The sequence below is a fragment of the Equus caballus genome, chromosome 10 (assembly GCF_041296265.1).
Source record: "Equus caballus isolate H_3958 breed thoroughbred chromosome 10, TB-T2T, whole genome shotgun sequence".
Classification (NCBI taxonomy): domain Eukaryota; kingdom Metazoa; phylum Chordata; class Mammalia; order Perissodactyla; family Equidae; genus Equus; species Equus caballus.
Window position 1 is genome coordinate 40485435 of NC_091693.1, and position 271077 is coordinate 40756511.

The following is a 271077-nucleotide window of genomic DNA, read 5'->3' on the forward strand; positions in this document are numbered from 1 at the left end:
TAATCATGTCATCAGCAAATAGTGACAGTTTTACTTCTTCCTTTCCAGTTTGGATCTCTTTTATTTCTTTTTCTTGCCTGATTGCTCTGGCTAGGACTTCCAATACCATGTCAAATAAGAGTGGAAAAACTGGGCATCCTTGTCTGGTTCTTGTTCTTAGAGGGATAGCTTTCAGTTTTTCACCATTGAGTAGTAGGTTTGTTATATGTGACCTTTATTATGTTGAGGCAGTTTCCTCCTACACCCATTTTATTCAGAGTTTTTATCATAAATGGATGCTGTATCTTGTCAAATGCTTTCTCTGCATCTATTGAGATGATCATGTGATTTTTATTCTTCCTTTGGTTAATGTGGTGTATCACGTGTATAGATTTGCAGATGTTGAACCATCCCTGCATCCCTGGAATAAATCCCACTTGATCACTGTGTATGATCTTTTAAATATATTGCTGTATCCAATTTGCTAGTATTTTCTTGAGGATTTTTGCATCAATATTCATCAGTGACATTGGCCTGTAATTTTCTTTTTTTGTGTTGTCCTTGTTTGGTTTTGGTATCAGGGTAATATTGACCTCATAGAATGAGTTAGGAAGCTTCCTCTCTGCTACAATTTTTTGGAAGAGTTTGAGTAGAATTCACCAGGGAAGCTGTCTGGTCCTGGACTTTTATTTTGGGGGAGGTTTTTGATTACTGTTTTGATCTTCTTACTTGTGATTGGTCTATTCAAATTCTGTATTTCTTCTTAATTCAGTGTGGAAAGTTGTATGATTCTAAGAATTTATCGATTTCTTTTGAATTATTCAATAGGTTAGCGTATAGCTTTTTTTTCTTTTTAATTTTTATTTTTTTGGATGTACATCATATTTTGAATTCTGTATACATTACATCATGTTCACCACCGAAACACTAATTATAGTGCATCCCCTCACATGTGACCCTAATCACCCCTTTTGCCCTCCCCCCTCCCCCCTTCCCCAATGGTAACCACCAGTCCAATCTCCAATGCTATGTGTTGTTTTTTTTTTCTGTCGTTTTTATCTTCTACTTATGAGTGAGATCATACGATATTTGACTTTCTCCCTCTGACTTATTTCACTCAGCATAGTACCCTCAAGGACCATCCATGTTGTCACAAATGGCCGGATTTTGTCATTTCTTATGGCTAAGTAGTAGTCCATCGTGTATAAATACCACAGCTTCTTTATCCATTCGTCCCTTGATGGGCACCTAGGTTGCTTCCAATTCTTGGCTATTGTATATAATGCCACAATGAACATAGGGGTGCAAGTATCTTTACGCCTTTGTGTTTTCAAGTTCTTTGGATAAATACCCAGCAGTGGAATAGCTGCATGTAAAAGAATGAAAGTAGACCATTCCCTTACACCATGCACAAAAATCAACTCAAAATGGATTAAAGACTTGAATGTAAGACCCAAAACCATGAGACTTCTAGAAGAAAACATAGGCAGTACGCTCTATGACATTGGTCTGAGCAGCATATTTTCAAGTCCCATGTCTGACCGGGCAAGGGAAACAAAAGAAAAAAATGAACAAATTGGATTACATCAAACTAAAAAGCTTCTGCACAGCAAAGGAAACCATCAACAAAACGAAAAGACAACCTCACAATTGGGAGAAGATATTGCAAACCACATATCAGATAAGGGGTTAATATCCAAAATATACAAAGAACTCATACAGCTCAACAACAAAAAACCAACAATCCAATTAGAAAATGGGCAAAAGATCTGAACAGAGATTTCTCCAGAGAATATATACAGACGGCCAACAGGCATATGAAAAGATGCTCAACATCATTAGCTATCACGGAAACGCAAATCAAAACTACAATGAGGTATCACCTCACTCCAGTCAGAATGACTATAATTAACAAGACAGGAAACAACAAATGTTGGAGAGGGTGTGGAGAGAAGGGCACCCTTGTTCACTGCTGGTGGCAGTGCAAACTGGTGCAGCCACTATGGAAAGCAATTTGGAGTATCCTCAGAAAATTAAGGATAGATCTACCATATGATCCAGTGTATAGCTTTTTGTGGTATTCTCTTATAATCCTTTGTATTTCTGAGGTGTCCAATGTAATTTCTCCTCTTTCGTTTCTAATTTTATTTCAGACTTCTCTATTTTTTTCTTGGTGAGTCTGGCTAAAGGTTTTTTAATTTTGTTTATCTTTTGAAGAACTAGCTCTTAGTTTCATTGATTTTTTTCTATTTATTTTAGTCTCTATTTCATTTATTGTTGCTGTGATTTATATTATTTCCTTCCTTCTACCAATTTTTGGCTTTGTTTGTTCTTCTTTTTCTAGTTCCTTTTGGTACATTGTAAGGTTGTTAATTTGAGATTTCTTGTTTCCTCAGGTGGGCCTGTATTGCTACAAACTTTCCTCTTAGTACTGCTTTTGCTATACTCATAAATTTTGGCATGTTGTATTTTCATTTTCATTTGTCTCCAGGTATTTTTTTATTTCTTCATTGATTTCTTCATTGACTCAATAGTTGTTCAGTAGCATTTTGTTTAATCTCCACATTTTTGTGGCTTTTCCAGCTTTCTTCTTGTAGTTGATTTCTAGTTTCATACCATTGTGGTCAGAAAAGATGCTCAGTATTATTTCAATCTTCTTAAATTTATTGAGACTTGTTTTGTGGCCTAATATGTGATCTATCCTGGAGAATATTCCATGTACATTTGAAAAGAATGTGTATTCTGTTGGTTTTGGATGGAATGTTCTGTATATATCTACTAAGTCCATCTGGTCTAATGTGTCATTTGAAGCCAATGTTTCCTTATTGATCCTCTGTTTGGATGATCTATCCATTGATGTAAGTGGAGTGTTGAACTCCCTTATTACTATTATGTTACTGTCTATTTCTCCTGTTATGTCTGTTTAATAATTTCTTTATGTATTTCTGTGCTCCTATGTTGGGCGCATAGATATTTACAAGTGTTATATCCTCTTGTTGGATTATTGCCTTTATCATTATGTAGTGCTTTTATTTGTCTCTTGTTACAGTTTTTGTTTTAAAGTCTATTTTGTCTGATGTAAGTATTGCTACCCCAGCCTTCTTTTCATTGCCATTTGCATGGAGTATCTCTTTCGCATCCCTTCACTTTCAGTCTGTGAGCATCTTTAGGGCTAAAGTGTGTCTCTTGTATGCAGCATATATGGGTCTTGTATTTTCAACCATTCAGCCACCCTCTGTCTTTTGATTGGAGCACTTAGTCCATTGACATTTAAAGTAGCTATTGATAAGTATGTACTTACTGGCATTTTGTTCCTTTTTTTCTGGGTGTTTTAGTAGTTCTTCTCTGCTCCTTTCTTCTTCTCTTGCTCTCTTCCACTGAGATTTGATGGCTTTCTTTAGTGTTATGTTTGGGTTCCTTTCTCTTAAACTTTTGTGTGTTTTTTTTTAGGTTTCTGGTTTGTGATTACCAGGACATTCATCTGTAATAACCTTAAAGTAGCAAGCTATATTAAGTTGATGGTGTCTTAAGTTTGACCTCTAACTAAAAGCCCTCCACTTTTACTCCCCTGCTCCCACATTTTATGTTTTTGATATCATATTTAACCTCTTTTTGTATGTGTGTGCATCCCTTAACCTCTTATCATTGAGATAGATATTTTTAGTACTTTTATCTTTTGACCTTCTTACTAGCTTTAAAGGTGGTTGATCTGCTACCTTTATTATATCTTTACCTTTACCAGTGACTTTTTTGATAATTCTCCCTATTCCTATTTGTGTTTCTTTTCCACTTAAAGAAGTCCCTTTAACATTTCTTATAAGGCCAGTTTATTGGTGATAAACTCCTTTAGTTTTTGCTTGTCTGGAAACCTCTGTGTCTCTCCTTCCATTCTGAATGATAAGCTTGCTGAGTAGTGTATTCATGGCTGTAGGTTTCCTCCTGTCAGCACGTTGAATGCATTGTGCTACTCCCTTCTAGCCTGTAAGGTTTCTGCTGAGAAGTCAGCTGATAGCCTTATGGAGTTTCCTTTGTATGTGACAAATAGAAATGGCAAGCAATAAGATATATTGGAGTATATGAGGAAGGTATTTGGTGTAAATCTAATTTGGCCTAACTTTGTTTTTCCAAAAGGGCCTGATATGACCATTGATTATGCATTGTATATCTGCTTTAAACATTTCCTATGGCAAGAACAAAGGCCCCTGAGATAAAGGTGCAACTTCCCCCCACACACACACACACACATTGGAATTTCCTTAAGGATAAGCATCTTTCCTTAGACTAGGAACTGATTGCTGCACTCACCTTTGACCACCCAGCTCACCTGTGACTACCCAGCTTGAGACAACAGACTTGCTTCCTGCTGCACCCGCCAAGACAGTAGACCCACTACCTGCTGTGTCCATCAATCGCTGTGCCGACAGGGCAATCTTGTGACTATTGTAAGAAGGACATTTCATTCATATGTGAAACATCCTCTTTGAGGGTGTATAACCACCCCATACACCCCTACTTCTTTGGAGCACTCCATTCCTTTGTGGAAGGACTCTCCTGGGCTACATGGTCCTCACATTTCAGCTCAGAATAAACTCACCCCAATTTTGATTTATAGATTGCTTATGGGTTATTTGCGTCAACATATGTAACTTGTTGCCTTTCTCTTGCTACTTTCAGGATTCTCTCTTTATCTTTAATTCTTGACATTTTAATTATAATGTGTCTCTGTGTGGGCTTCTTTGGGTTCTTCTTGTTTGGCTCTCTCTGTGCTTCCTGTTCTTGGATATCTGTTTCCCTCCTCAGGTTAAGAAGGTTTTCAGCTATTATTTCTTCAAATAGGTTCTCTGCCCCTTTGTCTCTCTCTTCTCCTTCTGGGACACCAATAATATGACTGTTAGAGCATTTCATGTTGTCCCAGAGGTCCCTTAAGACTGTCCTTGTTCTTTTTAATTCTTTTTTCTTTTTTGTGTTCAACTTAGATGATTTCCTCTACCCTTTTGTCCAGCTCACTGATCTGTTCTTCTGTGTCAACTACTCTGCTATTCATTCCTTCTAATGAAGTATTTCCATTATTGTATTCTTAATTTCTGATTGGTTCTTTTTTATATTTTCCAATTCTTTGTTGAGGTTCTCACTGTATCCACCTATTCTTCTCCCAAGATCAGTGAGCATATTTATGACTATTAACTTGTACTCTTTGTTCAGGTAGACTGTTTATCTCTGTTTTGTTTAGTTCTTTTTTTTTTTTTTTTTTTGAGAATTTGTCCTGTCCCCTTATTTGGAACAAAATGTCTCCTCATTTTGTCTACTTCTCTGTGCTTATATCTATTTATTAGATAGATAGATCAGCTAATCTGTCTCCTGATCTTGGAGATGTGGCCTTACATAAGAGATGTCTTATGGGGCCCAGCAACATGCTTCCCTCTTGTCACCACTTCCAAAAGTTCCAGAAGTGTCCCCTATGTGGGCTATGTGTGCCCTTCTCTTGGGTTGGGGTGGTTCTTGCTGTGGGCACACAGATAGGCTAGGCTGGCCCCTAGGCCAGTTGGTTGCAAGACTCAGCTGTGTGCAGCTTCGAAGGTCACTTTAGTCACTTTATTGAGTGAAGCAAGCCCTGGCACAGCTAGCTTCAAGGTCTAGTAGCACACTCCTGCTGCTGTTTTGCTGTTAAGTGAGTCAGGCCCCCAGCATTGCTGGTTGCTAGGCTCAGGGGCTCACAATTGCTGTAGGCCTCAGGTCTGTGAGGCAGTTGTCAGCTCTCAGGAGCACATCTTGGTGAGACTGGCCCCAGGCATGACAGCACACAATCGTTCCAGGCATTGGATGGCAGGGCAGATACCCTGTGTGGCTATTTCAGATGGCCAGCAGCACAAGTCTGATACAGCTGACATACCCCTCTGCCTGCAGGCCCACACACACAACCAACACAGTCCTGCCCCACACGCATGCCCCACCCTGCTCAGGCAGACCCACTTGCCCCACTGCAGAGGTCTCATACACCCCGCCTACCTGGGCCCACAAGTTCCCCATGGGCTTGCTGGTGGACAGGGCCAGTCCCCAGGGTAGGCTGCCTTCCCTGGTTGAGCTGGATTAAATTAGTGCTCTAGTGAGTGGGGCAAACCCCTGTGCTAACAGACCAGAGGAAGAAATCCAATGGCATCCGCCAGCGTCTGTGTCAACACCCCTGTACTAGGTCACAATAATGGCTGCCACCAGCCAGTGTCTCAGTCCCTGGGGTGGTGGGCCTAGCCACCTCCTGCCTCTCTGAGATGCACTCAAAGCATATCAAGTAAGTCTCTTTTACTAAAGGACTATACACCTTTTTTTCTGGTGATTCGGTGTTGGTTTCTGGAATAGGTGAATCTGTGCATGGGCCCTTTAAGTGTAGGCTTTTCTTTTTCTTATGTTCCACAGCTTTTCTGAGGGTATTCCCCGTTGATTTTAATAGCCAGCACAGCCAGGTATTACGGCACTCATCTTGGTTGTGCTGAACTCAAAGCCTGCTTACTGTGGCATAGCTCTTCCACTCAGAACCCCTGCTCCTCCAGGAAAAGCTTCATAGCCTAAGATTGTTCCTGGTCATGAAGCACTGCAGCTAGGATGTGGTTTTTCCTCAGCGGAGGGGTATTTCTGCCTCTTCCACCTCTGTCAGCGTTCTCCCTTGTTGTGGGGGCTCTTCTTATCGAGTTCCCAATTCCCTCTCAGAGGTCATTGGTTCCACGGGTAATCGTAGCCTGGTTGTGTCCATGAGAGGAAGTGAGTTCAGAGTCTGCCTACACCACCATCTTCCCAGCAAGCCAACTTCATCATGATTTTTAAAACTACTTGGTCACCATTGGAGGAAGTATTTATGGATGAAACTATATTGTATCTAGCTTTTTGTCTCCAAATAATATGGTAGAGGAAGTTGGTGAAGATAGGAACAAAATAATATTGGCATGAGTTGGTAATTGTTGAAACTGGGTGATGGTACATATATATATGCACTATGCTATTCTATTACTTTTGTATATGTCTTAAATTTTCCAAAATAAAAATTTAAATGAACTCAGTTTTTACCTTGAAAATATTTTCAAAAAGTTCTGAAGAAAAATCTATAGGAAAGAACATTCAAAGCAAAAGAAAAAAAAGTAGCATGAATGATAAGAATCCTGGTTATGATGCTATTAGACAAAAACAGAGGTAAATACTTAAATAATCAGAGAGTCAACGGATTGCTGATTCAAAGTATTAAGATAGCAGATGCAGACTAAGCTATGTAGAGACACTGAATAAAAACAATTAAATAATTAAAACTATATTTTGAAATAGTCTTTCAGTATTTTTGAGTCACCTTGTTACCTAATGGTTTAATGACAGACTCAATGAAAACTCAACATGCTAGTACAGTGAGTTGAAAAAAGAATTGCAAAGGAAATCATCTGTCTTCTGTTCCATCCACCCCTTCCACTGTCTTATGCCCTTTAAAGATATACAAGATCTTCTTCCTCTTTCCCTTATAAAATCATCTTTGAAGGAAGGATATGATAAGCACACTCACACCAAACTGAAAATGAATCAAATGGTTTACCACTGGACTCCTGAATGCGGTCTCATACTAAGTAACCAAGCAAAATTCTTCAAAATGTAAATATGAGCAGGTGGTCAATTACCAATAAAGCATAAGAGTTTAAAACAATTCTTATCAGTAAGACATAAGACCAGAAGATTTTCCAGAAAAAATAAATTAGGGAAAAAAGAAGACTTTTTTTACTGTCCTGTAAATGCACCTTCCTTAAATGACATATATTTTAACAATTAAATGCTATTAAAATAACACAACATTGTGATAAAAGAAGGAGTTTTAATAAAAATGCACTGCAATTCACTTTTTATATAGCTGATAAACTTAATCTAAAAAAAGGATTTGATGCAACAACTTGTTTTTCTTTTTTCTGCGAAGGACGATTTTCCCTGAGCTAACATCTGCGTCAATCTTCCTCTATTTTGTATGTGGGTCACTGCCGCAGCATGGCCACTGCCAGGTGGTGTAGGCCTGCACCCAGGAACCAAACCTGGGCCACTGAAGCAGAGCACGCCAAACTTAACCACTGGGCCACAGGGCTGGCCCCTTTGATGCAATAATTTTGATTTTGAAAAGTGACACTTCTTCAAGCCCCCAAGTGAAATCAAAATTAAAATCTTAATATTTTCCTAAGATAAACTTTCTGTAAATCAATCAGTGAAAGTTGAATACAATTTACTGACGAATGTACCACATCTTTCCTCACTATTTTCTTTATATTTTATTGATAAAAAGGAATCAAATGTGATAAGAACTTGGGTGTACTGCCATTTGTGGTGACATTTAGTTGATACCAAATCTAAACCTATAGAACCTAAATGTAAAAGTAAAAAGTAAACCTTTCTTTTTCAAAAATTCACAAGTGCTCATCTTCAGTGCTTCACTTAAAAAGCAAAAAATATGCCTTCCAACTACTCAGTATGCCTCTCAAGACCTCTCCATCTGGCTTCTCTTGCATTTTTCTTTTAAGTCATTTGAGTGAATACATGTTTAATGCACAGAATATTGCCTAGCATATGGTAGCAGCTATTGATAGTAGCTATTTTAATATTAATACATAGCTCACATTTTTATTACTATTAAAATTAGCTGTTATAATAACAGTTATTAGTTATTAACAGTATGTTAGTAATTACTATCATTATAATTATTCCTACCATTTATATTAGAATTGACTATTCTAATTATTCATATTGATATTTTCATCATTATTATTACCATCCATGCTACAATGTCTACTTTTGCTTCAAAACCCAGAGGTACTTAAGCTTCAGGGACTATAAAGCCAAAAGCATGTAAGACCTAAGCTTTTCAACAAATGGTGCTAGGACAACTAGACACCCACATACAAAAAAGTGAATCTAGACACAGAACTTACACCCTTCACAAAAATGAATTTAAAATGGATTACAGACCTATATATGAAAAGCAAGAATATAAAACTCTTAAAAGATAACATAGGAGAAAACCTAGATGACCTTGGGTGTGGAGATGACTTTTTAGATACAACACCAAAGGCATGATACATGATAGAATAATTGATAAGCTAGACACTTTTACAATTACAAGCTTCTGCTCTGCTAAAGACAATGTCAAGATAAGGAGAAGACAAGCCATGGACTAGGAGAAGATATTTGCAAAAAACATCTGATAAAGGACTGTAATCCAAAATACACAAAGAATTATTAAAATTCAAGAATAAAAAAACAAACAACTGAATTTTAAAATGGGCCAAAGACTTTTAAAAGACAGCTCACCAAAAAAGATACACAGATACACAAATAAGCATATGCAAAGATGCTCTACATCATAAGTCATCAGAGAAATGCAAATTAAAACAATGGGATGCCACTATACACCTATCTGAATGGCCAAAATCTGACAGCACTGAATGCTGATGATGACGTGGAGCAAGAAGAATTCTCACTAACTGCTGACGGGAATGCACAATGGTGCAGCCACTTTGGAAGACAGTTTGGCAGTTTCTCACAAAACTTAACATATCCTTACCATATGATCTAGCAATCGTGCTACTTGGTATTTACCCAAAGGAGTTGAAAACTATGTCCACACTAAAACCTGCACATGGACGTTTATAGCAGTTCTTTTTGTCATTGCCAAATTGGGAAGAAACCAAGATGTCCTTCAGTAGGTGAATGGATAAATAAACTGTGGTATAGCCAGACAATAGAATATTATTCAGCACTAAAATGAAATGAGCTATAAAGCCATGAAAAGGCATGGAGGAAATTTAAATGCCTGTTACCAAGTGAAAGAAGCCAGTCTGAAAAGGCTACACACTGTATGATTCCAACTATATGACATTCTGGAAAAGGCAAAACTATGGAGACAGTCAAAGTATCAGTGGTTGCCATGGCTCAGGTGAAGGGAGGGATGAACAGGCAGAGCACAGAGAATTTTTAGGGCAGTGAAACTATTTTGTGTGATACTACAATGGTGGATACATGTCACTATACGTTTGACCAAACCCATAGAATATACAACACCATGATCAAACCCTAATGTAAACTTACGGACTTCGGGAGATAATGATGTCAGTGAAGGTTCATCAATTGTAACAAATGTATCACTCTGGCCAGGGGATACTGATAATGGGGGAGGCTACCCATATGGGAAGGCAGGGAGTTTATGGGAAATCTTAATACTTTCCTCTCAGTTCTGCTGTGAACCTAAAACTGCTCTTGAAAAATTGTCTTTAAAAAAAAGTAGAGGGTCACCTTTCACCTTTAGGCAAACACCTTTACAAGTATAGTAGTTAATGGCTTGAACTTTGGAGTAAAGAATCAGAATCTGAATCCTGACTCTGATACTGTGTGACTTTGCATAAGTGACAGCTCTCCATGTCTCAGTTTCAACAACTGTAAAACTGAGATGATAATGGCTGTATCTGAGGGCTGTTGAGAGGATGAAATGAGATGGTGTCCTTTCAACACTTGCTGCAGCACCTGCACAAGGGCTCGATAGACGCGGATTGGGATACGACACCCTCCTGCCCTGCTCCAAGGAAAGGAAACGGCTCTTCTCCACCTTGTACACACAGAAGAAGAGAACTGGCTGTGGAATATTATCTCTAACTACTTTAATGAATTTTTCATTTTTCATCCTGATGAAAATATCTGTATAGCTACTAAGAAAGCCAAGGTAAAAATCTTGTACATTCAAATGTTATAGAAGATGGCCTGAGTCTCACAGCATCAGTGTCTCACACATAGTGGGCCCTCAGTAAATGCTGAATCCATGAATAAATTGATTACTGAAAAATATATAACATAATTTTCCTTGTTTTTTGTTTTTTGCTACTCTGGAAATAAAATTTACACTTTTGTTTTATACATTTCTGAAGACACGGATGAACATGCTCCTTTACCAAGCATTTGATGGAGAGGGAAACCTGTCCATCTGATTTGGACAGAACATTTGAAATAACGTGAATCCTATGGTTTGAACGTTTTTGAAGAGATAATGGGCTTTTGCTTCAGGAAGAAAAATAAGCACTTGTCAGGTTGGGCCAGATATAGCATTTCAAAAGTAGTGTTCATAGAATGCTTGGTAACAACAAAAGCAAAAACTAGAACAGAATAGTTCTTACAAAAACTACCTCCCTACAGTAAGAAATAAAGATGATAAATTAGGCTCTAAAGTAAGTTAGAGGCATGCATAAGATGCATGAAATGCAACTCAATGCTATTTCTTTGCTTTTTAAAATAAGTCTGATTGAAAGCATTGGCCCTTTTTATTTTTAAATATTGCTCTCAGAGAGATGATCACACTACAGAGGTATCAAAATATGGAGGCTAACCATGCATAGAACAAAAGATAGATGAGGAATCTGAGATGTAAGTAGGCTGGGTGACGTGGTCAAGTTCATAGAGCTCATCAGGAGCAGAGCCAGAGAGAGAATGGAACAGGTCCCAAAATTCCAGTTTCTCTCTCAGGCTCCAAAGAATCTTAACACAACATAAGCAGGTCAGCTTTTAGATTTAACCTCAGAAATAATATGATTTCAGAGACAAGAATTTTTTTTGTTAAAAAAAAAGGTCTGGGGGAGAGAAGATCCAAGATGGTGCAGTGAGTAGTCCTCTTTGTCTCTCCCCCTTCGAGTCTACAATTATTTGGACACTCATCGCTTAACAAAGGATATCCAGATAGCATCTCAGGACGTCTGAGAGACCCACGCGACTATACATCGGAAGGCGGACGGACTTCCCTCCGGGAGGATGTGGAAATAGGTGAAAACTCTCTGACCCCGACTGAACAGCCTAGTACCTGCAAGCGGCTTTCTTCCAACGGACGCCCCCAGAAGATCAACACACACCTAGGGCAGGAGCGAGCACACACCAGAGGAGCAACGGCGGAAACAGGTGACCAGAGCCCTACCTAAACCCCCCGCAATTACTCCTCAACACAGAGGGAAACTCTAGAGTTACACACCTGAGCCCGCGGGGAGAGTCTTGCCCTGCCATTGGTGGGGAGATCCCGCCTGGTGTCCACAGCTCCCAGAGGGTCCCAGAGAGAATCACAGAGGGCGCAGTGGCCCCCCTGCTGCCACTGCCTGCACGGCGGGGCAAGGGATTGCCGGAGATCTCGGAGAGGACTGGGGCTGGGTGAAGCTCCAGAGGCCGGCTCCAAGCCCTGGAGGGGAAGCTCCAGAGTTCTGCCCGGGCAGCAGACAAAACTCTCTGTCTGCCATTAGTGGAGGGGCTACGCCCAGCATTCACAACACCAGGAGGGTCCCGGAGAGGAGAATGTCAGGCAGGGCAGCAGCTGACCAGCTACCACTGAAATCAGGATCTCCGGCTATCCCCCAGACAGGGCAAAGGGCTCCCCGAGTTCCTGGGGAACAGGACTGGGGCTGGGTGGAGTTCCAACGACCCGGCTCCATAGCCTAGGGGGAAACCCTACAGGCTCACAGCAGCCTCAGCAAAAGCCTCTGCACAGCACTAGTAGAGAGCACCCATCCGGCAGCCACAAGGCTGGAAGACCCCGGGACAAAAGTAACATAGCTAGGTGAGCTAACCACGGACTGTAGAAGATGCCAATAGCTCTGCTGCGACCCATAGTGGACAAGTGAGATTTTGTGGGTGCCGACAGTGACAGAGCGGCAAATATAAGTGATCCTACCCCTGGCTGCTGGAAAAGCCCATAACACCATTGCAGACCCCAAGGAGGGAGCACATCTAGGTGGGCTGCAACAGTAGGCACCAGCAGCCTGAAGCCCCCCCATGACAGTCCCCATGGCAGAAGAGGGAATCCAAAGGACCACTGTGACTACGAGGAGGGGCCCAGGCCCAGTTAGCAACTGCGGATAGGGTTCCTGGTTGGTGCAGTATAAACAGCTGCTCCCCCACCACACCAGCAGAAACAAGTGGAAGGAGCAACTAAACTCTGTCTCTATGGGGAGGCACAAATCTACAACATCAAGCAATATGAAAAAATACATTAAATCTCCAGAACAGAAGGAAAATAACAAATACACAGAAAACAATCCCAAAGAAAATAAAATATATAACCTAAATGATGATGACTTCAAAACAGCCATCATTAAAATACTCAATGAGTTAAGAGAGAATTCAGATAGACAACTCAACGAGTTCAGAAGCTATGTCACAAAAGAGTTTGATACTATAAAGAAGAACCAAACAGAAATACTGGAAATGAAGAACACAATAGAGGAGATTAAGAAAAATCTAGATGCACTGAACAGTAGGGCCGATAATATGGAGGAAAGAATTAGCAATTTGGAAGATGGGAATATAGAAATGCTGCAGGCAGAGGAGGAGAGAGAAGTAAGACTAAAAAGAAATGAAGAAACTCTCCGAGAATTATCAGACACAATTAGGAGATGCAACGTAAGGATAATAGGTATACCAGAGGGAGAAGAGAAGGAGAAAGGGGCAGAAAGCCTATTCCAAGAAATAATGGCTGAGAACTTCCCAAATCTGGTGAGAGAGATGGATCTTCAGGTGACAGAAGCCAATAGATCTCCAAACTTTATCAATGCAAGAAGACCAACCCCACGGCATATAGTAGTGAAGCTAGCAAAAGTCAATGACAAGGAGAAAATACTAAGGACAACCAGACAGAAGAAACTAACCTACAAAGGAACCCCCCATCAGGCTATCAGCAGATTTCTCAGCAGAAACTTTACGGGCTAGAAGAGAGTGGAATGATATATTCAAAAATCTGAAGGACCAAAACCTACAGCCGAGAATTCTCTACCCAGCGAAAACATCCTTCAAATATAATGGAGAAATAAAAACTTTCCCAGATAAACAAAAATTAAGGGAGTTCATTGCCACAAAACCTCCTCTTCAGGAAATCCTCAGGAAAACCCTCATTCCTGAAAAATCAAAAAAAGGAAACGGGCTACAAAACCAAGAGCAGAGGAAATAAGTAGAAGGACAACAACAGAGAGTAGCAGCTCTTCATCAGAACAGATTAAACCATGGGACGAGAAACAAAGGAAATTGAAGAAAACCGGAAAACAAGACATAAAATGGTAGTGGTAGGCCCCAACATCTCAATAATCACTCTAAATGTAAATGGATTGAACTCCCCAATCAAAAGACACAGAGTGGCAGGATGGATCAAAGAACAAGACCCAACAATATGCTGCCTCCAGGAAACACACCTCAGCCCCAAAGACAAACACAGACTCAGAGTGAAGGGATGGAGAACAATACTCCAAGGTAATAATGAACAAAAGAAAGCCGGTGTCACTATACTAATATCAGACAAGGTAGACTTCAAAGCAAAACAGATAAAGAAAGACAAAGAGGGACAGTATATAATGATAAAAGGGACGCTCCACCAAGATGACATAACAGTTATAAATATATACGCACCCAACACAGGAGGACCAAAATTTGCAAAGCAACTCTTAACAGAACTAAAAGAAGACATCAACAACAATACAATAATAGTAGGGGACCTCAACACACCATTAACACCAATGGACAGAACATCCAGACAGAAAATCAACAAGGAAATAATAGAATTAAATGAAAAATTAGACCAGATGGACTTAATAGATATATATAGAACACTTCATCCAAAAACAGCAGGTTACACATTCTTCTCAAGTGCACATGGAACATTCTCAAGGATTGACCACATTTTGGGAAACAAAGCAAACATCAATAAATATGAGAGTTAAAATAATATCAAGCATCTTTTCTGATCATAATGCTATTAAACTAGAAATCAACTACAAGAAAAAAACAGAGAAAAGTGCAAAAATGTGGAGACTAAACAACACGCTTCTGAACAAACAATGGATTATTGAAGAAATTAAAGAAGAAATCAAATATTATCTGGAGACAAATGAAAATGAGAACATGACATACCAAATCATTTGGGATGCAGCAAAAGCAGTCCTAAGAGGGAAATTCATCGCAATACAGGCTCACCTCACTAAACAAGAAAAAGCTCACATAAGCAACCTCAAACGACACCTAACAGAACTAGAAAAAGAAGAACAAAGCCCAGAGTCAGTAGAAGGAGGGAAATAATAAAAATAAGAGCAGAAATAAATTATATTGAAACAAAAAAGACAGTAGAAAGGATCAATGAAACAAAGAGTTGGTTCTTCGAAAAAATTAACAAAATCGACAAACCTTTAGCCAGACTCACCAAGAAAAGAAGAGAGAAATCTCAAATAAATAAAATTAGGAATGAGAGAGGAGAAATCACAACAGATACAAATGAAATACAAGGGATCATAAGAGAATAGTATGAAAAACTATATGCCAACAAATTGAACAACCTGGAAGAAATGGACAAATTCCTAGACTCCTATAATCTCCCCAAACTGAATCAGGAAGAAATGGAGAATCTGAATAGGCCAATCACAAGTAAGGAAATAGAAATGGTAATCAAAAACCTCCCCAAAAATAAGAGTCCAGGACCAGACGGCTTCTCTGGAGAATTCTACCAAACATTCAAAGAAGACTTAATGCCTATTCTTCTCAAACTATTCCAGAAAATTGAGGAAGATGGAGTACTCCCTAACACGTTCTATGAAGCCAACATCACGCTGATCCCCAAACCTGACAAGGACAACACAAAGAAGGAGAACTACAGGCCGATATCACTGATGAACATAGATGCAAAAATCCTTAACAAAATTCTCGCAAACCGAATACAGCAATACATCAAAAAGATTATACACCATGATCAAGTGGGATTTATACCAGAGACACAGGGATGGTTCAACATCCGCAAGTCAATCAACGTGATTCACTACATCAACAAAATGAAAAACAAAAACCACACGATCATCTCAATAGATGCAGAGAAAGCATTCGACAAGATCCAAAACCCATTTATGATAAAAACCCTCAATAAAATGGGTATAGAAGGAAAGTACCTCAACATAATAAAGGCCATATATGATAGACCCACAGCCAACATCATACTCAATGGACAAAAACTGAAAGCCATCCCTCTGAGGACAGGAACAAGACAAGGGTGCCCACTTTCACCACTCCTATTCAACATAGTACTGGAGGTGTTGGCCAGAGCAATTTGGCAGGAAAAAGAAATAAAAGGAATCCAAATAGGTAATGAAGAAGTAAAACTCTTGCTGTTTGCAGTCGACATGATCTTATATATAGAATACCCCAAAGAATCCATAGAAAAACTGTTAGAAATAATCAACAACTACAGCAAAGTAGCAGGGTATAAAATCAACATACATAAATCAGTAGCATTTCTATACACTAACAATGAACTAACAGAAAAAGAACTCAAGAACTCAATCCCATTCACAATCGCAACGAAAAGAATAAAATACCTTGGGATAAAACTAACCAAGGAAGTGAAGGATCTATACAATGAAAACTACAAGACTTTCTTGAAAGAAATTGACGACGACATAAAGGGAAAGACATTCCATGCACATGGATTGGGAGAATAAACATAGTTAAAATGTCCATACTACCTAAAGCAATCTACAGATTCAATGCTATCCCAATCAGAATCCCAAGAACATTCTTCACAGAAATTGAACAAAGAATCCTAAAATTCATATGGGGCAACAAAAGACCATGAATTGCTAAAGCAATCCTGAGCAAGAAAAACAAAGCCGGAGGAATCACAATCCCCGATTTCAAAACATACTACAAAGCTACAGTGATCAAAACAGCATGGTACTGGTACAAAAACGGGTCCACAGATCAATGGAACAGAATTGAAAGCCCAGAGATAAAACCACACATCTATGGACAGCTAATCTTCAACAAAGGAGCAGAGGGCCTACAATGGAGAAAAGAAAGTCTCTTCAACAAATGGTGCTGGGAAAACTGGACAGCCACATGCAAAAGATTGAAAATTGACCATTCTTTTTCACCACACACCAAAATAAACTCAAAATGGATCAAAGACCTAAAGATTAGGCCTGAAACAATAAGTCTTCTAGAAGAGAATATAGGCAGTACACTCTTTGACATCAGTTTCAAAAGAATCTTTTCGGACACTATAACTCCTCAGTTTAGGGAAACAATAGAAAAAATAAACAAATGGGACTTCATCAGACTAAAGAGCTTCTTCAAGGCAAGGGAAAACAGGATTGAAACAAAAAAACAGCTCACTAATTGGGAAAAAATATTTACAAGCCACTTATCCGACAAAGGGTTAATCTCCATAATATACAAAGAACTCACATGGCTTAACAACAAAAAAACAAACAACCCGATCAAAAAATGGGCAGAGGACATGAACAGACATTTCTCAAAAGAAGATATAAATATGGCCAATAGACACATGAAAAGATGTTCATCATCGCTAATCATCAGGGAAATGCAAATCAAAACTACACTAAGATATCACTTTACACCCGTTAGATTGGCAAAAACATCCAAAACCAAGAGCAACAAATGTTGGAGAGGTTGTGGAGAAAAAGGAACCCTCATACACTGTTGGTGGGAATGCAAACTGGTACAGCCACTATGGAAAACAGTATGGAGATTTCTCAAAAAGTTAAAAATATAAATACCCTATGACCCAGCCATCCCATTACTGGTTATCTATCCTAAGAACCTGAAATCAGAAATCCCAAGAGTCCCTTGCACCCCTATGTTCATCGCAGCATTATTTACAATAGCCAAGATGTGGAACCAACCTATACTCCCAGAAACTGATGATTGGATAAAGAAGATATGGTATATATACACAATGGAATACTACTCAGCCATAAAAAAAGACAAAATTGGCCCATTCGCAGCAACGTGGATGGACCTCGAGAGTATTATGTTAAGCAAAATAAGCCAGAGAAAGACGAACTCTATATGACTCCACTCATAGGTGGAAGTTAACATATTGACAAGGAGATCTGATCGGTGGTTACCAGGAAAAAGGGGGGTGGGGGGAGGGCACAAAGGGGGAAGTGGTGTACCCACAACATGACTAACAATAATGTACAACTGAAATCTCACAAGGTTGTAATCTATCATAACATTAATAAAAAAAAAAAGAATTGCTGCATTCCAGAAAAAAAAAAAAGGTCTGGGGCTGGTACTGTGGCGTACTGGTTAAGTTTGCCCTCTCCACTTCGGTGGCCCAGGGTTCTCAGGTTCAGATCCTGGGCACGGACATACACACCGCTGATCAAGCCATGCTGTGGCAGCATCCCACATACAAGAACTAGAATGACTTACAACTAGGATATACAACTATGTACTGGGGCTTTGGGGAGGGAAAAAAAAAGAGGAAGATTGGCAGCAGATGTTAGCTCAGGCCAATCTTCCTCACCAAAAAAAAAGCGTATCTTTAAAAAAGTTCTCCTGCTTCATATTGCCTAAAGTTTCTTCAACAGGAAACAGAGCCTTTAATTAACAGAGAAGAAAAGATCAAGAGACCGGAGTTAACACATTAGTGTGAGTGAGTGTTCTCATGTGAGAACAAATGAAAATGAGATCTCCTAATAGAGATAAATGACTAGAGATCAGGAAGAAGTTGTGTACCTGAAGGTAAGAGTGAGCGCTCGGAAGGAGAAAAGGTTGTTAAAAAGTGACAATACAGAGAGCTCCATCTGTAACTTCTCCATTTTGCCCTGCATTAAAATCTGCATAGAATACTGATTAAAAGCTTCAAATTGGGCCGGCCCAGTGGTGCAGCAGTTAAGTTCGCACATTCCGCTTCTCGGTGGTCCAGGGTTCGCCGGTTCGGATCCCAGGTGCAGACATGGCACTGCTTGGCAAAAGCCATGCTGTAGTAGGCATTCCACGTATAAAGTAGAGGAAGATGGGCACAGATGTTAGCTCAGGGCCAGTCTTCCTCAGCAAAAAGAGGAGGATTGGCAGTAGTTGGCTCAGGGCTAATCTTTCTCAAAAAAAAATAAAAGCTTTAACTTGAGAGTGAGACCTTCACTCAAATCCTACCCAGGTATATGACCATGACATGTCACTTAGCCATTCTGAGCCTCAGTTTTCTCAACTTTAAAATGGGGATATTAATATCTATCTCATATGGTTGGGTGAGGATGAAAAGAACTAACAAATGGAAAGCATCTGGCATGATGCCTGGCATGTAATAAACAATTAATCCACGTTGGTTATTAATATCATTTCACATACCTCTTGAACATATTGACTTCTCAGGAGTAAATATGTTTAAAAGTCTCATTCATCACTATTCAGCAAAGAATAGAAGTTTCAGCAATGTTATTTTAGGCCTTTCAAATTAGGTCCTAATCTATTTTAATTTCTATAAAAAATATATTCACAAAAGTGAAACTGCATTATACTTCTGGAAAATGTGTTTCAGGTTACTATGTTATGTAATGGGTTAATTAACTTGATTGTGGTCATCATTTCAGAATGCATTTTTATTAAATTCTTACACTGCATACTTTTAAAAAACTCATTCTACAACCTAAATAAATACAATTTTTGTCAATCATACTTCAATAAAGTTGGAAAAAATACTTTTAAACAAAAAATTTTACTGGCCCGCCCAGTGGCGCATCAGTTCAGTGCACATGTTTCTCGTCGGCGGCCCGGGGTTCGCCGGTTCGGGTCCCGTGTGCAGACATGGCACCGCTTAGCACTCCATGCTGTGGTAGGCGTCCCACATAGAAAGCAGAGGAAGATGGGCATGGATGTTAGCTCAGGGCCAGTCTTCCTCAGCAAAAAGAGGAGGATTGGTGACAGATGTTAGCTCAGGGATAATCTTCCTCAAAAGAAAAAATTTTACTCACTAAAAAACAGAGATCTGTTTCATATTGTTAAATCTAATTTTTCCTATCTTAGTACCTGACCCAATTACACTTCTATTTAACTTTTATAATTACACACTAAAAAGCAGTCAGCACACAAATGAACACCATTACTATATACTTTGGTTTGAGTGCAAATTCAATATAACACATCTCTATCAATGACTTTTATACAGTTGAGTCTGCTGGTCAAATATATCCATATCTGATATGATATTGGTTTATAAAAAGATTCTTGAGTGGCAAATTCCCTATGAAGAGAGGACATAATTTAACTTTTAAAATACTTTTTAGCAAAACAATTATAGGAATATCTCTAGGTATCTGGACCAGCAACATCATATGCTGGGAACTGGTTAGAAACGCAAATTTTCAGACCCCACCCAGAGTTAATGAATCAGAAATTCAGGGGACAAGGACCAACAATTATGTTTTAACGAGCCCTCCAGGTGATTCTGATGCATACCAAAGTTTGAAATTCGCTGGTCTAAACTCTAGTCAATATGGTCACATGCTTTAGATGCTCTCAGCTGAAGCTTCCTAACTGCGGAGCAGCTGCACCTGCAGATGATAACCTAGAATTCTTGGTCCAGACCATCTGATTCCAGGGAGAAGTTCCCAACTCTACCACCAATCACCAAAAGCCCATGAAGTGTGGAGGGCAGTACATGGCAAAACCTCCAAGTCTTAGAGCCTCAAGTCACAATCAGCCAGCTGAAAGCCCTGAATTTCACTCCTTATGGGGAATCCCTAATCAGGATGAATGCAGCTGCAACCAAAGTAGGGAACTCCTTTGCACCATGCCCCTGCCATGAAACTGAACAATGTCCACCAGTGTGAGTGGTAACAAAGGGCCCTTCCGAGGAGACTTGACTTAGAAGATCCTTCCAATATTTCAACTCCCTTTTGACAGAAAAATCAAAATTACCTTAAAGGCTTGATGCATTTTGATAGACTGAGATTCTGGGCTTTCTAAACTACTGAGTTGGAAACTGTGGGCATCAGAGTTATTTCAAAGGATTACTAGGCACTGTATGTAGACAAATAACAAAGCAGCCAACATTCATTCATCAGACAGCCTGTGCCGGAAACTTACATGTATTCGCTCACTCAGGCTTCCCAACAGCCCTGTGTGGTAGGTCCTAATTTAATGGAGGCTTAGAAAAGTAATTTACCCAAAGTCACGTGACTGGTAACTGATGCTGTTGACAGCAGTCTGAGTAGAGAATAAATACTCTTAACACTACCATTTGGGCTCAGAAATGCACAGGCATGTCTGGGAAACTGAGTCACTACACCAGACAGAAATTTTTACACGAGGGACTGAGGAATTACAGAAGACAGGACTTATTCAGAGGAGTAGAAGAACCAGGCACAATAACCTTGACCAAGTAACAAAATCTTAGTTGCCAAATTTTTACATGTGCTACATAGCTGTCATTCGGTCCACCTCTGCCTAGCTGCCTGACTCATATCTGCAGCCTAATGAGAAAGGGGGCTTTGGCAAACACTGGACAGTCATTACACTAAAACCTACTAAAATACTCAGAAACAAGCAGTATTGCTTTAGGATACCTCTAACAAAGAGTAATACCAAAGGCAGATGGAGGTAGACATTTTCCTTGACTTCCCTTCCCCCTCCTACCCTCTAACCCCTACGCCCGTCTACATATAAGGGTGGTATATTAAGTATAACCAGGCTATGTGGGAACTAGAAACTGGAAAATCAAGAGCAGAGATCCTTCTTGCTGTCTCTCAGGGGCTGCCTGGCCTCCAATCTCTTTTTTTCTGCTGTGGCTAAGTACACTGATTTTGGTATCTAGTAGATCTGAATTTGAACCTCAGTTCCAGCCCTTACTGTATACATGACCATAGACAAATTGTTTAACCTCTTGAAGCTTCCATTCTTTTATTTGTAAAGTGGAATCATAATTAGTACCTACCTCATAAGCAGTGATATGTTACCCAATAGGCAGAATAGGGATGCACTCATTGTACCAGCAAAGCAGAGTTGTCAAGATGAAATGATAAAACATTGTTTTAAATGGATATGAAAAAGCATCAAAATAGTCATCGAGTAGTGATTTTACAATCTAATAGGTATTATTTGAACTTCTCTTTCGTGTGTGCTTGCATTAGGGAAGCGGTAACAAAGCACCATAATCTTCTCAGTACTTATTGCAGTCATCAGTCTCAGTGTAGCTCTGTTCACAGCGTGGATATGAGGATTAAAAGAGGCAGGATGTGCTTGAAGCAACGTTTGGCTCAAAGTAAGCTCTCAATAAATGCTAACTGTTATGATTTGCATACCAACTTCCTTTGCTCACTCATACCTTCTGCTTCCTCGTAACTTTAGCTTCATCTTAACTGTAACCTTTGCTCTACAAGACCTTTCAGCTCAAGTTCACCATAACTGAACACGACATTCTACACCTCTTAGTTCAAGTTCTTGAGAGCGAAATAAAAAAATGAGTGAATTGGACCTAAGCAATTGTAGACTGAAGTGGAGGTTGATGGAGCAGAGTTGAGTTATATCACCACCTAAGCCTCTTCCTTTTTTTTCTTTCAACGAGGGCTATAATTGTAGTCTGAGAAGACAGCTTTTGCTAGTTTTCTGCTGTGGTAAAAATCAAACCACAAAATCCTGTTGTTTACAAGAATGAAGGTTTATCTCTGGCCCACATCAATCACGTGTTGACTGCAGGTTGGCTGCAATTCTGTTCCACTTGTCTTCTTCCAAGGATACCAGCTGATGGAACAGCCCCTATCTGTGATGCACCTTTCTTGTGACAGAGGGAAAAGAACAATGGTGAAATGACTAATAGCAAGTAGTTTCTGCTTAGACAGTGTGTATACCACTGATACTCACACAAGCCAAAGAAAAGTACATGGCCAAGCCTGGCGCTGGGAAGTATAATCCCCCTACAGGGAAGGCAGCAAACAGCTGGTGAAAATAATGCAACCTAGCACAGGGGCTATGGGGGCGCAAGTGTTTTAAAACATACTTACTAAAATCATGTGAAGAACCATAATACTTAAGTACCTAACTTACAAAGTAACATACAATGTTGGGAACTACTGCTTAAAAATGTTACTTTAAGGTCTCTCAAGTCAATAGACAATCTGAAGACATTTCTAGTCAGCATGATGGGGTAGAAACTATCATGTTTTCCATACACGAACTAGTCAATACCAAAGTGTTCTGGGGACAACAAAGCTATAAAAATATGTATTATCCTAAATTTAGTTACACTATATATGCCTTTCCATGCTCAGTGCACAAATTCGTCCTTAAGAGAGCCATTTTTAATTTTTTTCATAAATGAAGGAATTTAGAAAACAATTGTTTCCAGCAGCATAAGCTTTATGCACTAAAACCTAATCAGTTTTTCCTGCTTCATTAACATGTGAATTCAGGGGATTATTATGATTAAATTAGTTTTAAATACCACAGAGAGCATCAATATTTAGGTGCCTTAAAAATTTAGTAATGATAATATGTCATACGATTCTAGAACAGTCCAGGGAGTCTATTGACAGTACTATATAATGAAACCATTCTTTTTCAAATTGACCATAACATAATAGGCCAAAAATGTATAATTTAGCAATTAGTAGCAAACGGCATAGTTGCATCATACTCTATAAATAAATGTACTGAATCTAAATTTAAACTTCGAAGAGTTGTGGCAAGCAATGACGAAAGGTAAGGAACAGTTCCATTGCTGTGTCTTCCCTGCAGAAGTCAAAGTTTCTCATTGCTCTCCCTCCCCTGTCTGTCAGCAGACTGTACGGTCTGTTCCTCCTTGTGTCAAGGGTCCATTATAGCTCTAGCTTCCAAAAGACCCACAGCAAATCCAGGGAAGCTGTCACCCAAAGCAGTGAGGGGAGTTTTACAAAGATGAATCAGCATTTTCATCCTACTTAAGAACAATACTTATTTTGATAATGAAAATTAAAAGAAACTATCTGAGAAACTATATTGCTTTATTTTCTACGTACCTCTCTCTATTCTTCTTAAGTTAAAGCCAATGAAGTAGATAAAAAAGACGAATTAAAGAACCGAATTTTTCATTGTTTCAATTTGTGCTGAAATTTTCCTATAAGGTTAAATTTTTTTAAAAAAGTATTCTAAATCTACCCAAAAGTCAAGGAAATTTTATTCAGCAGGTACTATAGTCACAGTACTTAAGGCCTAAGTTTACTTAACAAAAAACTTTTCTTTATCTTTATTACCCCAAACTTTGTTTTCCTAGCCCCTTCACATACACACACACACACACACACACACGCAGAAAACTTACCAATTTTAAAAGCAAGTAATTCTATGATATAAAGCAAGACTGTAGTAATTATAGTCAGTGATTTTTTTTTAAGGTCAGAATCACTAAGAACTTTGGCCTTAAAAATGTCATTAGTATAACAACCATAGAATCTTTAATGTTAATAAATATCATCTCTTGGTAAATCTTCCAAAAATAAAACGTTGCAAAATGTATTCTAAGTCACCTAAAGAGTCCACTACTAAATAGGTTGATCGCTACAAGCAAGTTAAACGCCAGGGAACATCTCCCAACAAGATGGCTTCGCTTTTGAATAGTTGATCTAAAGCCATCTCTCTTCTACCAGGAATAAAACAGTTGGGCCAGTCCTCTATTCCTAGTTCATAACTGTAAAGCCATGTCATTTGCACTAAGAGTAAGCTTAGTCTTCATTTCTCTGTAGTGTGATTAGTAAGGGGTAGAGTGGAGAAATGACAGTGGAGAAGTGGCACTGCTGGATCAAATGGTAGTTTTATTTTTAATTTTTTGAGAAGCTTCCATAAGGCCTGTACCAATTTACATTCCCACCAAGAGCACTCTAATTTTAACATACCGTTACGTTTTTAAGATAAATATGTACTGGGGATGTAATGTATAACACAATGGCTATAGTTAAAAAAAAATGCAGTTATGTTAAACACGATGTCTCTTTCCATTATCACTTAATAATCTGTGTGTATTTAGCTTTATTAATTTTTCTTTATATCATCTGATTTTTTTTGGCACCTAAGCTAACATCTGTTGCCAATCTTTTTTTTCTTCTTCTCCCCAAAGCCCCCCAGTACTTAGTTGTATATTCTAGTTGTAGGTCCCTCTGGTTGTGCTGTGTGGGACCCCACCTCAGCGTGGCCTGATGACCAGTGCTAGGTCTGAGCCCAGAATCCGAACCAGTGAAACCCTGGGCCACCAAAGTGGAGCGTGCGAACTTAACCACTCAGCCATGGGGCTGGCCCCTCATCTTATTTGTATATGCTACTTTCCCCCCAATTTGCCTCATATGTCTAATCCCCTTTCTATGATGGAAGAGGAAAACAAGGTAATTTTTTTTTTCTTAAAACTCTATCTTTTCTGTCAAATGTATCTCTGGTTTCTCTAGCACAGTGTGCTAAATTCTCTTTGAGTGCTTTGAATATCAAAGACACTTTCCTTTTCAGGAAATGACATCTTGAATAATCCATTTTCTTTCAAAGCTGCAACATATTATTTCCCTCCTAGGACTCACCGCCTGTCATCTTTAAAGTAACCAGACTATTCGAACGTTGTTTACTATGGTCAATCCAATGTCTCTGAACTAACCTCTGTTTTTCGTTTTATATACTAGGAAGTGACTGATTTCTATGCTTTCACTGAAAAAGGGATAGATTTGTATTTCAATATGCAGTAATGGATTTCTAAAGTCTATATACAGTGAAAATAAATAAAGCAAAACCTCATTTCAAATGGAGTTGGGAAGCCCTAAAGGGGGAGCTCTCACGCATGTATCACTTGTTGCAGCTGCAAACCAGCAGGAAGAAGGAAGATAATAAGGTCTATTTGTACAGAACTCGCTGTGTAAAATCCTCTTGGTCTCAACTTCTTATCCATGATGATAAGAATGTTACTTTTCTTGTGGTACATTTTTCACATGGGAATTTCATCTCCTGCTTTTAAGAAAAGGAAGGAAGACCCCTCCCTGCCCTGGCAATAACACACTAACTACCGCTTGCAGCCAGAAAGAAACCACCACAACCTCGAACCCCTGCTTTTCTTCAAGGAGCTTTTCTTCAGAACAACTCTCCACAATTTCCTCCTAAAACCTAATAGCAGCCGATCTTCCCTTTGTCTCTTCGGACATGCCCGTGGTTCACCACAGTTGGCTTGTCTCGAATTGCAATTCCTCTGCTATTCCTGAATAAACTCATTATTTTTTTGAGCTTGCCTCAGTTTGCCTTTTATTTATGTTGACAATACAAAGAAGTTATATTTTCTTTGAAGACTGAGACCAAGAGTAATTAGTGTTTCCTTAAGAAAAATAAACTTTTTATTGCTATCTTAGATTTGAGGTCACTGTATTTCAGGATCTTGCATGGCTTCCCTTAGCATATGAGCTCAAAATGTTAGTTTTCCTGTAAGAGTTATAAATATTTTTACTATAAATTTATTAATATTAAATATTTATGTGAACATTGATCATCTTCATTGATGACTCTCAGTAAGAGCCTTCCATATACAAAGTACCACAGAAGATGGAGCTGCAAAGAAGTTTCCAGACTTGTGTCTGCAGATAAATGACACCTCATGAGCAAAATGTTCATCTCCTGAACACGGTGACGTGAATGTTTGCCCTCCCATGTCTATTCTCCCAGAACAATAAGAATAATGCTATCCTACATCTACAGAGAAAATGCAGCACACATCTTTGAAGACGTTTTCTTTTTCAGAAGTGGTGATAGGTCTTTTCCGATTTGTCCATTCCTGAGCTGTCCAATACAATAGCCACGATACAGATGTGAGTACTGAACACCTGGAATCAGGCTAGTCTAAACCAAAATGTGCTGTCAGTGTAAAATACACACTGATTTCAAAGAATCAGCATGAAAAAAAGAACGCAAATAATATTGATTACATGTTGAAATTATAGTATTTTACATACACTAGGTTAAATAATTAATTATTAAAATTAATTTAACCTTTTTCTAAAACTTTTTTTAATGGAACTACTGGAAAATTTAAAATTATGTATGTAGTTCACATTATATATCTATTGAACAGTGCTGGTCTAGTCTCTCTGTCCTGGATCCTAAATGGTACACAACTATATGTACAGAACATATGACTTAAGTTACGGGTATCACATGTTACAATGACACAGGATAAAATTAACAGGCCAACAAAAGGATTAAATACGTGATGTCGAAATCTATAACTGGATGTTGACTTATTGTGGTGATCATTTCACAACATATACAAATATCAAATCATTATGTTGTACACCTGAAACTAATATAAGTCACGTGTCAATTATACTTCAATAAAAAAAAATCTATAGCTAAATAAATTAACCATCCACACCTCCCAGGAATCTGAGAGGTAACAATGGGTCTAACTGCAAGAGTGGCAGCAAGAAGTCAGCCCTGCCAACTCAGATCCTGTCGGTCTGGTCACTTGGGGGAATCCATGGTACCTGCAGCGCCTGAATGCATCCATGCTTATACATGTAAAGGATGATGGTGATGAGGACCGTCATTTACTGCACACTTAATTTATGTCAGACACTTTACAAAGACTCCTCTTGTAATCTTTATAACAATCCTAGAGGCGTATCAGTCAGGGTAGGCTAACTGTTGAAACAAACATCTTCCAAGTTTCAGTGGCTTACCAAAATAAATGTTACTTCGTGCTTACATCTGATGAGGGTGGCAAAGGAATGGCAGCAGGATCTGCTCCAGGCTTCTTCTATCTTATAGCTCTTATCTCTTATAGGTCTCTGGAGTCCTCTCCAGTCAGCCAGCAGATGGAGAATATGAGAGAAGAGTACACATGGGGGATTTTTATGGGCTAAGCCAGGAAACGATGCTTTTTATTTTTAGCACATTCCAGTGCCAGAACTCAGCTATGGACACAGGAATTTGCAAGGGAGGCTGAAAGTACATAGTTTGTGCCGCAGAATAAAAGGAGAACATGGATATTCTAAGTATTAACAGTCTCTGCAACAGGTACATAGTAGTATCTCTATTTTATAGATGAGGAAACTGAGTCTAAGAAACATTAAAATAAATTCCCCAAGGTCACAGATCTAGAAAATGACATTCAACTGCAGGTCTGTAGGACTCCAAAGCCCATGTTCTTTCCAGGTAACACTGCAGAACTCACAGAAATCATCACCATCTCACATACTTACCTCAGTGGGAGGATTAAGCACATGCTCAGGAGATTCACAGGGGAGTGAATTGTCTATCCTCTCCTGCCATTACCAAAGGGCAATGTTCAGAAAATTTGTTTAGACAATCAAAATTTCACTTTGCATCATTAAAGAATATGTCTATAAGACTTGAGATGAATCTTTAACACACAAAAACATAGAACCAATGAGGTGGGTTATTTCATTGCCAAAATGCCAAAGTCAAATACCTAAATCACAAGGATATTCCATAAATGATTATAGTCCAACAGGGTTAGTATGAGAAGACCAAAGAATATTTGTGTTTTGAAGATTAGAATAATCTTCTATTTATCCAGAATCCAAAAACACCCAGAACACCTTAATAATCAGATTTATTTTGCAGTTCTATTTGAATAACAATTCTTACTTGTATTGGTGAACCTAAGCCACTCCAAGATTCTGAAGTTTCTTCTAAATTATCACAGAGAGATTTTATTACATTTAGTTTAATGTTATCATTAAGAATTACAGTATAAAATAACTCATTTAAAGTTGATAATTCATGTAGGCTGTCATGTTAGATCAGCCGCACTGTTCAGATGTTCAGAGTCATTTCATTCCCTGGCATTTCTGAACAAAGAAATCAACTGTATTTAGGGAAAGGACATAACATGAGGGATTAAGATGAAAGTGGAGCATTTCCTTCATAGGCAGATGACTAGGGAGCTGGCTATCAAGTGAAGACAAAATTGTTAAGCGTATGTGAAAGTCATTCAGCTAATTTGGCAATAAATGAGACAGAAATCAAGGAACATCAAAAGACTAGTTAGGTAAAAATTGCTGGAACAACTAATAAAAAACCTTAAAGTTCACAGATTTAAAATGTGAATTTAATATGAAAGGCCACCTTAGGTCTAAATGGCTGATGCAAATGATCAAACTTCTTTTAGTGGCCGTTGAATTATGCAATTGGTTCAAGTGGAAAAGCCTGGAAGCAAACAGAGAGGAAAGCTGTCTAGAAGGATAACCATGGTAGTAAAAAGGGCAGTTCCAATGATGCTAGTCACTTGCTATTTTTTTTCCTCTAGTTTTGTATGCATTGCACCTCAGGAGCACTTCTATATCTCATTAGTCAGTATTCCTCATTCTACCGAACTTTATGAACACGTTTCTGAGAGAATACAGTTTGTTTTCTTTTTCAGTTCCATTGCCGTTCTCAGAGGTTATTTATCTAAACTTAAAGCTTCTTGGGACAATTGTTTTCTGTTCTCACAATATATGATATTTTCTAAGCTTAATATGTTTTCTACAAGTCTGGGAAAAACAAAGATTACATGTCTTAACTCCATCCTCAAGGGGACATGACTTGAGCTAAACCTTTTCCTCTTACAGTTGCTGCCCCTTAACTGGGTGAAGATAAGCAGTTTTCCTCCATGCTCTGTTAGGTACCATGTAAGAGTTTTCTTCCATCAGAGCCTCCCCACTACCTCTCTCAGAGATAATCCTCAAAGCTAAGGCTGTCTCAGCTACAAAAGTGATGCAGGACCATACAAGACCATTGGAAGTTGAGTGCTTCCTGAAGTTTTTCTACCATGCGTTAAGTGTTGCACTGCACACCTTCAAATATCCCCATAATCATCCTGTGAATCCAGCCATCTGATCTGTCAACTGGAGCCTCATCCTGCCTGTGAGAAAGGCTCCTGTGAGAAATTCCGCTGCCCTTAATCCTGTGCACTTGCACTCTTGTGGTCAACTGGGGCTCCTACTGCTGCTGAACTCTTTCTCTCACGTCTCATCTCTTGCAGATGATTGCTTCTTTTCGTCCTACGCTGAACTTCTTTCCTTGATTTCCCCCAAACCACACAGACAATGCAATGCCATAAGCTGCTACACTGTCAAAAGGCCAACAACTAAATATTGTAAATTAGATATCTATGATCTTTACAGCTCTCAGCCACTATACCTCCAGGGAACTTTTGCATCTTTCTCCACAGGATCAAGCCTCCCCTCTGTGTTATATGGCCTTTTCTCTAACTCCATCCTCCCTTGTCTTTCATCCTGGGTTTCTCCTCCCACATCTATGTTCACTTCTTTGTGAATAACTGTTTAGTTCTCTCCTTGTATTGAAGTCTCCTTCTAGACCTCATTCTTAAGGCCTCTCCCTCCACAATCATGGAAGTTTATCAAGGCATTATCCCAAATGAAAACAGTTCCCTAAGTGCACCTCTAGTACCAGTGATTAAAAATATTTTCTGACACATATATATATACATATTTCATTTAAAAAATAAAGTAACTAAGCCTCAAAGGAGATATATTTCACAGCTTACATATCTTGACAATGCATGTCATTTTACTCTAAATACCTTTGTCTTCTTAAAACACAGTGCTGGGTTTCTTTAAATTTTAATTAATAAACCATATTTTTTAGAGCAGTTTTAGGCACACAGCAAAATCAAGCAGAAAATACAGAGAGTTCCCATATACCCACCACCTTCATACACATACAACCTCCCCCACTACTGACACCCTGCACCACAGTGGTACATTTGTTACAATTGATGAACCTACATTGACACATCGCAATAAGTCAAAGTCCATAGTTTAAATTAGGGTTGACTCTTGGTTTTGTATATTCCATAGGTTTTGACAAATGTACATACATCCACCATTGTAGTATCATACAGAATAGCTTGCAGCCCTAAAAATCCTCTGTACTCTGCCTATTCATCCTTCCCTCCCTCCAACCCCCGGTAACCACCAATCCTTTTACTGTCTCCGTAGTTTTGCCTTTCCCAGAACGTATTCATATAGTTGGAATCATACAGATTTTCAGATTGGCTTCTTCACTTAGTGATATGCATTTAAAGTTTCTCAGAGTCTTTTCATGGCTTGATATCTCATTCAGCTCATTTCTTTCGAATGATGAACAATGTTCAATTTTCTGGATGAACCACAGTTTATCCATTCACTTTCTAAAAGACATCTTGGTTGCCTCTAAGTTTTGGAAATTATGAATAAAGCTTCTTTAAACATCCATGTGCAGGTTTTTCTGTGGACATGTGTTTAACTCCTTTGAGTAAATACTAAGGAGTGTGATTACTGGATCATATGATAAGAGTGTGTTTAGTTTTGGAAGAAACTGCCAAACTCTCTTCCAAAGTGGCTGTACTATTTTGCATTGCCATCAACAATGACTGAGGGTTCTTGTTTCACATTCCTGTCAGCACTGGGTGTTGTCAGAGTTTTGGATTTTTGGCCATTCTAATAGTTGTGTAGTGGTATCTCATTGTTCAATATGCAATTCCCTAAGGACATATAATGTTGAATATCTTTTCATATGCTTACTTGCCATCTGTATATCTTCTTTGGTGACGTGTCAGTTCAGACAATGTGGGTTTTGTAAATAAGAATTTTTAAATATCCATTATTTTGTATTGTCATTGACCCTATTTCTAAAATTAAAAAGAAGTTACTCCAGTTCTCTCACTTTACAAATAAGAAAATTGAGTCAGTAGAGGTGAAAACTGAATCCATGAAAGTAGCTACAAATTTAGAGAGAGAAGAAGCAGCCTGAGGACTAAGTCATTTAGAGGAAAGGCGAAGTCAGTGAAACCTACAGTAAAGAAGTAACCAGAGAAGGAAGTACAATAAGAACAGAGTGTTACAGGAGTCAAGTGAGGCTGCAAGTGGAGCAGATTCTTTGTTTGTTCATTTGCTTTGAGAAAGAGCTTTGCCAGCAGCAACAGGCCTGTATGTAGGGCAAACAGTCATTGATCACCGGGAGGGAGCGTGGCACAGCGCAAAGAGCGTTAGACTGCCTCTGCCTTGTAATCTGGGACACACAACTTTAAAATCTTTCTGTGCAGAAGCTTTTTAATTTGATATAGTCCCACTTGTTTATTTTTGCTTTTGTTTCCCTTGCCAGAGGAGACATGTGCAAAAAGATATTGCTAAGAAAGATGCCAAAGAGCATGCTGCCTATGTCTCCTTTTAGGAGTTTGCTGGTTTCAAGTGTTACATTCAAGTCTTTAATCCATTTGAAGTTAATTTTTGTGTATGGTGTAGGATAATGGTCTACTTTCATTCTTTTGCATGTGGCTGTCCAGTTTTCTCAACACCATTTATTGAAGAGACTTTTCTTTTCCATTGTATTTCTTGGCTCCTTTGTCAAAGATTAGCTGCCCATTTACGTGTGGGTTTATTTTTGGGCTTTCAATTGTCTTCCATTGATCTGTGTGTCTGTTCTTCTGCCAATACCATGCTGTTTTGACTACTTTGTTTTGATTGTTTTGTGGTGTACTATGAAATCAGAGAGTATGATACCTCCAACTTCGTTCTTTTGTCTCAGGATTGCTTTGGCTATTTAGGATCTTTTGTGGTTCAATATAAATTTTAGGATTCTTTGCTCTAGTTCCACGAAAAAATTTTGTCAGGATTTTGATAGGGATTGTATTGAATCTGTGGATTGATGTAAGTGTACGGACATTTTAGCTATGTTAATTCTTCAAATCCATGAGCACAAAATATCTTTCCATTTCTTTGTGTCTTCTTCAATTTCTTTCAACAATGTCTTCTAGTTATCAGTGTTCAGATCTTTCACCTCCTTGGTTCAGTTTATTCCTAGGTATTTCATTCTTTTGGTTGTGACTGTAAATGGGATTGTATTCCTGATTTCTCTTTCTGCTAGTTCATTGTTAGTGTATAGAAACACAACAGATTTTTGTGTGTTGATTTTGTACCCTGCTACTTCACTGTATTTGGTTATTATTTCTAATAGTTTTTTTGGTAGATTCTGTAGGGTTTTCTATCTATAGAACCATGTCATCTGCAAACAGTGACAGTTTTACTTCTTCCTTTCCAATTTGGATTCCTTTCATTTCTTTTTCTTGCCTGATTGCTCTGGCTAGGACTTCCAATACTATGTTGAATAAGAGTGGCGAGAGTGGGCATCCTTGTCTTGTTCTAGTTCTTAGAGGGATAGCTTTCAATTTTTCACCATTGAGTATGATGTTAGCTGTGGGCTTGTCATATATGGCTTTTATTATGTTGAGGTACTTCTATAGCCATTTTATTGAGAGTTTTTATCATAAATGGATGCTGGATCTTGTCAGATGCAGATTTCTCTGCTTCTATTGAAAATATCATATGACTTTTATCATTCCTTATGTTCATGTGGTGTATCACATTGATCTGCAGATGTTGAACCATCCTTGCATCCCTAGGATAAATCCCACTTGATTGTGGCATATGATTCTTTTAATGTATTGTTGTATTTGGTTTGCTAATATTTTGCTGAGGATTTTTGCATCTATGTTCATTGGGGATATTGGTCTGTAATTGTCTTTTATTGTGTTCTCCTTGTCTGGTTTTGGTATCAGGGTAATGTTGGCCTCATACAATGAGTTAGGTAGCCTCCTCTCCTCTTCAATTTTTTGGAAGAGTCTACACTAAACTAAAAAGCTTCTGCACAGCAAAGGAAACCATCAACAAAACAAAAAGACAGCCTACAGACTGGGAGAAGATATTTGCAAGTCATACATCTGATTAGGGGTTAATATCCAAAAATCTAAAGATCTCATACAATGCAACAACAAACAAACAAAACACCAGATTAAAAAATGGCCAGAGGATCTGAATAGACATTTTTCCAAAGAAGATATACCGATGGTCAACAGGCATGTGAAAAGATGTTTAACATCAGTAATTATTAGGGCAATGCAAATCAAAACCACGAGATATCATCTCATGCTAGTCAGAATGGCTATTATTGAAAAAAAAAAACAGGAAATAACAAGTGCTGGAGAGAATGTGGAGAAAAAGGAACCCTGTACATTGATGGTAAGAATGTAAATTGGTACAGTCACTATGGAAAACAATATGGAGATTCCTTGGAAAATTAAGAAAAGAACCTACATACGATCCAGCTATTCTACTTCTCTGTATTTATCTGAAGAATATGAAAACACTAATCTGCAAAGATATATGCACCCCTATGTTCATTGCAGCACTATTTACAATAGCCAAACCATGGAAACAACCTAAGTGCCCACTGATGGAATAATGGATAAAGAAGATGTGGTATATATATATATACAATGGAATACTACTCAGCCATAAAAAAGATGAAATCTTGCCACTTGCTGCAACATGGAGGGACCTGGAGGGTATTATGCTAAGTGAAATAAGTCAGACAGGGAAAGACAAATACAGTATGATCTCACTCATATGTGGAGCATAAAAACAAACAAACAAACAAAAAGGAACACATAGATACAGAGGACAGATTGGTGGTTACCAGGGGTGAAAGGGGTTGGGTGAGGGTGAATTGAGTAAAAGGGGGTCAATAGTATGGTGACAGATGGAAAGTAGACTGTTGGTGATGAGCACACTGTAATATATACAGATGTCAAATTATAATGTTGTACAGCTGAAACTTATACAATGTTATAAACTAATGTTACTTCAATAAAACCTTTCTGGTTTGTTCTAGTTTGTTTATCTACAAAATGAGACTGTTTCTTCTAGCTTCCAAATTCTATGTTTTCTTTTCTACAGTAGTTTCTCTTTTACTTTATCAAATTTTTGGATATCATCTTTCTTCTCTGATAATTTTGATTATTTCGCATCTATCTCATTGTGCCATTAGATCTCTAATGATTAGGCATTTAATCAAGATTTCATTTCCCTTCTGCATGCTTAGGGAGTTATTGTTACAATAATTCTTTAAAATATCTAATAAAGTATTTGTGAGCAGAAAAACAATTTATGTAAGTAGCCCTCTCTTATTTGTTACAATTTCACCAGGATGTTGCAGTACAGACTTGACCATTTCTTCTTCATAAACTCAGGAAATTAAAGATTTCCTCTCTAAAGTCATTTATGTATCTGCAACATCCTACTAGCTTGATACTACTAGAATTTGGAATTAAATAATTTTTGGAGATTAAAATATCTATTGGCAAAGCTCTCTCTAATCCCCTGCTTTCAAAGGGAGTTAATATCAAGAGGCAGCAGTCTTCACCCAAGTGGGAGTTTCACAGCTTAAATTTACAAATGAGCTGTCAAACACTTCTTACTCTCTTGGAATATAAACAGTATAAATCAGTTAAGATATAATTGCAACTAATAATTGTTACTATTACTATAGTAGCTTCATTTACAAAATATTACTTCTCCTCTAATTAAATGAGACATCCAATGCTTTGCATAAGCAATTAAAATGTTAAGAAGTTATATTATGCAGCCAAACACATGAAAACCAAGAATAATAAGCCAGATAATATCAAAGAAAACCAGTGATGTAAAAAGGATTAGGGAGAAAATGAGTAAAGCGAGAAAAGATTTAATCAAAAAGCTTACCTGAAAAATTGAATTGTCCAAGAGGTTAGTCAAGTACGTACACAGAGTCAGGTGGTTTCCCATCTAGTAGCAAAATATAGGACAGCTCAGTCTATCAACAAGATGACATAGTGAGGAGGCAGTATCGTATTTATTTTCCCTCTGGGGATAGAGATGTACTTGAGAATACTTTTTCTGGACTAATTTGTAACTTTCAAGGTGAAGATATAATCATTAGACTCTAGAATTCTGTGTAAGGCAGGCAGGGGAGACAAGTAAACAAACCTGACCGGCAGAAGTCCCCATGGACACAGCACACCCTATGCCCACTATCCCATTCTACTCATATCATTTAAGGTACCAGAAGATAAACATCTGCAACCTGTAAGAAAGCAAAAAACAAACCTGGAAATAATGAGAAAAGACAAGAAAGAGAGTTGCTTCCAGTGTCTGAAGTATTTGTGAGATAAGGTAGAATATTATCACTCCCCATTTCTGGAAAGCCTGGATCCAATTACTTTTTCTTTAGAAAAGAAAAAAGCAACCAAAAAACCTCTCTTCAGACAGTAATAACAAATAAACACTTATCTCTTTCTCCTTTTTCCACTCACTCATCCCTTAACCCTTTGTCATCCAGTTCCCAGTGAAACAATTCTTTGAAGATCATTAATATCTTCTAAATATTACATTCAATGGACATATCTCCATCTTCAAATTTTTTATTTGTCTTTATCATTTGGCATTATTAATCACCTTTCCCTTTTTGAAAATTTTACATCTTGTGGTTCCACAACGTTCTGTTATCTTAATCTTTGTCCTATGTCTTTGAGCCTTCTTTTCTGCCTCCCTTAATTTCTTCCTTTACTTCTATATTTTCCATAGGTAATTACAAGTTGTTACAACAAAGTCTAAAGTAATTCAGTATATCTAGCCTATTTTGAACAAGCCAAGGACCCTAACATCTTTAGCCAAATGCGATGAATGTCTCTCCTCCTCTTTTGTCTCCTCCATAATCGTCTAGCTTTTTTAGTTTCCGTTTTTTGTTTAACCACTCACACACAAACAAGAAATGATTTTGGATAAGTAATTAAATTAAGTTTCTGGACATATGTGATTGCTGTTGTTTCTTCTATGCTATGCCTTCCTTTTGGACTTACTAACATTAGAGAGGCATATTCCATGATAACGTTTTAGTAAGAGTCTGTAGGTAGTAAACTCCCTTTAGTCTCCGTATGTCTGAAAATATCTCTATCTTTCCCCCATTCTTGAGGGACGGTTTAACCAATACACACTTCTAAGCTAATTTATTTTTTTCCCTCGGCATTTAGAATACATTGCTCCATTTTCTTTTGACAGTTTTTTTTTTTTTTTTTGAGATGTTTGGAATTGCCTATCATAAGCTGGGTCCTGTCAGACACTCCAAATCATACAAACAGGCAGCCCAGCAGAAATCAATCAAGAGATGAAAACTGTACATCCGGGACACCAACCATAAGCAGCACCAGAGGGCGTAAGCAAGCTGCGTGAGGAGGTAGCCCAGACCTGCACGCCACCCACGACAGTTGCACCAGAATACCATTCTCAGCTCACACCAATGGTTATATGGGGGTTCTTGTATGAACAGCTAAAGGAGGAGGAAAAGATCTGAGCATTTATGGATAAGTCGACTCAACAGGCAGGTTCCAGAAGAAAATGGAAAACAAGCAGCTGCATGACAGCATCACTCAGGGTGTCCTGGAATGACAGTGGAGAGCAAAACTTTATCAAAGGGTGAAGCTTTAAACTGAGCACCCAAAGACCCACTTTGTGTGGAGCTCTATAAATTCCTTAAGGCTGAAAGCTAGACAAGGCAGCTTTGAATTCTCCTTCTCCATTATCCACCATTGTCAGTCAATACTCTTAGTTTTAAGATAACATAAAATTCAGTCAAGTTACTTGTGCAAAAAGAAGAGGAGAGGGGGATTTTATAAGGATACAGGAATATTCTATAGAACTCCAGGGCAGGAATAAATCTAGGCCTAAGGAAAATTCTAGAAACAGAGATTGGACTTGCATCTGGACTCTCCCTCCATCTCATCTCTGACCCTCTCTGAATGTATGATTTCCTCTCTCTGTCTCTGTCTCTCTCTTTCTCATTTTCTCTATACACTGACATTTCTGCTTCTCTACTAGAAATGGTATGTGGAAAATGGTCAGTCTTTATGTCTCAAGGTTTTATATGCATATGTGAATGTATGTCACAGTCCACCATTTGAGAGACTGAATATTTTTTGTTTTTAAATTTTTTATTTTTTTTAATTGCAGTAACATTGAATTATAACAATATATAGCTTTCAGATGTACATCGCAGAGACTGAATTTGTAAAATTTGGTGTAAATACAGACTCCATGGTAAACAAACAAACAAACAAACACACACCTCTAACTGGCCCACTGGAATCAGGTGCCTATTCTGGGTCCAATCAAACTGTGTGACCTTCAGAGTCACCTTGCGGCAGCCCCGGACTAGCACAGTTTGCCTGTGCTCCTTATCCATTTTTCTTCTGTTTATTTTCTTGTCAAGAGCTCTCTAAACATTAAGGCTCCTAACCATTTACACAAAATGTTACAAATATTTTTCCCAATTTACTTGCCCCCCAAACTTCGTTTTTATACTGAAATTCTTTCAGTGTAGTCAAATTTTTCAAACCTTTCCCTATGACTGCTCCATTTGAAATTGTGCTTAGAAGGCCTCCCCATTCCCAGAATTATATATTCACGTATATTTTCTTCCAATTCTTTACTTTTGGTCCTGACTGACTTCTGTCTTCCGTGTATGATGTAAGAGACAGATTCCTTTTTCATAGAGCTAACAAGTTTTCGCTGTACCACTTACTCATCTCCACCCTTTTTAAAATCACATCCTACATAGGCACTTAACATTGCCGTTGCTTTTTATTCACTCATTCATTCAATAATTCATTTTGGTGATTATATTGCTCCACACTCATCATTAGGGAAAAAGAATTTTCCACCAAATCCAAGAAACATCATTTCGGGTGTCTGAAACCATAAACAATTATAGGGGGAAAGTTTTTAGCTTTTAAATTAAGGTACTATCACACAACTGTTTTTAGCTGACAATAAACATCAAAATACCTACAAAATTGCTTTAACTGAGCGATGAGCCAAATGAAGGAGGGGAGGGAGTACCGTATGATTTAGTTTAATTATCTACTAATCAAAAAGAAAAGAAAAATAATAGACAAGAAACTACACGAGAACTATCAGTTGACTTCCCCAGGCTCCTTTCAGAGAACAGTTGTCCTCTTCTTTTTTTTCAAATAGTTATTCAAAATTTCTGTTTTTCCCTCAGGGGACAGGAGCGCTGTTTTCACACAGATCGTCACTCAGCGGAGGGTCTTCCACGAAGGGGCGGCGCTCGAGGGGCGCGTCGCCCCCCAGGAGGGCGGACGGCTCCACGCAGCGCCCACGCGGAACGGGCCGTGCTGACTCGGAGTCTCCTGTCCCCGCGCACGTCCGGGCCCGCGCCGGGGACGTTCGAGGACCCTCGGAGCCCTGACGGTGCCCGCGCTTCAGCTCTTAGCACTCTCAGCGATCTCCTGCTTGCTCTCCGCCTTCCGAGTGGCCAGCTCGGCAGCCACACTGCGAAAGGGAGACGGACTGTCACCCGGGCTTCAGAGCCGACGAAGCCGCGACTCGAGGAGTCACAAAGTGCCCCGGATCAGCTCTCCCCGCAGACACCTCTCGCACACGGTGGCGCCTCAGGAAGCCGCGCCCAGGCGGCAAGGTGCAGTCAGAGAGGACACGGCGGCGGCCACACACACGGCGACCCCGCGCCGGGCGCTCCCGGCCTCTCGGCGGGCGTGACAGGCGGGCTCGCTGCGAGCGAGGCTGCAGAGCCAGCACCCTAGGAGTTCCAAAGGCCGCAAAGTAAACGTGTTAAGAACTAGAACGACGCCGCCAGTCAACACCTCGCAGATGAGGCGCGGCAAAACCCTCCGCCAGGCGTAGCTCCGGACCGCCAAGCCCCTCCCGGCGTCCTTTGCGCCGCGCACGGGAACGCTCTGGCGCGCAGTGGCCGCTTCGGCCGCCGTCGGGCCTGAGTTGCTATGGAAACGCGGCTGCCTTCACCATGTCGTTGCAGCAGGCCCCTCCGTCGCGGGTGTTCGTGGAGCTGGTACCCTGGGCTGAGCGGGGCCGGGAGGACAATCTGGTCTCCGGCGGAGAGACGCAGCCTGGCCTCCGCCGCGCCCTGCCCTCCGCACAGGCCCAGACTGCGGCCCGCGAGGTGCACGTCAGCGGCGCCGCGGAGGTGTCGGCGGGCCCCGACCGGGCGCAGGTGGCGGTGCGAGTGAGCAGCGCCAAGGAGGCGGCGGCCGAGGCCAAGAAGAGCGTTGGCCGCCGCCTGGACTACATCACTCAGAGCCTCCAGCAGCAGGGTGTGCAGGTGAGAGCTCCGCGGGGGGAGCAGGAGCCGGGTCGCAGGGTCTGGAGCAGAAGGGACGGTTGTCACGTCGGTCCCACACGGCTCCAGGACCTGGCAGAGTGAATCGCTGGCTCATCCTTCTTCTAGATGAAAGTGATTATCGGCTGCAGTGACTTTCAAATAAAACAATGCGCATGGAGTGAGTTTTTATTTGGCGATATTTGCCAGTGATTTTGTTTTTGACCTTGAAATGATGAACTGTTAAACTTGAAGCAGATGTAAATGCTTGCCTAAGCAGTGCGCTAGACGGAAATCACTTTTTCTTATTATTTTATTGAGGTCATATTGACTTATAACATTGTGTAAGTTTTGTGTGTACATTATTGTATTTCCGTTTCTGTATAGACTGTATCGTATTCACCACTCATAGTCTTAATTTTTGTACGTCACCATACATGTGTGCCCCTTTATCCCTTTCGCTCTCTCCTCCTTTGTTTTTCTTCCACGTATGAGTGAAATCACATGGTATTTGTCTTTTTGTCTGGCTTATTCCGCTTAGCGTAATACCCTCAGTGTCCATCCATATTATGTCCATCCATATTATAAATGGCACGATGTTCTCTTTTTTATGGCTGACTAGTATTCTCTTGTATATATAAACCACATCTTCTTTATCCATTCATCCCTTGATGGGCCCTTGGGTTGCTTCCACTTCTTGGCTATTGTGAATAGTGCTGCAGTGAACATAGGGGTGCGTAAGTCTGAATTGTTGATTTCATGTTCTTTAGATAAATACCCAGTAGTGGGATAGCTGGATTTTATGGTATTTCTGTTTTTAATTTTTTGAGAAGTCTCCATACTGTTTTCATAGTGACTGCACCAGTTTGCACTCCCACCAGCAGTGTGTGAGGGTTCCCTTTTCTCCACATCCTCTCCAACACTTGTTACTTTTTGTCTTGTTAATTATAGCTACTCAGACTGGTGTGGGGTGAGTTTATAGTTTTGATTGCGTTTCCCTGATAGTTAATGATGTTGAGCATCTTTTCCTGTGCCTGTCGGCCATCTGTATGTCTTCTTTGGAAAAATGTCTGTTCATATCTTCTGTCTGTTTTTGATCGGGTGTTTTGTTTTTTTGTTGTTGAGTTGTGTGAGTTCTTTATATATTTTGAAGATTAACCCCTTGTCGGATATATGATTTGCAAATATTTTCTCCCAGTTGGTGGGTTGTCTTTTCATTTTGTTCCTGGTTTCCTTTGCCTTGCAGAAGCTCTTTAGTCTGATGTAGTCCGATTTATTTTCTCCTTTGTTTCCCTTGCCTTAGTGGACATGATATTCAAAAAGATGCTGCTAAGAACAATGTCAGAGTGTACTGCCTATATTTTCTTCTAGGAGTTTTGTGGTTTTAGGTCCTAGATTCAAGTCTTTAATCCATTTTAAGCTAATTTTTGACACTAATCACTTTTTGTTTTTATTTTGCACCATGGAATTGGCAAGAAATAAGCATCTGCTTCCTCCCAACCACATAAAACTTTGCATGGAGTGGTTCTTCAGTATTTTTCACAGATGGTAACATGGGGGGAAAATTGCATCCATTTTCGTTTTATAAAAAGTCTCAAAAAATTTCTCCAAATTTTTTAGTTTTAACTTAAAAAAGAAATTAAGCCAGTGTGTTGCAGATGCCACATATATGAAATAACTCTAGTTACTAGAGGTGTCCATGAAAAAATCACTGAATAAATGTTACCTTCAGCCTGCTTCTAAGAAAATAAGAAAAAATGGCCCAGCTTATTTAATCTGCACATCATCCCTGTTAGGCAGGTTTTAATGTCCCCATTTTTTAGATTTAAAAGGTTAAATAATGTTCTGAATTTCAGCCAGGGTGGTATTTGAAGTCCTGTATTCCTGATACCAGAATCTCGGTTGCTTCCCTTGGGTGCTTCAAGCATGTTGCCAGGCACCAGAAATAGAGAATGAGAAAAACTTAGGCACTGTGCTGAAGGAGTCTTGTGATAGGAATAGACTAATATATAGTAAATGTGGTGATGAAAGTATGTGCATGATAGAGTAAGAACGGAAGGGATGTTCGTTTTACTTGAGGAATTTCAGAAAGATTTCATAATGGAAGGGACACTTGTATCAAATCTTAAACAATGGCTAAAGGAAAAGCATTCCAGTTCCACACCAGAATGCAGCAAGCGTATGTGTTCAGAGTGCTATATGCAGTTCAGTATGGCTTGGACACGGGCGTCCCTGGAGAAAATGGAGGGGAATCATGAGATTAGACCGCAGAAGAAAGCTGTAGGCAGGATGTGGAGGAAGGCCTTGTGTGCCAGACTGAGGAGTTTGGATATTATTGATAGTAAAAAAAACTGCTGACTACTGCTAAACCTTTGACAGATGTTATTTGTTTGATACTCCCACCATATGAGACTGGTATTTCAGTTGCTGTTGTACAGATGAGAACTCTCGGGACCAGAGTGATTATTGGCAGGTAGCTTGCCCAAGGTCACACAGCTAGGATGTGGCAGAGTTTAGACTCCAGTCAAGAAGTTTGACCTCAAAGCCCATGCTCTGAACCACTATCCTCTGTTGCAGCTTAATTGGCTTGGCAGTGGGTGATGGAGTTTTTAGGTAGGGGATGTAGCAGATGCTATTGGTACACCACACTTGTATCCCTTAGCACTTCACATTTGTGTGCATACAGGCCCAACTTCCATCTGCTAACAGTTGTGGATTCCTTGCCAGCTTTCCCTGGCTGCAGGAATCTACGCTGCCTACAAGTGGGACAGCCAGTAGTGCCAGAGAATTAACGGCCCCTCCCCCAGCCCCCACAGCCTTCGCCTAAGAGCTGAGGGGAGTGAGGGAAAGAGACCCCAGATTCCTCCCTGCTTGGGCGGGGTGACTCTGAGGCATGTCTTCCACTTCAGTTCGCGGAGTTTCTCTGCAGGAATAAGTTCCAGTTGCACACAGTGGTGATTGCTTGACAGCACATTCTTAATAGCTTTCTTTCCTTCTCTCTTTCACTTCCACTCCCCTACAGTGTTGCTTGGGATCATCTTAAAAATTGACTGCTTGTACTCAAATCCTTGCCTCAGAGTCTGTTCCTGGGTGCACCCACATTAACAGAGGGAGGAGTAGGAACAGATGGAACATATCATTTGAGTTGGCTTCAGTTTTTCATTATTAAAAATGGTGACAAGGGGCCGGCCCGGTGGCGTGTTGGGGAAGTTCGTGCACTCTGCTGGTGGTTAAGTTCGATGGTTCGGCTCCTGGGTGTGGACCTACACACCGCTTATCAAGCCATGCTGTGGTGGGCGTCCCACATATAAAGTAGAGGAAGATGGCACATGTTAGGTCAGGGCCAGTCTTCCTCAGTAAAAAGAGGAGGATGAGCAGCAGATGTTAGCTCAGGGCTAATCTTCCTCAAAAAAAATGGTGACAAAAGGAATATCTTTGTTGCTAAGTATTTATACATGTTCTTAATTATGTTTCTTGACATTAATTCCTGGCTTATGCATATTTTTAAAGCTTATGAAAAATGACACTTCAGGAAGATAAGTTTATATCTTCACCAGAAGTATATCCTTGGTATGGAGAGCATTATTTTCTTCTTTAACTTTGCCAATTCTGTTGTCAAAACAATGTTACTCTTGCACTTGGCCTGGTGGTATAGTGGTTAAGTTCGTGCACTCGTTAAGTTCGTGCACTCCGCTCCAGTGGTCTGGGGTTCGCCTGTTTGGGTCCTGGATGTGGACCTACTCTGCTCATCAAGCCATGCTGTGACAGTGTCCCATATACAAAATAGAGGAAGATGGGTACAGATGTCAACTCAGGGACAATCTTCCTCAAGCCAAAAGAGGAAGATTGGCAATGAAAACTTTAAAAATTAATATTACCGATAACTCTGTCTCTCTCACATATTGCAAAATTTTTCCCAGTTTCATATTTTCCATATAACTGTGTTTACAGTATTGAGCATTCAAAGTTTTCAAGATTTATTTAGTCAAATTCGTTCATCTCTTCTCTGTTTTTTGCCTTTAGTGTAATGTTTTTTGGGTCCTCCCCAAGCCTAAGGCTGTATAACCATTAATGTTTTCTGGAATCTTTGGGACCCTGGGACCATTTGTAGTACATTAAATAGTGACTGTGTTTGGAATTTATTTTGGTATAAGGAAAAGAATTTTGCTTTTTCCTAAATGGGTAAGTCTCTGTACTGCAATCATTTATTAAAGTCTATCTTTCCCTTACTGCATGTGCAAGAACCTAACTCAGACTGCCTTTAGAAGTAAAACTTCTTGCTTTACATAACGTTAAAGTCACGTTTTAATATGGGCTCCGGGTATGCAGTGGTCAAGGTTCTCTCTCTCTCTTTTTTTTTTTTTTTGGTGAGGAATATTTGCCCTGAGCTAACATCTGTTGCCAACCCTTCTCCTTTTTTGCATGAGGAAGATTAGCTCTGAGCTAACGTCTCTGCCAGTCTTCCTCTATCATTCGTATGTGGGGTGCCTCCACAGCATGGCTGACGAGTGGAGTAGGTGTGCACCTGGGAGCCGAACCTGTGAACCTGGGCCGCCAGAGCTTAGTGCCCAGAACTTAAACCACTTGGCAAAGGGGCTGGCCCCTCAAGGTTCTATTTTGATGCAGTTCTCTTGGCTTTACCTGCAGCTTCCTGCATGATACCAAAATGGCTGCAACATTCCCGAGCCTTACACCACATACTGTACCATAAAGAGGAAGACAGGAGTTCTTATTTCCTGCAACCACATAGTAATAACAGTTCCTACAGTTCACTCTCAGTGGACAACCTAAACTTTTCTCTGTGGCCAGAGAAGTGCCGTATACTAATTAGCTTAGATTTGGATTTCTGCCCATTTTCTAACCTCATCCTGTGGCATGTTAGAGTTAATAATCCTGAATGGTTTAGACCTGTCAGGGCTTACCTGGAAGCACATAGTTGCTGCTTGGAGAGAGTAGGGGCAGAGTGTACAACATGAGGGTTCCGTATTGCTTGGTGTGCCTGTTGCTTTGAAATGTTACTGGTATTACGTTTGCAGTCTTCCGACATCCTTGGATCCGTTTCAGACTACTAGTTCTTTTGATCCTTGTTTTGTTCCTATATTACTACCACATTGTTTAAGTTATTACGTCTTTGTAAAACATTTGCAGGGCAACTTCTCCCCTCATTACTCTTCTGCTTAAAGGTTTTGTGTCAGCAAGGGACATGCTAAATGACACGGTGGGGATACGGTCAGAAAATCCAGACCGCGGAAAATCCTACAGTCCAAATAAAAGTTCTGTTCATATTTTGCATTGTTTATATGTTAATTTCAGGAGAATTGCTGATTTTACAGTGTTGTGTCCCAGTCCATTTATTCAAATATTTTTTCTGTAAAGTTTTATGGTTTCTTCATGTTTACCCTTTTAAAATTTATTCCTACAATAACATAGTTTTTTATGGCTATTGAGAATGTTAGCTTGCTTCCTTCATAGATTTAAGTAGTTATTCTTGTATTGACCATTTTGATTTTTAAAACGCTGCCCTTTGTATTTAGATATAAAATAGCTTATATAAAATAGCTTCCCAGTAGCTTAATTGGGAAAACTTAATGGACTCGGCTACTATATTTTAATATTTTTTAGTTTGTACATGGTGTGGCAGGATGTCCTAATCTTGGCACTGTATTAACATCTTGGACTAGATAATTCTTTGTTGTGAGGGGCTTCCTGTGCATTATAGAGTATGTAGCTGCATTCCTGGCCCCTACCCAGAAGCTAACCAGCTTGTCCTGGTTCACCTGGGACTGTCCTACTTTTACAACTGGAAGTCCCATGTCTCAGGAACCTCCTTAGTTCCTGGTAAACAGGGACATTTGTTCACCCTGGCTACTCACTACATCACAGCAGTGGACTCCCCTTTCCCCATTGTGACAATCAAATATGTCTCCAAACATTAGCAAATGTCCCCTGGAGAACAAAATCACACTCTGGTTGAGAACCATTGCCCTGCAGATAAACAAAAAATCTCAGACTTTGTGTAGGACCCCACCAGCCAACACTACCAGGAATTTATCTGTAGTGAAACAAATGTAGGTTTACTTAGCATGATGCAGCAAAGAAGAATAAATCCCGAAGGACCTTAGGAGTGTTTCAGCAAGGGGGAGTAGGGAGGGACCTCTTAGAGATTTTGGACTTGTGCTAAGTGGTTCTAAGGAAGTGAAGTAGGGACAATTTGATGATTGGCTATTTTATTCATTTTTTTCACAGGAAAGCCAGAGGATTAAAGTTGACCAGAGTTGCCTGCCATAAAGGGCAGCAATCAAACAGAAAGAATGTTAATCATTTTTATGGTTGCAGTTCAGTTAGTTTCTGTTAGAAACTTTGCTTAGGTTATATCTGTGTTCTGTCAGAAGCATTGTTTATATTCTGCTTAGACCCTCTCAGTCTGATTGCCAATAGGCAATTTTTATTTGTCCATTCCCTATAATATTATTTGGAATTTCAAAATTTATCAAATATACAACTACATTGATAAGCAAGGTAACTGTCTTATATAAATTTCTTTCAAGCTACACACATTTCCCTTTAAAAATCACTGGGCTAAACCAATAAGTACTTTCCTGCTTCTAAGATTTTTTTCTTTCTCAGGGAGAAAAACACTAGGGGGATATAAAGGCAATTCAGTAGAGAAAGGAGAGTCTTTCAACAAGTGATGCTATAATAATTGAATGTCCATATGCAAAAAGTGGACTTTGACACATACCTCGCACCTTATATACAAAAATGTGTTCAAAATGGATCTTAGTCCTAAATGTAAAACATAAAGAAGAAAGTAAAGGAGAAAAATCTTTGTCACCTTGGGTTCGAAGATGAGTTTTTAGATGTATTACAAAAGCACAATCCATGAAAAAATCACCATAAAGATAAATTGGACTTAGCAAAATTAAAAAATTTTGCTTTGCAAAAACCATTGTTAAGAAAATGAAAAGACAATTCAGTTGTCAAGACTTGGAAGCAACCAAGATATCCTTCGGAAGGTGAATGGATAAATAAACTGTGGTACACCCAGTCAGTGGAATATTATTCAGCGCTAAAATGAAATGAGCTACCAAGCCATGGAAAGACATGGAGGAAACTTAAATGCATATTACTAGGTGAAAGACACCAGTCTGAAAAGTCTACATATACTGTGTGATTCCAACTGTATGACATTCTGGAAATGGCAAACTTTGGAGACAGTAAAAAGATCAGTGGTTGCTACAAGTTGGGGGAGAGGGAGGGATGAATAGGCGGAGCTCAGAGGATTTTTAGGGTGGTGAAAATACTCTGTATGATATGATAGTGGTGGATACATGTCATACATTTGTCCACACTCCTAGAATATGTAACACCCAGAGTGAACCCTAATGCAAACTATGGACTTCGGGTGATCATGATGTATCAAGGCAGGTTCATTAGTTATAACCAATGTGCCACTCTGGTGGGGGTGTTGATCATGGTGGAGGCTATGCATGTGTGGGGGGCAGGGGATATATGGGAAATGTCTATACTTTCCACTTAATTTTGCTGTGAACCTAAAACTGCTCTGAAAAAATAAAGTCTTTAAAAAAAGACATTCCACAGACTGTGAGAAAATATTTGTGAATCACCTATCTGGTAAAAGACTTATGTAAAAAATATGTAAAGAACTCAATTCAGTAGTATGAAAACAAGCAATTCAGTTAAAAAGCACAAAATATCTGAACAGACACTTCACCAAAGAATATATACAGATGACAAATCAACACATGAAAAGATGCTCAACGTTATTTGTCATTAGGGAAATGCAAATTAAAACCACAGTGAGATACCACTATGCACCTATTAGAATGGCTGAACTCCAGTGTCACTGATGATAGCAAATGCTGGCGAAGATGTAGAGCAACAGAAATTTTCATTTGTTGCTGGTGAGATTGCAAAATGGTACAGCCACTTTGGAAGACATAGATTTACCATGGTAACTACTAACTCACACAAAAGAATTGAAAACTTATGTTCACGTAAAAATTTGCATGCGAGTGTTTATGGTGGCTTTATTCATAAATCACTAAAACTGGAAGCAACCAAGATAACTTCAACAAGGGAATGATAAATTAGTAGCCATGTGTTGGAATAGTATTCAGCAATAAAGAAGTGCAAGCTGTTGATTCACAAAACAACACGAGTGATTCTTAGATGCATATTATAAGAGAAAGAAGCCAGACCCAAAAGATTTATATTTTATGAGGCATTCCTGTGAATATTCTGGAAAAGGTGAAACTATAGGTACAGAAAACAAATCAGTGGTTGACTATAAAGGGGATGTGCAGAAGAACTTTCAGGTGAAAGAACTATTCTGTGTGGTGGTGAGGTGGTGAATACATAACTGTGCATTTGTCAAAACCCATAGAACTGTAGATCAGAAAGAGCGAACATTAATGTATGCAAATTGAAAAAAAAGACATCAAAAAAATGATCAACCCCAGGACAGACTCCAGCCTGTGACAAACGAGCCTAACTCTGTTCCAAATGAATGACATAAGTGCATTCAACATGGGGGTGGGGGATGAGAGGAGTGTCCTCCTTAGTCACTTTGGAAAATGATGTTTTGACTGGAAACTGAGGATAAAGACAAAAGATACATAAACACTATAGTTGGCCAATTTGTTTTCCAAGAAGATACTGGTTAACAATTCTGAAACTGCTTTATGTACATACTAGGCTTGAACAAATGAGTAAGTGTGTGGTGGGTGATGGGAGCCAGGTTTCTCACTATTGGAGAGGAAAGTTACAGATAAGAAAGGAAGGTTAGGATGAACTCTGTGGTTCTGGATTAGAGTTGGAAATGTCAATATGGGCTCATGTTTATCTTAGTATATGTACAGATGGATAGATACAGAAACAATTATATGTGTGTGTGTGTGAGTTTGTATACGTATGTGTATTACCAAACTGTCCACTGAGAGGGCCTAAAAGGAGTGAGATTCTTGTAGCAATGAGCAGGCTCAACACCCAGACCTTGGTTCTAAATACTGATCTCTAGGGTCAGCCCCGTGGCCGAGCAGTTAAGTTCACGCACTCCGCTTCGGTGGCCCAGGATTTCACCAGTTCAAATCCTGGGTGCAGACATCACTGCTCATCAGGCCATACTGAGGCAGCATCCCACATGCCACAACTAGAAGGACCCACAACTGAAAATACACAACTATGTACCGGGGGGCTTTGGGGAGAAAAAGGAAAAATAAAATCTTTTAAAAAATAAATACCTATCTCAAAGATAAGAAGCTTCTTGGAGAAATGGCTGATTCTAAGGTTGGGCCTGGAAACTGCAACATGAGCCTGTAGCACCTTGCACCAGAAAGTAAAGAAGTGCTCAAAAAATAAAAGGATGGAGGTAGGTCAAAGGGATATAGGAGCCAACGTGAAAGAAATCCCAATAGCCAAAGCTAGAACAATTTGAGCAAGAAAATAAATAATGTAGTATTTAGTGAGTAAATGTGGGCTGGACTTAGTGACTTGCCTTCAATGAATAAAGCATGGAAAGGGAAAATAGTAACTTTATAGTGGAGGAACCTGGCAGACATTACCTTAACCAAGTGATCAAGGTTAACATCATGAATAATGTCATGTGGATATCATGTGGTCCCTGACGTGTGACGAGAAGGGCACTTCACCTCTATGGTATTTTTTCCTAAAACCTATAACTCTGGTCTGATCATGAGAGAAAACCATCAAACAAACCCATGTTGAGGGACATCCCACAAAATACCTGACCAAAAAACTTCCAAGGTCTTGAAAAACAAGGGAAGACCGAGAAACTGTCATAGACTGGAGGAGACTAAGGAGACATGATGCATTACTGCAAAGTGGTACCACGGACTGGATCCTGGAGTGGTAAACGAGCATCAGGAGAGAAACTGGTGAAGTCTAAGTAAAGCTTGGAGTTTAGTTGATGGTAAGGTATCAGGGTTGGTTTTTCAGTTTTAATAGATGTACCGTGGTAATGTAAGATTATAACATCAGAGAAATCTGAAACTGAGGTATATGGGAACTCTCTATATTATCTTGGCAACTTTTCTGGAAATTTAAAATTAAAATAAAAAGTTTATTAAAAGTAGGTTATGAAACAGCATGTAGAATATAATTTCATTAGGAAAAAGTCTGTACATAGATCTAGATGTGTTTATGGGCATTGATAGGTAATTTAGTAAAATGTTTACCAAATTATTAACAGTGATAGGGTTTGGAGACAATATTACTTTTTTGTTCTGTTCTCTAATAATTAGACTTTCTCTAATTAGCATATATTATTTTTTATAAAACAATAACACTTTTAAATGTAACAATAAAAGATACTTTCTTTCCAGCTACCTTTCCTAAAATTATTTCTCTAATAATTTTTCCATCAGAACTTTTATATGTATTTATCAAGTGAAGTGGGGAAAAAAATGAAAAAAAGAGACATCCAGAAAAATAGAAGATATGTTTACATGTCATAAAAGAATATTAAATGACAGAAAAGTTTCATGTTAATCAAATGAAAAAAGCTGATTACAAGCAATATATCCAGTACTGTTTTATTTTGTATTTCTCTGTATTCTAAATTTACTACAATGAGCAGATATTACTTTTATTATTAAAAAAATGCATTAGTATTTTCATGGCATGACAGACATCAGAGCTATAATTAGAATTTGAGTTCAAATTTTCAGGTTAAATCTTTTTAGAATTTTTCTGGATAATATAAACTGCTTGAAATTACTTTATCTTAAAATTTAGACACAGCTAACTCCCCTACAAATTAACTTATATTAAATCATTATAGGGCATAGTAATCTTTATATTTATTTAGCATATATTTTGAAAGGTGTAGAAAAATTTATAAAATACAAATTCTGCCTGTCCCCAAGGATGAGAGTAGGTGAAGAGTGCATTTCACTAAATTTTAAAACCCTTTGAAAAGTAAACAAGAAATATCACTTTTTTATCAGAAGTATGGACCTTGTATTTACCCAGAGAATCAAAAAGCATTAATATACTTTTAAAAACAAACTGGCCCGGGTTCAGTATTTCAGGAACATTTATATCCTAAGAGTATAGCGTCTGCGTTTCCTGAGTGCCTTCTCTGCGTCAGGCACTGTAGATACTACGACTCATTAAATCCTCAAAACAGTCCTGTGAGTATACGTGGTATTAACCTGATTTTATAAATGCAGAAGCTCAGGCTCAAAACAGTTGGGTAACTTACCCAAAATTGCATACTGTAGGTATTCAGTAAATTTGTATTAAATTATTTGTAAATTAAACATTTTTAGAACTCCAACACTCCTATAGCATTCAGAGTGCTTTATGTACAAATAATTCCACATAAACATATCACCCAAAGTTCATACTTTTTGTACAAGCTAATGTAAAAATTACTACACATGGAGTGACAATTATGATGGAATTTTCAGTAAATATTTTTAGGCTGCTGATTTTATTTGATCTTACTTTTAGGAAAGTTTTAAAACATCGGGCAAACCAGTTTTTTCTGCATACTTGTCATTCTGATTTTAATAAGTTCAGGTTTCTACTTTATGTTTTAGAGTAATTGCATTTAGTAGCCAAACATTTAGTAATCACACTCTTGTACTTTCTGTTTTAGGCAGAAAATGTAACAGTGACAAAGGATTTTAGAAGAGTGGAAAATGCTTATCACATGGAAGCAGAGGTTTGTACTTAATTGGAAACAGTGTGGCTTTATGGGGACAGTTTGCATTTATTTTTATTCTTCAACTGAAATATACAGGAGAAATGCTTCTCAAGGTGTTGATAAAAGATTATTTTTCTCATAATCATTTTTGGTGTTACGTATCTGTGTGAGCTTTTAAAATAAATTTAATAAGATTTACTGAAGATAAATTGTTTTGAAATGAAATAAACCGAGCAAAGGAGAAGTAACAGTTAATTGCCACCTAAATAAAATTTTAGTAATGTTATCATCTAGTGAGCAGAAAATGCTACAGGAGAGAAATGTCTTCTCAGATTAAAAAAAAAAATAAAGTGATAACATAAAGGATTGAAACACTTATCAACATTCTTTTGTTTCACGATGTAATTTTATTGTGTTTTGGTAAGTCAAGGTTTATTTAAAAATAAAAACTACTCAACCTTTGCATAAATTTAAAAAAGCAAAATATCTTTTGTACACTCAATGATAACATTAGTTCCTACAACTGCCTATACTTTTTACTTATCTTTAAAGATTTTATGATCAGGATTTTATGAAATGAGAGTGTGTTATAGTTGTGATTAGGGTGCAGATTCCAGACATCTTGGGGGTATGTGCTTAGTCCGTGCGGCCTCCTTGCCACAGGAAACAAACAAGAAAGGGGTTAGAGTGGAATCTTGTTTATCTAGTCAGAGAATCTTTGTCTTTAGAGGTAGAAAATACCTCAAGAAATCAACTAGTCCTACCTTCAGGCAGATAATGTATTTTTCTAATTTTAAGGGTGTGACCTTAGCCTCAGATTGCTTGGTCTCAGACTTCTCAAAGATCATGTTACAAGAATTAGATTGGAAATTAGAATCCTAACTTCTTATCTCTTGAGATAGTAATTTCCATTTTTTATAGTTTTGTGACTTCTCCACTTAAAATTTAACTATCTCAAGGGATTCAAAATGGCTCATGATGACTTTAGGGATCCATTTGGCAAAAGCTATTTTGTAGCAATGGGGACTGAAAACTACCTTTCAAAACAGGATGAAGAGCAGTCTGGTAAGATTCTGTGTCACAGGGTCAAAAGCAGAGAGCTGTTCCAGCATTCCTGCAGTAGTTCCTACCTGACAGGGCTTCAGGTTGTAGTGAACGGAGAGAGGCCCGGGTTATCTTAGTTAAGGGGGTTTATTGTGAGGGTACACCAGGGAGTAAGGAGGAAAAGGAACAGTCCTAGCAAACACACAGCCAGGCTTCGTGGAAAACTGGAGTGTTTTTCACAGAGTGGTTCTTCAGACTGACCCTTCAGGTATAGAAAGCGCTTTAGAGCTGCTGCTTTTGTTATAAAACATGACTAAATGAGGGCTTCGCTAACCTCTGCCCCTCTTCCTTCTGCTATACTTACCTTGTTAATGTCTCGTATTCAAATTTCTTGAGAAAATCTGATTATATTTTGTATAAGGCCTCCCTGGTAGCCAGAACTCTTATATCACATAACCCAGCACATAATCGTCCTTAGGTCAGCATTAACAGTCCACAGAGACCAGCTTGAAGGGCCACCAGGTACAAAGTATGCCAAGCTGTGTGTGAAGAACAATGTGGCTTCATGGCTGTGGATGTCGTGAACACTGAAACCTAATGTCTGATATACACCATGATGGACACTTAAATGTGTAGAATAAGATTAGATGGTAGAAATTACTTTTCACGTAATGTCTAAAATTTTCATCCTGAAAAGCACTTTAGAGATTCTTTATCTACCTCCCACCTACTCTGCTGCTTTTCCTTATTTTAAAGATAAGGATATTGAAAGTTGGAAATTATCTAAGTGACTTCTTTAAGGGTGAGTATTTGTGGAGCGAGGGGTTAGATTAAAACCTTGGCTTTATAATTTCTATATCTTTACTCTTTTCCACTTCTCATGTTGTTTTCCTGTCATAATCTTAGTGTTAGGAGGGAATTTAAAAGCCTGGAATATAATAGGCATTCAGTAAAGTCTGTTGAATGGAGAAAGGAGTATAACCACTCATGCAGTCTTCCCCCTCTCTTTCCTTGCATGTCTGCCATGTATCGGGTGTTTTTCATATATTATCTCATCTAATCTTTTTTTTTTTTTTTGGTGAGCAAGATTGGCCCTGAGCTAACATCTGTTGCCTAGCTTCCTGTTTTTGCATGAGGAAGGTTGTCACTGAGCTAGCATCTGTGCCCATCTTCCTCTATTTTGTATGTAGGATGCCTCCACAGCATGACTTGATGAGCAACGTGTAGGTCTGCACCCAGGATCTGAATGTGCAAACCCAACCATTACGCCACCCAGCTGGCCCCTCTCGTGTAATCTTTTTTAACTCTTCATTTTTGTTGTGGAATATTTTATACTTAGTCATGAATATAAAAGGCCTATTCCATTTTAAGACATCTAATCCATATATAATTTTTTAACATTAAACCAAAATTGACTCACTAGTACTCATCCATTATTAATAGTGTACCTCTCCAAGAATAAAACAAGGCTCATACTTCTTCCTTGAAGTATATACTTGAAGTTCAGTATCATATTGATGCTAATGTTTTCTTCTCCAGGGGTAAGAATCCCGTTTCTTTGGCCATTTGTTATGTGACAAACTTTTTCTTTAGTCAACCAATTTCCTCCTAAAGCATCTACAACAATAGTGTCCTTGTTATGATTTGGCCAGTCCATGTTAGAGAAAGGTGATTACCTCCCTTATTCTGGAATGTTTATTTCTAATGAGACACTTAAAACTGATGTAACTTTTTGGCACTTGCATCACATTGTTCCCTTCTGTCAAGTTTACAGTCATAATCAATAATGACAACTAAAAAAGTGTCTTTCTCACATCCTGCTTTTAAATCCTCCTCCTGCTATCTTATACTTTGTTATTGCTGTTTCACAATGGAGTGTGGGATTTTACAGTTATCTCTGTAATATTTTATCCAGTAGATTTCATCTATATTTCCAGCCTGTTAGGATCTTTTTGGATCTTGATGTTACCAGGCAGTGTTTATATGTAGTCCTACCAGCTTTATGTCATCAGCTGATTTGATCATCAGTGTGCCCATCTATGTAATTAATAAAAATATTGAGTAGCATTAATCAACTACGCACAGACCCCTCCCCCCCCACAGGTAGGAGCACAAGCACACACACGCACACACACAGACCCCCCTCCCACAGGTAGGAGCACCAGCAGCTTTGGAACCAGTCAGACCCAGGTTTAAATTCTGGCTCTGCCACTTTCTTTTCTGAAAATGTTTTTTATTAATTAATTTAAAAATAAAAATAATAAATTTATATGCTAACATAAATAACATTGTTTTGAATAATAACTATAAACAAAAAGAATTTGGAAGAGTGGCACTGGTTTACATTTTTGCAAATCTCTCTCTCTCTGGCTTAATAGAAGATACCTGGATTGTCATGTGTGCTTCTGCATCGAATCTGATGTGTCACATAATATCTGTATAGAATCTGACATATCACCTCATCTGTAGATCACATGTTATGTAGCCTCTGAGAAACTCGTCTCTCAGGAAAGAATAGGTGAAAAAGGTCAATAACGCCAGTATTATCATGAAAATAGTTTTGATCTGACAGCCACTCTGCAAGGGATCCCGTGACCACTCTTTGAGCATGCCTGAGCTAGCGTATGGGACCTTGTCTGCCTGTTGTGAGCTGTCTCTGCTAATGTTCCCCCTCCCCACTGAGCACACTGGCTTTAGAAGAATGAATTTTAATGAAATTGTGTGGTAAAATAAGGATATGTACATGTTATGTCAGACTATACCTGCAATATATAGTTAACAGTATATAGTAAAAATAAACACCTGAATTAGTTAGGGAACAGTCTAACCTGCTGTAACAAATAGACCCAAAAAACACAGTGGCTTAAACAAGATATGAATGTGTCTCACTTCTAACAACCGGAGGTACTCAGTCCAATGATAGTAGGTCAGCTCTGCAGCCTTACTCACAGCATCCATCTCTGTACCTAGGTGGCTCCTCCAGTTCCCACCATCATACTATATTCCAGCCAGTGGGAAAGGAGAAAAGAAAGGGGAGCATAAGCCCATTCCTTTTAAGGACTTGACCCATCACTGCTGCTTACCTCTCTTTACCCAGAACTCAGTCACACTGATGCGAGAGAGATTCGGAAATGTAGTCAGACGCCAATGCCCAGCTACAACTTGTGAGTTCTATCATTAAAGAAAAGAGAAACAAGAATGGATATTGGTAACTGTATTAGTGTGCTTGGGTTGTCATAACAAAATGCCACAGACTAGGTCACTTAAACAACAGAAATTTATTTTCCCACAGTTCTAGAGGCAGGAAGTCTGAGAACAGGGTGCCAGCAGGGTTGGCTTGTGGTGAGGGCCTCTTCCTGGCTTGCAGATGGCTGCCTTCTCACTGTGTCCTACATGGTGGGAAGAGAGCAAGCAAGTTCTCTGGTGTCTCTTATGTAGACCTAATCTTCTTAGATTAGGGCCCAACCCTTATGACCGCATTTAACGTTAATTACCTCCATAAAGGCCCTATGTCCAAAGACAGTCATGTTGTGGGTTGAGGCTCAACATAAGAAGTTTGGGGAGATACAATCATTCAGTCCATAACAGTAAACTAATTAGGATTTTCTGTCAAACCAACCAATTTAGAGATTAGACCTAGAATCGGTTTCATTGACACCGTGACATACTGAATTATAAACCTGTTGGTCATAGAGACCCATAATAAATACAGGCATATCAGAGATATTGTAGGTTCAGTTCCATACCACTGCAATAAAGCAAACATCAAATAAAGCAAGTCAAGTAAATTTTTTGGTTTCCCAGTACATATAAATGTTATGTGTACACTATATTATAGCCTGTTCAGTGTGTGATAGCATTACGTCTAAAAAAAACAATGTAAATACCTTAATTAAAAAATGCTGGGCCCAGCCCCATGGCTGAGTTGTTAAAATTCTGTGCACCCTGCTTCAGCAGCCCAGGTTCACAGGTTTGGATCCTGGATGCAGACCTACTCCACTAACCAGCCATGCTGTGGTGGTGTCCCACATAGAAAAAAATAGAGGGAGATTGGCATGGATCTTAGCTCAGGGATAATCTTTCTCAAGCAAAAGAAGAGGAAGATTGGCAATCCTCAGATTGAGAAATAGCTCAGAGTAAGTCTTCCTCAGCAAAAATAAAGAAAAAAGAAAATTACTTTGTTGCTAAAAAATGCTAACCATCATCTGAGCCTTCAGCAAGTCATACTCTTTTTGCTGGTGGAAGGTCTTGTAAAAAACACAGTATCTGCAGAGCAATAAAGCAAAGCACAATAAAACGAGATATGCCTGTAATTAGACTTAATATATCTCTACATCAACCTATATTCTAGGTTGGAAAAGGTTGGAAGTCCTACATTGCATATATGTGTCAGTGGTAGTAAAGAAGAACAAAATATATCTGTGTCAAATTTTATATTTCATTGAGGAAATTTATGGCACCTTTAGCCCAAATTCAAATACAAATTTTTACTTTATTATTTTTTTAGAAATGCCTGGCATGCATCCCAGTTTTTTCATTATGAGCATTCAGCTCTCCCATTATTTCAAATCTGTTGGATAAAATACAGAATGTGAACAGTTTCATAAAGCTTATTAGTGGAAATTTTTTTATTATTTTTGTTTGAGATATCTATTAGAGTACACATTAGAATAATTTTCAAAAATAAAGTTGATTCCAAGGGTACTTGGATAGTAAGGAACTGTTTTTGTTGACACTTAGAACCCACTATGCTCAATCACTTTAACCTGCAAGCAGAGAAACCCTTTGAACTCTCAAATTTAGTTACCTTCCAGTTTCCACAAAGGCATGATAAATCTTGCCATGGTTCATTTCATGTGAGGTTGCAAGTCCAGGACAAATGGATCTAAGAGGCGAAGCTTCCATATTTCTGCTACCGCTGTATGACTGAGTCTTTTTCAGGTGTTGGTTATAAATTAAATATAGCAGCAAAAGAAGGAGCATTTTTCCATATTTAAACTATGCAAATGCAGAAAAGTATGATATTGTCTGTATTTCTTATTAGAGGCAGCCTGTAGGCATTTTGGAGCTTTGAGTTTCAACCAGGGAGGAAATGCAAATTTGGAAGCTACCCAGAGGTTAAAAACTAGCAACCTGGGTGGGGCTGGGAAGGCTGATTTTGACTAACAGAAAAGTTTAGCCCATACAAGCTTTTTTTAAAAAAAAAAAAAAAAACAAAAACACACACTATAAGACTTCTCTTCAAAAGATAGATAAGACTTTTGCCTCTGGCTAAGATAGAGTTACATGGACCAGATTTACCTTCCCACCTGAAACAACCAAAAAATGTTACAAAATATATAAAGCAGTAGTTTTCAAAAGAGTGAACATCAGGCATTGAACCACTGTAATCCCTGCAAAAAGTGAAACAAATGACAGTCCTACAGTTGTCTTAGTTCACTGTCTTAAGAGGGTGTTCAGGCATCTGCACAGGGAGGGAACCTGGATAGAGCCTGTTAAACTCTTTGTGTTGAGAAAATGGAACTGAGAGCCCACCCAAGACAGTGAGAGTTTTTAGCACAGTGACATGGAAAATAGATGGCTGCAGAGACAGATCTTCAGAGAATACAGAGGGACCCCCTCAAGTAGTTAGCTAAATACTGATCAGCATGTTGAGGAAATGATCTGAGGCTAGAAAAAGAACCACAAAAAGATTAGAGGGAATAGTGTTTGGCGCTCATGCAGGGCTGAGGCGGGTATCAGCCAGACTAGAAAATCTCACGATTCCTGGGGTGCTAGGTAGAGTATACAGAGGGGTCTTATATTATGAGGGGGAATAATTGGTCCTACATTGAACATTATTTTAATCACATAGCAAATCTTAAAAGCAAACCCAAAGAGATCAGTTTCCAAGTAAATAATAAAGTAACAGAGTTCTAGAACAGATAAAGAATATTTTGTATTTAGAAATACAAAAATATCCAACACCCAATAAAGTAAATTCACAAGGATTACCTGGCAAGCAAAATAGCAGAAAAATAAATCTGATAATAAGGGGAAAAGTCAATTCAAATCAGCCTAGAACTTACACAGATATTAGAAATAACAGACAAAATCATTAAAGTTATTGTAACTGTATTTCATATGTTCAAAAGTTAAGAAGAGGGGTCAGCCCAGTGGCATAGTGGTTAAGTTCTCACATTCTGCTTTGGCAGCCCAGGGTTCACAGGTTCAGATCCTGGGTGCAAACCTAACACTGCTCGTCAGCCATGTTGTGGCAGCATCCCACATAAATTAGAGGAAGACTGGCACAGATGTTAGCTCAGCAACAGTCTTCCTTAAGCAAAAAGAGGAAGATTGTCAACAGATGTTAGCTCAGGGCCAGTCTTCCTCACACACACACAAAAAGTTAAGAGACATAGAAGGTATAAAAAGACCCAAATTGAACTGCTAGAGATGAAAACTACAATATGTGAGATGAAAAGTACACTGAAGAGTACCAGCATCAAATTAGACATTACACAAGATAAGCATAGTGAGCTTGAAGACATAGAAATAAGAACTATCCAAAATGAAACACAGAAGGAAAGACATAAAAATGAATCAGCTGTGTGACAACTTCAAGTGGCCTAATATACATGTAATTGGAGTCCCAATGGGGTCAAGAAAAATATTTGGAGAAATAATAGCCAAGAAATTTCCAAAGTTGATGACAATTATAAACCGACAAATCCAAGAAGTTCAGTTAACCCTAAGCAAAAGACATATGAAAACTATACCAATGCATATTATAATCAGATTGCTCAAAACCAGTACTAAATCTCAGTGAGCTGGAGAAACAAGCAACATATTATGCACCAAGGAACAACAACAAGACAACAGATTTCTTTTGAAAGCAATACAAGCAAGAAGGCAGGTGGAGAAACATTTTTAAAGTACTAAAAGAAAAAAAATGCCAACCTATATCCAGCAAAAGTATTGCTCAAAATCAAAGGCCAATTAAAGACTTTTTCAGGAAGCTGAAAGAATTCATTATGTATAGACTGGCACTACAAAAAACAATAAATGAAGTTGTCTAAGGCAGAAGGAAATGATACCAGAAAGGAATAGGAATCTACCCAAAGGAATGGAAAATGCTGAAAATGATAACTACATAGATAAATCATGATATTTTTCTTATATGATCTCTATATCTCTACATCTGTATAAAAGATAATTGACTGTTTAAACAAAAATCATGATGAACTGTAGGAATTATGTGTAAAAGTAAAATGTATAACAGCATAGCATTAGGGTCAAGAAGGGAGAAACAGAAATAGAATATCGTAAAGTTGTTACATGTAAAATGGTGTCGCTCTTGAAGGTGGATTTTGATAAATTAAACATATATACTGTAAACCCTAAAGCAAATGCTAAAATAAGAGCAACAACAAATAGTTACAACAAATAAGCCAAAGAAGGATATCAAATAGGAGAATCATATACTCAATCAAAAAAAAGACAAAAAAAAGAGAAAAAGGGGAACAAAGAAAATATGAGACAAATAGAAAATAAATAGTAAGATCAGAGGTTTAAACCTAACCATATCAATAATCACATTAAATATAAATGTTCTAAATAGCTCCATTAAAAGGCAGATATTTCAGATGATATAAAAAAGCAAATCTTACCTATAACCTTCCTGCAAAAAGCATACTTCAAATATGAAGACACCAATTGGTTAAAAGTAATGGGAGACTTTCAGTTTCCTATTCTGCATGTAAGGAGCTTGAAGTCACCACTGTGTCCTACCAACAAGTAAAAAGCTGAACAAACTGAAAAATCAACAGCTCTTCTAGGATCCATAAGAGAAGTGAGGACACAGGGCAAACACTGCTCCGAAAATTGAAGAGACAGGCAAATACAGTGAGTCAGAGCTGACCAGAGCAGAAATTCACAAAGAAACCACCTCTGGAACCAGCACCTGGGTAGGAAAATCTGAACTATAATTGATAGACTCCTGGAGGCTTGGTGTGGACAGCTCTGAGAATTAAAACTCTAGGTGACCCAGTCAGAGAGCAGAGCTCAAAGTTTAGTGAGATTTTACTTCCATGAGCTCCAGCAGGTTCCCACAGTAAATATTGGACAAGACTTCCTTGGTCTGTCTAGCAGAGGGAGGCGGAAAGGAACCATTTTGAAATATGCCAGAGCACACTTTTTCTTAACAAGGTCTGCCCTCAGGAGAAACTAGGTAACCAGAGCCTAACCTGCTGGTATATTATCAGAGCCCGGCTGACCTGAGGGAAGAGAAATACCCAACTCCAGCCCACTCTAGCCCTAGCCATTCTCTCCTACCTACAGGGCGGGGGGGCGGGGGGGCGGGAGGGCGGGAGGGAAAAAACAAGAAACACTTGTGAAATTCACTGTCTGGAGGCATTGGCTCACTAAAAAACTGAGTCTAAATCATAGCACAATAGAACACTTCCCCTCCCGTCACACCTCACAACTAGTACTAAAGCCTATTGGTAGCAGTTCCTTTTACCCAATACATCATGTCCAGCTATCAAGAAAAAAATTACAAGGCATACCAAAAGTTAAAAAATACCATTTGAAGACACAGAGCAAGCATCAGAACTAGACATGGCAAGGATGTCATTATCAGACTGAGAATTTAAAACAACTATGATAAATATGCTAAGGGCTCTAATGGATAAGCAGACATCATGCAAGAACAGATGGGCAGTGTAACCAGAGAGATTGAAATCCTAAGGAAGAAGCAAAAGTCAATGCTAGAGATAAAAAACACTGTAACAGAAATGAAGAATGCCTCTGATGAGCTTATTTGTAGACCAGACACAGCTGATGAAAGAGTCTCTAGACTTGAGGGTATCTCAATAGAAACTTCACAAACTGAAAAGCAAAGAGAACAAAAACTGAAGGAAAAAAGAACAGAATATCCAAGGAGTGGGACAACTACAGAGGTATAACCTACACATAATGGAAATGCCAGAAGCAGAAGAAAGGAAGGGACAGAAGGGATATTTGAAACAATAATGACTGAGAATTTCCCCAAATTAATACCAGACACCAATCCACAGATCAGGAATCTCAGAGAACACCAAGTAGGATAAATGCCAAAGAAACTACAGCAGAGCATATTGTTTTCACACTATAGAAAATCAAAGATAAAGAAAAAATCCTGAAAGATGCCAGAGGAAAAAAAACACCTTACCTGTAGAGGAAAAAAGGTAAGAATTACATCTGACTTCTCCTCAGAAATCATGCAAGCAAGAAGAGAGTGGAGTGAAATGTTTAAAGTGTTAACAGGAAGAAAAAAAAAAAAAAAACACAACCTAGAATTCTCTGCACCATGAAATTATCCTTCAAAACTGAAGGAGAAATAAAGACTTTCTCAGACAAATAAAAATTGGTGGAATTTGTTACCATTAGGCCTGCCTTGCCACAAATGTTAAAAGTTCCTTAGAGAGAAGGAAAACAGTGTAGACCGGAAATTTGGATCTATGTAAAAGGAAGAGCATCAAAGAAGGAATAAGTAAAGGTAAATAAAAACTCTTATTTTCCTTATTTTTAATTAATTTAACAGGTAACATTTTGTTCAAAATAATAACATGGTATTCAATTATGTATACTTATGTATATTTCTTATGTATATACTTATGTATGCTAATAAGTAAAATAAATGACAGTAATGATACAAGAGGTGGGAGGGAGGAATTAGGATTATTTTCTTATTAAAAGGTACTCACACTACTCATCAAGTGGTATAGTGTAATTTAAAAGTGGACTTGGATTAATTATAAAGGTATATTGCAAACTTCAGGGCAACCACTAAAAAAAGTTAAAAAAAAAAAAGACATATAACTGATATCCTAAGAAAGGAGAGAAAAGGGAATCATAAAATGCTTAATTAAAGTCATAAAATCAAAAAACAGTGGAGTACAGAACTAGGAAAAAAGAAAGAAAGCAACAAATAGAAAACAGTCAAGAATTGGTGGATATTAACCTAGCTATATCAGTAACACTTCGAACATCAATTGCCTAAATGCAGCAGTTAAAAGAAATTGTCAGAGTGGATCAAAAAACACAACCCAATTGTATGTTGTTACTAGAAGCCTCTTTAAATATAAAGACATTTATAGATTAAAAGTAAGTGCATGGAGAAAAATATACCATCGTAACACTCATCAAAAGAAAGCAAGAGTCACTATATTAATATCAGACAGAGCAGGCTTCATAGGAAAGAAAGTTATCAAAGATAAAGAAAGACATTACATAATAATAAAGGGGCAAGTCTCCAAGAGACATAACAATCCTTAACATGTATGCCTGTTAACAACAGAACATTAAACTATATGAGGCAAAAACTAATAGAACTGTGAGGAGAAATAGATGAAGCCACTATCATAGTTGGAGACTCCAACCCCCCTCTATCTGTCTAAATGGACAGATCCAGCAGGAAGAAAATCAGTAAGTACATAGTTGAACTCAATAATAAATACCATCAATAGACTGAATATAGTGGACACCTATAGAGTTCTGTCTCCAAAAACAGCATTCTTCTTCTCAAACTCCCATGGAACATTCACCAAGATAGAACACAGTCTAGACCAAAATACATACCTTAACAAATTTAAAAGGATATAGAAATCATACAAGGTCTGCTCTCAGACCACAGTGGAATTAAGCTAGAAATCAACACCAGAAAGATAATTAGAAAGTGTCAAAATACATGGAGATTAAACAACACACTTCTAACTAATACATGGGTCAAAGAAGGAGTCTCAAGAGTAATTTTAAAATATTTGGAACTAAATGAAAACACAATTTATCAAAATTTGCAGGATGCAGTGAAAGTAGTGCTTAGAAATTTTAGCAGTGAATGCATATATTAAAAAGAAGAAAAATCTAAAATCAGTAACCCAAGTTTCTACGATAGAAAACTAGAAAAACAAAAAAGTGAATTAAATCCAAAGTACACACAAGAAAAGAAATCAATGAAACCAAAAGCTAGTTCTTTGAAAAGGTCACTGAAAATCATTAAGCTTCTAGCCAGGCTAACTAAGAAAGAAAAAAAAGAGAGAGGAAAAATTACTAATGTTAGAACTGAAAAAGGCAACATCACTACAGATCCTGTGGAAATATATTACAGGATAAGAAAACTGCAGACCAATATCATCCTCAACAAAATATTATTTCCTGTGTACCAGCAATGAACAAGTAGAATTTGAAATTAAAAACACAATTTTCCATAGCACCCAAAAACATGAAATATTTAGGTATAAATCTAACAAGATATGTATAAGATCTATATGAGGAAAACTACAAAACTCTGATGAACAGAATCAAAGAAGAACTAAATAAAGGAGGTATTCCATGTTCATGGATAGGAAGACTCAATATTGTCAGAATGTCAGTTCTTCTCAACTAGATCTGTAGATCCAATGCAATCCCAATTGAAATCCCCAGCAAGTTTTTTTTTGAGATATTAGTAAATTATTCAAGTTTATATGGAGAGACAAAAGACCCAGAACAGCCAACATAATATTGAAGAACACCTGACCTCAAGACTTAGTATAAAACTACAATAATCAAGACAGTGTAGTGTTATTTGAAGAACAGGCAAATGGATCAGTGGAGTAGAATGGAGAGCCAAGAAATAGACTCCCATATGGTCAACTGATCTTTGAGAAAGGAGCAAAAGCAGTACAGTGGGGCAAAGATAGTCTTTTCAACAGTTGGTGCTAGAACAGGTGGACATCCACATTAAAAAAAAATGAATCTATATACAGACCTTATACCCTTCAAAAAATCAACTCAAAATGCATCATAGACCTAAAGGTAAAACACAAAACTGTAAAACTCCTAAAAGATAACATAGGAGAAAACCTAGATGACCTTGAGTATCACAGTGATTTTTGACTTGCAACACCAAAGGCATGATCCATGAAAGAAATGATTGATAAGCTGGACTTCATTAGAATTAAAAACTTCTGCTCTGTGAAAGACAATGTCAAGAAAACAAGAAAAGCCACAGACTGGGAGAAAATATTTGCAAACACATTTATTTTAAAGGTCTGTTGTCCAAAATATGTAAAGAACTCTTAAACTCAACAATAAGAAAACAACTCAATTTAAAAATGAGCCAAAGACCTTGTCAGACCTCCCTCACTAAAGATGACATCTAGATGGCAAGAAAGCATATGAAAACATGTTCCACATCATATGTCGTTAGGCAAATGCAAATTAAAACAACAATGGGATGCCACTACACACCTGTTTAGGTGTGTAGACCAAATCTGAAACACTGACAACAACAAATGCCGGTGAGGTTTTGGAACAACAGGAACTCTCATTCATTCCTGCTGGGAATGCAAAATGGTACAGCCATTTTGGAAGATGAAATTTCTTACAAAATGTAAACACTCCTACCATTTGATCCAGCAGTCACACTCCTTGGTATTTACCCAAAGGAGTTGAAAGTTTATGTTCACATAGAAACCCGTACATGGATATTTATAGCAGCTGTATTCATAATTGCCAAAATTTGGGAGCAATCAAGATGTCCTTCAGTAGGTGAATGGATAAATAAACTGTTTTCTATCCAGGAAACGGAATATAACTCAGCCCTAAAAAGAAGTGAGCGATCAGCCTTGAAAACAGGGAGGAACCTTAAATGCCTGTTACTAAGAGAAAGAAGCCAACCTGAAAAGGCTACGTACTATATGATTCCAACTACATGACCTTCTGCGAAAGGCAGAGCTGTGGAGACAGGAAAGGATCAGTGGTTGCCAGGAGTCGGGGGGAGGGAGGGATGAACAAGTGGAGCACAGAGGATTTTAAGGCGGTGAAAATGCTCTGTATGATACTACCTGATAGATGCATGTTATTATACATGTGTCCAAACCCACTGAATATAAAACACCAAGAGTGAACCCTAATGTAAACTGTGGACTTCAGGTCATTATGATGTGTATCAGTGTAGCTTCATATATGGTAACATGTGCCATTCTGGAGTGTTGATTATGGTAAGGGAGGAGTGGCTATGCATGTGTTGGGGCAGCAGGTACATGGGAAATCTCTGTCCCTTCCTCTCAGTATTGTTGTGTGCCTAAAACTGCTCTAAAAAATAAATTTTTTTTGAAAAAACAACAATAGATCACTGGTTTCCAGGGGCTGGGATAGGGGGAGGAAGGGAATTCTGGGAGGTTGACAAGACTGATCAGAATAGTCCCTACAAGACTGAATGCATCTGTCAAAATTCACGGAACATACATAAAGAGTGTATTTTACTATATTTAAGTTATACCTTAATAAACCTGAGTTTAACAACATCAGACTACATATTCCTTTCAAGCGGACATAGAACATTTGCCAAGGTAGACTATATTCTAGGTCCTAAAACAAGTCTTGATAAATTTAAAAGTATTTGAATCATACAAAGTTCTCCGACCACAGTATAATTAAATTAGAAACTAATAACTGGAAGATCTCAGGAAAATTCCCTAAATATTTGGAGTTTAAATAACATACTTGTCAATAACCCATGGGTCAAAGGATAAATTGAAAGAGAAATTAGAAAGTGCATAAATTTAAGGGAGAAATAATGCCAATTCTATGCAAACTTTTCCAGAAAATAAAAAGGGAATACTTCCCAATTCATTATTTGGGGCCAGAGGATAAGACAACCAGGGAAAAAAGCATTACAAGCAAAGAAAACTAGAGACCAATATCCCATCATAAACATATGTGCAAAAATTATAAACAAAATTTTAGCAAATCAAATCCAGTGATATATAAAAAAGATAATACATAATGGCCTGGGAATGAAATGTTGGTTTAACATTCAAAAATTAATCTAATTTACCATATCAACAAAGTTAAAAAGAAATACCATACAATCATCTCAGTAGATGCAAAAAAAAACATTTAACAAAATCCAGCATCCATTCCTAATAAAAATTCTCAGCAAACTAGTAATAGTAGGGAACTTCCTCAAACCAATAAAGGGAATTTTATGAAAATTCTATGCTAACATCATACTTAGCCAGCCCTAGTGGTCTAGTGGTTAAGATTCAGTGCTCTCATCGCCGAGGCCCAGCTGCGTGTTGCTGTGATGCTGAAAGCTATGCCACTGGTGTTTCAAAAACCAGCAGGGTCACCTATGGTGGATGGATTTCAGTGGAGCTTCCAGACTAACACAGAGTAGGAAGAAGGACCTGGACACCCACTCCCAAAAACATTGGCCATGAGAACCCTCTGAAGAGCAGCGGAGCACTGTCTGATAGAGCGCCAGAGGGGAGAGCAAGTCCCAAAAACCGGACAGGTTCTGCTGTGCTGGCCACTAACAGCACTACAACATACTGCATGGTGAAACTCTGACTGCTTTGTGCCTCACATCAGGAACAAGACCAAGATATCTACTCGCATGACTTCTGTTCAACATTGTACTTCAAGTTCCAGCCAGTGCAGTCAGGCAAGGAGAAGAAAGAAAAGGCATCGAGACGAGAAAGTCAGAAGTAAAACTGTCCTTACTCATGGGCAACATGACCATCTATCTAGAAAATCTGATGAAACCTACAAAAAAAGACACTAGAACTAATAAGCATCAAAAATATAAAATTCCTAGGGATAAATCTGATTTTAAAAATGTGAAAGACCTGTATGCTGAAAAATACAAGACATTGCTAAGAGAAATTAAAGACCTAAATAAATGGAGAAGCATACCTTGTTTATGATTTGGAAGAGTCAATATCATTAAGATATCAGTTCTTCCTTGATTGATCTACATATATAGATTACTGCAAATCTCAGTCAGCTTTTTTAAAAATAGAAATTGACAAACTGATTGTAAAATACATTACTGACAGTATTGAAGCCAGATGGAACGTTAGTTTGCCCTGGATAACATTTGATTGAAGGCAGTGTTGTGCATCGGATGCGATGACTCAGGAGGTCCCCTCACCCCTCTCTTTCTCTTTGCTACTCCAGCCTACTCCAGTACCTGTACTTTTTTGTTTTACATATTAAGCCTGTGTAAATTTTCCTTAGAAGAAAAAGTTTAGTCTGCTTCCATGAAAAGTTTTGTGTGTGTGTGTGCGGAAGATTGGCCCTGAGCTAACATCTGTTGCTAATCTTCCTGTTTTTTTTTTCCCTCCTCAAAGCCCCAGTACATAGTTGAATAGCCTAGTTGTAAATCCTCCTAGTTCTTCTATGTGAGATGCCACCACAGAATGGCTTGATGAGCCGTGTATAGCTCTGCGCCCAGGATCTGAACCAGTGCACCCCAGGCCGCTGAAGCAGAGCGTGCAAACCTAACCACGATGCCACTGGTCTAGCCCTGTAAAGTTTTAAGATTACTGCTTTAAAGTATTGCTGAAATAAGAACTGCTTTCACATATTTAAGGTAGAGGTCTTAGTGAAATAGATGAGCTTCCACATTTAGATCTGAAAATAACTACTGGAAGAAGAAATATAGCTCAGGCACAGCAGAGAAGTATGATGGAATTACTGCTAATCAGGAAGCTAATGGCGTAGATTCAGGTAGGGACTCATGAAAAACTCACCTGGGTTAGAATTTAGCCAGATAGTAAAGTTGAAGGGGAAACTCTCCAATCTGTTTCATAAAACATCCCTGACTGGTTTAAAATGAATTTTAAAATAATATTAGATAAATTACAAAATTTATAAGCAAAAATAAATTTAGTAATAATTTGTTTGTAAGTATTAAATAGGCTTTTCTTATCTGTTACTATAAAATGACCTCATTGTAATCAGGCTTCACTTTTTTTACTCACATTTAGAGAAAATTTTGAAATAATGCATCAGGCATAAAAATAATTTCAAATGTCTTTTCATTTACAGGTCTGCATTACATTTACTGAATTTGGAAAAATGCAAAATATTTGTAACTTTCTTGTTGAAAAGCTAGATAGCTCTGTTGTCATCAGCCCACCCCAGTTCTATCACACTCCAGGTTCTCTTGAGAATCTTAGGTAAGTTAAGCACATCTTTAACACTAAATTATCAGTTAATTAAACAAAACTATTCAGTGCTACAGTTCATTGAATATCACATTAATAATCTCTGCATTTAATTCCTAAGACGGCAAGCCTGTCTCGTTGCTGTTGAAAATGCATGGCGCAAGGCTCAAGAAGTCTGTCACCTTGTTGGCCAAACTCTAGGAAAACCTTTATTAATCAAAGAAGAAGAAACCAAAGAATGGGAAGGCCAAACAGACGACCACCAGTCATCCAGCCTCTCAAGTGCATCATCTGTACAACAAAAAATCAAGAGTGCAACGCTATATGCTGCTTCAAAAGTATTTATAACTTTTGAAGTAAAGGGCAAAGAAAAGACTAAAAAACATCTCTAAAATTCCAACGAAAATATATTGTGTTTGTATCTTTTTATTTTTATACTTTTTATAAAGTTTGCTTTTGTCCTGAATATTTATATTGTATAGTGTATAAAGTATTTCTCCCCAAAATCTGTCACTCCTTGGATACAGTGCCACAGAGTAGTTATGTGACTTGGTATTTTTAAAAACTTACTATGGGAAATACTCTTTGGAAATAAAAGTGTTGTGTGTGCACACTTGTAATACTGACAGTTCCTATAGGGGCATGTGTAAGTAATTTTTACATTTCTAACTACAGGAAGAAATATTGACACAGTTATTAGCATGATTCTTAACATTAATAGAAAGAATGATGAGCAACACATAACTTTGATAAAAGGGTAGTGAGGTATACTGGGAACATATTTTGATGCCAGAAGGAAAGGCGGTATATGGAGCAGAGCCTCCTCACCAGGGCTCCTTCGCTTATGCCAGCACTCTCCCGTACAGATAGAATGCGAGCCACGTGCATAGCTAAAATGCCCTCGTAGACACATGTTAAAGTAAAAAGTAAAAAATACAAGAAGATACAGTTGAAACTAATTTTAATTATTTAATGCAGTATATCCAAAATATCATTTCAGCATGTAATACATATTTTTAAAGTAACTTTTGGATATTTTATATTTTTCTTTACTGTCTTCTAAATCCAGTATATTTTTTTATCTTACAACACATCTCAATTCAGATGCTAAATTTTCATCAGAAATACTTGATCTGTATTTAAGTTTCCTCATATGTAGTTGAAAAAATAGATTCACACACCCAGGTGTTTCCAAACATGCTTAAAAGATCTACTAACTTGATCAAGTGTCAGTTTTTAAATTAAAATTTTAAAATTCAGTTCCTTGATTGCACTACCCGCATTTCAAGTACTCGGAAGCCGGAAGTGGCTGACAGCTGCCATGTGGGACAGCACAGGGTTACACACTGAGATGACACTGATCCTTATGGCTCTCTGAGATGTGTCACTGCTGTTGGATACACATTATCTACAGGTTACCATATGCCAGGTCTCTTACGCAGCATAGGCTTTCCATTCCTTACACACAATAGGTCCTAGGGTTTTCCCTCTGATATATACACGTCATACCAATATTTCTTTTTTACAACATACACCAGTATGTGGCTTCCCTCCCCACTCACTTTAAGTGGCACTGAAACAATTGTAGCCGTCTGTTCTGTACTGTCCTTGGCGGGGAGGGAGTGTGGAAGCTAAAAAGAAAAGTTTTAGAATCCAGCACCGCTCTGTTCAAATCCTTACTTCACTGCTAGAATGTCAGCTCCTTTTGAATGGAGATTTTGTCTGCCTGGCTCATGGCCGCGTCCTCAGACCCGGCACCCTGGCAGGGCCAGCACAGCGCAGGCTCTCCAGTAACTGCTGAGCGTGTCCACCAGCTGTGTAGACTCGGCCAGGCACTTTAACCTCTTTAAGCCTCTCTCCTCACCTAGGAAATGAGGCTAATAATTCTTACTTTGCAGTGTTATTACTGTAAGGATTAAGTTGAGAAATATAAGACCACAGAATACCGCCTAGCCCACAGCAGTCACTCAGTAAATGGTGGCTAGTGTATCAACTGCATTCTTTGATTATTGTCAGCCCAATTAAAAGTTGTCTTTTCCAAATCCTCCATTAAGATGAATTTTTAAATATATTAAAAATAGTTATCAGAAAATGAGTTTGGTATGTTGAATTTTTCTTTCCAAAAAAGGTTAAATTTTATCTTAGCTTTTATTTATCCAGTTGGGTAGAAAAGTACAATTGGGACTGTACATGAAGAAAAAAATTGTTCAAGGACTGGCCCAGTGGTGCAGCGGTTAAGTTCGAATGTTCCACTTCAGTGGCCCAGGGTTCACCGGTTCAGATCCCAGGTGTGGACATTTGCACCACTTGACAAGCCATGCTGTGGCAGGCCTCCCACATAGAAAGTAGAGGAAGATGGGCACGGATGTTAGCTCAGGGCCAATCCTCCTCAAAAAAAAAAAAAAAATTGTTCATACTCAAAATTGATTCATGTGCGTAGATTTTTCTTAGCCATGGCTTCATTATATTTTTGGTTCCATCATATTTGCTAAAGAGGGTTTTCAACTTAGTGTATGAAAAAAACAAATTTTAAGTTAGCAAACACTTTTGAGAATTTACAGGAATTTTTAAAGATGTTGCTTCAAAAGAAATCCTGTAAAATGGACAGTCCTATTCTAGACGACAGCTAGGAGAAGAAATCTTTCAAAGATTGGACTTGTTTATGTATGACATCCTGTGTACCTAAGAGTAAGGGTATCAAATTTAGTTCTCAGTTGATGGCAATCTAATTTTTGACACATGGCCTGCACTGGAGTCTCACAATGAAGGACTTGGGGGACCTGTGCCACAAAGCCTGACAGAATAAACCTATCTCAAACTTAGTCCTGACAGAATTTCTTTCTTCTGAACCCTCTTTAAAAAAACTCTTTCCAGGGGCCGGCTCCGTGGCCGCCTGGTGAAGTTTGCATGCTCTGCTCCGGTGGCCCAGGGTTTCCCCAGTTCAGATCCTGGGCACAGACATGGCACCACTTATCAGGCCATGCTGAGGGGGCATCCCACATGCCACAACTAGAAGAACTCGAAACTAAAAATACACAACTTTGTACCAGGGGGCTTTGGGGAGAAAAAGGAAAAATAAAACTTAAAAAAAATTTTTTTTTAAAGCATCATGTCTAAAAAAAAAATCTTTCCAGAAAGCAGCAAATTATTGTTTTCTGAAAGAAGAAACATTTTCTAATTAGGATATTTGAAGCAGACCACTATATTCTAAGCTCCTTTTTAAAAGGAAATACTATTAAAATAAGATTTGTGAGTATTACCAATAAAATTTAGGATTCCATTCAGTTGCACGCTAAAGATTACTTTTTTTGTAGTACCAATTTACCTTACTTTTATCAGTATTCTTACTTGAGAGTTAATTTGAGTTCAATGTAAATAAATACGACCTGGAAAAATAATTTGTCACGTATGATGCTGTGCACCATTCACATCCCAGAATTATTGTGATATTCTCAGGAATTTAAGTTGAGGATATCCCAGTTCTGTCAGATTTGTTGACCAGAATTTGATAGTAAGGAATTCTTCTCATTGGCCTAAAAAACTAAAAACATGAATTATGAAGTCAAAAGTGGGAGTTTAATGTATTATCTACATAACAAAATTATATGGGAGGCAAATGCTTGTTACTCATTCCAGAAAAAACACTATATAAATTACCTTAACATAAACATTTACTATTTTTTATGCAGGTTGTATTTGCAGCCAGATAGCTTCTGGTCATCATCTAATGTGGCCTCAGTTGCTTTCACATGCTCAGTTATGTTACAAGGCAAGATTCACAGTGGCTAATCCAAGTCAGACACTGCTCTCGGGGTGAGGTAATATTTTTCAAGAGGGATTACTTGTACTCTTTTATTGAAAGAGTAACACTTTTCTTACCTGTTTATCAGGAGGACGTTTCTGTTTCAGCCACTCTTCGGGACCCCCGGTTTCAACATGGCAGCCAGCAGTCGCTCCCAGTTAGCCACGTCACTCGCATAGGGTCACCAGTCCCACCTCAAAATGAACAAATGCTGGCTTTGGTCTTCAAATGTAAGTTGGTTCTCTTATAACAGTGAAAAAACCAGAAGACTAAACAAAAACATATTTGGTACACAGGGTTTAAAATTTATCAGGGTTTCACATGCTCAGTACAATTAAGAGACAATATTAGTGAGCCCCAAAACAAAAATCAGTTTCCACACCAAGAGGTAAAAAACCCACGTGGCAGGAGAAAGTGCTAATCTAATCCAGAAACAAGTGAGTGATCCCTGAATTAAAAAACGTATCCTCCAAATACCACGTAGGAACATGGTGCCATGGCGGGGGAGGGATCTACTTTTCAAAATACAGAGCTACCATCGCTTATCCTCCGTTCCTTCCCTTCTATAAGCAGTTGTGGGCAAAGAGTCAAAAACAGGTAAATACTTCCAACGTTTCAAACCTATCTCAGTTTTACACTGATCACATTAATCACAGCCTAATTATTCTTTTATCTGTCTCTACACAAGACTGTGTGTAGCGTCCTCACCTCAGTAGTAGGGCTGTGTCTTAAACATTTCTTTTCCCGGTATCTGGCTAATGAAAGGTTAAGGGGAAGGAAGGCGGGCTGTCAGATACTTTGCTTTCTTCCCAAATCAGAGGGATGGTCTGTATAGCAGAGTACTCGAACGCTGGTACGCATGGGAGCAGGAAGGGGAGTGCGGGTCATTGATTCCAGAATCTGTGTTCAAACTCTGCACCTTTTCTCTCGAATAGGCACGCTTCTGTTTCTCCAAAGCTTAGCTTTCTCAGAAAAGAAGTCCGTGGCTATGCAACAACATGCAGTTTGTTGTCTCAACTCGTCTCTTCAACTGTGTCAGAACGTACATGCATTTTAAGCTTACTGGATCAGCTCTCAGGGGTCTTTGCCCTTCGCCTCCTGTCCCCACTGAGGGTGACGATCACTGTGCCACACGTTCCTCACCAGGAGGGCACACGCACTGCTCAGGGGAAGGCGTTTTTGACATTCTAACTGCAGCCACTACATAACTGCATCTAATAAAGTCGGTTAACTGGTAACTTTTAATAAAGAGATGCTTAAATTGAATTTGTTTCCATTAGCATTAATTTTACTTTGAAAGCCTATTTTAGAAAATCATATTTGTACTTGATAGCAATAATGAATTTGTAGAAATGAAAACTCATACAAAAACAGTTTATATTTTTTATTGAATCAACCATATTGTAATTCCATTTTAAAAGAATTAGTATACTAATAAGCATTATTAGTATAACGATTCAATTAGTTGATTCAAATAAATCAACTCCAGCCCAAGTATGTAAATAGCATCAAAATAAATTTTTTCTTAGTTTATGCTAAATTAATCATGAAAAACTAAGGTATTACATTCTATATTGGAGTAGGGGGTAAAGTGTAACGAACTCAAAGTTGAATGTCAACCAAATAAAATACAAGATTATTTTTAATATTTCATGTTTCATTAGCTCAATACCTACAAAGTGAGCATAGATTTCTTCTTCATCTTTATTGTACCTATTCCTAAAATAATACAGATACAGTGATACAGACTTATATGGTCTGCAAAGAAACCAATATGAATTTGCAGCTAAAATCTTTACAAAATGTATTTGCAAACCACAGAAGTCAGCATATATTTGAGGAGTAACTATATTGATTTCATTCTGTAGGAATGTTGAGAATTCACAGTATCCCACGTTACTAAAACTTACATTCACTTAAAATATTCAGTTGTTCAGTACTTCATTGGAATAATAAGAGAGAATTGACGATCTCACTAATATTAAATCCAACACTAGAAATGTTTCATCTAAATGTTTAGACACTTCATTGACCAATATTAACTAATGATTTTTCAAATTGGCAATAAGTGGAAACACTTCAGCAACCACACAGCTGCATGACCGTGAGACACCCGCCGCCCTGAGATTGGACAGATGCCAGCCCCTCACTGCGCGCAGCAGCCCTGAGGCAGGAAGAGCAGAAACCGCAGCGTTCTCCGCGAGCCGCCCACCGCGGCTTCCCTGCGTGTATGCAGAGTGCGCAGAAGGGGCCACGGCAGGCGAGAGAACACGAGCTTGACAGGCAGGGCGTGGCAGGGCTGCACGCCCGCCTCCACGAGGGCAAGTGCAGGCAGCGCGGCCAGGCTGCGGTTGCCGTCGGCGACTTACTGGGACCGATGCATGCTGTGTGCACAGCCCTGGATAAAAGCCGTGCATGTATAGCCACGTGAGCATCAAGACAGAAAGAAACATGTAAGTCTAAAGACTTTTTAAAAATCATGACTAGGAATATGGAATGTAGTATAGTTGTAATGCTACACATGCAAGCAACATCATTTATGAAGGAGGGGCAAATGCTAAAATTAAAATGCTTGAAATTAATTAATAAAATATATGAGAAATCATCAAAGTTTTGTTTAGGTTTTTTTCTTTAAAAAAAAAAAATTCCAGGGGCTGGTGTAGCGGTGAAGTTCGCATACTCTTGTTCGGTGGCCCAGGGTTCACAGGTTCAGATCCCGGGCTTGGACCTACACACCACTCAACAAGCCATGCTGTGATGGCCATCCCACATACAAAATAGAGGAAGATTGGCACAGATGTTCGTTCAGGGCCAATCTTCCTCACCAAAACACACACACACACACACACACACACAAACAAAAAATTCTGAATACCCTTCTCCTCTTCCTATGCTGTCTCACAGATTGCTATTTCCCATGAATGCTCCCTCGCTAGTCATATACAGTCAAGACAAAACAGCCCAAAAGCTTGCATGTGTCCGTAATTGAGTGTGCCACATCGCAAATAAGGCCAGACTTCTTTTAATTTTTGCCACTGAGAAGATGAATTATCATGGATGGAGAGGTTTTCGTAACTGATTTGGAAAAAAGTGGATTATGTGTTTAAAAAAGTTTCTCAAGTCTTGATAATAGTGATAGAAAACTAAGGTATATTGTGTTACCTACGTCATAATTATATTTCGAATTAAGATATTATGTATAAAATGAAGTTAGGAAAGGTCTTTTAGGAACATCTGGAAGATTCACCAGGCGTCTGATAGTCTACTTAATACTTATTAAATCCGTGTTATTCCCGCATAAATATTTTAAAGGCAGAATTTGAAGGCAGATTTATTTCATATAAATGTACCCTATCTTGTCTTTAATAAGCAATGCTTCATGTGCGTCATCCATGTCTTCACTCTCCGGTATGACCATCTACAACCATCGCAATAGTCAAAAAGCCTTCAAAATAAATACAATGCTTAAGACAAAAACGGCATTCTGCATATTAATACGCAGCAGACGAGGTTGCTTTTTGCTTCTGTCCCGCTGTCACCGCTGAGGGACTTGTCTTCTTTCCAACCGTGATGAGTTCATCTGTGTAAAAGAAAGAGAAAATACACACACACCCTCCATATTGTGCCCAGTAAACGTTCTGTTGTTCGCGGAATATGGGGTCTGTGACTTCCCTTCTCAAGTTGTTCGTTTTCGTCCTCGACATCCACGTTCCCTCTCTCTTTCCGTGTCCTCTCTCCGGTCCCAAGCGGGCCCCTCGCGCCGTCCGCCCCCGGTTTCCGTCTGGCCCGCGCCCCAGCCCGGCCGCGCCGTCCGCAGCGCTGGGGGCCCTGCCGCCAGGGGCAGGGGACCCCGTGCTCCTTCCGCCCGGGGACCGCGTGTCACCAGGGCGCAAACCTGCCGCTGCCGACTCAGAGCAGAACCTCCTGAGGAAACTATTTGTGGAAACTGGTTGGCTTGGTGACTAACTTTTGACAGAAAAACCCATGTGCGGTAGAGTCAATAGTTACTGTTTGCGGAATGATCGATAGACGTACAGATGTGGAGCTCGGCTGTGTAAGAGCTACAAAAATACCTAAAGAAATGGAAGACGGGCTGTAACGGGAGGACACGGCCATCAATCAAGAGTCAGAAAGGCGCAGACGACAGCACGAGCCAAACCAACAGCGACCCTGCGCCGGGAAGCCCAGCTCCCGCCCCCCGCAGGCCGGAAGGGAGCCCCGAAACACTCGTCGGCCCAAACGCCGGTCCAGGGCCCGCGTCATGGTCCAGGGCCCGCGTGCAGGGTCCTCGCCGGGCCCGCGCTCGGCTGCGTCCCGCGGTCTCGGTCCACGCGCAGCGGCGCCGACCTGTCCCCCGTCGAGGCCGGGATCCGGGCGGGCGCGCCGGGGACCCAGCCCCGGGGCGGAGCGTCTCCTGCGCTGGAGCCGGAGGCCCCGGACCGGCCCAGCGGGAGCCCAGGCCGCCGCCGGGCGCCCCCTCCCGCGCCGCGCGGCCAGGTCCCCGCGCTCGCTCCTCGCCTCGCGGTGGGGCGCAGGCGGCGGCTGCAGCGCCCGTAGCGGCGAGAGCCGCGCTCCGCCCGGGCGAGGGGATGCCCCGCCCCCAGGCCCCCGCCCTCCGCCGCGACGCGGGGCCCGAGCATCGCCCCTGGGTGCGCGCTGCGCGCAGGCGCCGCCGCGGGGGGCTGGGCCGCACCTTCTCTGCCCGCTGCCTCCGGGCATTTCCGATTCACCGGCCGAGACAGAATCGGCCGCAGTCCGCTCAGAGCTCCATCTCAGACCCCAGCCACAGGCCATGGGACTTCCCCCCTTGGCCCAGTTGGTGTCAAGGGTCAGGATAGCCTTCGTGACCTCCGCATCCTTCACCCTCCTTATGCTGCCAAGGGCTGTACATTCTACCTCTTTCTCCCCTTTTCCTCTCAGGCCTCTACTCCGTTCCTATTGCACCTGCCTGAGCCCGGGCCACTGCCCCCACCGATCACCCTCCTCGGGTCTCAGAATGTAATTACTGGCAAATCCACGCCAGGACGAGTGACCTAACTTAAACGCAACTCTGATCACGTTCTTCCCAGCTTAAAACTTTTTGGTGACTCCTGATGGCCAGCAGCATGAAAGGCAACACCCTCTGCGTGACCTCAAGGTCCCTCAAGACCTGGCCCCTGTGCTCTCCCCAGTCTCAGCCCTCCTCGCGGGCTCCAGGAGAATTGAACAGACTCCCTTCTCCATGGTTACGTCCCCGGCTCGCCTGACTAATTCTCTCACCTTTGAGTCAAGAGCTCGGCTCTGACATTGTATCCTCCGGGACGGCCATCCCAGCTGGCTTAGACGACCTGTTGGGTCTTGAGGGCACGGGCATGTTTCTCTCCGTTGTAACAAAGATCGCTGCTCCAGCTATGTAGTTACCTATTTTTCTCACCCCACTCCTAGCAATTTATGACCTGGGTGCTCTGTACCAGGCACAGGCTTAAGCAGGTGTTATGAATTATTTAATACTTACAACTACCCTGTGAAGCAGCTTCTATTATCCCCATCATACACATGCAGTATGGGCTCAGAGAGCTTAAGAAATTTGTCTAACCTCACATGGCCAAGAGGCAGGGAACTCAGGCGTTCCTATTTTTTCAAATCACCCTCCGAGCGAGTGTGTGTGCAGCCAGAGTTGAAAACCACTGCTCTAGCCTGTGAGCTCCTGTAGGACAAGGGGCCACGGGTTTCATCTCTGGACCTGGCACAGCTACTGGGACAGAGGAGGTGTTTGTGGCATACCCTGAGGTTTTATTTGATCCTGTCCATCACTCTAGAAAGCAAGCCGTTCAGGAATCATGACTGCCGTTTTTAGATGTGCAAAGAGACCCAGAAAGTTAAGTGACTTGACGGTTCATAGATGGCAGTGCCATGGCTGAAGACTAGGGACCTGCGACTCCTCCTATGGGAGGAGTCTTTTCACCATCTTAGCTTTTTCTGGGACAGGCTCCCAGAGGAAGATTTCGTTGCGATTCTTCCTGGAAACCTTTGGCAGTAAGAGATTCGTTTTCACATCTGACTGGATTTAGAGCATCTGTGGGGCCAGAATACAGAGTTGAGAGGGACTGCTGACAAAAACAAAGAGGAGTAGCAAACGCACTTGGCAACATGGCTATTTTGATGTATAGCCTCAGAAGGAATTGCTTGAGCTACTGCAGTTATCTCAAGATAATTGCAGGCCATGAAGCCACCAAGGTTGAAGGGTTTTTAAGTAAAGGAGTAACATGATCAGAATTGAATTTACTAAACACACATACACTCACCACCACTAAGAGTGCAGGGCATGTGTTGTCTGGGACAAAAGCAAACACAGGTAATGACGTCCATAGCAGGGCTGTTCATAATAACAAAAGATGGAAACAACCACATGTCTACTGGCAACAGAATGGTTACATTGTGATACGGTCACACAATAAGTATTAGCAGTGAAAACGAATGAATTATACCTTGTGTAAAAACATGAATAATTCTTGGAAATATGACAAAATTATTGTCGTATGAAGAGACAAAGTATGCCACCAAAAACGCAGACGATATTAGACAGCACTCAGGCTCCTTATTTGTTAAAGAGAAATGTGATATCCATGTTTACACTTGCATACACTATATACAACTTGTTTCACAGATATTTGAGTGTTTATAATTCACAAGGCATCTATAAGTACATGTTACATGTGTTATATAAGCACATTATACACTTGGTATAGGTGGACTGTGAAAACGTGGGTGACGGCACAAATGTTAGTACTGAGGAGATAACTGCATCTTTAAAATAGAGTTTAGCAGTGTGGAGTTCCTCGAAAAACTAAAAATAGAACTACCGTATGATCCAGCAATTCCACTTCTGGGTACATATCCAAAGGAAATGAAATTCGTCCCTCCAAGAGAAAGCTGTACCCCACGTTCACTGCAGCATTACTCACAATAGCTAAGCGTCCATCAGTAGATGAATGGATAAAGAAAATGTCGTGTGTATATATATATAATATATATATGATAGTTCACACACAGTGTGAAATATTATTCAGCCATAAAAAAGATGAAATCTTGCTATTTGTGGCAACATGGATGAAGCTGGAGGACATTATGCTAACTGAAATGAGCCACAGAAAGACAAACGCTGTGTGCTCTCTCCTGTATGTGGAATCTAAGAAAGTCGAACTTGTGGGAGCAGAGGTGAGCAGTGGTTCCCGGGGCAGAGGAGGATGGGGAATCAGAGAGGCTGGTCAAAGGGCACAAACTTTCAGCTCGGAGATGAACAAGATCTTGGGATGTAATGTACAGCAGGGTGGTTATAGCTACTAACACTGCATTGTGTACTTCAAATTTGCTAAGAGAGTTGATCTGAAGCGTTCCTGTCACACCAAAAAAACCCCAAAAGGTAACTTATGTGAGGTGATGGATGTATGAATTAACTCGATTGTGGTAATAATTTCACAGTGTATATATCAAACCATCACGTTGTACACCTTAAATATATACAATTTTTATTTGTCAATTATACCTTAATACGTCTAGGAAAAAATAAAATACAAGTTTAGACCAAAAAGTGATAAGAATGAACTAATGAACACATATTTAAAATGAAACTCCTACTCTTTTTGCTAGCGATATTTCAACTATTTCTGTCAAAGGAGTAAAATATTCGCATTTCTTAGATTTCTTGGAAAAATACTGATATTAGGTAAAATAGGGAAAAGCAAATAGGAAGTGAGCAGGTAATATACACAATATCTTGAGACACTTTCTATATGCTCCTTAGTACCACAAGATGACAGAATTTAGAATCTATATTTATAACCTTTGCAATATTGTACTAAGCCAAAATGCTTGAGTCATAGTGTTCCAAAATAAAATTCCATTTGTAATATAGGCCATTTTAACCATTTCTCTAAATTAAAAGAAACTTGCTTTAACTAGGGATCAACAAATTAATAAATTTCTTAAGTAACTTCTAGGTAATTTTAATAACTTGTAAGAAGACATTGAAAATTTTTCTCAAAACTCAAGAAAGTGTCTCTTAGCTTGCCTTTCAACTGACAAGAATTATGAAAAGGTTAACCCACAAAGTAACTTCTTTTAAAGTCTTGACTGAAATGAATCTTAATTTTTTTATTTTTTTAAAGATTGGCACCTGAGCTAACAACTGTTGCCAATCTTTATTTTTCTTTCTGCTTTTTCTCCCCAAATCCCCCCAGTACATAGCTGTATATTTCAGTTGTAGGTCCTTCTAGTTGTGGCGTGTGGGATGCCGCCTCAGCGTGGCCTGACAAGCGGTGCCATGTCCACGCCCAGGATCCGAACTGGTGAAACCCTGGGCTGCCAACGCGGAGCGCGCAAACCATGACTTGGCCACGGGGCTGGCCCTGAATCTTACTTTTAAAGATAAGCCATTATCTGAGTTTTGGTCTCACAATATCCAGCACATTAAAATTATTTACATAATACTTTCATGTTCCTAAAATAAAATGTCTCATTTTTGCATATTAGGGCTAGTGGTGGACAGGCATCCAAACTGTAATAGAAAAAAAATTAGCGTTTCTCAGGCTGCAAAGCTCTATTCATGCGGTTAGAATCTGACATTTCTTATTATGTTCAGGGCAGCTATTTTGCCCTAATTCCATTTCTGAGTCTCTTGGCTCATGACCTCTTTCATGTAAAAAATTAATCAAGGCAACACTCCTAAACAATTTCAAAGCTTTCTGTAAAACACGGCATATGTAGACTTGCTCTTAAGATTTCCACTGAATCATCCCTTGCCTATACGTAGTGATGAAACTACTCCCTGGTTAGATGAGCACAACGTTTGGCTTAATAAGCTGAATAAATTTTATTGGTACCAATTAATGCTTACAGTTAAGTTACAGTTTTGATATATTAGGTATTATAGATGGAATACCCATCACACATCACATGTGCACTTCTGGCCACACTTATGGATCAGTGTATACTGGGTTGCATCTCATGCATGAAATTATGAACTGAGACTGGCAGAGAAAATTATTCAAGGACTGTGAATCAGCATTCCGAACGTAACATATCAAGGGGTTAGAAGCCATGGCAGTAATGTAAGCAAAAATGTTACATTGACCTCATGACTAAAATAAAGCCAAAAACCCTTCAAACGCTCCAGCCTGTTTAGTAGCCACGAGACTGTGCCTTGAAGAACTCCATCTGCAGGGACCAAGGGCCCCAGCAGCTGCGCTCTGAATCTCATCACTGCCTTTGTGCTGTGGATTCCCACTTCCCTGAGGCTGCTCCCAGCCAATACTGGGGACACAGGAATCCTAAAGCAGGTGCATACCTGGGAGACCGGGGACTCCTCTGATGGTCAACTTTGGCTCAAGGACTCTCAGTTTTCCTGCCGAACGTGTTGTCCTTAGACTCCATGGCCATCGAGGATGATTTCACCCAACCCTACTTCCCTCTCTCTTTCACTTGCGGTCTGACTTACATTGTGGTCTGAGGGATCTCCCAGCCTTTTCTGGCTCTCTCCCAATTTTCCTTCACAGGCATTTCCTTTATTCAAAGCCTTGTATGTTTAATCCCCTCTTGGGGGACCTGGACTAACATATATATCTAGAAATCTGTTGGGGATCAATTAAAAGTAATATGATCCATGCCAGATTGATGAAATTTGTTAAATCCTAGATATTAGAAAACGATTATGGATAGTACAAGGTGTGGATTATCTAATCAACTTTTTTTACTTTACAGATGAAGGAAGTGAAGCTCAGACATGAAATTCTCAACTCCAAGCCCCGTTCATTCCAGTCCACTGTGGGGCCAGCACGTCTAGCTAATTAGGCAGAGAGGTGCTTCACTGAATCCTTCCCAGCGTTCTTTTCCCCAACAAAAGCAAAGGTAATCAACAAAATGTGTTAAGCGTGAAAAGATTACAAATATAAGGTACTATATTGCAAGGAACAGAAGTTTTGTGCTTTGGTTTTTAATCTGACTGTCTAAATAACGGGGAAACTTAGCCTAGAACAAAGTTGACGTCACCACAAGAGAAAGCAGTAAAAAGTGGCTGCTGAAAAGGAATTTTTCCTGGCTGGTTCTTCTGAGTATACTAGGTATTAGGATACTTTGGAAAGAAAAAGAAAAGGTACTCAAGAATGTTTACCTGCAACTTTAACTTAGAAATGTACCTTAAACAAAGCCCGTTAAACACAACTTCTTATGGAGAAACGATCATTAACAGCACAAAACCACAAATCACTCCCTCACATGCTTAATCTGAATTGTCATGTATTACAGCCTACGTATTCTTTATACTAAAATTGAGATTGTCAGTAAGTCAATAAAAATGTATGCCAATCTGACTCAAATTCTAGGAAAACAGCAACAGCTTTATAAATCTCATTTTGTATAGCTGCTTAACAAGTGAAACTTTTTCCTCATTCCTCTTTTTCCTGGAAATTTCACATTTTTGAGAAAATACTTCTGCGAACTATTCCTTTGAAACATCTCTATTACAGAAATCTCTGAATATTGAAGTATTTAGCGCCTAGTCTAGTAACTTACACACAGTAACAAATCAATAAAATTCTTTTATTAAGTGTATACACTAAAAGGCAAATGAACTTTTTTTTAACCTTCAGTTACTTTGGAATTAAATCACATTAGGGTACCCACAATCTTTAATTGTTAGTTATCTTAATATTTTGCTAAGCTGCCAGCGCATTAGAAACTCTTAATGTGCCAGCCTTTCCATAACAGCGTCTCTGGTGTAGAGTCTGCTGAAATTATACACTGAATGCTTTATGTGTCACCAGGAGAAAAAGGGCAACTAATAAAGAAATCACGAGGCCTTACAAAATAGTTTAGAAAAACAAGTTTTCTATTTATTTAAAAATAAGTTTGTAGTTACTACATTGCAGGGACAGGAATTCTTACACATACATTCTAGTTTGTATAAAAGGATTCAAAGAATTATGCATCAAAACTAACATAGAAAGTGTCCACGTAACAGTAAAGAAAGGTCCGATCAGTATGTACAAAAAGCAAGGGCGCTGCCGTTCTGGTGCGAGACTGCGCTTCTGACGTGATACTCCAGGGTTCCGGAAGGAAAAAACAAAAACTGCAATAAAGCTAAATAATTAATTTGTCTTTAAACTCTGTTACTTATTACATACAACAGATCTGTTTGTGTTTAACATTGTTTTCTGTACAAAATAAGCATAATTTTAATTTGAAAATGTGTCAGTTTCAACTTTAACCCTCTAGGTCAGTTACTTTTTAAAAATTGAGCTACATTCTACACGTCTAAATATCATGTGACAGGACTTAACAATTCTCTAAAAGATCTTTAATAAGACCCCGTCTTCTTGCAGCTTTAATATGGTCCAAAAATGTAACTTTCTTTTGTCTCAATTTATAGTTTATCACTGTGATTAATCAACACGCATAATCTCTAAAGTAACGAGCATGTGTGTGCACCTGCACCCTATGCGTGTGGACTATACATCATCGCAAACCTACTCACTTAGCTCCTTAAATGTAGAAACTCATAGCCACCCACTATCATGTATTTGGTTTGTGCCGTATAAGGTTAATTTCCTGATGATTTTATCTGCATTAAAAAAGTATTTCAACAGAGTTATCAAAACTAAAAATAATCTATCTTTATAGCTCCTAACATTTTCTAATTGTTTTACTGCAGCGTGTACAAGGTTTATCTCCGGAGCGTCAAAGTGGTACTTACAGTCTCCTGACTCAGTGTGACCTCTTGGCACTATGTAGTACGAAATGGCTCTTCATTTGGAGTGTTTATTAGCTCAGTATAATTAAGAAGAAAAATAGTTTCTTAGTAAATGTAATATTAATTCAGTTTGAATCACTTGGAAATTTGGGGAACTGACGGGAAGCTTAAGGAGGGAAGGAAAAGGTGTATTTTTCCAATTTTAATAGGAAAATCAATTCTCACCTAACTATAACTAAGCCACTTCTCAACCTGCTATGTAAAATACACTTTCTAAGTATGGGAGTAATTCACAGAACATAAAAGTACTTCCCCCCGTTATGACTTTTAAAATTATGTATTTCCTGCATATAAGGAGAATACTTTTAGCCCTTTAAACACTCAAATATTTTGGTCCTTTCAACCTACTCAAAAATAACTTTCAGGTGAACAAAACCATTCAGAATAACAATTTGTTTTCATTAGATGGAAAACTGAAAATCGAAACTGCTTCCAGTGGACATTTGAGAGAGAGATATAGGTATGTCTGAATGTATAAAACGGAATGCTGGAATTCAAGTAAATGCTGTAACTGGAGGAACTAATTTATATTACAAGTCGTATTTTAAAACCTAAGTATTCACTACTAATATCACATAACTAAAAATGTTGAGTACATTTGTCAAAATGTCTGATTAATCTACTGCATGGCAGATAAGGGACAGTTCTAAATGCTGCATGAGGATCTTTTTGCTAATCTGTGTTTATGTAATTCATTTCCAAGTGATACTAAGTTCAGCCAACCTCATGTCTCAGATGTGACCTAATCAAGCTCCCAAGTATTCTATACAGTTATTCTAATCAAATTTAAGGAGGAAGATAGTTTTGTACTAGTGCTATCAAATAAGTCTTCAAATCTGCGATGAAGCTGTGCAATAAGAATAATGGAAACAAGGCCAACGAATCCTTAGTACATGAATGTACGCAGAAGATACTCCAATGCCATAATAGCAGGTTGCAAAGGGTAACATTTTAAGAAGGTATATACCCAGTGCCTGGAGTTGTGAGACTGCAATTAGATTCGATGTTTAAACTGCTTACTTCCAACATTTTATAATTTTATAAGATTGGATTGGGACTTGAAAATATTGGGGTAGAGGGAGAGAATATTAGGGTTATGTACTTAAAAATATATAAATTTACATTTCCCATGCTTGTAACAAGTTATATTTCTGAAACCTTGAGGTTTTTTTTTTATTGCTCACCTAAGACAACTGCCAAATTTCCGTTTGGCCTATAAACAGAACATACATGGTGTCACTGTCTCCAAGAGGGTATTTTTTCAAGTGGTCAAACAGAACAAAAATATGGTGATGACTTAAATTTATCAATTCAACTGTTCCAATATGTAGAAGCTAAATTATAAAAACATAAACCCTAAATATATCTGGTATTACTAATACATTTTTAAGTGTTTTAATTACAAAGAATCCAATCCAAGTCATTTTGCTTTACTAAGAAACCAGTGTCTAATAATGTCCAAATAAGGTCATAAATATACAGTGTCTTTAGAACAGAGTAATACATTTACTTCTTGCAGGTAAGACGGTAAATACTCATTTCTTTGCTTAAGAGTTAGAACAAATTGATACATCGTACTAGAGGCATATTTCACTCTAAGACTGTGTACGCTCTTCCTTTTTCTGTATACACTTTAAAACTGTACACATTTTTTTACAAAAATGAATTTATAGCCTATTTTTTTCTAACACAATGCAGATAACATCAGGAAATTATGTTTCAAATAGATTGCCTTCAAAAGCAACACATTACTTCAATGACAAATTTCAAACATAGACGGTATTATTTTCAATACTGGTGTAACTGAAAGACTCATTTTACTATACAACCAAGCCGTCCATTTCTGCATTATGAAGAGTTTAACTACTTAATTTTAATTATATAGTTAAATATATTTGTTAGAAAAAAATAAATATACAAAAAACCTGAAAAATTTGAAATTATTTTTCAACTGCAAAATCACAGCAATCCAGTTAAGATCTGGAAAATGGTTTACTTAATTTCACAGGAGGATCTCTGTACAAATTTAGTTACAAACGATCTAAAAAGCCCAAATGCATCACTTTCCATTCTTCTTCAAGACAATTAAATGACAGCTAACGTATTTCCCTACCAGCACTAAGTAAAGAAATAATTATGTAATGTATTTTGCCACGGTTCCATTAAAGACTTTATTTTTCTACATCAGGGTCATGCCGATACATATTTTTCCATCCTCACTTTTTAAAAATGTAGTATCTGAAAATTTTGGTTACATTTTTGTACCATACCAGTCCTCAGAAAATACTACATTCTTTAAACTTTTAAAAAAATGGACAATAAGTTTTAAACAATAGAAATGGTATTTATGTTGGTTTTTAAGGTATAAAATAACTGTACCATAAACAAATAAATAACTGCTTTCCTTTCCCATAGCAGTACATATAGCAATACATTCTCCTAAGTCATATAGTTATCATTTACAATAGACAACTTAATTTCACTAATGATGCAAAAAATAATAGAATACAAGGCACAATCATTAAATGGAATTTTTCTTTAGGGTGTATATTGACATACCAGCGTGATAAGGATACCGTAAAAAGTGCAGAAAAACACAATGTGCAATGAGACCACTGTATAAAACATGATTGCATAAAAAGTGATTTGGCCTATTTTAACCTTTAATAATTGAAAATAACCAATCTTCCCCTTAAAATTAAACTATAAAGTATGACATTTTAAAATTATTTTTATTCTACCACTATCTAAAAAATCCTGAAAAAAGAATTTATACCTGGGTAATAGTATATAAGTATGTGTTTGTATATATATTTAATTATACCCATTTAGCAATATATACACATACACACACAGACACATTTCTCTGTAAGTCATTTTAGCCTATTAGATATGTCTAAAGTTTAGAAATGACATTAATCCAGATCAACAAGTAAACATCAAATCCCATACCTTTTTCCTGTATTTTCCTTGAATCCTTTAACCACTTAAACATTTTTTCTAAAACATCTCTGTCAAAGGACCCACCAGTGCATTATTTTCTACTATTAGTACCAAAAAAAAGATACATCTCAGCATAACTCTTTAATAACTTGCTCTTTAGAATAATATATAGCCTTTCCAATATTGAAAAGTGTATGCTGTCCTGACAGTCAAAAACAGGCTTTCCACTGCACTGATACTCAGTCTTTGGCACAATAAACAGAGATTGAGTGATTGATAGAAGAATCAAGGTCTGAAAAATTAGACAGTCAAATGTTTTCCAATGTGGATATGTTTCCTTTTCATCAGTACACTTTCTCTTACGTTTGGCAGAAATGGAATACAGCAAAAAGCCTCCTCTAGATTCTTTGTAGATGAACATTCTATAATTTAAAATTAAACTTTTTAGGGTATTAAATGGTGGGAATTTTATATTTATCTTTAGAGGAAACACATTTCTTAACTTACTGCTACTCTGTAAGTAGCACTCTGGTGACATCTGTCTTCCTAGGGGCACGACTTTTGTATCATAGAAATGTACCTGGCTTGGTCAAAAATAATTCATTTTAACATGAAATGCTCTATCACTAGGAATATTATGCTCCTTACGAGTGTAGCAGAATTGTCTTTTCCAGAAATAAATTGGGAATTCATTATAGGTCCTCAGTGTCTTTTGTTTTGAACAGTGAACGAAATGAATATTGAAATACATAACCTATCTAAGGGCAATAAATAGCAAACATTTAAAATATATATGTATATATTTATATATATATATATATTCATTTAAAGAAGTGAAGTGTCTTGGAAATTTGTTGGTTTTTTTGCAAATCAAATCATAACATTCTCAAATCCACCATAGCAGCAAGGAAGCAGAGCCTTGGTTCTACAGATTCCTTAACTGTACCTGCTTTAGGATTTTGAAGTAAAATATTTTGGTACAAGTTACCAACCAATTAAATTAGCTTTTGCTTTTTCAGTCAACTTTCGGACTCGTCCTCTACTAGAAGTTCCAAAAGTCAAAGAGGTGTCCTCGAACAGCAGCTGCCTCTGCTCCTCTTCGGAGTCATCCTCGTTATAGAAAGCTGTCCTTCGCCCTTGGTTTCTAGTTCTCATGTGGGGTTCAGAGCCTTTAAGTTCCTCAAACTCTTCTTCCTCATCCATAGGATCATCTGTCTTTTTTCGGTTACTTCTCCTTAGCATTTTAACACTTGTAGGAACTATGAGATCTGAGTCTACTTTTTGTGTCTTCATCTTCCTTTTGGGTTTTCTGCCTCCACGACTCTTTTTCTGTAACAAATCCTCCTTTACAATATTAGTTTCAGAAAGAAAATTGCATGTTGAAGAAGGAACTACTTCATCTCTGATGGGATGCACATTATTTTGCTCTGAATTTTCTGGCTTTGCATACTGTTGCTTTTTGGGCTTTCTACCCCTTTTCTTGTGTATAACTTCACCACTATTGGTATTAACTTCTACCTTAGGTTTCCTTCCAGGTCCCCTCTTCACAAGCTTCGATGGCTGCCCTCCATGGCCATTTACTTGAATGCTTCCTGGTACAAGAGCATTGTTCTTACAATCTGCTAAAGGCAACACGGCACACTTAATGTATGGAAGTGCTTTTTTATTTGACTCTGAAACTAGTTAATAAGGCATTGCTATACTTACATATATATATAACACAATCTTATTTTTTTTAATAAAATAAAAGACAAAAAAAGGCTAATAGCTTAATTTTACCTATTTCCAACTTAAAACTCACAGAGAAAGATCCTTATTAAAGTCATTAATGACCTCACATGAGGCAAATGAAATTCAGAGCAAATAAATAACTTGTCTCAGTTAAAATTATGACAGAGCCGGGATGAGCTGAGATGTCTGACTCCTGCTGCCTTTACTACACATTCTAATGCATGAGCATTGTTTTCATTACACAAATGACCCTGTTTACTTGGACGGAGCTTAATAATCACAAAACACTTTATTTACCTCATTAAACACAGGGTTTTCTGTATTTCTACTTTCAAGCAGCTCAATTACAGAAAATAATAGTATAAAATCCATGGCCTTTTAACTTGGTAATAAGCATATCATCCCCCCTTTACTTTCCTCGAATCACTTTTTCCAACAGGGATGGAGGAAAAAGGAACTATCAAGACTGGCATGATTCTAACTCTTATTTGATCCCCTTTTGGATGTGATGATTATAACCTCTCTAATATCAGAGAAGAGTTTATGGTTTACATGTTTCCTTACATTCCTCAGAACTAAAAAGGATCCCCTTTCCTAACGCTACTATGCAAGAGGTTCAGGAAGGCATCTACTGGAATGACTTACAGTAGCTATATTCTCGGAAGAAACTACCATGGCTCTGACATTCTTCACCTATCCTATCCACAAGAGTAGAAATAAGTTACTCTTGGTCACAGATTATATTCTACCATTGTTTACAGAGGATTAAAAAAACTAACTGGCAGTTTTCTTCACAGACTCTTTTTGAAACAGTCCTATCTCCTTACGTAAATGAATGGCAAACAACTGATTGACAATCATAAGCAACAGTGATTGCACTGTCAGTCAAATCCACTATGTGCGCCACCAGTACCATGAGTAAAATCCCACTGCAACAAATTCCACGATAAAGGCCATTATACTTCATGAAGAAATAAAAGAAAATTCTAGAGATTAAATTCTAAATCTGTAGGATCTGGAGATCAAGATGATCTGCCTTTCTGTGGTTAAAAAAAAAAAAAATGCTATTACCCTTTTTGATGAAGGAAAAAGATGACATACATGCACTACCACTAGCTTTGTTCATCCAAAATTCTGAAGTTTTGTCTGGTTGCGGGGGGTGATCTGCAAGGCAATATTCTACGGGAAATCCATAAAGATATGGAGACTGCTTTCAAAGAGAATGCTTCTTCATAATGGCTTTTTTTGTCATGCTTTTGAATTGTACTTCGTAAATATCAAGAAAAAACCATCAAGAGACTCACAGAAAGTAAGAAGGTAAGAGCCAGCGGCAGAGGGAGAAGGCAAAGCCCTCAGCTCCTGACTCCCACAGCACAATGATTTTCTTGACATTAGTGGCTTTCCACAATGATGGGGGGAAGCAGGGGAGAAACGCGTGCATGCAAGTGTGGGTGCTTGAAGTAGTTAAGTATTTTCTAACGAACAATTACACTTGACTAGTCTGAGGATTCTGTGTATCTTTTTGTTTTACATTAAGACACTGACAAAAGTCTAAACATTCAGTCCATATACCCACTGTAAAAGTTTATAAAAAGACCTGATGAACTCCTTGAAATGGTCCACGTTTTGTGTGGATATGCCCAGATGCATTTTCTGGGGAAAGGACTGCAGATTTCATCAACTTTACAGAGCAATATATAACCGAAAATGGTTAAGAACTAATGCAGCTCTCTTAAAAATGAATTTGGGGGCTAAAAAAGTTGAAAAACCACTCATCTGAACCTGTGCTGTTCAATAAGGCAGCTAATAACCAGTGGCTACTGAGCACGTGAAAGGTAGCTATGCAACTGAGGAACTGAATGTCTAATTAAATTTGAACACTGAAGCAGTGTGCATTTTGAAATATTGGTTACATGTTGAAAATGACACTATTTTGGATATAATGGGGTAAATAGAATGTATTATTAAAATTGATAATTTCACCTGTTTTCTAGTAGACTTTACTAGGAAAATTTAAAATTACATATGTGGCTTATATTATATTTCTATTGGATAGCACTGCTCTTGATTCTTAATAGTTAATTCAAGTGTCAATATTTACATAATAAGTCATCATTATTTAATAGCTGATTGTATTTCAATCATATTGGCTACTGGACCTCCCCCCAACATAATGCTAGAACCAACTCACTACATACATCCGGTTTCTCTAGGATTTAGGAGTGGCAGAAGCAAGGCCAATATACTATTGAAAACTCTGAATTCAGTTCAGAAAGGAAGCAAATATAAAAATGTAAAAGACTCATATACAAAGCCACTTGCTTATGTATTCAAACACTTACTGTCTGCGATATACTAAGTGGAGGTGATTAAAACATGAGTAATTAAATATGAGAGTTCAGAATCTAGAGCAGATAGACACATGATAATTCTATCAACATTATACGTGCCTCCAAAGACAATGAACAGGGTATCCTGGGAACATAAAAAAGTGTTTGATTCTGTCTAAAGAACCCAGGAGAAGGTTTCCTGGAGAAGATGACATATCAAAGTGAGACGAAAGGTAACAGGAAACATTAAACTGGGAGGAAAAAATCATTCCAAAGAAGGAAGAAAAGTACAACAATATTCAGGGACTTCCACATGGTTTAGGATGGCTGGGACATAAAAGGGAGAAAGAAAGAAAGGAAAGCTGGAACGTTAGGCAACAGCCAAGTAATGAAGAGTCTTATATAACACACAAAAACATTAAAATCTGATTCCATGTATGATTTGCAGGCAGGGAAGAATTTTAATTGTGTGCATATGTGTGCGCATGTGCACGTGTGCTAGAAGTGGTCAGAAAGATCACTTTGGCTGCAATGTGGAAGACGGACTGGGTAAGCAAGAGATGAGAACCGAGGCAGTTAGGAAACCAGGACAGCAGTCAGGTGAGAAATTAAGGCGGCCTGAATTAAGGTCATGGAAGTGAGAATGGAGAATAGCAAATGAATTTTAGAGATGTTAAGGAGGCAGAAACAATAGAAACCAAAGGCTATCACGTAGATTTGGATGCTGAAGAGAAAGCGAGGATGATTCCCTGATTTTAAGCTTATGCAGGTGGATAGATCCCAAAGCCATTAATCACAATGAGGACATTTCAGTAGAAAAATTAAATTGTGAGAGGTTTCTGAGGAGAACACTGAAGAGGAAATGGTTTAGAGACACTTTGGAAGTCATGACAAAAAATGCTTATTCTTAAGCTGCCTGCTGCCAAGACGTCCCAAGTGTTTTAACATGTCACGGGCTGTACTCCATCAGTTACTGTCTCCACCTTTCAAACACAAAGCTTTTACGATGAAAATGAGCAGACAAAAGAACCGAGAGGCATAACTGTAAAGGGTCAGATGTCATACACTAGAATAGAGGTCTGGCTGTAGACGATCTTTATTTAGTAAAGGTCAGGGTGTTGAATTTTGTGATGTAATAAAAACTTAATTTTTTCTAGAAAAGCGAAAACAGCTACATTGGGTTAAATAAATCCAATTTAACTTACAACTTCTTGGATACACTTTTTTACGTTTTGTAATAATGAGGTTAGAAACCAATTTACATCATTAAAAGCCTTTGATTCTAAAATTTTTATTTCTAGAGAGCAAGCTTCTCTTGGCTTTTTAAGTTTAATGACAATCTAGTGTGCTTTGGGCACAAAGCTGTAAATCCAAGGGTGTCTCACTGAACCTATCAACTAATACGGAACGTGTGACTTTTAAATGAGCAGCCTGCAAAGTCGATCTAAATGCCAACTCCAACAAAAGCATCAGTTTTAAGAAAGATCTCCCGCATCCTGGAAGACACAAATAACCCCTTACCTTGCTCAACGACAGCTGGTGATTTTGAAAGAGTAGATGTCTTTGAGAGTACAGAGGATTTCATTTTACGTTTGACTGGCTTTTCCTTTTCCATGTTTTCTTTTGCAGAATTATTCCTAGTGCCATGACTAAAACTGGACTGACCAGGACTTGAAAGAGTATTCAAGGTTTTGGAATGTTTCACGGAATTCTCTAGAACTAAAACACACACACAAAATGAAAAGCTAAGAATTAACCTAAAAAGAAGCAAGAAGGTTGGGATTACTTTTAAAAATTAGCCAAGAGGACAAAACCTGGGGGATGCTTAAAGCTTCCTTACAAAATCTACTTTCAAATAGGGAAAAAGCATACTCAAATAAACGCTTCATAGTTTCAGACCTTTTAGAAGCTGTCCAGTCACTTCAGGATCATGAAGGCAAGTCTTGGCAAACTGTTAGTAAGTCTGGGTACTAGGATTTAAATTCAGGCAGTTTGGATCAGTTGCCGTTTTTAAGCATTAGTCTACACTGACACTCCTAGACTCGAATTTTCTTATTATTATTAAAAATTAAAACAAAACAGGAGCCAGCCTGGTGGCACAGTGGTTTAGTTCACACGCTCCATTCAGTGGTCCAGGGTTCACAGGTTCAGATCCTGGGTGCAGACCTAGCACCACTCGTCAAGCCACGCTGTGGTGGCACCTCACGTAAAATAGAGGAAGATTGGCACAGGTTAACATTAGCTCAGCGGCAATCTTCCTCAAGCAAAAAAAGAGTTAGACTGGTAACAGATGTTAGCTTAGGACCAATCTTCCTCACACATAAAAAGTTAAAACAAAAAACAATAAAGAGGGCAAAACCACCAGTGTTTGCTGGAATTTTCTAAAATCCAGTATGTTTTATTTGGCAAAGTAAAAGCTTAAGTTAAAAAAGTCATTATTTATACTTCAATTAGAAACTGTAACTGATTCTTACTTGTTTTCCCTGGCATTGCAGATGTATTAGCTTTTGAAATAAAAGTCTTGGTTGCTGAAGAAGTAGACGGCTGCTCAGTGCTAACTGGATCTACAACCACTCGGTTGCTTCTGGTTCGAACTACAGAACTGGATTCTGTTTTACCATTGATCTGGGCAGCATTGTGTCTTGGTGGTACTGATCGTGTAGGTGGAGAGAATGGAGAGGTAGAGATATCTGACTTTAGCTGGGGTTTTAAGATCCTTTTTTTCCTTTCAGGGCTGTAAATAAAATAGTGTCATTAGTCATTGTTACATCTCTATGTGGGTGAATAAAACACAGTTTTAAAATACTGTTGAATTCAGTATTTGTACTATTATGAAATATGTTAAAATATGAGATTTGTAGTGGATTTCATATGGTTGTGAGCCTTTGAAAAGTGAATATTTAGTGAAGGATCGTCATAAATGCTATAGTTATATGACAGAAAGCATGATGCCACCACTATCCTAAAAATGCTGTTTTACTGTACAGATTTAGCAGTTTGAATTTAAGCACTTACACTAGTATAGCTTTAGTTAAAAGATTAAAAATCCTCCACATCATAGGAACTTGCATGTCAAATATATCATTCTGCAATATAGGGAATAGTAAAGGAAGTATTAAAAAACACCAAGTTCTATCATTTAGATGACAAAGTTACAGATCAGCTGATGCTATTTAAAGAAATCAAATACCTTGATGCGGCACTACTGGAAACAGAGCTGCTTCTGTTTCTTTTCTTCCTCCTTTTGGTTATTGTATTTCTTTTATGAAAACGAAGAGCAGATTTATAATCTGATAAAACTGAACTAATGTGTTCTTCGAAGAAAGCAGACAGGCGCAAACTCATACTGTAAATCTACAGTAAGAAAAAAAAGACTATTCAAACATTCCTCAAAGGAAAATGCCTACTCAGTAAATATTAACATACAAATATTTTTCCAGCAAAAAGTTTTTAGAATTTAAATATTACTTTTCCCCCCAAGCTCTTTTGATACAGAGTAAAACTGAAGCATTTTTACAATTAAAATATTTTTAAATTTAGATTAGAAATCTTCCAAGCTTTCAGATTCTTAAAAAGCCCTACTAAGGACAAAATTCCTGTGAACTCTACCATACTGAAACATCCCTGAAGGCCTGACCCTGTTTTCCATTGCCACCTAGACTAGCAACTACTCCTTCGCATTTCATGTCCGTATATCACCCTTTTGTGATGTCTTGTCTGGCCAAAGAGAGGTAAGTGATATTAATAGTTTTACTCATTTTTATAAATCATTCACAAAAATGCTCCTTTCCATTAACATGGAAAATAACCGGAAAAGTTAGGCCTACATAGCCCTAATATATACCCAGACAATATATATGTGTTATCTATTCAATCACTTTTTTTTTCAAGAAAAGTAACCATTCCTAAACATTTGTGATATCAGTCCTATTTCACAGAAGGAACAAAGCAGAAAGATGTGAATTCTTTTTTCCACTAGGATACCATTAAGAACATAACAGAAAGTTAATTTTGCTCTAAATTTTAAATAAAAGCAACATTTAGTTACTTAACGTACTTTCCTACTGATTTCATTTAATTTAAATGTAACATAAAACAATTTAATTATATACCCTTGATCTTTTGCTTGGTGTATATGCTTTGGAATTACTAAAAATAAGTCTGACATCTTTACACAACTCCATTGGTGACTCATAATTCCCGGCCTCTAACGTTTCTCTGACGGTAGCAAAATCCATTGGAGTGTCAATGATGTCTCTGTAGTCCTAAGAGAGGAAAACAGGTGGTATTATTAATATCATCATTACTACCATAAAGCATTTCCCCTCAGCACAGGGATTCACACGGTTTCTGTAATGAGAACAAGTCCTAGAACCATTAATAATCATTCCTTCTTTCCCTCATCTAGGCTCCCTTTTTTCTAATAATTTTTATTTTTTCATGCCCTCTCTCTTTTATTGTCATCAACACAGGATTTTTCTCATTCAAGAACCTACAAGTTATGCTTTCTTCCCTTGGGGAAGAGGAAACAGGGTGGAGTTGTGTTTGAAAAAAATTAGCTCTACAACTACAGATCTAAGTTTGATGTAAAAAACCTAAAACTTTATACTACCTATAAACTCTAAAGGCTGAAACATAATCCTAACTTTAAAAAAAGGAGATACTGAGATAAAAACAACGGAAATATGTGAACATACCATACGTGTGGAGGCCTGAGTTCTAATAACCTCAACTTCAGTACTACAATTGGGAACTTTCCAGTAATCGAGAATTATGAATGTAAACAGCTGTCATAAAGCCTATGCACTTCACTCTACAGAGAAGTGGACTCACTCAAAGTCACCACCTATCAATTGTCTACAGAATAAGACAAAAGATGAGAAGCAATAAAAGCAGACAAGTGCAAGCAGAAAAAAGTAACAGACCAGTATGAAATTATCCAAATATGCTATCTTTTAATGGGGATACAGACTACTACACCTTTTCCAGAGCCCCAGAGTGTGTGACTAGATTTTTCAAAATGTAACTTGCCTTTGCACCACCAAGTTTAAATTATGATCAAATGTGTCTGACCATAAAGCAAACAGGATTACTGCCCTCTACAAATAGGGACAGTTTTATTTCTTCCTTAACAATCTGTATGCCTTTGACTTCCTTTTCTAGCCTTAGAGCGTTAGCCAGAATTTTCAGTACTATGGTCAAGACCGGTGGTAAGGATGAACATCCTTGCCTCACTCCCAACCCCAGGATGAAAGAATTCGGTTTTTCATGACTAAGCATGAAACCGTTGTAGATTTTCTAATAGATGCTCTTTATCAAGTTATGGAAGTTCCCCTTTATTCTTAGTTTCCTTAAGAGTTTTTATCATTAATAGTGTTCTGTTTTCTTAGATTATGTATTTGTCTATTTGGCATCTATTCATCACAGGGACAATTACATTGACTGTATTTTTTTATTCTCTGTATTCTTTTTTTTGAGGAAGATTAGCCCTGAGCTAACATCTGTGCCTATCCTCTTCCACTTTGTATGTGGGACACCTGCCACAGCATGGCTTGACAAGCGGTGCGTAGGTCCACACCCAAGATGTGAACCAGTGAACCCAGGGCTACCAAAGCAGAATGTGCGAACTTGACAGCTGCACCACCAGGCTGGCCCTATTTTCTGTATTCCTGATGCTCTGGCATTTTGGAGGCCTTAAAGACCTAAGAAGAGACTGCCCTTCCCAGGGTTAGCCAATTCTCAGATACCAAAGGGCTGCACTGGGATCATGTCTTTCATATGCAAACCAACCACCTCCGTATCTAACTCACACAGCAAGCCAATATTTCCTTTGCCCGGAATCATCTCAGGGCCAAGTACCAGACAAAAAGAGCGCACTCCTCTGCCCCAGCAACCACTGGAATTATTCAAAGTAGCCAATCCTAAACTGTTTACCCTGCCCTGTCCTGCCTTTCTCATGGAAACCCCAATAAAGGCTCTGGCCTAAGCTTTCCCTTGCTCCTGTCTTCTGCCACCTGACTAAATCCTAGTGTTTCTTCTGTGGCCCTACATGGCATTTGTTGACTCGTTCTAATAAACTTCTTCCATCTAAGCCTTGTATTCATTTCCTCCTGTGGCCACAGTGACTGTACCGTGCTATACCATATCCAACTGTACATTTTTAGAACAAAAGGCTATTGAATTTTGTCAAATGCTTTTCTGCACTGATATGATCGTGTGATTCTTCTCCTTTAATATGATGAATTACATTGATTAATTTTTGAATACTGAACCAGCCTTACATTCCTATAAAAAACCCTACTTGGTCATGGTAGAAAATAATTTTTAAATACTGCTGAATTCTATTTGCTGGTATTTTATTAAGAATTTCTGCTTTTTCCTCTTTTGTACTGTTTTTGTCTGGTTTTGATATCTGGCTTCACAAAATGAGTAGAGAAATGTCTTGTGGAAGAGATTATGTAGAAACTGTGTTAATTAAACATTTGGTAGAATTCTCCAGTGATGACCTCTGGGCTTAGAGATTTCCTTTTTGAAAGCTTTTTACTACAAATTAAATTTCCTTACTTGTTAGAGGGCTATTCAAATGATCTAGTTCACACTGGGGAAGTCATGGTAGTTTGTACTTTGATAATTGGCCATTTCATCTAAAACGTCAAATTTCAATGTGTAGAGTTGTTTGTAGTATTCCTTTTGATATCTGCAGGGTCTGTAGTGATATCCCCTATTGCATTCTCGATACTTGCAATTTTTCTCTTCTCTTTTTAGCTTTCTAAATCTTAACAGAGGTTTGTCGATCTTACTGATCTTTTCAAAGAACTAGCTTTTCGTTTTATGGATTTTCTCTATTGTTTTTCTGTTTCCAGTTTCATGGATTTCTGCTCTTTATTATTTCCTCTCTTCTGCTCACCTTTGGTTAATTTTGGTCTGCTTTTTCCAGGTTCTTGAGGAGAGAGCTGGGATTACTGATTTGAGACTCTTCCTCTTCTGATGTACTATTTAGTGCTATAAATTTCCCTGCATTGTTTTAGTTGCATTCCATAAGTTTTGATATATTGTATTCATTTTTGTTGAGTTCAGTGTTTTTTTAATTTCCCATAAGACTTCTTTGATTCGGGGCCGGCCCGTGGCCGAGTGATTAAGTTTGCGTACTCTACTTCGGTGGCCCAGGGTTCGGATCCAGGGCGCAGACATGGCACTGCTCATTAGGCCATGTTGAGGCAGCATCCCACATGCCGCAACTAGAAGGACCCACAACTAGAATATACAACTATGTACTTGGGGGATTTGGGGAGAAAAAAAAAAAGAGAGAGAAGATTGGCAACACTTGTTAGCTCAGGTGCCAATATTTAAAAAAAAAAAAAAAGACGACTTCTTTGATTCTTGGAATATTTACAAGTGCACTATTTAGTTATCAAGTGTTTGGAAATTATCCTATTACTTTTCTGTTACTGATTTCTAGTTTGATTCCATTGTGGCTGGAAAACACACTATGATGTTTTCTGTTTGCTCTGTTTTTACTTTTTTCCAATCTTCTTGTGGGTCACTTGAACAGATTTTAGAATTCCATTTGCTTTATCTTTAGTGTTTATGACTATAACTTTTTTTTTTTATTTTTTGCTGAAGAAGATTCGCCCTGCCAATCTTCTTTTATCTTGTATGCGGCTTGCTGCCACAGCACAGCTGCCAACGAGTGGTGAGGTCTGTGCATGGGAAGCTGCAGGGGAGTGCGCCGAACTTAACCACTAGGCGACAGGGCTGGCCCCCTGTATAGTTTTTTAAGTGGCTACTCAGGTATAATACATACATAATCACCCAGAATATACTGGTGTCAATAACATTTTACTAATTCCAGTAAAGTATAGAAACCTCCTCTCCCCTTCTTTTCTATCTTCATGTTCACTGATTCTTACCTCCGTCCTTTCCAGGGAGTTTCTTATTTCAGTTATTTTTTTTTAGTTCTACTATTACCATATGGTTCTTCTATTTTTGAAACTTTCTTAGTACGATAAGTAACTTTTGATTGAAACCTGGACATTTTGGGTGTAAGACCAGATTTTTAAAAATCTTATGTTTTAGCAGGCTTCCCCTGACACCACTGCGTGAGCTAAGAGGGGGCACTGCTTCGTCACTGCCAGGTCGGGGTGGAGTCCAGGTTTCACCTGCCCTCCAGTGCTGATATTTGAGGACTGGGGAGCAGCAACTTGAACCTGCTGGGAAGGCATCCTTACTAGGCTTCCACTGATACCATGTAGGGTGGCAAGGGATTGCCTTCGCTACTGCATGGATGGTGGCCTTGTTATCACTGATGGTGAAGCCCTGACTCCCCACTAGGCTTTCACCGATACCATCCAATGAGGCAGGGCAGGGGTACCTCATACTGCCACGTGGGGGTGGAAGTCTAGGCTGATATTTGGGATGTATGGAGACGGCTCTGCACTGGCCTTTACTGACGGTAAAGCAGTGAGACAAGTGTTTCTGTGCTATTTGGCTGGAGGAGAGCAGTTATCATTTATAAGTTTTTTGTGTCACTAGGCTGCCCCTTTCCCGGTCCTTTGGCCAGAGAGAGTAGGCTTTTCTGGTCAGTGCACATTGGCATTTCTAGGTTGCCAGTTTCTTCACTATCCAAAGTAGGATATATAAGGCAAAAAGCATACCCAAGAAACTCACTACTGTGTCATCACCTGTCTGCCTTCTTCTCTCCACCTTTCAGAATTTTCTTATATTTGTTTTATACATAACATCTACAATTTTTAACTCTACTTACTGGGAAGAAGAGGGGAAAGTATGTCTACTCCTTCTTTCCAGAAGAAGAAGTCCAATTACACTGTCTTTGACCAAATATTTTGAAATGTCTCACTTTTTTTTTTTTAAAGATTTTATTTTTTTCCTTTTTCTCCCCAAAGCCCCCCAGTATATAGTTGTTTATTCTTCGTTGTGGGTCCTTCTAGTTGTGGCATGTGGGATGCTGCCTCAGCGTGGTTTGATGAGCAGTGCCATGTCCGCGCCCAGGATTCGAACCAACGAAACACTGCGCCGCCTGCAGCGGAGTGCGCGAACTTAACCACTCGGCCATGGGGCCAGCCCTGAAATGTCTCACTTTTAAGTGACTTTAGAAAGCCATGCAATAAAATCAGACTTAGTACCTTTTAGTAATTTTGATTTTGGCAAAAACATTGTATTACAGTCTACCTTATGTATCAAACCTCATCTAAATGACTTGGCTATTTGCAGAAATTAAACTCATCCTTAGTGGAAGACTGTCAATTAAAAAAAGATATTCCAAAGACTGAACCCCTGACTCTTAAGACAGCTGCAGGGTGGGGGGTCTGGAGAAAAAGTAGTTACAACATTGCTTTATGCAATGGGAATATCATCTGAACAGTGTTCAATCTCTTTACCCTCTTAAGGGTAACTAAGCACTTGGATGGAATCTATAATTACTTGAATATTATGACATACTGACTTTACAAACTTTGTAGATTTTGGGAAAATGTTAGAAAAATGATATACAAAATTTTAATGTTTTGCAAAACTTTGGTTAAATGTCAAATTTATTTATGGAGAATACTTCATTTTTCCTGGTTTCTATCATTCAGTACAGTATACGATAGCCACTCAATAAACCTCTGCTGAATAAATGAATGTGGCAAAATATTTAGCATGCTAACACTCATCAAAAAAGTTTAATTTTTAAAATCTTGCTTTGAATATCTGATTAAATTCAGAATATGAATATTTTCATACAAAAAGCTGAAGTATGAAGAGCATAATCTGCCTTAAATATTCTGCTAGAGTAACGCTAAGTTAATTTATAGTTAGTTCTGAAATTATAAAAGGCAGATTATCCAGTTTTCTCTTCTCCTCTGTGACAGTAATAAAAAACAGTCAATAGCCATAAGTCTTCACCCTCCATCAAGGAGTACCAAAATAACTAAGAGATCAAATTAAAATTTTTTCTTGTTTCTGCTATTTTTGCTGGCTAACACTTTTAGCTGGTGGATGGAAAGGTTCTAAACACTATCATCCTCATTATTTTGAATACTTAAGAGAGACTGCATTCCTACATACTGCTTATTCCCTAAGAATATTACATATAGCTCTGGAGCACCAGACACAGGAGATAAGGGCTCTTGTTCTTGCTTTGTCAATAAACAGCTATATGTCTTGGAAAGCTGCTTCACCTGAGCCTCAGTTCAACATCGGTGAAAGGAGACTGCTGGACCATAGTCTCCATTCTCTTTCACATTTTCTGTAGAGTTGGCTTAACATTTTTTTTTCCTCCTTAGAGTTCTGATTTTTCACTACTATTCCAGGTAAAGATTTTTTACTGCTATACCCTGCTCAGGAGTCATACAGTTGTCAAATGTTTATCAACCTTAGAAAATGCTCAGCCATTAATTCCTCAAATATTGCCTCTCTCCCACTGAAATGCCTGTAAGATACATTTTGGACCTTCTCATCCTATCCATATCTCCTAATCTCTCTTGCAGAGAGTTTAATTTCAATGATTTTATACTTCATCAGAAGTTCTACTTAGTTTAACTTTTTAAAAATACCTGCCTCACTCCTTTCCCCCCTCAAATAAGGTCTTTTTTTCCCTTACGCGTCTCACCCCTCCATTTCTCTCTTAAACCAAAATGACAAATCAAAGTTAATTGGCAATATTCTTCCTTTCTTGATTGTACACAAAATAACAGTCACCTTACAATGAATGGTGCTTTAGATTTGATGACGTATAATATTTCAGAATAATCTATTACCTCAAGCTTTTGGGGACAGAGTGCTAATATTTCCATTTGCTGTTTCTATCATCATATACGCGATGGATCACTCTCTCATATGGTTTGTGATTTATTTTTATCATTCGTTCCTCATCACAAGGACTGGCTTGCTTTTCTCTCCTTCTGATGAATTTCTACACCACAAGGGTAGTGTAAAACTGGACTCTAAATCCACATAGTGCAAGCTTAGGGAGACTTCTCTCCTCTTGACACCTGAGTGCCAGACAGACACATTCTTCCTTGTGGAATGAATTATTCTACTCTTCTCATTTGAGGGTGACGTCTCAGTTCCAATCTCCTTCCTCACCATGGCTCGCATGGCTTCACCTGTCTCTGCATGGTGATAATACTTGTGCCTCTAGAATCTAGACAGTAAAATCTCTCTCTTCTTATAAAAAGAACAACAAACAAACACATGGCAACAGAGATTGGATTGGTGGTTTCCACACGGGGAGGGGGGATGGAAAAAGGAGTAATTAGGCTCACATGTGAGGTGATGGACTCTAACTGGTTTTTGAGTGGTGAACATGAGGTAATCTACACAGAATTCGAAATATACTATAATGTACATCTGAACGCTAAATAATGTTACAATCAAATGTTACTGTCATAAAAAAAAAAAAAACTCTCTCTTCTTTTTTGGAGAAAAGCCCAGAATAACAAACACTTGCAGGCACTGGGTAAATTATAACTTATTTTCAAAAATACACAGTTGGGCGTGTAAGAAACAAAGGGAAATCCACAGGTTCCAAAAGACAGAGAATTGAAAACCAGAGCATGTAGCATGAGCTCAGTTCTTCTAAGAGTTTTCTGGAGGTTAGGGTTCGAATTAGCCCAGTTTATCACATTGCTGGAATTAAAGATTTACCTTCTATATTTAAGATTCCATGTTTCTTGATTTTTAAATGACAAGAAAAGGCATTTTATGATATTAATCTATTGATGAAATTTCTCTATTTTCATCACTGCAAGTTAAAATACATGCAGAAAAACCAGATAATGAAGTCAGATGATACTACAGATCTCTTATAAAATATTTCATTTGAAAACATAAAGGTTACTGAACTGTACAATATTTAATAACTGAATAAACGAATAAAAAAATCATTTTAGGGGCTGGCTCCGTGGCCAAGTGGTTAAGTTCACGTGCTCTGCTTTGGCAGCCCGGGATTCGCCAGTTCGGACCCTGGTTGCAGACCTATGCACCGTTTATCAAGCCATGCTGTGGCAGTATCCCACACAGAAGCACTAGAATGACTTACCACTAGGATATACAACTATGTACTGGGCGAGAGTCATTTTAAGCTAAATTTAGATTGCTAAGAGTGCATGCTAAAATAAATACTTGGATCATGTCTACTCAACCTTGTTACCATGAATTTCATAAAGATCAAACCTAAATATAGATAAAAATGCCACCTTACATTTGTATTAGTGCTTCAATTTGAAAACTATTTTAATGTATTCTTATTCCATCGCTATAACCCTGTAAGGAAGGTTGGGTAGGTGGTTATTATTCTAGTTTCCTAAATAATCACCATAATAAAGCCGTGGAATTAGTGTGGAGAAATAAACAGTAAAAAATACTCAGATGAGAAAACTAAATGACTTGCTCAATACTGTACAACTGTAAGAGACAGAGCTGGGACCATAACCCAATTCTTCGGAGTCTTAGTTCAGGGTTCTTTCTATTTTACCATACCATTCAACTTGGATGCTCTATATAATCAAACAGATAATGAGAACATGTGTAAAATAATGAAGAAATAAACTATAATCATAAAAAATAACAACTTAAACAGCAAACTCCCATGGATAAGATATACAGCAAACTGACAGGTAAAGAAAATATTTTCAAAAATACTTACTGGATATTCAAGGAGATCTACTGGCTGGCGGAAAGGCTCAGAATCTTCACACTGAAATATGAGATTTAATAATTCTTGACATTGTTTCTTCCATGCTTGAATATCATAAGACTGAGCTCTGTTACGTAATCTTCTTCTAGGCTGATGGTCCTAAAATAAAAATGTTCAAATATATTAACATAATAACACTTTTAGTTTGTATTTTTAACGCAGTCTTAGATAATAAGGGAATATACAGTAATTCAAATAATGGAAAATATCATCCACCTAGTTCTGAAGACCATGCATTCTGTGATGGAAACCAATCTGGAAGAAATACTTAATCTGTCTTTAAAAAAACTAAGAGTTAAAAAATGCCTTTAATACCGTTTAATTCATATTAAGTACTTCTTTTAAAACAAAAAATACATTACCTTCCTTTTTCGGGTAGACGTTCCTGGCACATCAGCATCTTTCTCTTCTTCCTTTGAAGCAATAATTTCTCAGATTCATTAAACATTCTAGATTTCATTATACTCTACAGTTGTTTATATACCAATTATATCCTTTACACTTTGGACAACCCATAATATATACAGCTGGAACACTTTTACAAACTCATTAAAATTCTCCCCCACCCCTCACTGTTCAACAAATTTTTTTGTAACGAGAAAATTTTGAACCATTTTTTAAAAAATTAACCACAGCATTAGACAGGAATAATTTTTATAATGGCATTTATCTGAAAACTACTATGTGTAAATTTCTTTTCATACACAGAAGACCAATGTAGTAATTATAATGAAATATTAAATACCTCAGAGTCAGACAAAACTTTCTTCTTCATTGAATTGTAGAGTGGAATTATGTTATAACAAGTCTGATCCCTAAATAACACGGAAATGTTAGTATACAAGATTAGAGTCACGAGACGTTTTTTCCTTTAAATCTGTTACTAAAGCCACATTTTAAGATAAAACTTGAAGTTGAAGGCTTTCTGATTGGTTGCTTCCAAATCCCCATGTGCACACATTTGCCCCTCTGGAGCCTCACCTCTGGCCTGTTTCATTACACCAAACCCAGTCCTCACCTCCCCGTCTGTGCTCAGGTCGCTGCTGGGATGCCTTCTCTCATTTCTCAAACCAGAAGGGAAATCTAACATATCCCCAGCCTTCTGATTTCTTCTTCCCTTCATTCTCAAATGTAGGCATTCCCTAAAATTTTGTCCTGAGTCATCTTCTCTCAACACTCTACCTTTTGCCCTGACAACCTTATGTAGTTGCAGTTTATCTGTGTAAATGAATTCCAAATTCCTATAATTTGGTCTGAATCTTCTTCTCCTGAGATTACTACCATCATCGAAAATCCCCATGTCTAAACCCAACTGTCACTCCTCACTCTTCCTCCTTTTTCTATTTTTTTAGCAGTATTACCATTCTCACAGTCATGCACAGTTTTTCACTATTCCTTTCCTTGCCTTATTGTAAACGCAATCACTGGCCAAGTTCTGAGTCCACCTTCAAAAGCTCTTGGTATCTACCTCTTTCTCATTTCTTCTCACTTGGTCAGTTGTAGCAGGCAATCTGCTGTTTATGCTTTTTGTCTCCTCCCTATCAATTAGTATTAAACCCTGCAGTCAAATTAATATTTTTTAAGGCATAGTACGCATCATGGTATCTTCATGTTAAAATACTTGCAACAGCCCCTTACTCCTAGTGCTCGTATTTTACAAGTCTAGTTCCTTAGATCAGCGTTCAAGGCCCTCCTTGATGTGGCCCAAACTGGAGTTTACAGCACTGTATCCCTATTACTTCTGCTCATGTGCTTTCTACTTGACCCAATTTAAATTACAAAGTTCCCTAACAACTCTTCACTGTTCTACCTCATGCCACTCCTTATCCCTAGAATGGATATCCTTTCATCTAACTTTGCCTACATCTATCAATACCTACCTTAGCCGTAACATCTTAACATACTTCTCCCCTGTACCCGAAACCCAACTCTCTCAGCTAGAAGGGGCCCTATCCTTCATCTAAACTTTCATACAAACTCTCTTGTTACTTTTTCCTTACATTATTCTTTATCCTCCTACAAAATTGTACTAAGAGGATAAATATACATTTCTATCTCCAAGTATCTATTACATCACTTTGTACGTATCTATTGCTAGAAATTTGGCCAAAAAATGCAACTAAAAAGTAAAATAATAAAAATTTCAAGACATACCTAACATCTTGAAAATTAGCTAAAAAGGGTTTTAACAAACTTCATATACCTCTAAAAAATGCCAGAAACTTATTTTTAGATAGATACAATATACATGCTTTAAATATTATATTAATCTGTCCTTATAAGGCATTTCAAAACAACTATTTGAAAGAAATACAACTTCATTGACTACTCCATATATAATTATTTCATCTAAATTATTTCACTAAAATATGAATTAACTATATCACGTGGTTCTATTGATTCATATCTCTTTGGAAAAACGGATGCACATACATATACATATAATACTTGTAAAATTACAGACCAAAAACATTATAGTTAAAATATTATAAGGTATTGTAACCAAGTTATATAAACTCTTCCGAGGATAATGAATTCCTGATTATCAATTTTACTGAAAAGCAGCAAAGCATAGCAATAATAGACCCCAAACCATTTGGAAGGTGACAGATTTCTTTAGAGAATAAAGTAGAGGAAAGGCATAAAGTTTATCTTACTAATTTTCTTCGGTGTTTTCTTATATTCACATTACCTACATTCCTTAGCAAAGAAAGAACAGAAAACAACTAATACCGGGAAAAGGGACCCTACGATTATGCTGAGTAATGAGAAGGAAGCTGGAGATGTTTAAAACATACAAACAAAAGCCTCAATAACTACTTCATGTAAAAACGAAAGCTGGTAGTGCCTAAATGTTTAAACTTAAATTACAAAATACATTATCTCCTCTTAACCAGAAAAAGTTATTCATATAAATAACCTTAATATGAACTCAGAGCAACATCCTATACAAAAACATACAATTCATTCCTTTAGCTTCAATTTAGAAGGCTCAATTCATTCTATGGCTACACAAAATCCGTAAGACAAGGAGGTCAAGGCGTGGCGGCTGCCTTGCGAAGTGTAGTTACCACTCTCGGGATGGGATCAAAGACAAGGAATCAACTCGACTCTGAAGGAGAATCTTGAAAGTTAAATGTAGTTTCCTGCTAAGCTACTATAATGTATGTGTTCATAAGCTTGACAAGGGCAATATAATGTTAAGATGAAAAATTCTCAAATCAGATGGCAGAGATTTATTGTGAAAACTAAAAAAGTTAGCCTCAAAAAGACTCAGTTTCCTTAACTGTAAATTCCAGATAATGATCTCTCCCACCCATAAGATTATTATTTGGCTTAGAAGAACTATTTCAGGTAAAGCATTACATGTTCAATAAATACTATTATTATTACTATTATTGTTGTTGTTGTCCAACATTTGGATTTAGATAAGGATCCTTTTTTTTTATGTTAACTGTAGAACACAACTGTAACACAACTTTTAGGATTTCACACTATTAGCCAATGAACTACATGTTACTTCTTTAGACATAGACATTATATGCTTCCTACTTTGAGTGGAACTATGTTTACAGCACAGCACGTGACATTATGTATATAAAAATTCACTTTATTTTACAGTTTGACATTGTACATTTTAAAATACTGCCCTTAATTATTACAGTAATCATACTTATATGGAAAAATAACTCACTTTATAAAATGTAGAAGAAGGTCAGTCACAAATTTAGCAGATTTCACAATAGGGCTTCCAGGCTCATTAAAGGTTCGTGTATTATGTTCTATATATCGAACTTCCCACATTAGGGAGGAAACCCGCCTTTAAACAAACAAAATACATAAGTCTTAACTTCATTATATTTAGAAATACGTGCACACAATTTAAAATCAAGACATTCTGACATTAATCGCAGTCTTAAATCAATTATAAAACATACACCTTAAAAAGTTACTTTCAAAAAAATATAACCTCATTTGTGTTAGGGACAAAAAACAGAGCAGCAACATTAATTATGTATTTACATAGAAAATATCTAGGTTAGATATACTAGACTACTAACATGCCTTCTTTTAGGGAGAGACTGTCTATAGGGGGAGTAGCAGGACAAAAGAAACAGGAACTTTTAGTTTTTGGTTTATATATTTCTGTCATGTATGGTGTCATTTTTTGGTAATAAGCATATCTGACTTTTCTATAAAAAAAGAAACAATTTTAATCTAATTATCTAACTATTATCTAACTAGGAATCAAATGACATGTAAAAATGAAAAGCTAACTGATAACCTACTTATGAGATATAAAAATACAAAAACATGGTGAACATGTTAGTTTGCCAAGAAACCTAACTAAACGAAAATTAGTTTGTGAACACTGAATTGACAATACTAAAACTTTGGTGTTTTGTTTTATTTCTGAAAGTAAAGAAAAATCCAAAGATGATTCGTAGAATATCATCTGATATGTGGTCTCACTTAAAATAAGGAAGAAAACACTCAGAAAATCTGAGGTGTGAACAGAAATAAAATTATATGGACTTAAAAAAATATTATATCTAATTGTGGCTACAGAAGCAGAAAGAAAAGCCTTTATGCATTTCACATAGTATTCACAAGACTCATTCTAATATAGAATTACAAAGCTGTGTGTATAGTAAGGCATTAGATTAACACCAGCAGGGCAAACTGATAGTAAGTTTAACAAGACACTGAACTAGAAGTTTCAGAGAGGAAAACCATAAATTGTAAGAAGTCTGAAGCCAATGAGTAAAAGAGAAGCAAAAAAGCTTGAAACAGTGAAATAACACATGAAAGTATCATTGTATTAAATAAGAACATAACTCGGGTCTATATATTATAGGTTGAAAAACAGGTACTTCCTAATTTACATAAGGATTGTGTTCCCAAAACTTTTTTCCTAAATTCGTTACTAAGCTAGGCTAATGCAAAAAAGCCTATTTAAGCTGTGATGTACCTTGAAATATAGTAAACCTTAGCAAGTATCATATCGAGCAGTATTTCTAGAGAAAGTATATTTACAATAATAGTGGAAGATGCTGTAAGCTTGTATTTCTAGCTGTAGTCCCACTAGTGTACAGAACAACTCTTTCTCTCCCTGCTATCCTCACATGTCTTACTCAATCTCTGAAGCACTAGGTCTAACTCCTAAGGTTTAGCAATTTAGGCGTCTAGGGAGAAAGATCGAGATAAGAAGTTCCTCTCCATTTTCTCTCAAACTTCTAACATGTGGTGTTGAAAAAAGGTTTAAAGAAGTGTGCTTCAAGGGTACCACGGTTGGAGGCATATATCATAGGTGATTTCCTTATCTCTATGCTTTTGACAAACATCAATGAAGCAACAGCAGAAACACCTCAAGAAATCAGAAAAATCTTCACAACTTGAAGTCTAATATCTTAGTTTTCTTTATTCCAGTGGTTCTGAATCAGGGTTGCTTCTGCCCTGCAGGAGACATTTGGCCTAACTGTCTGGAGACAATTTGGTTTTTACAACTAGGGGCTGCTATTGGCACCTAAAGGGTAGAAGCACAAGACAGTCCCTCATATTGAAGAATTTTCTAGTCCCAAATGTCAGTAAAGCTTTTGTTGAGAAACCCTGCTTTAGTCAGTAAGGAATAACAAATGGTGCTTTCAGTGTCAGGTACACAAAAGTACCAAATCAGAACTATAATTTAAGTAATAAAAAGAACCAAAGGCACATTTTATATAGAAAAATACGAATACAAAATATGAGTAAAAATTTCCGTAAGTTAAAATGACTAACAATGTAAAAAACTGCAGTAACATAAAACTGGTCACAAAAGAAAGTTCCCATGCAGTATTATTTAAATTGAAATATTGTTGGCCTGCTAAACAAGTCACATTAGAAAAATGAAAACTGGAAGTATGATTTCATTATGTAAAAACTATAGAGTTAAACTTAGTTTTTTGACAAGAGATTTTAGGCAATAAACCTACCAAGCCCATCCAAGATTAGAACTCAATGTTTATCAAAATTGTTAACTGGAAAAAGAAGCAAATTACTTGAAATTATATCTATTTTTTATAACTCTGGTTATATTCCAAGCTAAGCTACAACGATGAAAAATATTCTGAACTTTCCTAATTTCATTTTTCATAAGTATTTATAAGCTGAACATAAGCAAAATAAAAAAATACACAAGTTTTTATATTATTCTAAGAAAAATCCAAGAAAAAACAAGTATTTCAATATGATATCCAGGAGAAAATGAAATACTTAGGCTTGCTTTATAAAATACAATATGATGACAGTGAGCAGTGACGCAGATTAGCAACTAGGAAAAACTATCTAGGAATCATATTCCAGGTGTAGTCCATAGACCAGCAGCATCAGCATCTTTGGGAACTTGTTAGAAATGCACAATCTCAGGTCCTACTCTAACCCTATTGAATCAGATTCTGCATTTTAACAAAATCTCCAGGTGATCTGCATACACATTAAAGTTTGAGAAACACTGCTATAGATTGCTAAGTGGGTGAAAGGATCGTAGCTACAGCAAATAGTTCTAACCTGTAAAACCTGTTTTCCAGTCTTTGTTTAATTGTACTTAAATCCGTCGGATACGCCACTACAGTGCAATACATGGGATAGGCCTGCAGATCCACAGGGGCCACAAATGCTGAAGCAATATCTAAAATAGATAAAACAAGTAAGTTTATAAATTTATTCTTGTATTGCTAAAAGTACTTCACGGACAATGCGGTTTGAATTAAGACAAGATCTGAATCACACAACCATTAGTCTGATGCTGTCTTTTCACAGAAAATGCAGAGTTTAGCTAACCTAACAGAGTCTCACTTTTTATTATGTCTACATTTACACTGCATAATCTAGGGATATCTGTTATTCATAGATTCCTTAGAAGAAAAGCGGTCACAGATAATATATAAATCTGACCTATTAAGAACATACACATACATTTCAATAATTAAAACTTGGCTATTTCTGAATCTGCATGTTTTTGACAGTTATTCTGTCAGTAACACTCTAATACACTGCATTGAAATGTAACTTTTCACTTTCTTAAAACTTATCACCTTCTCTCATCTTTACAACATAATTATGTGAAACATCAGGCAAGCAGAGAGGAGGAAACAGATCCAGAAGTCCCTGACTCAATGTCACTGACCCAATGGCACACAGTAAACTGATAAAACTCTAGAACCTACTTAAGATCACTCCTCATTTTTTCGCTCATTCACATACAATATAAGACAACTTCATTTCCTAAAATGTTACCCAAAATTGTTTAAGATAGTATTTGAGACAATGTTTATACAGTGCTGACATTTTCTAAGACTTCAGATGAAAATATTACTCAATATATGTCTCTAGTGTCTTCAGCTCTTCTTATTCATCTTAATTTCTCCCTAGACTCTTTGAAACTGATTCCTTATTGATAGAGTGGGTTGCTACAAACCACACTAGTTTAGAATTATTTTGGAATCCCACAGTTCAAATAATCAAGTTTTGTGGTCACTGCTTTCTTTTCCCAATGAGGCAAAGTAGTTTATGTACCTTCTCCCCTCCCCTTACAAATAAATATTCTCTTGTGTATAGGTACCGAAACTTAAAGGGGAAACTGGTGCAACTATCCATATAATTGTGATTCAGCCTTCTGCTCCCCCCTCCCAATTCACTGTCAGCCTCAATAGGTCAAGAGTTTTGAAATTAGGTTCTGGAGGATTCCGATTTTTCAGAGGTAGCCCTGGCACTTCTGAGGGCCCTCACTCTGAAATTCGGCTAGAGGAACCTCACTCATAACTGTTTTAGATATTTAAGTCCTGCATAAGATCTCAAAAAAAAAAAAAAATTGAAAACCACCAGCTTATAATATTGTGAAAAAAAATTTTGTTTGAATAAGAGTATTTTTCCTTTCCTTTCCTTTGCTTTCTGCCAGCTTTTTCTATATTCACGTGTTACTATTATTATTTACCTAGTGTCATCAACTGGTTTATTCCTGCAACAATTCTTTCACATTCTTCATCCCTGGGATTGGAACCCCATTCTCCATCAAGAGGTTTATAGATCAATGATCTACATTCAACATCAGTTAAAGGAACACTGGTACCTAGTTCTTCAGGAAATACAGCTGAAATACGCAGAAATAAAAGCAAATTTAGTGAAAATATGTGGTAATTTACTAACACTTAGGTTACCTTTAGAAATTAGAGTTGATATTGTCATAAAACTGAAGTATAATTTTGTAAAGATTTGGTAAGCATATTATTTTCATTAAAGAAAAGTATGTTGCAAGGATCAATAAAATTTAAATTATTTTTTAAAACATTAATTTTATAAATAATTCTTTGGATAAGCATATAATTACTTCTCCAAATATATCTGACAACTTCATTTATTATCAGTTACAGATGAAAGCAAATGTATTTCTACAAAATGATACAAACGTAAAAGTTTTCTGAATCATTTCATTATATAATCTCCATATTTACTTTGATAAAACATACACAAAGTGAAATTGAACTAATGTGGTATTTCTCAGGAATACTTCAACAGAAGCCTTAATTTCTCTATATGTAGAAACAGAGGGAATTATGAATACTGACAGACGATTCTTATGCTTGTTGCTCTAAAATGATGAAGGTAGGCTTTCTGAATGCCTGAATCTTTAACTGAATCTTTAAGAAACTCATTCGAGAGTGGTGGTGACATAAAATCTACAAATCTGCCAAGTAATTTTTTCTTTGAACTAGATTTCATCAGAGAAACATTAGGAAATATGCTACTATCTGTGTACAAAATTCCTCTTCCTCACAAAACATAACTCTATGGGTGCATATGTATGTGTATTCAAATAGGAAAAAAACAACAAAAATCATCCCCTCCACACACAGATATATTTAGGCAGGATTAACAAATAGTATTTTAATGCCACTAACTCATTTTAAGAAATACCCCAGGCATTTCAACACCGATTAGCTTCAATTCTCTCATATTCACAATAGTCCAACGTGACTTCAAACTCAAACTTTCACAAAGGAGAGAATAAAACCAGAAGCTAAGCCAGGGTTACAAATTAAGATATTTTATAGTTTTACACACCTCTAATTTAGCAGTGAAATGAAAAATACATTATTAGTATTAAATTTTCAAAGCAATAATTTCTAGAAAGAACTAGTCTTGAATAATATCAAGATGACCATTTTCTCATTTCTAAGGTTTACCAGATTTGGTTTACTCTTTCCAAGTTATCTTTTCTCTGACTTTTTAGAACACAGTAACTAGTGAACTCCTCCAATTATAAAGATTATTTCTACTGTGTCACAAGTCAGATTTTTTTCCTTTAAAAAATTTTTATTCTTATCTGATAGTACAACATACTATTAGAAAAAATCAAACAATAGAGACTAACGTAAAAGATAATTTGTGGAAGTCCTCATATTCCCACTCTTTATAAATAATCATTATTAATGATCTGGAATATAAATCCTTTCAAACCTTTTTATACATATACTATTATGTTTTGTATTTTTTTTAAACTGGAACAAAAATGGCCAATGAGGTAGAAAGAAAATGCAATCTCGGGGACCAGGCCGGTGGCACAGGAGTTAAGTTTGCACATTCCCACTTTGGCGGCCCAGGGTTAGCAGGTTCAGATTCTGGGTCCAGACCTATGGACGGCTTGTCGAGCCATGCTGTGGCAAGTGTCCCACATATAAAGTAGAGGAAGATGGGCACGGACATTAGCTCAGGGCCAGTCTTCCTCAGCAAAAAGAGGAGGATTGGCAGCAGATGTTAGCTCAGGGCTAATCTTTCTCAAAGCCAAAAAAAAAAAGAAAAGAAAAGAAAAAGAAAATGCAATTTCCAGGTTTTAGCCACACTGGTCTTTTCTCAGTTCCAGAAAGATGTCATACTCACTACCTAAGACTAACTCTTAAATCCTAAGGCAATGTGTCAGGCCATATCCAAGATGACAGTTATTATTATTATTAATCATAACTACTTACTCATTGAACCCTTACATGTGTCAGGCTCTATAATAAGCACTTTACACATATGTCATTTAATCTTCACGGCAGCCCTGCAAGGAAGGTATTCATTTACACAATTTCAAAGGCTGAGTCCTAAGAATCTGGAGTTTTGAGATTTTAAGGAACTTGCCAAGATGACTTACAAAATGCAGAGCTAGGATATGAATCCATGTCTCACTCAAAAGCCTGAACTTTTAATATTGTTATACTCTAAGTATTCTGCTGGAGTTAAAAAGAAATCTTTGCTCCCAAGTGCTCACCTTCTAGGAGTGAATAATAATTAGCAAAACATTTTCATATTTTGCTGTAATTAATTAAAATTAATTTCAATCTTCCCTCGTAGACTGTAAGTTCCAAGTGGGCAAGGATTATTGCCACAATAGGTTTGCAATAAATATTTGCTGAGTGAAGATTTTCTATTTGATCTTTACAACAACCCTATGCGGTACCAAGTTAGCAAATCAGATTCCTTATTTAAGAAATTCCATAACGCAGACACAAAGAGCCTTAACATACACTTACCATTATTAGGTATAAGTTCCATATCCCAAGGACTCATCTTTTCTGTATCTCCATTGTCCCAACTTAAAGGAAGGAAAATCCTTACATTAAAAAATCTAAATACTGTATTCCAATTTTTATAAAATCACATTATAAAAACAATTGCTTCAGTGTTTAAAAGACGTTATCTTGTATCATTTTATTAATAGACAGGGAAAATATTCAAAGCAAGTCAGGCTGAATTAAAATACAACAAATATTTTCTTACCAAACATTATAGCACTGAAACAAACTATCAGGGTACTCAGGTTGGAGAGGTTCCTGGCTTTCAATCGTTCCAAACCACCAGGCATCATCTATGACTGATCTGAAACGGTCACCTGGACAAGAAGAGAAGCCATCTCGTTACTCTGAAATGTACTACCACTGCTGTTCCTTTTTTCCAAAGTATTCCTTTAAGATACTTAAGATATATAGGAAGTCACCTACACACTCCCAAATAAACTAAGTAAATAAATAAAATCAGCAATACTGAGCAAAAAATAGTTATTTAAGAAGCACACCTGCACTGCCACTTACCAGTTTCTAATACCATTTCTTACATTTTAGGGTAAGGAGAAACACCCTCTTACCTTAAAATTTTTTACCAATCTAGCACTCCAAATTCATCAGTAGGACTATGCCCGAACTTTTCATTCAGATAAAAATACAGTTTAGATAATTTCTGCTCGACAAATATTTATAGTCTATCTTTAATTTCTTATTTTCTGGAGGCAAGTTCTTCCAAACAACAATCAAGAAACCAGCCTAAAGGGGCTGGCCCCGTGGCCAAGTGGTTAAGTTCATGCGCTCCGCTGCAGGCGGCCCAGTGTTTCGTTGGTTCGAATCCTGGGCGCGGACATGACACTGCTCATCAAACCACGCTGAGGCAGCGTCCCACATGCCACAACTAGAAGGACCCACAACGAAGAATATACAACTATGTACCGGGGGGCTTTGGGGAGAAAAAGGAAAAAATAAAATCTTAAAAAAAAAAAAAAAAAAAAAAAAAGAAACCAGCCTAAAAACAAGAGAAACAAAAAAAATCCAACCTGCCTTCCTTTGTCTCAATCACCCATAGGTTACAACACTCATATATACACTCATTTTCCCTTTCCTATAAAAATTAAAAAAAGGGAAACAACTAATGTTTGTAAAATAGACAGCACTCCTTGCATCCCTTTCCTTATCTCATTGTGTCCAGCTATTATCATCATTACTGAAACCGCTTTCCTCAAAGACCCTAATAAGCTATCTTCTCAGCCTTCCTGTGTCCTATCAATCTGTAAACCACCCTCTTCCTTTTGCCACACATTCCCCTTCCTTGGCTGTCAAGGTACTCAGTGATTCTTCTCCTGGTGAGCATGGGTTAGGGTCTCAAAGACTTGAGTCCAAATAACTTATCTGTGTGATTTTGAACAAATTAACCAGTTATTTTAGAGCTCATCTGAATCAGTTTCATTTTCAAACTCATAAAGAGAAAAGTATTTGTTAATGCTTATGAAGACCTACAGCATAAAATGAATTAAAAATTTAAAAAACAAGATAAAAGAAATTTAATGATAAGAGAAAGCTGGAGTCAGGAGTAAGTTAACAGAACACAGCTGCATGCTGTTGCATTGCACAGATAAACTTTGAGGGGGTGTGCACTGGGACCCAAATGCAGATTCCAGTATTCTAACAGCCAGTGTTGAGGCAGACATGATCTATTACTAGATTGAGTCTCTAATGCTCCTCAGACACATATTAGTGATACTGAGCTTAGTGAAAGCTACTATATAATTTAATAAACAGCATCCTTGACACCACCACAACCTTATAGTAAACACCATGATGAGTTTCCTAGAGCTATTTCTTGTGATCCTACATAGACTGATGATATCATGCTGAAGAGGAAGAACTGGATCATGTGTGCCTAATCACAATGAACAATACTGTATAATGCTAACAATGAAGTTAAGCAAGGAACACACTGCACCATTCATTTCTAAATATTTAAGACAGGCTCAAGTAATTACTATTGATGTAATTTTAAATGAGAGTTGGTACGCAGATGCATATATCTTCAGAAATAAAAGGCCAAATAGTAGTATTAACTTTAGAAGAAATACTAATCTATAAATTTAGGGGGAAAAACCTATAAGATCAAAATGAGAAAATTCTGATGTACATCCATCTGAAATATTTCTTTGATTTGTCCATTGTTTGCCATATTTCTTTGCTTAGGTTGTTATCAGCTCATTTCTGGAATATTTCTGGACTCTGACTGCTAATATTTGTCCTGCAATTTATTGGCAGATGCACGTCCTTAAAAAGATAAAATTTCTCTTGTCAAGTAACACATGCAAATAATTAAAAAAAAAAATCAAACAACATACCAAAGGCTTATAACCAAAAACTTAACTTTTTACACTTTTCTAAATACTGACTAGATTGCTATTTCTTCACTCATCAATTTTAGACATTAAATATTGACCTCTCTCCACATACGTGTATGTAATCCACATTCAGTTTTTATCAGAACGATGTAAATGTTGTTTGCTACTGCGCCAAACAGCATACAACTCCTTCCTTGCATAACTGCTTCATTGTTTTTACGATTGGCTTTCTCTGAATGTACAATTAAGTCTTCCCACATTCTCTAACAGCTCAAACTATAAAACACTCTTCCATATAATTTCCCACAAAGTCAAACACATTAGATAATTTATCAGTTCCATTTTTTTTCCCTGAAGACTTCACTCTTGGAGGACAACGTCTTCTGGACTGGTTGTTTTATAGACTTGCTAGACAGATGCTATCCTGTGACTTGTGTTGACTGTTACCTGGGAATTCCCTTCAGCTCTTTCCTGTTCTGGACTTCCTGTTTCCTGGGGGGTTTCATGTCTTTCTGGGTTTACTTACTTATTTGATGGAACACATCTTTCAAAGCTTCCAGAGAAATGGTACATGGGATGTAAATTTTTAAAACTAATTCCTATATCACTAATTACAATAACCTGCATTTCCCTAATTTTTCTTTTTAGAGCACACATGTAAATTTCTAAGTTTATCAGGACCAAACAAGAAAAGACAAATCACCATGCCAACGCCTTCCAAGGGCACTGGAGGAAGGATGGACTGGCATATCAACTGATCTGCTTTTTCAAACCAAATATGCCATATTATGTACCACACCCCACTCCAATATGACAAAGAGTGACCCTATTTGAAATTTTTACAAGAACTAGTCTAATGAATAGTGTATCTATCTGTACATAAATTAATGCATCTTAAACACATGGAAACTTTTAAGGATTTTAAAGTTTCTTTGAGCCTTGATTACAATAATAATTTTGAAGATTATAATAGAGTTAACCAATGAAAGAAAAATGTCAGTTTAGCTTTAGTCCTAGTCCAAATTATGAAACATTTTGAACTGGAAGACTCCTTTTGCTTCAAGTTTGAATTATTAATGTTTTCAACAAGTACAACAGCTAAAGGAATAGCTATAGACAATCTTATAACACATAGTTACCAAATTTAAGAGAGAAAATGTTTACAATTTCAGCATCAACTAGATTAAAAGTATTTTCATTCTTTGAAAAAACTTTAAAAAACATCTGACAGAGTGTCTTACTTTGCTATTCACATTCCCACAAACAGCAACAAGATTTCTCTGATTTTTTCTAAATTATGAATAATAGTAAATCATTTATTAGACAAAAAAAAAAAAAACACAAAAAAACACCTATGGCTTCTAAATAAATTACCCACCTATATTCCACCGCCTATATTTCGCGTCGTCAAATTGTTGTCTCAAGACTAGGAAATCTATAACGTCAGGCATATCATGGTATCTAATTATAAACAGAAACAAACTGATTAGGTCACATACCTAAAAATATCTAAAAGATGTTCATATTTATCTGAATCTTCAATGACAATCTACAATACTAAGAAACCACTGCCTCTTTCAACAGTCCTTACTTCATGGTAAATGATCCACCAGTCAGTTTCCCAGTATCGGGATCCAGAAAAGCAAGCTTAAGGCAGCAAAGAGTAGGCAATCCTACTTCATACTTTATTCCAACTATTTTCATCAGTTCTTGTTCCTGAGAAAGATAAAGAAAATAAACCATCTTCACAAAACAAATCACAAGATAAACTACTAAACATAATCCAGAAAACATTTCTGCACTTCAACCTTGATCTAGGTAGTGGTTACTGTGCATGTATATGTAAAAATTCATTGAGCTACGTACTTAAGATCTGTGTACTTTATAGTATACAAGTTACATCTCAATAAAAAAGGGGAAAAAAGGGAAAACTTCGTCGAAATAAGAGTTTCCAACACAGTTCCAAAGACCTCTAAATAATTTTGAACTATTGCTGATAAATCCAGAAATAGTTACCAAAGTTACAAATGTGAAGTTTACCTTAGACATAGGTGTTGTCTAATTTTCACTATAATTACATTTTGTACCCAACTTATAAGCTACCAAAGTATATAAATTCAGTCAAGCTTGTGTTTCTTTGAAAATTAAACATCACCTACTCCCCAGGATTGAGCCAATTAAAAAAGGTGATCTTCATGATACAGTTTCTTATACTGAAAATACTAACACTCAGTACAGTTTTCTCCATAATCCATAATTGTATCTTTTTGGACTATCAAATAAATACCATACCCGTAGTTCCATTTTATGCCATGGCTGTTTTTTGGGATTGATACTATAAATTTTATTTTTCCGGGCCATTTCAACATATGCTTCATGTCCTTGTCGGAAATAATAAACCTAAAAAGTAAAGTCACAATTTAAAACTTGAATGTGTTTCCTTTAACCCCAGACACAAGGTTAAAACTGCACAGAGAGAATTTCATGTCCTTTGAACTAGAAAGAATTCTATTTTGATTTTTTTTTTCCTTCTTTTCCTCAAGTTGACCTACCATCACTTAATTATAACCAAAGTGTTCTAAATAACAATACTTTGGTTACATATACTAAGAAATTAAGATGAGCAATTTTTTTTTGGTTTTTTGCTTTCATCATTTTATTTTTAGATTCAAAATAAGTTAATTTATGTTGCGTAATAAAGTTAGTTGTAACTAGGGGACAAGATTAATTTACTATTAACTTGTGTACCAAGTGATCTGTATATATGCAGAAAACTTTAAAATGAAAAATGTATTTCACATATACTTTATCTAATAAGGGCAGCAAGGTGTATATTTACCCTCCTTTTATGAAGATCAAATGAAAATGACTCCTGACTACCATCCTGCAGAACTAGCATTTGAAACACAGCAGTCTGACATCAAGTGTTTTTCTCACCACTAAAAAATCGTAGAGCTTGTTAAAAAATGCTATAAAAATTTTTAAAAATATTAAGTCCTTAGTAAGATTTTAAGATATCCATTATTCTACATATTTTCATTCTATTCATTAATATCATTATTGCTCCAGTTGTCTGGAACTTCATACGAAGGAATTGTGAATAATGACATCCCTATTTAAGCACCAACAATTAGAGACAACATAAACATTTTGAAAGGAAATTATTCAACCAGGAATTACACACTTTCTAGCCATCTTTTAATAACATATTGAATATAATTTAACCAAGCATCTTCTTGATGCTGCAGGATCTGTCGTACTAAATTACAGTAATGGGGTAATGTTCTGTGCTCTTTAAGTTTTCTTAGGCAAACAGGGTCTCTAAACGAATTATTTTAGATGGTTCTTTAGAGCTACTCTTGCATTAAAAAATTTTTGTTCTTTTTTTTACAGTCAACTGCCACTTTCTACTGCTAATTAGTGCGCTTTGTTAAAGAACACTCTATTTTAATTTCTAATTTATCACTGCTAATCTACTGGATACCAGATAATGCTGCCTCTTAACACTTATGCATAAAAGAAGACATAAACCACTGAGTGGGAAATTTTGATCTAAGATCTTACTTGTTTCACTTCAAATTCGTACGTCAAAAATGATGACCAATCACCCTTTCTTAAAAATGAAATAATATTCTTTATTCTAAGGTAATAGATTTTTTTTTAAAGATCTAAGAAATAAATTATGAACACTGTAGGTACTTAAATGAAACACTGTTATGAAATAAAATTAAATGAAAATAAAATGCTGAATTTTGTTTTTCCTTTAATCAGTTACATACTTAAAGCCTTAGGCTAAGAAAGCTTAATATATTTTAATTTAGAAAGGAAAAGAAAACCAGCAATAAAATCCTATTAAAAATCAGATACTCGTTTTTAAAATGCCAACAAAATTTCCGTTCTCTTGCAGTATTTACAATAGCCTCAAAAAAGATCATTAGAGCTTTCCTCCCAATTATACTTTTTCCATTCATACCTACAAACATCTAAAATGAGATACTTCCATGAAACCGCTGAAATTTTCTAGAGTTCTGTATCAATAGCCATAGAAAATCTTTAAAGTTACTTGAAAGAAACAAAAAAATGTTTTTAAAAATTTAAAAGTACCTCATCACCCATCTGTGGCACAAATGGACATCTTCGGGGAATAGTATCTGTAATCCATGTTGAAGGTAACCATTCTTCTAATGTCAAACCATTTTCCGTTAGTTCTCCTACAGCCAATCTCTAAGAGTTTAGAACATTATAAAGTACTATTATCATAAAAACTCCTATCAATCTGCTCCTTAAAATAACTATAAGGGTAGTTAAATAAAAGGGAAAGGGGATCTTTGTACCAAAATGAATATTTTTAAGTATTAAAAAATATCTTATTCTAGGAAGATGGCAGGAGTGGCAGTGTAGTTATTCAAATGTTTATCCAAATCCTCCCATTCAAAAAGAACTAGATCAACCAAAATTCTACAGACTACATTCACAACAAAACTAGGTGACAAGATATTCCCACAAACCCCAAAGTACGAAGCTCCGTGTAGTCTCCCTTCCTCTCAAAATTCTATCAGTTTTATAAACATTCCGTTTAATAAACCAAGGCATGTTTGAGGTCTTTTGTTTTTAAATCCTAGGCATAGTGTGTTATGAAGAACTAAATAAGACATTTTCATATGGGCTGAGCAGTGCAGGATACAGAAGGCTGTTTACACGGGCTGGACACCAGACTTGCACATAGCCCAAGAATACTCCTTTCCCCTTTTGCAAGTAGCTATTTCACACTGTTGGTTCACAGCTTCTAACAAAAAAAATTTTTTTCCAAGCAAAACCTTGTCAAGCCAGGTCCTTTACTTTTTAACTTTTGTGGATAAATATAAAACCAGGCCTCTGAGAAAGTTTTTATACTTTGCTGGTCACCCACAACTGGCCATCATGGTCTGGATGTTGTTACCTTACACTTAGGAAAAATGGATTTTCTAAGAGCCTTTGAAACCTAATATTATTTTATAAGTAGAGAAACTTCATGTAATTGACTAAGAATGTTTTGATTCAGTATTTGTACACTAAGACTTGTAAATTTTATTCTCTTGTGTTTTCAAAAAAGAAGGTAGCTATCACTGTGAGTTAATACAGGTTCACTAAAAGAAGCAATGTCATAATGGACTATCAGACAACACTATCTGCAGCAGGTACTCCCATAGTTGCTATTCAATATTCATTTTCCTTTTCTTCCTTTTAACCACAACTTGCTGTTTCTCAGTCAAACATCAGGGGCACTCTCGCTTTGGAGAGTAACGGGGGGGTAGGGGAGGGTGCATTTATTATATGTGAGATGGGTCCAATGGAAATATTTAGTCAGAAGAGTGATAGGATCTGACTTTTATTTTAAAAGGATCACTCTGGATGCATCAGAGCAGGAATCTGCAAATTACGGCCCACAGTCCAAGTCCAGCCTACTGTCTGCTTTTATAAATCAAATTTTATTGGAACACAGCCACACACATTTGTTTATGTATTGCCTATGACTGCTTTCAGGCGACAACAGCAGAGCAGCTGGTCTTCTAGAGAAAAAGTTTGTCAATCACTGCTTTAGAGAACAGACCCTCGGGGGAAAAGTGCAGAAGCAGGAAGACGGACGGAAGGCTACTGCAGTAACACAAGTCAGAGTTCATGGTGGCTCACACTAGCGTGACAGAAGTAGTGGCAAAATGGTCAAGTGCTGAATATATTTAGAAGACAGAGCCATGATAACTCTCTGATGGACTGGATGTGGAACATGAGAGAAAAAGAGGGACTAAGGATAACACCTGGGTTTTGGTGTAAACCATTAAAAGAGCTGTCACTGCTAAGATGAGGCGGATTAGAAGGCAGCAGGTTAGAGGAGAAAGCTTAGAAAATCAATTTTGTAATTAGTTAGATCTGAGATGTCAAGTCAAATGATATCTACAGATATTTTGTCCAGTTATTGAGTAGTCATTGCTATTATGCACTGAGTACATCACACAGAGTCAGAGATTTTATCAGTTTTATAATACTGAGGTTTTGAGTTCAAGTATTTGAAAAAGGTTTCCTTTGACTTAATAAAAAGAAAAAAGATAGAAAAACTCTGAAAATTGTTAATTCCAGACTTGATATGTATTATTACTTTCACCAGGCAAGTATTTCTCCACATAAGGAAAACACCTATGTCAACTGTGCCAGCTAACAATTCTTACATGAAGCCAGGTAACTTGGATATTAAATAGGAATGATCATATTTAAACTGTAGACTGTGGCATAGCCAAGAATCATTATGAGGACAAATCTTATTCCCCAATAATTCTTGGGGAACCTAGAATTTTTAATTAAAGTAGATTTCTATCACTTAGTACTTAAAATCACTTAAGGGATAAAATGCATTGAATTTAATTCAGTCCTCAAAATTTCCAGCCTCATGGGCTGGCCTGGCGGTGTAGTGGTTAAGTTGGCACACTCCACTTCGGTGGCCCTGGGTTCGGATCCTGGGTGCAGACCTAGCACCACTTGTCAAGCCATGCTGTGGCAGTGTCCCACATAAAACAGAGGAAGATTGATACAGATATCAGCTCAGTGACAATCTCCTCCAGCAAAAAGAGGAAGACTGGCAACAGATGTTGGCTCAGGGCCAATCTTCCTCACAAAATTACAAAAGACAATTTGATTTTTTTTAATTTTGAAGAAATAGGTAATCGATTTCTTTCCTTTCTATCCATGGAAATTTTTCTAGGCCCATCTGAAGTCTCATTTCTTCTGGAAGACTTATCTGAAACTCTAAGATAAGATGACCCCATTTGATTTGTGAGTTATCATCTTTAAAATTAATCTGGCAATTAAACATATAGATGATGTGATAGTTGTTTTTCTGTTTTTTTCCTGAGGAAGATTTGCCCTGAGCTAACATCTATGCCAATCTTTCTCTATTTTATACATGGGTCACTGCCACAGCATGGACACCAACGATTGGTGTAGGTCCACATCCAGGAACTGAACCTGGGCTGCTGAAGTGGATTGCACCAAACTTAACCACTAGGCCACAGGGCCAGCCCTGTGTCATACTTTTTGGTGTGTGTGTGTGTAATTGTTCTATTTTTATCTCAGAAGATTTAAGCAACTTGTTAGTTACACATTGTTTTGAGAATAAGAACTGAGTCTTACTCTTCTATTCATGCACTGTGTTGCTTTATAAATTCTAAGCACTTGATAAAAATTTATTAATTTTCCAGAGTTCCTAGAAGCATAAGGGATATATATGTCAGATACAATCTGAGATGACATTACTGAATCTCTGGAGAATTCTACTTTTTAACAAGCATTTTCTATATCTGCCTTACTGTTTTTTGCTTAATTAGTTCAAATAGAATTAATAACATGGAAAATATTTTCCTTTTTTCATATGTGGAATATATATCAATTACTCAATGATCCCTCTCTAGTTACTTTCCACCTCTACAATTCTACAATAAGAAGGGAAAAATTATTGTTTGAGATAACAAGAAGACTAAAGAATATGAACAATTTTTCTACTCTTAGATCCACTGGTAGGCTAATACCAACCCATATGAACAAAATCCAAATTAAAGAGAATAGCCCATAATATCCTAACCTTATGCTATTTAAAATCTATCCCACAGAAATTTCATGGCAGACAGATCCTGACACAATACTCAAACAAAACAATGCAATTAAAATATGCCAAATATTACCAGTGGATCCAAATGTGGCACTGCACAAAGGAGCACAAGGTATTAGTTTGTCGTTTATCAAATCAAGGGGGACCAGGTGAAGTAAATGGCACTCTTGGGACAGAAGAATTATGTTCTCAGAGTGACACAACACTGCAAACCTCAAAAGTTCATCAAAACTTCTTAAGATGAAAAAAAAAATGTTTACCTTACTAGCCAGATTTACGGCTAAATCAGTTTTCTTTAACCAACTTGTCTACCACATAAAATAATGAGTCAACCTACATTTATCATCACTAACAAAGCAGAAAAGAAAAGCTGTGGGCAAATGTATGGTATTTTCTTTGGTAAATCTTCCTCAAACAAGCAAAGGAGGTGACAAAAAGAACAGTAGGAAAAGCAAAGGAGGTGACAAAAAGAACAGCAGGAAAAGCAAAGGAGGTGACAGAACAGCAGGCTGTGGAATTCAAATTAAAGTAATTCATAATTATAAGGCTGAAACAATCAAGAGCTCAACTGATGAAGATACAATAAACACTTAAGACAGACATATTCTTAAAATTTTTCAAAGCTCTCTGGGAATAAAGATTTGACAGTCTCCCTAAATATTTAATTCTACAAATGACAATCTATATTTAATTCTACAACTGGCAGAAGTTTGGAAAAAAAATCTTCCTTTTGTTTAATCAAATATGCTTCCCACTTACAGTCTTTTGGGAAACAGAAAACATATCCCTTGTATTTCATTTACTTTAGAGCAAAGGTTAAAAAGCTCTTATTGTTAAAGAATTCCAACTCCACAAGAGCTGACAGATCTTATTTCTATAACATTTCTCTCTTTCTCTAATCTGTCTCAAATTATCCACCATTATTTGAGATATAGTAATCAAAACAGTACTGATGCAAGGATGGTCTAATTGTGGCACACACACTCTGTGAATTAATAAAGGCCTGTTACAACAGAAGGTTCCAACTGTAGATTCATACGAGCCTTGTGGTCAACTATGCTAACTTTTGTCATTCTTATTCCAGGTGATGTTCCCCCTATGCTTTGTTTATTTTCAGCAATAACAATTAATAAGGATGGTTAAAAGGCAAGGGCAATTCAAAGACTAATAAACTGTATGCTTTGTAGCATTATATATTTTTTACATACATAAATAAATAAATCCCACCGTATTGTCAAGAAAAATCTGTTCATAAGAGTAAATGCTCAATATTTAAAATATGAAAATTCTACAACTGAATACTCGCACACGCTAAACATTTAAAACTTCAGTAAACTAAATATATTTTGGTATTTATTCTCCTACCATGTACTTCTGAGATTTTTCTACTAATCCTTGCCGGTACACCTCAACAATGTTTATTATGTTCACAACTGCACTTTTAAAATGTGTGCTTTGTTTTCATAGAAAACATTATATTTAAAAAAAAATCAACCTTTTGTTTTCTTTCTTTGGGCTTCTTTTTCTTTGGTGATATTGGTCCATCTTTTTCTTCATTCACTTTTTTCCTTTCTTTTTTAATCTGTTTTTGCTTCTGTTTTTCAGATTCTTCTTCTTCATCTGAACTGCTTTCTGCTTTCTTGGTTTTATACTTAGGAATTTTCTTTGGTGGCTGCAGGTTAATTCCTGCATCTGCTGTCCAGTCAGAATAATCACTGGAGTAGTCGCTAGAAGGAAAAAATGCATTTAAAAAATACACACATGAGATATACTTCAAGACTTTGTTTTATGAAAAATGTAAAGAAAGATCATAAATAAAGAAGAATGACAGAATAGTATATACTAAACGAACTAAAAATACTTCCCTCTCAACTCATCTTCTAGTTTCTTAAACTTCTGTAGGCTTACCTTACTTAAATATCTCAAAAAAAAAATTAAGATAAATAAGGCCATAGCTTTAATTGAAACAAATTTAAGGGCCTTCTATGATTTTAACAAAAATATTGATTTCTGAGAGCTACAAATGTTCAAAATATTGTGGGGCATACAAAAATGAGCAGAGGGTCACAGTCACCTTCCTCAAGTCGAGAGCAGAAAGATAGCTGGCCCCAGACAGCACAGGAGGCACCAAAATTGAGGAGGAGGTGGCAAAGGGGATTCCTTTTTTGAAGGGAGGTGGGAGCTCTTGACAGAGGGAACTCCCACAGAAGAGCACTGGTGCCCTCCTGGTAGCTGGATATTGTACTGGCAGGGTCAGAAGTGTTCCTGTCCAGTAGGAAGGTTGTGCTTTAAAATTTAGTTAGCCTCTCCATACACCTTAGGTATATCCTATGCTTCAGAGCATGCCATGATTCAGAAAAATACAGGCCTTGGTATTTTATGTATCACTACAATCATGTTTACCATTTCTTTTCAGTTTACTTTCAACAGACCTAAGTTTTACTGAACTAACATTGTTGTAAAATAAAGAATCCAGTTATTCTATTTTGTTTTAATTTTAGTACTAGAGAATATTACTTGATTTTGTACAGTTTTAAAAACATTACTGCCTTAAAGAAATCCAAATTATACTATGTTAAAAATCAATAATTTGTGTGCCTAGATTAAGCGATCTACGACCCCATTCCTCTAAAAACACTGCTGATAACTCTAACACTGAAAGGACAGATTTTTCTGGAGTTTTATTCCACTACCACCACCTCTTCCCCCGGCTCAAATGTCTTCTAGAGTAAAGGTATTCACCTATAGGCCCCCAAGAATAATCATGACAGATAAGAATCAAATAATTAAGTTGTTTTCCAGTATAATTTCATGACTTCATTTTAAAATTTAAAGTGATTTTAAAGAACGTAAATAAGACATTTTCAGACATTATTCTGGCTGCATGGAAATGCATCTGCAAAGCAAACATCTATCTAAGAACAGGCTGTCCTCAACTTATGAGCATTTATTCACACTAACCCCAGCCACGGTCACTGTAAATGGTACCTGCCAAATACTCAGAGCTGCTACTCTCTGGAGCACTCAGCTCTTACAGAAAGTCTTCTGCTGCCAGCATATACCTAACTACAAACCCCAGAGCCCATGTTCTTTACAATAACCCTCATCTGCTAAAGCCACCACTGCTCTTTCAATTCAAGAACCTCTATGTTGTTTCATGGTTTGTGATAGTCTATTTCCCTTGCTGAGCTGAAAGAAAGTGAGTTTTTCTCTCACTGCCCTGTTTCAAATACAGACAACTACCAGACATAACCATGGGTACTGGCAGATCATTACTGGGAGTCACTGTTGTGGGAATAGTAAAGCCCTTGATTCTAATACTGATATAAAAGGAATTTTTATAGCCTCCACCTCTTGGTTTCTTTGGCAATTTTAAGAGCTACTGCTGCCGAAAATAAGTGTAAAGGACTAAACATAATTCCCATTCTCAAAGGCTACACTCCTTCTTGCTACTAAGACCTTACAAGGTCAGCCAAGGCCATCAGCTTTATCACAATGTGAATCACCAGCATAAAGAGGGGAAAGAATCCTCACTGACATGGTCAAATAGGGTGAAGTAACAAGAAAAAAGAAAGCTTATTCTCAGTGCTAGAAGAAAACATTATTAGCATTCAACAAATCCCACTACATAAGATAGTTAATTCTATAAGATTTCATTACTTTTATAACTTAATGCTCAAATATTTCTAAAAACCAGTAATGAAACTAGTTTGTGGTTCAGTATTACGAAAAATAGCATTCAGAAGATAAAACATCAACTAAGAAAGTTAAAAGCATCATTTTGTAGATCTAGTTGCAATACCCCCAATTTTTTTTCTACTAGAGAAAACACGTCAGAAAGAAAATCTCTTAAATTTTGGAAACTACAGAAAAATCTCTGAAGAGGAACCAACTTTAATCCCAAAGAGACTTTTAAATATGTTGCTGGTAAAAAAAGAATCTTCAGCTTTCTAAAGGTTCTATAGTATGTTTGGAAAGAGAAAAAATACATGAAATTACCTAGAACTGCCATCACTGTGCCACGCTCTCTCTTCCTCTTCAGATGTTCCGCCACTGACAGCAACAACTTCACCTTCCTAAAAGACGTTAAATACATATTTTATTGCGTAATTTTACAAAACAACAATATGTAACTGCAGAAAATATCACTGATAATCTAATATAGCCATGCAGCACTAACAGTGGAAATATGTTCTGAGAAATGTGTCTTTAAACGATTTCGTTGTTACGAAAACATCAGAGTATACTTACACAAACCTAGATGGTATAGCCTACAAATACACTTAGACTATCTGGTAGTAATCTTATGGGACCACTATAGTATGTATATGCAGTCCATTGCTGACCAAAACATCATTCCGTGGTGCATGACTACAGTACCAATCATATTAGGATATTTAAGTTAAAACCTCATTTAAATTAGTTGGAAAAGATCTTATATTTTTACGCAAAAAACTAAGTGTATTTAATAATTATTAAATGTATCCAAATTATTAAACGTATCCAAAGATATAATACTTATTAATATTGGATCCAGAGCAATCTCTTGGATGATTAACATATTTTGTTGTTTCCCCCTACACCCCCAGCCTCAAAACATATATTCTACATTGAATGATATCAAATTTCATAGTTAACATTTGAAATTAATTCTTAATTCTTGGGTCTTTTTTAAAATTTAAGCTTTCTTGATATTTCTACAGATGCTTTGACAAGCTTAAAATTAGGAACTTTTATGGTTTATTATTACTATATCAAAACAGCTTTATCATACAGAAAAAGAATATTCCAACTCTGGTAATATTTTATCCAAATGGTAGAATATTAAAAACTACCCAAACACTCTGTTTCTCTTTAGTAAATATTCTCTAGTCAAAGTAGGATATTCCTGTGAAGCCATTTTCTTCATTAAAATTGGGGTTTTTGGGGTCACAAAATCTTATATAACTTCTCCCTTGCTCAAATAAACTTCATGCTCAATAAAAATAGCAGCTCACATTAATTAAGCTCTTACTGTATGTCAGAAACTATTTTAAGCACTTTATATATATATCACTCCATTTCACCTGGACAAAAGACTGCTGGTGGTAAGGAGCAAATAAAGAAAAGAAACCAAAGCTTAAGACCGTTAAGAAACTTGCCCAAGGCAGTACAATTAATAAGCAACTAAGCCTGATGTGAACTCAGGACGTTTTACCCCAAAACTTAGACCACTCTCCAAAAGAATGGTTCAGTGTTATTACTTGCTGGGCACATTCAGATCATTTCCTTTACTGATTAAATAAAATAGTATATTTTGAAAGAAAAGTTTTCCTTTTATGATGGCTTATTAATGAAGAATGTGTATTATATAAATTTTCCAGAGTTTTGAAAACTAAGCAAATATAAAAAGATCAAAATTCAATAGGTTTTATTTAACCAAATTTAATCTGTGAATATAAGTGAAAAAAATCTAAACAAATGATCTGATTATTCTCACCCTTAGTATACTACTTTGTTAAAGAAGAAAAGAAACATACTCCCACATTCTAAACACAAAATAAAGACGAACTACATGGAAGTACAAAATACTTGAACCAAGGAAAACCAAGATTCTTTCCATGAATTAATATAGTGTGCCCAAGGTGATAGTCTGTTCTCAACATATCCCTCTAGAAATTTATTCAATTGCTCTACAACAATGTTAAACCATAAACAAATTAGTTTTGAAGACAAATGATGGATTTAGTAAATTTTTCTTATGTAACAGATATACCTGGAAATGTATGTTTCTAATAAGGCAAATCATATTTAAAATATTTTATAGAAATTTACTATTAAAAGAATCATACTGTACATCTTCAAAAATAAACATTTTATTTATTTATTTATTTTTTGGTTGAGGAAGATTAGCCCTGAGCTAACATCTGCTGCCAATCTTCCTCTTTTTTTGCTGAGGACGATTGGCCCTGAACTAACATCCATGCCCATCTTCCTCTATTTTATATGTGGATGCACGTGACAGCATGGCTTGATAAGTGATACAAAGGTCTGCATCTGGGATCTGAACCCACAAATGCCAGGCTGCCAAAGCACAGAGCGTGAGCTTAGCACTATGCCACCAGGCCAGCCCCAAGAAACATTTTATAAGGCAAATAATTAGCCCACACATATTTTATGTTTTGTGTGTATACTGAAATTGTCATGTATCAAATTTATGTAATTATTGCTAATTACATAATTTGATCTTTTTACCAGATTGGACATATCATTTTGACCTGGCCATACTAGGACCTAAAGCCACTGCAGACTAACTTAAAAACTGTAGTTAGAAGGGGCCGGCCTCATGGCCTAGTGATTAAGTTCACATGCTCTGCTTCAGCGGCCCAGGGTTTCACCCGTTTGGATGCTGGGCACGGACCTATCACTGCTCATTAAGCCATGTTGAGGCAGCGTCCCACATAGCACAACTAGGACCTACAACGAGAATGCACAACTAGGTACTGGGGGGCTTTGGGGAGGAGAAGAAGAAGAAGAAAAGACTGGCAATAGATGTTAGCTCAGGGCCAATCTTTAAAAAAAAATAAATTGTGGTTAGAATACTCTTCAGTTTGAGTTAATACTGCCCTGTCCATAGAGAATATACTCAGAGAATTCCCATGTATGTCTAACATTGCAAAGCACAACACGGGTTCAAAAATGTACAGCTGTCAATATCTAAGATCATAGTGATTGACCCGGGGGGTGAGGGGGCGCGACAGGTAGAGTGGGGGAAGGGAAGGGAGATGGTTCTAAGTGCTCAATAAGATTATTTGTGATTGCAAATTGATTGCCTTGTTGAAAAAATATATAATTTAGTAGGACAATGATATTTATGGAAATAATTATACATAAGGAATATTTTAAAAATTACATTGAGAAAGCTATAAACTGGTACAGAGATTAAAAACTAATCCAAAGTGCCAAATGCCTATTGATTAGTTACTACAGTTAAAGACTAGAGCTTCATGGTACCATTTAAAAACTTTGGCTTTAGAGTAAAAGGAACCTGTGTTTAATCCCTGCTTTACCATTTAATAGGTAAATGTGTAATCTAAATGTCTTTGAACCTCAGATCCCTCATAAACAAAATGGGAAAATGGGAATAATTAATTCATATGCATTTGTTTTGTGCATTTGATATTACGAATATGTGTGCCATGCCTGGAACATACATAGTAGGTCTCTGGTAAATGGAAGCTATCACTCTCATTTATGTAAGACCCGGAAATACCATGTTTGAGCTACATCTATAAAAGATCAATTAATGTGAAGAATGAAACTCATATTAAAAAATAAATAAAAAGGGAAACAAATTTATGAATGTGCTGAGATCTTACATCTGAAGAACTAGTGCCATTTTCTATTTCTTCCGAAGGTCTAGGAGTCTCTTCCAATGCAGATCTCGTACGATAATTGTGTTGATTCGCTTGCTGCTTTTTAGATTCTCCAAGATCGAGGAAATGCTCATGAGCATGATTCTGGAAAAAAAGTACATTAAGTTTATTTATAGTATGCTTAAAGAGCATGCTTTTTACTGCAAAAGTTGTATATTTTTTAATTATAAAAAAATTCATTCATACTTAAGATACCACATAAGCGGACTAGAGATTACAGTAGCAGCTCCAAATATTTTTAAATTACATCAAGTTGAATGACAGATTTGTGACGATCTGTTGAAATTTACTTACTGATTGATAAGTTATAAAAACTCTTTTTTTCCCCTAAGTGACACAGATTTAAGGATTCATATTAACAGACTAAGCCTAACATTGAACTCTCCTGTACCCACACTAAACCCATATAACAGATACAAGAAAGAGGACCATGGGCTGTGACGCATATGTAATAGGCAGAGGCAAACTGGAATCCAAAACAGTGATCACAAAACTACCTTGCCACTATGAGGCTAGGATACCAGATAGCTGGCTATCTCTTCTGCTGCAGACAAATGTGGGAGAAGTCTTCCACAGCAGATGAGAACACAACTAACAATCACCAATAAAAATCGATAAAGTTCAACACGCTGACAGATGAACAAACTCAACAAATACAAGAATTTACACTTGAAAAAAACCAAACTGGGGAATATAAAAAATAAAGGGAAAATAATAAAGATTACCTTCAAAAAAAGAGTAAGATTGACATCAGACTTGCACATACAATATATCATACAATAAGAAAAAGGAGCACTATCTTTAAAGTGTTGACAGAAAATAGCTTTGAACTTATAACTATATCTTCGTTCCTTTGAACCTACAATTAAATCTTCACTTTTTTTTCCTTATTATTAACCTTTGCTTTGATGGGTCTCAAAATTCTTTGACAGATTTTTGGTGAAGTTGTTTCCATTAAAAAGTACCGATTTAAAAATTAATTAACTTTAAAACTGCTTCACACAGAAAAAACAAACAGTCCACAAACCATTCCCCTTTCCTTCAAGGGTTTACAAAGCATTATCATTAAACAGTCTTTTACTATTAAACTTAAATGGCCAAGTGAGATAAACGGCTCTGAGATTGTTCTTCCACCAATGATTAAGATGAGGTGGCAGGTAACAGGGACAATAATCACTTAGTCACCCCCCCCAAGATTTTACTTTTTTCCTTTTTCTCTCCAAAGCCCCCCAATACATAGTTGTAAATTCTGAGGTGTGGGTCCATCTAGTTGTGGCATGTGGGACGCTGCCCCAGCATGGCTTGATGAGCAGTGCCATGTCTGCGCCCAGCATTTGAACCAACGAAACACTGGGCCACCTGCAGCGGAGCACGAGAACCCAACCACTCAGCCACGGGGCCAGCCCCAATCACTTAGTCTTTTGAACTTTCTGGGCAGTCTTGGTGACCTTGCCAGCTCTACCAGCCTTCTTGTCCACTGTCTGTCTGTCCCATGCTGTCTCATGAACAACAAAATGAACCAGAGAAGAAGAGTAAAAGAAGCTCTCAACACACAGCTTGCTAGGAACCATATCAACAACGGCAGCATCACCAGATTTCAAGAGTTTAGGGCCATCTTCCAGCTTTGTCTCAGATCAAAAAATTTTCTCCTTTGGTTCAGCAAACTTGCAACCAGTGTGAGCTGTGTGACAATTCAGCATAGGTGCACAGCCAGCACTGATGTAGTCTGGATAACTGCATCATCACCTGAGCTGTGAAGCCCCCTGCTGCCATTGGTGGGTTATTTTTGCTCTCACCATCCATGTCGCCACGACGAGCATCTTTGCCAGACACATTTGTTACAGTGAAGCCCATACTGTCCCCAGGAAGAGCTTCATGGTGTAGTTCAACAGACTTTACTTGAGCTGTAATGGTAACTGGAGCAAAGGTAACCACCATGCTGGGCTTGAGAATACCAGTCTCTGCTTGGCCCACAGGGACCGTACCAATACCACCAATTTTGTGGACGTCCTAGAGGGGCAGGCACAAGGGCTTGTCAGTTGGTCAAGCTGGTGGCAGGATGCAAATCCAGAGCTTCAAGCAGCACAGTTCCACTGATTAATTACCATCTTTACATGTGACTTTCCATTCCTTGAACCAAGGCATGTTAGCACTTTGGTCCAGCATGTTGTCACCATTCCAACCAGAAATTAGCTACTGTGTCAGAATGTTCTCTTTGTTTCAGATGTTCTCAAATCTCACTATAATGCTTAGCTGAGGTTTAAAAATTTTTATCTTATATTATTTTTTCCTTATTTATCCTGATTGACACAGAAGTAGTCAGAGGTTAATTCTAGGAATTTCTGGTGCATTACTTTTTTAACTCTTCCCTCCCTCTGTATATTTTCTCTTCTTCAAAGGCTCTTATTAAATAATGCTTATGCTACTACTACTAATTGTGCCCCCATATATATACATATTACATAAATATACATAAACCTATGTTTTTTACATTTCTCTTGTTCTCTCCAACATTTTATCTCTTGTTGATGCATTCTGGGAGAGTTCTTCAACTTGACTTTCCAGCTTACTAACTCATTTTCCAGTGTTATATATTCCTCTCTTCAACTCATCCATTGAGTTCTTTATTTCAATAACAATATCTTTCATCCCAGTATCTCTAACAGGATCCTCTCAAGAACTGCTTGTCGTTTCACCTTCTTTCCAATATCTCCTCATATCTCTCTAAGAAGGTGCTATTTTGCCTATTTGTTCTGTGCATCCCATTAGTTTCCCTGTGTCTATCATAAGTCCATTTGTGGTGTGGCTTTTTTTCCCCCATCACGCACTAGCTTCACAAGCATGTTGGGCGATACTACTACTTGGGGAAGGAGAGGAAGAAAAAGAGTAAAAATCTAGGTCTTGCTTTGCACTCCTAAAAAAGATTCTGGATGTGTAGCGAGAGACGGTGTGTACCTCAAGACCTATAGTACTGCAACGTGAGTTCAACCATTCCCTGTTCCTCCATCTATCTCCACCCTTCAGTTTCTTCTCCATAACCAGAGTTGTCACTAGAATTCTTCCTTGCACTTAAGCCCTTCTCTTGTCAGGGCAGCCACTTGTCATAACCAAGTGAAATAAAAGACATTTTCATATACAAGGACACAAGATTTACTCCACACAGATTCTCTCTGAAAGGATTACTGAAGGGTTTCCTAATTTTTGAAAACTTTGGGAAATACGTAAATGTATAAAAAGGCAATAATGTTCAGCTATAATCTCACAAATTTTGAGTAATCCATTGTTAAGGATGCAATGTACCATGCTTCTTTCATTTAACATATTTACCTACTCAAATCCATTTCATTAAAAATTGCAATTTGTTCCATTTTGTATAGCTCTATCCACAATTTTATACAGAAGTACCTCCTTATCCACACTCGCTTTCCATGGTTTCAGTTATCCGTGGTCAACCATGCCTCGAAAATATTAAATAGAAAATCCCAGAAATAAACAATTCATAAGTTTTAAACCTCAAGCCATTCTGAGTAGTGTGACAATCTCACTCTGTCCACCCAGGGTGTGAATCATCCCTTTGTTCAGCCTATCCATGCTGCATACACAGTACCTGCTTTCAGTCACTTAATGAGCCATCTCGGTTATCAGATGGATGGTTGTGGTATCACAGTGCTTGTGTTCAAGTAACCTTTACTTTATTTAATAATGGCCCCAAAACATCAGAGCAGTGATGCTGGCAATTCAGATATGCCAGAGAGAAGCCGTAAAGCGCATCTTTTAAGTGAAAACGTAAAAGTTCTCAACTTAGTAAGGGAAAAAAAAATCACGTGAGGTTGCTAAAATCTGTCGTAACTTTTATTACAGCATATTGTTACAATTGTTCTATTTTATTATTAGCTATTGTTAATCTCTTCCTGTGCCTAATTTATAAATTAAACTTTATCATAAGGAAAAAGCATAGTATATACAGGGTGTGATAACTAACTGTGCTTTAAGGAATCCACTGGGGGTCTTGGAATGAATCCCGTGGCTAAGGGGGAACTACTGTATTTCTTTAGGATAAATTAAAAGTCAAAGGACATAAATATTTTTAATGCCTTAGTAAATAATGCAGTGGAAGAGAAAGCTGGTTGTCCACCAACATCTGTTCTCCCCCTCTTGCACAAAAATAAAATTTTCTTTGTTGGAGTTTCATATGATTAAACTTTGGCCAATGAGACATATGACACAATGTTGCAGAGCAACTTTGAAGAAGCTTCCTGAGGAAAAGCATTTGTGCCCTCTGTATCTTCCTCATTGACTTGATCCTCCACTCTGCAGCCTTAAGTGAAGATGCTGATATCTTGAGGTATTAGGTAAAATTCAACACACGAGAGGATCAGAAAAACGAAAGAGTTTCAGTTTTCAATACTGAGGGCATCATACCAGGCCTGGACAACCTACTCAGGCTTTTACATCAGAAATATATTTCCACCTTGTTTAAGCCACTTTAATTTGGGGACCAAATCTACTGCCAAAAGTCAACTTTATAACCACTTTCTAAACATTTTTTGTATTAATATATACTTTCCTCTATTATAAGAAGAAAAAAAACTATAACTGAGATGAAAGATGGCATCTCATAATTTGTACATCTGCTATTATCAACGTTAATAACCTAATAAGTGTGATTTCAAACCTTTCTCCATTCACATAAAATCTGAAAAGCAAAGGTGAGGTCATATTATAAACATTATCATTTTAACTTACTTTTTCACTTAACAATAAACACATCATGAACATTTGTCTAATGCAATGGAGTGAGCTCTAGCTCACGGATTAAAAAAGCTGTATAACATTCCACAAGTACAGAGATGGCATGACATCCTACCTATCTTCCACCAATGAACACTCAAGTTATTCCAGTTTTTGCTCCCAAACTATAACTATCCGCATGGACACGCACACACACGCATACATACGTATAGACATTCACATGAGTACTTTTCTTTCTTAAAAAACAGTCTTCGAAGTATCACTACTGGATTAAAAGATAAGCACATCCTTTTAATTTTAACAGATATTATCATATGCCATCCATAAACGTGTAAGCAACACAAACTCTCACCATCATTACATGAGTTTATGTCCCCACATTCTTGGATTCTAAGCAAAGCATACAAAAAAGGGCATGCTTTCCAGTCACCATGAAAAAAAAACCAACTAACAGCAACAAAAAAACAAAAACAAAAGGTTATTTCAGATTATACTAACAAGAATTCTCTGTGGGGTCCTAACGATCCTAGGGTATGATATCCTTAGTAAAGGAAAACATAAAATAGCAAAGGACTACTTGAGTCCTTTAAAGAATCACAAAACTTAAGAGAGCTCTAGAAAAGGATATTAATTTAGAAGGTTTAAGGAACTAAAATAAAAATGAAGGAGCATAAGGCTGGGTCAAGAGACCGATTATCTTTTCTTTGTTTAAATCACTGCTTAGGTGGTGACTTGTAACTGAAAAGAATTCCACATACATTTCCTCAATTTCAGATTCTAAGGCTCTGAAGCTTTCAAGCTAAGATGATTAAAAAAAAAAAAAAAAGGGAATGGAAGAGTGAATAATTGTGATTCCTTGATACTCAGGTACACAACATGTAACTCTCCAGATTAGGGTGAGCAACTGAAATTCACTAGATCCAGAAGTTTTTCCAGAAGAGGATGACAGAGAAACCAAGAGGGCAAACTGAGAGACAATTTACCTTTTTTAATGGAGAAAATAAAAATTGTTATTTATAGCAGCATAGCTGACTTGAATATCTGCAATAAGAAACAGGTGCAAAACAGGAAAAAAAAGAAAAATGCATAGGACAACAAACCAAAAGCAAAACTGTTTTAAAGTGTGCAACCAATGGCAGAACTAAAAAAAGATCTTGCTTAGGCTCATGATATCATTTGTTAGATTTGATGGGCATATAATAATTGGCATTTGAGTAAAAGGTATGCTAGAAGGTAGGAAACGTAGAATTAAAATTTTTAAATGGTAAACACAATAGATAATTCAAAGAGATACTGAAAAATTAACTATATTAATTTTATTTCATTAATATCCTGTTTATGATGTTACCATTTTTAATTAAAAAAGGGCCTTAAAATGGTCATTATATTTATGAAGCAATTATTAAACATCAAATTAACTACTATTTACCTTTGAGACACTGGGTATTTTATTTTCTTTTGGAACAGTGAAATGTTTTCTTTTCTCTTCTGACCTATAGGTCTTTATTTCTTCTTCTCCCTTCGCAGTTCTCCATTCTTCTTGCCTACTGAAAGAGAATTAAAAGCCATATATACATGTTAATCTAGAATTTTTACAAATGACTTCTCCCTAAAAGGAATGTCACGTGTCAGAGAAGGAATGCTACTCCTGGTGTTTTCTTTTCAGACAGAGGTACACGATAAAGATTTCTGAGTCTGAGCTCACAACTTCGGCATTACATGACTGGAATACTGGAAAGGCAGACTCTATCTACCTGAAGTTCATACTACTGTTTCTGCTGTAGTCTTTTGGCAAATCATGTATTAGGTTCATGGGAACATGGTTATTCCTAAGGTAACTGCTCCAAGGGTCAGAAATTGGGTTTATTTATTTTTTTAAAATTATGTCAGTGTAGGGCTTATGCTGTCTGTGATAATCTTGTGTACCATATAGATAGCTGGAATCTTTAAGGAAAAAAAAAAGAGGGAGAACAGAACTTCGAGGTTGAACTAGTATAACTCCTAATGCTCTGAAAGAACTACATTCTCTCCAGTGAAAGGTAGGTCAGTCTTCAGCTACTGAAAAAACTTCAGCTCTATCCAGGCATCAAGCTGAAATTGAGCAACAGAAAAAGCTGAGAACATTAATTATGAACTTTAATTTCATGGAAGCCGAACTCAGAAGGACAAGAGAATTTTATTTTTACTTTAATTCCTTAAAAGTTTAAAGTTTGTGAACTGCAAGGGTATTAACTTTTCCCTGAAGATTCCACAGTTGGAAGGGAGTTACTACTCAAACTTGGAATAGCTCTATAATGTTGATATTTTATTACTAGAATATATTCCTATCACTTTACTTAACTGCAGAATCTCTATGTGGCTGGTTATAATTCTGAATGGGAAATAAAATGAGTAAATTTAAATCCTGTGAAAAGAATATCCTTAATTTTTTGTTTGATTTTGACAATTTTTTATTTTATTTTTTTAAATTAAACTTTTTATTGAGATAACTGTAGATTCAAATACAATTTTAAGAAATAAAACAGAGAGATTACTTGTATTCTTTACCTAGTTTCCTCCAATGGAAGTATCTGGCAAAACTATAGTACAATACCACAACCTGGCTGTTGACGCTGATAAAACCCACTGAAATTATTCAGAATTTTACTTCTACTTATGTATATGTTTAGTTCTATTCAAGTTAATCAAGTGTAGGTTTGTGTATCCACCACCCCAGTCAAGATACAGGACATTTTCATACCACAAAGATCCCTCATGGTGGCCTTTTAATAATCATACCCATCTTTCTCTTCTCCTCCTCAGCCCTTCTCCCCGCCAATGTCTAGCAATTACTAATCTGTTCTCCATCTTTATACTTTTGTCATTTCAAGAACAGTCCATAAATGGAATAATACAGTCTGTAAAATTTGAGATTGGTTTCTCACTCAGTTTAATTCCCTCAAGATTCATTCCAATTGCGCCAATAGCTTGTTCCTTTGTTTGCAGAGTAGTATTCCATGGTGTGGACATAGCAGTTTGTTGAACCATGCACCCACTGAAGGAAATCTGGGTTGCTTCTAGGTTTTGGCTATTAGAAATAAAGCTGCTATACATTTTCGTACAGGTTTTTGTGTCTACATAAATTTTCATTTCTTTGAGATTAAGTCCCAAAGAGTGCAATCACTGGATCATATGGTAGTTGCATGTTTAGGTTTTTAAGAAAGCAGCAAACGGTTTTCCAGAGTGGCTGCACCATTTTACATTTCCATCAGCAGTGCATGAGTGACCCATTCTCCACATCCTACCCCCTGCATCTGGTGCTGTCACTATATTTTAGCCATTCTGTTGGGAATAGATTATTTCAATGTAGTTTTAATTTGTATTTCTCTAATGGCTAATGATGTTGAATATTTTTTCATGTGTTTACTTGCCATCTGTATATCCTCTGATGAAATGTCTGTTCACGTCTTCTGCCCATTTTCTGATTGGACTGTCATCTTTACTGTTGAGTTTTGAGAGTTTTTTACATATTATAGATAGTAGTCCTTTGCTGGCTATGTGATGAGATTAATTTTAATTAATGTACTAGTCTGACCCATTTAAGAACCTTATAGGGGCAAACTTTAAATTACCTATCAGTAGGTATATCGCAGGAAGATTCTCAAAGCAAGAGTACTAAGTGTTGGGGCAAAGCTCCAGGTTGAATATTCTGTGAATTAATGGCCACAGTCTCACCTGACCACAGGCTCAATTGTTAAGCCCAATGAAAAAGAGATAAAAAGGTGAAGAATATTTGAAGAGAAACAAATCTTCCCCACTCCTCATGTTTTCTTCCATGTGCAGGGACCTCTACCAAGTAGCAACCCACTCCTGGCCTCTTATCACCTCCTTACTCATTCTTCTTCAGGGGAGGAGGAGTGAGCTAATTAATTGGTGTGCTCTGGAAGGAAAACTCAGCTCAGCCTGGCCCAGTCTCATGCCACTTCTTACAATGTACACATTCTGCTCTGCACTTCAAAGAAGTAAAACAACTGCCTTCCGTGGGGAGATACACTATAGCCCAGTGCTACCTGTGTTTGGGGTTCAGTATTAGGAAGCACACTTTCATGCAGGTAAAAGCTACATTCTTCACAGCTGTATCAATAATAAATAGTAATATTCTCATTTCCTATCTGTCTATTCTTTTGTGTTTTCAATTACTTCAGAACTCTTGTTGAAAAGATGGGTGTTATTTATTGCACCCCCTACTAACCTTAACATTAGAATTAAAAAGTGGGCAGGAATCCAACTAAAAATATACTAGGGGAGTTATTTTTTTATTAAGAACATCTGGGTGTATTTGTCACCAGATAAAAAATGATTGTTTAAATTTATACTTTAGGTATATATTTAACCCTAAATCTTAACACAAATTTGAAGTATCATCCAATCAAAAAGCATAATCTATATAAACAGATTAAAAAATATTTAATTACTATTATCTTTTGAGTTTAAGAACTGCAAAGTCCTAAAATCAAATTCACATTTTGATTTTCATATTTTTATTATAGTATAGTATTATATGTTATATAGTCAGTTATATATGTTATATAGTCAGTATTAGTTAGGTTCATATGGACCACATTCATGAACATTTCATTACTAAACAATCAAAAGAACTGGATATAAAGTTTTCTCATAACACAGACCTTGAGAAAGGATATCAAATCAATACTTTATAAATGTATACTTTTAAATATTAAAAAAGAATCATTTTAACATGTAAAAAAATTTATATGTGTTACCAATAAATATAATGTACTTTCACTATGCTCTGATATCACAGTAATAATGCTCTGATATTATAGAACAATAGTAAAGTCCATAAAAAACTTAATTATAACGTTATGAAATGTTTTAAGATGCAAACAAGACAGTTAAATATGCTACTCAATAAAATCTCATCTTTAGTCAATCCGAATTTATGATTCCCCCCATTTACCGTAACACATCACCCCCTCATATTATTTACATGAATCACTCTAGAAAAGAACATATATTGAAATTTAATTTTTCTCCAGAATCATGAATAGTTTAAAACACAGGGTCTTCAGATAAATTTAAAATAAATTATAGAGCTGAAAAGGTATTTTGGAGACTTTAATTCAAAACGAACATAAACAACTGTGTTACATACAAATTCACAACTCCCCTTACCTGGCTACACCAGCAGACAGCTCAGGTACTACCACCCTTCGACTCCAAGCGACAAGATCCCGCTCTGTGGCTATTTCACTTCTTGGTGCATTGCTGTGCATTTGCCGTACACCTTCAATTTGTCCACTGCGCCTTAGTCCTACATTTGGTGGTGAATGAACCTCTGAGGTAGAACTTACAGAGCCTAAGTGAAAAAATTAACGTAAGTTCTATTTAGAGACACTTCTCCATTAGCTCACGACGGAAAAAAAAGTCTATACTATTTTCCACATGAAACTTCATACTGTATAAATGACTAAAATACCAAATCAAGAACTACACTACAGGCAAAAGTTTAATAGAAATAAAACACGGTTCTTCAGTTGATTAGATAAGTTAATTAATCAAAACTATTGACTGTTAAGTCCCAAAGATGTAAAATCATTACTTGAAAAAAAAAAACGCTATGTATTTTTGGGAAAACTTTATAAGAAGAAAAACCAGACAAACTCAAGAACATTTATGGTTCATAAATGTGCTTTAACTTTTCTCTTAAAATTTAATAATATACAACAATAACAGTGATGAGATATTTGACAGTGTGGCTTTGAATATATTTTTTAAATTACGGAATAAATTGATTTTTAAAGTTTTTCTAAGTTCTACATGTTTATTACAGAAAATTTGGAAGAATACATATATTAAAAAACTCATTACCTACAGCTTGAAACCTTATATTATGAACATTTTCACAGGTCATAAATACTCTTCAAAAACATGATCAGTTTGGCAGCCTAATATTTTATGCATGTACCATAATTTGTTTAAATGCTTTTCTACTGTTGGGAGATTTCGACTGTTCCAGTTTAATATTTCACTTAAGAGAATCACTGCTTACCTCTACTTAAACGGCTGGTATTACTGATACCTGCTTCACCAGAACGTCTCAGGTCTTGCTCCTGTTGTAGTCTTTGAATCATGCTGTCCAGTGGGCTTATCTCCTGGTTTGCTTGCTGACTTAAAACTTGGTTCAGTCCTATGTAATACCAAGCAAAATGCTAAGGATACTGTAGTCAACTATTCAAATCATTTTACTCATTAACTTGACTGTGAGTCCAGAATTAAATATAAATATTGCTTGCGTAAAAGACCTAAAATGATCAACTATAAATGATGAGAGTCAAAAAAGGGAAACATGCCCCGCCAATCTTAATTTGTTAAAAATAACAATAGTGATGATGATCCCTAACTTTTACTAACTGTTCACCATGATTCCGGCACTTATTTAAGCCTCACAATAACTCAATTAGGTATATATTATTAACTCTATTTTACAGATGAGAAAACCAACATAACTACTCAAAGTCATATATTAGTAAGTGACAAAAGTAGGATTTCATTTTAGATCACAGTTTTTTTAATAAAGGCAAATGTGACTACCACCCATCCTATCAAAGAACTTAACTGCTTCATTTATTCAACAAATTCTCAAGTGTCTACTATGTGTTAGAAACTACGCCAAGGAATGGAGGATTTAGTGGTGAATAAGAGACATCAAGGTCCCCGATCTTCAGGGATCTAACACTCTAACATCTAACTGAATAAACCAATACATAAAAGCAGATTGTGAAAAATGCTGTTAAAATAAAAATGATGATGAGAAAGAGAAAATGGGGAAGGAAGAGAGACGGTGAATCAGAAAAGTGAAAAAAACCCTCCTTGAGAAGGCAGCATTTGAGCTAAGAATTAGTCATCCATGTAAAGACCTAGAAAACAAACACTCCAGATAGAAGGCAAGAGTTGGTACAAAGGCTCTGAGGTAGGAAGGAACCTGGTGTGTTTTAACCCATCCTACTTTTCCAGCATCAACTCTCATTCGTCCCAGTCACATGGAATTACTTGACTCTCCTCCCTTCCTATTAGTATAAACACCTTTATGCTCTGGAGCTTTTGACCACAACACTCCCAATTCAAGTATAAATGTGATAAATATTAACGTATCCTTCAAGCACCAACTGAAAATGGCACCTCCATGGTATTTCCTCCGTGAAATATTTCCAGACTACCCCTGAAAGAATTAGCTGCTATCTTCTTTTACTTCCTCAAACAATATCCAGTAGTCCTCCCCTATCTTCAGTTTTGCTTTCTGAAGTTTCAATTACCTGTGATAAACTGCGGTTCAAAGGTATTAAGGGGAAAATTCCAGAAAGAAAAACTCCTAAGTTTTAAATTGCACGCCGTTCTGAGCAGTGTGATGAAATCTTGCACCATCCTGCTCTGTCCTGCCCTGGACATGAATCATCCCCTTGTCCAGCATATCCAGACTGTATAGGCTACCTGTTCGTTAGTCACTTAGTAGCCATCTCGGTTATCAGATCGACTGTTGTGGTATGGCAGTGCTTATGTTCAAGTAACCCTTATTTTACTTAATAATGGCCTCAAAGGATCATTAATCTTTTACTACACCTAATTTATAAGTTAAACTTTATCATAGGTATGTATGAATAGGAAAAAACATAACACATATAAGGTTTGGTACTATTCACAGTTTTAGGCATCTGCTGGGGGGTCTTGGAACGTATCTGTCGCAGATAAGAGGAGACTACTGTATACATGGTCTTGGTACTCAGCCCAACACAGAAGGGAAGCACACTACTTAGTTCCTCCAAAGCATGGATTGTCTTAATTACCTTAATATTCTAATTCTAAATCTTAGCACAAAGCCAGGCATATAAAAATGTTCAATCCTGCTGAATGAATTAAAAAATGTCTAAAAGTTATCAGACATATGAAAGCACTGCCATGAGAGCAGAGAAGGGAGAAATTAATATCAGGTGTGTGAGTATATAAGAGGATTTGATGAGATCAGACTTTTAAAGTGGGCTGGGAAGAGCAGATACAAAGGATATTCTCAAATGAAGGAGTGGTAATAGGAAGGAAGGTGTAAGGAAAAGGGAAATTAAGCACATAATGTTATTTCATTTTATAAGAGAAAACTAAAATTAAATGGGATAAAATAACTTGTCCAAGATCACGAAGCCAGAAAGTGGTAAAAGTAGACAGAGGTAAAAGTTGTTGCCTGTGCATGCTTCTTTCCCAGTATGTCGCTGGGAAAACATCTCATATTTGAACACTGATGAGTAGTATGATGTAGAACAAGTTTACAACTGAGGAAGTACATTTAAAGTGTACTGTTCAGTGTAAATATAACAAAACTGCATTCATGTCACCTTATTATTATAATAGCCATCATCTATTTTTATCTAACTCTAAGGGATTTCCCCAAATAAATTTTATTATAGATCTGAATTTGCAAATAGAAATACAGGTTAGAAATGATGCTGAAGTTCTTTCAAAAAGTATTATTTCGTGTTCTATTTTTATACTCGATAAGTCTAAAATAATGAAAAAAATGATGTTTACCCTGAATTCTGTGACCTAGAACATTTAAAAATTCTGTGACTCACTCTGAACCTGTAACTATTGCTACAGATTCTCTTGTGGCCCTGTACTAATAACTGGCATCTATTTCATTTTCAAGCTCAAGTCTACTTCTTCACCGTAAGGGCAGCTAAGTATGGAAGAAAGAACAATGGACTTGGAGTCAGAGCTGGGTTTGAGTCCCTGTGATTCTACCTACTTTAACTTGAACAAGCCATAACGTTAAACTTCCATCTTCTCAACTTCTAGCTTTGGGATACCACAGATAGAAAGATGAAATGACATATTACTTATAAAAGCCTTTTATAAACTGTTAAATGGCAGAAAAAGTAATAATCACAACTAAGTGGCACTGATATCTTAACAAGTGAAATCTTTCCTTATTTCCTTGTGCCTGAAATCTCAGCCAAGGTATCTATTTTGAGACCTGGGCAAGATCTGCTTCTCGCCAATTTCCCTCTAAGAGAATGGAAGACATTTATCTTTATTTCAGTCTTATGACCAAGACTTCTAACAATTAAGACTTCTCTAATCTGAATGCCTGCCTAGACTTCTTGAATATTATGTGTTCAAGGATTCTTTGAGTTCATGCTGTGTCCACATACCGAGATATTTTAGTTTCATGCCCCACAGATATTCAGGTCTGCTGGACTGCACTACTCTACAAGCAGCAGCAGGGACTACTGCTCTAACGCTGCTCCTCGCCTCCACCCCGGGCAGGCCTGTCTACTTCCAACAGCAGCAGGGACTACTGCTCTAACGCTGCCCCTCGCCTCCACCCTGGGCAGGCCTGTCTACGTCCAACAGCAGCCCTTCCTATCCGCTATGTCCATCTTCACTGCAATTTCATGACCAGTCCTTTAAGAAAAATAAAGGGTGGGTTCTCTATAATGCAATGAGACTGATTTTTACTGTGCTGTTTACAGAATCTAAATTCATTATTTAAAAGTTACTTATTACATATTCTATCCTATGTGTGTCCATTATATCTAAGTTTTGTCCATTATGCTAAAGTCCAGAACTTAAAACATTTTTATAAACATTTTTCTAGTCTAAAATATAACAGAAAGATTCACAATTGCAAAACTAGCTTAACCTTCTTTATGGACTCTCTCAGTTACTTTCACTTAATAAATTAGTGCTACATTTCTTGTCCAAAGTTGGTAAAAAGGGGTAAGGAGGAGTCTGTAAACCTTGTTTCCATCTAAACTTTCATTCAATTCTTGAACTAATTTGACTTTCACCCTCCATTACTTCACTAAAACAGATCTCAACACTTTTCATTCCTATCTTTCTTATAAACTTCTAAAAGTTGATCACTTCTTAAATTAATAATCAATGTGAATAGGCTGTTGAATCTCATTTTCTCTCTCACGTTATACTGTTAGTCTCTTTAATAACATTTATCACAATTTTTAACTATGTATTTGTTTATAACTGTGTCTATGAATCCACCTCACTCCACAGGTTAGTAGGTATCAGAGACTGAGAAGATTTTCAATATATGCTGTTGAACGAATAAACAAATGAACTGACCCACCTCATACCAAATACAGGAAGGTATCCTGTTAGTCCCTAGAGGCTATAAATTGATACAGACCAAAATCACTGCCTTAAATCTTCAATGTTCCTTAACTACCTTGTAATATTTAAGCATTATTCAAAGAACAAAGAGAAGTATGAAAAAACTATTTTACTTCTCATTTGTTCAAAATAATTAAAAACAAAATAGCAATTTTATAAGACTTGAGTAGTAAAAGAAAAATTTGGTTGAATATGAAAAAAAGCATGTACCTGAGGAAGTTACTCCCATCTGAGGAATGAGTTGCTCCTCCCTGCAATTTTCACGACCAGGAACTAATCTCTGATATCTTGATGGATGAGGGTTACCATCAACATCAACCAAAAAAGGGGGAGGCATGAGATGAGGCGCTTGCTGAGTCTGTTCATCTAATACAAAATTGTTGGCATCACGGATAAGGGGCCGATAATCACTATGAAAGAACATCTGATCTGCTATCTGTAAAAAGACAGGTCCATGAAAGATCAAAAAATAAAAATTTATTGTTATAAATTTCTAATGGAAGGCAAACATTTTAATATAAATCATGGTAGTAAAGCAAAACATAAAAGAATATTGTCTTGAACTAATTGTAAATAAATCTTTATATTTTCTACTTTAAACTTTATGATCAGGAAAGTAGCTGCTTTGAATTTTCTCTGCAAGAAGGAAGAGATTGTATACATAAAAACCTCACATTAAAAATAAATTACATAATTTCAAATTAAATCATAAAATCAAATCTAAGTAGAAATCATTCAGTGGTACTATTACTTTCACAGAGTTACCATGCTTTATTTTTTAAAATTATTAAATATGATAATTATTTGTTTTAGCATTTTGCAAAGAGAAATCATGCAATGAATTTAGTCTTTGAATTAAGCTCTTTAATGAAATCACTTATACAATTTAAGAAAATCTTAAAGAGGAAGATCGGCAAGAGATGTTAACTCAGAGCAAATCTTTCCTAGCAAAAAAAAAATTGAAGGAAAAAAGAAAAAGAAAATCTTTAAGTATACAGTAAGCATGGTTTATATAATATAAAAAGATAACATGACATGACTTTCCAAGAGTTAAGCATTTTCTCTAAAATTTTTGAAATAATATAAAATTATTAATTTGAACTCAAGCTTGATACATCTGTAATTTCAAAATATTATTGGTTAATTTGGAATTTCTTAAATGAATCTATGAACTATTCAGTTTTTACTATGATTATCTTTTATACCACTCTACCGCAAATAAGAATGTAAGTCTTTTAGTCACTAATCTTAGAGTCTTTAATACTTAAAAACATCAGTAGCTACCATCAGGAGGCTATACATTTTTGAGAACCACATGAAAACCACAGATTTGTACCCCACATAAATGAATATCATTCAGTAAATAAATAAAACATTTTACATATTTCAGAGTCCCTCTGTGGACAACATCTCCCCTCCCCAACTTAAGAACTGCAATCTAGATTGCTCTAGCATGCTAGGTAAAACGTTATGCCTTCTGAAATATAAAGATTAAATAAGATCTAATTACTATCTAATGTCCATTACAGAAAAGAGATTTAACAACTGTGTTCGCCCTCCTCTCCAGAACATAAGTCTCCAGACTATTTAAAACACGATTCTTCAAGCTTTATGCTGAAGTACAAATGATTTTCACCCTCTTCCAAAAATATACAACCCCTAAACATCCATGGATTAAAAAGAAAAAAGCATAAGAAGATACATGGTCATCATATTTTACCTTGTCATATTTGCTACTGGAGCCAAAGCCAAAAATTAAAAGATGTCCATGAGAGTCTGTGCATGCAAAATGCTGACCGTCAGGAGAGCATTTGCAGTCGAACACTGCACCATGTCCTTGGCCTTCAATCTGAAATGTATTTAACCAACAATCAGAAAACTGCCATTAAAATATAAAGAATTGGTCACTACTGTTACTAAAATTTTATGATAAAAGATATGTAAGTACACAAAAGATGTATAAGTATACATGAAGTGAAGAGTAAGTATAACACACAGTACAGTAATTGTGAATATTCAAGAAAAGTGCCAGATTAACAGCCTTGAAAAACAAAGTGTTCTCTTCATCCACAGACCAGACACAATCCAGGAAACAAAACACCAACAATTTCCCCCACCCATAGAATTCTGCTTCTTGTCTTTAATGCAGATTTAAAATGTAACTGCATCTTACATTCCTTCTTATCGGCATTTAATCAAGCCCCTTCAGCAAAGGCTGACATGTGTAGTAACTATAGTGATATTTTTCTAATTCTTGGAAGTAGTAGCCAGAGATCACTGCTCACAAGACACTGAATTTTTTTCCTTTTGGTAATAATTCCCTTGATGGTCTGACTCATCTTTTAAATGGTGAATTTCAAAGGTTAAAGAAAAGGTTTTTTTTACCTGATAATTGTTTTCTGTTTTCCAGTTCCATTAATCCAGAACGAATGGGTTTCTCCCTGCAACCTGTCAATCAAACAGAGGTGGCCAATCACCACTCTGAATTTTTTTGCTCTCAGTGCTTCTTCAGACTACGTTCCAGTTGAAAACTTCTTTAGCAGTGCTCTGAAAGAGGTAAAAATTCTACCCTATCTAAAGCACATCTAGGGACTGAATTTCAGAAAACAACTAAAATAGGGAGTTGACTCCCTAACAAATAACAACTAAGGATGATTTTCAACAAATGCGATTGGATTTCTGGATTAGCAGAATCGGAACATACACACATTATCAGGTAAGAAACACCTCCTCTCAGTTCCGGTATCCACTGATCTAGAACAAACTGAATTTTATTAGTTATTCCAATATCCCAGGAAATGCTTGGAAAAGAGAGAAGTGGTACTTTTCTTTCTTCCGTGATAAAAATATGGCATAGGGATGGACGTGCAGTTCACCAAATACAGAAGTGAAATTAAAATTAGAAGAATCATCTCAAGGAAAGTTTGCGTTTGGTCAAAAGAGAAAGTATCACTCTAAAAGTATCAGCCTAAAAGTATCACTTAGGCTCCACCTAAGAAGTTTATATAATACCACAAATGAGATTGCCTCAAGAAGAAAACTAGTTTTTATGTTAGCTTGTTGAAAAGAAGGAATGAGCACACTGGTGTTTATAACTGCTGCTTTGGATGGTGATAATTATGGAAAAGAAATAAGAACAAGTTTTCTTAAAACTTAATCACATGAAAGAAAATATACTTAAACATTTATCAGAAAAAGAAAATGAATTGTAAATGAAACAGGATCATTTCTTGGTCGTGAAGAAAACTGGAAGATAAGACAGCAGAGGAAGGGAATTGATTCCAAGTCTACTTTAAAATGATTCGAAAACAACAAAGAATAGAACTACTTTTCCAGATTAACATAAGGGTATTACCAGCTTAGTATTTGTCAAAAAATTAAAGACTACAAGTAAAAATGTCAGGATTCAATGTTTTCTAGGCAAATAAAAACTACAAGTATTGTTATAAATAAGTAGAATTTTACATCAAAATTCAAGACTAAAGAACTGAAATTGCCTTGGCCACGTGTTGTTAGATGTTTCATTTATCTCAGTTCACTCAAAATTTTACAAAAAACAAGAGAAAACAAGAAAGGAACTACTTTAAATGCTTTCAGAACCGTACTAGAGTAAATCATGCATTGCTTAATGACAGGGATATGTTCTGAGAAACACGTCCTTAGGTGATTTGGTCGTGCTAACATCAGAGTGCACTTACACAAACCTACATGGTATAGCCTACTACACACCTAGGCTATATGATACTAATCTTATGGGACCACCATCATATATGTGGTTCATCATTTAACCAAACATCATTTTTGTGAAGTGGAATGTTGAATAATTAAAGGAGACAGAGGAATGAGGCCTAGGTAAGACCTGAGAGACCAGAGCTCTTCTCCAGGAATGGGCACATCACCTAACCTCTGCGAAATGATAGAGATAATTTAACTGAACACTAGAGTCCCACACAGTTCCAAAATCCTAACATCTGATATTCAGAAGGCTTTTCGAAAGAGCTGGACAAATCTGAAAAGGAAGTATGCTAAAAGCACTAGAATGCAGACTAAAATTACCGGGTCTACATTACATCCATCATGAGGAACATATATACAGCTGAATTCGAGAAGTATGTAGCCCTAGAGGAACTCAGCACAAATCAGGAAGGTTAAAAATATGGGCTATCCTAAACAAAACCATCCTCTTACAGAATTATTCCAAGTCTATGACCAGGGTCAGTTTTTTTGGTCCCATTCATTTTTCGAAATATACCACTGATTAGAAGGGAGCATCTTACCTAGAAAATGCTCCACAATTTAAAATTATGAATCTCTTGAGATACCTCAAGAATTTTATGAGACAGACTCATCCCAAGAATAAAACAGCTGAGAAATTGAATTTATGCTAAGAAATAGCCTTAAAAAGTCCTTCCCTATGTATAAAGAATCTTTACAGTTTATCAATCTGGGGGAAAAAACTTAATTAAGAATGTACACTAGATATTGAAGACAGACACTGTCATACATATGATTAAGATATGCTTTGGCCACCTTCTAATTATTATGATACAGTGTTTAGTGTGAACAAACTATCTTACAGGAAGCTATCCAAACTCCAGGAGTCCAGGTGTCATCAAATTACTTTAGAAGATCATTACTGAATAAATGTTTCCTTTAACATTGAAAATTAATTTATGGTAACATTATTACATAAGAATTAGCTATTTAAAATAAGCGATGCCAAGATAAACATAAATAAAAAAGAAGACTGCTGTAATTGTCTTGATTATACCAGTAGATATATAAAAGTGACTTTGAAGAATCAGCTCTAATTTTCATCAAAATATATAGGGGGGTGGGCACAAAGAGTGAAGGGGTGCACCTACAACACGACTGACAAACAATAATGTAGTACAACTGAAATTTCACAAGGTTGTAAACTATCATAAACTCAATAAAAATATATATATATTACCAAAATAAATAACTCTTCTTCAAATTGAGTAGCATTTTGTTCAGAACGTTCACCCATGTTCTGATTTCTCTGAGGGCAGCAATTACATTTATCAAGTTCTCCTTGAAATTTATCGTCCTCCTTCGGCCTCTCTGACATGATAGTACCATGGTGTCTTCCTAATACACTCTCCAGAGACTGTCATCTCTTGTCCATTCTGCTAAACATGACTATTTTTAAGCCCTCTACACTGCCCTCTCTACCTCCTTGAGGAGGTAAACACCACTCCACACGGAAGATTTTAACATTTCTTTCTCTCTACTCTGAGCCCCTCTAAGTATTCTATCTCCAAGTGCTGGCTGGCCATTTCCACGTAGGTAGCACAACAGTACATCACAAAAAGTATGTAAGAACGAACTAAAAACAAATCAGTCTTCATTCACATCTTTCATATTTCCATTAATATCACTGTTATTAAGATCGCCTAGGCTCAACACTCTCAACACATTCATTCAATCTTCTGTCACTCTCAGGCTCTAAACCTTTTATTAGTCACAAAACACCAACTCCCATATATTTTTTTCTTTCACAAATTTCCTACTACCTACTCCTGTAATTTTTCATTATGATTTCACTGATGAAAAGTGGTTCTCCTCCCACCTTTCCAGTTTCATACTTGAAATACTACTACTGGCAACAAAACTATTACTCTCTTAAGTTTCTGGAATACAAACATAAAGTAATTCATCAAAAATCCCACTACGTTAACTATTCTTTATGCTTACAAAATAATTTGAGGCCATCAACAATCTACCTCAACTTATGCTTTTGCAAATTCTATTTCACACGAACTTTCTAAACTACTCTATGAATATGTCTCAACATTTCTTACTTGGTTACTTATAATATTCCTCTTACTTAAAAAATTAGTTATCTTTCTCAATTGACTCAATTCTTATTTATCTTTCAAGGCAGAGTTCCAATTCTTCACACCCTCAACACCACTTTCTCTGACTATCCACTCTGAAGTGATCCCTACATCTTTAGATAGCAATTATTTTTTCTCATATGCCATGCTACTATTTGAAACTATTTATTAATACTTATCTTTTCAGGTGTATCTCATCTCCCCAACTTAACTGCAAGTTGGCTAAAAACAAGGATCATGTCTAACTCTTCCTGGTGGTCCCCATATTTTGTGCATCAGCACAAAATAAGCACTCAGATATCTGCTAATAAAAATATCTTCACCTGTATGTTTACATTCTGCATAATTTTACATATTTTCCCTTATAACTATCAAATTCCAAATACTCTTGTGATAGTGACTCACGGAACATGTCAAAGAATTACGACATAAAAGTAATTCACTAAACAGTGTGACAAGCTAGAGACAAACTCACACTCATGGCAACAAATTTTAACATCTGTCTTTGATACCAGGATATATGGTCATGTGCCAAATAATGACGTTTCAGTCAACGGCGGACAGCATACAGACCGTGGTTCCATAAGATGAGCACCTACAGCCTACGTGTATAGTAGACCATACCATCTAGGTTTGTGTAAGTACATGCTAAGATGTTCATATGACAAAATCACTTGACACATTTCTCAGAAGACATCCCCATTATTAAGCGATGCACGACTGGAGATGAGAAAAAAGACGGAATCTAAAGAACCCCAGAAACCTGAAAGAAAGTGACAATAACTAAAGTTTATAATCAGAAGATTGAAGGTAATTCCTTACCCAGAGAGGCTGAAACAAGGACTGGAAGCATCAAAGAATCCTTTTAACACACATGGTGCAGATATATGACAACTTGTTAGATGACAACAGATAGAGAATGAGATAGATGAAAGTAAGCAAGGAAGGAAGGAGAAAAAGAGAGAAAGAAAAAGAGAGAGATCTTGAAATCTTGATTCACAAGAGAACACAATATGAGATACCTATTTTAAGCTTCTCTTTCTACCTTTCCTAGATACATGCAGCCCAACTGTCCAAAACTAAAATAGAGGTCACACTGAGAACATGTTCATGTCAGAAGTAGGCATGTGCAAAAATTCTGAGTGGTGGATTGGCAGCCTCTGCTCGTTTGGAACGTTGCAAGGAGAAATACATTGTTCTGGATTAGTGGACACTGGAACATTTTTTAAAATCTCAAGTAAAAGAAAGGTTAACAATTATAAAAATAAGAAAAATTTAATTAAATAAATAAAAAGCGTTATTTGGAATTTACCCATGAAACAACAAAAGTAAAGCAAAAAATCAAATTCAGTAAAATCATGTTCTAGCAAGAGACATATTGTAGTCTTCAATTAAAATCAAAACCAGACAAGAGGCCACAAACTACAGTTTTGAATAACATTACAGAAACAGAAAGATATGGAGAGAGAGTCATAAACACAGCTGGAACAACAGATACAGAGAAAAGAGAGCAGGAAGGATAAAGCAAAAGTGCCAGAGATGTGAGGAGAGAGATGTAAGGTCTCCAAATCTCACTCCAAACATCTTCTATTTACTATCTACTAATCAAATGGCCTAGTACAAAGAAACCTGAAACTCTTTTTTTCTTATCCTTTGAAATTAAATATTTAATTAAACATGCAGTCAAAACTTAGCTATACTGTGATAATTTAAGGAAAAAAGCCTATAAAACAACTCTGTATTTAGAAACATTTATGGTTATATTAAACTTCTAAACTAGCCTCTTTCAGGGAATGGGACTATTACAAAAGCCCTCAACTTCACAGAGTCTGCACACATTTTCAAGTGATGCCTGGGAATAATTTATCTGCCTCTTAGCACTTAACTGGAGTTTAGAACAACTCTTTTCAAAACAAAGCTATAGTGATATTTACCTCCTGCCACTACCAAAGACAAAAATGTGGGTTTGCTAACCTATATGCAGATAGTTTGGAATGTTCTTAATATACACTATGTGCCGTCAACAAAATATCCAAATATACTTTTGCCCTGAATACTCAAGTTATAAGGACTGTTCAGCTGAAACATGAATAATTAACATAGTTTTTATAAAAATATAGATAAGTAAAGCTTAAGGCCTAGAATTTAGGTTTTTTTACAAAAAGAATTAAGTTGTCTTAAGTTCATAATCTTCTCTACAATATTCTCTTTAGCTTCTTTCTCTGATTCATAAAAATAACAAAAAAAGGCTCAAGATTTCTACTTTATATACTATGCTTTTCCAATAAATACTTTTAAAAAAACTTGAAGCTTATTTTATTTTTAAAGATGAGACAAGAGGGGGGAGGAGGAGTACAATGAACATGTATTGTCTATGCCATTTCACACCACGTTCCATCATCTCACTTGTCATATACTTCTTATAAGTAACAAAACCAAACCCAACCCACAATCACTTTTATCACTTAGAGCCTCTATTAAGAGGAAAGCTAGCAATAAAAATAAGGAAAATAACTCCATCACTTTTTTTAGACAATACCACTAGCAAGTTGAGAATCTATTTATAAGATTTTAAAATGAAATAAATTAGGGGATTATATAAGCATACAAGGAATTAAATATCTTTATCTCAATTCTCAATCTCAAATCTTTTGTTTACAAATTTAAGTGGTCCTAAAGTAGAAGATTTTTAAAAGTCAAAGTCATGGCTTGATAACAGGATAAAAAGGAATTAGACTATTTATCTGAATGATGAATATCAGTACAATATTAAAATATTAATGTCTCATTTTAAAATTTATTAAATATATTAAAATCTAATTAATATATATCAAACATAGGCATTTAAAAAATTTCAACCTTTTACCTTTGAAAGCCTATGATACAAGATTATTTACTGCTTCTAAAATTTCAGAAAAGAATTTTAATTTCTGTAATAGGTAAGAAAAGTGTAGTAAAATTGGTGATTAATACAAAAATAATTATTTGTTACATGTTTTCATTACCTTTTGCAAAGGTATTTATAAATTTCAAGTGGAAAATTTAATTATCATAAAAAGAGGGGCCAATATTGAAGCAGTATTCTCAAAATATACTTGACAAAAATTTGTATCTTAGAGAAGTCATATATAAAATTTCTATTCTTTAATAAAACTCAGTTTACATTCCTTATTTCCAGGCCATAGGTTTAATGATGAATTTACTTATTCATGTTATAAGCTTTGACTTTAAAATACACACAAAACTACTTAATCAATACATCTAAACTTTCACTATTTCTAATCTAAAGACAGAGTATTCCACTAGAATTATTCATCCTTAAATCCTCCAAGGCACTCTAATAACTAGTCCCTCTAAATGGCACTCAAACCAATATTCACTAAATTGAACTTACGATTACTAGTACAATTTAATATCAGAGATTGAATTTGTACTCAATTAACTTTTATGGTATTTTAGTAATTCAAAAATTTAGTGATTAGCTACACAGAGCCAAATATTTCTAACTATAGCCAAAATTCAACATTCTTGATAGTGGACAGTGAACACAAGCTTCTACTTCTCCCACAAACTGTTTTTACTTTCTTAATAGCAATGCTGGATGCTTTATCTTCCATCTGCCCATAGATAAAGCAAACAATGAAATGAACAAAACAGTGAAAGGCAAAACGTGGGGCACTCAGATAACTTATAAAAATTAAGAGACAGGAAAAAATCATCAAGCTAAATTATAAGATCTCAAAAGATATACTCAGAGTTAATACCATTACGAAAACATTTTGCCCCTGGACATATCACTAACTGGGTATAGTTGCAAGTTAGCTGTGCAGTAACCAACCACAACTAGAGTCAGCATTAAGAACACTTTAGCAATGGACAAAAAATATAAGTTTAACCCCCAAGTGACTGTATAATAGCTGTGTGACCTAGGTAAACCTGGGCAAAGCACTTCATCTCTGTATAGTATCTCCATTCATAAAACCAGTAATAGTAAAATCTACCCTGATTATATTACAAGGTATTCATGAGACCCAAAGGAGGTAATATGTACAAGTATTTCAGAAGCCATTAAATACCACACAAAAAGTTCAAGACAGGGGCCGGCCCAGCGGTGTAGCAGTTAGGTTCATGTGCTTCTGCTTCAGCAGCCCAAGTTTTGTGGATTCAGATCCTGGGTGTGGACCTACACTGCTCATTAAGCCATGCTGTGGCGGTGTCCAATATACAAAACAGAGGAAGATGGGCACAGATGTTAGCTCAGGGCCACTCTTCCTCAAGCAAAAAGAGGAGGATTAGCTACAGATGTTAGCTTAGGGCCAATCTTCCTAACCAAAAAAAAAAAAAAAAAAAAAATTTTTAAAATAATTCAAGAGAGGGGCTGGCCCCGTGGCCGAGTGGTTAAGTTCGCGCGCTCCGCTGCAGGTGGCCCAGTGTTTCGTTGGTTCGAATCCTGGGTGCGGATATGGCACTGCTCATCAGACCACGCTGAGGCGGCATCCCACATGCCACAACTAGAAGGACCCACAACGAAGAATATACAACTATGTACCGGGGAGCTTTGGGGAGAAAAAGGAAAAAATAAAATCTTTAAAAAAAAAATTAAATAAATAATTCAAGAGAGTATTTTTATTTTAATGAAAGTAGCTCATTTTCTAGTTTTATAAATGCAAGATATATTTTTAAATCTTTTTAGTCTGTGCTTTGTTTTTCTCACAGTTTGAACATTCTATGGATACCATCCACTTCTACTTATTATGTAAGTTTGTTTCTTCTGCCCTTTAGAGACTTTTCTCTTATTTATAGAAAAACAGGAAAAATATCCTCATCTAAAACCTATTCAACAATAAATAATTTTTATGGAAATAATCTTACTTGATCCCTTAGCTAATTTCAAAGAGTATGCAATATAACATGGCTGACTTCAACTCCTGGTATACCACTACTATGTAATGGTCTTAAGAGAAAATCACTTCAATCTCCAGGTGCTGCAATTTTTATATCTACTAATCAGATGGCATATTAGTGTGATCGACTTACCTGATGAGGAAAAATCCACCTTTATAACTTAAATGCCCTTTGAAAACATAAAATTACTAAATAAAGTCACTAATACATGTATAGGCCACAAATTGTTTTATTTTGAAGCTTAAAGACAAACTGAGGAATGACTAATTCCCTTATTTAAGAGAGATGTTCCAAAAGGAGCAAACCAGAAATACAAGGATAGAAAAAGAGACAAGGAAAAGTTCTTTACCAGTATATTTAAGGATTTGCTTTTAAAATAATCTCCTCTATACACATAATCACTAAGGAAATCCATCCATCACTAACAATTGTACCCAAATAATTAATAGTCTTATTAGAAAAATAAGAACCTGACAAGTCTCATTTTTTTTGGTCTGATATACAATAAGGCATATCCATACAGAAAGCAAAATAATCCTGACCACACACACTATTAATTGTATTGTTTTATGAATACTAAAAGTTTCTGTAATTGACTTCTTGAAAGATCTGAACACGTCAAAATAGTAAACACATTTTTCTTTTTGTTTTCTTTGTTGAAAGGTATCCCTGATATATAGGAAGTAGATTAAAAAATAGTGACTAGACACACAGCAGTATTTGATGAGCTCTTTATACTTCACAGAGTGGCTAGACAGGAATGGAAACACTGCACAGTAAACTGTGTGTGATATTAAACCACTGAAATTCAAACAGCAAAATATGCTAAGAATCTATATAAGAAGCAAAATGTGGAGGGAAAGGGCTTAAACCAAAATAAATATCTAACATACTATAACTTGACAAAAGGCAAGAATGCCTGATTCTCAGGCTTTAATTTTAAGATGGGTGTATTTGAATCAAATTCTGTTGCACTAAAGGACTGCTAATGAAGTATAATAACATGATATAAATATTTATTTATAATTTCCTCACTATTTTCCAAACTTTTTTCTTATCTATACTGTATCTTCATCCTTGTGAGCTTCTCCAAGTTTCTCTGTTAAAATGATTTTAAAGACTAGTTATCACTAACTAAACTAGTTATTTTTATCACAATATACATTACTGTAATATGTACAACTTTCTTTTAAATTTAGCATCTAAATAAAAGTGTGGAATAAATAACTCTTTTTTGAAACAAAGTCAAAATGATGTCTGAATCAATTCTTAAACGGATTTCCTTTGTGATATGCAGAATACCTGTGTCAAGAAATCCCCAAATTTTTAACAGCTCTAAAATGAAGAGACTGATAATTACCATATTGAAATAAGACCGAATTTTGACTCCTCTTGCCAGATCCCACACTATCACATTTCCATCATGACCAGCAGAAAAGAGAACTCTTGGATCGAATGGGTGTGGCTCAAGAACAAATACTTCATCTTCGTGACCCTGAAACATTTTTGAAGTGGCAAAGAACTATAAGTATTAAAAAGGAAAGAAAAAGAAAATTCAAACACCAAAATGAAAACATTTCTAGAACTGGAGTTGTAAGAATTATTAAATAAAGTGGCAAAAATCTTCAAATTAATCGATGCATAATAATGAAGCTGAGCTAGTATAACTGGCCAGGGCTTGGCTATCATTTGGGGAAACCTGAGGATACTACTGATGCAGCCCACATACTAAAAAACAGCAGAGATCCATATTTCCAAGTCAAACCCATTTAACTGCATTTTAAAATTATTCCCAATCTCCCACAAAGACCTGTTACCTATCTAGAAAGGAAGAGCTTTAAGCTAACATAAAAGCTTTATTCCTCAGTGAAAATACTCCATTCTAAAATCACCTTCAGTTATAACCCAATAAAAATTAGTCTTTTTTCTCACCATCAGGACATGAATTAGTTGACCAGTATAAGAATTCCAAACTTTCAGAGTCATGTTATTGACTGCAGTTATAACTGTACTGTCATGTCGATCCCATGCTACCATAGTTACTTTCATTTTTGTGACTTTATCTTCCATTCCTTGAAGGTTTTGGCTGAAAGTAGTGGAGGACAGTATTTGTTTACACTGATATTATTTATTAAAATACCAGTATGACAAAAACCTAAATGTATTTTCTATAATTTATATTTATATTTATTAACATAGATAACCATCACTTAACAGTAAGAATAGTTTCAATCAACAAATAATGATGGCAAAAATCACTGCAGTGATTCAGCAAACCCAAGACTCTAGCACTCCTAAGACCTTAGTAATAGAGGACCTTAAGTAAATATTGCTGCTTTAACTCTGTCTGAATCCAGGACCTCTGTGCCATGCTGCTCACTCTCCATCTTTTACTGCTGCTGTCATGCCCTGCTAACTGCTTTGTTCTCCCATCTGAGACTACTTCACACAAATAGAGAAAAACGATAAAATATTAAAACCAAAATTATACCCCAACATCCCTCCATGACGGATGGAACATCATATGTTCCCCTTTCTGATAAAACTGGTAAAACTTACAACTATTCTCAGAGTACTATCAGGCCCTTAACAAAACTAAACTGAAAAAATACTTTAATGCAGATCTTCTCATATATGGCAAAATTCCTTTATAAAAATCAATGCTTTTCACCTCCAACAGCACCTCTAGTTATATAGAAAAGTAATCATTTTAACATGGATTCTGATATATGCTTTTATAAAGAGAGTCACATCAACTTGCAATACAGCATACTTTAAATGACTATCTAGACTGATGTAATATTTCAAACTGGATCTCTTACCCTGCTGGACGAGTAGCCATATCCAACAAAATACTCTTCCATTCTCTACGTTTAAACTGCCAAATACGCGCTGTCCCGTCACGACTCCCACTTACAAACCTGTATTAAAGGAGCCCACCCCCCAGAGAAAAATCAAAGGTGCTTTTATCAACATGGACTTCCCAGAGTTACGTTTTTAAAAATACTAAAAAAGACAGCAGTCATCTTTATGTACACAGCATTCTAATACAATAGAGATGACTCTATCAGATATTTTCTGCAAATATAAGAATTTCTGAAACTTTATGAGCTTCTAAAGTCCTATACACACAAATTCTAATGCGCTCAAAAGTAACATTCAAAAGTTATTCAATGCCAGTATTTACTACCTAGAAATAGAATTGATATTTTCCAACGGAAAAATACGGATTTTCTTCTCAGTATTGAAGAACTTGACTTGTTCTACACAAGGTGCTTAAAAATCACTTTTTTTCATTTTAAAATAAGAACATGGAAAAATTTACACAATGCCATCTAAGTTTATCACCAATAAACTGTTCTGCCTCAAATATTACACTGTGATACACTTCCAATCCTCTACTAAAAGTTTCCCTACACTTTGATATGTATACAAAATATACAGGATGGATAAAAGTCCCTATTATTAAAAGCAGCCAAATAAACTAACATTATTACAAACAAAACATAAAGACATGTTCACATATATGTGAAGGCTATATTCACTTTTCAGCATACTAGACAAGATTTTTATTTTAGGTGGGTAATTCATACACAATTCTAATTAAAACTGACTACAAGAATTGTCTATTTCATAATTTTAAAAATGGAATTTGACAAACAAAAATAATTATTTTACCTGTTACTAGTGTTGGAAAACTGGATACTGTCAACTTTGTCCTATATATAAACAGATAAACAAAGAAGAGGATCCTGAATACAAACTGTTAGACTCATTTAAATTGTACTCATCTAATTCTTTCACAAATACTTACAGTATGAAACTCCAATTCTGATATTTTCTCTGGCTGACCTGATCCAAAAAAATAAACCCTAATAATATGATCTGTGCTTCCTGTAGCCAGAAACATTCCACCTGAGGAACAATAGCAAACATTTATGAGTAAAACATTATTTCAAATCTCTGAAAATTAGGTAATAAAATGCAAGCAACATTACCATAATATATACTGAATGATTAATATTTTACTCTAACACTATTGATATTTATCCAAAATATAATACACCTTACCTGAATTTAAGAAAGAAGTTTGCTAACATAGCTTTGACTAGGATCATTTTTCAATATTTACAGAAGTAAAGTTTTCCATTACAAATTATTTCACTAAGTGATTACATAATCTTCTATGTTCAAATTATCAGACACCTTCACTAGAAAATATGCCTTTGAACTCTGCTGAAATCCCTCTCTAGCCCCATTTCCCATCTGTTAAAACCCTAACAAACTTTTAGGGGCTAACTCCTTCACTAAGTTGTCTTTACAAACTTTTCAATCAAAAGAGCCTGCTCTCCTCTCACTCATTAAGACTTTGTCTTGTAGCACATACATTCTACTTGCATTACAGTTATTTGTATATGCAATTTACTCTCTCCTTGGAATCAATACTCTCCCAGTGTGTTGAAAACAGTGCTGTATATAATTGCATTCAAGTACTTTGAACACATGTATAGTGCCTGTATTTGTTATTACTACAAGGAAAACTGTCTTCATGGCAGTCGCAGTGGAAATCTAGAAGTTAGAAATTAAAGACACTTGGATACTAATACAGCAAAAATAAACTCAGGTCATCAGTCTGCAATCATTGATCTCAGGTACCACTGCTATCCTCAATTATGAAACGAAAACATAAAGTCAAACTGGAAAGGAATGTGGAAGGAACTGGTAATAGGAACATAGTAACTATTAAATCTACTTGTTTCATTTCATTTTCTCATCAATGCACTTCAAATCTCCAGATCATAATTTGTTTTAAGACGTTAATATCCATGCAAAACACTGCTGCATGAACTCAAATATAATTGGGATATTAGCATTGCTACACAGCTACCTTTTAAAGAGCAAATAGGAACAATTTGGAGCAAACTAATTAATAAAGATGTACAAATATCAATCAAGTTTATTTTACTTAGCCAGAGGATAACTCCAAAATTGATGAAAATATAAGACAGATTTAAAATATCTTTCTTCCTATGAGATAATGATGCAAATATTTATTCTGTAACAGAGTCAATTTTGGAACTATTTATTCTCTCCCACCAGAGCACTATGCGTCTTCTTAAAGAAAAATCTTAGTCATGTGAGTATATAAACTCTAGCAAAGCTGAAATATTTCTAAATTAATTTATGATCATCTCCCAGTATATGTATGAGAATATGATTTATATTACAACAGTAAATATTTTCCAAAATTTAATGTGTTCTATTAGGAGTTTTCTGACATGCAATTTTAAGTGAACCTTACAGAGAAAAAAAATCTTACCAGCACTAAAAGATGAACAGATCATTTGAACTCCAGGCCGAGGACGCTCTGTAAATTTTGCAGGTCTTGGACTACAATACAAAAAATAAAAAATCAAAAATATTCCAAAGGGACTAACACCAGAAATCAGCTGTTTCAATAAATAATCATAGGACAAAATTAAGTAAGAAGCAATAGATGGCTCCCTTCCTAAAAACAAGTTTGAAATCATGTGTCATGATCAGCAGATCTTGTGGAAACTCTAGAGACAGATTTTGTGGAAGTTTCTGATTATACAACAATCCACACATGAAACAATCCCAAAGCCACTGTCACGTAAGACGTAGTTATTAGTCACACTCACTTCTAATCAAATTTAACTAACAGGTTCTCAGTTTTTCAGGCAGTAGTATAGCAATGCATAAATACATAAGGAAATAAGTCATCTGTAAACATGAACACACTAGCAAAATAGGTGCTGCCTCTGTGGCATATGTATGTACCATCAATAAGTAAACCTGTTCAATATTAGACATTGTTAATTAATCATCTCCCTCTGTTTACTTTCTGATGTGACAAAATATATCTTTTAAGACTCCAAAACGTAAGAATCTTACACTTATGCTAGTGGAAACCTGAAGACTGACTCTTATGTGAACTATAATGCTCATTCAAAGCAGTGATCTACAGAAAATAGGTCACTCTCAACTATATTCACATTAGTTCTATAATTGTGTTAGATTATAGGTCTTATATTAATACTACTGACACTAAATGTTTAATGTTACAATCAACCATATTAAAGAAAAATTATAGATTTTACATGATATTAGCTCCAATACACATACAATTTATTTATAATCTTTCAATACAGTGATTACATTTAAAGCCCTACTTAATATACATTTTCACCTAGTTTTTCTCAGAATTATTAGGGAAGAAAATTAAAAAATAATGAGAGTCTTCCACCAGAGTGCACTGCATAACTTTCACAATCCATAGCAATTGAACATAAGAGTGGTTTCAGTTTTGGGATCATTTAGGGAAAAAAAGTACAAAATATTTCTGATATATCAAGTGTATGTTCTGAACAATAAGAATAGTCTTTCTTGCTGATACAGAACAAAAAGTATTACTTAAAATTCTTAAAAATATTTTTGTAAATAAATTTCTAAAAATTGACATTTATAAAAATTTTTCTTAATATTCTCAGCCTCTAATAGAGTTGAACCTAATGGATACAGTTTACAGAAAGTTAAAACATTCTGAAAACCTAAACATTTATTCAGAGTAAAATTAAACTAATTGTAATTTAAGTAAATTAATCTGAAATTATAAAGTCAACTAAATGCACTACTTTCATTAATATCTTAAGGATTGTAGCTCTGCATTTTTGTTAATTTTTGGCACAATCATTCATAAATGCCATGCAACCATGTGACTCATAACCAGAATATGCAATCATATAGACTACCATTTGAAATGTACTTTAATATTTTTAAAGAGAAAAAGCAGATAAGCATTTATTTTTATTTTTAAATGTACATTTGAGGAAATATTTTAAGACAAGGCTCTGGACTCAGACTCTCTGAGTTCAATTCCCATTCTGCCACTTATCAGGTGTGTGACCTTAGCAAGTTAATATTTCAGTACCTCAGTCTCCTCCTCTGTAAAATGGAGGTAAAACAAGAACATATCTCAGAGTTGCTGAGAATTAAATGAGTTTAATCCATGTAAAATGCTTGGTACTGTGCCCAGCTAACTCAATAAATACTAGTAGTATTAGTATTTTAATTAGGTTCAACCAGTTCTAGATAGCCTGTGAATGAATAATTCTATTTCATTTGGCACAGTTGTTAAGACGAGGTTCTGACAGTAGACTTCAGTATTCACCTCAATTTTCTCCCGTGTCTGTCCTGAAGATAATAATTGTACCTTCCTCACAGGGCTGACGTAAAGATAAATGAGGTAGCAAATGTAAAGTGCTCAGTACTAGCGTGGCAGACTAAGTGCTTAGTAAAAATCTGTAGTCATTATTATTCTCTGCACATTTTAGGATTCCAGTTCTCACCTTACATCTAACCTAAATATGCTACTCAGAGACCTCCTGAGCTGGCTTTCAAGTCATCCAGCCACTCAGATTACTCATCTAAGAAGCTGAATCTGTACTAGTGGAGATTGTTACCATACACATAAACCCTGTATAAAAGTAAATTTATCAAAAGACATGGTTTTCCAAAACAGGTTTCATTTACTGACAGAATTAATTCCTTCAATTAAATGCAGATTGAGTTGAAGTCACTTCCCCAGATTATACAAAAGCATTACAGCTCAATATAATTTTTGCCTTTGATTAGTAATTAAAGTCTATATGATCTAAATGTAGTAACATCTATGTCCTGCCAAGTTTTCTGGCAGTTACCAACCATGTGTAAATACACAAAGAAAGGTGTCCCAAAGCCTATATCTAAGGGAAAAATCACTCTTGTTTTTATGTTTGACTCTAGCTTACAAGTTTTTAAGGGCCAATTATCACAAAAAATAGAAAAGAATACGACTTATAAATAACTAGAAAAACGTCTATGTCCAAAAGTAGGAAAATCACTAAGCAAAGTATGGAACCACTTATCAATGGAATAGAATGCAGCTATTAAAATTATTATAAATGTCTAAAATGTTAAGAAAAAACCAGCAGAAAACTACATACATGTTCCTACTTACATCTACATTAAAAACAACACCACACATTTGTGTGAAAAAAATTGTTAGGGTAGTGGGTTTATGGGGAATCTACGTAAAGGTTCTGAAAAAAAATCATTTATGTGGAATAACTCACTTCTCAAGGATCTGGACAAGCATTACTGTACTTAGCAACATAATCCTCAAGAGGCACAAATAAAGTGAGAGTTTAATTTTGTAAAATCATTTTTGTTCCTATGCTAATTTGAAGAATCACTTCTTCTCTACAAAAACAAGACAGGAAAAGACAAAGGTATCCCAATCAGATCCATAAGGTGGTAAAAAATATTCAAAGGAAAACAATTAACTATTGCTATTGTCCATACACACCAGCAAAATATTTCATTTCAACTTTTATCTAAATGTCTACAGAATGTCTTCAATATTCTAAATAGTAAGAATGAAACTAAAGTGAAATCAATTTGTTTTCTCTGAAAAACTGTCTTTGACCACAATCCTTTTTTCAAACAAAGTACAGTTTGGTTTATTATGTTACTCAAGCTGCCACGGCCCCAGAAGGCCTTGCCATAAGAGGCACTCTCCAGGAATGTTCACATGCACGAAGCTTATCTAAACACTACTATTTTAAAATAGCAGACACACACAAATTATTTTATTAAATAACTCAACTTGGGTTGATAATTTATAAACAGAAGTCTAAGATAATTATTAAGATACACCTTCTAATCAGAATGACTTTCTACCCTGAGAGCACAGAGACGGCCATTTCAACACTGTGGAATCACGGATGCACTACCTTCCCATTCACAGACTGTTTATGGGGTAAATACTGCACTTCCTTTCCCCACTACATCCACTCGAGGTGGCACGGCATAGACAGCACAGAATCAAAAGCCAGAGAAATGTTCTAGTCCTGGCCTTGCAATTTTTAAAAACTGTTTTAACTATGGGAAAGTCATTTAACCATTCTTTGACTCAGTGTCCTAAATCAAAAGATAATATTGTCCAGCCAACTTATTTTGATAAATCAAGGTAAGTGAAAGCACAAATGCAAAACGCTATTATGGGGTAGGGGGAAGGGTACATCTATCTACCTCAATGTAGTTTAGTGAAAATTTAATGATTGTGTTTTCCTAAGTTTCCCTAGATCTATGATAAAATCTAAAGTCTGTACATGTGGTAACAAACAATTACAATTCTTCTAAAGAACAGACTTAACTCTAAGATTATGTTCTTAGCACCAGAAGGAGCTATTGAGATGAAACTACACCGCATACAGAAAGGAGTGGAAACAAGACAGGCATATTCTAAGGGAAAGAGCCAGGGCTAGCAAAAAGTAACAGAAAAAAGAAACAAACGTTAACTTTCTTTGAAGCATAAAAATGAAAGAGGTCAGTGAAGAGCCAAAATGAATTTCTGTTATTTACTCAAAAAGTAAATTTATTCCTATCATTGACTACGTTATACTTCTGCAACGTCAACCACTAAATTAAACACATTTATTCTATGAAATAAAAGAGCAACTGACTTTATCTTAAGGGTTCCAGCATCCCATAGCCAAAAACAAATAGTGCCATCTGCCCCAGTAGAAGACAGATATCTCTTTGAGCCACTGCACAACGGTGAGAACTGAAAAGCAATCAAAGAAAAAAAATATTTTTACAAGATGAGCGACATAGTCCAAATAATAAATTCACTTTTTACCATACAAATAGCAACTAACAATAACAGAGTTAGAAAACATGCAGAATTGATGAAGGTCATGACTAACATGTTACTTGAAGTTTATATTATTTATAAAGAAAGCAGAAATATTCCTTTCCTCATTTTAGCTGGCTTCATACAATGAATTATAAAAGTGATTTCTTAAAATTTGAGTTATAATCAAAACAACTTTATAAGGATTAAAACAATTACCTGTAGTGAGGTTATAGATGCACTGTGGCCCTGAAGAACAGCCAAAGGTGCACATGTTCGAAGACACCAGACTCTGATCATTTTATCACAACTTCCAGCTGCTATCATGGTATTCTCATAGTTTACAGCCATGTCTGATATTTCAGCCGCATGTCCTCTTAAAGTAGCTAATAATCTCCCATCATCTGTTGCCCAGATTTTCACAAGACAGTCATCAGAACCCTTAAAAGAACAGATATTAATAGAATCAACTCTATAAATTTTAATTCAAATTCTTAAATGTTATGATTTCAGACAAAGAAATCGTATCTGTATGTGCACTTACCAACAAATAAATTTTCAAGTACCGAAAAGTGTTAATTACTCATATTAGGAATTTTTCTCTATGCAAGGCTCTTTACTTTACTAACTTAAATTATTCACTCATAAAGAATATCCATGTGCCCACCATCTAACAGGTGAAAAGCAGGATGTTAGCAATAACTAACATTTACCTATAGTCCCCTACCCACCATCCATGGTCCACCTAGAATCTTGTGAAAGAATTCGAACTTCTGAAGTAACAAAATTATAACTGCAAACAAATGTAATATACAATAGTGACTAATCCTACCTATGCTATTGTGTTATATCAAAATGAAAGTAGGGGCCAGACACATAGCCGAGTGGTTGGCGTGTGTACTCTGTTTCAGCAGCCCGGGGGTTCAACGGTTCGTATCCTGCACGCAGACCTAGCACTGCTCATCAGGCCGTGCTGAGGTGGCATCCCACATGCCACAACCAGAAGGACCCACAACTAAAATATACAACTATGTACTGGGGGGCTTTGGAGAGAAGAAGGAAAAATAAAATTTAAAAAAAATGAAAGATAATTTGGGGCTTTTTCTCCCAGGAAGCTATAAACATAATACATATCAGTTTCCCATCATTGGTCTTCAGTTAAATACATTAAACATAAAATCACCCAAAGCCAGTTATCAGACAAAAATTAATTTTATCTGTATGAAGTCAATAAAAATACATAAATTGTTTACTCTGCTAAAGCAGCATAAGCTCAGAAAGAAATGGTGAAGAGTACAGAGTTTTCTATGAGTACCTATATTTACAAATAGACATTTCAATTTCACATAGCCAAAGTAGAGATTACAACTTTTAGGCTTTATTGTTATTTTTTTTTTCCTTCGCTAACTTTCTTTATTCATCTTATAGCTGAAAGTTTATACTCTTTTACCAGCATCTCCCTATTTCCCCCTATTTTTCATTATTAAAAAATTTAAATACAGAAAAAAGTAGAGAATATTGTCATTAACTCCATAGTCCCATTCCCCAGAATCAAAACCTACCAATAAGTTTCAAAGGTTGCATGTCAGAATTCTTTACAACCTTCCAACCCAATTCTTAAAAAAAAAAATTAAATCTGACATTAGAAAGTACTCAGAAGATCTACAAAAGCAAATGATACAGCCAAGTTATCTGCTTCATGGCGACAAGAGATATGACATATAAATGATCATAAATACAGTATAACATATTAAATGCTGTACCCTAAACCAGACTCTGCCAAATACTACCTAGAACACTCTCAACTATAAAAGCAGTTCTTCTGATTGAACTCTGAATCAAATTAAATGGGTTACCAACCACTAAAGACTCTTAATAAAACTTAACTTTGGTAAATCATCCACACTGAAATCCAGTATTCCCATCACGTTCACTTAATCTCAAGTTCTTCATCTATAAAATAAGGTTAAACTGGATGATCTCTAAGCTTCCTTTCACCTTTAAATTTCAGTCATCTACGCACTCATTTATCCATGAGGCTTGCAATTAAATACGTGCCAAACACTGGAGATACAAGAATGAGATACACACACACAGTATTCCTGCCCTTAGAAAGCAAGGCAGAAGAGTGTAAATGCAGTAACATGTCCTCAGTGCTATACTGTTAGTCAGAAGACATTCAAACAAGGGAACAGTCTGTTCTTCCTGAGAGGTGGAGAGGTAGGACCTGCAAAGGAATCCCAAAGTAGTGATACATTAAGAGTCTTATGCATGAAGAGGCAATGCAGTGCAGCAGCTTAGAGCACAGACTCTACTGTCACATGTCTGGGTTCAGGACTACTTTCTACAGGTTTGAGTTTGGGCAAGTTACATATGATTCCTGTGCCTCAGTTTTCTTATTTGTATCTACTTCATAGGGTTGTTGCAAAAACAAATGAGTAAATGAAGGTGGAGTGCCTGCCACACAGTAAAAGCTATATACAGTCTACCTACCATCATTGCTTTTCTTGGTGGTAGTAGTCTTAGTTTAATAATATTCTTATTATTTTAAAAAGGACAGATATTCCATATGGCAACTAGAGAGAAAAGTATGATCCAAAGGCATGAAAACGTGAATTTGAGAAGTGCAGGGAAGTGCATGGAGTCTATAAGCTAACCTAGAGTGTGAGGTGAAGGCATGATGATGAGGTCATAGAAAAACTGAAAAACTTTTATGATATACTAAGGAATATGGTACATAGTGGTGATCACTTAAGGTAACCAAGCAGGTGACTATCAGGATCACATTTATGGTTTCCAAAGATCATCCTGGCATCAGAATGAATTAGGCTGGAATGTAGGAGACCAGCTGAATGCTGCTGAAATAGTACAGGCAGGAGAGAATGAATGATAAAAACAAGATGGTTACAAGAGCTATTTGGGAAATTAAAGGGATGAGGATCCTAGCACTGTTACCTGTGGAAAGTGAAGAAGGAACTATAGTTAGAACTTTCAGAAAGCTATCTACAATACCACCTTGCACACGAGAAGTATACTAGGTATCTATGGAATAAAGAAATGGCTTGAAAGCATGCATTCAACTCTCAATTTCTCTAAATTCCACAAAGTAAGTTGATTTATTCACTTCACTTGTTTATTTTCTAAAAATTAAGGCAATATTTGGCTGTGACCTACACTCACAGTAAAAATTTTAAGTATGCTAATACAGGTAGAATAGATGAAAAAAGTAAAATCATGATATCTCATCATGACTCACCAAACTGATACAATTCATTTTATTCTTATGTATCTGAATAAGAGTTTGCTTTACATTCTACTATAAGATGTTTTGCATCTTTTTCATGTTAAAAAAAAACAAAGAAATAGCCTTTTGACCAAAATGCCAACTTTAATGAAACAAACAATGGCAACCTGTATCTCAAATCAGCCTTTACCAACTTTTCACCAAGTAAAACCTGACAAAAAGTCCAACTATGTTCTTGAGTTTTTTAGTAATCTCACCAATTTAACATTACTTTATAATTTTACTCTATTTAGGCAAGTGTCAAAAAAACCCCACTATGTACATTTTCCCCATCTATTATTCCCATTAACCTTTCTTTTCCTCCACTCAATTGCAGGAGAGAAATCTCTGACTGCCTTTTCAGGAAAATCTCTCTTCCCTATCCTCTACCATGACCTACAGAGCAGTGTGCTCTCCCCACCCTCATCCCTGTTCTCCAGAACTCCTGGCAGAATTTCAAACCTAACTCTAAAGCAGCCTTCAGCAATTTCTATTTCATGCATCATTACTGGTGATCATTAATTTATTTTTATGAGAAAAGTTGATCTGACACATTCAACTAAGTTCTTTCAAAATGACTATCAGAAATATAAATACAAATAAATAACTGAAAAGGACTGCAGAAAAGAAGAAAAATTAAATTTACTGGGAAAACATTTTTAAAAGCACTATAAATTTAAATTGAATGTGGAAGAATGAATTGAAACTTGATAAAACCACTCTTTTAAAAAAAAGACTAAAACAGAGCAGAATTTGAACAAACTTTCTTTCCACAAGCCTACCTCAAATGTTAGGAAGGTTAATAATAAACAAAAGAGTAGGACATTATAGTCTCTCAATCAAAATGTTAAAAAAGAGTATGGACTTTAAAATAAAAGCAAAGTTACATGAATGATGAAAGGGATGACATCAACAACACAGGCATTAGCGTTGGCCCTGGTTAGGAGAGATAACAGGCCTTTAATGTGTACGAAGGAGAAAGAGGTATGGTAAAAAGAGCAATTTTAAAATAAACAGCAAAAGAAATTAGATGATTCTAATCTTAGCAAGTAAAACAAATTATCTAAAAGAAGAAAGAGAGGAAACCAAAGAAATCAAAAAGAGTGGATAAAGTTTAGAAATAGGGCAGAAAAAGAACACATGAGAAAAAAGGAAAAGAATCGTAAGCAACAGTGAAAGTCCTGCTAAAATTAGGTAGCATGATTTTAGGAAAATCTCAACTGACAAGCTTTTTCAGCAAAGCTCCAACACCTAGGGGAAAACAAAGTAGTCATTTCTTTTCAATAACATCTAGATGTTGCTGCTAGGACTAGGGACTGGCAAGGTGAGAAAACTTGGGAGTATAAAGTATAAGTGGAAATAACAAGAAATTAAGCTGGACAGGGTTTATGTGAGGACAATAACAGAGGGTTTTAAATGCCTGTTAAGGAGTTTGGATTTAACCTGGTGAGGTAGCTACTCAAGAATTTTAAGCAGACAGATACCTTCACTATAATACTTTAGCCACAGTAACTTTTAAGAAATCCATGAGCCAGGTGCAAAATTGAAAATGCTTTTTTGATCACTTCTCAGCCTTTTGGTTAAGATTAAGTGTGAAAATGCTTTTTTGGCATTCATCTTTAAGTCAAATTAAAATATTAAGCTAGTGTTTAATGCCAAGTAAACATACGATAGCAGCAGATCACTAGTTTTACTTTTCAAGTCATGCGCTGCATAGTGATGTTTCGGTCAATAACAGATAGCATATTATGACAGTGATCTCATAAGATTTGTACCATACAGCCTAGGTGTGAAGTAGGCTGTACCATGTAGATTTGTGTAAGTACACTCTATGATGTTCGCACAATAAAATCCCTAATGATACATTTCTCAGAACATACTCCCATTGGTAAGCAACATATAAGCGTAACGTAAAACGCTCATAATTACTGTGACAGAGTGCTCACTAATATGTTATCATTTGTCTGTTCATGTCAAACCTAGCAGAAACTGAAAAAAACCACAACAAGAAGAATGTGTAGCTTTAGCTTACTCAAATCCCCAAACAAAATGTGACACCAAATTTACACTGCTTTTTTTTTTAATGTCAAGACATCTTGTCGATGAAAAAATAAGGCAAAGGAAGCTGAAAACGTAGCTTATCTTTATCCTAAAAAACAACAGTGTAGATATTATTTGTGAAACGGTCTGGTAAGAAAGAACGGGACTTAAACAAAACTTAGATTTGCATAAGCATAAGAATTTAGCTTGAAGAACCCTATAAATTTGTTATTCCACCACCACACCTGAACAAATCATACACGCGATAAAACCACATGCCTTTAAAACAAACTGCTCTGTAGCTCAGGACAGAGTAAGAAAAGTGTATCAGACATTTACTCCAGGATCACTTTCATCCTTTTAATACTTTTACGTAGACGATGGTGATAGTGGCACCAACCCTTCCTTCCAGCAAGCAACTGGATCTCTTACACTGCAATTTCTGTTTTTTTTGTCTATCCAAAAATGTTCCTGTATGTTTGAATCCCTTTTGGAAACTGCCAAGTTTCTTCCAGATAAAAAGTTTGAGAGGCAAAACCCAAATAAATAGAAACAAATACTGACTCTGATAAAGCCTAGGCATTGTTTGGTACACATCTGGCTTTGGTATTCTAGTAAAGGAAAGTTCCACACGTCTCTGTGACATAGCTTTCTACTTTGTCTTGCATTAAAGTATCAAAATTCTCCTTAAAATCTAGAAAAAATGTCCTACCTACTGATATGAAAAATGTATGAAATAACTTCAGGCAGAAGCCTTTGAATCACTTAAATTCTACGCAGAAACTAAAGCAGAACCTAAAGTTTATACCCCCCAAATCTAATAGTTTCTAGAAGGCAAGTTTTAAAGGCTTAATTGAACTATTTATGTATTTATTTAAACTAAAAGCTAGAAGATTAGAGGTGACCACTATGTGAACTGTTCAATGATGAGGAAAGTTCTTTACAGGATGGAGCAGTAAATGACAAAGAAAGGCTGACTCCTGCAAGCAGGAGACTGCGTACATTTGGAAACAGTACAGCAGGTAATTTCTGCTCAGATGACCTTAAATTAAAAAGAAGATCTGTAAAGCTTTCTCTGCTAAAAGGGAAGCATCAGTTGTGCAGACTAACCAAAGATTACTTCTTGGACATGAAAACAAAAGAAATTATGTGATTTTTAGACTTACAGTATCGTGGAGGATTTGGCACTGCTTGGCAGAATCAACAAAGAGAATTCTAGTTTCTCTTGCTACCACAACACATGGCTTTCCTGAGTCAGATTTCACCTCTTGATGTCATTAGAACAAACAGAATTAAACGTTAAACACATAATGCATATTGTCAATGTACACTACAATGTCATTTTCTTATTCAAGCTAAAAAGTAGCCTGTTCTTCAGGCAGCTAAAAACTGCTTATAATTTAAACTTAGTTCAATGTTTTTTTCAGGAAAAGGTCATTGATTTTCTTTCTTACCAATCGATCAGACCTCTACTTCATTTCCCTTACAAATTAACCTAAACTTTAGTGTCAATCATTTCAACACGTGCCCAATTTTCTCACTCGCTTGTCCACCTAAATCACCAATGACTAACCTCATAGCAATCTCATCATCATTTGCCCTGATCCTGCTCCCTGGATGCCAAGTACCATTATGGAAAGGAAGACAAGCATACTAAATCTGTAATACTGCAAATTCATGAATCCTCTATTTATTCGGGAGGGAGGCTAAGGCTACTCAGCAATTTTTTTCCCCCTAACTGGTCCCTATTCATCACTCTTTTTCTCTTACCAGGCTTTATCACTCACCACTATAACCCAGTCTCATTCTCTAACGAAGACTCTTATCAGACAAAATATTTCACACTGAAAAGTAGAATCTGCTCATTGCAAACCTAATTAACTATTTTCCTTTTAAAAAGTCCAAGTAAATTGCTCTTTATACATCCCATCTGCCTCTATTTACTCATCTATCTATCCTCCTTCACGACCACTCTCCTATCTTTAAGTCTGTTCTCCTAGATCCTTCTCCTTGACCCAGTTTTTCAAAAATTTATCTTCCTATAAATTACCATACTCTCTTTTCCATTACTAACAAACTAATTTCAAACTTCAAGTTTCAAGACTAGTACCAATGTCTTCCATATCTCCATCACCCAGATTCATCAACTGTTAACAATTCACTCCATTTGCTCCATCACCACCTTTCTTTCCACATAACTCACATACCTATTACCATTAGTCTTTTTCGCACCATTTAAGAGCAGGCTGCAGACTTGATGCCCCATCCCTTCTAAATGTCCCAGTGTGCATTTCTTTAAAACAAGGACACTCATCTATGTAAGCTGGGAAATCGGTACTGACAAAAATGCTATGCAATCCACAGGCCCCAGTCAAATTTTGTCAACTATCCTGACAAGGTTTCCTTTTTCCTTTCGGCCCAGGATTCCATATAGCAACACATGTTACATTTCAGTTATATTGCCTCTTCAGTCTCCTTCAATCTGGAATACTTCCTTAGGCTTTCTCTTTGTTTCATGTCTTCAGAAGTTTAAAACAGTAGGATGACCCTGAACCTCTAATGTTTCTTCACGATCAGACGCAGGTCATGCTGTCTTGGTAGGAATCCCACAGACAAGATGCTGTTTTTCTCAGTGTACCACTTCAGAGGACACACAATGTCAACTCAACCCACCATTAGTGAAGTTAACTTTGTCATGTTAGTGTTTACAGGGTTTCTCCCCTGTAGAGCTGTAATTTATCCTTTTTGAATTGATCAGTATCTTGTGGAAACATACCATATTTGTATATATCTCCTCTAATACCATCTAAGTTTCTTGCAAGAAAGGACATTATTCATTTTTATATCTCTAACTGGTTGATTCATTCATCATTTGTTGGATGCCACTATATGCACCAGATACTCTGTACAGTACTACAGATCTAAAAAGGTTTAAGAAAAAGTCCTTGCTAGTAAGAAGTTCACAACTTAATAGAAAGACAGACATGTAAACAAATTCACTCCATCATAGTAGGGAAATACAATATAAAAGAAGTATGAAGTTCAGTGACAGTACTCCGTATTCAGAAAACAGCCTATCTTTTTTAACCGTCAAGCTTTTTGAAAGACTAGCCTACATTAAGTCTCAATCCCACCTCAGTGATCCTAAAATGAAACGCAGTTTGTCCAGGTCATTAATGGCCCTGCCAAATCCAAAAGATGCCTTTCGGTTCTAATTTTACTTTAGTTTTCCATTTCTTGAAATACTAATTCTTCAGCTTTTAAGACATCACTTCTTTTTTTGTTTTTCTCTGGCCTCTCAGCCCTTTCTTAGTCTCAATTACTGACTCCACTCCTTTTCTTTCATCTGCTTTGAAAGCTGAAGTTTCAGTCTTCTTATGTTACATATATATGAGGTACTATAATGAATTTCCATATTCAATGATTCCCAAGCTGAATCTTCTAGCCTACATCTCTCTCCTGAGCTCACACTGCCTGTTGAGCAGTTCTATTTGGCTATCTGCACAAGTGTCTCACATTTGACGCATCCCACTTCACAAACTTCTCCACTTAAATCCCTACCACAGTAAATGACAGGACTTTCTAACCAGTCACACAAGCTAAAAACATGTCATCCCATATTCTTCCCTCTCAATTGCTCCCTACATTCAAATGAATCTCTTAAATCCTAGAGATTCTATTTTTAATCTGTTAATTCCATTCCATTCGTACCTCCACTGTGAGTCTGTTCAAGCCCTGATGATTTCTTTCATGGGTCGCTGCCGGAACCTTTTCACCAATTCCTCTGTATACAGACTTAGTTTCAATCCATCCTCTACAATAATGCCAAAGGTACCAGTAATGAGAAATTCTACTGACTCTTCTGTTTAAATCTGTCATTTTCTCTCCATTACCTTCAGGAAAGAATTCCACTCCTTCGTATGTCACAAAAGGATCTTGATGACTTTGTCCCCCACCAACAGCTCTCTAGCTCTTGCTTAATGATGACCCATATTTATTCTTTGCCATATCCAATAATACATAATTTGCCTATTACGTTCTCCCAAAGTCTGTAAATGCCTTTCCCTAAGTCTGCAATATCCAGCTCAACTCAGCTGAAGTATCACTTCTTAGTAAGTTTCCCTTACTATCTCCTACCACACACTGGATTAGGTACCTCTCTCTTATGATACTTCAGTATCTTGTGCAGCCTCTATCAACCTTCTTATCACATTATATCAATACTGTCTGCTGAACATTTGTGAACTCTCCAGGGACGGATACTGTCTTTCATTTCCATATCCTAAGTGTTTTGAACAGTGTCTGGCTCCTAAAAGACTGAAGTTCGTTAAAGGAATGCATAAACTCATAGTCTTTATTATAACGTATTGCAATCATAGAAATATTTTATGCTCTTTTGCCTTAATTTGAAAAGAGATACATGTTTTTTCTGAAAAAGGAGGAAAATTTTTTATATGGTCCTCAACATGCATACTCTAATTATCAGAGAATGGCTTGCTCCTGAGAGAATTCATTGACTCTGCTTTTCTTTAGTAAATATTATTTGAGGCAACGATTCTGAAGCCAAGTGGAAAAAAAAAACAACGAAGAATTAGGAAGCAATTCTAACTTGGTAATTATGCTATTTCCCTCCCTTGGTTCTTCTCATTATTCCACTGAGAAACATCCATTATTAAACTATCCTAGTACAAAATACTGGTAAATTTTCCTAATAAAGAATTTCACTCATCAATTACAACGATGATAGCTCATTGTTTACCTTGTTCTATACCAATTATATACATTATTTCATGTAACCCCACAAAAATCCTGTGGAGTTGGTGCTATTATCTATTTGTCTCCCTCTTTTTTAAGAGATGAGAAAACTGGAGATGAAAAGGGTGAAGTAACCTGTCCCAGCTGCAATGCTAGGAAGTGGTACTAAGAGCTCCCTGATGCCAAAGCTCATGCTCCTAACCACAGTGCTATCCAGCTGTGCAGGACTCAAGAGAATTAGTTCTTTGGAAAAAGCTTTCAAATATATCTACACGAGAACCTTGGTAATAAATGTGCAAGGTCTTAAGATACCAAAGACATGAAAAAAGAAATATGAGTTTGTCTATTACTGAATTGTTACTCCAATAAATAACAACAGTGTCCTCTCTCACAGGAATCGTTCATTGGTCAATCAAGATCTACTATCCTAAACCCTTATCCTATCATTTTTCAAGACAATTTTCAAAGCATTAGTCAGTGACTACTGTATTCCAGTGGAATGAGGGAACATCCAACAGCCATGCCACTTTATGAAGTAATATGAACAGTGAACACATATGCATGCTACTGCCACCTGACGTGATACTCATAAAAATAAAAGGAAATTTTAAATAACATTGCTTTCATATTTTGCGTTTCTTATCACAAGGTAACATTTTGTAGTCTATAACCACAAATCACCAGAAAAAAATTACAAATGAGACTATGAGTTTGGCACAACTAGCAAATTATACTACATATAAAAAAATCAACATTTTTAGACTCTTGGTAAGACCATGTAAAATAATACACTGATAATTTTCTTCCCTTTATGTATCTTCAACTAAAGGAAAATAATTGAAAACAGCTTCCTCTTCACATAGAATTCCTGTTCCCTAGGTCAAATGCTCTTAAAAGTAAGAATTAAATGTCTAGAACAGGCACTGCAATTCCTTCCCACACAGGGCCACATAATAATTATCTTCAGTTTGGCAGTCTTAACTACTCAACTCTGCTGTTGTAGTACACAATCAACCGTAGACAATATGTAAACAATTGAGCGTGCCTGTGGTTGAATAAAATCATCTTTACAAATACAAGGGGTTGGCTGGATGTGACCCACCAGTCCTAGTTTGCTAACCCTGGCTCTCCCAACTCTGTACCTACCACTCTACTAACTCATGAAAGAGCAACAGCACATTATTTCACTGCATTTTTCCTCAGAAAGTTCTAGGAGATTATGTACCTAATTCAAATCAAAACACACACAATGCTCCATAAAGCTTGTGATTACCATCCCTCTCATTTTTAAAGAAAGAATTCCCACAAGGTATTTTTTGTTGCTAGTGCTGTGGAGTTGATTCCGACACCTAGTGACGCTGCACACAGCACAGTGGAATCCTGCCCGATCTTTTCACACCAGCTTCTCATCTTCCAGCACTCTATCCAACAATGCTCCACTGCTACTCATAGGGTTTTCATGGCCAATTTTTTCCGAAGTGGGTGGCCAGGTCCTTCTTCCTAGTCTGTCTATTCTGGAAGCTTCCCTGAAACTTGTCCACCATGGGTGACCCTGCTGGTATTTGAAATACTGGTGGCATAGCTTTCAGCATCACAGCAACATGCAGCCTCCACAGTATGACAACCAACAGACGGACGGTGTGGTTACCTGACCAGGAAATAAACCTGGGCCACAGCAGTGAGAACACCAAGTCTTAACCACCAGACCACCAGGGCAGCTGCATAAGGTACTTTACTAACATCAAAAATTAAGTAAGAAGTTATATATTTTTTAGAATCTCAATGCAATGGCAAAAGTTTATACTCACTGAAATGAGGCACAAACACAATATAATGCTTTCTTCTCATTATTTCAGTTTATTACTATTTTTGAAAGAATTCTTTTAAACATCAGATTTGCCAATTTACTCCATGTTTTGAGAGCTGAATTTCGATTAGTATATTGAATTTCCAAAAGGTAAATGAAATTTCCTTCCCCATTTGAGAACAAATTACCGCAATAGGGATATCAAGCACTTTAGGACATCTCCACTCTGAAAATAATAACCCCTGTCAGAAAATTTAGAATATTTCACTTCATTTTGTATCGTAGTGAACAATGGAGATAGAAGAGAAGGTGAACCAGGAGAATACTAATGTAGAAAATGATTTGCAAACGCCTGAAGTGGATTAGAGCCAGAGAAAAGATATGTATGAAAATCCTTTCCCACATCCTGTTTAGCTGTTTTACAGATGACTGGGTGTACGGGTAGAGGAGAAGCAGACAGAAATAAATCTCAGTTTACAAGCATATTTACTTAAACGAGAAATCCATAACTGTCGTGACTGTGTAAAATTCGCAGCTGCTTTCTTCCAAGACAAAGATAGGAATTTCACTTTAACTCGCATTTCCCATGTTCTTATTTCAAAGGAAATTAAGGACCTTGTGAAGGAGTGCATAACCTCAGGCCACAGGGTAGTATTTAATTATAAGCACAACCATAATACTGTAGTATTACCCTCAGAGGATCTAAGAGTTAAGGCACCTAAAAATAAATTGAAATATTTCCAAAAGTAATTTTCTCACTAAAGCTGAAAAACTCTGCTTTTCTTCACTCGACAAGTTAAAATAAGACAATAACAAATAAACCCAAAGAGCCTCTTTGAACACAACATCAGATACACTCAGGAATGCAGTGTTAAGGATGAAAGGTAATCAGCAAAAATGTTAGATAGGCTCAAAATTTTTTCTATCACTATTTTAAGGGAAATTTCCCATAGACTAGCAAGTGGTTTCTACAGATAATATAAAAAAATACATTTAAAAATCTCCTCCAGTTTGCTTACCACACTTTGGAAATGCCCTGGGTTTAGAATCAAAATTATTGTAAGACATCTTAAATGTCAAACGGCATATGTGACATAACGCCGAGAAGTACATTTACCCCTGACTTAGGACCATAATACAGCTGTGACTATGCTACAACGTGTCTCTCAGGAACTTCCCAAACCTGGATAAAGCCCAACGTTAAGCAGAATCTTCTGTTACAGTAAGCTAAACTACCTGAATTTCCAGTTTTTCATTAAAAGAAAAAACAAAGGTTTTATTTTGAGTTCAACTACAAGCAATGTTTCTTCAACTTCATATACAAACTGAGACAATATTTTAAAAATTACTTACAGTAAATATCCGTCTACCAGTTCGATCAAAAGTTACACAGTACACAGATGACAGGTGTCCAAGAATTCGTTTATGCATTTTCATGTGCTGATAGACTGCAGTTGGAACAAGTCGCTCAAGCCTGTATTTCCCATTCAGCTTCCTTGAAAACAAAGTATCCGCTACCAAGGAAAAGGGGGAAAATAAGTATAAGTCAGAAATTAATTTTCTTACCATCTTTTAAGAATTCATATATTCCAATTTTCATATTTAGTAAAAATAAAGATGTTTTCTAATGTATATGGCTCCCAAATAAAAGTATCCAAAACAGTCAATTCTCATTATAGAAACAAGCAAGTTCAGCTAAATGACTTGTCTAAAGTCACAAAGTAAGTTGGGCATGAAGCTGGGTTAAAATTCAGACTTCTTTACTCTTTACTAGAGCTCTTTAAAAAGCACAATCATTTTGTTTGATATAATTTCTTTAAAAGGTCCCTATGAGATAGGTTTCCTTACAAAAGCAGTTAAAAATTTGACTCTAATTTTTACTTTTCATCAACCAGCAATTCTTGAGCACTCTAAATTTGATGCCAAATGTTTTAACAAACTTTGCAACAGGGGGCTGGCCCAGTGGCAGTGGTTAAGTTCACGCAGTCCACTTTGGCGGCCCAGGGTTTGCCAGTTCGGATCCCAGGTCCGGACCTGTGGCACTACTTATTAAGCCATGCCGTGGCAGGCATCCCACGTATAAAACAGAGGAAGAGGGCACAGATGTTAGCTCAGGGCTGATCTTCCTCAGCAAAAAGAGGAGGATTGGTGGTGGATGTTAGCTCAGGGCTAATCTTCCTCAAAAACAAAACAAAACAAAATCTTTGCAACAAATGAAGTCAGAGGAATAATTCACTGAATTTTTTTTTTAAAAAATAATCAAACTGGGGATCTTGGCAAACATCGCATAATGATTCCTCCTCTAGGATTTATTGGCTCTTTTTGTCAATTCACCCAGTTTAACCATCTTTCAAGGTATGACCGAAACTGATCTTCTGCCCCCAAGTCTGCTGTGCTGACTCCGGCCCAAAATGTTCCCTTCCATCTAAATTGCTACTGTACTTACTTTCTATACTGAATAAGTATGGACAAAGAAGGCACTCAACAAATATATGCTGACTGATCTGCAGGCACATTATACAACTATAGATTGCCTTTTAATATGAGGCTTTTTTTCTGACTGTGACTGCTATCTACATTGGATAGTAAGCACTAGTTTCTCACTTGAATTTAGTCCTAAACAAAATTAAATGTATATACAAAATGCTATTTAACCTAGATTTAGAGCCTATCAATTATGCCCTAAAATTGATGAAGTATAAATTTCTGAGCTGTATCATAAAAAATCTCAGTATTTACAATTTTATTCACATACAATAAATGTTTGGTTCACACTATATTTGAAAGGAAAAAGACCATCTTGGGGACTGGTGAGGAGATACATAGAAGAATGCTTTGCAGGTAATAAAGCAATAATATTTCAAGGAATAATGACATGATGTTTATACATTCTTTCACTGTCTCAATTATTTTATATTCTAATAGTATATCTCTTGTGCTGTTAGCACATAAGTTCAACATCTGGGAATATCTAAGACAAGCTTAGACACTTGTAAATTAGCATATTCAGGCTTTAATTTAGCAGTGATTCAGTAAGTTTCTAATAAGCCCTGAGACATTTTTCCTTATGCACAGAAATGGCCTGGTAAAAGACATCCTTGAGAGGTTTGGTTCAAAGTCAATTTAGAGCAAGAATCACACAAAACCATAGACATCAATTGTCCTGCCAAATGAGAACTCAAACAATCTTGTCCAAACACTAAGGTTCAATGACATCTCAGACTCACCTGTCTGTTCTGCAAGAAAAAAATGATGATATATAACACAAACGCTGACAGTGTTACCAGGACTTAGCTTAATTCCTTCCATCCAAAATTTACAAAATTCTCAAAATGTCAAGTTTTATTAAATAAATATTTTAATAACACTGTTCAGGTATAAAAATGATTGTTGGAGATAATTACAATATGAAAATTATTATTTTAATGATGATCAAGCACTTGTATATATGTCAGAATTTTTTTAAATGAATTTGTTATAAAGACCATTTAAAAATCAGAGTTGATGAAGTGCTTTCTGTGCAAAAAATACTCCCCTTGAGTAAAGACAAAAAAGAAAATGTCACTGTTCTCTTAAATATAGTGTTTACTGAATCTGTGCCTAAACTGGTATTAAATCTTTATTTTCATTTTGGGAGTCAACTGAAAAAAAAGACTATCCCTTTCAAAAAGTTACTTTACAGTCAACTTTTCAAATAAAACTTCTCAGAAACGTAACATTAAGTGAAACATACTTATAGTAAAAACTATATTCCATACTACCTTTTGCTATGCTTGACTACCAATTAACTACTGAATACCTATACTATGACCATACCCTAAGGGGAACGTATCTGGTAGAGTCCTTGCTCTCAATCAAATTACAAACTTGTGCAACAGTACTAAAAATATGACCTCCAGAGAGAAGAGTATGTAGAGGTCCCAGGTAAGAAGTTGGTAGTTCAAACTTGATACAGGGTGTCAGAGAAGAAAATATTAAGTATGGTTCAACAGGTGAAATTCAGTTGAGGAGGCTGAATTTGAAGAAGTCCTGACCAGGTCGAATAGGTAGAGAATTTTTACAAAGATAAAGAGGAGGATGTTCTAGGACTCTCACTCAGTGAACTCATACTTTATTTTACTATCCCATTTGCATGTCTCTCTCCCCTACCACATCTCAAGGACAGAAATTCTCTCTTATTCTCCATTTCCCCACAACTGAGTGTAGAGCCTTTAAAATAAAAAAGCATCTAAACGAAAATTAGTTAATATTAAGATACACAGGATGGTTCAATTTAATTTATAGTTTTATGGCAATTATTCACTTTCTAAAGAAATTGTTAATAGACTAATTGGATTTTTGAGTAAAAAGGAAATGTCTCTTGGATTATAGGAACTCCTTAAATTTTATTAACTAGAACATCAATTTTTAAAATGAGCATGGTTAAACAGTTATAAGAGGTCACAAAAGAATAAGTTCTTTATATGACATTACTATAGTTTTAACCTTAAATCAAGTCGCAAATACGACGTTGGTTTAAAGGTACCTTTATTTCCATAAGAGTATGGTGATGGGAAATATTCTTAAATTAAGCCTGCCAAAGCAAATCTCTATCTTCTTCACCTGGCAAATTCTTTCTGACCCTCTAGAGCCAGTTAAAATGTCAACTTCTCTAGTAAGACTGTAGTGCATTTCAAAAGTAACCTCTTTGCCTCGTAACATCATTCCTCTGCTCAAAACCACAATACCCTTCATTTCATTCAGAATAAAAAACAAATTCCTTACACATCAGCCTATCAAGGCCCTGCACAATCTCGTCTCAAGTTATGTCTCTGACCTCACAGGCTACTTCTGTCCCCTTACTCAGTCTGCTCCATCCACTCTAATCTCCCCCACTCTTTCAACACATCAGGTATGCTCTTAACTTAGGGTCTTTCCACTGGCTGTTCCCTCTGGCTAGAATATTCTCCCCACATAAGGCTAATTCCTGACCTCACTCAAGTCTTTTCTCAGATGTCTGTCACTTCTCAATGAGGTCTAACCTGATCAGCTCATTGAAAATTGCAACCCAATCATTCCCTAGTACCACCCATAACTCTTTATCACCCTCGATGTAGCTCTATATTTGCTTTTTTCTCATCACTTATCACCCGAGGCTATACATTTATTTGCTTCTTATGTTCACTGTTTATTTCCCACCTCCTCCCACTACAACATACCAAGCTCCATATGGACAGGATTTTTTTGTCTATTTTGTTCTTCGATTAGCCTAAGAGCTGACAATGGTGGCTGACACTTAGTAGATGATCAATATATATTGGTGAACTTAATGAAAAAATTACACATTAACAATTAGGTTTAGGAATGAAACAAAAATGGAGGATTTCTTTATCAGACAGATTACAGAACCAAAATATCTCTACATAGTTCTTCATTTTAACTGCTCTGGCTAAATAGATTTAATTTAGAGGGAAAAAGAGAAGTAAATATATTTACTCGATTTTCTGAGTAAATAGACTGGTAAATGAAATAAGTATTCCAGAAATCAGTATTATCCATGTGAAATATCAGAATCTTTAAAGTTTGAAGAGAGAAAGGAGTAAAATAGTAAAAAGGTGCTATTTATAGCAAATCATTCAGAACAGTCTTTGAAACAAAGTCTATGTGCACAAACTAATCACAAGAGAGAAACAAAAGGCCCACGATTTCTTAAAGCTAGATATAACTACATACATATCTAGCAAATAGGGTTTTATCCATTATTTCTCTAGGTAGTAGGATGACAAATCAAATTTCCCACAAGTAATTTTTTCCTAATTCACACCTAGTTATTTTTCAAGAACTGATTTATTTCTCTAATCATAATACTAACGCATGCTCACTGTAGAAAACAAGAACATAAATGAAAGAAGAAAAATTCATAATACCATCACCTAAAGCAATTACGTTTAAAATTTTGCACAGATTTCCCTAATAAACAACATTTTAAAAGCTATGCTGTAATCTTTAATGAAATAAGAACTAGGCTTTAAGTTCAACAGACTTGTATTCAAACTTGACACTGTACAGACTTTAAGTTATTCTCCCTCAACTTCAATTTATCCAGTTATATTCTAGAAATATTTTCCACAACATACTTGGCTTTCATATTATGCTGTTTTTTTGTTTTTTTTTTTAAGGATTGGCACCTGGGCTAACAAATGTTGCCAATCTTTTTTTTTTTTTTCTGCTTTATCTCCCCAACACCCCCCCCCCCCGCCCCCGGTACATAGTTGTCTATCTTCGTTGCAGGTCCTTCTAGTTGTGGGACGTGGGACGTGGGACACCGCCTCGACGTGGCGTGACGAGCGGTGCCATGTCCGCGCCCAGGATCCGAACCCTGGGCCGCCGCAGCGGAGCGTGCGAACTTAACCACTCGGCCACGGAGCCAGCCCCCATATTATGCTGTTCTTTGACACCTCACGATCTCACAAATTTTACATAGTCAAGTCTATCAATATTTTTCCTTTCTTTTGTAATTCTACTGATTTAATATGAAGTCTTCCTACCAGTCAACAGTGAAATAAATATCCACTTACATTTTCTTTTACCTTTTTGTGGTTTAAATTTCACTCCTAACTCCTTAATATATCTGCAGTGAGTCTCTAAAGATATTTTTTCTCCCCCAAATAATCAACTATTTATTCCAGGCTTTTCATTTCCTAATCCTTCTATATTCCACTAAACTGTGATTAAATAATCTTATATATATATATATGCTGCATTAGGTCACTGATGGCATGCCTATTTATATGCCAGTACCAAAATTTTTATTTTATAGTTAACAATGTTTTAATATTTACCCAGCTATTCTTCATTGTGTGTCCATTTTAAAATGTCTTATTATCTAATTTGAGGATCACTGAAAAGTTTTTTTAAAAAATCAATCTGTTGGAAATGTAAGTTTAACTTCCTTCACTTATAAACAAGCGACATCTTTCTATCTAGGAACATGACGCATTCTTCCTATAGCTGGGACCAAGTTTTCAATGCAAATGATTTTAGAAAAAGATAAACATAATCAAAGTTACCTCAGTTTTTCTCACTACACAAATCTGTACCATTTGAACTAAGTTTCATGGAGAAAAAAATGGGCAGCTGCTGGAAAAAAGCATCTGCAATAACCTCACTAACTACATTTTTGAGGATATTAGAAAATTACATAATAAAATCTCTGCAAATAAAGAAGTGAAGCAGAAATACCATCACCTCCCTCCAAAATGTTCAGAATTTTTTCTCTTTCTGCTAAGTACTTCGTAAAACGGACAAGGACACATGGTGTAAGTGGAATAAATTATCCAAGATCAAAATTATCCATTGTTAAAAAAGATGAGTTGGGAAATAAAATTACTATGAATTAACAAAAATGTGGACGTTAGTCTCGTTTTAAATGTTAAGAACAATGTAACATACTATACAATGTCTACTTCAGTACAGGGAAGCTGCTGCCTCCTAATAATCAGAACTGGAGAACTAGTGTCTACAACTTCTGTCAGCTCATGAAAGCAGAGCCTTGCTGCAAGCATAATGAATGCAAGAAGCATGTGGCTATAGGTTCCAAAATCTGGAGAATCCACGTTTTGTGAAAGTAGAAGAATTAGATGAGGAGGCAAAGAGAAGACAGAATCTATACTCAGAAGGTATCAGTATTTGGGCTCTTTCCAGATACAGAAAAAGGGGAACTCAGGTAAGAAACAATATCAGAGTATTTTACCAGAAGATTTCTTTTTTCTTTGCTGAGTAAGGTCGGCCCTGAGCCAACATCTGTGCCAATGTTCCTCTATTTTGTATGTGGGTCACTGCCACAGCATGGCCACCAACAAGTGGTGTAGGTCCGTGCCCCGGAACTGAATCCAGGCCAGCAGAGCAGAGCATGCCAAACTTAACCACTAGGACATGGGGCCAGTCCCCCCAGAAGATTAGCAAATTTTTATTAAATTCATTTTTGTACTATATTTTGACTAATTTTATTCTGTGGTTCTGGTTAAGGAAAACACTTGGAAAGCTCCCACATTCTCTGTAAATAAAATGCAAAAAGAGTAATAATTTATAATTAATAACTATATAAATAATTCCTAAATTAATGTATAAAAGAGAGTGAATTCTGAATAATCAATACCTAGGTTACATTTTAATCTCCAGGAGCTGTGTTAATAAAAGCTTTCTAAATGTAAGATTAGTAAGCCATAACTATAAAACAAGAGTTTAGAAACTTATAAAACTAAAGCTGAGTAAACTACAAAGATAATGATAAACATGCCAGCAAGACTACATGAAAACAAACTCCAAACTGATTTACCCCTTTAGATGATAATTAGTTTTCCCAACAAAATAATGCTATATCCATAACCAGGCACTCAGAGGGCAATTTCTATAGAAATGACCTTCCAGATTCATTGCAAATCCAAAAAGTTGTCTAAATATGGTGTTGGTGATTTCAGAATTCCCATCAGATAAATGTATTGTGTGGTATAGGTATTTGATAAGGCATTAAATTACATAAAATTTTGTTCGTTTTAAAGAACCACAAAAATGTTCTAATGAAAAGGAGATGTGACTATGGGGCGGGGGGGGGGGGGGGGGGGGGGGCACAAAAAATAGCTACATTAATTCTCTAAAAGAGACATTATGCTAAAGCCAGGAGTCAAATATCTAGAGAAAATGGCTACGAAGAAGAGGAAAGTCACCAGCGCTTGGAGCTAGAGAGAGGTTCTTATTAGAAGAACTTCAAGAATCTTATGATAGAAAAAGTCTTATTTGCTGCAATTACCAATGTGGATAAACGTCAAAATACAACCTACAACGTGAGGAGAAAAAAGGCTACAGAACACTACGATGATGTGTAGGTTTGGAAAACAATGGCTAACATTTACTGAGTGCTTTATTACTTGCCAGGCACTTTACATATATTCTCATTTAATCCTCACCCATCTCTTAATGTAGGTACTACTATTATCTCCAATAAGGGGATATTCCTTACCAATAAGGAAACTGAAGGACAAAATGTAACTTTCCCAGAGGTGAAGCCCAGGTTTGAATTCAGACAGTCTGATTCCAAAGAGCACACTCTTACTATACTGGCTAGGTAGACAAACATCAGAAAAAAAGAAACATGCCAAAGCAGTAACAGCAGATAACCAGTCCGACTGACTGATTTTTGAGCTGTTCTTTTTTCCAGGTTTTCTCCATTGAGCATATATTCATTCTGATTAATTTTTTAATTAAATAAAGCATAGCTCAATCTACCTCAAGGAACTCTAAAGAACAATATGAAAAATCTAAACTGTCTAAAGAGATTAACTTACATTCAAAGACAGAGAAAAATACACCCAGGGATAAAGATGCAAGGAATTTAAATTTATCTAATCAAAAAATAGAAACTCTAAAGACTATGTATATTGAAGTATTTGAATATATACTATACTACAGAGAATAACCAGTGCCTATTTGACAAGGGATTGAATATATGCTACAAAGAATTCAACATCTGGTTTGATTTGAAAGGCATAAAATGACACAAAGGATCATCAATTTTGTTTTTAAGTTTTGTTTCTAAAATCTTTCCCATTAAGTTTTTAAAGTAAAAGAGAAACACATCAAAGTTTAGGTTCAATTTTATTAAGGAAGGAATCATATAAGGTGGAACTTTTAACATTTAATTCACTATAAAACCACAATTAAAAAGCTTACCACAATTCTTCTGATGTTATAATATAGATATTAGTAGGAAATAACAACCAAATATTCATAATTTGAGGTCCAGAGATAATCTGGGAAATAATTTAACACAAGTTGGTTTATTTCTACAGCACCATCTGGTCTATATCATTTGCACCAGTAATTAGCACCCAAACTACACAGGAACAAGACAAATATACCACCATAACAGTAACTGTAATGAACAAAACTCTCAACTTTAGTTAAAGCAGGAGGGGGTTACAACATTAGAAGGATAATCATGTAAGCAGCTTTTTGTCCCCAAAATGGGGGAAGGCAAGAGAGAATAGAAGAGTAAAGGGAAATAATCACCTGGGTAACAAAACGCCCATGAATGCTCCTCTCCTTATTTTACTACTGTAACTAAAGGAATTAGTATGCACAGGAGCTACCCTCCAAATCTCTACATGGTCAGTTTTGGTGTTCAGTTGTACCTCCTGTTTAAAAGACACCATGTTTTTAACATTTAGCAGATACCACAAAGATGAATAATATCTGAAAAATAAAACTCAAATACTAACTGAAATAAAATGCAGAAAGTGAAGAGATGATTCCAAGTGTTTAGCAAAAAAAAATCTCGTGAATCAAGTACACAACACGCACAAACAAAAACAAAAAACAACTATTACAATTACTAGGATTGTAATTTACTAGAATTGTACAATCACTTGATTGTATTAGTCTTCCTCCTCCTTTCTTTCCTAGAACCTAGTCTGATGCTACTTCAAACAGAAAGTAGGACAATGGTATAACATTTAAAGTTTTAAATATTTCTAAATTTTTTCAGTCATTTTAATTAAATTCATTTTTTAAAAAGTCATATAGTTGTACGTCAAACATTTTTAATCATTCAATTCTGAGTCAACAAACATTTATAGAGCACCTACATGCACCAAGTATGGGCTAAGAGATGTAACAGAGAAAAAGAAGAGACACAGTACTTACCTCATGAAGACTGCAGTCTAGCAGGGAAGACAGACATGAAACAAGGACTTACAACAATGAAGTGTCATCAAATAAACGGTACAGGGAAATCTTGAAAAACACAGTAGAGGGTCCTAAACATATGAGGGGTGGGGTATCAAGGAGTCAGGGTAGACTTCTCTGAAAAACTGACAGTTACACTAAGACCTGAAAAATGAACAGCCAAAAGAACGTTGGTGGGAGGAGAGCATATCCTACGTTGAGGGAAGAGCATGTGCAATGGTCTAAGGCTGCAAAGAGCATAGCATTAAAGCAACATAAGGAGTCAGGTACGGCTAGCACACAGCACAGACGGGCAGGTGTCAAGAGAAGAGACCAAACAGCAGGGGCAGACTGCAGAGTGCTTTCTAAGCAATGGTCAGGCACTTTGGACTATCTCCCAAGAACAATAAGGTGAAGGTTTTAACGAGAAAGAAGCGGGAGTAATATAAGATTTGCTTTGTGATAATTAACTGCAGTTTTATCTCAACTACAATGAGAAGAGATTAGAAGGGATATAACTAAACGCAAAAGCTGATTTTGTAGAAGAAATCAGAGATTTCAAAAACCAAAATTTCATTTTAGAAAAGAATTAATCAGTTTGCTAAAAAGATTCTTAAGGCTGTCTCAAGGAACTGAATATTTTCTCTCAAATTTAAGTATTTATCTTACAAGATACAAACTTGAAAGAAAGTATCGTGTTTTAGTGTTTCTAGAGTTCACATTCTGAGACATAATTCAAAAAGCTCCTATACCCAAATCAATAAATGGACACAGGTGGTACAAGACTAATGCATAAATAATTTCACAGAGAAGGCAAAAAGGTGCTATATAAATGTGACATAAAGTTAAGTGCATAAGATCAGAAACAAAGTAACCTGGGATATAACTGAGTTAGCTACCTCTCTTAGGTTTCAGTTTCCTCATTAACAAAGTGGGGGTATCTTGTAGAGATTTTATGAAAGTAAATGAGACAAAATGTTTTGTAAACTCAAAGGTATTATATATTAATATCTATACTGACTGTCCTTAAACAAGCAAATCCTCATATGTTTAAAAGTAAATGTTACTGAACACAGTTGTTCTTTTACTTTTTAAAAGGTTTTTGTGGGAGATCATTTTTCCTTTGCATCTTCCTTAAGGAGCTAAACAAATTGCTGCTCTGTTTATATAAATATCCACTCAGCCTGATCATGGACTTCTCAGTGTCAAGATGTCTAGGAAGATACTCAATCCTTAACTTCAAAGGTTTCCTGAAGAAATTCAAAATAAAAAGTCAGAGACTTTATGAAGAAAGTAGGGTAATTTGTTTCACTTACACCAATGTGAAATTCAAACCCAAGAATCAGCCTGGAAAAGTATGTGATGCAAACTAAAAGGGGAAATGGCTAGTGCTTCCTAATTACTACTGGAACTGCTTGCCAGACACATCACACAGAGTGGGAGGGATACCTCTCATGACATCTATAACCTAAAAACTAATTTCACCTTATTATTTACATAAAAAAATAAAACACAGCTACAAGAGCAATTTAACTCACCTAAAGAAACCGTCATTCTTCAAAGTGTCTCCCCTTTTTTGGTCAATCATAATTTGAAAAGAAATTTAAGCAAAAGAAAAAAATATAAATAATAATGTCTATTTTACATATTTGGTACTTTGGCATAATGAACATTAGCTTTATTTCCCTTAAAAAACAAAACTACATATGCATCTTAGGAGTCTCTCACAGCTAGCTGTTCTTACGAAGCAAAGAAGGAAGGGGGGTGAGGGGAGCAGGGAGAAGAGAGTTAAACAAAAACCTGTGCCAAATAAAAATACGGGTATCATTTTGAACTTTTCTTGTCCCTTCCCAGCTCATCAATTACATCAATTATCCAGTGCCTCTTCATTTAACATTTACTAATGCTGAAGAGTTGGGTCTATTAAGAGCAATAAAACGTAATCTCCATCCTCCAGGCCCTAACAGTATAGTAGGAAAAAAAGGTAAATAAATGAATATCATTCAGGGGACAGATTAAAAACCAAGACCAAAAAAACAAGAAACACAACAAACATACAGCTAAGTCAGAAATGATTAAACAAAACAAATTCTAAAACTCTAAGACTAGAAAAGAATAAAATGGTAGAAGAATATGCATTATCAAAGTGTTTACTGAGAAAATATTAGGTCAAAATAAACTAATTTAAATAAATGATGAATAGTTACCTAACTAAGGATAAAGCATGCAATGAGTAAAAGGCAGAAAGGTACAAGACTGAAGAGAGAATACAAGGGAAAGGAATAAATGAACAGGAAAGAAATGAGATTATTATTACAATCTTATAATTTACTGAATGATATCTCAAATGTTAAATCTTACAGATTTATAATAATATACAACAATCTAATAATTATGTAAGAAATATAATCATATAAGGAAAAAAATTAACCCTGCAACTCCAGATCCTAGCCCAGTGCCAGATATGTTAAGAAATTACCAATAGAAGAATAAGTCAAAGACAATATTGGAAATATGGCAAAATATAACAGTGAAAATGAGAAGGGCAAAGAAGCTTCTCTTCAAAAAAGCACTCAAGACTTATTAGCAAAATAATTCATTAAATCATGACAATTATAGTAAGAAATGGCAGAAAGTAACATTTATTGTCATCTACTTTGTGCCTTTTTTTTCAATCTCATTTAAGCCTCTAAATAACCAGATATGGTAGACATTATCCCCTTTTTATAGATGAGGTTGAAGGGATGAAAAATTAAATAATTTTCCTAGGGCCACAGTTCTAAACTAAAACAGAGTCAAGATTTATAACCTAATTTTTAGTGAATCCTTGCTGTCTTTGTTCAAACTAGTTTTCTCAAAAGAAAACTACCACTATAGATGAGATCTAAGACTTCTTTTAATGTATAGGCTTCTTAACATTAACTGGATGTTTGTGCGGTAAAGCTATTTTTCAAGGCAAAATTGTTTCCTTACACTCACACATTTTAAGAATCAGCTTCCCCAATACTCTTTATCCCTACCCACCAGACTATAACTTTGCCACAAAAGCAACAAGTAAAACAACAAAGATATGGAAGTACCTAAGCAAAACAAAAAAAAAGATATGGAAAACCTAGAGATTAAAAAGTTTACTTTCCTAATAGGTAAGAAAAATGCAAACAAGGCAATTAGCAAAAGACTGCTTTAATTTATTATAATCTTTTTCACAAGATAACCATGCATTAAATGAATCTCCAAATTTAACTTTAAAAATAGCTTTAATGAATCAAAGTCTCCTCTTTCTAAGAGACTAAAATCTAAGTCTCACCCCCCACGTCGTTTATTATTGAAGAAGGATTGTTTGTCATAGGTAAATCAGAGTAAATGATACCTGAAAACAGGCATAAAATGGCTAAAGAGGTTGGAGAAAGGAGAATACCAGAGATTCGTTAATATCTTTGAACGTAACTGCTGCCATGCCAAGTACACATTCACTTATCTCTTCCACAGAAAATCAGTTAGAACCTAGTGATAACAACAGATTGGTGGGCTGTTTTCTGTTTTTTTGCTTTTGAAACATTATTAAAGTAGGTTCCACAGGGCTGCAAAGCAGCTGACCACTTTGGTTCTCCTGTCCAAAGAATGAATTCCAGTTCAATTTCCACAATTTACATCAAGGACTAGGAGGTACAAAGTAGTCAGGACCTAAAAGCAGACAATAAAATAAAACAAGGTAAGAAAGCACTAAGATAAGCTCAAGAGTCCTTTCTTAAACTGTACAAGCATAGGTTTTTTATATTCCAAGCCCAGTTCACTAACAAATCTTAATTTCCTAAAAATCAGTTTCTGGGGTTTTTCCTTAACTCAAAGCTATCCTTGGACCAAGTCTCTCTCTTCTCCCAACCCTCTATATTCCAATTTTTTACCCCTACCAACTTCTGAACTTTTCTTGTCCCACCCCAGCTCATCCATTATGTCAATTACCTACTGCCTCTTCATTTAATATTTACTGATGCTGAGGTACGGGGTCTATAAAGAGCAATAAAACACAATCTCCATCTTTCAGGACCTAACAGTATAGCAGAAAAAACAAAGGCAAACAGCCACAACTAACTGATAAAAGTTATAGTAGAGGTTAAGTATAAGCACTTAATTCTGCCCAGTGACATTTAAGTTTTAAAGGATGAACAGATACATGTTCATAGAATGGACAAAAAAAGAGAGAAAGACTACAAAGAAATAAAACATGAGCAGACACAATGGGATGACATCGTTTGGCTGATTCTAAGAACTGCCAAAGAGTTGTACAAAGCCAGAGCACAAGGTACAGGTGAGGAAAAGGTGAGAAAAGTGGGAAAAAGTCAGTTTTGTGAGCCACGTTATAGGGTTGAGACTGTTCAAAGTCACTGGGGGAAAGGAGGCATGACATCATCACCTTTGCATCTTAAAACATTTAGAGCAGTGGTACTCAAGTGGAGGTAACTGTGCCCCAGGGAAATTTGGGAATGTCAGGAGATATTTTTGGTTGTCACAATTGGGGGGCAGGGAGGTTGCTACTAGCATTCATTGGGTACAGGAAGGGATACTGATTAACATCCTACAACTCACAGGACAGTTGCCTACAACAAAGAAGTATTGGAACCAAAATGTAAACAGTGCCAAGGTTAAGAAATCCTGGTTTAGAGCTAAATCCTAGAATAAGAAGAATAAGAATGGAGGCAGGGAATCAGGTAATCTATTACTTCTAAGAGAGCAGAGGCCATGTTCTTGTTTATCCTGTGACTCCAGATCCTAATCCAGTGCCAGATACAATGTGGGGACTCAATACTTACTTGGTAAGTGAATGAATGATGTAGAGCTCCAGGCAACAAGTACCACGGCCTGACACACGGCTGTGGCAATGGTAATGGAAAACAGATACAAGAGACCAGAACAGAATATACAGGCCTCATTTACTAAATAGACATAAGAAATGAATAAAAAGTCTAAAATAAAATGACTCCCAGGCTTGGAATAACAAGTTTCAGAGGATCAAACGTTCCATTTTAGACGTTTTAAAGTTTGAGACAAATGAGAGATAGTCAAATAGAGAGGACCAATATTTTGCATATAGTTTGAAAAACATCTAAGAAAGGAAAATTCAATTTACCACCACTATGATCTTAAATGATCCTCTAAGTTACAGCAAGAAGTTCAATAAAAAAAAAAAAGAGGGGCCAGCCCTGTGGCCTAGTGGTTAAGTTTGGTGTGTTCCACTTCGGTGGTCCAGTTTCGGCTCCCAGGTGCCAACCTACTACACCACCTGGCAGTGGTCATGCTGTGGTGGTGACCCATGTACAAAATAGAGGAAGACTGGCACACGTTAGCTCAGGGTGAATCTTCCTCGAGCGAAAAAGAAAAAAAAGAACAAAACCTAAGTACAATATGGTATCCTGGAATAAGAAAACGTAATTAGTGGAAAATCTGGTGAGATATGAATAAGATCTGGTGTTTAGTTAATAGTAATGTCCAATGTTGGTTAGTAGTTTTGAGAAATGTACCAGATAATGTAGGATTATATAACATTAGGGGAAACTGCATAAGGGGTATAATACAGGAGCTCTTTGAACCACCTCTGCAACTTTTCAGTAAGTAATTTCTTAGTAAAAAATCAAGTTTATTTTTTAAAAACCTATATTCCAAATGTGTCAAAATTTAAATATCTGGATCTATATTAAACATTTAAATCTACACTCTAAGAAAAGTTACAATGTTAAGAAGGTTTATTTTCTTACTTCCATTGATACTAGGCAATACCACATTGACCAAAGAAAGAGCAAAAGAAATCTTTGAAGGCAGCCAGACAGGATATAGCAACGAGGAATCAACAAAGAAAATCTAAATCAGTACTACAAACTTTCTTCTTTTTTTTTTTTTTGCTTGAGGAAGATTGTCACTGAGCTAACATCTGTGCCAATCTTCCTGTTTTATACGTAGGATGCTGCCAAAGCATGGCTTGATGAGCAGTGTGTAGGCCCACACCCAGGATCTGAACCTGCAAACCCCAGGCCACTAAAGTGGAGGGCATGAACTTAACCACTAGGCCACCAGGCCAGCCCCTAAAAATTCATATTTTTGTAAAAAAATCTTCTGATCCATACTCTGTGATAACTTAGAATGATCCATTGTATCCTATTCAAACAAACTATTCTGCCAAAAAGCCCCATGAATTTTTTTCCCATTACCATTCTATTCACAATTTTATAGCAGTGACAAGACATTCAAGATTGTCACCAAGGTGAACTGACAAGACCTGACATTAAACTATGATGATTCTAAGTAGAGTCGTTTTGATTAGTCTAGCTTTTCTTTAGTGATCTCAAAAAATATATGTAAATATGAAAAAAAAACAGGTAAAAGTGGCTTTCTAGTATAGGTTTATTTTTAATATAAAGAACTAATTGGGGGCTGGCCCCGTGGCCGAGCGGTTAAGTTTGCGAGCTCCGCTGCAGGCGGCCCAGTGTTTCGTTGGTTCGAATCCTGGGCGTGGACATGGCACTGCTCATCAAACCACGCTGAGGCAGCGTCCCACATGCCACAACTAGAAGGACCCACAACGAAGAATATACAACTATGTACGGGGGGCTTTCGGGAGGAAAAGGAAAAGGAAATAAAATCTTTAAGAACTAGTTGTTCCTAAAAATATGAACGGAAGCAAAAAGCATTTATCTTAAACGCTAAAAATGAAATAAAGTCTTTCAGAAAGGTACAATATTACCTACTTGGTAATTAACTGTTTAATATACCAGTTGCATTACTCTGCTGTGACACAAAATTTAAGATATTTTTGCCATATTTACGTTTCCTATATCCATGTCAGCAATATTTACTGATCTGACCATATGATTAATACCAATTTGAGTAGCTAACTGTTACTACTTGAAAGTTTAGCTTATTGGGAAGAAGGCATAGCAGAACGGAGTCAATCTGGCTTCATGACTCACTGAATGCGTAACCTGTCGCCAAACCTGTTCATGCCTCAATTTCCTTTTTTGTAAAATAAGAATAATAGTTCCTGTAACAGACCATTTAAGGTTTCAAAAGAGAAATTAAAAATGCTTAGAGTAGTTCCTGGCACATGGTAATTACTCACAGAGCAAACGTTAAGAGGAAATTTACTTACTATCAATCATTCTTGTGCTTTCATTGCCTACCACAGGGATGCCTGACAACGTGTTAAAAGAAAAACATAACATATTCCCCTTATTATATGGATCTGCAGTTTTTCAAAGACAAGATAACTTCTCCCTGCAGGAAAAGCTCCTATAATATTTATCTTTCCGTTCTTTCAAGAAAACTATTCTACCCCCTACTATCATTTTCCAAGTACAAAAATACTCCAGTGTCTCAAATCCTTTGTTGTTGGTTTTTCTTCTTTGGTGAGGAAGATTGGCCCTGAGCTAACATCTGTTGCCAATCTTCCTCTATTTTCTATGTAGGACACTACCACAGCATGGCTTGATGAGCAGCGTGTAGGTCTGCACCCAGGATCTGAACCCACAAACCCCAGGCTGCTGAAGCGGAGTGCACAAACTTAACCACTACACCACTGGGCTGGTCCCTCTTTTATTGCTTTAATAGCTGTTCATTACAGTAAGATTACATAAGAAATCATTATTTAACCAAGAGTATCATATGTTTAAAAAAAAAACCTATCATCCGTGATTACCCACCATACAAATATTAAACAGGATACTTTTAGAAAACAGGCCAGAGAAAACAATCCAGACTGCATCAGAGACAAAAAGATGAAAATCATAAAAGAGATAATGGAGAAGAAGTGAGAAAGTCTAGCACCTGTTTAACTAGAGTCCCAGAGGATAGGAGAGAGGATGGAGCAGAGACAATATTTTAAAAGATAATGGCTGAGAATTTTCCAATGCCAATAAAATACATTACAGATTCAAGAAGCCTAATTCATTTCAAAAAAGATAAATTACAAAAATTGACACCAAGACATATCTCAAACTGCAGAAAACCAACAATAAAGAGAAAATCTTAAACGCAACCAGAGAAAAAGAGATCACCTTTTAAGTAGCAACAATTAGGTGGTAGATTTAAACCCATACATATCAATAATTACATATAAAGGACAAAATGCCACAGATAAAACACAAAGATTGTCATACTGCATTTTTAAAAAGCCACTTACATGCTATTTTTAATAGATATGAAAAATAAAAGGATACAAAAAGGTTGAAAGTAAAACAATGGCAAAAGATATTACTTCATAAATATTAAGCAGAAGTTACATAAAACTGTAATATTGATGATCAATATTTTACATATCCAGAAAAGGAAGAAGTAAGAGGATTTGGATAGGTGGAAGAAAGAGGGAGAACGACATTCCTGGCCAGGCAGAAGGGTAGGAGTGGGAGAAGAGGCTATGATTAAAACGTGAAGGTCTCTGAAAGTCACAAGTTTAGACTTGGCGGTAGAGGAAGTATGACACCATTAAAGTATCTTCAACAAGTTCTTTATCCTACCTTCAGCAGAAGAGTAACACAGCAAAGGCAGAACTAAGTAAGATTAATATTACAGTGTTATACAGGATGACATGGAAGGGAGAGAAGGAGAAGACACCAGAAGCAAGAAGACTAGTTTGGATGATGTTGTGGTAATCCGGGTAAGACAAGGGCCTGGTAGTAGAGGGATTAATCTAGGAGGCATTTCAAAAAGACTTATCTGCATGAGTTTTCTTTCTTTGAAATTTTAAAGGCAAAAAAATGCACCAGGCTTTATAAAAATTAACCAAACTATTTTTGTTTTCCACCATTATAACTAATCTGTATTACGATAGTCACCAACTAAATTAACCTAATAATATACATTAAAATTTTAACAATTTTGTCTAAAAATAAAACCCAATGAGCTAATTAGTCTACATTAGATACAATATATACAAGCCATAATTACACATTATTATGACTTCACTATTAAGATTACTGACATACGAAAAAAATTTGAGAACTTTTTCCTCTTTGAAAGTTAATGTATACACTATGAGATTCTCTGATTTCACAGTAACTAAAAAACATTATTTTCAAAAGCTCTGTACCAAGATGATTATCAACTTGATAATGAACTTAAACAACTCACCAATGCTGGGTGGGCTACCATAGTTAATTGGCGACTCAGGTGGTCTTCCACAATGCAATGCAGCCAGAGCAGATCCTTTCCACACAACATGCCTGCAGCCTGTTAAACACACACAATTTCATGAATACAAAGATACGACACAAAGACAAAAAGTGAGAAAAAGAATGTCTAAATCCTATTAGAAATTTTTCATACTTTTATTTGTGCGTAGCAAGGACTGCCTTCCAGCTCCCAGTAAGGTTTGTACTCCAGGAACGCTTTGTGGAATTTCTTGTTCAAGAAGAGGTCCTAGTCGATGACATATTTGCAGCAAGTGATCAGGTGCTAAATGTCTGTAATACTTCACCTATTATGTGAAAGACACATAAAATATTGCTAAATAAAGTGAAATAATTCTTTATAGTAAATACAGCTTTAAAAATATAGCAATTTGTTCTGAATATCAACATTTCATTTTACTTGAGGGAAAAGTTCATGTTTATTCTGGAAACCACTTAATTCAGAATACCCCAACCATTACTTAATCTGCTGAGGAGGAAAAACGCTAAAGAACTAATGTAACCTAAATATAGTAAGTTATAAATTAACAGAATGCTAGTCGAGGCAAATATTGAACAATGAAAAAATATACAGCATTATAACTTAAAATGGTATGTTTCAGTTTAACATTTTAATTTTCAAAAACTTCAAACAAAAAAACCATCCAACGATAAAATACAACGTTTTGTATCTTTTATATCCTAAAGAATATCTCCAGAATAATTAAGGATTAAAGAAACTTGATAGTCATGTTCTCAACAAAATTTTAAAACACTTATAACAACATCTATACTGAATTTTATAATTTATTTACCAGAAACTTTACAGAGAGAAAGGAGAAATTCCAACTGTTAACTTAAACAAGTTTAACTATAAAATAAATCTACCTACTATAAAAAGTCTGAGTACTTTTTGGAACAACTTCAAAATGCTACCTAATTTATGCTAGCATTTGAAACCAAGATATACAATGCTAATATTTTTATTATCCATCTGAAAGTCTTTTAGTAAACACACATTTGCATAATATCTGAAGATAATTAAATTAGAAAAAATAAAGTATACTATTTTATCACTTTATAGTTAGGCTATCAAGTTACAAAAAATTTCTCACTGTAGTACCTAAATACCCTAGTCCAGCTTTTCTCAAAGTGTGCTCTGGGAACCCCTGGGGGTTTTTAAGGTAAAAATTATGAGTGATACTAAAATGTTATTTGCTTTTTCACTCTCATTTTCTCATGAGTGGATGGTGTTTTGCAGAGGCCTCATAACACGTGATGTCACAACAGACTGAATGCAGAAGCAGATCTAAGAATCTACCTGTCTTCTATTAAGCCAGACAGCAAACATCGCCAAAAACATGAAACAATGCCACTCTTCTCTTGTTTCAGAAAATGTTACAAAAAAGTTATTTATATTAACATGAGTTTATTATATTTAAATACAATTTTTAAATTTGTTTTGATTTTTTAAATGGTAAATATGAATAGATTATAATCCATATAAGTAAAAAAACTAAATTTTTACTAACGTAAAGGAGTTGTAAGGCCAGGAAATTTGAGAACTGATACTCAAGTTCACTTAATAATGCCAAGTTTCTATGAATTCCTTATGATAAGTCTAATTTGGTGAGGGGTTAAATCATTTCATTCTATTATACTCCAACTGCAGAAGACCAGGAATAGTATTTTTAAAAAGTTAGCTAATATTCATCCTTCTAAGGTGAAGCCAATTAAAAGGAACCTACGTTACGTTTTATCAAAATACACTCTGAGTATCATGGAGACAACATGGAGCCATATTATCACATTTCAATAAGATAATTTAAAACATTACAGAGTCCGGCACACAGGAGAGGTTCTAATACAAATTATACATACTACATCTTCACTTTGGAGATTCACAAAACACAATGATACTAACCCTCTGAAAAACTGAGAGAAATCTATTTAATTTTGTGTAATGCACAATTTCCCTAACTCATTTTACTATAGATGTCCTTTTTCCCTAATATCATCTTGACTCAAAACATACTCTTCCAAACACTAGTATGATTAGCTAAACAGAAAAAGCATTTAGAATATACCAAAATAGGAATTTTTAAAACTGTATTTATACTTTTCTCTAATCTTCTCCAAAATAATTTACTTAAAAATAAAATTGAAAAGAAAAAGTCTAGAATATTTATAGGATTCCTCCCAGTTCTAAACTTGCATACAATTATTCTAACAGGACTTCTTTAATAAAATTGATCAAAATTCATCTTAAAAATTTTACTTTATTAAGAAAGTTCAAGTTTTGTGATAATCCTGTTTTAGGGTCTTCTTGAAAAATACATTTCAGGTAACGAACCTGAAAATCCTTAATGCAGAATTTTATCTCTAATAAAATGGTATGAATCTACTTTTTCCAACTAAATCTCTCCTTGATGATTTAATGTATTTCAATTTCTCAAAATCAACTTTCATTTTAAAGTTAGAAGAGATACTTTCACTTCTTAAACTCCTCATGCTTTCTGGCTTTTGAGACTCTATACAAACTGATCCCTCTGCTGGAAATCTTTTCTTTACCCACCTATCTCCACATCTCATTCTCTATGCCTCACTGCTTCCCAACACCTGTTACACCACCTCTGGCCCCTTCTTCTTGGACATACTATCTTTGTGTTTCCATAGCACATTATACTCCTTCCCAAGTGTTCCTTTACCCCACTCCCCCAGCACTTTGTAGAAATTATTAATTGTTCTTAACATATTTTGATACCTAGACCTCAGTGGGAATCTAATGATAGCTATGATTCTTTCCCCCCGCCAAAAAACACACATATAGGGCCTACCACTATCTTGCCCTGTTCTGAGGGTTCATAAGACCCCTGCACTATATTAAAATGGCCAATTTACTTGTCCATATCATACATAAGAAGACATGGGATTAGATCTTGTTTACCTGTCCAGCCAGTACCTAAGGCAGTACTTATAGTTAAGCGCTCAATAAATCATTAGATAAATGAACACATGAAAATACACAGAACCTAGTGACTTCTCTTCTAGCTAGCCATTAAATGGTGAATCTCCTTAAGGTCTAGGATTCCAGAGCCCAATTCCAGACCCTGCTTTTCTTCTCACTCTATACTCTCTCCTTGTACAATCCTTATGCCAATGATTCTCAAATTTCCATCTATAACCTAGGACTGCATGTCAAACTTTCTTAAAAGACATTTCTCTTGGGAATCTCAAAGCGTCCTCACCTCAGTACATGCAAAAATGAACTCATGATCCTCATGCCAACATCCTCCAAAAGTGTGCCCTAACTTGGGGAAAGGCAACACCATCTATTCAGCATCAAACCAAGAAGTCACATCTTTTTCACACTGCCCATTCCCTCCTCCCACCTCATTCCCAATATCTAAGCAGTCACAGAGTCAAACTGATTTTTCCTTCCTGTCCTTAAATCTATCTACCTCTCTCTATCTCCATAACAAAAGGCCAAGTTCAAATCATCTTTGCAATAAACTCCCATCTTTCCCACAACCACTCATGCCTTTTACCTCGCTCAAAATCTGTTTTCTATATTGCAATTAGAATGCTCTTTCCAAAATATGCATCTGGCCAATTCATCCCTACCCAAAAAGCTTCAGAGGCTTTCCGTGCTCTTTCGAGATCCAAATACTTAACATGGTCTACAAGCTCTGAAATCCAAGTATGGTCCATTCATATTTCTCTGCTTCATCTGGCACATTCCCAGTCCTACACCCTCTAGCCCCCACTTTCCACATTTAAACATATTGGCCTTCTTTCAAGGTCTTTACCTGCAATCTCTCCTGTCAGGCTTTTCCCATGTGGTGCACTTTCTGCATTTCCCCACATCTCCTTGCCCAGACAACTCTTCTATGTGCTTCAGATCTTCCCTCAAATGTAACTTCCTTTGTTTTCCCTTACCTTATTTAGTCTAAGTCTGTTATCTTGGTGACAGTGAATTTTCCTTAATTCATGTACCAGTTTACGATCATACATCTAAAAGTGTAACGACTCAATGCTTTTCTTGTCAACTTCACCATAAACTACAAGAGAACAGGAATTATGACTCTTTTTGGCCCCAACTGCATCTCTTTCACACACACATCCAATATATATTGTTAAAAATAAATGAAAATTATCTTTTGCTACTGTCTTTTTCTAAACGTTACTCTTCCTGAATACTAACCCATGTCAATACAGTCACGCACTGCATAACAACATTTCAGACAGCAATAGACTGCACATCTGACATACCTGACAGTGGTCCCATAAGATTAGTATCATACATCACAGGTGTGTAGCAGGCTATACCATCTAGGTTTGTATAAGTATAATCTATGATGTTCACATAACGACGAAATCACCTAATGATGCATCTCTCAGAATGTGTCCCTATGATTAAGCATTGCATGACTGTATGGTCAATATTTAAAATGTAAAAATAGGGGCCAGCCCCGTGGCCAAGTGGTTAAGTTCTTGCACTCTGCTTCGGGGGCCCAGGGTTTTCCCAGTTCAGATCCTGGGCGCAGACATGGCACCACTCATCAGGCCATGCTGAGGCAGCATCCCACATAGCACAACCAGAGGCACTCACAACTAGAATCTACAACTATGTACTGGGGGGCTTCGGGGAGAACTTAAAAAAAAAGAAAATTGGCAACAGTTGTGAGCTTGGGTGCCAATCTTTAAAAAAAAAAAAAAAAAGTAAAAACAAAACAAATTTTAATAAATTAAAATAGCTCATTTACAGCTATACATACGATTTCTAATTTTCAAATTACTAAGAACCCTGCATCTTTTTTTTTTTAAAGATTGGCACCTGAGCTAACAACTGTTGTTAATCTTTTCTTTTTCTTTCTTTTTTTTTTTATTCTTCTCCTCAAAGCCCCCCAAGTACATAGTTGTAGATTCTAGTTGTGAGTGCCTCTGGTTGTGCTATGTGGGACACCACCTCAGCGGGGCCTGATGAGCAGTGCCATGTCTGCGCCCAGGATCCAAACTGGCAAAACCCTGGGCAGCTGAAGCAGAGCATGTGAACTTAACCAGCTGGCCATGGGGCCAGCCCTAGAACCCGGTATCTTTAATATTAAACTTAAGTTGTTTAGTTTGAATGAACTTTTATTTATTTATACTAGTAAAAAAATAAAAAGAAAATTAAAATAGAAAAACTTGAAATAAAATTCCTTATCCAAAATGTCTATATTTGGATTCTCAGTAACTGTTTGTACACTATTATTTGGGAAAAACAAAACAAAACTTGACCCTCCTCAATTCTAATATACCTACTACTTTCCATGACCAGAGCTGCTTTCAAGCCCTTCAACACAAAAAAATTATGACCAAATTATAAAGTGTGATAAATATTAATGACACTAACATAGCTAACACATACTAGCCGCACAATAATTTCTAGGCCTTGTGATAAGTATGGTAAAGTTTCCTGTGTAGAAGCTCAATTATTTTAACAACCTTAAGTATGTAGTATTATTATTCCAATTAATTATGGTACAAAAAGATAAAACACCTTCCCAAGGTCATATACATTTAGTGGATGGTAGAGATGAGAGCAAAACCCAGGCAGTCTAACTCCAGAGTCCACACTCATACTGCCCCCGCAAAAGTACATAGTGCTTCAGATATATGGCTCTATCGATGTGCAAGTAAGCTATAAAATAGACATTTTGAATAGTCTGAGACACAGACATTAAACTGAGCCAGAAAAAAAAACACTTTAAAGTTCACTTTCACTACTAAGCAAACTAGCACAAAAACATAAATTCCTATAGGTAAAAGAGAACACTTAAAAGTATAAGGATAGAAGTAGAATATAAAACTACAGTGATATAGGACAACTCTAAATACTGTCTCCCAAAATGGCTAAAGGAAATCAATGTGATCGATCCTACTTTTCTCAATGTTTCCACAGTTAAAATTTTAAACTCTTAAAGTTAGAAGCAAGGTATAAACAGATTAAACAACTAAAGGGTTAATATCGTAAAATTTACGATTACTATTAAAAAATAAGAATTAAAAAAATGCACATTTATCAGTATTGCTCTATTTTTTTTAATCCATGCCCTTTTTGATAAATATTTCATCTCCTCTCTAAGATGTGAGAATCTGCTTTATGGATCAAACTCTAATGCCACCCCACGGAGATTCATTCCGTGATAGTCAGAGCTTTTTCAAACTTCTCATATCCCTACCCTCAGCTCCAATCCCAATTGAGAATCACTTGATATGGTGTGACAACAATCTTTGGTTAACTGCCCAAAATTAACCGTTAAAATTTGAATTAAACAAAGGTATCCTTTTCGTAAATATCATGTTGTCTAGAGCAGAGGTCAGCAAACATTTTCTGTAAAGGGTCAGGTGGTAAATATTTTAGGCTTTGGGGGCTACTTTCTCTGTTGCATATATATGTTTTCAACAACTCTGTAAAAATGTAAGAACTTTAGCTCATGGGCCTTGCAACAACAGGTCTCCCGCACAATCTACGTGCAGCAGCCAGCCTACCCACCCCTGATCTCAAGAACAGTTCTTGGTTCTAGCAACATTTTCAGCGGCAGAGGTAATAGAATTCTGTGAAACACGGGCAACTCTGCTCATGCCTCACCCATCTTGGCCCAAATCATAAACCAGTATCACTCCTTTCTCAGGCTGCATATGTTAAAATATTTCTAGAATTACCAACTACAATTTGAACAATAGAATTATCATCTTCTCAAAATGTGAACTGTAGCAAGGGAAGAAAAAGAAAAGAAAGTGAGCTATTTGAGTGGTTTATTTTCCTATATCTTTCGGTAAATCAAACTGCTTTTGCTTGGTATGCTACCTCACATAAACAGTCGTCCCTTCTACCCAAGAAAATTTTGCCATTATCGGTGGAAGGTATTGTTAGAAGGTAAGTGTTATCAGTGAGAAGAGAATATAAAGAACCTGAAAGCCACTGCATTGCACCAGACATATTGTCATTAAGAACTTCTCTACTCAATTTTTTTAAGAAAAGATCAGTAGTTTAAGAGCTCTAGTCAAACAGCCTAGACTGAAACTTTCTGAGTGTGGGGAAAACGTTTACTCTAAGTCTCAGCGTCCACATCTGTAAGACTGGGATTGCAACTGGGATCAGCACCTTGGAAGCTGGTCATGGCACCTGACTTAAGAGTTGCTGTTACTGTAATTACATTCCATATTGCATACTACACGTTGAACTTTTATGTTGAAAAAAGGCTTTCTAGATCTAAAAAGGGAAAAAAATTTGGCTTTTTAAAGACCTTTCAAAGTAGGGTTGATAATATACTCATTTCCAACTAACTGATTTACTTGTGAGACCTAGAATGCCAGTCCTCCTCCTAACACATAGTTAAGAAGTCCCAATGAAAATAAGAAGCACCTCATGGGAGGCACTAGCCTGATCTGATTTGACGAGGCTCTTCACTTCATCCCTACGTTTTGAATACCTGACTGGTAATTTAAAAAGTCAGTTTTTCAAATCTTATCACATCTGTTTTTGCAATTTTTTCAGATCTGAGTTCTAAAAGGTCAGATTAATGGAATATATTATTTTTATGACTATTTTAGCATATAAACAAAATCAGAGATTAAAAAATGCTATTTGCTATTCGATTATTCTGTAAGGCCTATTATTAAAATCTGGCCCCTAAAATTCTCAAACTTTTAAACTTATAAATCTGTTTGCATTATTACAAAGTGTAGGTTAAATTATATCTATAATCTTTCAAGCAAGTTCACATTTTCTGAGCATTTTTTTTTTTACTGTATTAGTTTCTCCACATAGAAAAACATATGGAATATCTACTTCGTGTCAAGTATTCTCAAAATTTATTTATCTTCACAAGCAAATAAGGTTAAGCGTTCTCCCCATTTCACAGGTAAAGAAAACTGGAGTCCAAAGGTTACAGTTTGTCCAAGGTCATACATTTAGAAAGAGGGAGAAACAGTGCTCAAACCCAGGTCTCCTGATTGCAAATCACTGTTATTTTTCTTACATTACAGTTTTCTTCTCAAAACTTTAGTCTTCCCCACCACCTCTGTCACACAGCTTTTAGGATTACAAAATTAATGAAACCCAAAAAGCCATTTTGCAAGCCAAATCCTCTAAGCCGGGTAACTATTCTCATGACTCTTACACGCCTATGATTTCTTTGTAATTAGAAGTATATTAAAATTAATATAGGGGCTGGCCCCGTGGCCGAGTGGTTAAGTTTGCTCGCTCTGCTGCAGGCAGCCCAGTGTTTCGTTGGTTCGAATCCTGGGCGCGGACATGGCACTGCTCATCAAACCACACTGAGGCAGCGTCCCACATGCCACAACTAGAAGGACCCACAACGAAGAATATACAACTATGTACCGGGGGCTTTGGGGTGAAAAAGGAAAAAATAAAATCTTTAAAAAATAAAATTAATATAGACTCTTATTAAGTGACAAAATTAATCTTGGTGGTCTATTTACTCCTAATTAACTATGAATAAACATGCATTAAAGACTGTCTTATAGTCACAATTTAGTCAACCACCTAAAAATTCTTTTAGATAATTCAGTTGGTATTATCAATACAATTCTGAATACAAATTTGTCATTTAAAGAAAAGGCAATCCTACTCTTCCAAATTTTACTCATCACAATCTGACTAAATTTTGCTAAAAATACTCTAGCCAGAATTAGGGTTTCCACAAACCACAAAGAATGCCCTGCAAAAATTAACTTAAAACACAACAAAATGAGAAAATTTCACTTTTTAAAATGACACATTTTGTTTTGTTTTTATGTTTTTGCTGAGGAAGATTAGCCCTGAGCTAACATCTATTGCCAATCTTTCTCTTTTTTTGCTTGAGGAAGATTAGCTCTGAGCTAAATTGCAATCTTCCCCTATTTTATATGTGGGTTGCCGCCACAGCATGGCTGATAAGTGGTGTAGGTCCACATCCTGGATCTGAACCCACAAACCCAGGCCACAGATGTGGAGTGCACCAATCAACCACTAGGCCACGGAGTTAGCCCCTAAGTTTTGTTTTTAAATCAAGTCATGCTTGTTAAGCATAATTTGTGCAATAAGAAATTTTCTTTGAAATATTATTTACTTAGTAAAACATAATTTAAAATTCAAATCTATAATTCTGTTAAAAAAGTTATTGTCTATTAATTTACAGATGAAAAATTCAACTTATTCCTAAAATGCCAATGTGAATAATCTTAAGAGAACAACCAGTTCATTTTTAGTAAGGTTTCAAACACTTTACTCAGAATAACTAACACCACACATACAATGGCAGTGAAGTTGTTTCAGAAAATGCATATTTCTCCAAGTTGCCTAGAATTTAGTATTTGCACACCCAAAAACTAAGCCAAAATCAAATGATACAAGGTAAATGTGTCTTGTATTTATACTATAATCTCTGCCAAGATATGTTACGAGTCTGCTTTCTATCCGTGAGAGACCATATAAATGGGTCATGCTACCATGACCACAGGCCATCTGGAATGCAGAATACACGGACTCTCTATGTGCTTCATAAAGCTGCAGCAGGCTGCCAGCATCCATGCTGTCAGGAATAACAGCCTAAGCCTCATACTACAAATCTCTTTCCTCTTACAATTTAAATTAGTTGTAATCTCAGCAGAAGCTGCATCAGACTGTGTTGCTACCAAATTTTTTTTAGTATCAAAAACTTCTCATTCAACCATCCTTTTCCTTATCTGTGATCCCTGAGCTCAAATAAGGCTGCCTTGGCTGGGGGGGGGGGGGGGGGGCTTGGGGGGGGGTAGAATAACTAATGGTGGACCTGCTTCATACCCGATGACCACCTTCTCTGTAGTGACCAAAGGTTCTCACCACTTACATATTTCATTGTTCAATATCATAATTTTTCATTTTTCAGTACCCTGAATTCTCAAATTCCAATCTGTTATAAAATACTTACTCCTCTATATTCCATACGTTCAATAACATATTTATTTTCACAAATTACTCATAATTTCACCAACATAGCTTCTCACAAAATAATAGAAAGTGATAATCTTAACACATTTGAAATTTATTTCTAAAATTTTACATTTGGTTCCTAATTACATAACAGCCTTTATCATTTTTAGATATAATTACAAAAGCAACTTAAACATCCTAAAAAAGCACTTGCTGTTAAAAGACTTTCTCTAGTATATTCATTTTAATGTCTAACTTTCCTAAAGTCAATTAAAAGTAATTAATAGGAAGCTATTCTAAATGGATATGCTTAGTACTCTGTTAACTAACAGCCACTTTACTTAATATGACAGATATTTTCTATGAATTCTGAAGATTATGCGAGGAAACTACTAGCAAGTATGAAATTAACCTGTGTGGCATCACTAGTCCAAAATAAGTTATGTAGGATACAATTTTATTTGTTACAATTCTGTAGTGATAGGATAGATAACCACAAAATTTGGAAAAAAGAAGAATGGCTGAAGTAGGTGAGAGAAGGATCTTTCAGATAAAAGAAACAAAAACTTGTAGTCTGACAAAAAAAATTGAGTGGATTAAAAAATTGACATTCATATGATTTATTTACCCTAATGCTCACTTAAGGATTCATTTTAAAAAATCTTTATTAAACTGTTTAAAACATACATATCTTTGAGCCAGATAGACAAAACATCACCTTTCTGATGATTTCCAAAAAGAATACAAACTACTGCAGTGATTTTAAATTATATCTCCGTACAAAAGGAGCCAGAAGCAACAGGCAAGCTCCCTAAATTTCATCTGATCGTTAACAAAAGAAAAAAAGCTTCATATAAGCTCAAATGAATTCTGGATATTTCAACCACTCAAACATTTCTTAATGTTAATTGTTCCACAAAAATAGTCACAGTTAGAATCCCTGCACAGACCAGGAAAATTTTTCTAGAAATCTACCCACAGTGCTTTCAAAATTATTTATTTTTGGTATTTACTATACATTTTTTCTTTACATTTTAGGCTTAATTATTTCATCCTTGAATCTACAAAGTAATTATACTAATAGTATCTGAAGTTTTAAACCGGCCTTATTTATACCACAGCTGCTATGTTCAGAAACGTATATGTACCTGTTTCTGCAATAAAAATGTTTTTCTTAAATTACACCTTAATTCAACATTATAAAGCTATAATTGGAACAAACTCTACTACCACTACTAAAGTTGTGAAAATAACAAACACAAACCCTTACACAGTGCCTGATTTGTGCCAGTCAGTTATCACTCACCAAATCTTACAAAATAGGAGCTATTACTAACCCATTTTACAAATTGGGAGACAGACTCCTGCAGTACTATTCTGCCTCATAACAAACACATAAAACACCACTGTGTAGTTGGGGAGGGGATAATCCAACTCCTCCCTTACATTCACGCAACTTTACAATTACTGAAAAGTATTAAAAATTTAACAGGAACTTACTTCATTTAAAAATTTTTATAAATCCCTCAAGCTTTTTAAAATAATGGTACAAGCACCAATAGGATAATTACAAGTATAAGAAAGGATGAAGTTTGCCCACATCAGCCCTTCAGGACGTAGTATCTCCTTCACATCTAACATTTTTTTCTTCATTATAACGATCAGGAGATAGGAAAGCCATGCTCTACAGACTACCAAGCAAAGCTTACTATTTCATTGATATCCTATTAAAAAAGGAAATGGTAACTCTACTACACACATTTATTTCATTATATACCCCCCTAAATTATACTGGTTAAGTTTTGAAAGTATCATGTTATCTTCAATATAAAATGGGAATCCTTGATTCAAAAACATTTAATATGTTACCTACTTTTTTCCTAAAATGTGTTTTCTAGGTTTTATACCTTCCACATTAACTAGCATACTCTAAATAAATACATACTTAAGATATATACTTAAGTAAATCCTATTCACGGTTCCTATTCATCTCTGATTTTAAGACCACCAATAATTTACGAAAACTAGTACTTAACATGGTGAAAAACACACTAATTACAGAGTGAAGAGGTAGTCTACAATGTAGTTAGTGTCTCAAAAAACTTCATTTTTTTAAGCAGAAATGATACTACAACCTAAGAACGGCACTATAACAGCATTTATACAATTTTCTAATCTGCATGATTTCTATAGATCTACTTTTCTCTGTTTTGGATAATCAAACTCCAAAATGAAAGAGTTGAGCTTTTAGAGACAATGCGCCACTATTTCTAGTTCAACATCGTATCTTCAGATTAGAAAAACTTCAATTCATTTTTTCCCCCAGAGGAAGATTAGCCCTGAGCTAACATCTGCTGCCAATCCTCCTCTTTTTGCTGAGGAAGACTGGCACTCAGCTAATATCTGTGCCCAACTTCCTCTACTTTATACATGGGACGCCTACCACAGCATGGCTTGACAAGTGATGCCATGTCCGCACCCGGGATCTGAACTGGTGAACCCTGGGCTGCCAAAGCAGAACATGCAAACTTAACTGCTGTGCCACCGGGCCAGCCCCTAATTCACTTATTTGACAAATGAGGTTACTGGGGCCCAGAGAAATTCCATGACTTTCCAGAGGTAACCTACAGGCTAACAGTTGGCAAGGCTAAGATCACAACCCACATCTCCTGACTCCCACTCCTTTCACTTGAATAGAAGAATTTCTAATCAAGTGTTATCATTTTTAAAAAAACAAATATCATTACAAAAAAAATAAAGAATTATATCACTTTAATAGATTAGCAAAACATGAACCCAGTTTTGAAAAAAAATGTTTTGTAAGCCAGAAATGTTATAAGAGTCCCAAATCTGGTAAAAATGCTTAAAATTCTGCCTCAAGATCTCATAAGTATGCAATCACCACTAACTAAGGCAACAACTAGAAAGCAAAACTTAATAAACCAACTTATTTCACTATTCAAACTAAGGAATAAAGAAGCAATGACAGAGCTTTCTCTTTGTCCAAAGATTAGTTGAGTTTTTCTTATTCTACAAAAAGTTTGCCACCTATGCTTGGCTCCATTTAAAAAATAAGAATTCTAATAAAAGCTTTACAAAATGCCATTTTGCTTTAAATCAACCTCACATTTAAAAAAATATAAATCTGATTAAACATATACCGTGGAGTGAAAAAAAACCTTCAGCTTCCTATCAAATTCCATTCACTGTTATAAATGTTTTAAATCTTCAGGTAGATGGCAATAATCACAATCAATGCCTTTATCAACCACACTTGAAACAAATGCATCAATTTTTATTTTTAATCTGTAAACTTTTAAAACTGCTCTTAAGACTCCACCTTCCTCCTGGTCAAAACTCAATCTCTGCGATTTTGTCTGTAGGCTGACTGTAGATGCTGATCTATGCTTATTTTTAAGCACACAAGTACAAATATACTCCACCCTAAAAAGCTGTAATTGGAGGTTTTCTAAGAATTTCAATCTGACATAGGAATCCTTGCCTTTAAAATATTTTACTGAATTTATCAGCTAACATAGCAACAAATTTCCTGGTGGACGAAGACACTACTCAAACCACAAACAAAAGTTATTACTCTGGTTTCACTCACCAAAATAATCTTCAAACCAATGTTAATAAACTCAATTTGATAAGTGATAAAGGAAAACTTTTTAAAATCAGAAATTAAGACAATAAAGAATACTGTATAAGAGATTTTGCATGTGCTCACCTAGACATAAAATTTCAAGATCCCACTATTGAACAAAAATGTGCTCCAACACATGATGCTCCAAAATGTTTTCAGAGATAACTATCTCAATAAAAAAGTCAAAGTTAAACCAAACACGCACACTAGATACACAGTTCGATGCTTGTACCCAGTAGATATAGAATGAGCAATACGCTGAATGAAAAGAGAAAATGAGCCAAAAAACTGAATTCTAATGAGAATTCTTAACAGCTTCATGAGCATGCCAACGACTGTTCAGTGAAAAGGTGAAAACAATCCAAGCAAGAAAAACCACTTTCATGCAAAACAGATGGACTTGGAAAATAATACATTAATGAAGACACTGCCTATTTGTGTCCTAAGTCTGATAAAGAGACTAGGAATATAAATTCATTTTACTATTATGTGAGAGATAAGAAACCCTCTCAAAAATTAAATTAAATAGAAATCGACATTGGTGCCCCTCTTTTTAGTGGAAAAAACAAGATGACATTCCTACAAGAATTAGACATTCCCATAATTTGACCAGATACTTAGCCACTTCATTTAAAAATATAAATGTAACATTACCAAGACTCCAACTTAAGAAAACAGCAATCTTCAGTGGGGTTTTTACTAGATAAAAAGATGAGTTTCGTAAAATCTGCCCAATTCTTAAAAATAGAATATTATAATCTTTAAGGTAATTTTTTCAAATAACAAGACATGGAAATTCACTCAAGACTGTCAACTATTTACAACCTAAAGATTAATTTAAATATTGCAGTTACTGAATCTTGGAGTTTGCTTCAAACTCCATTTTAATCAAGTATTTAATGAAACTAGCCTAAATCACTACTTGGAAACTAACGAAATACTGAAATGAACACATCGTTAAGTTTAAAATTCACTAAACCTAAAGACCCTTGCTTAGTTTATCATCTGCGAGCACTTAACATCCTATATTAAATCATAAGAGATTCAGACGCAAAAGTTAAACGTTCTCCATGCAAATGAAACACGCACCATCGCAGTCACGCCCTGCCTTCCCCTCGCGAAGACGCCGACTCTGAGCCGGGCGTCCGAGCAGCGCAGGCCGCCCGCCCTGACGACCGCCCCCAAGGCCGTGGCAACGGCGTCCCGGCAGCTCGGCGCCCGCCCCCGCGGCGGCCCCGACACCGACTCCCGCACAGGGCGCCCTGGCCTCCGGCGCCCAGGCTTCAGCGATAGGTCCACTGCTTTCAATCACTATTCACCTTGAAGAAACCACCAAACCAAGGCATTTTTCAAGCTATTGAACAAAATACTCCCCAATACAAATCAACAAACTTTTACTTGCCAACTTCCATCCCAATAGCGAATATATGGGCAAAATTCAAAACTCGTCGGCGGCCTCCAGCAACAATTTTTGACTGAACGAGGGGCGTTCACAGGAGAATTAGCAAAAGGAGAACACGCCTGTTCAACTTCTGGCTTCGGCGAAATGGAAGCCGTGCCGCGGCCGCCGTCAGCACACATCGGAGCCCCTCCAACACACAGCAGCTCGGAACTCAGGGAAGCCCCGGCGCGGGAGCGGGAAGGGGAGCAGGAGCAGGAGCGCCGCGCCACGGGGCCACGGGGCCCGGCGGCCCGCCGGCGCGAGGCTGCGGCCGCGGCGGGCAGCGCAGCCATTGTGTGAGGCCGGCCGGCCGTCCGCGCGCGCGCCGCGAGCACAGCGCCGAGCGAGCACAGCGCCGAGCGAGCGCGCCCGCCGCCCGCGCCGCCGCCGCCGCCGCGCGCGCCCCCGCCCCGCCCGGCCGCGCGCCGGCCCCTCCTCCTCCGGCCTTGCACTGCACAACACTCATGACGTATCTTTATTTCTAGCACATTAACAAAATATCACAAATAAATCCTCGGCAGCCCCTGCGGCCCCGGGGTGCGGGTCCCCCCGGCCGCCGCCCCCGCGGCCCCGCGCCGGCCTCCCCACCCTCCCCGTGGCCTTCGAAGCTTTCACGTTCTGGGGCCAAGTTTTTGTCTCTGTAAAAAATTGCGGGAAATTCAATTTTTATTCGACTCGGGGAAAAGTTTCTTTGCTCCGCGACGGGAATGTCTCACCAGATTCTGGTAGGTCCGGGGATGCTCCTTCCCGGTCCAGTCGGTGCGGCGGGGCAGCAGCTGCGGGGAGAGGACACCCGTGAGCCGCCCGCCCGGCCGCCGCGCCCCTCCCCCGCCGCCCCGCGCCCGCCGGGGACCCCGCGCCCCGCGCCCCCAGCCCCGCCGCGGCGGGCGGCGCCGGCCGGGCCCAGGGCGGCCGCGCGCGGGGGCCGCGCCGGGCCGCCGCCGCCCTTACCTCCTTCTCGGCCACCTCGCGGATCAGCACCTGCAACAACAAAGCGGGGAAGCTGAGCCCCGCGCCCCGGCCCGGCCCCGCGCCGCGCCGCCCTCCCCCACGCCGAGCGCAGCGCCGGCCCGGCCGCCGCGCCGCCTACCTGGGCCGCCTGCTGACAGGGTCCATCTTCCAGGAACCGGGCGATGAGGAAGTAGAGCTCTGCGCGGGAGAGAGGGACGGGGAGACACAGGCTGAGCGGCGGGCGCGGGGGGCGGGGGCCGCGGGCGGACTCGCCCGGCGCCAGCGGCCCCGGCGACCCCCGACTTACCCGATCGCAGCTCCGAGAGGCCTTTCCTCTCGCAAGACATGTTTATGGGTCACTTCGGGGCCGCCGGCGGGACACCCCGCCGCCGAGGGGAAGCGGGGACGGTGCCGCCGCCTGCCCTATAGCTGTCACTGTGTGCTCACGAGCCGAGCCTCGGCTCCACCATTCAAGCAACGGCGGCGGAGGCGGAGGAGGAGGAGGAGGAAACAACAACTCTCCGGCAGCCGCTACGGCCGCCGCCGCCGCCTCCGCCGCGGATCCCTCCGCCGCAGAAAGGAGTCCGCCGCCTTCGCGGCTCCGGGCTCGCCCCTGCGCGGCCCGCGCCCCCGCCCCGGCGCAGAAAAAGGAGTGCCCCCGGCCCCGTGCCCCGGCGCGCCCGCCCCGGCGCGGCCAGGCCCGCGCCCCCGCCTCCCCGTCCGGAGGCGCGATTTATTTATTTATTTCCAGGCGGAGAAGATGTCGGAGCCGGAGCCGCGGGTTGGCTGGAAGGCGCTTTCTCTGTGGAGGCCGATCGCGGGAGGGAGGGCGCCGGCACGGCCGCGGAGGGATCTGACGCACACGGAGCCGCAGCACTGGCTCTATTCAGCGGCGCTGGCTGGGGCTGAGATGGAAGTTAGTTTCTATGTAGCAGAAATAGGAAACAAATGAAGCAAAACTGCCCAAAGAGGGGAAATGCCCCGAGGATGGGTCTCACTCTCACGCGCGCACACAGACACACACGCAGAGAGCACTCTCACGCTGGGCAAACTCGGGATCGCGCCACCCTGCCCGAGCTGAATGATAGTGTTTGGTTTCTGTCTCTTGCCATGTGCATGTGTATAAATGCTGCGGATTGGCATCTGTGTAAGTCTCGTCCTGCGTTATTTCTGCAGCCTATGCAAAGTGTTGTGTAATTTATTGGAGTGCTGTATATCGTGATAGAGGTTCGGACGCTTTTTGTTAAGCACTTGCGTTTGCAAGCCCGTTATTTGCCGAAGCCACCTCTGCATATATCTTTTATTACTGCCATTGCCTTAAGCGTACATTTTAAAAATGTTTTTCATTGTTATATGAGCCAAGAGAACTCCTGATCTGTACTTCAGGTACTCTTTCCTAATTACTAAAAGGCTAGTGATGGCTAATTAAGGATTTGGGATTAAAGAACCTCCAAGCTTTTTTAAGTGTTAACAAGAGGGAATAATGTAAATCTGAGAGAAAGGAAAGAACGCTAATATTTAGCTCTAACTGATCTGGAGGTAATTTAGTGACAGATCAATAGCCTACCGAAGGATATTGAAAGAGTATACTACTCTTTAGCCAAGGTGATTAGTGATTAAATAATTTAAATTATCTGTGTATCTTGCAATTGACTTCGTCATGCTAATTAATGGCTTCTAATTTGAGGTGCAAACCATTCCTGTTTACAGTTAATCACGGGATGACTTCTTGAAAACTGACAAAAAGAGAAAAAAATTAATCTTTCGTAAATTATTATGTAATTACCGGTTATATACGCTAAATCATACATCTGTGTTTTGCTGATGAGGATAGGGCCTTGTTTTCTAAAAAAACGAATATGGGTGAAATTAATGGAAACAATGGAAAAAGCCATTTGTTGGAAAACAAGGACACCAAGTGATATTTATCTCCAGATGATTTAAGCACTTTTGAAAAAGACTTGAGTGAATTTTTTTTAAGAATTGCATTTTAAAGGGAATTAGGGTAGTCGTCCTTTTGTTAACATTTAACAAAAGATTCTCCTTAAAATTTTTAGATAATAAACTGCATTTTATGGATCTGATGTAAAAAGCTTATTTGTGGGAAAAGGACCAAGAAGCAGTATTGTGGTTTTCTTGATTGTTTCCTCAAACCCTGTACCCTCCTAGCTCCTTAGTTGCTAGTGGGAAATACTTGCTGCAGCTGCCTTGGGCTGCACTGCAAGACTGCACGGGTGTAATGCCCCAAACTAAAACATCCAGAAGTCATCACCTGTGGGAAGAAGGAAAAAAGCCTAAACTTCTTTGGAATAATAGGATCTAAAAATTGCCTTTTATAACAGTCTTAATCAAATAAAAAAGAGCAATTACCATGACTTGTCCTATTGCAGCCTAGTTATCAGAGTGTTATTTATTGAAATAGCTATCCTTCAAATATTGAAAACATTTGCGTTTTTAAAGACATTAGTTCCTTTCTGGCTATTTTAGGTAAAGTATGTTGGTTCTAGATGGTTAGGTTTGAAAAGATAGTTATTTAATATACCCTTTTACAATTCTATTTAATTCTATAACTGATGCTTTCTATTTTATCTTAACTTTTTAGAAAGTATTATGTTCTTCAAGTAATTGTGATATTTTACATTATGATGTTCTTCAAATAAACAGATTTAAGGAACTAAAAACTATAGTTAGAATCTTGTGGTTTTGAAATGTTTGTATTTGTCTGATTCTTACTAATAGATGTTTTATCCTTGCAAAGGAAAATAAACCAAATTGTGACATGGAGTATAAAATTACTCTGGGTAAAGTTTTCCATATATATCTTGTGAGTGTTATGGAAACATGGAGAGCGAGTATGATTATCTCTTGTATGCTTTTCATTTAGAAGCCACGAAAGCTTTTCCTAAGTATGCTACTAGTACTTCTCTCCCGAAAATTTTTTAAGGAAAATTTCCCTTCTAAGTTTTCTGAATATGATGTTCCTGTCTCTTTGACTAACCTTTGACAATGTTTGTAGTTTCTTTTTCAAGAACCTAATTTGAAGATAGTTGTAACACTGCCTTTGAACTAATTTATAGGTATCAGTCTGTTATAAGAAAACATAGATTAACTGCTAAAAATTAAAGCTTCTCTTCAGCCAAATAAACCATTTGTTTTTAACAATAGATGTTAAATTGAATTTTACTAAGTCCTCAAATGTAACAAATTTTCCTTATAACATTTTAATTTCTTTAAACATAAAAACATTTCTGGATTCTAGCATCATCAGTTAACTATAGGGTTTATTAAGTCATTTATTGTGCATATGTTCACAAAAAGTCTGTACATATCAAATAGACAGAAAATCTTACCTTGACGTCCTGTATTTTAGATCCCAAGGCAATGGGTTTGCAGTTCATTGCTCAGCTCACTCTTCTCCATAGGAAGATAGTGCAGATTCCATCTCCCTTTCTATTTGTTTATTTTAACTTTTTCTTGGACTTCGAAAATCAAATGTCAATTTAAAAAGACTTCCATGCTTTTTCTATAAGAAGGCTAACAAAATCAGTAAAAGTTTGGAAAGCCAAAACTAACATTTTTATATAATGCATTCTCTTTAGAAGAATTACAAACTTTTGAAATGTAAAAGTTTCTGTGAAATTCATAATTTCTTTTCACTTGGCATCACGAGAAACAAGATAAACATTTAACAAAAACTTTTTCTTGATTGTGATAAGCTATTATTCCAATGAAATAATCAAATGCTGCCACTCCAGTCCTTTCTGGGACAAGATGGGATAATATTTATAAATAAAAAGATTCCACCACATTAATGAAATTTGGTTTGTCTCCACTAGTATGATGAAATAATACATAGCTCAAAAAAAAATCTCTGCAAATACAGCTTTTAAAATTACATATTAACTCTTGTTTTTATTTTGATGTTATGCTTTTTTTAATAGCAAAAGCTTTATCTTATAAAGTGTAGAAATGGAAAAGTAGAAAACACTCTTCTTCAAAAAGATACCTTCTTGTTAAATACTCATCTGCCCTAACAACAAAACTCAGCCATCGAAAGAGTCTTGTTTAACACACTACACTCCTCCTGGATTGCTCCCCAATATTGTATGTTTCTCTCCATGTCCGTCTGACTTTTTCTTCCTCAACATGCACATTCTTCTCCTTCACAAAGCTTGAATATATATCCAACTTGAAACATACAAGCAGGTATACTGCTTGGCTGCTACAGAAAAAATAGAAATAACCAACTTTAGTAAGCTAATGCATTATTTAACAATTTGTATTGTCTCCCTTATATATCACTGAGAAAACTTTTAACTTAAATTAGAGCACAATTCTTTTTAACCTATAACAAAGATTAGCTGATTACCAACAATCATATAATCTCTTATTTAAATGTTATTAGTAATTCACCGCTCAACTTTTTTTTCCCAAATTAATCCAAGTAGCTTGGTTTTTTAAAATATGTCTTAGTTTGCACAAGAAGTGTGTATCTTCATGGGTTTATATTTTTTTAACGTCAATTAATGAGTTAGTACAATTACAAAGATTAAAGGAGAACAACAATTTTAGATCATATTCCCCCCAAATTTGGAGCAACACAGTGGATAAAGTAGAAAAAGCTTTTCCAGATGGGAGAAAACTTAAAGGAGAAGTCTGTTGACATGTTCCATCATACAAAGATGCCTGATAGATTGAGAGTGGGCTGGACTGGACATTGACCAGTGGGAAAGAGAAGGTGGACTCAGGGAAGAGATGCAGAGGCTTTGAAAGTTGCTAGTGGTGGTGTATTAAATAAAGCATACTCTTAGCAATGGGATTTTAAGATGGGGTTTGAGGACAGGAGTTACGTAGCCACTTGCCCTTACATGTACCTGAATTCATAAACTTCTAGAACCCCAAAGAAGAAAAATTATTTTATTCATGGAAAGGAAAGAGGAAGGTTTATCTGACAAGTTAGTGAGGGATCTCTGTGTAATAAAAACACTCTGAATCAAGGACCCCAAAGTAGACACTGTTGGTGACGAAGGAAAATGTTTGTTTAAAAGAATACGATCTGACCACCAGAGAGCCCACAAGTCTGACTTGAGACAAATATGAGAGGAAAAGTAATATCCAACTCAAAATTGAAAATGAAGCCAACTTAGATTTAAACTGACTTTGTAGTCAAAAATGGTGTTTCCATTTTCTGAATTCTTGTAGGAAGGCCTTTCTAATTATACCACCTTATTTGTAAATTGCCTTTGTTTTTCTTCTCATATGTATATACATATATATATATAATGTAGTATAAATAATATATATATATATATATAAAGAAAAGTGTATATTTGCGAAGCTCCCCTTGACTTATGCCTCTGTTACTTTATTCCCTTTAATGGGTATTCTCATACATATTCATTGAAATAGTGATTAGCTAACTAGCCCAAACAATGAATAAGTTCTATTATACAGTTATAAAATTTAAAATAATGTTGATAGTAGGTAGATCTTTCAACTGAGGTGTGTGTTCAAAATTTAAGGAAGGCTTATAATTTGATTTTGAGATTACACCTACAAATCCCACTGCATTCATAATTTTCATGATTACATTTGAGCACGTAAAAATATAGGGGCAAATGAAATGGTTATAGTGGATTTTTTAATGCTCATAAAAACACCGCTGCCAATGATTTATAAAAAAACTAATATAGCCTTTAAATGGGAGCTCCTGGTAGGAATATATCTGTCATTTTCTCTCAAGAGTTATCAGAAGTGATGTCACTGAACATCATTAGGGAATGTTTTTCCTAAGAATAATAGGAATAAGTAAATAGTATCATAGGAGAAGAAAGAAATATATTGCCTTTTTGTCTTGCCATCCTCACCTCTCTGGTTTGCACATGCTATACTTTACACTTGTTTTTGCCATTCATTGTTTTGGGGTTTTGGTGAGTGTATGTACAAGATTTCTATCTTTCCCCAATATTTCCTCATTTTCAGTTTTTCCGGTGTCTCTATAAAATTTACTTTCTCTTCCATCACTGAAACTTTAGTTTCTAATGGTGAACTAGATATAGGGATTAAGATATATAATTATTTTAGATATAGCCTAAGAGCTCTAGAAATATGAAGATGATCTATTCTTTGCTGCTTCTAGTTGAGACTGGCACATTAAAATCTTCAACATCTCTTATTTTTCAGCTCTCCTAGTTATTATACAAAAGACTAGAGAAACAATTTACACAACAGTGTGAAAAGGAGGGAAAAACACTCTTCCTTGCTTTCTCTACTTTTCCATAAGGAAAGAAAGTGTCAAGCAGCAAGTGTTTTCTGTTTGTGAAATACATATATGCATTTTTGTGTTACTAAATTTTTCTTATTTCAACATTTTTGACAAGTCAAGGTAATGTGCCCTTTTTAGATATTAGATTTTGCTGAGTTAGAGAAATTACTGATTTTTAAAAAATTATTTTTGGAGTAATTAAAGCATCTTTCACACTCTAGTTTGTAAAGCTTCCAATCTAATAGTCCTGAAGAGGACTTACATTGACTCAAACTACTCTATGATCACTATTGCTTTTGAGTTATTTAAGGTGGGCAACTCTGCATTTTCAGATCCAGATTCCATCACACCTAAAAAAATTGTTTAAAAGGGAATCCTTGATGAACACGCAATGGCAAATTTACATGGCACAGTAATAAGCTATTTTTCCCTACTGTCTATTAACATAACATTTTTCTATTAGAATAATAATTACAAACATCATTTTCCCTTTTAATTAGCCAGTTTCTCATATGGCCCCTTCTTTTTCCTTTTTATGACTAGGAGAATATTTTAGTGGAAATTTATTTTTAAATTGTTAAAAAGAAAAATAAATAAGAACTTCTGTACTACTTCTGTGAAGCTGCTTGCTGCTTTTTATTTTCTTGCGTAAAATTACTAGAGGTGACATAAGGACCCAAAGTCAACCTTTAACATCTATCTCTTGTCTCCATATGCTGTTTCTATGGTATGCTCGGTGCAGCATTCCTGCTTTCTCTCTGTGCATCAGCTGAAGCACCATCATTTAAACACTGGTTTGCAGTTTGACACTCATTGTGTACGTTGGTCCAGCACACAGAGATGCCCAGCTCATCAGAGGCTGATGGTAGATATGAGAGTTAATCAAAGCAGCTGAGGCCCCCTCTAATGGCTACACCTGGGGAGTGAAGGGTTCGGTGATAGTCTGGCCAGTCTCCAGAAATTGTCAATTATTAAAATCTGACTTTATTTAGCAGCAATAACTCAATTTATTGGATGGACTGCAAGAGATGTGGATCAATGGTTATATATACCATTCAAATTTAACTACAAAGAAGTCACATTCCTGAAATAGAAACAATGATGCGCTTACACATATAGACTATGTTTTTGTGTCTTAACCTAGTTGCTTTTAGTACAAAATGTTTATATTTTACAAATACTAGCAGGAATATATTCCACCAAGTTATTTTTAGTAACTGAAAAATAACATAAAATTTTATGAAATAATTGAGTATGATATAGATTAATGTAAAAACAATTTTTTCAAAACACTTTTTGGAATGAGAGTATGATTTCCATATTTTAAAAAAATTTAACAACTAATTTCTAATAAATTAGTTTCAATTTTATAATATAAACTATGAAGAGGTTTGAGTCAAGAAGTTCTCTAGCCACAATTAGATTGAAAACTTACAAACCTAGAGTCAAGAGTTTCGTTAAGACTCCAACAATTTTTATAGTATTCAAGGTTTTCTTTTCCTTTTAGTTTTTTTAAGTTACAAACGTATATTATTCTTTAGAAGTTTAGTTCTTTTTAACCAAGATATTTGTGCTTCAACACATTAATATTTGAAGTGTAGAAATCAAGTCACCTTAACTCAGGAACAATTTTTAAAACCTCTTTATTATGAAAAAATATCAAACATTCAAAAAAGTAAGGAAAATAGAAATAGGATCCTCCAGGTACTAGACTCCTAGCATTCATAATTATCCACATTTGGACAATCTTATTTTATCTATCCTCCCTAACCACTGCCTTTCTTGCTTAAATTTTTTTAAAGTAAATCTCATCATTACCCCTGTAAGTAATTTGGTGTGTAGTCGAGGCAGATTCTAGCTAGCGTAGTTCTTTCATTCACTGACTGATTTGTATATTTAGTCTCTCAGTCTTCACCTCAAAACCAGACCAATTCTCATCCAGTTTTCAAGACACCAATCATCTATCGTTTCTTTGAGAAACCCTGTATGCCTTTCCTCCTAGCAAACAAACAGCTGGGTGTTCATCCTCTGCGCTTCCAGAACATCTTCTGTAGTCTCTATGATAGCACAGCTTTACAGGATATTAGAGTTTTGTATTATTCTGACTCACTAAGAGATTTTTTTAGAACAGTTTCTAGATTTTGAATTTCTGTATCCCCAGTAGATGTAACAATTCAAAATATACAATAGGCGCTTAATAAATTCAATGTATTTTTTTCTTGGAATAGGTTTATTAGATAAACTATGGCCATTTCTGGAGGTATATTAGGATGAGGTTCTTAACAATGATCCCAGTTTGCCAGAATTTTATAGGCCTAACAGGGGCACATGGAACCATTGATAGTTTTCCTATTGAAAGGAAGGAAACAAAGGATGTGTTGTATTTAAAAGAAACAACAGAATATCATGTGACATTTGGATATCAGTCTGTCCTTTCAGACCCTTCATTACGGTATTATTTGAATATAAAATGAAAGGATCATATGGTCACTAAAAGAAGGTCACAAAATACCAAAATAATGACCAAGAATAGAAAGCCTAACCCCTTTTTCCTCCCTCAAATTCCCTTTGCACTTTAACATGTCTTTTTTAGTAGATTTTTCTTATGTGTCTTTTATCTCTGTCTTATATCTTGTGCCCTAAAGAATCAGAGGGAAAACAAATATACATGTAAATAGGATGTCAAATAAATGGAATGGTGCATCAACAGGGCCCCTATAGCACGTGGAAAAGAGGATCTGGGTCATTGCAGCCATAAACATGGCGATTCCACACATAGGATCACAGGATGTTAGAACTGGAAAGGACCCTAGAGATTATCTAGTTCAAATCCCCTTTCAAAGAGGTTAAATAATTTGTCCAAACTCATACCCTCCTTTTCAAATTTCAGTCAGCCTTGCAATCTTTCTGAGGTTATTGGTGAAAGGGTAGGATAGCTGAATTGCCAAAAGAGAATAATTTAGCATGGAGAAGTCAACATGATTTCTGCAAGAGAAATGATGTGTGTTGGTTTCACTAGAGTTGTTTGAGGGGATAAATAAGCATGACTAAGGAGATTTGGAGAGAAAATTCATATTTAAACTTTAAAATGCTTTTTTACAAGTTCTCACACCAGACTATTTAAGCAATCCCTATAAGAAATTGGCTTGGAGAAAAATAAGGAGAAATTTTAGTAGTTAATAACATAGATAGACAAGAATCAAGTCTAGTTCTGTTTTTACTGAGTGTCCTTGGGCAAATTATTTCTCCTCACTTATCATCATTTTCCTACAAGTAATGTAAGAATAGTGATTTTACCTAACTTGCTGGGCTACTGCAATGACTGAAGGAAATAATAATACTGTTTGTAATAAAAGCTAACAGATATCAAGTGCTTAGTACATGTCAGACACTGTTCTAAGTGTTTAACAAATATTATCTCATTTTATCCTCACAAGGCCCCCATGAGGAAAATACTGTTAGTACCGCCCCACTTTAAAGACGAGAGAACTGAGTCATGGAGTAGTGAAGTCACTTGTCATGAGTGAGGCAGCTAGTTATTAGTAAACTCAGGAATTAAACGCAGGAAGGCTGTTTCCAGAGCCCTTACTCTTAGCCAGTCAGTCTCCTGACGCTTGTTCTGTTAATACACACAAACACATTTTCATTCACAGCCTAGCTACAAAATAAGGGCTTACTACATGTTAGTTATTATTATTTTTATACTCTCTCAGGTGGAAGAAGAAAGGGAGGCCTAATATTGACTGAAGACCTGCTTTAAGCATAAGGCATTCTCTTTACGACCAGCTTGGAAGGCCCTAAACACCCAGAGAGTTTCCATGGTTCAACCATGGTCAGAAACCAGTAGAGGCCAGAACTGGGATTCAGGGGACATTGGTCTTGTTCCAAAACCCATGGTCTTGTTACTACATGCCAGCCTGTGCTCTTATATGGATTCACACTCTTATTTGTTACTCCTTTTCTACCCAAAGCACGCCTAGGTGTATGAGTAGGTATGCACATAAGACATAAGGTACATATACACATAATATCAATGTTTTATTTAAACTATACATGAGCAAAATTTAGTAAAGAGGAAATGAAGACTAGCAAGAGAAGAATTTAGTAAGTTCTGAAGAGCAGAAGCTGATAGCTGATGCCCCAGAGTCAACGCTGGAGCCAGTCGTTCGTGTTTTGGAATGTGGCGGGGCATACAAATACACAGTAAGATTTACTTAGTTTCAGTTGATAGCAAGCTTTTATGAGGAGAAAAGAGCCATGCCAATGAGATCAAATGGCAGGATCCTAAGATGAACAGCTAGACAAGGATCTACAGTCATTTTAGAGTATTCCCTGTAAAAGATTGTCCTGAAAAGCTTTTGTTGGGGCTGGCCTGGTGGCACAGCAGTTAAGTGTGCACCTTCCGCTTCAGTGGCCTGGGGTTCACTGGTTCAGATCCTGGGTGCAGACATGGCACCGCTTGGCAAAAGCCATGCTGTGGTAGGCGTCACACATACAAAGTAGAGGAAGATGGGCACGGATGTTAGCTCAGGGCCAGGCTTCCTCAGTGAAAAGAGGAGGATTGGCCGTAGTTAGCTCAGGGCTAATCTTCCTCAAAAAAAAAAGCTTTTGTTACAAAAATTGCAAATGTGCACACAATAATGCAAAGTGCTACAAGGAAGAGTACTGGAAATATAAAGCATTATTCCATGATACTGTACATCTGCATTAGAAATATTTTGTGGTCCTAGTTACCACACCTCAAGCCTCCATAAAGCCGTAAGGCTAGAAACCATCTAGAGAAAGGTAATTAAAATGACGTAAAGATTTGAAAAATTGGCTGCCAGAAAATGGACTAAAAATATTAATACCTTTCAAAGCTGAAAAAGGATATAATATAATAAAGTCAGGATGCAAATGGGTAGGATGAACACAAACATTCATCAAAATCTAGAACTCCAGAGCCAGCAAGAACCTTGTTGTTCTTGTTAACCCCTGAATTCTTCAGAGTGTGTCTCCCAAGAGGACGAGTATTTCCTACAGGCTCACTATCTATTATCACACTTAGGAAACTGAACATTAACACCATTCTCTAACAAATACTCCATATCCAGATTTTTCCAGTTGTTCCAATACAGTCCCTTATAGCTCACCCTTCTTTCTTTCCTTCCTTCCTTCCATTCTTTTGTTGATCCATAGTCCAATCAAATATCTCACATTGCATTGGCATGACTCTACTCTCCCTTAATCTAGAACAGCCGTCCAGCCTTTTAAATCTTTCAGGACATTAATTGTTTTCAAGAGTCCAGGCAAATTATTTTGCAGAATGTTTCTTAATTTGAATTTCCCTGATTGTTTCCTCATGATTAGATTAAAAAAAAAAAGATTTCTGGCAAGTGTACTATATAGGTAATATTGTATCCTATAAGCTCTTCTTAAAGCTTGAAAGAGGAGAGATTTAGGACCAATAAAATCCTAGTGTACCCCCAACATGTATTTGCTATTTCCAAGAGAAGACAAAGTAATATTATTGGTTCAAAAGATTTAAAATAAAAGTTCTTAATACATAAAAGTTAAGTCCATTAAGAAATAAGGGATGTTTCAGAATACTTCTCTAACTCTTTGTAGGTAACATTATGGAGCCTAGTATGCCTTTCCACAGATCTCTCTTGACATCACTCTCAAGAACAGAACGCTGACTCTGCTATATTATCTTGACTAAAAATGGCGTTTTCTAATGTCTCTCTCTTTTTTCACAAAACCAAATCCCTGTCTGTTAGGTATTTGCAATGTTTACTCTAAGTGGTACTTTCAGGATGTACTTGAAGAGATTCAAAAATCTTTGAGAGAACAGAGTTTATATATCAAGGCTGGCTAACCCCAAGTTCCCTATATCCATAGTGCCCTTGAGTGTATATTTCTTTAACTTAACAATCCCAAGTCCCCCAAACTTGGGCAAGATGTAAGATGCATAAAATTGACAATGGATACAGATGATAATTAATATTTCAGAATTTCCAAACTGAAATTTACTTATAGTACTGTTTCATGACAATATAGAATGATAAAATTAACATCGATTTGGGATCAGAAAGAATTTAAACCTTAACATTGTTACTCTCCAGCTCCTTGCCTAGATGTAAGTCATCTAACTTCTGTAAGTGATGTTCTCCTCATCTGTAAAATGGAAGTGATAGCACATACTTTTCAGTGTTGTTATAAGAATTAAATGTGGTATCATATGATAAAGTGACAGTTTTATCTAATTGTTGTTATAACTATTAAAAAGAGAAAAATCTTTGCTTTGATCCAAGAACAGAATGGTCCATCTGAACAGTCAAACTGTCTCTTTACATGAATGAACCAGTTGTTTGATCATGTCTACTACTTACTCAATTTTCCTCCATGTGAAAGGTGCCAGAGCAGAAGCTGTCCAGTCCCTTGTTCTACTCAATGCTAAGTTCCCACTCTCAGGTTGGGTGATAAAACCCCATATCTATACAATAAATTCTCCTGTTTGCTTAATATAGATCCTGTTTGATTTCTGTCACCTGTGTGCAAAAGGACTATAAATAACATCACCACTTAATAGCTGGTTAGAAGGGCCACCTTAATTAATAGCTGGTCAACTAATGTTAATGATTGCTTCAACAATCGTCTGCATTTTTTCACTATTCTTATCACACCGGAAGTTGAGATATGCTTGGGACTCTACATGACCAGATATAGTTTTTGTTTTTGAAAGACTTTTTTAGAGAAGTTTTAAATTTATAGCAAAACTAAGAGGAACGTACAGAGATTTGCCATATACCCCTCACCCTCATTATGCATAGCCTGCCTCATCAAAATCCCCACTAGGAGACTACATTTGTTACAATTGTTGAACCTATCTAGACACATAATCTTCCAAAGTCCATAGTTTACATTAGTGTTCACTCTTGGTGTTATATATTCTATGGGTTTGACAAATGTGTAATGACATATGTCCATTACTATAGTATACAGAGTGTTTTCACCATCCTAAAAATCTGTGCTCTGCCTGTTCATCCTTAACCCCACCCCCAACCACTGGAAACCACTCATCTTTTTACTGTCTCCATAGTTTTGCCTTTTCTAGAAGGTCATACAGTTGGAATCATATAGTATGTAGCCTTTACAGATTGGCTTCTTTCACTTAATAATATGGATTTAACATTCCTCTGTGTCTTTTCATGGCTTGATAGTTCATTTCTTTTTAGCACTGAGTAATATTCCATTACCTGGATGTATTACACTTTATTTCCTTTCATCTACTGAAGGACATCTTGGTGGCTTCCAAGTTTTGACAATTATGAATAAAGCTGCTATAAACACCCATGTGCAGGTTTAATGTGGACATAAGGTTTCAACTCCTTTGGGTAAATACCAAGAAGTGCAATTACTGGATCATATAGTAAGAGTACATTTAGTTTTGTGAAACCTTCAAACTGTCTTCCAAAGTGGCTGTACCATTGTGCATTCTCAAAAGTAATGAGTGAGAGTTGCTGTTTCTCCACATCCACTCCAGCATTTGGTGTTGTCAGTGTTCTGGATTTTGGCCATGTTAATAGATGTATAGTGGTATCTCATTTTAATTTGCATTTCCCTGATGACTTATGGTGCTAAGCATCTTTTCATATGCTTATTTGCCATCTGTATATCTTTTTTGGTGAGGTATCTGTCAAGGTCTTTAGCCCATTTCTTAATTGGGTGGTTTGTTTTCTTATTAAGTTTTAAGAGTTTTTTGTATATTTTGGGTAAGAATCCTTTATCAGATGTGTGTTTTGTAAATATTTTCTCACAGCCCTTGGCTTGTCTTCTCATTCTCCTGACATTGTCTTTCACAGAGTGGAAGTTTTTAATTGTAATGAAGTCCATCTTATCAATTATTTCTTTCATGGATCATTCCTTTGGTGTTGTAGCTAAAAAGTCATTACCATACCCAAGGTCATCTAGATTTCATCCTATGTTATCTTCTAGGGGTTTTATAGTTTTGCATTTTACATTTAGATCTATGATCCATTTTGAATTAATTTTTATGGAGGGTGTAAAGTCTGTATCTATATTCTTTGTGTGTGTGTGTGTGTGTGTGTGTGTGTGTGTGTGAATATCCAGTTGTTCCAGTACCATTTGTTGAAAAAAACTATCTTTGGTCCACTGTATTGCATTTGCTCCTATGTCAAAGACCAGTTGACTACATTTCTGGGGTTCTATTTCTGGGCTCTCTATTCTGTTCCGTTGGTCTATTTGTCTATTCTTTCCTAAATACCACACTGTCTTGATTACTGTAGCTTTACAGTAAATCTTGAAGGTGGGCAGTATTAATTCTCCAACTTCATTCTTCTCCTTCAATACTGTGTTGGCTGTTCTGGGTCTTTTGCCTCTCCACAGAAGCTTTAGAATCAGTTTGTCAATATTCACAAAATAACTGCTGGGATTTCAATTAGGATTGCATTGAATCTATAGATCAAGTTGGGAAGAACTGACATCTTGACAATATTGAGTCTTCTTATCCATGAACATGAAATCTCTCTCCATTTCTTTAGTTATTCTTTGATTTTATTCATCAGAATTTTGTAGTTTTCCTTGTATAGATTGTGTACATATTTTGTTAGATTTATACCTACACATTTTGTGGTTTGGGGGCTATGGAAATGATATTGTGTTTTTAATCTCAAATTCCACTTGTTCATTGCTGGAAATAATATTTTCTTGAAGATTTTTGTGTCTAAATTCATGAGAGATTTGGTCTGTAGATTTATTTTCTTGTAATGTCTTTGTCTGGTTATGGTATTAGGATTATATTGGCCTCATAGGATGAGTTAGGAAGTATTCTCTCTGCATCTATTCTCTGAAAAGATTGTAGAGAATTGGTATCATTTCTTCCTTAAATGTTTGATAGAGCTCACCAGTGAACCTATTTCGGCATGATGTTTTCTGTTTTGGAAAGTTATTAATTATGGATTCAATTTCTTTACTAGGTACAAGCCTGTTCAGATTGTCTATCTCTTCTTGTGTGAATTTTGGCAAATTGTGTTTTTCAAGGAATTGGTCCATTTCATCTAGTTTGTCAAAGTTGTGAGCGTAGAGTTGTTCATAGAATTCCTCTGTTATACTTTTAGTGTTCATGGGATCTGTAGTGATATCTTCTCTTTCATCTCTTATTTAGAATTTGTGTTATCTCTTTTTTTCTTTGTTAATCTGGCTAGAATTATCAATTTCATTGATCTTTTCAAAGAAACAACTTTTGGTTTCGTTGTTTTTGTCTGTTGATCTCCTGTTTTCGGCTTCTCTGATTTCTGCTCTAATTCTTTTTATTTCTTTTCTTCTGCTTACTTAGGACTTAATTTACTTTTCTTTTTCTTTTTTCCTAAGGTGGAAACTTAGATTATTGATTTTGGTTCTTTTTTCTTTTCTAATACATGCATTTAATGATATAAATTTTCTTCTAAGTACTGCTTTCACTGCATCTCACAAGTTTTTCACGGTGTGTTTTCATTTTCAATTAGTTCAAAGTATTTAAAAATTTATCTTAAGATTTCTTCTTTGACCTGTATGTTATTTATAAATGTGTTGTTTAATCTTCACATATTTTGGGGACTTTCCATTTATCTTGCTGTTATTGATTTCTACTTACTTCCATTGTGATCTGAGAGCAGATACTGTTTGATTTCTATTGTTTTAAATTGTTAAGGTGTGTTTTATTGTCCAGAATATGGTCTGTCTTGGTGAACATTCTGTGTGAGCTTGAGAAGAATGTGAATTCTGCTGTTGTTGGATGAACTAGTCTTTAGATATCAATTATACCCAACTGATTGTTGCTGATAGTAAGTTCATCTATGCCCTTCTGATTTTCTGCCTGCTGGATATGTCCATTTCTAATAGAGGGGTGTTGAAGTCTCCAATTATGATAGTGGATTCATCTATTTCTCCTTGAAGTTCTATCAATTTTTGCCTCACATAATTTGACACTCTGTTGTTAGGTGAATATGCTAAAGATTCTCTGTCTTCTTGAGGAATTGATCCCTTTGTCAGTATGTAATGCCTATCTTTATCTCTGATTACTTTCCTTGCTTTGTTAGCATGGTATATTTTTCTCCATCCATTTACTTTTAATCTATGTGTGTCTTTATATTTAAAGTGAACAACATATAGTTAGGTCTTGTTTCTTGATCCACTATGACAATCTCTGTCTTTTAATTGGTGCGTTTAGACCATTCACATTCAAAGTGATTTTTGATATAGTTGGATTAATATCTACCATATTTGTTACTGTCTTCTATTTGTTGCCCTTGTTCTTTATTCTTGTATTTGTCTTCCAGTCTTTAAGCATACACAATCAAATACATTGTGGCTATTATTATTTTGAACAAACTGTTATCTGTTAAATCAATTAAGAACAAAAAAAACAAAAGCTTTTATTCTATCTTCATTTATTCCTTCTTCACTCCTCTCTTTTTCTTTATGTAGATCCAAGTTTCTAACCTATTTTATTTTCTTCCTCTCTAAAATCCTTCTTTTAACATTCATTGCAAGGCAGGTATACTGGCAACAAATACCCTCAGTATCAGTTTGTCTGAAAAAGTCTTAATTTCTTCTTTCCTTTCGAAAGATAATTCCACAGGATAGAGAATTCTAGGTTGCATTTTTTTCTCTTAATACTTTAAATATTTCACTGTACTCTCTTCTTATTTGCATGATTTCTGAGAAGAAGTCAAATGTAATTATTATCTTCTTTCCTCTATAGGTAAGATTTTTTTTCCCTTTGGCTTCTTGTAGAATTTTTTGTTTATCTTTGATTTTTCTGTAGTTTGAAAATGATATGCCTAGGCATAGTTTTTTTTGATATTTTTCCTGCTTGGTGTTCTCTGAAATTCTTGGATCTGTGGATTGGTGTCTGACATTAATTTGAGAGAAATTCTCAGTCATTATTGTTTCAAATATTTATTCTGTTTCTTTCTCTCTTTCTTCTCCTCTGGTGTTTGAGTTATGCATATGTCACACCTTTCGTAGTCCTCCCACAGTCCTTAGATAGTCTATTATGTTTTTCTCAGTCTTTATTCTCCTTGCTTTTCAGTTTTTGAAATTTATATTGATATATCCTCAAGCTCAGAGACTTTCTCCTCAGCGTTATCCAGTCTACTAATAAACCCGAGAAGATGTTGTTTATTTCTGTTATAGTATTTTTTTTTGTATCTCTAGCATTTCTTTCGGGATCTTTCTTAGGACCAAATTTCTATCTCTCTGCTCACTGTTCTATCTCATTGCCCATCTGTTCTTGCATTCTGTCTACTTTATCCGTTCGAGCCCTTAGCATACTAATCATAGTTATTTAAAACTTCTGGTCTGATAATTCCAACATACCTGCCATGTCTGGTTTTAGTGCTTGCTCTGTCTCTTCAAATTATGTTTTTTGCCTTTTAGTATGCTTTGTAATTTTTTCTTCATAGCCAAGCTTGATGTACTGGATAAAAGTAACTGCTGTAATGGCCTTTAGTAATGTGAAAAGATGTAGGGACTGATTCCCTGTTTCTCACCACTTCACTGGTAACGAGCAATCTCTAGAACTGGAGTCTTGTGCCGGCCCAGCACATAAAATGAGGCATCCTATCAATAATGACTAAAACTAAAATGTTTCATAAACATGATACATGATGGACTGAATTGTGATAAATAATGTATTTTCCCAGGTTATTGCTGTTCTCATATGTTAGGGATAGCAGAGGGAAGTGAAGCAATACATGAGATATAAAAACTCAACGTTAGCTTATGAAAATAATGCATCTATAGTATCCACAAACTATCTCTATATATACACACACTATATATGTGTGTATATATATATATACTTTTACATCAATAAATACGTAAAATATATTTAGTCTAATTGGTATACCATCAACTTGAAAGATTCCTCACTTTCATCCAACATTCATGATAACTCTATTGGATGTACTTCACATATTCAAAATAAACTTTTTTATTCTAACAGATTTCAGTATAACAGTTTGATGGGTAATCTTATATACTTTCATAAATTGACCTGTTCTCTGGTTTTCCATGACTCAACAATGAACTTGAATTCGATTTTCAGTATTCCAGTTTTTTTCAACATTTTATTGAAGTATAATTTAAAACAAATTGCACATATTTAAAGCATAATTTGATAAGTTTTGACTTATATATACACCACTTCAAAAAGATTCATGTCCCTTGGTAATCCCCCTCCCTTGCTTTCCCCATCCTATATATCCTCATGTAACCAACAATTTGCTTTCTATCGTTGTAAATTTCATTTTCTAGAATTTTATATGAATAGAATCATACAGTATGTACTTTTTTTGTCTGGTTTCTCACATTCAACATAATTATTTCGAGATGTATCCAAGTTGTTCCATTTATCAATAGTTCACTCCTTTTTATTGTTGATTTGTAGTCTATTATATGGGCTACAAATCTGTGTATCTGTTTACCTGATGATAGACATTTGGGTCATTCGTAGTGTAGGTATTACAAAAAAAGAAGCTTCTAGAACATTTGTGTACAAGTTTTTATATGAACATATATTTGCTTTCCCTTTGAATAAATACCTAGAAGTGAAATGGTTGGACCATTTGGGAGATATATAAATAAATTTTTAAGAAACTGCCAAACTGTTTTCTAAAGTGGTCAAGCCATTTTACATTCCACAAGCAATGTATGAGAATTTCAGTTGCTCCACATCCTCACCAACTTGGTATGGTCATTCTTTTTAATTTTAGCCTTTTGAATAGGCTTAGAGTGGTCTCTTGTATTTTTAATTTACATTTCCCTAAAGACTAATGATGTTGACCATCATTTCATGTATTTATTTGCTATTCTTATATCATTTTTGGCAAAAGGTGTGTTGAAATCTTTTGGCCATTTTTAAAATTGCATTATTTGTTTTCTTATTTATTGAGATCTGAGAGGTATTTTCAGATACCTGGATAGAAATTCTTTATCAGATATAATTATTACTTGCAAATATTTTCTCCTAATCTGTAGCTTGTTTCTTCATTTTCTTAACAGTGTCTTTTGAAGAGCAATTTTCTATTTTGATGAGGCTCAATTTATTAAGCTTTTCTGTCATGGGCGATGCTTTTGGAATCATATCTACAAAATCTTTGCCTAACCCAAGATTTTCTAACACGTTTCTTCTAGAAGTTTTACAGTTTTACGTTTTACATTAAGTTCTATGATCCATTTTGAGTTAATTTTTGTATATGATGTGAAATATGGATCAAAGTTTATTTTTTTGCACACGCACATCCAAATGTTCTAGTGCCATTTGCTGAAAAGATAACCCTTTCTCCACTGAATTCCCTTGCTTCTTTGTCAAAATATCTTTTCAATTTCCAATTGTTCATTGCCAGTATATAGAAAAATGATTGGATTTTGTGTAATGATCTTATTTTCTTCAAACTCACTAAACTCTAGTAGTTCTAATAGCTTTTATGTGATTCCATAAAATTTTCCATATAGGAAAATCATGTTGCCTGTGAATAATGGTACTTTTACTTTCTTCTTAATCTCCAAAACTTTTGTTTCTTTTTCTTGCCTTAGCCTCCAGTAAAATGTTGAGTAGAGATGGTGAAAGCAGACATATTAGCATTGTTGCTGACATTAGGGGGAAAACGTTCAATCTTTCACCATTGTCTGATGTTAGCTGTGGGCTTTTCATAAATGTCCTTTATCTGTTTGAGAAAGTTCCCTTCTTTTCCTAGTTCGCTGAGAGTTTTTATCAGGAATGCATATGGATTTTGTTCAGTGCTTTTGCTGTACCAGCTGAGATGATCATATTTCCTTTTTAGTCTGTTAATATGATGAATTACATTGATAGATTTTTCAAATGTTAAACTAACCTTGCATTCCTGGGAAAACTCCACTTGAAATCCACTTTTTGATTAAAATTGGTAACATTTTTTTAAGAATTTTTGCATCTATGTTTAGGAAAAATATTAGTCTGTAGTTTTCTTCCTGTGAAGTCGTGGCCTGGTTTTGTATGTGAGTAAAGCTGGTCTCCTAGGATGAGTTGGGAAGTATTTTTTCCTTTTTAATTTTATGGCAGAATTTTAGTAAAATTATTATCTTCTTTAAACATTTGGGTAGAATTCACCAATAGAACCATCTGGACTTGGAGTTTTCTTTGTAGAAATATTTTTAGCTAAAAATTCAACTTCTTTAATCGATATATGGACCATTAAGGTGATCTATTTCTTGAGTGAGCTTTGTTAGTATGTGTGGGCTCTCTCCCTTTATTCAGTTCTCTCCTCCCTGCCCTGCAAACTCAAGCAGCACTGGCTTCCAACTATGCTTCTTGAACTCAGGGAGACTGTGCATCTGCACCTGGATTCCCCCAGTCTGTACCACGACCTAGAAACTGACAAGAAGCTGGGGCAAGCTTGGTGCTCATCTCATTTGTTTCCTGTTCCTTAGGATCACTGCCACTCATTTCTTGATGTCCAATTTTTTGAAAACCAATGATTCATATGTTTTATTCAGTTTTTTATTTGTTTAAGGCAGGAGAGTAAATCTAGTCCCTGTTGTTTCACGTTGATTGGAAGCAGAAGTTCATTCTTCAACTTTTAGAATATTTACCTCACACAAATTTGACTAATTTATCTCTCTTACATTATGCTTAATTTTTTTAGTAATATTTTAAAACTTTGACACTCTAAAAAAATGTGACTTTTCCCCAAGGGGGAGAAAGCTTTTCACTCTTGCATTCATCTTGGTGCTTGACTCATATAATTTTCACCCATCAGCTTCATAAAAGGTCTTCAGTGTAAGCTTTTGGGATCAATTTGACAGTAAGACTTTGTATGACGAATGCATTCCCTAATTGTAAAAAAAAAAAAAACTAAGCAAAAAGATTTAACTGCTGTGCCTAATTGTTCTTCACCACTGCACTATTCTTTGCAGAAAAGCTTGGAAATCAGCCATATTCTCTTTTGTGCCCACTTTTTCTTTTTTGCTACAAGGGTTACTTGGAATGTCATAAAGACATATTTTTTAACCATTCGAAAGAGGAAAAGTATAAATTCTTCTGTAATTAGTTATGTGAAGTGCATTTGTCTATCAAATCTACCAGAAAATCAAGAGCTAAAATTTGAACATGAAACAAATTTTAAGTTTGACTTCTTTGAGGCTGTCAGTGATGACAGACTGTCTAATACCTAGGGTTTGTTCATTCCTTTTGTGTGCTGGTGTGTATCCTTCTGGGGTTTACTACTGGCGGACAAAGCTCCTCTCCTCTGCTGTTTTATCCTCCAGCAAGCATCATACCTACTCGCATTATGTAGACTTCAGTGGCAGGGAAAAGGCTGTGCTCACAGCAAGCTCATAGCACATGTGACATTGCAAAATAGTTTCTTAACCTAAGACCAGGTACACAGAAGCTTTGGAATCTGTGAACATCTTGAAACTTCATGCAAATGTTTGTGTATGTGTTCACATTTTCTGTTGACAGAATTCATAACCTTTATTTGATACTCAAAGAGAATTTTTAAGTGATGAGAGTCCTCCATGTAGCCTCATTACAGAGAAGGACAATGGAACAACCAGAACCACTGCCAAAGTTCTGAAGAACAATGTCCCCACGAGATTATCCTCCGAGGATAAATTATGAATCTAGATCACTCATGCCTTAGAGTGGACATTTTTGGCTCAAAGATCTCCTGCCATGTCCCAAATTATAGCTGTTTGTTTAACACCAGGCTAATCAGCTCTTTTGGTGCCTTAAAAAAGGTAACTATCTTGTATTTGGTTTTTATGTTTTCTTTCATGTTAAGAAATTATAAATAAATAAAAATTCAGGTGAAATTGTTGTTTTAGGCTATAAAATATTTCTAGGAAACTCACATTAAAAAAAACAAAGTTGCCCATGAACATGGTCAGCTTTTCAAATGAAAGCAATGAAATGTTAGTTTGCCAGTTTAAATCATGATGCTAAATCATAAGTCAGTTGGATAAGATTAATTGCATGATATATCAAGACTTGAATGCTTTTTAAAAATTATATTATTTTTTCTCATAATAAACCATTTCTTTGCTACTTTCCTCTTTCTAGTCAAGCAACACCAGATCTCAGAATATAGGCCAGTCATTTTAATCATTCTATAATAATTCACTCTATCATGATTTTCTAGGGGAAGTGTCATAATTTCTATGTCATTTCTAAAAAACCAGAACCTCTGAAACACCTTATGTTCATGAGAAAGTCCACCTCCATATTTTTGAATAGCGCTTATTGGGTGTCACGTTTTGATCTAAAGTTCCCTTTAGTCTCATTTTTGATACCTATGAATGCCTTTTTGGTGAAAATCATGGTAATAATGAAGTTAAAAAAATATTCCCTCATCCATTCATATTCTTCATTTTTCATGCCACGAAAAACTTATACTCATCAACTTATACTCAATTCTCCCTTTGGCACTTTCTCATTTTGATTTTTTCAATTAAAGAATTAAGCAGTGTATATCAAAAACACAGTTCACCCATAACAACAGAATCAGTAATATACCAAGATAAAATGTATTTCAAGAGGGAGGTGCTTTCCTTTATCACTGAAGCACTTTACTGCATTATTAATATTTGGAAATATATCTGACTTGCCAACTATCCAATACAACAAATAAAGCTAGAGATTCTGGGTTTTTCTACCAAGTCTCTTTTTTTGGGTAAGAACTACATTTTTTAATTTTATAACTTTAGTGCATAAACATTGATTTTAAAAACACCAAGTCTCTTTTTTAATGAAAACTCATCCTTTATATAAGCTCTTTCTAAAGTAAGTAATTTAAATTATTTGTTTGTCTATTGTACCTATTGTGTTGGGTGAACTATTTCTCCCTGAAAGGAAATTATCATTTATCTATGCAATATTGATATAAAATGCCAGAGTTCAAAAAAAAGCTAAATTTAATACCAGCAATTATAATCGCAAAGTAGTATATGATTGTAGGAAATGCTTTTAACATGCTCTCTTAATTTGTGGGCCATAATAACAATGATAAAGATGATAAAATCTAGTCATGCTTGCATGTGGCTCCCCATGAACAATAACGGGCAGTTGGTGGCAAAGGTGGCGCAAGTGACAAGTTGCAATATCTTAGCCTGATATGGGGACTATTTTAAGATCCATCCCTGTGGAAAAAAGCAGATCAAAGGAACTGAATCCGATCTGTTAGTATCAAGCTACAATACTCCATGCTGCTTTTTACTAGAGTCCTAATAAGCAAAGGTATTCAATTACTTTTTAAAAATTAAACATCTTTACATAATGAAATTTTGCCTTACAAAAGATCATATTGACATTAACATATCGTGACATAATTATTCATAAAACAAGAACATGAAAGATCTATGAAAGCTATGTATTGTTGACATAGAACACAAATTCTAGATAGCCTATGGAATTCAATTAAACGAGCGATACTAAGATGAAAAGTCCCAATACTATGGCAATGATCTAAAGATTACCTAAATATTCTTAGTCAGGTCAATCGATACTAGAAGAAAAGCAAGAGTACGTTGGGACCAGTACATGGCTGGCTGCACTTACTATTTGCCTTGCTAATGATCCTGCCATCTCAATTATCACTAGCTCAAAGCACACAGTTTTCAATTTTTTCAGAGCCAGATTATTCAAAGGTTTTAGAGATTTCTTAAATCTCTAAAGATTTAAGGGATGTTAGAGATTTCTTCTTGTTTCAATCCCAATTAATTCCCAATCTCTATGAGAGTTTAAAAAGAATTCCTAAAGTGGCAAGGAAACTCATTTAATCATCACCAGTTGTTTTCAATAGACTTCCAGATGGAAACTTCTCATAAAACTTTTTCTAAAAAGATAATTTTTAAAATATGGTAGCAGAAACTTCAATTTACAATGTGTATTAACTAATCATGTCCTGAAAGTTTTAGAGGATGAAAAGAATAAAATAATCTGTTAAGCAATTCGATTGGACCTGGGCGTGTTTAATCCAACCACATTTTTCTGGACTCACGTATTCGAAAAACAGATCCTTGAGTCACAACTAGCAATCTTTGAACAGCACAGAAAAAATAGATGAATCCCTCAGTTATAAGTTGCCAGGAATTTTGAGACACCTCATCCATTTTACAGTAGCTTTCAAGGGGAGGAAATCTATATTAAGTGAAGATAATTTATTTTAACTTGCCAATAAAATCATTCTTTTATCCATATAATTACATGTACTTTTTTTTTCTTTCAGCGTCAGATTCAGAATTTGAGAGTAAATCCTCTGCATGTCTCATGTCTAAGAAGTCTGCGTGATGTTAGGCTATTTCCAATTATGGGTAATACCACGGTGACCCACAGCATTTCATAGTTCATGCTCAAACCTTGACCTTTTTAGCATCTTAAGTCTTGACAAGAGAATTTCTAGGCATATTGAGGAATACTAGTATTTTTCCTGTACTTTCTATTTGTGTAAAATCACAGAATTTTAGTAAATCAAAAATTACTTTTCTTAAAAGCCAGCTGGGAGCTTTTGACAGATAGATGTTCAATGCTTTTAGTGAAAGGCTTTCACTTCACATAAACAAGATCCCCATTTAACTTAAAATGCAACAGCAAATAAATCTGAACAGATTCCTTCTAAATACAGGTTTGCACATGAGCAGACAATGACAGCATATTCCCCACCCCCTGATGGCTGGCAGGTTTTTAAGAAAATATCGTTGTAAAATATATTCCAATTCTAGACACATTAAATGTGAAGAGAGAAGACTAGTATTGAGGAAATATGTTTCAACTTCTTTCTTTCCTACTTTGCATATCAGTCTGACTCGTCAAACCTTCTATGTTCCTGTCATACTTTTGAGTATTACAGCTATGGCAGTACACTGAAAGGGTTAAAGACTGGAAGCAAAGCTAAAGTGAGTAATGATCAGAACGTAAACAATACCAACTGTGCAATAATATCTCACAGTATCTACAAACGCAGAAACAGTTACCAAACAGTCCTCTTGGTTGTTCTTTAAATCTTCTCTTGCTGATGCCTTGACTCTGTACTCTTTCATACTCACTAGGTAAAGTTCTTGCATCTTTGCATGCTGCATGATTTTTTCTTTGTTGCCAGCTTCACGTTACTTTCACCAGGCTGCCTACTCCTGTTCTACACTTTCCCACTTGACCTGCTCAGCTCAGCATGCCATCTAACAGACAACACCCTGACCAGGTAGACCTTAATTGTGGCAGGTATTAGTTGGATGATGAGAGACAGATACCAATTTCACCACATTCAAGGCAAAAGAAAACTTAAATTGACTCATGTAATCCAGGGAAGTATTGAATAACCAAATTATAAGTAAGTCAGGAATCACCGAATCTCAGGAAATTCTGGAAACATGGACCGGGGCGCTGGACCAATGTTAATTATGTGGATGAAAAGAGGGCATTTTCAGACACTTCCAGATGTCTCCTATGTAGCAAAAAATAACGTTTACATATTGCTCATAATTTGTGAGGGCTTTCTGACACTCCAGGTAGGAAAATCTGGTGTACAAGTTTTATGATTATGTTCAATAAAATAAGGTATTTCAATAGTGGATCATTGACACATTCTGAAATTTTGCTCTCCAATACTAACTTTTAAAGGTTTAAAAAGTCATTAGACTCGCAAGAGTTATATTCATATTAAAATATTTCTTCTTCAATTCCTGTGGTGATTTACTCTATCTTCTCTGCTCCAAAAACCACAAATATAAGAGAGCACAAATATCCAATGCTTTTCATTTTTTTGTCCATAGTCTATTAATATTTTGAGACTGATTATATAGTCTAAGGAAGGATGAAAGTGTCAGAGCAAATGTTTTTCCTAATTTCCTGATTTTGTTAATGAATATTCAAAACAACAAGAGGACCAAGGCAACATTGCTCCAGATGAAACAGGAAGAAAAACCAAACAACTAATAACAACAAAAAGAAACACATTTTCAAGAAGAATGAACTGATGATGTGTGAAAAGAGAAGAAAAGGAAAGTAATTTTGGAATAACTTTCTAAAGTCAGACGTATTCAAATCATCAGAACAAACACAACATGAAAACCCAAGTTTATAGAGTTCACTACACCTTAACCATAATGTTCACATCAATCCTATCATTATCCCTGTTTGGTCACAGAGCTGCCAGTGGCAAAGCTATAGTTCAAATCCAAGCCTTCTGGCAACAAATTGATGTTCTTTCTCTTTATGCTGCCTCCCTTTCAAGCTCTTCACATGCTTGAAATCAAGCACGCTTCCTACACGTTTAGAATCAAAAGTCCTTCCTCCAGCACCTGTTAGCTCAATGACCTCAGACACATTACATTAACCTCTTTGTACGTTACATTATTCATCTATGCAATAATAATCATGACATCTTTCCTGTCATTGAGTTGTTGGAAGATCAAATAAGACAGTACTTTGTAACAATAACATTTATACATATAAGGGATTGTTATAATTAAAATGCATAAAGAAAAAGGTTGATGAGATTTCCCAGCCACTAGTTGTTATTTTTAAGAACTCATGGTAGCAATAATTGGAAATAATTTCTCCCTCAATTAGGCCACATTGAGCCATTGTGGAGTCAGTATTGCATCCAGTTTATGTCTCCTCACCTTGAGGATGCTGTGAGGTGAAGAAGTTCAGAGTAGTTTAATAACATGATTAAAGTGGTGAATAAATAAGACCCATGAGAACAGGTAGAAGGAGTTGGAATTAATTAGTCTGGAGACAATAATTGTCTCCTAATTCAAAAGACATTATTATAAGAAAAACGTAGACCAACTTTTATCCATCTTTTCTAGAAATGACTTGAAAGTCACTCTGAAAATACAGTGGTATAGCATAGGCATAAGAAAGAATTTACTGATAGGGTTGTTTGTTAAATATTAAAACAGGCTATTAAAAGAAGACATGGAGTCTCTTTTGTTGATGACTTTTCCAAAGGATAATAGACACAAATCAATTTAGTATGGTCAGGGAGCAGATATACTTGCAATCAGGGAATTAGAATAGCTAACTTATTGAGATCTTCTTTCACTGCTCAATAGTTCTACAGTTCTCTGGCTAATTCCTCTGATTAATCATGAAATAGGTAGGTAGCAAATTTTCTAATTATCCTTGTCCAAATATGCAGGCTACATGAATTTGCTAACATCCTATAATAAATATAGTTTGGTTTTGGTATTTTTAGAGGAGGGTGGACCCATGCAGAGGTTGAATTAACCTAACCCTTTGGTTCATGGCACCGTCTCACCACTGATCTAAGCAAGGCAAAACAAGCAATTTTAAATGGATTTCCCCCCATCATCACATTCCTCACTACCATCTATCCCTCCCCAACAGGTAACTGCTCTAAACTGTTTGATGTATATTCTTAAGCTTAAATGTATCTTTGGAAATATGTAGTGTCATTTTGCTTGTGCATATTTTTAAATTTACATAAGTAGATCTCATTCTTGTTCTTTTGTTTTCAACCAGCCTTCTGTTTTTAAGAGCTGTGTTGTTTCTAACCGATGCGTCATATTCAGTAGTGCGCATCCTTGCCTTCTTCTTCCCCTAGTGGTGGACAAGGTTGTTTCCAACTCTCTGCTTCCACAATGTTGTGAAAAACATATTCTCTTATGTGCTTTTTTTGGTAAGGTCTCTCTCTCCCTTTTCCTTTAGGAGTGTGTTTGAAGAATCATACATAATTCGTACATGTGTAATTACTTTGCCAAATTGCTCTCCAAAATGATATCATCCAAGTATGAAGAAGTTCTTGTTTCCCTATCAACTCTTAGCGTTATAGAACTGGGCATTTTTTTCTATATCTGATGAGTGTAAAGTAGTATCTCATTGTTGATTTTCTTCTCTACTTACAGAGATAATATACTTTTGTTTATTCATATACTTTTCCATTTTTCTAGGATTTTCCATGTTGTTGATTCTAGGAGTCCCCTCTATATTATAGCTATTATTCTTTTATCTATTCCTTATGTCTAATCCATTCATCTATTTATCTATTGAAACTGACATTTGGATTGGGATTGCAGAGTAATTCAGGGATAGTTGGCATCTTTATACTGTTAAGTCACTCCATCTATATACGTAGGCTAGATCTACATTTATTCAGATCTTCTTTAACGTCATTTAGTAGCATTCTAAATTTTCTCCCTAGAGGACTAAGGCATTAATGATATCTCATCTAATATGTAGTTCTCTCTCTAAAAATTGTCATTATTAACTAATTTAATGTACATGTTCAATATTAGCCCTGTTTATGCTGTTTATGTCTGTAGTGTTTATAAACTCCTCAAGACAACATCTGTTTAACTTCATCTTTGCAGTTCCTACACAGTGCCATGTAAAGACAGATATTGATATGTATTTTGATCAAAAAATTCTTTAGTTTTTCTCTTATAAAATGCCTCAAACAAAATGATAATTTCTAAGACTTAACTATTTTTATAATAAGGAACTGCTGAATCAATAATAATAGACTCAAGTAGTAGAATAACCCAGCCCCTCATTTACGTTACAAAATTTTTGTTGACTTCCTACCGTGGGCATACGTGTTCTCATATGTCTGTGGATCCCTGTGACCTGGAGACTCTTTCAGGAGGCCTGTGTAATAAGAGTTACATTCTTATAACAATTCTAAGGTATTATTTGCTTTTTCCACTCTGTTGACATTTGCACTGATGGTGCAAAATCAATAGTGGGTAAAATTGCTGGTACCTTAGCATGAATGAAGGCAGTGGCACCAAACTCTACTATTTGTCACTGTGCTCTTCTCTGACATGCATTCACAGTAAAAAACGTAACTCCAGTTTTATTTACTAAGAATCTCCTTGCTAAGGCAATGAAATTATTAATTCTATTAAATCTAACCCTTGTATATGTCTTTTTAATATTTTGTGATAAAATGGAAAGTATGCATACTGAAGTACAATGGCCATCTTGAGGAACAGCACTTTTCCCATTATTTAAAAGCTGAATTAGCCACATTTTTCATGGAACATCATTATTAATTGAAAGAATGACTGTCTGATAAGCTATAGTTATCAGACTTGGGTATTTGGCAAACATTTTATCAAAAATGAAAAAAGTGAGTATTTCATTTCAAAAGAAATGATAGTTGACGCCAATAAAAAACTAAAGCTTCCAAATGAAAATTAAAATTTTGGAGAATTTTTATCCACCACCATGAGCTTGACTGTTTCCCAAAACTTAAAGACTTTTCTGATGAGATCAGAACAAATGTGATTTTTGACATTGTATAATAAAATGTGTCAACATTTGAAAAATCTGCATAAACTAGTTACCAAATGACCTATGCATGAAGTTACAAAATCATGCATAAACAAACCATCCATTCAAGTTTCAAAACAGACCAATGAATTTTAATGCACAGGGGAAAAGTTAGTCGATATGGTTTCAGATTCCATGTTGAAACTAGCCTTTAAGAAAGTGCCATTTGTTGAGTTTTAGAGTAGTATCAAAGAAGACATACACAGGTATCTGAAAAGTCTATAAAACATTCTTTCCTTTCCGACTACATTTGAGTGTAAGGACAGATTTTCTTCATCTACTTCAACCAAAACAACATAGCACAACAGATTGAATGAGGAATAGTTATGAGAATCTAGATGTCTTTTATTAAACCAGACATTAAAGAAATTTGGAAAAATGAAGTGTAATACCACTCTTCTCACTATTTTTTCTGTTCTAGAAAATAGAATCATTTTTCATAAAAATGTCGTGTTAACACGTAATAGATTTATTATTGTTTTAAAATAAAAGAATACATATTCTCCAAGTTTCTCAGTTTTCATTTCTAATCATAGATAATAATAGATATAACTCACATATACAAAATCTCCTTGGGGTCTTGAATGATTTTAAAGAGTGTAAATTTCCTGAGACAAATAAGTTTGAGAACCAGTGCTCTAAGCAATACCGGTGAACGCAAATATAAAGATACCTTCAGACTGCGTAAAGCTCTAAAACAAATGAGGTGCTATCATGCATAGTACGTGGGTAAAAGTGCTTTAAATACTAAGCTCAGTGAAGTATTCTCTGAGGAAGTTGCAATTTGATGAATAAAAGTGACCAATTAAAGAGCCAGAGGAAGAGTATTCCAGGTGAAAGGAGAATGAATTTCATCAGTCTGAGACAAAAAGATTTCATATGACGGAGAACCAGAGATGAGGCTGGTGTGGCTGGAGGTGAGCAGTCATCAGAGAAAACAGTTCTAGAGAAGGTTGGATAAGTGGGGAGAGGAGCAAGGACCTTGATGGTCACCATTTGGGTTAAAACAGAAGTCTAGTGGGAAGCCATGAAAGGCTGAAGTAAGGGACTATACAATCTGATTAAGATGTTAGAAGCTGACTCTGACTGCTGTGGAGGATGGATTGCTGGACAGCAAGAATGGAGAAAAGGAGATCAGTTACACAGCCAAGACACTGGCTCCAAGAGGAGGCAAGTGGCTAGGCCAAGGTAGTGGCTATGGAAATTGAGGAAAGATGATAAATTCCAGATGTGTGTTGGAGGTAAGAATAGGATCTGCTGATGGAATGGTTGTGGAGAATGAAGAAAGGGAGGAATCAATCAAAGTTGATTCCTAGGTCTTTGAGTAGAGCAACCAAGTGATTGAAAGTGCATTTGCTGAGAAGGTCCATCACTACATAATCACCAAATTGCCTCACCTTTAGATCCCTTACATCTTTCCATCAAACTTGCCAGGCAAAACCCAAAACCTGGTCAAATCTAAGTCTCCATTGACTCCTCATCTGCACCTGAGCAGTGAAACACGGATGGAGACAAGCTAACTGATCTCTCTTCATGACCTCAAACTTCAAGGGGGTCTTTGCCCTGCAGTGAAATCCTACCACAATTTCCTAGTTAATTGCCTTCCTACTTTCCTAGATAACTATTTTACACGTTGTTCTCTCTCCTTCAACCGCCTATACCTCTCCATTTCTCAGTTGTTAATGACCTTGCTTTTTATTTCAATCAAAAGTGAGCTTCCATACCTCTAGACACATCTGCCTTAAATACTATTCATACACTCATGAGGCCCAGTTAATATCTTGCACCTGACCACTCCCTCAAACTCCACACTCACCATTTGGTTGTTTAACAGTTATCTCAAATTTAACATGCCCAACTGAGCTCCTGTCCCCCTGCCCCTCCCCCCAAGTATCTGTTCCACCTATAACCTTCATCATTTCAGTAACACCACAATTCCATTTGTTCGTCAAAAACCTTGGATTATGCTTGATTCTTCTATTGCCCAGTCCCTCGGTAAAATGCTGTTAGCTCTAAGTTCAAAGCATATCCAGAATCCTGCCTCTTTTCAGCACATCTACTACCGCCATTCTAGCTCAGGTCATCATCATCTCTTGCCTACACACTGCTAATTGGTGTCTCTGCTTCTGCCTTTGTTCCTCTACGGGATACAGCAGCTGAATGATTTATTTAAAACATCTTTTTCTTTTTAGTGTCTGTTTAAAACCTGCCAAGGCCTTTCCATTTTATTCTGAATAAAAGTCAAAATCTTTACCAGGGCCTCCAATAAATGATCAGGCCTCTTGCCACCTCTCTAACCTCCTTTTCTAACAATCTTCCCTTTCCCTCCCACCTCTCAACTCCTCTTCAGCAACACTAGACTCCTCGCTGTTCCTTGCACACATCAAGCACTCCCCTACATTAGGACCTTTCTCACTTGCAGCTCTCTCCATCTGGAATGCTCTTCTTTTAGATATCTACATGGTTCACTTCTTTCAGGTTTCTACTTGAATATCATTTTCTCATAAAGACATTCCCTTAACACTCTTCAAATTCTAGGTGAATATGGAGGATTGAACACATGCATTGCTCTCAGCACTCTCCTCAAACTCCACTAAATGGAAGTTAATGAATGTATTTTTAAGCCCATGAACACACAAGGACAAAGAGAGCAAAAGAGGAGACACTAATGACAAAATTTTGTAAGCTGGAAAGAAGAGAAAACAGAAAACATATATGCATATCGTAACTATCCATTCCTGCTAGTTAGTTTTATTTTTCTCAATAGCACTTAACCTAGATAAATGGAAATAAACACAAGATAATTATTTATTTTTAAATATTTGTCCTGTCTCCTTCCACGTCCTCCACCCAGCCCCCGAGAACGCACGCTGCACAAGAGCAGTCATTTTGTTTAGTGTTGTAGTCCCAGGCTTGGGAATCATAGTGGGCGTTCAGGACAAATTTCTGACTGAATAGCTGGGGTGGCCTGGGCAAGATGCTGTTTGCGGAGGGGGTGGGGTTGTGGGAATCAAGAGTTCTGATTTGCATGTTAAATTTGAGGAATCTGCAAGATATCCAGGCGAAGATATCAAGTCGGGATCTGGATACCTGGAGCTGAATGCAGAGGTCAGGGATCAACGTAGAAATTTCAGAGTCATCACCATTGGGACTAGGCGAGATCACCTTGGGGGAGCATGAACACACAGAGAAGAAAACCAAGCTCTGGGCCCTGGAGAACTCTGCAGTTTAGATGCCAGGCAAAGAAATCATCTTCAAACCTTTATCATCACTTACTACTATCCATAAGAAGAAGAAAAAATAATTTAAATTGAGCAATGCAATAGTAGGTATTTATTATAAATTGTATGTTTGTATTATTGTACAAATATATTATGTACATTATAAAAGACACAGACATAGATATTAAAAAAGAATGAGCTGAAGGACTTCCAGTTAAAGAGGAAGTATTGAACACATGCATTTTTCAGCTCCCTCCTGAAGACCACTACAGAGATGGTAAATGGATTTTTAAAAATAAGGTATAAACCCACAAGGACAAAGAGAACAATAGTGAAACAACAGCACCAGAATATAAGAAGCTGGAAAGAAGAAAGTAGAATGGCAACTAACTTATCAGACCCAGGAGAGCTGAGGCTGCAGTGGGGAGAAGTCAGGAAGCAGGATGATTTATAACGCAAAATCTCGTCCCCACCCCCACCCCAAAGATTCCGGAATTCGTGTCCAGTCCTTCTGAGAGAGGAGGTAAATGCTGGGCAGTAATAGACCTGGCCGAAAGTTTGAGAAGCAGTTACACCTACAGACGCCTCCACTGCACCCACAGGCATCGCAGGTGACTAAGCCTCTACCACACAGCAGCAGACTGCAGGGTGACCTCCTGGAGAGGACTAAAGAGAGGGTATTGACTGGAGAACAACAGGTGCTCTTGAAGATGGGATTCCAAATGGAAAATAGATTATGTCAAAGTTAACATCACTCTTAAAACTGAAATATCAAGAAGCATCTCTATATCTTTCTTGGGGATGTGGAGGTGAATGACAATAAGAACATTATTTTGATGTGCGGCAATGATTGCCAATGGAATTCGCCTACATAAAGGGAACTTTAAAATAAGGAATGATATATAAAATTTTCTTTATGTCTTAAAGCCATTTCAAATATTTATTTCTATTTCTTTAAAGTGCATAGATTGTTTGAACACTACCTTGGTACATGCCTGCAGACATTTTAAGGTAATTGCATTTGTTATATCCTGGATTGGAAGTAAGTATTGATTCCTTCTGTTCTCTGTAACTGATGACGGAGTCCACTTTGAGTACCATGGCATCACCAAAACTTACTTACACATTTCACGTGATGTATGTGTATATCTAGATAAACAATTCTTAGTGATACAATAATAATATTTCTTTATAACACCACATTTTTATATTTCTATACCTTAATTATCCAAAATATTCTCTACTTCATTCACAGAAACTGTCTTTGTTCTTGAAAATCACTATGCTTTTATTATTCTTTGCGTGGAATGTCCTTTCCCTCTTTACCTATCCGAAATGCTCCACCTACCTTTCTTATTTTAAATTAATTAAGTCTATTTTGTCTAATATAAGTATTGTTGCCCCCACTTTCTTTTCTTTGTCATTTGCATGGAGTATCTTTTTTCATGCATTCACTTTCAGTTTGTGAATGTCTTTAGTTCTGAAGTGTGTCTCTTGTATGCAGCATATATATGGGTCTTGCTTTTTTATCCAATCAGCCACCCTACGTCTTTTGATTGGAGCATTTAGTCCATTGACAGTTAAAGTAGCTATTGATAAATATGTATTTATTGCTATTTTGTAACTTTTTTTCTGGGTGTTTTAGTAATTCTTCTCTGTTCCTTTCTTCTTCTCTTGCTTTCTTCCCTTATGGTTTGATGGCTTTCTTTAGTAATATGTTTGATTTCTTTCCTCTTACTTATTTGTTTACTTCTTATAGCTTTCTGGTTTGTGATTACCATGAGGTTCCTATATAATATTCTACGTATATAGCAATCTATGTTGAGTTGATAGTCTCTAGAGTTTGACTTGTTTCTAAAAGCTCTACTCTTTTACTCCCCTCCTCCCACATTGTATGTTTTTGAAATCGTATCTATTCTCTTATTTTGTGTGTGCCTAATCACTACCCTCTTATCGTTGAAACTGGAAATTTTACTACTTTTGTCTTTTAATCTTCATATAATCTTCCTAGGTGGTTGATCTGCTACCTTCATTGTATTTTTACAGTGATTTTATTGCCTGGTGTTTTGTTTTTTTAAAAAATAATTTTCTTGGGGCTGGCCCCGTGGCCGAGTGGTTAAGTTCGCGTGCTCCGCTGCAGGCGGCCGTGTTTCGTTGGTTCGAATCCTGGGCACAGACATGGCACTGCTCATCAAGCCACGCTGAGGAAGCGTCCCACATGCCACAACTAGAAGGACCCACAACGAAGAATATACAACTATGTACTGGGGGGTTTTGGGGAGAAAAAGGAAAAAATAAAATCTTTAAAAAAATAATAATTTTCTTATCCCTATTTGTGGTCTTCTCCTTCCCACTTAAATAAGTCCCTTTAGCATTTCTTGTAGAACTGTTTCTTGGTGATAAACTCCTTTAATTTTTCTTGTCTGGGAAGCTCTTTATCTATCCTTCCATTCTGAATGATAACCTTGCTGGATAGAGTATTCTTGGCTATAAGTTTTTCCTTTCAGCACTTTAAATATGTCATGCCACTATTTTCTAGCCTGTAGGGTTTGGGCTAAGAAGTCTGCCGATAGCCTTATGGGCTTTCCTTTGTATGGTACTTGTTGCCTTTCTCTTACCACTATTAAGATTCTCTCTTTATCTTTAATTTTGTATATTTTAATTATAATATGTCTTGGTGTGGGTCTCTTTGGGCTTATCTTGTTTTGTGCTCTCTGTGCTTCCTGTTCATGGATGTCTGTTTCTTTCCTTAGGTCAGGAAAGGTTTCAGTATTATTTCTTGAAATAGATTTTCTGCCTCTTTGTCTCTTTCTTCTCCTTCTAGGACACCTATAATATGAATGTTTGTGCACTTGATATTGTCCCAGAGTTCCCTTAGACTCTTCTCATTCTTTTGAATTCTTTTTTCTATTATCAGTTCAGAATGAGTGATTTCCTGTAGTCTTTCTCCAAGCTGACTGACCCATTCTTCTGTATCATCTACTCTGCTGTTGAGTCCTTCTACTGAATTTTTCATTTCCAGTGTTCTATTCTTCATTTATGATTGGTTCTATTTTATATTTTCCAATTCTTTGATGACGTTCTCACTGTGTTCATCGATTCTTCTCCCAAGATCAGTGAGCATCCTTATGATTTTTTGTTTGAACTCTTTGTCAGGTAGATTGCTTATTTCTGTTTCATTTAGTTCTTTTTCTGGGACTTTGTCCTATTCTCCTTGCTTGGAATGTACTCCTTTGCCTTCTCATTATGCCTCTTTCTCTGTGCTTAAATATGTGTATTAGGTGAGTTGGCAGTGCCTCCTGATCTTGGAGAAATGGCTTTATGTAAGAAATGCCTTTTGAGGCCCAGCAGTGTGTTTCCCTCTCATCACCAGTCCAAATGATCCAGGAGTGACCTCTGTGTGGGCTCCTTGTGTCCTTCTGCTGTGGCAGGGTTGCTCCTACTGCAGGTACCCAGGGAGTCTAAGCTTTCCCTCCCTGGCTGACTGTAAATCAGGTTTGCAGAGCACCAGCATGGCTGGCTACAAGGTCTAATAGCACACTCCTGTTGCAGTTTTCCTGTTAATTGACTAGGTACCCAGCATAGCTAGGTTCTAGGCTCAGGGGCTTACAGTTGCTGTAGCCTCAGGCCTGCAAGGCTCTTTTTTTTTTTTTTTTTATTAATGTTATGATAGATTACAACCTTGTGAGATTTCAGTTGTACATTTTTGTTAGTCATGTTGTGGGTACACCGCTTCCCCCTCTGTGCCCTCCCCCCACCCCCCCTTTTCCCTGGTAACCACCGATCAGATCTCCTTATCAGTATACTAGTTTCCACCTATGAGTAGAGTCATATAGAGTTCGTCTTTCTCTGACTGGCTTATTTCACTTAATATAATACCCTCGAGGTCCATCCACGTTGTTGTGAATGGGCCAATTTTGTCTTTTTTTATGGCTGAGTAGTATTCCATTGTGTATATATACCACATCTTCTTTATCCAATCATCAGTTTCTGGGCATGTAGGCTGGTTCCACGTCTTGGCTATTGTAAATAATGCTGCGATGAACATAGGGGTGCAACGGACTCTCTGCAAGGCTCTTTTCAGCTCTCTTAGGATTGCAGCTGAGTGGGGCTGGCCCTAGGCATGGGAGCACCAAATTCTTTCAGGCTTAGGAAGTTGGGGCTGATCCTCTTTGTGGCTGTTTGTAAGCACATGTCTTCTGGCACAAATAAGCCCCACCCCCCCCACACAGGTCCACACACACCATCAACACAGCCCTGGACCATGCACATTTCCTGACACTCTGAAGCAAACCCAGTTGCCCCACTGCAGAGGCCCTCACCTTTCCACCAACGCCCCCCACAGTTCAGCTGGTCCTCACACAGGCCCTGCCCCACAGAGGCAGACACACTTGTCTCCCTGTAGAGGATCAATGCACCCAGTCTGTGCAGACTGACAAGTAGCCTGAGGCCTTGCTGTTGGGTGGGGCTGGTCCTGAGGGTGGGCTACCTGCCCTCACTGAACTGCATTAAATTTGCCCTCTAGTGGGTGTGGCAGACCCCTGGGCTAACAGGCCAGGGGAAGAATTTCAATGGCATCTGCCAGGGTCTGTGTCAGCACACCTGTGCTAGGTCACAACAATGGCTGCCACCAATGTCTCATTCTCTAGAGAGGTCTCACCTCTCACCAAGATGCACCCAGAGTCCACCAAGTGAGTCTCTTTTCACTGAAGGACTGTGCACCTGTCTTTTTGGTGATTTTAGGTTGCTCTCTGAGATGGGTGAATTTGTGTGTGGACCCTTTAAGAGCCAGGTTTTTCCAGCTTTTGTCAGATAGCTTTTCTGGGGGTACTCCCCTGTTGCAGTTAATAGCCAGCAAAGCCAGATAGTAGGACACTCATCTCTGTTGGGCTGAGTCGGAAGGATACTTATAGTGGTAATGTGCCCCCACTAAGGTCCCCACTCCTCCAGGGAGGGCTGTGTACCTTAGGGTGGCTCCTGCCTGGCCAGCTGTGAAGCTCTGCTGCTCATAAATGTGGCTTTCTTTCTCTCCAGAAGGAAGTCCTGCCTCTTTTATCTCAGTCAGGACTATCCCTTGTTGTGGGGGTTCTTTTTATCAGGTTTTCAGTTTTCTCTCCAGGGTAATTTTTCCAAGAATAGTTGTAACCTCGTTGTGCTTGTGAGAGGAGGTGAGTTCAGAGTCTACCTATGCTGCCATCTTGAGGAGATATCCCACCTATCTTTCAACAATTGCTTCAAATATGACCTCCTCTTTAAGGGCTTGCTTGACTCCCCTCAGCTTTTATTGCTGCACTATTTGTGTAACATACCACTTTGTTTGTACTTTTATTATGGCAGTTTCTGCAATGTTTTATCATTATATTTATAAGTCTGTTAACTCTCTTAGCCCAGGTACCATGTCTTATTTTTATTTGTAGTTTGTTAACCTACCATAGTGCTGGGTACACAGTAGTTATTCAATAAATGTTTAAATAGATGTTTGAAAATAATTTTATGTTCATTATCTCATTTTATTTTCCCATATTCAATCAGTCAGTAGATCCTATTGCTCTAAATATTTATTATCTCCATCACTCCTTGGATATAATATACCATGTGACTATCTACTGCCGAGAATTCATGCTCTTGGTCTCTGTTGCTGGGACTATTAGCATCTTAACCTAATTTTGGTCTCCAGTCTCACTGTCCTCCAAATAACATATATTTATCCATCAGAATAACTTAACCACAAATGTTACCATGTTCTCTATAGCTTAAAATCTTTATGTTGGCTACATCCACTTCTAGACATGATAGAATAAAAGAGAGTGCATTTATCTTCCTACTTTAAACAATTAGAAACTGCACAAAACAAGTTTTAAACAGATAGACAATAGGCAATGCAGGACATTGATCTCTGAGAAAAGATAGACTAATAAATTGAGCTCTTCAATTACCCTATCTTACTGCCTGGAAAGAGTTTCCAGGTGACAGCAAAGCAAGAGAGAATCAGAACGAAGCCTGGCAGTCTTTTCAGTTGAAGAGACAGAGTTTGGAGTTCAGAGAGATGAAGGTAATAGCATTTGTGAAGCAAAATACTGAAGAGGTGAGAGCTTGGGGGTGGGGGGTACAGGGGAGGGTAGCTCCAGAGATTTTCTGAGAGATCCCCACAAGTCTTGAAGCTGAGTACTGATCTGTGAATGTATAGAAGAAACTGCCTGAGGATAAGGAAAAACCCTGAGGAAGGAATAGGCTAAAGAATGATTGAGTCCACACAGGTAAGCAATAGTTTACGTTCCCACTAGCCAGAGTAGCACAACCTCCTAATTTGTAGGCATTGAGTAGACTGAGAAGTATGGTGCCTCACTAATGGGGACACATTAGCCTAGACTAAAGGTTATTCTAGATCTGCTTCACAGAGCTTAAAAGCAAACCTCAAAAGGAGCAAACTGATTCCAAGCAAGAAAGCCCAACAATATTTAAATGAGTACAACAAAATCCAGCATCTAGCAATGTAAAAATAGATAATGTTAGCAACGTATCAAATATTTCCAAGCATGCAAAGAAGCAAGAAAAAGTAACTAATAACCAGGAGAAAAATCAATCAATAGATACAGATTCAGACATGAGACAACAGAATTAGCTGACAAGGATGTTAAAATAGCTATTATAAATATATTCCATATGTTCAAGAAGGTAGAGGAAAACATGAACATGAAGATGAGAGAAATGGAAGGTATTTAAAAAAACAAGTTGAGCTTCTAGTTATGAAATATACATGATCTGAAAAATGAAAAGTAACTGAATGAGATTAATAGCATATTACACACTGAAGTGAAAAAGATTAGTAAACTTGGTGACACAGCAATAGGAGCTATCCAAAATGAAACAAAGAGAGAGAGAATTTTTTTTAAATAAACATAAGATTAATGACCTGTGGGGCAATATCAAATAATAGAATAATATATGTGTCATTAGAATACCAGAAGGGGAGGACAAAATAGAAAAAATATTTTAGAAAATAGTGTCCACACTTTCTCCAAATTTGATAAAAAATCATATATCCACGATCCAAGAAACTCAATGAACCTCAATCAGCATAAATACGAAGAAAAGCACACCAAGACACATTACAATTAAATTACTAAAAATCACTGATTAAAATGAATCTCTTAAGAGCATCCAGAGATAAAGGACACATTATGTTCAGAAGAATAAGGACAAAGACAACAGCAGGCTTTTCTTCAGAAACCCTGCAGGCCAGAAGAGAATGGAGAAATTTTATTAAAGAAATGGAACCAAAAGAAAACAAAAAATTTTAACCCAGATTTATTTTTTTTTCTGCTTTGTCTCCCCAAACCCCACCCTGTACATACTTGTATATTTTAGTTGCAGATCCTTCTAGTTGTGGCACGTGGGATGCCGCCTCACCATGGCCTGATGAGCAGTGCCATGTCTGCGCCCAGGATCTGAACCCGTGAAACACTGGGCCACCGCAGGGGAGTGCACGAACTTAACCACTTGGTCATGGGGCTGGCCCCTAACCCAGATTTCTATACCCAGAAAAAAATATCTTTTAATAATGAATAAAAATTCTGCTTCCTCTTAGGATGTAAAAAGCTGGAAAGAGTGTTGTTTCTACCATAACAACAAGAAAAAATTTATAACGTGAGTTACAAATTCATAACTTTTCTTGAATCCATCAGAGAGCTAAGATTATGGGTAACCATGAGGTCTTAAATCCCAAAACAGATAATCCTCTCCAGAGATAGAGAGAATGTCAGAATTGGCTAATCTGTGGCATAGTATGGGAAAAAGAGATGATATGCACCATAAAAGAGTGTAAGAAGAATTTAGCAAAAAATTTAAGAAATTGATGAAAAGGCCATTGTGGCCTAGCAGGAGAGTATAGATCGCTGGGAGCCACAAATGGAAGGGAGGTCTGCACCTACATGCAAATCCTTTTCATTTGGATGCTCATAAGAAAGATTGTGGGCAGGACAAGAGACCAGAAAGAACTTCTTTTGGTGGTGCAGCATCACTGAAAGGGACTGGGTGCTGCTTTGGAAAGGCATGAAGCACTTCCTGGACCCAATACCCTTATGAAATACAAGCCTTAAGTCACAGAGGTAGAAGCAGCAAACCCTGATATTCCCAGGACACATTCGAACACCACCGTGGCTGGTGGATGGATAAAAGAAAAATACTCTCCACTCAGAAGAGAGAGGCAGGAAACAGTCTTAGACACAGATCCCATGTCTATACCATTAGAAGTCTCCTACTTTAGGGGAAGGTTGGGGGGTGGCAGTCCAGAAACTCTTGAACAAGTCTCACTGAGAATAAAAGGCAGAATTTGGCTGTCATGGGGAGAAGGGACAAGATTATAAGAAAGCATCACCACAAAGACACACACACACAGGGCATAACTAAGACTGAACTGGACCAGGACAACAGAGAAACTTCCTGCCCCCTCCCCAGATAGCAAGCATTGAATAATAAGCAATAGTAAGCTACCACTGGAGAGGAGGCAAGATCAGGGAGAAAGATCTCCAATGTGGCATAGTTGCACAAGAAAGGCTAAAGGCTGAGGCTGAGGCTGTATCAGGAACATTGAATAAAACTGTTTAGCATAGCATCCCCAACCCTAACCACAGGTAGGGCTAGAAGAAATTGAAACTGGTGGAGAACTTTAATCAGAGAAACAACAAAACAAAAATCTAGTTCAACTTCTGACAAAGCTGACACAACACTAAAAATTCATGGTCTAGTGGAAGAGGTGTGCCTATTTCCATATGTAAAGAATATCTACCTCCATTTCCACCATTCTACATGCAACGTCTAGTATTAAATAAAAATTATCAGACACATAAAAAGCTAAGTAGGGCAATCCATTGTTAAAAGACAAAGTAATTAACAGAATCAAACTAGAGGTGATCTAGAGGTTGGAAATCACACAGGGAACTTAAAATAAATAATTATTTACAATAATTATTAAAATGTTAAAGGTTCTACTTGAAAAGGTGGGCAACATATGTAAGCACATGGGGAATTTTAGCAGAGAGGTGAAATCCATAAGAAACAATCTAGTAAAATGCTAGAAATTAAAAAAACAAGGCAACATAGATAAGAATGCCTTCAATGTGTTCCTCATTTGACTTGATACAGGAAATAATCAGTAAACTTGAAAATGGTTGAATAGAAATCATCCAGACTAAAACACAAAGAGAAAAAAAGAGTGGGAAAAAATAACAGAGCATCCAAGAGGTAGGGAGCAATATAAAAATGGTCTAGGGACTGGCCCTGTGACTTAGTGGTTAAGTTTGGCACCCTCTGCTTTGGCAGCCTGGGTTCGGTTCCTGGGCACAGACCTACACTACCTATTTGCAGCCATGCTGTGATGGCGACTCACATACAAAATAGAGGAAGATTGACAACAGCTGTTAGTTCAGGTCCACTCTTCCTCAGCAAAAGAAAAAAGAAAAAAAAGGTCTAACATACATGCAACTGGAACTGCAAAAGGAGGAGGGAGGGATAATGGCACAAAATACATTTTCGAAAAGATAATGGCCAAAATTAGTTAGAGAAGATTCAAGAATTTCAGAGTATACAAAAAAAAGCCCAATGATACAAAAAATGAACTCCTAAACATGTTCAAAGTGTGAAAAACCAAAAAGAAATAAACAATTTTGAGAGTATCAAAAGAAAAAACACACATTACATACAGAGGAATAGAGATGATAATTAAAACATATTTTACATAAGAAACTATGCAAGCCAAAAAGACAATGGAGTGACATCTTTCAAGTACTGAAGGGAAAAACTGTCAACCCAAGATTTTATACCCAGGAAAAAAAGTGTCTTGTAAAAGCAAAAGCAAAAGAGAGATTTTTTTTCATAAAAATCAAAGCCGAATAAAATTATTATCAATAGACATGCTATAAGAAATGTTAAAGGAAATTCTTCATGCAGAAGGAAAATGATTCCATGCAGAAACCTAGATCTATGCAAAGAAATGAGGAGCTCCAGAAATATTTAAAATGAAGGTAAATATAAAAGGCATTTCCCCATTTTAAATTATTTTAAGAAATAATTGACTGTTTAAAGCAAAAATAGAAGCAATGTGTTGTGGGTTTACAGCACGTGTAAAGGTTTAATGTATAAAAAAATAACATAAAAAAAGGAAAGGAATAACTAGAAGTATGTTGTTACAAGATTCTTATACTATATACAAACAAGTATAACATAATTTAAAGGTAGCGGGTGGTAAATTAAAAATGTACATTGTAAACCCTAGGGAAACCAATAAAGTATTTCTAAATTATAAGTAATAAGCTAGTAATGGAGAAAAATGAAATAGTCAATTAATTCAAAAGCAGGCAGAGAAAGAGAAGAAAGAGGGAAAAAGGAACAAATTGAAATGAACCAGCAAGACAGTAGATTTGAATTATATCATATCAACAATTAAATTAAACAAAAATGGTCTACACCAGTGCTGTTCAATAGAAGTACGAGTAAGACATGTAATTTTAAGTTTTCTGGTAGCCACATTAAAAAAAAGTAAAAAGAAACAGATGAAATTAATTTTAATAATACATTTAACAGAATCCATGCAAAATATTATCTCAACATAAAAATTATTTATAAGATAGTTCACATTCTGTTTTGTCCAAAGTCATTAAAATTCCATGTGTACCTTACACTTACAACACATCTCAATTCAGACCAGCCATATCACAAGTTCTCCAGCCGTTTGTGGCTAGGAGCTGCCTTACTGGACAGTGCAGATCTAACCAATCATACAAGTTGAAGGACAGAGATTGTCTGATTAGATTAAAAAGCAAGACCTGACTAAATGCTATTTACAAGAAACCCACTTTATATATAAAGACATTTGTAGATTAAAAGTAAAGGGATGAAAAAAAATAGAAGAATGGAAAAACACATACTATGAAAACATTAACCAAAAGAATTCTGAATTTACTACATTAATATCAGACAAAGACTTTCTATAAAAGTTCTTTCTACAAAAGACTTTCTATAAAAAGAAAAAGAGACATTACTCAATGATAAAGAGCCAGTTTACCACAAAGACATAACATAATGTATATGTACCTAATAATAGCTTCAAAATGCATAAAGCAAAAAAAATGGTAGAACTGAAAGGCGAAATAGACAAAACTACAACCATATTTACATATTTCAACACTCTTTTCTTAGTAATTGATAGAAAACTTAGGGAGCAAATCAGTCAGGATACGGAAGACTTGAACCCTGTTAACTAAGTTGACTTGATTGACATTTATAGGGCACTCTACCCCAACACAGCAGGACACATACTCTTTTCAAACGCGCATGGAGCATTCACCAAGATAAAGCGTACTTTAAGCCATAAAACAAACCTCAGCAAATTTAAAAGAATTGAAATCACACAAAATATGATCTCTACAATGGAATTAAGGTAAAAACCAATAACAGAAAGATTTCTGGAAAATTCTGAAATACCTGGAACTTACACAACATATTATAAATAAAATATCAGTCAAAGAGGAAGGCACAAAGCAAAGTAGTAAATATTTTGAACTGGTTGCAAATGAACATACAACATATCAACATTTGTGGGACATAGTGAAAGTAATATTTAGAGGGAAATTTATAGCATTGTGTTCATATTAGAAACAAGAACAGTTCTTAAATCAATGATCAAAGCTTTCACCTCAAGAAACTAGCAAGAGAAGAGCAAATTTAACCCAAAGCAAGCAGAAAAAAGAAAATAACAAGGTTAACAGCATAAATTAATACAACGGAAAACAGAAAAACAATTTTAAAAAATCGATGAAACCAAAAACTGCATCTTTGAAAAAAAAGAATAAAATTGATTAACCTCTAGCCAGGTTGAACAAGAAGAAGAGAGAAAACACAAACTAACAATACTAGAGATACAAAAGCAGACACCACTGCAGATTGTACCTACACTAGAAGTAAAATAAGGACATACGAATAACTTTATGCCTACCAACAGGGGAACTTTAGATTAAAAGGACAAATTCCTTGAAAGACACAAAATATCAAAGCTTACTCAAGAAGAAATAAATAACTGGAATAGCCAGTGTGTGTTAAAGAGAATGAATTTATAGTTAAAAATCTACAAATAAAGAAAAATCCAGGCCCAGATGAGTTCACTGGAAAATTATATCAAATATTTAAAGATAAAATAATACAAACTCTTCCCAAAAACAGGAAAGGAGGGAACACTTCCTGACTCATTTTATAAGGCTAGCATTTCCCTGGTAACAAAATGTGATGAAGACATTACAAGGAGGAAAAATACAAACCAATATCTCTCAAGGACACAGGTGCAAAAATCTTCATCACGCTATTAGCAAATCAAATACAGCTATATCTCTCTCAAAAAAGGCAATGCATCATGACCAAGTGTAGTTTTTCTTGGGAATTCAAGGTTGGTTCAACATTAGAAAATCAATCAATGTAATTCACCATATTAAGAAACAAAAACAAAATGATATGACCTTCTCAATAGAGGAAAATAAAAGCATTTGACAAAATTAAACATCCAGTCATTATAAAAATTCCTGGAAAAATGGGAATTAAAGAAAATGCCTCAATCTGATAAAGGGTAGCTATAAAAAACCTGTAGCTAACAGAGTACCTCATGGTGAAAGAGTACATGCTTTTCCCTTAAGTTTGGGAACAAGGCAAGAATATATACTCTTGAAACTCCTATTAAACACCCATATAACTCAGCAGTTTCACTCCTAGAGATTTACCCCGGAGAAATGAACACATATCTTTGCAAAGACTTGCACAGGAATGGTTATAGAAGCTTTACTTATAACATCCTCAAATTGGAAGTAATCAAAATACCATCAACTTGTGAATGAATGAACAGACTGTGGTTTATCCGTATTATGAACTACTACTCAACAATAAAGAGGAACAAAGTACTGATACATGCAACAACATCAATGATTCTGTAAAGCAGTACGGTTAGTAAAAGAAGTCACACATAAAAGACTATGTACTTCTCATTATATGAAATTCTAGAAAAGGCAAAACTATAGTGTCAGCTAAGTGATCAACATTTTCCAGGGTGTGGGGAAGAATTAACTGCAAAGGGAGTAATTTTTCATGGTGATGGAGAGTTCTAGAGTATGACTGCCGTGGTGGTTACCCTACTGTGTCCAATTGTCCAAACTCATTGAAGTATACTCTTAAACCCGGTGAATTTTATTTATGTAAATTTTACTTCTATAAAACTAACAAAAAATATTTAACAGGAAAAAAAGAGTGGTGAGAAACAGTCCTTTCAGTGACTCTACATTGTCCATAGTAAAGTTTGCTGAGTAAGTCACAGTAGCCACCTGAGTGGGGGTAAGAGAAGAGTTGCCCCAAGGCAGAGGGTGTGGAACAAGGAGGAAATGAGGCGAGTTTCTGAAATGTACATATAGGAGTGGCAAAAGGAATAAACTGGTTTTGGCAATAGAGAAGAGAGTGACTAAGGAACCGTTGAAGGACAGCCATTTTGAACAAAACTCATATTATTTACATAGTCCTTGAGCTGGGCTTGCCTACCTCTCCACCTAACCTGACTACTGTCTCTCCTGCTCCCTGTTTGTTTTAACTCTTGTTTCTCTATGAGCTCTTACACAGATTCCTTTGTGGGCTTCTCATAGCTCTATGCTAGGCACCGCCTGTTATTCACTCTCTACTCTTTGCCCTCTCTAGGTCAGTCATCCACTTCCATGCTTTCAATTATTATACCAATGATGGCAAAGCAGGAAAAGCCACAGAGGTTCTTTCTTTTCTCCATACCATCAGTGTTCTTCTTAGGTGTTGAGACTAGCTTCCTGAATTGGATTTGGGAATGGGGAAAGGAAAAGGAGGCATTTACAGAAGGGAAAGATGGGCAAACATGAGGGAGGGGAACAACATTTGCCGGTATTTCAAAGCATTATCCTTCCAGACTTAGTAGGATGCTCTCCTAGCATCCTGTGTTTCTTCTCCGAAGCACATAACACACTTGAAATCCTTTGTTTAATATCTGCCTTCTGGGCTAACCTGTAATCTCTTTGAGAACCTGTCTTATTCATTTCTGGAATTCCTAAAACCAAGCTGGGTGCTTGGCACTTAGTAATCAACTAATAAATATTTGTTGCCTAACTAACTACTCCACCTCTCAAACTCTTTGCTTAATCCAAGCTGAGTTTGTGCGCTATATTGTTACATGCCCCTTATGAACATTTATCTTAATGTTTCCTCTGCCTGGATTACCCAAACCTCCCGATTTCTTCCTACCTACCTTCCAACTTTAATCCACCGGGAAAATTCTTACTTTTACTTCCAACCCCAGCTTTGTTAAATTCATTTGTTAAATGAATGATTTCTTTTCCCATCAATCATGTGATATATACAGAGAAACATTATGCCTAGATAATTATTAGGTTTGCGAAGAGAATGAGCCCCAAATTCCTTACATGGAAACTAGTTAAAAACAGAGTGAATCAATTCCTACAAAGGTGGATGTCAAACTTAGAATCCGTGGAGAGAGCTTTTATTGGAACTTCTAACCACGGCTATAATGAGATTTAAATAGATAGTAAAGCAACCCAGTTTTGGTCAAGAAGTTCTCCAAAGGGAAAACTATGAATTCATGCCTACAATTCCTTTAGAATCAGAGGTTAGATACATTAGCTTGGAAATAACTAAATGCAAAGTCACGCAGAGACTGTGCAGAGGAACTTCGCAAATGTCTTCATTCAACCTTGTGTGAGGCGAGTGCCTCAGTTAACTCAACGGGTTATTTTTGTGTGTTATAACTGTATTACCTACTTACTTCCGGAAATTAGAATGAAAATGTGATTACTGGGAAATTTCTAACCACGACAAACAAAAGAATTTTGATGGCATGTGGGACAAATCATGTGCATAGTTTATGAGTGTGTTAGATCTGTAAAACAATGGTTTAGCTGAAATGTAAGGACTTTAAGATAAGTATACAGATGCTTCCACTTCTACAACTTTTACCAACGTGCTAGAGAGAGGGATGTAGTTCAGTGCTGGGTCTGAAGTCAACATATTCAATTCTCCCCAGTGACACCAAGGTGTTAAAGCAGGTAATCTCAATGATTGAATGATTACAGCTTTGATGGTTTATAAAAACATGCACAATATAGAAACCTCATCTCCTACTTCCTTGTCATATATGACACCCTGTTACAAATGCCTGAAAATCATTTTAGGTTGAAAGAAGAAGAAGTAAAAAGTATGAGAAAGGCCGTAGATAAATGTCTGTGGATTGTCTATGATTGGTTAGTCTCAGGGTTCGTAGTGGGAGTGGGGCAGGAAGGAACTGGAAGGAGTCTTGAGTACTAGCCTAGTCTCCTGTACTACTTGAGTCACTTAGGAAAATTCAATTTCGTTTTCATGTAAAATAAGTCCTGCCTACCTGAAGCTCCTTGCATAATATTTATATATATATAAAGAAATACACATAAAAAATGAACAAGAAAATGGTATGATTACAAATTGCAGTAAGTGCAATGAAGGAAATAATAGAAAGCATGTGAAGTGACTTATTTTACGTGTGGCTTTCAGGGAAAGTCTCTCCAGGAGGTGATATTTAAGTTGAAATCCGAAGAATAAGAGGGAGCTAGCTCTAGGGTGTGTTTGTGTGTGTGCATGGATGTTCCAGACAGCAGAGCGACACGTGTAGAGCCCTAAGACGGGGAGAAGCAGGGCAAATGTGAGAAGCTGAAAGAAGGCCGGTGGATGACAGCGGCAAGAGCTGAATTTGAGAGGTAGAGGCATGATCATACAGGGCCGTATAAGACAAAGTAATCAGTCTAAATTGTATTCTACTGACACGGGAAACCATTGAAAGATTTCCAGCAGCTAAGTAATATGATCCTCTCCGTATCCTGAAAAGATTAGGAAAGGCAAGAGTGAAAGGAGCCAGGTTAGGTCCGTCTTCTCCCCTTCAGCTGGATGTAATAGTGAAGAGAGTCGGTGCTGCCCCTCAGGGCCTAGCCCTCAGCCCAGAGAAGGCATCCAACACGTGCTTATTGAATGAATGAATGTAGTAGTTACATTGTGTGATATGGTGGACTCTAATATTTTAATAACTTTTTAAAATAGTAACTAAACAAAAGGTGAGTGCATTAAAAGACGTGGCATTATGAGACTAACAGCACTGGTTTTATTTTTGCATCTAGAATTGGGTATAAAATGAAAACCACATTCAGCCAGGCAAAGAAGATGAAGAATGGAGGGAAGAGAGATGACGATTTTTCTCCTCTCGCCCATGATCCGATTTCCTCTAACTCATTTCTCTGTGAATGTCTTTGGCTAATTTAAGGAACCTATTCTTGACTACAGGAACCATATGTTGATTCTAAATGTTATGCCCTTAGAAACTGCTTAAGGTTTTGTGTTGGGTTTTTTTTTTTTTTTTTGGTTACTCATACTTGATCTTTATAAAAAGCCTCATCACAATAATAAATAATCTGAGTGGGAGTATGATCTTTTGAATGTTTGATGGAGATAGTAAAATACTTTACATTTGATTATTCACTGAAGCCATGAAATTTCACTATTAACTGTGTATGTACAGTAGGATCTGGACTTTCACTCCATGACGACACAATTCTGAATAATGCATCATTTGATTCAGCTACTATTTGATTTGCATACGGAGGTCCACAACACTGGAAATATCAGAAATATATTTCATGCTGTATTTCACATTTCTACTTTGGGTATGTTCACCTAGTCTAAATTATAAAAAGAAAGCCTAAATTGGTTCTTAATGTATTACAACCAAATCATTTATCTATAAATTCTATTTAACTTGCTTTAATAAAAAAAGAGTTTTCATTAGATGAAATGACTCTATGGCCTAAATTATGTACAGATCAAAGATGTGGGCTCTTGGGCTCTCTGTGAATATGTTAAGTTTGAGAATGGCTAAGAGTGGGAATGGGAGCCAACTATGGCATGCTCAGGTGCCATGCTCAGCCTCCAGAGATCCCTACTCCTTCAAACAAATATGCACTGATTCTCAAGAAGCTAACCAGTCATTTTTAGAATGAAGCATCTTGGGCACAATTCTGTGAGAATCACCATCCATCTGCTGTGGCCTCTACTTAGAAAGGTGGACCCTATAAAGCAAAATTCTCCAAGAAATTAGAGATATGAAAACGATTGTGTTTAAGAGTAACTTACAATTATTTAGGAGTTTTACATTTTTTAATCTAACAGCATTATTACCTGTGGTAATTGTAATCCAAGATTGGTGTATAGCTTTTTCATGATCATAATAATATTGATAATTTACAGCATGTTTTGAATAATTACTATGTGCAAGATCTGAGCTGAACACTTCCTTTGTATCATCTCATTTACTCCTCACAGAAACCCTTTGAGCCAGGCATTGCCATCCCCATTTTACCTATGAGGAAATGAAGGTTTTGTACTCTTCATGACAATCTCTTAATACCTTTTACAAACGTAGTGCTTCCTTAGAGAGGAGATTGGTTGGCATATACTTCTCGCCCTATTCCATCTTTATACCCACTTCAAACTTTACCTCTGAACAATTTGAGATTGTGTGCTAGGGTGTGTGTTAGATTAGTAAAGAGATATTTCTATTTTTCTTGACAGTTGAAGAAATTGAGGCTCAGAGTAAATGTACAACTTGCCTGAGGTGAAAATCATAATTTTGGAGTCAAAGCCAGGTTTAACGTGTGATTCCACCATTCACTAGCATTGCTACCTTTGCTAAACTTTAAAACCTCTCTGAACTTCTGTTTTCACTTAAATCATGCTGATAGTAACGCCTAAATAATAGGATCCCAATTATCAAGATCCTATTGTGAAGATTAAAACAGGAGCCCATGTCAGTGCCTGCTACAGAGAAGTTACCCAATGGAGGTAGCTATCATTGTGACTTCAATTTGCCAGCCTCACAGGAGAAGAGCTGGTGCCCACTTCTCTCCAGGCACTCAGAGACCCTGCCTGGGATGTGCTTTCCTTGTTATCTAAGGAGGGGATGTTTCATGAAGCATATCTCCACCATGGGAGAATTCTTGGCCCCAGTTTCCTCCTGGAAACAAATCTGAAATTTAATTTTGCCAAGGTGACAGTAACTGTAAGATATGACCATTTCGTGTAGATTTATATGTTCTTTTTTTAATGCACCATAACGTCTTGTAAGATAAACAAAACAGCAAAACGTTGACTTGAATACTTTATATTTGTTCCTACTTATAAGAGATGAATAAATCAGTGAGATAGAGCATACAGAATGATTGACAAGTGTTTGGTTACTGTCTTCCAGGGCAAAAAAGTATATATATATATATATTCCTCTTGTAGGATGGAATTTGAAAGAACATATAGGGAAAAAAGGCTTCTATGAATTTTAAAGAATTCCTCAGTGTTAAAAAAAATTCTCAGTTGCACGTTTTTACCTTTGAATTTTGAAATGTTAAGACTTTTGCTCTTTTTCTTGGAGAGAAAGAAAATATTTGTAAGACTTGAAATGTCAGAAGCCATTCTTCGTGCCTTCAAGGCCTGGGATCAAAACCCCCAGAATGGGGAGATTAAGAATAAACAAAAGTAGAAGCAGAGCGCAGAGTCCAACAGGCTTCTGAGCAGGCATCTCGCTTTGAACGCCCCTCCGGCACTGTCATCCCACTCACCATTCTGCCCTCCTGATTCTCTCTCGTGCTGTGTTGTATGCTCGCCACCGTGCTTACATACACGCCTCCCATTTGCTCTTGTTCTTTTCCATAACTCTGTGAGTGCTCAATTTGCCCCTGACCCTTGGCTTCAGCTTCTGGATCCGCTCTGCACCCGTGTGCATCCAGGCTCACCCTGACTCCTTTTGGTTTCTGACTCTTATTTCAGGGCAAACTTTTGTTGAATGTTCGCATGCTTAGCTCCCCTCCTGATGGCTTCCTGCTCCTCCCAGCACCCCACCGTCTGAGAGTGCAGTCCAGGAGATGTATACATACGTATATGTATCTCAAGCTTAATGATCAACAGTCTCCATTTTGGGGATTGGTAGTGAGCTTAACATAGGAAAGAATCCTAGTTTTTAAAAAGCATTTTCTAACAAAAGCAAGGTCCACATTGGCTAAATTCTGTGTGGTATGACTTATGATGAATGAATGAATAAAACATTTATTTGGCCAGAATCTCCTTGTCTATTTGCGTATATTTTAGAACAAAAGAGAGATTCAGAAGATAGTAATTGTTGTCCTACAATTCAAGTGCAACGGTAGAACGTGAGAATCAAGTGAATAAACATTATAGAAATGCCCAAAATGAATGGTTGAAATGATATGCTAATACTTTAGTTTTATTCATAATCCAAACCTTATACTCTATTTCAAATTTAAATTTAAAGGACTCTGACTAATAATTTTCCTCAGAATATTTAAAAATACTTTTCTTAAACATTCGGATAGCTTTATTATTGTTAATTAGTCAACTCTTTTCCAGCATTAATATTATATATTGGAGGGGATATGTTTATTTATAACATCTATCCTTCGTACGGAAATAAAATTCACTCCCTATTACTGATGTTATAAGCATTATCACCAATCACGGGAGACATGCCAGAGCACCCTGGCCTTTATTATAAAGCATTGTATCATAAATATTGAGACATATATTAACTCCTTGAAATGCATAGTTTGTTCAGTATGTATTTTGTGTCGTGCTATGTTTATTTAATGTTGCATAAATAATACATTATTATACTATTAGTAATTCTTTACCTCATACTACTTCTGCGACCAACTAAATTTTTAAAATAAAAGTTATTTATTGTGTTCTCTTTTAAAAAAGATAAAACAGAACCCTAACATAAATAGTATTGCAAAAATTGCAGCATAGACCCTCCGCTATCAGTTTTCAGAAATTTTACTATTCACTGATTTATTCAGCCATTTATTCACTAAGCAATTACTGAAAGCCTTCCATATGCCAGGCACTACTACGCAAGCTGTTAAGTATATGAATAAATAAAATATGATTATTCTCTCAATGATCTCACAATTTAGATGAAAGGTCAAGAAATCATGCAAATAATTATAACATATTATGACAGGTTAAAATAGAGTTATTTATAGATTGCAGATATGAAAGCCTTCTTTCTGTCTACTGGACTTATGGAAAGCTGCAGAAAGAAGATAAAATTTGGGTTGGCTTTGAAGAACGAGCAGGGATGCTGCTGAGGCAAGGGATGTAGAAAGCACGTTCCAGGAAGGAACATCCATATTCGTGGAAGCTGGACTCGCATAAGGAGAGACAAGGAGGCAGGTGACTGCATGAGGCGTGTGGGTAACACCAAGCAGTACAGTGTGGCTGGAATGCGGGGAACATATCAGAGAAAGCATAGAGATGAAATGGTGGGTGGGCACTTTTCAAGACAGTCTAGACTTGACACTATTTGCGATAGAAGGAAAAGATTCAGCAAACTGAGAGAGATGGATGATACAAAGGTGAAAGAAACAATTCTACATGGCTCCCAAATCTGTTTCATATTTTTCCTTCCCATGCGCAAAGAAAACTTTATTTCTGGCTCCCTTGATGTTAGGCAAGGTCATAGGAACAGTTCAAGACGATAAATTGTGAGCAAAATTTACTGTGTTACTTCTGGGTTGAGGCACTGAAACGCCCCTGTATTATATTCCAGTGTTTCTCTTTCCCTATTATGAGAACTAAGGGGGACTCATGCCGATGTGGCAAACAACAAGATCATAGCTGCTTGGGGGCTCACCTGGGGGTGTAGTGGTTGAGTTTGTGTGCTCTGCTTTGGTGGCCTGGGGTTCTCCAGTTTGCATCCCAGCCACAAACCTATACACCGCTCATCAAGCCATGCTGTGGCGGCATTCCACATGCAGGATAGAGGTGGATTGTCATGAATGTTGGCTCAGGGACAATCTTCCTCAAGCGGAAAAAAAGAAGAGGAAGATTCGCAATAGATGTTAGCTCAGGGCTGATCTTTCTTACACACACACACACACAAAACATCATAGCTGCTTGAATTCATGGCTCACCACATCAAAGACAATTGCCCTGGAGAACTGCCAAAGCTACAATGGATTTGATAGAACGAATACATTAAAAACTTTTTTTTATTAAGCCATTCAATTTAGGGGTTTTTGTTACTGCAGCATAGTATAGCTGATCCTGACCCAAACACAAACTTGAAAGTCAATATTTAAAGGGCATTCAATTCAAAAGAGGCAGGAGAAGATAGATTCAAGGTCATAAGTTAAGAGGGCTGGAGAGAAAAGGAGCAACTTATTCTTCTGAAACATATAGCAAAGTTTAGGGAGGGACAAAAATATAGGAAAATTTGGAGGCTGAAAAGGAAAAGTTGAAGAACTTTATTCATGATGGATCTTACATTCCCGTGATATTAGAAAATAAGTCTTCTGCTGAGAGGGTGAGTGGCAAGATGGAGGGAAATAAAATGATTGAGCAGTTGCTGAGGGTATAGTTACTACACGGAATGGGAAGGGGAGCCAGGTAGATAGAAGGGGCAGGACTGCGGAGCAGTGGTCAGTGCCTGGCTGGGTGGGTATCTCATGCCTTTATAGTAGAGTCAGTGAACATGAGCCTGTCATTTTCTACTGTAGTGACTGCTGGCCTGAAAGAAGGAACAACAACAACAACAAAAATCCAAACCATTACGCCTACAGCAGGGCTTGGAAAACAGCTTATGGTGTGAAGAGGAGATCTCTAAATAATTAAGGAGGCTTAGGAAAGTACAGTTGAAGTGACTGACTGTAGTATTCAATCCAAGTTGGAAGAAAGTGAAGCTAGAAGGAGGCTGATAGAGCAAAAGACTATATGAAACTGGATGTTTTAATGGGGTTAAAGGGAAAGTTGAGCAGGACTATTGGTGTCGAAATGGGAAAAAGATAGGAGGTTATGCTTATGGCGATGGCAGTATAATGTAGTGGTTAAGAGAGGGTTGTCTGGGTTTCAGTAGCAGCTCTGCTCCTTACCAGCCACATGGCATTAGGCAAGTTACTCACATTTTTTTCTGTGCCTCAGTCTCCTCACAGGATGCTTTGAGCTACCTTGAAGGATTTTTGTGATGACCGAATGAGTTGATATACATAAAGCTCTTAGGACAGTGCCTTGCGTGAAGTGTTCTATGGGTGTAAGTTGTTACAACGGCAGAATTTATGTGGCCGTGGAGACGGTTGTTGAGGTGTGAGGAGATGAGCACTGCAGATGGAAAAGAGGCTGAGAAACTGGAAGATGGGGGATTTGGTGAATCATCAACATGAGTGCTGGGCATTCGCAAGATGTGAGGAGAAACAGCAACAAAAAAGATCATGAGCCAGCATGATCTCCTCAGTTGATGTGGTGGGATCATAAGTAATGACCACGAGGATGGGAGAGGAGAGTGGCATAACTGTGGCATGAGCTTCAGAATTGGTAATTTAGTAGTCTAGAAAGCTTGTCTACCCCCACACCTTGTCGTTGAGACACAGAGGGCATGAGAAAATGAACACCTTCCCCTTTCAAGAGTTTTCAGAAAATTTTATCAAGAAAAAGCCACATTTTTCTCAATGCAAAGAGGAGGAGAAAAGTGGAAGTTGCAATTAAGCAAAATCTTGGACACATATGAAGGAAGAGTCCCAAAGTCATTTTGGACAAGATTTCTTTATTTTTTTAAAAAGCAGAACCAGTAAGAGCAGGATGGGAGAAAGAAAAGGAAAGGGGCTTTGTAAAGGGGAATGGGAGAAGACACACCTTGAGCCGTTATCATGATGTAAGAGGAGTGGAGTGGAGATACCTTTGGTTTTCAGTTACCTCAGCTTGACATAGCCATTTTCTAGTCTACATTGACCATTCATAGTATTTTTAGAGTGATATTTTCTTATGTGTAATCAAGAGCTGACTGTGGGGCTCTTTTATTATGTATACAAAACGTAAGTGAATTTAAAATTATCGAGGAAAAATAATTCCAATGTTATTTAAACTATTCCAAGTCATAGAAGATGATGTCGAGCTTGTTAATACATTCTATGAAGTTGGCATAATGTTAATAGTAAAGCTAGATAATAATAATAGAAAAAGAAAGTAATAGTCCACTTTCACTTAAGAATATAGATGCAAAATTATTAATAAAAAATTAGCAAAGTACAGCAGTCTTTCAGTAGTGACCTAGTATAGTTCATTGCCAAGATGCAAAGATGGTTTCATATCAGGATCTCTTTCTATACCATAATTTATTACACCAGCATATTAATGGATTGAAACTATATTAATAGATGCTGAAAAGGCATAGGGTTAAATTCAGCACATTTCTTCTAAAACTTCAATTCAAATAGGAATAAAAGGAAACTATCTAAATACGATAAATACTACTTATGCAAAA

At 36.6% G+C, this 271077-nt stretch overlaps 2 protein-coding genes and 1 pseudogene across 14 annotated transcripts; 1 reads left to right on the forward strand and 2 right to left on the reverse strand.

Moving 5' to 3' along the window:
* Window positions 1-37572: 37572 nt before the first annotated feature.
* On the forward strand, window positions 37573-73510 carry IRAK1BP1 (interleukin 1 receptor associated kinase 1 binding protein 1). Of its 4 annotated transcripts, none has more exons than XR_011422056.1 (7): window positions 37573-39750; window positions 51392-51457; window positions 68324-68454; window positions 68564-68856; window positions 72132-72260; window positions 72333-72474; window positions 73180-73510. XR_011422056.1 is itself a non-coding variant. In XM_023650679.2 (4 exons), exons 1-4 carry the CDS (start codon window positions 39436-39438, stop codon window positions 68832-68834), a joined length of 783 nt encoding a protein of 260 aa, XP_023506447.2. In that variant the 5' UTR covers window positions 37573-39435; the 3' UTR covers window positions 68835-70534. The 4 variants fall into 4 exon arrangements, 1 of the variants encoding a protein (XP_023506447.2); XR_002810826.2 differs by having other exon boundaries at window positions 72352-72474; XR_011422055.1 differs by lacking the exon at window positions 72132-72260.
* Window positions 73511-87818: 14308 nt separating this feature from the next.
* Window positions 87819-215542, reverse strand: PHIP (pleckstrin homology domain interacting protein). Of its 10 annotated transcripts, none has more exons than XM_023650686.2 (40): window positions 215172-215542; window positions 215004-215062; window positions 214865-214894; window positions 214630-214689; window positions 199023-199173; window positions 198828-198926; window positions 180363-180523; window positions 167344-167565; window positions 166955-167055; window positions 162748-162818; window positions 161242-161342; window positions 161106-161146; window positions 160250-160348; window positions 159360-159513; window positions 158788-158922; window positions 148382-148510; window positions 146872-147097; window positions 142535-142672; window positions 141658-141841; window positions 137912-138029; window positions 131674-131814; window positions 128315-128391; window positions 125811-126042; window positions 120784-120903; window positions 118972-119079; window positions 118271-118395; window positions 118058-118140; window positions 114531-114642; window positions 114284-114345; window positions 111706-111861; window positions 110280-110400; window positions 107428-107553; window positions 104479-104548; window positions 104096-104146; window positions 103683-103832; window positions 95146-95298; window positions 94224-94387; window positions 93508-93767; window positions 92555-92752; window positions 87819-88594 (listed from the first exon to the last, which is right to left on the reverse strand). In XM_023650686.2, exons 1-40 carry the CDS (start codon window positions 215209-215211, stop codon window positions 87957-87959), a joined length of 5466 nt encoding a protein of 1821 aa, XP_023506454.1. In that variant the 5' UTR covers window positions 215212-215542; the 3' UTR covers window positions 87819-87956. The 10 variants fall into 10 exon arrangements, with proteins under 10 accessions (XP_023506454.1, XP_023506455.1, XP_070079602.1 ...); XM_023650687.2 differs by having other exon boundaries at window positions 137912-138026; window positions 215172-215438; XM_070223501.1 differs by lacking the exons at window positions 214630-214689; window positions 214865-214894; window positions 215004-215062; window positions 215172-215542 and adding an exon at window positions 213875-214274.
* LOC111775399 (elongation factor 1-alpha 1 pseudogene) lies at window positions 133009-134573 on the reverse strand (annotated as a pseudogene).
* Window positions 215543-271077: the final 55535 nt, after the last annotated feature.

What these genes read in the sequence shown, in the direction of transcription:
- PHIP (XM_023650683.2), bottom strand. Translation starts at nt 214,206, where the DNA reads ATGGCTGCGCTGCCCGCCGCGGCCGCAGCCTCGCGCCGGCGGGCCGCC. An exon ending in CTGTCTGCTGGTGTAGCCAG is followed by an intron (nt 138,030 to 141,657) that starts GTAAGGGGAGTT and finishes ATTCTCTTTCAG; the next exon opens with TAGGCAAGAAGAATGGAGAA. An exon ending in TAGATCTCCTTGAATATCCA is followed by an intron (nt 95,299 to 103,682) that starts GTAAGTATTTTT and finishes TTCCTCTCTTAG; the next exon opens with GACTACAGAGACATCATTGA.
- IRAK1BP1 (XM_023650679.2), top strand. Translation starts at nt 39,436, where the DNA reads ATGTCGTTGCAGCAGGCCCCTCCGTCGCGGGTGTTCGTGGAGCTGGTA. An exon ending in TCCAGCAGCAGGGTGTGCAG is followed by an intron (nt 39,751 to 51,391) that starts GTGAGAGCTCCG and finishes TTTCTGTTTTAG; the next exon opens with GCAGAAAATGTAACAGTGAC. An exon ending in CTTATCACATGGAAGCAGAG is followed by an intron (nt 51,458 to 68,323) that starts GTTTGTACTTAA and finishes TTTCATTTACAG; the next exon opens with GTCTGCATTACATTTACTGA.